Source organism: Ceratotherium simum, chromosome 16 (assembly GCF_057802395.1).
Source record: "Ceratotherium simum simum isolate JZ-2026a chromosome 16, ASM5780239v1, whole genome shotgun sequence".
Taxonomy (NCBI): Eukaryota; Metazoa; Chordata; class Mammalia; order Perissodactyla; family Rhinocerotidae; genus Ceratotherium; species Ceratotherium simum.
Genome location: NC_141915.1, coordinates 55,410,133 through 55,688,818, shown reverse-complemented (window position 1 = coordinate 55,688,818; position 278,686 = coordinate 55,410,133). Strand labels below are relative to the sequence as shown.

The following is a 278,686-nucleotide window of genomic DNA, read 5'->3' as shown; positions in this document are numbered from 1 at the left end:
CACGAAAGACCAGCCAGTCCTGGCGCCGCTGGTCCGGGGAAGGACATGGGAGTGAGGACTCGCCATGACAACACAGCGGATGGGAGCTTCAGCGCAGAGGCAGAGACTAACTGGAAGCACTGGGGGCAGGAGTCTCCATGGGTCAGTGTGGCTGCAGGGTGGAAGCCTGGGTTGCAGGAGCAGGTGCCGCTGCAGGAAGCCTGAGGGGACTTTAAACACAGCAAAGGGAAGAATTTTACAGGGTAGGGACTCAGCTTTCTCAACTCATTCCCCTAAAAATTTAGATCGAGACTAGGGCAATTCTAAAAGGTTAGAATAATCAATGGTTCTTAGCCTTTGGGGATTAGAATCTGGTAATGTGGACACTTTGCCTGGAAAAATGCATACGGGGCCCCCACATACCCATTATGAGCGATTTTGCTTATAATTCCGGGCAGCTCATGGAGGCTGAGAGGTCCAGGGACCCCAGGTTAAGAAGCTTCAGTTAGACTGCTGTGAAGTTGCATCATAAATGGGACTAGCAATTTGATGGAGATGGTGGTGGAATGAATCAGAGGCAGGAAGGGCCTTGGGGCATGTGGACCAACATTCTCATTTTACAGGTGAGATAACTGAGGCCAGAGGGCACGGGGCTGACCGAAGGTCACAGAGCAGCCAAGTGGGCAAAGTAGCACTAGGTCTCCTGATGCCCTCCCTGGTGCCAGCTGCCTCCTGTTCCCATGTTAGACCAGTCTGGACAGCACGACACCCCTGTCCTCCCAGCGCACGCCTGTGTCACCTTCTCTGAGGCAAGCCTGGGTCATACAGGAGGTGGCAGGACTCAGGAGACAGCCAGATTTGGGCAGCAAAACTGGCCCTGCTCCTTCCCAGCTGTGTAGTCTTGGGTAAGTTACCCAGCCTCTCTGAGTCTGTTTCGTCATCTGTAAAATAGGTATTATGATTTATTATACTAGCAGTGTTAACCCTATAGGTCATTAGGAGGGTGAAATGATAACGTATGTAAAGCACTTAGCACACTGCCAGATAATCAGTACACATCAGTTAATAATGATCGTGGTTATGGGTGGCCGGAGACAGGCCCGTGGGGTGCTCATTGCATTTGTGGCTCTGGCCACCCAGTAGGTGAGTCCTGGGCAGTCCCAGGGAGCAGTCCTGCTTTTCCGACTCCCCAGTGAGGGTGAGCCCCCACCCCAGCAGCACACTGGCTCCTGGAAACAGCACTGGGGGGCCATCTTCATCTGACCAGTAGGGGGTGTTGACAATCCAGCCAGTGGCTAAGGAATGGTCAACTAGCCAACGGTGGGCCACCATCCAGTGGTGTTCCTGGGGTGCCCAAGGAGCTGGGCATCTTTTCTGGAGGGGGAGTCGCAGACCCATCGGCCTGGGCCCCCGTTATGCCACTATCTGACCTTCAGAGTTTATCAAAAGCTTTCCTCCTCTCATGAGGTGGGCAGGTGAGGGGTGTTAGCCCCACTCCATGGATGAAGAGATTGAGTATCAGAGAGGTTTTGTGAGGTTCCTCAGGTCCCAGTAAGTTAAGAAAAGTTCAGGGCCAGCCCTGTGGCTTAGCGGTTAAGTGCGCACGCTCTGCTACTGGCGGCCTGGGTTCAGATCCTGGGCGCGCACCGACGTACCGCTTCTCCGGCCATGCTGAGGCTGCATCCCACATACAGCAACTAGAAGGATGTGCAACTATGACATACAACTATCTACTGGGGCTTTGGGGCAAAAAAAAAAAAAAAAAAAAAGGAGGAGGATTGGCAATTGATGTTAGCTCAGAGCTGGTCTTCCTCAGAAAAAAAAAAAAAAAAGAGGATTAGCACAGATTTTAGCTCTCGGCTGATCTTCCTCACAAAACAAAACAAAACAAAAAAAAAAGAGAAAAGTTCAGGCTCCCTCAGCTGGGTCCCTTTGGCCGCCCCCGTCCCAAGAGGTGAGCCCTCAAGTTTTACTGTCAATTACTGAGAGCTTACAGGGTGTCAGGTGCTTAGGTTAAGCACTTTACATACGTTTAACCCTCACAATAAAACCACAACCCGATAAAACAAGGACTATATTATTATTATTATTGCCGTTTTACAGGTGGGAAAACAGAGTCAGAGCAGTGATATGACTTGCCCAAGGTCACAGAGCTATCAGGTGGACGGACATGTCCGTGGTACTGAAACCCGCATGCCTCGCCACAGTGCCATATTGGCCCCCAAGCACTTGTAACCTTTGCTGGGGGTTGTCTTCGATCTTGAATCCCCTTGACCTGGGCATACCTGGTCCCGGGCAGGTGCCAGACTCAGCCTGAGGTGGGGTAGGGCATGCTGGCAGCTTCAGCAGCCCAGGCACATGGTCTGACCCACCTGCCCTGGGAGGCTGGGCAGAGAGAGCAGGTCGGGTCATGGGGTCACTGGGTAGGAGACTGGGGGCCTGTTTGGGAGGGTGAAAGCTTCATGTCTTGAGCCTGCTGAGATGGGGGAGCAAGCCTGCAGAAGCATTTCATCCCAACCAGAGTCTGCCTGTCTCCCTTTCTGTCTTCCTGTCTCTCCGTCTCTCCTTGCCCCATTTCTCCCTGTAATGCTGGGACTCCTGGTCACTCTCTCTCCCTCTCTTTTTGTCGCCTCGTCTTTCTGGGTCTCAGTCTCTCTTGGCATCTTTCACATATAAACATAGATTTGGTAACTGCTCCTGGTTCCTGACACAGAGCTCCTAAAACCCTTGTAATTTCCTGAGTGATGGAGGTGACAGGAGCATCTTTCATAGAGCTCCTAAGTCCCCTGGAATTTCCTGGGTGATAGGAGCAGCTTTTGTTCTAATGAAACAACTCTTGGTTGGCTTCTGGATAGCTTCATATTGGGCTTCTGGATAGCTTCATGTTGGGCTTCTGAATAGCTTCATGTTGGGAGCTGCTCACCGGAAAGACCAAGCCTTGATTAGAAGCTTAGAACTGTCAGCCCCAGCCCCCATCCTCTGGGGAGGGAGAGAGGCTGGATATTGAGTTAATAATCCCTCATGCCTATGTGATGAAGGCTCCATAAAAGACCCTAAACTACAGGGTTCAGAGAGCTTCTGAGCTGGTGAATGCGTCCACGTGCTGAGAGGGTGGAGTTGGAGACAGAAGTTCCTGCACTGGGGACCCTCTTGGACCCCGGGTATCTCTTCATCTGGCTGTTAATGAGCATCCTTTATAACATGCTTCATAACAAATGGGTAAGTGTCGGTAAAGTGCTTTCCTGAGCTCTGTGAGCTGTTCTAGCAAATTATGGAACCTGAAGTGGCAGGTTGTGGGAACCCCCGAATTTGTAGCCAAGTTGGACAGAAGTGCAGGTAGCCTGGGGACCCGGGACTTGAGACCTGCACCTAAATGAGGGCGTCTTGTGGGACCGAGCCCTGAGACCTGTGGAGTCTGACGTGAACTGGGGGTAGTCAGTGTCAGAACTGAGTTAAATTACAGGACACCTGGCTGGTGTCCGGAGAGTTGGAGAATTCGGTTGTTGGTGTGGGGGAAAAACCCCACACATTTGGTGTCAGAAGCGTTGTGAGTAGAGGAAAGGCTTTCTTTTAGTGTCTCTCTCTCAGTCTTTGTCTCCCCACATGTTCAGGCTCCCTGATCCTCTCCCCATCTCCGTCCCAGTCCCTGTCTCAGCTTGAACAGAAACCCTGTAGCCCAGCCTCTCCTTCGAGGCCCCTCCTTTTCCCATCCCACACCGAGCAACCTAGCAGTCCCTGAGGCGCCTCCAGGGAACCTGAGGGTTCCTTGGAACCCAGTGTGAAAACCACTGAGGTGATGCCTGACCTACAGAGGAAGCACAGCTTCTGAAGACCTGGGTTCTAATCCCAGACCTGCCACCACATAGCAGTGCCCTTGGTCCAGTCAGGTCTGTGTTTCTTCTTCTGCAAAGTGGATATCAAGTTGCCCTCCTGATGGGGCTATTGTGCGACTTAACTGGTGGAACACGTGATTCACCGGGGTCCTAGCAGGCGTGCAGCCCACGTCTCCACACCAGGTGCTGCCTCCCATCAAGAGTAGTAGCAACACCTAATGTGGCCCGGGCACTTCAGGTGTGTTACTCACCTAGTCTCCAGCACTGTTGTTAGTCCTGTTTCTCAAATGAGGAAACTGAGGCACAGAGATATCTATAAAACGTGCCCGAGCTCACAATGCTGGGAGGTGGTGGAGCTAAAGCTTAAACCCAGACACGCTGGCTCCTGGCTGTGCCGTGTCTCATGATGGTGATCATTATTGAGCGCCTGCTGTATGTCAGCTCTTTATGTCTGTGATTTCAATGAATCCTCATGACAGTCTCATTTAATAATGACAGGGGACCATTAAACCCATTTGACAGAGGAGAAAACCGAGACTCGAGGACACTAGGTTGTTGCTTGGGTCACACCACCAGTAAGAGCTGACTCTCCATAGCTGCACCCTGAACTGGCTGCCTCTCATCGCCCCATTTCCTCTAAGAAGGTTGAGGGCAGCGAGCCCTCTCTGAGTTTCTATTGCTGAATGACTACCCAGTGGGATTTGGAGCCTAAGGTTGGGAAACTTCTGGCAAGTCCATTCAGAGCTGCCAATGTCTGGTCTTTAGAGAAAGGCTGTCGGGGCACGCCAGTGTGGTGGGCCCTGGAAAGCCCCATGAAGCTGTGAATCATGGGCCCTGTTTCCACCCTCACTCACTCTGGCTTCTGTATTCCATGGGCCCAGGGTGAGGGGGTGTCTGCATGGGCAAGTGTTCTGGGGGCTGCAGGACCCTCTCACACCTGGGAAGTGGCTCCACTGGATCCTGAACAGTAGCCAGTGGGAGCCCTGGTGTGGGGGGAGGGGGCTTTCTCAGGGAGGAGAGGGGGTGGGGGCAGCAGCATTTGCCAGCTGAGTCCAGCCCCTGACCCTTGCCTTCACTGCCCCACAGGGGCTCTCTCTACCCCACCCAATCAACTACCCCCATAGCATTGTCTTGTCAAGTCTCACAACAGCCATCTGAAGTGGGCATGGGCAGGAAGGCATTATTTACTAGCCCCATTTTATAGATGCAGCAACTGAGGTTCAGGGGGCCAAATGACCTGCTAGCAAGTGCATAAGCCAGGAGGTTTAGTCTGGTCCATTCGCACTGCTGCACGCTGCAGCTGCCTTCTCAGAACATGTATCTATCACCTTCCATGTACCAGGCACAGCAAACCCATGAGAATAGCATCATTGCCCCGCCTCACAGGTAAGGAAACCAGGGCTCAGCGAGGTTAAGTCATTTCTCCAAGCCTCTGAGTGCAGAAGGGTCAGGGCTGTGGCATTTGAACCCCAAACTCTGGCTCTTTCAATGGCAGCCCCTCCTCCCTCCACCCCACTCACTGGGCCACCTCCTTGGGCTCTTACCTGGTGCAAGGGTGGCTCAGGGGCTCCCCGGGTCAGAACAGGGGCTCGGCCGGCAGGACTTGAGGAGGTGGGACAGGGGACAGGCGGGACTTGCTGCCTCCTCCTCTTCTTCCATCCCTGTTTACTTCCCTCCTGCTCAGTCTCCAGACAGACCACTGACTGCTCTCTGCCTGCGTGCACATGTGTGCCTCTGTGTGTGTGTGTGTACCCTGACACGGATCTGTGCAAGCGTGAGGTGGGCATGGTGGACCCAGAGCTGTCCTGGAAGGTGGTGTTTACTTGTGAGCTGAGTGTGTTTGTGTGTCTCTGTGGTTTTGCTCATTTATCTTTGCTTCGGCGCCTCCAAGTTTCCCAGGATGGGTGTGTGCACACCTGTGTGTGCACGTGTGCTCATAGAGGGCTCCGTGACTTCGTCTAGAGTCTATTTTTAGACTCTTCCTCCCACCAATTATCTATTTTTAAGGTCCCAGCTCCTTTAGACTGGAAGTTTGAAGCTCCACCCACCTCCCCTCACCCCATCACTCACCCTGGACTGGGCGATCCCACGAAGCTTCCTCCAATGTCTCTCTGGGTGACTGGCTTGTTGGGGGTCAGAGCCCCAGGGGAGAGGGTGGCAGTAGGGGGAGGACCAAGAGCCCAGAAGGCACGGGATGGGGTAGAGGCAAATCTACTTTTTTGGGTAGCCAGGGCACCAAGGGACCTGGGGGGGGGCCCTTCCTCTGGGTCGGAGTGACCAGTTTGGACACTGCCACTTGCTGGGAAGACTAGTTTGGCTTTCCAAGCCTCAGTGTCTCCATCTGTAAGTGGGAATAATTATACCCCACCTTGTAGGCCAGTTGGGAGGATAAGCTTTATGTAAAGCACTTAGCTCAGGCCTTGACATGCGGTAAGTGGAGGACTGGCCCAGGGACCTGGGGGACAGGAATTTGGGGATGGGGGAGGGCTCAGTGGGCATCAGCCAGGCCTGGGCACCCCTGAGCTGGCAGCAGAGAGAGCTGACGTGCCAGGTTGTCCCCAGACTCCCCTTTCCATGGTCACCACACCTTCTGCACAACCTTTGCACTATCACAGAGCAGACGTGGCAGGAGTCATCACGTCCCCGAACCCCAGCCCTCTACACACACACACACACACACACACACACACACACACACACACACGGAAATCATGGGCAAAGAGAGGGAAATGGAATGAGCGTGTTTAGGCCCTTTCCTTGCTGGAAATTGAAACCATTTTTCACTATCATTATTGATACCAATTATGTGTTAGATTTAAATCATTATCAATATTCAACATAACAAAAACATTAGAATTACAACAGCACAAGAGATGGCATTAATGATAACTATATCTACCATGAGCACTTGCCTTATGGTGGTCCGTTGATATCCATAGCACAGAAATTATCTTATTACACTCTTCAGAGACCAGTAAGGTAGGTAGTATCACCCTCATCCACTCCAAATCACCCTCTTAGAAAACTGAGGCTCAGAGAGGTCAAGCGACTTACCTAAGGTCACACAGCAAGGACTGGAACCTGGGTGTGTCTGAGTCCGGAGCCCTGCTCTAAACACTGTTCTTGGCTTCCTCCACACTGTGCAAGAATTGCGGCCTTCACTCCCCTTCCAGCCCTGGCACTGGCCCCACCAGGCCCAGCACACACCCTTCAGGCTAATTCACACTCCAGAGTCACTCACACACATTGGACTGTGGTGTTGACCTGATGCAGGAGGAGGGACCAGGTGACCCTTGGAAAAACCTCACCAGTCAGGAGTCTGTGTTGCTAACAGCTCCAGCCTTGGGTTTTCAAGGACCTAACTTGCTGTGAAGCTTGGAGAGGTAGCCTGGGCCTCAGCAGTGTCCCCACCAGCTCAAGGCCGGCCCCCTTTTCCTCACCTGTCTCACTCCCTCATCAGCCCACTGGGCCATCACCAACCTGGCTTTGTCCCTGCAGAATGGCTGGCAGCCTGGAGAGGTGTGACGGAGGCTGAGGTAGCTGCAGCAGGCGAGGGGCAGGGTCCTTGGAGGTGAGGCTGATGCTGGGACACCCCGTTGATGTGTCCCTGCCCCGCTGGAGCTCGGGGAGCTCGGGGTGCCAGTCCCACTCTCAGCTGACCACGATCTGAGCCAGAGGCCAGGCCACTTCTCCCCCAGCTCACTCAGCCCCACCCCTGTGAATAGTGCCACTAGCCTCATGGAGCCGGGCCTCACCAGGCTTTGATGGTTTAGGGGTTGACACGAATGAGTGGAAGATAAGGTAGGTTAAAGACCAGCCACCTAGCCTTAGAGCCTAGAAATGGTTACACTGGTGGTACAGGTGCCTTTCTAATCTACCCTGTGCCCCCAGCCTCCCAGTGCCGGCCCTCTGGTCTCCAAACCATCCCTGCCTCTCAGATCCCCCTCCAGGCCCTGGGGCCAGGGCAGGGCCCCTTCCCACCCCACCCCAACCACAACAATAATTAACCCAGTGAACCCCAGCAAACAAAGATCTGAATTGCAAAAGGGAAGAATCCTCGCTGCCCCAGGGTGGGGAGCTCCGGAGGTCCCAGATAGGCCCAACCCAACATTGTCTAACGCCCCATCCCCAGCCATTGTTGCCTGAGTGGGTCCTTGGGCACCCAGTCCGTGGGGGCCTGGGAGGAGGGCTCATCTGTCTCAGGTGTGGACCGGAGTCTTCTCTGCTAGCTAATGTTTTTTTTAAAAACTTTTATCTCTTCCTTCCATTCTCTTGAGCCTGTTTTCCTAATCTTTTCATGAATTCATCTATTCATTTCTTCAACAAATGTTTACTGAAAACCTACTATGTGCTACACACTGTGCGGGACCCCAGGGAAGTGGTGTTGTCCAAAGAACGGGAAGGACCTATCTCTGCCAAGCCCCATCACCTTCTCCTTTGGGCAGCTGTTTTGACACACACTGTCTGTCCATCAGCGTCAGTATTGAGCACTGACTGGGTGCGAGGCACTGTGCTGGGTGTGATGGGTGTGTGAGTAGGTGTTGGGAGCAGGCAGGTTAGAGGTCATGGAGGAGGTTCAGGGAAACATGAGGAGGGTGTGTGCAGGGTCGGTGCCCTCAGGAAGCTCACAGTGCAGCTGGCTGTGGGGCAGAGACAGCTATATGGTCATTCATACTACTTCCTCTTCCTGGGCACATAGGAAGGCTACAATTCCAAGTCTGCCTGTGGTTAGGTTGGGGCTATATGCCTGAGTTCTGGCAATGGGATGTGGATGGAAGTGACGTGTACCACTTCCAGACCTGGAGCTAAAGCTACCTTTCTGTGCTGTCTCTTCCACTCCCATGGCAATCGTGGTGGCCTGTGTTGGAGATGCAGGCATCAGAGGACGGAAGGAGCCTGAATCCTCGAGTCACCACTTGGAGGAGGGCCACCTGACCCATGTCAGAGTGTGATGTGAGCAAGAAATAAACCCATATTGTGTTTAGCCACTGAGATGTTTGGAGTTGTTTGTTACAACAGCTAGTGTTACTTATCCTGACTAATACAGGCAGATGGCACAGACACGGAGAGCACATTGAATCTATGGCGAGATCACAGCGTGTGAGAGGGATCATTGCCGGGCAGTGCATGACAACTGATGTCTCAGGCAAGCTGGTGGATGATGAGGTCAGAGGGGGAAACACAGAGCCGGAGCACCTGGGATACAGTGGGGCTCAACAAAATTGGTTGAATGAGTAAAATACACGAGAACATCAGAAAAGCTTTGTAGGGAGCGCTGAAGCCACCAGAGCCCCAGAGGATGGCTGGGGTTTGGATGGGAGTGGGAGTAGAAATAATTGCTCTGTGAGAGAGGTGAGAAATGGAAACACCCGTCTAGGGGTCAGAGGTCAGTGAGCAGTCACTCTGGCCCAAGGAGGAGAGTAGTCAGAGAAGGAGCTAGAATTCAGGGGCCCTCAAAGGCCAAGCTGAGCAATTTAGAGCTGAGGCTGTAGGCCAGTGGTCTCCAAAGTGGGGTGTGCACAACAGTCTATTGGGGTACAGTAAGAAAATATTAAAACTCCCATTGATATTTATCTCACTTCTGTAAATGTCTGTTTTTTAGTGTGTATGAAGATGCTAAGGCTCAGAGAGGTTGAGTAACTCATACAGCCAAGGTCATACAGCCGGGAAGCATGCCAGACTCCAAAGCTGTGCTCTTCACGTGTGCTGAGTCTTGTGCAAACAGGTGAGGGGCAGAGGCGGGTCTAGGGGAATGTGGCTGGAAGGAGGAGGCAGCCCCCAGCCCTGGCTGTCTCTGCCTTAGCAACAGGCCAGTAGCCCATTGTGGGCAGAGGTCAAGGAGCCCGCCCAGGCCTGCTCCCCAGGACCTGTTGTGAGAAGCCAAGCAGAGAGCCTTGATGGGTACAGGCCTGCCTGGCCAACTGCCAGAGCCTTTCATCCCAGGCTTCATTCTCACAGTTCATTCTCACCCGTGTGAGCAGGATCCTGGGAGCAAGGAGGGGACTGACCAGGGGCTGAGAGGTCAGGATGGGCTGGCAGAGAGCGGCGGGGAAGAGCTTGGTGCGTCAGCCGCTCTGCCACCCCCACCCGCTCAGCTGCCAACCCCCAGGGCCAAGGGAACCCAGACACTAGCCCCACCCTGCTTTCCCACAATTCACTGTGCTGGATTTGTGGGTGATGTCTACCTTCTGATTTACACCACTAACCCCCCCAAAAAAAAACCATTACCAATTTTAACAATAAAGCAAACATTTTAATTAAAATATAACATACATACAGAAAAATGTACTTATCATAACAGTGTAGCAGGATGAATTTTTACAACTGAACACACTCAAGGGTAACTAACACCCAAATCAAGAAACAAAACACTTAACAGCCCCAGAAACCCCTTTGTGTTTCCTTCCGGTCACTGTCTCTCATCAGCAGCTGCTGTCCCGAGCCTGTTTCTGAACTTTATAGGGAGAGAATCAAGTGGAGTCTGGGCTCCGCTGTGTCTGCTTTATTTTGCCCACCGTTAGGTCGGACTGTACAGTACTGCACGGCATGCGTATCCACATTTTATCCATCTATTCTACTGTTGGGGGACATCTGAGTTGTCCCCAGTTTTTGCCTATTTTGAGTATTGCTGCTATGAATGTTTTGCACATTTCTTTGCACTTCTGCTGAGTATACACCTACGGCATGCATGTGTTCGGCTTTAATAAAGCCCTTTCCATTTTAAAAGAAAGTCTGCCTTGCTGTTTTGTTTTTGCTTTAATCAACTTTATTGAGGCATAATTAACTATAATAAAACAGACCTATTTTGAGTATGCAGGTTGATGGCTTTTGACAAACATATGCACCCACGTAAATACCACCACAATCAAGATTCAGAACATTTCCATCCTCCCTGAAAGTTTCCTCATACCCCTTTGCAATTAATGTCCCCCACCTTCTCCTCCCCAGGCAACTACTGATTTGATTTCTATCACTATGTATTAGTTCGCCTGTTCTTGAACTTCCTATAAGTGGAATCATACAGCAAGTACTTGTTTGCGTCTGGCTTCTTTCCCCCAGCATGAGGTCTGTGAGATTGCATTGATCAGTTCCTCTACACTGTTCATCTACACTGGTGCCTGGACGAGCTGCTTCTTTTTATTGTGTAAGTTGTATGAATGCATCATAGTTCATGTATCCATTCTCCTGTTGATGGACATTTAGGCTGTCTGCAGTTTGGCTATAATGAATAATCTGCTATGATCATTCAGGTACACAGCTGTATGTGAACACATGTTTTCATTCCTGTTGGGGAAGTACCTGGGAGGTGAATTGCTGGGTCAGAGGCTAAGTGTATATCTAACCTTACAAGAGACTGCCAAACTGTTTTCCAAAGAGGTTGTCAAGTGTGCCACTTCACACTTGCATCAGCAGTGAATGAGAGGTCAGTTGCTCCACATCGCCTTGCCAATGTTTAGCATTGCCCGGCTCTTTAATTTTAGCCATTCTAGCACGCACGAAGGGCTGTCATATTGGGGTTTTAATTTGCATTTCCCGAATGACTAATGATGGTGAGCATCTTTTCCTGTGTGTATTGGCCATTTCTTTTGGTGAGCTGTCTGTTCAAGTCTTCCAGATTTTGTTATTCCCCCGTCTCCCATTCCACAGCCCCTCCCCCTGGCCATCTGCACCCTCCGTACCCTCTTGTTTTAGGGTACTGAAACAGTCTCCAAACTGGTATCCTGCTCTCCAGAGGCTACTCCATTGTGCCAGATGAACCTTCCTAAACCTACACTACACAAGTCACTCCTCTGCTCTAAAGCCTGCCAAGGCTCCCCAAGCCTGGGGGGCAAGCCCCAACTTCTCAGTCTGCCATTGATGGCACCTCCAGCTCCCAGCCTTTCTCTCCTGCCTTCCCTAACAATCTCCCAGACTCTACTCCTGCCTCGTGCCCTGAGGACCCAGAATACCTTGTTCCCCTCCTTCTCCCCCAAGTTTAAGTCTGTTCTAAATTAAGACTGTCTTTCTCCAGGGAGGCTGCCAGCCAGCCCCACCCCACGGGGATTCCTGGCTCCTCCGAGCTCAGCATTTGCCTCTTTATAAAACCACTTAGATGTTTAGAGGGCAGCCAAGGCCTGGAGAGGGGCTTCTTGGTACCAGGAAGTTTCCTAGTTTATATAATAAAACCAGCAGGATTCCACCCTTATATATTTATATTATAATATTGCATATTAATATCAAATATGCTTTTAAAAATTATATGTATCCCCTTCCTGAAAATTCCAGTGTGTCTGAGAGGGAGAGACTCGAAGGTGGGATAGAGAGGGGGAAGGGCACCTCCTCATTCTCTGTCTTAAGAATCTCTAATATAAACAAAAGATAACTGGATTTGGAGGAGACATCCTAGATTTGAGTTCTAGTTCTGTCACTTAATAACTGTGGGTGGGTGTTGGGCAGATCAGTTCATCTCCGTGGGCCTCCGTCAATTAAATGGAGATGATGCCATCCTCCCTGAGTTCTGCAGAATACACAAAACCTAAGAAGTATGTGAAAGTCAACGGCAAACTGTACGGAGCTGGACCTGTGTGCGGGTGTGCGTCAGTGTGTGGTGAGAATTGGTCTATTACATTGTGAAGCCCCTTAGAATACCAACCTGGTAAAGAACTCTTGCCCTCTTATACAGAATTGGAGGGATAAACTCAGAATTCATGAAGGAAAATGCCTAGGAAGACAGAAGGAATCAGTCATCAGTGTTCGCGGCTCTCCCTCACAGCTTTCTCCTCCTCCATCTCCCTCTTTCTCTCTCTCTTCTTCTTCCTTCCCAAAGTTCTGCTGCTGGAAATGCTGCTGCCTTCACCACACCAGACCTCACTTTTTTTTGTTTTTTGGTGAGGAAGATCAGCCCTGAGCTAACATCCATGCCAATCCTCCTCTTTTTGCTGAGGAAGACTGGCCCTGGGCTAACATCTGTGCCCATCTTCCTCCACTTTATTTGGGACGCCGCCACAGCATGGCCTGACAAGTGGTGCATCGGGTGCGCACCCGGGATCCGAAACCCGGCCACCAGCAGCGGAGCCTGCGCGCTTGACCGCTACGCCAGGGGGCCGGCCCCCCGGATCTCACTTTTAAAGGGACTTAAATGTGAGACCAGGGGGAAAGTAAAACAAAAAAGAGAAAGGAGAAAGGACCCTCAGGAGCTGAGAGGGGAGTGTGCAGAGCACAGTGGCTTGTGCTGGGAGGACCAAGGTCAGCCTCCCGCAGCGCTGGGTGGGGGCCTGGGTGGTGGGAAGAGCTGGGACAGGTGTTGCTTCCAAGTCTTGGGGCTGTTTGCCATGGCCTTGGCCTGGGCCCTGGGTTCACACCTGGGCACCCCTGAGTGAGTGGAATTGCAGAGGGATCCCACTCAGAATGGTGACCTTCGGATGTGTTTTCTCTATAGCTATCCCTTCTCACCCCAAAAATCACCAGGCTGGAGAGCCAACTCTCCGTGGGTCACCTACCAAAGCCAGACTTGGAGGAGACCCCCACTCTCCCATCAGCCTGAGTCAGTGAGTCTTGGAACTTTCTGCCCCATGAATTCAAAAATGTTTATGTGCTAAGCACTGCTCTAGGTAGTGAAGACACAGCTTGAGAAAAAGCAGCAAGGGAAGGCCCTGTGGACACCCAGCCTCCAGTCTGCGGGTGTAGACAGACAAGGAACAATTGTCCGCGTCATGTGTGGGTGCGTCTGCTAAGTGCTAAGAAAAACACTCAGGCTATGCGATAAAAATGCTACAACAAACCCGAGCAGGGTGAGCGGACAGGGAGAACTCGAGGGACTTGTCAAGCGGTTGGAGAAGGCCCCTTGTGCGTCTCCACCCGGGTCTCCACACTCCTGCCCCGCCCCATCCCCGGGGCTGGTTCTCTCTCCGGGGTCCCCTCCCCACGCCCGAGCACCTGCCGGCTCCTCCTGCGGCGGTTCTGGTCCCACTCGCGAGGAGGGTGCCCCCGAGCCAGGTCGCCGCGGTGCGCTGCAGGAGGCCCTCGGATGCCCAGCACGCACCGTGACACCGGGAGCGCGTGTCCCCAGCCTGGCGCGTGACTCCGCCCCGGCCCGCCCCCGCTCGCGCTCCGCGCCTCGCTCGGTGCCGCAGACGCTCGGCAAGTCCTCCGAGTCCTCCGCCGGCGCCTGGCCGGCGCGGAGCCCATGGAGCCGGCGCGCGGCGAGCCCCGGGAGAGCGGCGGGGATGAGGCGCTGCTGGGCGAGCTGGAGGCGCTAGTCCAGGACGTGGTGAGGGCGAGCTCGTGGTGGGAGCGCCACGGCGTGGACTGCGCCATCCTTGCACTCAGCCTCCTCGCCTTGCCGGCCGGTGAGGAGCACCGGGACGGGGTGACAGCAGGCAGGGCTGGGGTTGAGGATGTTGCGGGGTGGGGTGATGGAGAGGGCTGGGGGTTGGTGGGGTGGGGGAGACGGCGCATGCCGGGGACTCTAGGTCGGAGGGTCACATTCCAAACCCGAAAAGACTGGTTGGGGTGTTCTGCCCTGTGTCCCCAGAGGATGGGGCACTGGAGGAAGGAGAAACCCTGATGGCATGAAGGGCAGTGGAGGGGAAAGTTGAGAGGAGCCAGGAGTGAGATGGCCTGGGGGAGAGGGAGGATGTTCCATGGGGGACACCAGGGATGGAGTGATTAGGGAGGGTGAGAGTTTCCCCTGGACTTCTCCTGGTCTGGACCCCCACCATGCCCAGCTCTGTCATTGCTCTGGCTGGGGTGCTGAATCAAGACTCTCAGAGCCTCGTTGGAGAGTCAGTGGGGTTCTATTTTGTCCCAAATACCGACGAGAAAGCCAACCCATCCCCCTCACGCCATAGTGGGACCTACCTCACTGCTCCCTGTAGCAGCCCCCAGAGCTGAGCCCACTTTGGCCTGGGCTCCCAGGGGTGGGGGCTGCGGTGTTTGGGCCCAGATCTCCAGCAGCTGGAGAAAGACCCTGACAGCCCTCTACCCACCCCTCCCTCCTCCATGCAGGGTTCCTGTGCCTGCGCTCTGAGAATCTCCTGGTCCTTGCCCTGGGCATCACCATCCTGGGTGTGTGCCACTACACACTCACTGTCAAGGGCAGCCACCTGGCCACTCACGGTGCCCTCACCGAGTCCAAACGCTGGAGCAAGATCTGGGCACTTTTCTTTGTGGAGGTGAGCCTAGGAGGAGGTGGGGTGGCTGCTGATACTGTGTGTGCAACCTCATTGTTCTGTGCCACTGTGCAGGTGTATACAGCTGTGTGTGCCCACGTGGGCAGACAGCTGCAGCTGGTGGTATGTGGGTCCAGGTGTGCAGCATGCGCTACAGTGTGTGTGTCTGTATGAGTGTGCATGTCCCCAAGCCCTTGAGAGGGTGGTTGCACCAAGGGACAGAGAACTGCATGAGGAATGTACAGTATGAGTGTCTGCCTATGGCAGTGGACTTGGCCTGAGCAGTCCTGTTTCCCCTGGGGGTGCTCACTTGCCTCTCTGCAGGGCTGGGCCAAGTGGTGATAAAGCTTTCTCCTCCTACCAGGGCCTGTGGTGGCAGGTCCTGGTATATGACTGTCTTGGCTATAACCTTTGGGTCCTCCTGGTTTTGCCATCAGGGTTTAAAATGTGAGCCACAGACAGAAGGGGGGGAGGAACAGGGGCCTGGTATCTCCAGAACATGCCCCTCCTCTGATGCCTGGTGATGGCTGAGCCATCCTGAGAGATCCCCTGCTCGGCAAGGTCTGCTCTAGGAAGGACCCTCCTCTCTCCTGACCCTTGACCCCCCCATCCACTCCCTCCTCATCCTGCCTCAGCCTTCTCACCTACGGGCAAGGCCAGGAAGGCAAAGGTTTCTGGCCAGGTTGTCCTTCTCTCTGGACTGGTCTCAGGCTTCTCCGGTTCCTCTGCGGAACTTCTGGGTGGGCCCTCACCCAGCCACCCAGGTCGCTTATGAACAAGTACAAAAGCTGGTACCAGAAAGGGTCCTTTTCTGCCGGGGCCTGGTTACTGTAACCAATCACCTCAATTGTGAACTTTTTATAAAGTTATATAATTTTATAAAACTTTATATAACTATACACACACACATGACATTGCATAAAATTATACCACATCAGTTGAGTGGGAGGAAACATTTCTTACCTAGGACTCTCCATTCCCCTCTTTTTTCCCTTTCCCTCCTCTCCCACCTGCACACGTTTCTAAGGAGCAAAGGATGAGAGGAACCAACAGCTTTCTGATCCCCAGGGTCCATTTCAAGACACGTCCTTTCCCAGGGACCCCTGGGCGTTGGTCCCAGCCAAACTCTGAGACTCGAGCCAGACCCTGGAGCTGGGGTCAGATGCCCCCCAAGTTTAATCACAGTCAGGGGAGAAACTGGGCAGTGTTGTGTAGTCAGGGATAGGATTAGCTCTGTTTGGATTTTTCAGAGCTGAACTGAGTGCCAGGAGCCTGGGACAGCTGAGGATGAGCAGGTGTTGTGGATTTGGGACTAGCTGCCCACAGGGCATTTGACGCTACAGGCATGGCCCAGTGGTTCTCAAACTTTGGTGTGCAGCTCAATGACCTGGAGGCCCAGGCTTGCTGGAGGAGAGGCCCCGGCCACCATAGTTAGCAAGTTCCCCAGGGGATTCTGATGCCCACCAAAGTTTGAGAACCTCAGGCCTAGACTGCCTGGGGAGCGCAGTCGCTATCGTGGGTGCCGAGTGATGGCAGGGAGCCAACAATGCCCTCGCTGGGAAGCCTTCCCAGGCTCCCCCACTGGAGAGCTCCACTAGAACCACAGCTCGTGGAGGAGGAGGAGGCCTGGCTCCCACTTCTGTGTTGTGACACCAGTCAGCTGCAGGGCAGTTCACAGTGGTTTGTCACTCCGGCACTAGCTAGTGAGAGGCCTGAGTGTGAGAGGCCTCCCGCTTTTCTGCCCCACAAGGTGCGCATCAGGCCACCCTCTGGGGAGGGTCCAGTTCCCAGTGTGGGGGAGGGGGTGGCTCAGTTTCCTCAGCCCACTGGTGTGGGTGGGGCGGATGGAGTCCTTGGTCTTGTCAGCCAGGCAGGGGACAGTGTCGGGACGCAGCCTTTGGACACACTGGCTGCCTGAGCTTGGGCAAGTTACATAATTCAGCAGCTAGGTGTCAGCTTCTCCTAATAGACAGGAGTAATAATATTACCTCCCTCATGGAGCCGGTGTGAGGATTCAGCAAGACAGCGTCAGTCTTCATTTACGGCTTGGGCCTGACTCCTCGGTGCTCTCTGAGTGTTAGCGTCCTTTTTTTTCTTTGTAAGGAACATGCAGTCAGCAGTTTTTATTGTTTGTTTTTAACGGAACAAAGTTGTGTGTGTGTGTGTGTCGAGGGGGCTGTTTGCTGTGGCCCTGGCCCACCCATCTGTTCTCGGCATCGCACAAAGGACAAGCTCTCGCTGCCCAGGATCTCAGTGCATGGCCCGGGACCCTCCTGGAGCCCTCCCTCTCTGCCTCTGCCACGTCCTGTCGTCTTCCCTCTTTAATCCTCCTCTTGTCGGGTGCGTGTGCTCTTCCCAAACCTTGACCCTCAGGAGACACCGTCACTATAGAATAATCTAGTCCTCTAGTCTGCAACCTCAGGTGTCAGCTGAGTATCACTGGCTTTCCTGGGGCACCCAGCTATTGCTGGGTTTGTCTCAGGGTCTGCTGGCTTGAGCTGGGGGTGGGACAAGGACCTCACCCCCTCTGACCCATTGGATCTGGGGGAGGGGTGGGCAGGATGGAGGGGGCAGCTGACACTCCAGGTTGTTCTTGTTTCTTGGCTAATGTATCCAAAATCATACACACCTCCCCACAGTGGCGTGAACGTCCCTCCAAAGACTCATTTCCAGTCCACAAGAGAACATTCCATTCCTTCTACTAGTGTATCTCTGACCCTCTCCCCAGCCCACCGATAGCCCTGGCCTCCCCCTGCGAGAGCTCCTACCCCTCCCTGTCCTGGGTTATGTCATGGGGACTGCCAGTTTTGTTCTTAGGGACTGCCAGTGAAGGGCCACAGGAAGGTGGGGGCAGGGTGGGGTGGGCAGGGCCACCATGGTTTAATTACTGAAGCTTGGGAAGAATTAACTCCTGAAATCACAGGGCTTTAGGGACTCCTCTGCATGTCACAATCAAGATGCTGCCTGATGGGGCTGACCCGGTGGTGTAATGGTTAAGTTCGAGAGCTCTGCTTCCGTGGCCTGGGGTTCGCAGGTTCGGATCCAGGACGTGGACTGATGCACCGCTTGTCAAGCCATGCTGTGGCGGTGTCCGATATAAAGTGGAGGAGAAGGGGCATGGATGTTAGCCCAGGGGCCAGTCTACCTCAGCAAAAAGAGGAGGATTGGTAATGGATGTTAGCTCAGGGCTAATCTTCCTCACACACGCACATAAAAAAAAAGAAGAAAAAGATGCTCCCCGCGTGGGAGGGGACAGGCGGTGCCAGTTACTAAGGTCTTTATTGTGTCTCAACTTCAAACCCTCCTTCTAAAGTAGGCTTTGTGCTGCGAGGGCGGAGTCATACTTGGTGCACAGGAGCACAGGCTGGCTGTGTCCCAGGGGAGGGGGTGTCACACAGGGGAGTGTGCTCACCTTCCCTCCAGTCCCGTGTGGTGGTGGAAACAGAGCCGAGAACTCCCAGCCTAGTCATGATTCTCCAACGTTCTCTTCCCACGAGTTCAGTGTGGCCGTTATCCTCTGGGCCATCTCTCTGATCTCTCTGTTTGTCTCACCTGAACCCTGAGGGGTGTTAGTCTGATTTTTTTATTTTAAAAATTTATTTTAAAAATATGATTTTTTATTTTAAAAATTTATTTTAAAAATATGATTTTTTATTTTAAAAATTTATTTACTGCAAACTCAGGTCTGCAGTACAAAATATACTTTTGTAAAAAAAATTTTATTTTTGAAATAATTATAGATTCCCAGGATGTTGCAAAAATAGGACAGAGAGGTTAGGTGTACCCTTCACCTAGTTTCTTCCAGTAGTTACATTTACACATGTAAGTGTCCTTCAATAGCGAAACCAGGAAATTGACATTAGTACGGTGTGCGGGTGTGTGTGTGTGTGTAGTTCTCTGCCATTTTATCACATATGTGGGTTTGCAAAATGTGCTTTCAGGCAGCCCCCACCCCACTGCCCTCAGCTCTGTTGTGGCTACCTCGAGGATAAGCCCGAGGACTCTGGGAAGGGGGGTCTCATGGCGATTCCCACTCCTGTGGGTCTGTAAAGCCTGGCTCCTGATTGTGGGGACCCTGGTGGGCTTGCAAATGGCCCCTCAGAGGCCGAGGACCCTGGAGCAGGGCCAGGCAGTCGTCTGTGGATGGCAGCACTGAGTCTGATGAGTGTAGCTTTGAGAGAGGGGCTTGGAGAGAAAAGAGTAGTGTTGCTGTGAGCTGGGCAGTGGCTGCCCAGCTGGGAGAGGAGGCGTGGAGGGAGGCCCAGTTTGACGGGGAGCTTTGGGGGCTGAGACACTGTCGTTTGAGACTCTGAGTGGGCCATGGCTAAGCAGTGCACTCAACATCACTGAGCTTCTGCTCCCCGCCACTCCCTCTGCTGGATGCTGGGCACATGAGAGTGCATAAGAGCCACTTCCAGTTCCCCACGGGCTCAGAGTCAAGTGGGGAAACAGACACACATGAATGACATCAAAAGATCAAAGTCCTGATTATACTAGTTAACACTTCTTCGGTGCTTACTGTGTACTTTACAGGAATTATCTCATTTACTAGTCATGCCTCCCTGCGAGGTTGAAGCTATTATTATCCCCACTTTGTAGATGAAGAAACACTGGTCTGGGAGGTTAAGTCACTTGCCCAAGGCTGCTTAGCTGGTATGTGGTGCAGCCCAGGCCCAGGGCAGGCAGAATGTGACGGGGGCACCAACGAGGTGGTGTGAAGGCTGTAAGAGCACAAAGAGGAGAGCATGGCAGGGACACTGGCAATGTCTACAGATGTTTTTGGCTGTCACGACTGGGGTGTCTGTGTATTACCGACATCCAGTGACGAGAGGCCAGGGATGTGCTAAACATCTTAGAATGCACAGGACAGCCCTCACAACAGAGAATGACCCGGCCCCAAAGGTCCGTAGTCATTCTGAGAATCCGGAGGATTCTCATTCTTGGGCAGAGTGTCCAGAGGAGACGCTGCCAGGACAGCGTTGGCCGGGCCCAGAAGCAGGAAGTTGGCTTTAGATGGAGCAGATGTACAGACAAAAGCATGGATATAGGAAACAGCATAGTGCATGCAGGACCCACAGAAATCCTGGCTCACTAGAATCTAATGGGGATCCTGGAGAAAGGGAGGCAAGGAGGCTCGTGTGCCATCAGAGGAGCTGGGAGGTGACCAAGGACAGGGCCTGAAAGGGGAGAGAATCCCGCCAGAGCTGCTTGATGGGCTCACCCTGACCACATCCAGCCCACGGCACCAGGGGCTCCTCTGGCGTCGGCCCTCACAGCTGTCACTCTCTTATCCAAAGGTGCTAACACATCACCGTATGCAAACGGAGCCTGCCTGGTGGCAGGACTCACACTCAGGGCCTCGTATTCTCACTGTGCAGGGCTGCCAGATGGAGCAAATAAAAATACAGGACGCCCAGTTAAGTTTGAACTTCAGATAAACAGTGAACGCAGGCAATATTTGGGATATACTTCTACAAAAAATGATTGGTTGTTTATCTGAAATTTGAATTTTTCTGGATGTCTTATACTTTATCCGACAAACCTATCGTTGCGGCCCGTGGAGTCCCAGAGGCCCCCAGCACTCTGAAGCCAGTCATGAAGGGGCTGCTCAGCCGCTGGGAGTCAGTGAGAGAGAGTCTGGAGGAAGGAATGGGAGCTGGGCAGACTCTAGCCCAGAGTCGCTCCTACCCTAGGGATGCTGCCCTTGGGATGACCCACAGCCCCTCTTTCTCATCCTGTCCAGGCTTGCTGCCCTCCACTCCTGAGCCCATCTCTGGAGTGGCCCCACCATGCCCCCGCCCCTGAACTGGAAACTTTTTTTTTTTTTTTTTTGGTGAGGAAGATCAGCCCTGAGCTACCATCCATGCTAATCCTCCTCTTTTTGCTGAGGAAGACTGGCTCTGAGCTAACATTTATTGCCAATCCTCCTCCTTTTTTTTTCCCCCCAAAGCCCCAGTAGATAGTTGTATGTCATAGTTGCACATCCTTCTAGTTGCTGTATGTGGGATGCGGCCTCAGCATGGCCGGAGAAGCGGTGCGTCGGTGCGCGCCCAGGATCCAAACCCGGGCTGCCAGTAGTGGAGCACGTGCACTTAACCGCTAAGCCATGGGGCCGGCCCTGAGCTGGAAACTTGACCGTTGCCCTTGATTCTTCGTACTCCTCCCACTCCTCATCCTTCCCCCAGATCCTGCCCCCTGCATCCCTGCCCTTCCAGTCCTAACCATCTCTCAGCTTGCTCATACCAACAGCCTCTGGCCCATTGCCTGCCTCATCTTGCCCTTCCCCTTCAAATCCAGTAGAGTGACCTATTTAAAACCCAACTTTGACTGAGTCATAATTTTATGATGATGGTTTTTAATCCTGCAAAGTGTTGTTTGTTTAAAAAGGAAAATATTAGAGGACATATAAGAGATTGAGAGCTTCCCTTTCCTCCCAGGAGGAGAATGGGGCAGCTGGGGGATAGAGTAGGAAGAAGACTTGTTACTATGTAATTTTTGAATTCTGAATTATGTAAACATATTACTGTTAAAAAACAAAATTCAACTGAGTAAATTTTAAGATCAAATTGGCTTATCAAACGATTCATGAATCAGACAGCATCTCATCTAGCAAGCAGAGAGATACTCCAAGGAGGGTATACAAAATGGAATACAAAATGGAAGTCTTTGATAGAAAGGAGGGTGGGGCAAGGAAGTCATTAGCAAAGGAAAAATGAAAGATCATTGGAAGAAAGCAGGGTTCAGGGTGACAATGGCTTTATTGGCTGAGCTTGGTGTTTTCCATTGGCTGGGCTTGTTGCTGGGCCAGAAGAAAATCTTCCTTCCTCCTGCAGGGGTAGTGAAGTAGAGACACCTTCCTGTTGGAGATGCAGGGTACTGTCTCTTCCTGTTTGGGGTAAGTGACCACGAGTGGTAAGGTGTGAGAGCTCCCTCTACAGGCGTTCTTGACTCCAATTTAAGTTGAGGTTTCCTTTATTAATTTTCACGTTTTCCCCTTTTGATCAAGATCTTTCTCCAAAAGCGTCACTGATCAAGAGTCAAGTTTTCTGAATTCAGTAGCCTTTGTCCCTCAGTGGCAGGAAGGACCTTTTCTGGTTGTCATGTCCCACGTTGGAGGGAAAGTGCATGGATTGGAAACCACTTGAGGCCACATTTGAGTAACAAGGATGGGTAGTAGGGAGAACTCTCAGGTGTTTCTTATCCAAAGTCTATATTTTCTCAAGGTCGTAAGTGTTGGAGATCATCTCAAAGTGCTGAGCTAGCATCAACTTATTAGGCACGTCATTTTTAGGGACTGCTGCATTTACTCATTTAAGCCAGGGGATTAGTCAAGTTTTTAGTGCATGTGGGAAGAGAAACTCCTAGCCTGAAATAAAAAGTCATTCTAAATGCCATGCAAAGATAGGTGCTGCTGGTGAGATCTCATAGGGAGTGGGGGCAAATCTGAGTGATATAATTATGGATAGATCGAAATCTTTGATGACAATTCTAGAAATCTGAAAGGTTACCCCCCTTAGCAATGGCCTGGGAGATATGGATGATGGTGTTATCTTTCCAGGCCAATGCCAGAGTAAAGGAAAGGAAAAGAAGAAGACGATGTTTCATGTTTAAAGTATGAAGTCTTGATCTGTCATCTTGGGTGGAACAGTCTACATCAATGTCAGCTACTTCTCTTCCTTGTCAATTTGACTTGGAGGTCTCCAGCATCTGTACAGGACCAGGTGTCAGGTGGAGCCCTCTTTAGCTGTGAGATGTGTATCCAAGGCTCAATACATTCTAGTTTTGCAGCAGTGTCAGTGGTCAAGAGTACTTGGTAAAGTCTCTTCCAGTGGGGCTCGAGGGCTGTCTTCCTCTGATGACGTTTCCAGAATACCTAGTCACCAAGCTCTGGACTGTGACTAACAGGATCCTTTGAATTGGGATCTGGGAAATCTTCTTTACCCTGTTGATGATAGGTTTGAGCAGAAGACATTAAAGACTTTCAGTAGCTGGTCATACTAGCACGAGACAATAAGGAATCGACATAAGGTTGTATACCAATAGACACTGATCTGCCAGTGACTGTCTCATATGGAGTGAGTTTATGTTTCCTGAAAGGGGTACTGTGAGCAGTTAGCAAGACCAAAGGCAATGCCTTAGGCCAGGGAAGTCCAGTAGTTTCAGCAAGTTCATAAATTTTAAGTTTGAGGATCCCATTAGTTTTCTCAACCTTGCCTGATGATTGAGGATGATAGGGACAGTGATAATTCCAAGAAGTTTGCAAGGCTTTCATTCAGGCTCATATAATTTGCACAGTGAAGTAGGTGCCTCAGTCACTGGAGATTGTGGAAGGTATACCCCAAGTGGGAAAAACATTCTCTAACAGTTTCTTTGCCACTGTGAGGGCATCAGGCTTGTGACAGAGGAAGGCTTCAATCCATCTGGAAAACACACATACAATAACAAGAACATATGATAACCCTTGATAAGTGGCAGTTGAATGAAGCCCAGCTGCAGGTGTTCAGAGGGTCCAGAGGGAGGAGGTTTGAGGTCTCTGGGGACAAAAATAGTTTGTCCAGGATTATGGACCTGGCAGGTCAGACATGGCTGGTAGACTGTTTTTGCAGTTTTGTAGAAGTCTCCCCACTAATGTCGATTCATAATTTGAGTCATCTTAAATGCTCTATGGTGGGAGGAGAAATGCAAAAACCAAAAAATGGGGTTTGCCAGGCAACCAGAAAGAACCAAGTTGTGTCTTGGGTTTCCCATAGGCCCTACTGCTTGTTTATTTACAGCCATTGTTTACGCATCTTAATTTCTCTGATTCGGGAGCAGACCATTGCCGTTTTACAAGGATGTCAGGATGGCAGAATTCTAGCAATGAGGGGCCATTTTTTGCAGAAGCAGGATGGACTTCATCCACATGTGCCAAAATCTTTATAGATTCTGTTGCTGCTGCTTTTACATAAAAATCAGCCAGGGCATTTCCCTGATACCAAGGTTCAGTCCTTTTAGTGTGAGCCTTAATTTTGATGACAGCCATTTTAAGATAATAACTAGAATTATGACTGATAGCATTATACCTGGACATATCAAAAGGTTAGGATTTTTATATAATTTTTACAACACTTATATTAAAAACATTCACCCAGGCAACATAACCTAAGAAGGTTTATTAACACTTGTTTGACAATACTCCCCATGTAATTTAACATACCAAGTAGGCCTAATTAGTTTAATATCTCCGTTTTTATAAGAAGAGAGAAAAAATCCTTTGAAATGTTCCACGGTTCCTCTGAAAAACCTCAAAGTTTGTGGTCAAAAGACTTCATTTTTGTAATTTGATTTTGGGAAGTTTGTCAAATATATATGTGTGTGTGTGTGTTTTAAAACACTTGTCTAAATAGGATCACAGATCATTATGAAACTTGATACTTAATTATCTATTTAACTGTGGGGGATCAGAATTGGCCATCTCAAAATATGTCTCTTTATCTTGATTATTTTCTCTGAAAGAAACTTTGACCACCCTACTCCCCCTGCCCCCCACTAACTGCCTAAAAGAATTTAAGATAGAAGTCCTGTCCCCAGGACAGGCCATCACCATAGATAACTCTGGGTATGGATAGACTATAGACTGGGAGGGTCCTTGCTAAGCCCATTCTTATCAAAGCTCTGAAAACCGAGTAAAAGTAGAAGTTACCCATTGTAAGAAACATTTACATTTATAAGGGAAATCTCCATTTGTAAAGGTATCTCCCTCTTTGTACTGGGAAGAAGGAGGGATGACCTTATCTCTAGAAACTCTTATCAATGCAGAAGGCAAGGACTTAAATCTGCATACTCTTGTTTACTGTGCTTTTCTGGTAATCTCCCATAGCTGACTTCTCCCACCCCCAACATCCTCCTTTGTCTTTACCTGAATATGCTTTTTAAAGATGAGAACCTCTGCCATTTGTTGAGTTGCTCAGTTCTCTTTCTGAGTTTCTCCCATGTATACATGTTATTAAACTTTGTTTTCTTTTGTCCTGCTAACCTGCCTTTTTAATTATTTGGCTAGCCGTAAGAACCTTAAGGGAAATGGTGGGGGGGATTCTCCCTCTTCCCTGTTGTAACCAAAGTGATAATAAAAGATTTCAAAGGCTAATACAGAAATTATTTTGATAAAACACAAAATCTTTGTTTTCTAGGCAGATTGCTTAAAAAAAAACCTTTTATACTCTCTTATCAGGAGCAAATCAGTAGTCCAAGAAAACTCTGTCCTTTTAGCAGATGAAGGAAAATTAAGGTTTAGTTTTACATAAGTACACTATTGATATTAAAGCCTATTTCCAAAACCCTTACAATAACAATCCAATTTTTAAGCAACCTAACTATACAAGGTAAAATTCTCTCTTTCTCTCTTTGCAATTTTCTATTTAATTCATCCTTCATAAGCAAAAGTTCTAGTTTAGACAAAATTACTTCTCATTTCGCTTAACAAAAATGCATCTCCATACCTCATATCTTTTCTTAACCAAAAGCACATCCCACTTTCCTTGCATACAGAGCTGTTTCCCTTATTATTCCTAGTAGCTTTAATTACATATATTAATTAGAATTCTTAACCCTTGGAAACCTTAATTTCTAGTGAAAACTAAGAAGTAAACAATTGTGACCTGTCTTTTATATTAGCATTCTGTGGCTCAGCAAATTTTATAAATAAGTTTTATAATTTTTAGAAACATGCTTTTCTCAAAGTAACTTTCTCAGTGTGGCACAAGACATGTTTACTAATAGACCCGAATATCTCTAGTTCCTCTGTAATAAGGAGCAAAAAGTAGATTATCCTATGTTCAGTAATTAATATTTCTGTGTTTTATCTGATTTGAAAATGAACTATATATTCAATGAATTTCCATCATTTAATTTAATTTAGCAAGGTTTCAAGTTACCAAAAAGATTTGGGAAACTATTTTTAAGTACACATACCATAACATGTAATTATTGCTACAAAGTTCACCTAAAACATTTTAGCCTTCTTACATCTATTTAATTGAATAGTTCTTAACAATTATGTTTAGATTACCCATGATAACTTCATGAGACATTAGACAAAGTCAGTTATCATCCCAAGCTATTTTTCCTGTTGACAAATTTTGTGACAGATGTCGGGGGAAGAGGGAGACTCTCCCTCTGCCCTTTTCCTTAAGGTTCTTATGGCTGGCCAAATAATTAACAAGACAGGTTAGCAGGAGAAAATAATACCAAGTTTAATAACATGTATACATGGGAGAAAGCAGGGACACTGTGTTTCTCAACACAATAGCAGAAATTTTCATCTTAAATATCATGTTCAGCCAATGACAAAGGAGGATTTTGGGGGTGGGGGGAGTCAGTTACAGGAGATTACCACTAAAGCACAGTAAACAAGAGTAAGGTTTATTATGCAGCCCCAAGGCCTCACCTTCCACATTGATAAGTCACTAGAAATGAGCTCATCCCCCTCTCTTCTCAAAACAGAGAGGGAGATACCTTTACAAATGGAGATTTCCCTTATAAATGTAAATGATTGTCTGGCAACTCCTCCAAGGGTCATCCAAAGAATGTGGCCAGAGAGACAGAACTCCCCATAAGATGGGCTTGTTGGTGCCTTTTCTATTGTAACCTCTATCCTAAATTATCTTTTATAGCAGTCATGATAGATCTGTTCTAGGAAGGAGTCACCATGTCAAAATCTTTAGCCAGTTAGTGGGGGAGGTCAAATGTCCCTAGAGAAAACAACCAAGGTAAAGAGATAGATTTCAGGGTGGCCAAATCTTGATCTCCCACACAGACATAACATGAACTAATTTGACCCTTGGTAAACCTAGATAGAATAAAAGTATTAAACTTCATGCTGATAACTCTAAAGACATGCCTATTTTAATTAAACCAAAAACCGTCAATTAGCTTTTATTTATTAAAGATTAATCCTAGATCATGTGAACTTGAAAAGCATTTGGATTACTTTCTATATTTCTGAGTTTTAGAATAGCCAATCCTGGGGCCAGCCCGGTGGCGTAGTGGTTAAGTTTGTGCTCTCTGCTTTGGTGACCTGGGCTTTGTGGGTTTGGATCCTGGGCGTGGACCTACACATTGCTCATCAAGCCATGCTGTGGTGGCATCCCATATACCAAGTAGAGGAAGATTGGCAGAGATGTTAGCTCAGGGACCATCTTCCTCAAGCAAAAAGAGGAAGATTGGCAACAGATATTAGCTCAGGGTCAATCTTCCTCACCAAAAAAAAAAAAAAAGAGAGAGAAAAGACTAGCCAATCCTTACAAGTGCTTGATCTTCAACCCAGTTAAATAGAGTTCTTTTACAAAATAATTTTGGCAATACCATTTGGAAGTAGAAAAATAACACACTTCTACAAGATACATATATATAGACACACATAGAAAGACACAAACAGAAACCTTTTAGTTACTAATATTTGTGGAGAAGACACTACAGATTTTTCATTTGCCCAATTTCTAAATATTTCCTTGCCTTTCTTTTTTCTTCTGGTGAGAAACATTTGCATTTCAAAGAATGACTCTTAGTTCCTAGAGAAGATGGGGTAGAAAATTTACATCACAGAGGCACAGAGAAAAGTATTCAAGTTCTCCCCAAGATAGAGTTTTTGGGGCATATTTGCCTATTATCAGAGGTCTAGGGTAATTTAAATTTTTAAGTGCAGGACAATTCTGTTTCTAATGTCCTGATCTTTTACAATATCTACAAGCATTTTGAGATGAATAGGGAGATTTTGGGATTGGCAAAAAAAGACAGGTGGACTATGAACCACTCTCTAGAGCCATACCTTTGGCCCTGCAAAGATTTGCAGACAAAGTCAGTTGTTTCCTGTTCCCTAAAGAACTGGATTGTAGCCTGAATAATAACGAAGCTGACCTGCCCTTCCGGTTACATTTACTCCAATTTGCTTCTTTCCCTCTGGGTACATACTTTAGGGGAAAAGGCCTAAGAAAAAAATTCCTATCAGGCTCTGAATATCAGCTTCCAATTTGGCCAAATTTTTGATAGTAAAGTTATTAAATCCTTTCAAATATCTTGTCAGGTTTCAGCTGGGACAAACAGTAAATATTTCTGGCAGTATTGAACAACCCCATTAATTTTAATTTCAGTTTTCTCTTGGCTGTTTAAGGGAATAACATAACAGTTTTCAAAAAAAAAGAAAATCCCTTAGTTTCATCAGCTCTGGGAGGGGCTCATATGGGGGCATTTAAGTTGATGTCGAAGAATTTGCATAGGGCCTTCGAGGACAATCTCTTTTCCAGTTTCCCAGTTGATTACAATTGAGACATCGATTTCTGGACCAGTGTTTTGATAATGGACCCTTAGGAGGGCGAAATGGGGAAGGCCTAGGTGTTGTTTTAGATAGCTTTTGTGTCTTTAATTTTTCATTAGCCTTTTGCAATGAGTCTTTTTTTTTTTTTTAGATTTTATTTTATTTTATTTTTTCCCCCCAAAGCCCCAGTAGATAGTTGTGTGTCATAGCTGCACATCCTTCTAGTTGCTGTATGTGGGACGCGGCCTCAGGATGAACAGAGAAGTGGTGCCTCGATGCGCACCCGGGATCCAAACCCGGGCCACCAGCATCGCAGCGCGCGCACTTAACCACCAAGCCACAGGGCCGGCCCAACAATGAGTCTTTCAATGAAGCTGTTTTGGAATCTTGAAGCCATTTGAAAGCTTCTATGTACCAATTAAAATTCGTATCCCATTCTGTTTGTTCAACCTGGGATCCCTTGCTCTCAAGTGCATTTTTTTAAATGAATGATTTTGTCTAATTGGAATATTCCCCATAGTGGCCATTGTAATTCTAGATTGTTTTTAGTAAAATCTTGCCATCTTGTTAGACATCTGTAACTGCTGAGATTATAGTTATTAAACATAAAATAAGCAGGTACGTTGGAAGTTGGCATGCTCAACTCTCTGTATATAAGGGATTGTTACCGCCCAACGTGGGGCCTTCTGCTCCCCGCAAGACATGCCAATAGTCAAGAGGCAAGGTGGTAGGAGAAAAAGGACTTTTTTATTACAGCTTGCTAGCAAGAGGGAAGATGGCCGACTCCTGTCCAAAAGAACCATCTTAAGGGGGCACGAAATCTTACAGCAGTTATATAGGCCATTGGGTTATTGGGGAGGGGCTTAGAAATGTTGACCTTCTGGCGTCACAGACTGGGAGTGCCACACCAGATCTTTTAGTTTTCACTGATGATGGCTATCAGCATAGATGATCTGTTCGGGGGTCATCACATTCCTAAGGAACTCAACAAAGCAGTTATCATCTTATCGCGGCTGGGAGGTACGTGCACAAGCAGGGGTCGTAAAATCTACAGAGCAGGTAGATCTCCTGGAGGGTGCATATCCAGCTGGGTTAGTTTGTCAGAGGTCATTCAAAGTTACAATAGAGTTTTTCTTTTCTACAATATGGCTTCCCCTATGTCAACCCTGTCTTGAGCCGGTATCAGGATCTCATGTCTTTTAGCTGGGCTTTTGGGCTTCCCAGAGCCACACTAATAATCTGGGTGGGGAGTGCGGAAAAGACTGAACGTGCAGGTCCCAAAGAATGGGGACTGTGGACTGATTCCAAATAAATGGGGCACTGCAGCTGCCACCGACAGTTCCCAAAGTGGAATCTGGGAATCTCGGATCAAAACTAAGGGGCTGCGGTTTCTTTTTGGCTTCTGAGATACTCACTTAGCAATAGCTTTTATCTACACAAAACAAGACAAACAAACATGTGCACCTTAATGTACTGGCAGTAACCAAGAGCTGTTTCTGCATCCTGGCCACAAGAAGGTCCTGTGCTCACCACCAACAGTTCCCATGGAACCTTGGATTGGGGAAAGGATTGGACTAGCAACCCCCAAGGACTGGGGACTGAGGACTGATTCCAAACAAAATGGAGAACTGCAGCTAAACCATCAGAAGTTCCCAATGTGGAATCCAGGGACCAGGCTAAGGGCTGTGGTTTTCCACCTGAGGAATTGTGGTCTTGGCTCTGGGCAGAACCATCTGCCAGCCCAATTGACACTCTGGGCAGAATCCTCCACCAGCTTAATTGGGCTCCATAAAGAATTCTCTGCCAGCTCAAGCTGACCTGCCCTGTTAAGGAAAGCCAATTAGATTGGGAGCTCGAATGCAAAAAAGAGCAGAATTCAACCGAGAGGAACTCACCAACAGCCCTCAGAATTGGTGAGAAAGACAGTGAACTGAAAAAGGTTCATGGGTGCCACACCTGTGTTTCTCACTGTCCCCAAATGCTGTTGGAAGTTTGCTTCGGTGACACTGCTGCCACCAATCTGTTAAAAAACAAAATTCAACTGAGTAAATTTGAAGATCTAATTGGCTTTATCAAATGATTTATGAATTGGGCAGGATCTCATCCAGCAAACAGAGAGATGCTCCAAAGAGTTACACAAAATGGAAGGCTTTTAAAGAAAGGAGGGTGGGGCAAAGAGGTCATTAGCAAAGGAAAAATGAAAGATCATTGGAAGAAAGTAAGAGTTCAGGGTGATGACGGCTTCTCGTTGGCTGAGCTGTGGCATTTTCCATTGGCTGGGCTTGTTGCTGAGCAAGAAAATCTTCTTTCCTGCTGCTGGGGCCATAAAGTAGCAATGCCTTCCTGTTGGAGATGCAGGGTAGTCTCTTGCTGTTTGGGGTAATTGACATGGTAGGGCGTGAGAGCTCCCTCTATAGGCCTTCCTGACTCTTATTTTAGTTGAGGTTTCCTTTATTAATTTTCACATTACCTATTCAAAAAATAAATTATTTTTTAAAGACTACAAACTTAGACAACTACCACAGGCTGCTGGCAGAGGTCTGAGGATGCTTAAGTGAACAAACAATTGAATGAAGGAATAAATGAATGAAAGAGAGATTTGGGGCCCCCGATGTTTAGCTGAGAGAAGATGTCAAGAGGAATTATACTGACATCCTCCCCTCACACACTCTGGCCACTTGCAGAGCCTGAGTGCTAAGAGATTGGGGCTTTTAAGTCTTCCTGAGGGGCACAAAGGATGGCGATATCAAGAAGCAGCACCAACCTTGAGGCTTCCGGAACTTTCTCTGGGTCTGGATGTGGGATCCGCTTGGGTGAGACCTTTACAGAATCTTTTACAGCAGGACAGTCCATTTTCCAACTGCCTTCACAGCACGTGGCCCTTCCCCACTGCCCTTTGCTTGATAAGTGCACATGCATGTGAGACACACTGCAATCTCTGCAGTCCTCCCCTTCTAGCCCAAATCCACCCCTTTCTCTCCCTCTCTGGAAAGAACATCTACATGGGAGTGAGAATTCCAGTCTTATAGAAATAGCCTCAAATCTGTTCTTATTCTCATAAAAAGGCAAATTGTACACAGACCCTGGAAGTGTGAGCTGAGTCACAATCACATGTTGCGTACCGCATGGGTAGCTTGTCTCCCCTGCATCCTCACATCTGGCACTTGGCTGACAGCCTGACTGAAAACCCCACCAGGGCCCCAAGGGTTGAGTTCTTACCATGCCCCTGTCTGCTCAGGCTCCAGCTTGTTTCTGGCATCGCTACTCAAAGTGCAGTTAGCTGCTGGTCTTCAAGGTGACGCAGAGCTTGTGCCAGAAGGGAGATCAGCTTTGTCACTAAGCAGACTGCTGCGTTCAGCTGACATATCTTGATGAAAGAAGCAAAGCAGATAGGATCGGCCCTTGGAGCAGAAGTGCATGGAAGGAGTAGTTAAAAACAGTTGCTTCTTCCAGTTCCATGGGACAGAACTGTGAGGGTCAGTACACACACTTGCAGGTCTTGGGCAGAGGCAGGTGAGCCTCTGAGGATGTCCCAACAGACCCCAGCTGTGCCCCCTTGTACCCACTGCCAAAGGTTTCTGCCTCTAAATTGAACCAACCGTGTGGCCCCAATGGTGCATGCTCTTGAGGAGGCAGGTCCTCTGGAGACCAGCAGGCCTGGCAGAGACATCACTTTAGTTGACACATTACCTGTCCGCCCTCTGCAGCCTCCCCCAGGTTCTGTCCCTCTGCGATGCTATGAAAACAGAGCAAAACCCGCTCCTCAGTGGGTTACAGCATCCGAGAGCAAAGCCCCTTGTCCTGTTTTCCCGGACTCCACAGCAATGCTGTCCTTGAATTAGCATTTACCTTCCCACCCTCTGCCTTCAGAGGGGCCATACAGTACTGGTTTGACATATCTTCCTGTGTCTCTTGTAAAACTGCAGTTATGACATCACTAAGTGTGCTCCTCAGTGCCCTTTAGAGAGAGCTTCCAGCTACATTTCAGCTCCCTTTCGTTCCTGGGGGAAAGTCTCTGCAGACAGAGTGTGAAGACAATGTTGTTCCTTATCTTTCTTCTCCTGCTTTTGCCTCTGCTGCCTGGACCCCGAGCCTAGGTTCATGCTCCATTGCAGTAAGTGGCTCATCTCAGGGGTCTTATGGTTTATCTTGGATGGAATCTGGGTTCAAATCCCACTTCTGCCACCTACTTAGCTGAGTGATCTGGGGTGGTTATGTGAACTCTCTCTTTCTCAGTTTCTGCCTCTGTCAGCTGTGAATAATAATGAATAATAACACCACTGACTCCCTAGGCTTAGAAGATTAACAGATCCCATATGTAAGGTGCAGAACACTGAGCCCTCAATGAAGGGTGTCCCATTGTCTTTGCTTGGCTCAGTGATTAGCATTGGGAAACCCTTCACGTTCTCCTGGAAATAGGCAGGCAGCATCTTCAGTAAAATTAGCAAAATCTTCTGGCCTGGATAAAATATTGGAAGAGGCTGACATCTGCATGTTCATTTGCATGTATCTGTATAAGGAACACCTTAGCGCCTCTTTTGCATTCAGAATGACTGTTCTTCTTGGAGTCAGAGAGCTGTTGCTGCTCCTGGCCAGCTTCGGAGAATCCCACGAGGGCGCATACCAGAGAAGACACCCCTAGGGAGAATTAACTCTCAGCCCCCACCGAGGCATCCTCAGCCCCGGTGCCATCGTCGTGGACAGTTGAGGAGATGGCCTCCCTTTGCCCCCAGACCTCTCCCGCTCCCCTCTCCTCGCTGCTGTGGGTTCAGAATGCAAAGTAGTGTTATGAAGGTACAGATGTTTTCAAGATAAACATGCACAAAATAATTGTAGTCAGATGCCAGGAGCTTCACCTGCAAGGTATCCACTCCTCTGACAGCCCTCGCAGGCTTGCAGGCTTGCCTGGGTGGTCAGCGGCAAAGAGGCAATCATGGGGGCTGGTCTCCCACCCCCAAACACTTTGCATAATCACGCCAAGTGGACGCAGTTGTTTTGACTGCCTGCTGCTCTGTGGTCCTGGATACCTGGGAGTTAATGGTCAAGGCTGATTAGCTGGGTGTGTAAAGGCAGGAAGGCCCTGGAAATACAGCGTCCAAGGAGGGTGGGGTGTTCTCGAGGCTCCCAAAGGTCTTGCTTTGCTCAGCTGTGCCTGACATGGCCCTGGTGCCCTTTCTGGCTCCCTTCTCTAGGTATGCACGGCCTTCCCTGCAGAGTATGCCAAGTACGGACACGTCAAGATGCACCATGGCTACACCAACGTGCTGGGCATGGGGGACTCCAGCACGTGGAGGCTGCCTTGCCTCAACTGCTACGTCTACATGTTCCTTGCTCCTCTCTTGATCCCCATCATAACCCCACTGGTGACTATGGGTGAGTACGCCAGGGCTGTGCCCTGCAAAGATCTGGTCCCCTCTTTCCTTCCTTCCCCTCCTGGCTTTGTGGAGGCTGCTTGTGGAGGAAGCCAGGAGCCCTGAGCTAAGACTGGACGGAAAGCTTCTGGGACAGCCAGGCGGGGTAGAGAGAGCCTCGGACCTGCAGCTGTTTGGCTTTGCCACTTACTGGCTGGTGACCTCAGGCAGTAAGTAAAACTTAACCTCTCTGAGCCTCAGATTCTTACCTGCTCCTCAAGGGTAGCGTGAAAGCATAATGAGGTCACAGATGTAAAAACGATTTGTAAATGTCTTGCGCTACATTGCATGTTATAATTTTTAATATCGTGGGAGCAATATACAGTGGAAGCAGCAGGTGTTAGGGGGCAGCCAGACCTCGGTTCAAGCCCCAGGCCACCATTTACTATCAGAGTGGCCTTGGTCAAGTTGCTTAACGCTCTGTTTCCTCCTCCATAAAATGGCTGAGCCTACTTTTCAGGGCTGTGTATGGATGAACTGAACACGCCTAGGTCACCCTACTTACACCACTGAGCCACCAGGGAGCCAGCTCTGTTGGATCTGAGCCTTGTCCCCTCCTCACTCCATTTCTTGCCCCTTCTGGCAGAGCGGCTGAGACACGTGGAGCTCAGGGCGGCTCTGCGGACGCTGGGCCTGATTTTGCTGGGCCTTTATTCTCACTACTGGCTGCTCCTGAATGTGTCTGGCTTCAAGAGCCCCGGTTCAGCCCTGGCCTGCATGCTCATCACCAGATCCCTGCTGGCCCACCCTTACCTCCACGTCAACATCTTCCAGGTGAGGCCTCCCCCACCTTGGGTGCTGGGGGGCTCTAGGGGGCATTCTCCAGGTGCCTGACCACAGGCTGGACTCAAGGTTCTGAGGAGAGAGAAGCCACCTGAGGAAGCATCCCTCACCTCCCACCCACGCCTCTACTCTTCTTTGTGGGTCATTGCAGAGAGTTTTGGTCTCAGGTAAGGAATTTGCTTCTCTTCAATGCTGGCTGCCATTCACACATGGATCAAAGATTTATTAAGAACTTGAGGGGGGCCGGCCCAGTGGCGCAGCAGTTAAGTGCGGACGCTCTGCTTCGGCGGCCCAGGTTCATGGGTTCGGATCTCGGGCATGCACTGACACACTGCTTGTCAGGCCATGCTGTGGCGGTGTCCCATATAAAGTGGAAGAAGATGGGCATGGATGTTTTAGCCCAGGGCCAGTCTTCCTCAGCAAAAAGAGGAGGATTGGCATCAGATGTTGGCTCAGGGCTAATCTTCCTCACACACACACACAAAAAGAAACTGAGTAAGTCCTGTGGGGACACAAGTGATTAGGACCCCAGCTCCTGCCCTCAGGGCTCTTACTGTGATAAGCCCAAGTGAAGTGAAGCAAGGGTCATCACAGGGGCCCCGGCACATGCCATGAGGCGGCACATAGAGGAGCCGGAGATGGCAGGTCTTCAGGGAGGCCAGGGGCTCAGCCCTCAGTTCCAGGGCCATTTCTGTAGGGACGGACACCTCCCTGCTCCCCTGACCAATGAAGACCCTGGGTTAGAGCATCCTGTCTGTCACTATCCCAGCACTTACCACAAATGCCATCAATGACTTAAACCCATAATTGTGTCTTGTCTGCCTATCCTGCTAGAATGGAAGCTCTTGTTTACTTCCGCATCCCTTAGACCTAGGACACTGCCTGGCAGAGGAGGCATTTATACACACCTGTTGAATGAAAAAATACATGAGGATGCGCAAACTTGGTCTTGAACGATGAGCAGGATTTTGATTGGTGAAAAGAGAGCAGGGAAGGGTCTCTTCCAGGATGAAGCAAGGACATAGTGACATGAGAGCGAGCAGCGGGGAGTCACACGCCTTAGAGTACCACGGGATCCGAGGGGTGCCCAGGCAAGCCCCTCATTGTATGGATGGGGAGAGGGGCCCAGAGATGGGTGAGACTGAGTTCAGGGCACAGGCAGGAGAATCCCAGTCTCCTAACACCTCTACCAGGTCCCTCCAGAGTGGGGTGAGGAGGGCAGCAGTACCCACTGGGTCCCCGAGTGCTGGGTGAGGATGCCTGGGGCAGGGTGAGGAGGCACAGGGTCGCCTGGCCCAGCCCCAGGGTGTGACCCATGTATCTGTTACAGCACATTGGGCTGCCCATGTTCTCCCAGGACAAGAAGCCCCGACGGATTCACATGATGAGCCTGGGCGTGCTTAACCTGCCCCGGCTGCCCGTGCTGGACTGGGCGTTTGGCCACTCCATCATCAGCTGCCATGTGGAGCACCACCTCTTCCCCCGACTCTCCGACAACATGTGCCTGAAGGTAGATGAGGTCGGGCTGGAGCAGCTGGGATGCGGGAACTCTCTGAGGGCAGAGGAGGGTGAGCTTCAGGGTTCTCTGACCAACTGGCCTGGTCAGAGGTACCCAGGGAGGGCAGCCCAGTGTACAAGCAGCAGTGGGGGTTTCCGATCAGAGACACTTGGTTTTCTTACTACCAGTGCATCTCTGGACAAGTTAACTGGATGTCTCTGAGCCTCAGCTTCCTCACCTGTAAAATGGGAGTGCGCAGTGTTTATGTTGACAGGCTCTGAGGAGGAAATGAAGAAATGGATGGGAAATGTTGGGTACACAGTAGGTGCTCAGTAAGGGGCGCCCTGACTTTAACCCCTGTGTGCCAAGGAGGACTGTCCTGCAGTCGGGAGCCCTGGGGAAGGCTGGTGGAGAGAAGCCCCCCCTTTCCCTTGCCTGCTGGGAGTGGGGAGGCAGGAATTCTCCAAGCTCCTCAGCGCATCATGGAACAAGGCAGACAGCAGCTGGGGCTGCGAAGAGGAAGGGCCCATGGGGATGGGCCTGCTACAGTCCTGGCTCAGCTCCTCCTCCTGCCCATCTTCTCACAGGTGAAGCCCGTGGTGTCACAGTTCCTCCATGAGAAGAAGCTGCCTTACAACGAGGACTCCTACCTGGCTCGCTTCTGGCTGTTTCTCAGTCGCTACGAGGAGCTCATGGTGCAGGCCCCTCCCATCACTGAGCTGGTGGGGCTGCAATGAGTGGTGGGCTGGCACAGTCACCCTGCGCCCCCTCCCGGGCCCAACCCTGGCTCTCCTGCTTCTGCTGGCCCTCCCTGGGGCTGGGAGAGTGCGGGCCCTTCCCCAGTGGGTGTGGTTCAGTTGCTGGTGGTGGACTGTGGAGGCGCTGGGCAAGCAGTGAGGCAGGGCGCTCGTGCTGGGGGTCCTGGGGGTCACCTGCCCTGCTTGCTTTTCTGGGTTTCAAGGGATATCTGGAGGAAAGGAATAAAGGTGGCTGGGTGTTCTGGTCAGTCTCAACCTTGGCCAACTTCGTCTTAGAACTAAACAGCTGGATTCCTCTCCCCGCTCTGTCTGAGCCTTGGTAGGGCTAAGGGACAAGGGTGATAGGGGTGTGGAGAGGCACTGTGCAGGGGGCAGGCTAGGAGGAGGCACTGAGAGAGAAGGGTCAGCTCCTCGCCGAGGGACTCCCTGGTGCCAGGAGAGCCCCACGCTTGGTTGGCCACTGCTTCTTCCTGTGCCCTTTGAGGATCTGCCCCTAAGGAGCCCTCTCCCCTGGGACCACAGTGAGAGGTTACTTTTGGCAGCCCTCCCTGGTTTTTCAGCCAGAGAAGCCTGTGCAAGACACTGGCTCAGCAGCTCCCAAGAATCACAGCATCGGGGAGATCAGAGTGTGTGTGTTTTGTGGGGAGAGCACTCCAGGGGACTAAGGGGAGAAAGGGTATAGATAGCTTTGAGCATGACCGTGGCTAGCTCTAGAAAGTCTACTTTGTTCCGTGATGTTTAGAAGCAGTAGACCTGGAAGAATCATCAATTGAGAGAGAGAAAAATTACTGGGAGGGTACTGAGACAGGGGTTTATGGGAACAGGGTCTGGAGGACAGATGGTCTTAGGAGAGGAAGGACGGGAAGGAGTGCAGATACAAGAGCTGGAAATCAAGGGCTGGGGTGGGCTGTGAAAGGATGGTCTGTAGCCTGGGAGTCAGGTGGGAATATAAGGGAACTACTGATGCCAGCCAGAGGAAAAGGTCGAGGTGCTGGGGGACACCATTGAGACACCTGAAGTGGGCAGACTTGAGAGAGGTCTGGCAGTTGCCCTGTCTGGGGGCTGGATGAGAGCGTACAAGGAAGGGCCCAGCTGGAGGCTGAGGGAGGGACAGAGGAGGCCAGAGCAGTTAGTTTAAAACAGGGTTTCTCACCTCGGCACTATGACATTTTGGCCAGATAATTCTTTGTTGTCGAGGTCTGTCCTATGCATTGTAGGATTTTTAGCAGCCTCCCTAGCTTCTACCCACTAGGTGCAGGAGCCCAAGTTGTGACAATCAAAAATGTCTGCAGACATTGCCAAATGTCCCCTGGGGGGCAAAATCATCCCTGGTTGAGAACATGCAAGTCATGTTCTGAAAGGAGAATTGCCTTGTTTTTCAGTGAAGTCATTGGACGAGGTGAAGGGCATGCTGACCCTGATGATGGGGAGCCTAAATGCCAGCAAATGATGGGTGGAGGGGTCAGACAGCAAGTGAAGGCATTCTCTAAGCCTGGTCCTGTTGGAGAACCCATCTCCCGTGTGGCCTTAGGTGGCTCTGCTGGGTGGCTGCCATGTGCCTCTCCAGACCCATTCTCCACTCTTCTCCACCCTGCCTTCCTCTACCGAAGACCACAGCTCCTGTCAGGTGCTCTCTCCTACAGCTACAGCTTTCACTAGTTCCAAAACAGCTCCCTCCTTTTGCTCCTTCAGGACCTGGGGTGGTAGTGGCTTCCAGCTGTTGCTAGCCCAGGGGTGCCTCACCATTCCCTTAATCCTGCTCACACCTCTGTACAAAGTTCCTTCATTAAACTCTCTGCAATCAGCCCTTTTGAGTGTGCCATCTGTTTCCTGCTGGGAGGCTGACTGAGAGAGCAGAGTTTTGGATCCAAACAGCCCTCTCAGAATGAGGCAGGCTTGGCAGCCTCCCCAGCCTACTGCTTTGCTATATGTTATTGCTGCTATTTTGAAATGCGTTAACAGCTCAGAAATGGCCTTAAGGTCTGGGAGTGTGATTAATCAAACTGCTAATTCTCCACATGAAAAATGCAGTGTCAGAACAGGACCCATTGCACATTCCTGGCTAATGATTAAAACCATCCTAATACATAACCAAGGACTCATTGTTATTGATCTGGGTCTGAGTGGGTAGTGGGCGGCAGCTGGAGGCCCTGGTACCAGACCTGGTTGTACCACAGACACACGGGAGCAAGTTACTTGATCGCTTTGAGGCTGGATTTTCTGCTACTCTGAGTATGTGGGCTGGGAGTGCATGGGCCTTGAGAGGTGAGGGGAGGTGACAGAAGTGAATGAAGCCCTTCTAGGGCTCTGCAGAGACCTAAGGTCTGATTTACAGAGGCATATGAGAGGTGACAATTTTGATGATGCTGATAGCTTATGTTTATTCAGAACTTGTGGTGGACCTTTTTACCTATACCATCTGATTTTAAATTTTTACAAGTTTGTACTACTTTTTTCCTCACGTTACATATGGTGAAGATAAGCCTCGGAGAGATTAAATTTCTCAATGTCATATTAATAAGAGGCGGAAGAAGGATTTGAATCCGGTGTGTCTGACTCCAGAATCTCTGCTTTTAACCACCAGACATAGTGCCTCTGGGTGAGGAGCCCTATAGGGCTTTCTAGTGTGTCTGATCCTGAATCTCTTTCTCTTCTTCCCATGTGAAAGGATAATAAATGATTTGATCATTAAGACAAACTCTTTATGAACATCTGTCATGCCCCAGGCACTATGCGAATCTCTGGGAATGAGACTGGGCCCCAGCCTCCAGTAGCTTACTGTCTAGTGCAGGAGTTGAGGAACTTTTTCTGTAAAGGGCGAGAGAGTAAATATTTTGGGCTTTGTGGACCCTATGTTTTCTGTCACAACTCAACTGTGCCATCAAAACACGAAAACGGCCAGAGACAATATGTAAAGAAATGAGCATTGGGCCGCCCCGTGGCTTAGCGGTTAAGTGCGCGCTCTCCGCTACTGGCTGCCCTGGTTCGAATCCCGGGCGCGCACCGACGCACCGCTTCTCCAGCCACGTACAGCAACTAGAAGGATGTGCAACTATGACATACAACTATCTACTGGGGCTTTGGGGAAAAAAAAGGAGGAGGATTGGCAATAGATGTTAGCTCAGAGCCAGTCTTCCTCAGCAAAAGGAGGAGGATTAGCACAGATGTTAGCTCAGGGCTGATCTTCCTCACAAAAAAAAAAAAGAAAGAAATGAGCATGACTGTGTTCCAACAAAACTTTTTTGAATTTTATGTAATTTTCACGTCACAAAATATTCTTTACAATTTTTTTAACCATTTAAGAATGTAAAAACCATGAGGTTGCAGGTTGTACAAAAACAGGTGGTGGGCAGGATTTGGCCTGCAAGCCATAGTTTGCCTATTTCTTGTATAGTGGGACGGGCACAAAACACAATGACTTACTAGAAATCGGAACAGAAGTGATGTGGGGCACTAAGTCGCAAGTCAAAAAAGAATTTTCTGACACAAGCCACTCGTTCGTCTGTGCACCTTTAATTTGTGTTCAGCATGGGGACAGGACCCATGGGCAGTAAAGAGCTGCTGCATGGAAGTCTCTATGCGGGGCCATTATATACGATTTTTGGCTATTTTACTATTCTATAAAAATGTCAAAAGAGAAAGTATTAGGTGGTCTGGTTAGCCTCAAAGATTAGGGCACGGGGTGGATGAATATGTGTCCTTGCATTCCAAGGTACGGTATGCCTCAAGGAACACATAGGCAGGAGATTAAAGTCATTGATTATCTCCTGAGGTAAATTCCTTCGCTCCCAGCCAGAGGTGATTGAGTAAGTAGGGGCATGTGAGACTGAGTGGAGTCTCATGGAAATTGTAAAACGAGTCATAAACATGGTTTCGACCACGTCAGGAGGGAGGGGAAGTGATTAAAAGGGGCACAAGGGCCTCCTGGGGTGATGGCCATTTTCTATTTCATGATCTGGGTGGTGGTTACATGGTTACATCGTGTGATAATTCATCAAACAGTACACTTATGATTTGTGCACTTTTCTGTTTGTTGTACTTCAGTAAAAGAGATAAAAAATGATAAGGCAGTGTAGTAAGTAATGGTGGGGTAGAGTGTTGGGGGGACAAGAGGGGACCCTAACCCAGCTTGGGAGAGGATGGGTCAGGGAAGACCCAGGGTCATGGGTCTTCTTCAAGGAAATGTTTGACAAGAGGGGCCTTGGAGGAAAAGGCAGCTGAAGCCGGCATTAGGTTTATTGGGTCAGACATGACCACGGATCCTGTCATTTAAAAGTATCTTTGGTTCATCATGGATTTTTCGCATTAATTTTGATCTTTGAAAACGTTGCATTACAATATTATTTACCTTGATTACTGAGGTTTTTGGTACCCCCTTAAATTTTGTACCGGAGGCCAGTGTCTCCCTCGCCTTACTCTATGCCAGTCCTGTTGGATCAAGGGTGGGAGATCTGGCTCTGTCCTTAGTACCGAGAACAAGACGCTCCTCCTGTTTCCTCACCTATGCAAAGGGGAGGAGGTGAGGCGGGAAAAGATCTCCAAGGTTTAAGATTCTCCCTGGCCCGCCCTGGAGGGCATCTTGCCAGGCTCACACCTGTATAACACCCGGGGTTGGTGAAAAGTGCGACCAAGGTCCGGGCGAGACTGCCTTTTTACCAGACTTCCGGACTCCGTGGCTATTACCCAATGGGCGGGGAGGCTCGCTTGAGCCCAACTCGTGATTGGCTGGGACGAAACCAGCCCAGGCGGGGGTTGTGGGGGTTGCGGGGGGCGCGGGGCGTACACTGAAGGCGTATTGCGTCATCAGCAAGCGACGAGAGCCTCCGAGAGGGAGAGGCTAAGTAAAATAAGCTCCTTTATAATTGGCTAGCTCCCTCAGGCGGGATTGAAACAGCGATGAGGATTCGCTCTTCTCCGACTCTGGACTCCCGTTAATTGAAGGAAGGGTGGACAAATTTATTAAGTCACTTACAGCCCGGAAGTCCTGGGGGGGTTGGGTCTCCAACGGAAGTGGGGTGGATGCCAGGGCGGGCTTCTCTTTTGGGGGCGGGATTCTTTCGGGGCTGGGGGTGGAGCCGCCACGCTGTGCTTTCCCAGAGCGTGGGAGGCGGGATTTTGGGCGGGGCCGCTCTTGTAGGTGGGGTCAAGGCAGGGCGGGGGCGGGGCGAGCGCGGCGCGCGGAGAACAGGGCAGACGCCGGGATCAGATCTGCTGGTTGGTTGCTCGTCCCTGCCATGGCTCCGCGCTGCTGGCGCTGGTGGTACTGGGCGGCGTGGCCTCGGACCCGGCCGCCTCCCATCGGCTGCACCGCGAGTAGGAGCAAGGCACCTCTGGGGCTAGATAGGAACGCGGGGAGGACTGCAAGCGCTAAGTTTAGGGGTCGGAGCCGAGCTGGGGCAGGGCTGGAGAGGGGCGAGAGAGGGGACCAGAGGTGAGACTGGAGACTGGAGACTGGAGACTCCACTCCTGTGGATGAGATGGGGGTGGTGTACGGGGGCAGATGGGGGAGCCTGTGCGGTGAGATGTGAGGCCCCTAGGGTGACACAGGGGTCAAAGGTGAGAAGAGGATACCATGATGTCCACAGGTGTGAGGAGTGAATGGGGTGGTATGGAGGTGTGTGGGGCAAGAGGGAAGTCTGAGGCGAAACAATGTCTATAGGAATGAGACAAGGGTCTATGTGGGCAATATAGGGTTCTGTGGAGAGGGGGGTTGGAAGACGTAAAATGGGATCCTTGTGGGGAGTTTCACAGGGGTGAGACTGGGATGATATGGGGTCCGTTGGAAGGATGTGGTATTCTAGCTGGATGGGCAGGGAACCCCATAAGAAAAATGAAGAAGTACTGTGCAGGGCAGCTTCAGGGATGACAGGTTGTTGAGTAGGCCATCTTCAGAGTGTAGTAAGTTCATGCGTGAGATGTGGGGTTCTGGATGAAGACACAGCTTTCGGGCGTTCAGATGAAGTAAGGAACCCTGCAAATGCCAAAGCTTTGAGGGAAAGAGAAGGAGGGTGCGGTTGAGGGTGAAGCTTGGGAAGCCCCATCCTCTGTTTGACATCAGGTTGGTTTGGGATTGGGGAGAGTGTTGATCTGACCACCCTCCCCCTCCTCCCTCCTCAGGCGTCCGCCAGCAGTTCTCTACACAGGAGCAGACCCCCCAGATCTGTGTGGTGGGCAGTGGCCCAGCTGGCTTCTACACGGCCCAACACCTCTTAAAGGTAAGCCACATCCTCCTGGATGTGGTTCCCTCTCTCCCCATTCCCCTGCTGCTCCAATCCTGAGGGCAAGCCCCACCCCTTTGGGTTTTAAAAGCACTCCTGGATCCCTGATGGGGAAGGGGCTCCCAGCCCATCTAGACTGGACACTTCCCACATGCTTTGTCACCTACATCTGTGACAGGTGTCCCTAAAACCCTCAGCTGTGAGAGAAGTTTGTTCGCCTCGTGGGTGATGGTCAGTGGTAGATGGTTGGCTATGCCTCCTTAGCCAAGCCCTCCAGGGAACTTATGTGGACCTGAGGATGACTTTGTGCTGCCCCTCATCTTCCCTTCTGTCTCCTTTGTCTCCACTCTGTCCCCAAAATCCTGCATCTCGAGGCTACCCCCTCTTCTCAGGGTTTTCTATAACTTTGGGCACCTTGCTGTGCTCTCCTCACCAAAGCTCCAGCCCTCCCCATGCTATGCTGTTCTTTCAGTCTGCTCTCCACTCCGCATCCCCCAATCCAAAGGCCAGGTCTCAAGGCTTACAGTATTGGCCTTGGCGGGCCGGCCCCCAAGGCTGCTGATTGCCATTGAGCTTTCAGCAGAGCTTGGCGGGAGGGAGGAGGGAGGGAGAACTGTGGGTCAGAGGGGGAAAGGGAGACCTGGGCTGACTAAGACATGGGACAGTGGCCTTGCTTTTGAGGGCCTTGGAGTGTCTGTGGAGAGACAGGGAAAGGATGAATATATTACTTATACACACACATATGCAGATACTTAAAAGGTAGGGTGACTAACCACCCCAGTTTGCCCAGGAGATGGAGCTTTCAGTGTTAAAACTGGGAGGGTCTTGGGGAGACCAGGATGAGTTGGTCACCCTGCTGAAAAGTGACCTAAGCCTCCTTGCAAGCAACACAAGTGAAAGAGCTACTTAAATGATGTGACCAGCATGAGCTGAGTTAGGTGGGGTCAGTCAGAAAGTGTTTCCTGGAGAAGATATGTGTGAGCTGTAATGCAGGAGGCCATGGGCTCTGGAGAGGGCCTCCCACTTGCGGGGAGTCATCCATGGGCAAACTGCTACATGGTAGGACAGCCCTGTGCTCTGGGACGGAGACCAGGGATCTCATTGGGGCTGGGGACGTCCTGGAGGGCTTTGTGTAAGGGGCACTGTGTTAGCTGAGCCTGAAATTTGGGGAGCCGGGGAGTGGGACTTTCAGGCAGGATTCTCAGTGCCCCCACTGTGGGCAAAGGCTCTGGCCTACACTCAGCTGGCGGACTTGCATGTGCTTTGCCTGTGGGAGGTACTGGGGGATGGACACAGAGGCCAGGTACAAGCTGGTCCTTGCCCACTAGGAGTTCCAAGCCACTGACTCTGCTCCCACAGTAGGACCATGTGTGGCACGTTTGGGGCAGTGGCACTTAGCTGAGTCAGGCACTGTACAGCATCTCTTAGCATCCTCAAGACAACCCGTGAAGCAGGTGTCTGTCCTGACTCTTACTTCACAGGTGAGGACAATGAGGCTGAGTGAGGTTGCCCAAGGTCCCACCTGGACAGGGAGGGCGCTGGGATCTGAGCTCAGGCAGTCTGACGGCAGAGCCCGCTCTTAAGCACCATGCTAGGCCATTCAGTAATCAGTTACTGGACACCGACATGCTCCAGGCACAGGCTCAGCCCTGGGAACATGGGTGTGAGCAGGACAGACGTGGTCCCCACACTGAAGGACCTGACAGTCTAATGTGGGGGATTGTGGAGTGGAGGGGAAGAGGGATTACACGGTGTTCTAGGGCTCCAATAGTGTAAGCACAGAAACTGGGGGGAAGGATACAGAGAGGGCCACCTAACCCAGCCTGGAGGAAGAGATGTTCAAGTTGCTGTCTGAAGGAGAGAAGGAGCTACCAGGGGGGTGGGTAGAAGGTGAGAGAGTCCCAGGTATGAGAACCACATGGATGAAGCCTGGGAGGAAGGAGAGAATGCAGTGAGGGTGGAAGGGTCAGAGCTGAGGCTTGAGGAGGTAGGTGGGCCCAGATCCTGGCGGCTTGGAAGCCCTTGACCAGGCTCCAGGCTCAGATGCAGGCAGTTTCTCTTGAAGGTGTCTATCCCCCATCCCACCGTCAGAGTCCTCTGGGGTACTTATTAAAATGCATATTTCTGGGCCTAGCTCAGACCTAATCAAACTGTGCCTGGGGCCCAGGAATCAACAATTTTAAACAAACACACCAGGGGAATCTGGTGCACACTGCTATAGGTGGTGGGCTTCACTGAAGGGTTTTAGGCAAGGGACTGACAGCACCCAGCTTTTGATTTGGAGCTCTCTCTCTCTCCCAGTGGAGCAGGGAGGTAGGGCTGGTGGGCCCGGAGAGCAGTGGGAGCTGCTGGGCTGGCAGTGGGAGGAGGAGGGGGATGGGGGTCTGATTGGACAGGGTCGAGGGGAGTCAAGGAGGAACCCCAGGGTCTGGCTTGGGCTCCGAGTGGATGAGGTGGAAGGGAACACAGGAGCAGAAGGGGAGAGGTTGAGGGGAAGGGGGAATTGGCTTTAATCTGCTGGGGTTTGAGGTGTCTGTGGTGAGTTGTCCAGGGGTCTCCGGTTTGGAGCTTGGGGAGATCTGGGCAGGAGAGAGTGAGTGGGAAGTCCGTGGGGATTCGAGGTCATGGTGGGGGGGGTGGTGCGTGGGTGAAACCTGCCGCAGGAACGTATGCCCAGGAGGACGGGAGGGTCCCAGACTGGAAGAGCCTCCGAGAATGCTTTTGTTAGAGGGCAGACAGAAGAAAAAGGGACTGAGAAAGCACAGCTGGTGGGATCAGAGGGAACTGCAGGCTTAGGGAGGAGAGGGTTCCTGAAGATAAGGCTGGCCATGGGAGATAACAAGGGAATTTGTCAGCAGATTTAGCCTTATGGAGATGGCCTTGGAGAGAGCAGTGTGACCCGGAGGGGAGGATCTGCAGCAGGAAAGAATGGAAGATAAAGTTAGATTATGTAGAGTATTCACCTCCGGGCTGAGCAGTTTGAACTTTGTCCCATGGCAGTGGGCAGCCGGGGAAGGTTTGTGAGCAAGGCGGTGACACACAACACCAACAACAGCAGTAATAGTAATGATAGCTTTTTGATTGAACACTCACAGTGGGTCTGGCCTTGGGCTAAGTGCTTCAGGCCTTGCTCATTTAATCTTGAGCCTCTCGCCAGAAGGGATGTGCAATTGTACAGAGAAGTTAAGGAAGGTTCCCTTGGCACAGCCAGGGAGTGGTGGGGCTGGGGTTGGCTTCCATGACTGTGGACACCAAAGCCGGAGTGCTTCCTGGGTACAGCATCAGTAGGGCTTGAGGCGGGTGGTTTGGCACCCTCTGTGGCTTGTGTGGGATGGGAGGAGTCAGGAGCATGGATGACTGGGCAGGGGGCTGGACCTTGGGTACAGACAGGGGAGTGGAGGGGAAGAGGGGATAAGGAGGAGTTGAGCATGAGCCTTTGTTGGGGTGAGGGCGACTGGCGGGCAGGAGCTCCTGTGGCTCAAGTCCCGTTGAGTGGGGAGTATTACAGCGAGAGCTGAGGATGGGGGTGCGAGGCGGGGCAGTGTCATCCATGGGAGTCCCAGCTGCTGGACTCCAAACCTGCTTGTGGCCCAGAGTGTCTCACTGTCCTGACCTCCTGGATGCTTCCCAACACCCTGAGAGGGAGGTGTTGTCTGTCCCAGGTTGCAGAGGAAGAGACTGAGACCGAGGCAGATCCTGGGACTTGCCGGTCATGTGGCTGGTTGGTTGGTCCTGTGGCCACCCACAGGGCAGGCAATGCGGGACCAATGTATGAGTGAGACTATTTTTTCTAAGAGTAAGAGTAGGGCCATTTCCATTTCCCCCTGCCCCGCACATGCCCCAGCTGTGCCCCCAGCTCCCTGTCCTGCGTGTCCCCTTTTCAACAAGATGATCTTCGAGATTAGAGCTAAGGCAGATATGAATTTCAAAGGGTGGTTCTCAGGTCCTCAGACTAGCTGGGCATTTCTAGAAGTGTGGAAGGGTTCTAGGCCACCGCTGTGTCATGGTTGACCCAAGCAGATGAAGAAGCTCCCCTAATAGAACTCTAGTGGAGAGAGCGCTACTGCCTTCCTTCCTTGGCCAGAGTTCTCACCGTCTCTATGGGCTGGCAGTCCTTGAGGTCTGACCGCAGCTGCCTTGCTGCTTGTGCTGCCCCATTCCTCTGGTCTGGCTCTGGGCAGGCGGGGAGTTGGGGGCCTCTCCCACTCGTTGCAGAGGGTCAAGGCCTCCTTGTGTCCTCAGCCCACTAAGATGAGCTCTACCGCTCTGTCTCGGGAAGGGGAGGACCCGCAGGGGCCCAGGCTCTCCCTCTGCCCCACCAGCTGCCACCTTCCCCCCCAGCACCACACCCGGGCCCACGTGGACATCTTCGAGAAGCAGCTTGTGCCGTTTGGCCTGGTGCGCTTTGGGGTGGCGCCCGACCACCCCGAGGTGAAGGTGGGTCTCTCTGGGCACGGACAGGGGTTTGGAGACTTTGGTCAAGGTGAGGAGGGAAGGGAGGCTCCCTGGCTGCATGGAATGACCCCAGGACCTCTGTGTGGATGCCACCTAGGTTCCATGCTGGGGATGTTGTGGGGTGGAGGTGGCACAAGCATGGTCCCTGGAGCTGCCCCACCCTCTAACCCCTCCCACTCCGGGGCCTGGCAGAATGTCATCAACACCTTTACCCAGACGGCCCGCTCTGACCGCTGTGCCTTCCATGGCAATGTGGTGGTAGGCAGGGACGTGACTGTGCCGGAGCTGCGGGAGGCCTACCACGCCGTGGTGCTGGTGAGCGCAGAGGGGTGACCAGGCCAGGGAGGAAGCGGGTTGGGGCAGGGCAGCAGCAGGAGGTTGGTGGCTGAGGGATGGAAGGCAGTAGGAGTGAGCCAACCCACGGGGCGTGGGCCATGGGGGGAGGTGCGGAGGCGGAGCTGGAAGGAGGCCTCTGGGAGCATGGCGGGGCTGCCTGGCCCCGAGCTGGCACTGAGGGCTCCGGGTGTTTCCTCAGAGCTACGGGGCAGAGGACCATCAGGCCCTGGAAATTCCTGGGGAGGAGCTGGCGGGTGTGTTCTCGGCCCGGGCCTTTGTGGGCTGGTACAATGGGCTTCCTGAGAACAAGGAGGTGAGTTTGGGGAGCACTCCCACTGCCTCTTCCTCCCCAGCCCTCAGCCAGGGCTGGGGGCTGCCCTTGGACACCACAGCTGGGGGAAGAGGGAGCCATTGTCTAGGCCTGGGAGGCTCCCAGTGAGATGAGATGTGGGATATTAGGCTGACTGAGGGAGGTCACCTGTGGAAGGCCTCTGGGGAGAGGTGGGGCCGAGTGGGGGAGGAGGGCTCAGGAAGGGTGGACTTTCCAAGTGTGGGGGAGCCTGAGGGCATGCTGGGGACTGGGCATGAGACTGAGATTAGCCTGCCTGGAGCCGAGGTTGGGGGACCCTATCCAGACCTCTCCCCTCCAGCTGTCGCCGGACCTGAGCTGCCATACAGCTGTGATTCTGGGGCAGGGCAACGTGGCTCTGGACGTGGCCCGGATCCTGCTGACCCCGCCTGAGCACCTGGAGGTGAGTGGGGAGGTCAGAAGCTGGAGGGGTGGAGTTGGGGTCACATTGAGGACAGGGCACCCCTGCCTGCAGGGTTCAGGCCTCGTCCCTCCAAGCTGAGCTCGGTGCTTCGGTTTCCCTATGGTGCCAGGTGGAGGGCTTCTGAGAGGCAGCCTGTAAGCTTTATCTCATACCATTTCCCCTTCGCTATCTGCACTCCAGCTACACAGGCCTTTAAGAAAAAACGACTCAGTGTGCACATACCACTCCCCCTGCTTGGAACACCCTCAACTCACCTCCTGCCAGTTTACCCATATTCATCTTTTAGTTCTTGGCTCAGTTGTCCCTAACTCCAGGAAGCCTTCCAGGACCGCCCTGAATAGGTCCATTCCCCTGTAATGCCTTCCTCTCATAGACTTGTCTACTTCTGTTGCAAAGCATGTTGTCACCACTGTGATTTTATACTTATTAATGAATATTTGGTTCAAGTATCTCTTTCTCCACCAGATCACGAGCTCAGTGAGGGCCGGCACCATGTCTCTTTTGCTCACCGCTGAACCCCCTGCCCCTTGCATGGTGCCGGGCACCTGGTAAACACTTGTTGAATGAAAGAGCCAGGCCTGGTTTGCTGCTAGTTGGAGCCATTTGCAGAATTGGCAACAGTGCTCCATCTGGCCACCGGTGGGGGGACGGGGGTGGGCAGTGGTGGAGTTTCAGGCTGCTGGCCTTCTCAGGGCTCAGGGTAGGAACACGACCAAGTGGAGAGTCCCTTTCCCCTGTCAGTGTACGATGACTTTAAAACCCTCCTTTTATGCCAGAAAACGGACATCACGGAGGCCGCCCTGCGGGTACTGAGGCAGAGTCGGGTGAAGACGGTGTGGATAGTGGGCCGACGTGGACCCCTGCAAGTGGCCTTCACCATTAAGGTGCTGGGACCAGAGGGAGAGGGGCCAGGGTCCCAAGTAGATGGTCTGCCCTTGGGAGGTGTAGCAGGACAGAGCCCCTGGGAGTGGCTGCTGCTTGGAGTGGAAGAGGGGGAGCCAGGCAGGGCCCCTGGGGCCCAGTACCTTCCATGGTGGGTGGTGGTGGTGTCTCCCGCCTGGGGTGGGCTCAGGAGTGGACGGTGCTTTGGGCCTGACCTCCTCCCCTCCCCCCACCCTCACCCCCCCAAGGAGCTTCGGGAGATGATTCAGTTACCAGGAACCCGGCCCATTTTGGACCCTGCGGATTTCTTGGGCCTCCAGGACAGAATCAAGGGTGAGGGGCCCTGGCCTGGCCCCCTAACTCGCTAGGGAGGGGATGGTCTAAGTCAGAGAGGGCTTGGGGGAGAGCAGTGCGGGAGAGGGCTGTAACCCAGGGACAGCCCTGAGATGTTCTGTGTTGCCAGCAGAGGTCCCACGGCCGAGGAAGCGGCTGACAGAACTGCTGCTTCGAACGGCCACAGAGAAGCCAGGGGTGGAGGAGGCTGCCCGCCAGGCTTCTGCCTCCCGCACCTGGGGCCTCCGCTTTTTCCGAAGCCCCCAGCAGGTGCTGCCCTCACCCAACGGGCGGCAGGTAGCAGGCATCCGCCTGGCAGTTACTAGACTGGAGGTGAGTCTCCTGTTACCCAAAGACACCCCTGTTCTCAAGTCTCCCCACCCCAGCCTGGTGTTGCCCATACTTTCCCCAACAGGGTGCTGGTGAGACCTCCCGGGCAGTGCCCACTGGAGACACGGAGGACCTCCCTTGTGGGCTGGTGCTGAGCAGCGTTGGGTATAAGAGCCGCCCCATTGACCCCAGTGTGCCCTTTGACCCCAAACTTGGGGTTATCCCCAATATGGAGGGCCGGGTTGTGAATGTGCCAGGTGAGAGGATGCAAGAAGGCTAGGCACCAGACTGTGGTGGGGGACGGGGAGGCTAGTGTCTCCTGGGGCTGTTCACATTCATTCATTTATCCAGTGACATGCACTGAGAAACTGCTCTGAGCCAGGCCGTGTCCCCACCCTCCTCGTGGCCCTAGCTAGGAGGGAAGTTCCTAGTCTAGCTGATGTGCCTGCATATGTCTGGTTATTAAGTCATTCAATTACTGAGGCCTGCTCTGGGCCAGGCCCTGTGCTCAGTGCTGGGACTGGAGATTGAATGGTAGCTCCTGTCCTCAGGGAGCTTCCAGTCTGATTAAATACCCACACACCTGACTACTCATTAATTCATCCAGTTAATGTTTACTCAGGCCCTGGGCAAGACCTAGCTCCTACCCCAGGGAGCTCCTGGTCTACAGGGAAACTGAGGTGTAAGGGGGGCTGGCATGGTAAAAACAGGCCGAGAAGAACCCAGGGCCATGGGCCAGCTGCCACAGTGGGCCCAGCTGACGGGCTGCTGGGAGGACTCGGGCGGGGGGAAGTGTGCGCACACATGTGTAGTGGGGCTCAGGCTTGCCAGGGGGTCCAGCCCCACCTCTTACCTTACTCCTTTGTTACCCCCTGCCAGGCCTCTACTGCAGTGGCTGGGTGAAGCGAGGGCCCACAGGCGTCATTGCCACTACCATGACTGACAGCTTCCTCACCGGCCAGGTGCTGCTGCAGGACCTGAAGGCCGGGCTGCTGCCATCTGGCCCCAGGCCTGGCTATGCGGCCGTCGAGGCCCTGCTCAGCAGCCGAGGTCTGAGCCCCCTGTGAGCCCCTGGGAGGTGGGTGGGTGGCTCCTGGGCCTTTCCACAGTTTGGCAAGGGGTGCTCTGGGCTGGGGTGGAGGAGGGGGTGGAGGCAGTGACTCTTCCCTCTGCTTTAGGCGTGCGGCCTGTCTCTTTCTTGGACTGGGAGAAGCTGGATGCTGAGGAGGTGTCCCGGGGCCAGGGCACTGGGAAGCCCAGGGAGAAGCTGCTGGATCCTCAGGAGATGCTGCAGCTGCTGGGGCGCTGAGCGCCCATCCCAGCCCGGTGGGGAGGGGAGGAGTGCTGGGCAGGGGAGAGGGGCTGGGTCACTGTGAGCAGGACTCTGCACCACAACTGCATGGTCTGCCCGCCCTGGCATCGGGCTTGGCTGCCTCTTCCAGGGGCCTCTGAGCGCTTACTCCTGTCAGAAGTTTGCCCTTGCCACCGTGGGTTTAGCTCTCAGCAAGGAGACAACCTTAGGGATGGGTGGAGGTGCAGGCTGACCTTCACCCCTCCCACCTCTCTCCTGCTGGACTGTGGAGGGTCCCCAGGTCAGGAATATGCTGGAAATAAAACACCTGCAACGGAGCGCCACTCCATGTGTGACTTCTTTTGAGGCCCAGTCACCTTCCCACCACAGCTCCCCTCCAGTAGCCAGGTGGCGCTGCAGAGCCAGCTCCCTGCTCAGAGGCCTCTTGGGGGCTGGAGGGGTTTGGCAGCCAGGCCTGGCACCCACCGTGCCTTTCTCTGCTTGGCCCTGCTGCTGCGGCCTGCCTGCCTTCTGCCTACACTACATGCACCCTGGGACCCCAGCCTGCATGCTCTGCTGGCCCCACCATCTGATCTCCTCCTTGGTTAGCCCCCAGTACAACCAAAACAAGAAAAGAAAAAAGTGGGAGTGAGGGAACTGGGCAGCAGCTTGCCCCAGTCCCTCCCTGTGGCCTGGGGCATCTAGCGTGGGTCCCCCCTCTCTATCCGCTCCCAATGCCTTCCAGCCAGATCGACAAGCCTTTTAATAATAGTACCTCAATCTCCATAGCGCTTTGCAGTTTACAAAGCGTGTTCACCTTCTTTTCTGCCAGTCCCCAAGATACTGGCCTCGCTTTGTAGACTGAGGGATCCTCGAAATTAACTGGCCCCAGGTCACACAGCTAGTGAGGTGCGGGCTCGAACTCAGAGCTCCAGGCAGGCTGTTTTTTTCTCCGAGGCCGCAGTTGGCCCCGAGTGTCGGGTCTGGGGATACAGTCCTGGAGAGGAGAGAAGGGCCCCAGGCATCTGGCCCGCGGGCCGGCAAGGAGGGGCCTGGAGGAGCGCGGGTGCTGGCGGCAGGGTGGGCCGGCTGGGCCGGGCCGGGGCGGGGCGGAGGCGGCGGGCCCCGGTGGGGCGGGCCCGCGCGGTCGGCGCCTTGCGCTCCGCCACAGCCGGCTGGCGAACCCCGGGAGCCGGTGGCGCGGCGCGCAGCCCAGCACGGGACGGAGCCGGGAGCCCAGCGGGTCACGGGAGGAACGCGGGGCGCGGGGGCGGGCCCAGCCCAGCTCGCCAGGCCGCGCCACGGGCACCGGCCCCGCGGCGCCCGGGCTCAGGCGCCCGCCAGGCTAAGAAAGAGCGCGCCAGAGCGCGGAGCCGAGGCGCCGGGACATGCGTTGCGCGGCAGGCGGCCGGCGCGGGCTCTGGGCACGGGCGCAGCGCCCCTTCCCCCCGGTGAGTGGCGGGCGGCGAGCCGGGGGCGCCAACTTCGCCGCCAACTTGGGGCTGGGCTCGGGCGCTGGCGCGGACGAGGACGGCGGAGACAGACGCGGGACACCAGGGAGAGTCTGGCCGGCGCAGGCAGCGCAAGGAGGGGGCGGCTGGGGGACAGGGACCCTCGGGGACGGGCCTGAGGTTTGGCCCCGGGCGGGCGGAGAGGAGGCGAGGAGGTGAGGCCGAGGTCACAGGGGCGCGGCGGACGCGAGGGAAGGACGCGGGCGAGGCGCCCAAGACGTTGTCTCCGGGTCGCCGAGCTCTCCAGCTCCTTCTTTGCCTGGCGCCGCGGCACCGCGGGGGAGGGTACGGTGCGGGGACGCGGGAGTCTGGGCTGCGGGACCCCCCAACTGTTGCTGCTGGAAGCCGCTGGGGGGAGAGCGGGGTCGGGAGCCGGGGCCGCGGCCAGGTTCGGCCAGAGCGAAGCGGGCTGGAAAGGGCACGGAGCAGAGAGGACGAGGGGGGGCTGTCGATGGCTCCAGGAGCCCGGCCCCCTGACTCCCAGAGGTCTGCTGAACACCTACTGCGTGCATCTGCCTTCACAGCCCCGCCCTTTCACCTGCTGTGAGTCCCCCAGGTCCCCTCCCCTGCCAGCACTCCTCCTTCCTCTCCTCGGCAGAACTCTCCCTTTTCTGACCTCAGGGAGTCAGCTGGGCTTCGCGGGGTGGTGGGATCTTCCCAAATGCTGACCCCGCGCCCCGCGGACCCAGGCTCCGAGGACGCGAAAGGAAGACTGGGCGAAGAGGGCCCTGGGAGAGCCGTGAGCCCCGGTGCGCTGGGCCCTGGCGGGTTGCTCTGTTCCCCCGGGGCTTCGACCAGGATCCCCGACGGCGGGGAAGGGAAGCCCCGAGCCTCCTGCTGTGGAAGGCGGTTCGTGCCTAGGCCTAGGCGGGCAGGGCCAGGGACATGCAAAGGCGCAGGCACCTAGCAGCCCAAAAATCCCCAAGGATGCGTCCCACGGCCCGTCCAAAGGTCCTGCTGGGTAAGGAAGTGGGAATTCCCGCCGGGCCCTGACGCTCACCCCACTGGTCCTCCCTAGTTCCTAGGCCTACTCACCCAGCGGGACTTCTGGCTCGGTCCCCCAACCCTCCGATAGTGGCACTGCCCTGGCTTGGTCCCTGACCCGGGCAACGGGGAAATCGAGGAAAAGAACTTTTTTGGGGCTGCTCTGCTGTATCTCGGAGCCCGTCTGGTTTCTGGCTGCGCCAGATGGTTTCAAGCCTGCTCCTAAACTCAGTTCTAGAAATTTGAATAGGAGCGTGAGGGAGACGGGTAGGCCGGAAACTGGGCTCCTGGGTTCACCCCAGGTCCTGAGGCAAGTCTGGACTGGTACCCCGACCACAGCCCCGCCTGTCAGGCGAGCTCGGGTCTCCCCCCCACCACCTGCGGGGCTTGGGGTGGCGGCTCAGCTTGGGGGAGTGGGGATGGGGGCCTAGTAGTCGGAGACGCCCGAAGAGGTAGCTGCCAGGCGGGGGGCGCCGAGTGCGTGGTGCCCAGTTTGGCCGCCAGGAGGCGTGGCGCGGGTCCCAGCGCCCGGAGTCGCCGCAGCTGCCGCCGCCGCCGCATCGCGAGTGTCCTTGAGCCGCGGGTGACGGTGGCTCTCGCCGCTCGCGCCCCCTCCTCCCCCTGGGGGAGCCTGATGCCACGTTCCCTATGAATTATTTATCGCCGGCCTAAAAATACCCCGAACTTCACAGCCCGAGTGTAAGAGATGCCTGCCGAGGGGAGGGGGCGGGGCGCCCCCGGGGGCCCCGGGCGGAATCCGCAGGGAGCGGAGAGGACCTCGGTGCCCGCGCCAGTAGGGGCAAGATGGAGCGGCGGTCTCCCCCGACGCCTTGCTTCGGGTTTTAGTTCGGCAAAGGGGAGGGAGGGAAACCCGACGGCAAAGCAGAGGCCTCTCCCCCGAGGGACAGTGGATCCAGAGGAGATGAGCAGCCCGGGTCCCTCCGCTCCCGGGAAGCCGCGCGGCTGGTGGGTGGAGCCGACTCCTGGGACCAAGGCTCCTGGCCCGGGAGGCGGGGGATCCATCAATGTCTGGGGTGTGAATGTGTGTGCGTGTGTGTGCACGTCCGTGGGCAGGAGCCTGCCTGAGACTGGGGGAGAATGGGAGAAGAAAAGAGTCCTAAGCACGTGGAGGTGATGCTGGGTGTCCCGGAGGACTGACCACTGCCACCCTCCCTGGGGCCTTTTTGGGGTCCTGGTGTTCATCAATCATTAATTTAATAGCCCGCTTTAGTGAGATATTTTCTTTTTTTCATACTAAGACTTTAATATCCAGTGTGTATGTTAGACTTACAGCATACCTCAGTTTGCGCCACATTTCAAATCTCATAGTCACATGTGACTGGTGGCTGCGTGGACAGCGCAGATCTGGAGCTCAGAGCTGGGGGGCAGCAGTGGGCGAGGCTTGGAGCTTCCCAGAAGGCAGGGAACCTACAGAGACTGGAGGTGTGGGCAGAGCTGAGCACAGAAAGGCCCTGCAAAGGGAGGAGCCAGCACGACAGGGCCCTTTGCAGGTGTAACTTGAAATCCTTGAGTGGTGGTAGCTGAGGTGTGGTGTGGCATGGCGTGGCTTAGGTTCCAATCCCAGACTCACACGTCTCCGGGCTGACATTCTAAGTCAGTGTACTAAGAAACCATACACATGGGGAGATTTCAAGGTCACCAAAATGAGTACAGTATTCCCTCCCCTGCCCAAAGTCCTGTCTTCTCAGCCTGAAATTAAACCAGGCCCACCCTGGTCACCCTTTGGCTCTCCTGTGTTCAGAAGTTTTGTTGGGGATGTGATGAAGCTGGAGAGGGTGGCAAAGCTGTGGCCAATGGCCGGCAGGGAGGGAGAGCTACAGCAATGGGCACCACTCACGTTTCAGATGATCCTCACCGGCTTGGTTGTAGATCCCAATCCAGAGTAATGATGTTTATTTAGCAAGGACGCACATCTGGCCCTTGGGTTGGGTTAAAAAGATCCCGTGCACCAGCGATGGCCTGGGGAGGCAGCTCATGTGTAAGATACCTCGGGGTTTCAGGTGACCCCGAGCCCTGCACGAGTCAGTGGTGTCACATCCCTGCTGTGGAAGAGCTGCTAATAACTGAGGCCACGGGGTGGGGGGAAGGGATGTCCAGTGCCCAGGAGCAAGGGCTCTGTGCCAGGCAAGGCTAAGCAGAGCAGGGCCCTTAGGGATGTTAGATTCAGTTTGGGATGGAGAAGGAGGATGTATGTTACAAGAGCTGTCTTCCTTCGTGTGGCTGAGGGGTTGTCACTAATGGGATAAGGATGCTGAGAACAGTGAGTAGCCCTCACACTGCTGTGAGATAGATCCTGTGATTATTGCAGGAAAGAAAATGTGGCTCAGGGAGGCTAAGCAACTTCCCGGAGATCACACAGCTAGTAAATGGCAGAACTGGGACTTGCTCTCAGGTCTGTCTGTCTCAGATGCATGCACTTGGACACTAGACTAGCATTTTCAGTGTACCTTCTTAGGGCAGGACCCAGGTGGACGAGTTTCCAGAGGTCTGGCCTTTCTAGCCAAGCATGCTATTTGACAGCAGAGTGGAAGCGATGAGCTCCAACTGTGGCTCATGTCTTCCCAGCTCCTGCCCCTCTGGGCTGCCCTTGGGATGCTCAGCTAACCTCTCTGTCCTTTCTCTTTGTCTGTCTGTGTCTGTCTGTCTCCTTCTCTCCCTGCCTCTCTTTATGGAGGGAGGTTTTCCTCTCTTCTCTTTCATCCTCTGGATGTGTGTCCCTTTGACTCTGACCTTCACCTCCTGTCTGTCTATCCTTTTTCTCCATGCCTCTGTCTCCCTCCCTGTGCCTATCCTGGTCTCTCCATAGGACCCTCCAGTGGACATGGGTGGGGCCCTGGGACCAGCCCTGCTGCTCACCTCACTCCTCGGTGCCTGGGCCGGGCCGGGCCCAGGGCAGGGTGAGCAGACTGTGACAGTGGCCATGGTGTTTAGCAGCTCGGGGCTGCCGCAGGCCCAGGCCCGTATCCGCCTCACCCCCCAGAGCTTCCTGGACCTGCCCCTGGAGATCCAGCCACTCACCGTGGGGGTCAACAACACCAACCCCAGCAGCCTCCTCACCCAGATCTGCAGGCTCCTGGGTGCTGCCCACGTCCATGGCATCGTCTTTGAGGACAACGTGGGCACCGAGGCTGTGGCCCAGATCCTCGACTTCATCTCCTCCCAGACCCACGTGCCCATCCTCAGCATCAGTGGGGGCTCTGCTGTGGTCCTCACCCCTAAGGTGCCTGTCCAAACTCCTGTCTCCTTGTCCCTTGGGCCTGGAGCCAGGCTGGGGCTAGGGGAGTGGGGCTGAGTCGGGGCCAGGGAGAGACTTAGGTCCTGGGAAGCTGAGATTGGGGGGGACTGGCAGGGAGGGGGGTGCTGAGGGTGTGACATGGGTGAGGGAGGAGAAGGCAGTTGGAATGATGTTCCCATGTTCTAGAAGGTAACTTTCTGGGCTGCTTTCATGTTTGTGTTTTGAGGAGGAGTGGGCAGGTGGCAAGCCCACCTCTGGCTGTGGCGGGCAGCCCTGGCCCACCTTCTCTCTGCTTCTCTGGCCTTCCTTGGTCAGTCTCCAGTCCTAGGGGCAGAGGGCCAGGCTGGGCATGGGATCTGATGTGGTTAACCTGGGGGGGAGAGCATCCCGAGGTGGGTCACTGTTGGAGGCATACGGGAGGTGTGCCCTCGAAGAGTTTGCATCCTGTGGGAAGAAAGTTCTAAACACACATTCTTCTGCAGTCATAGCTGGGATAGTGTTCTGAAGGAAAAATACAGGATGCCACGAGGGAGTCTAACAGGCCCCCCTATTTGGGTAGGGAGTTGGTCAGAGAAGGTTTCTTAAGAAATGATATCGAAGCTGAGACCTGGAGGATGGGGGGAATTGGTAAGGCATGTGGGCGTGGAGTGGGAGAGAGTGTTCCAGGAAGAGGGAGCAGGCGGTGTGGACACCTCACGGTGGGAAGGAGCTCGGAGTTTTGAGGAACAGAGAGAAACTTGGAGAGGGAGGTGGGGTCCTGACCACGTGGGAAGACATTTGGGTTTTACCCTAAGTAAGTGGGAGCCAAAGAAGGTGTTGAGGGGAGACTGATCTGATTTGCCTTTCTTTTATGATTATTTTGTATTATGGAGAATTTTGAGCCTGCACAAAAGTAGAAAAGTATAATGAGCCCATGACCCCCATCCACTCCTGGCTGACCCTGCCCCATTCTTACCCCGCCCACTTCCGCCTCTTCTACATTATTTTGAAGTGAAGCTCAGACATCCTATTATCCATCCATAAGTATTTCAGTACGTATCTTTAGCAGATAGGGCTTAAAAAAATAATAAAACTACCATACATCATCACATCTAAAAAATAATAAAAATTCCTCAATGTTATCAAATATCTGGCCAGTGTTCAAGTTTTCCCCATTGCCTCATAAATGTCTATTTTTAAGTTTGCTTGAATCAGGAGCCAAATTAGGTTCCCACATGGCAATTGGCTGACATGGCTTCCAAGTCCGTCTCTAGGCTCCTCCTCCTTCATCTCTCTCGTTTTCTTGCAGTTTGTTGAAGGAACCGGGTTACTTGTCCTGTAGAGTTTTCCCGGATTTGCTTTTTAAGAAGGTTGGGACCGTGGCAGTGTGGTGAAATCTTGGAGGGGCTGCAGTGGCAGCAGGGAGCCCACAGTTAGGAGGGGACTGCGCTAGCCCCGGCTCGGGCTGGCGGTGCCCTGGGCATTTGTGGTGGCGGAGGCGGTGGAGAGGGGGGAACTTTCTCATCCCCAGGGCTCCGTGCAGGATAGTGCTTTCTCAGTTATCTTTGGGCCCAGCACTAGCTCTCAGCAGGTGGTTCTCCACCCTCACCGTGCTTTAGAAAACTACAGACGCCCAACTTCCAGTCCCTGAGATTCCGATTCATTTGGTCTGGGGCAGCGCCAAACTAGTGGGCTCAAGAATCACCTGAAGAGCTTGTTGAAATGCAGATTCCTGAGCGCCATCCCCAGAGATTCTCATCCAGTAGGTCTGCGATGCGCCCGAGAATCTGCATGTCCAGTAAGCTCCTGGGTGACGCTGATGCTGCTGGTCTGCGGCCTAGCGTTGGTCGGGTGGAGGCCCGACATGGGTAGTTTAAAAAGCTCTCCTAATGGGTGATTCTAATGGGCGGCAGGGGTTAGGAACCACGACGGGGGCGGGAGGGAGGTGTGGCGGCACGGGGGCTCCCGGGACACAAGGGCGTCTGGGGGCTGAGGCGGGAGCAGAAGTTGGGGCGGGGGCGCGGGGCGGGGCGATCCCCGCCCAGGCTCAGGCCCCGCCCCCGGCCCCGCCCCCAGGAGCCGGGCTCCGCCTTCCTGCAGCTGGGCGTGTCCCTGGAGCAGCAGCTGCAGGTGCTGTTCAAGGTGCTGGAGGAGTACCACTGGAGCGCGTTCGCGGTGATCACCAGCCTGCACCCGGGCCACGCGCTTTTCCTCGAGGGCGTGCGCGCCGTCGCCGACGCCAGCTACCTGGGCTGGCGGCTGCTGGACGTGCTCACGCTGGAGCTGGGCCCGGGCGGGCCGCGCGCGCGCACCCAGCGCCTGCTGCGCCAGCTCGACGCCCCGGTGCTGGTGGCCTACTGCTCGCGCGAGGAGGCCGAGGTGCTCTTCGCGGAGGCGGCTCAGGCCGGCCTGGTGGGACCCGGGCACGTGTGGCTGGTGCCCAACCTGGCGCTGGGCAGCACCGACGCGCCCCCCGCCTCCTTCCCCGTGGGCCTCATCAGCGTCGTCACCGAGAGCTGGCGCCTCAGCCTGCGCCAGAAGGTCCGCGACGGCGTGGCCATCCTGGCCCTGGGCGCCCACGGCTACCAGCGCCAGCACCGCGCCCTGCCTGCCCCGGCTGGGGACTGCCGCGGGCACCCCGGGCCTCTCAGCCCTGCCCGGGAGGCCTTCTACAGGTGGGCACCAGCCCAGAGCATGGGAGTGGCGGTGTGGGGGTGGGGACGAGGATGCTTTAGGGGACCTGGGTGGCAGTGAGCTTGGGCTGGGTGGCCACACCTCCCACTAGCTGTGTGCCTGGGGCCGAGTTACCTCACCTCTCTGGGCCTTAGTTTTCGTGCGCGCGCGCGCGCGCGTGTTTGTGTGTGTGGTGAAGATGGGGGGCAAATACAAGGAAACACAGAGCGATAAGTTCATGGTAAACATTTCCCGTTGTGGGTGGTGAGGCAGCAGTGGTGGGAGGGGCGTCTGGTCCTGGGCAGGGCTGCAGGCTGGGCTAAGGGGACACCCTGCCTTCTCCCCCCTTCACAGGCACCTACTGAATGTCACCTGGGAGGGCCGAGACTTCTCTTTCAGCCCTGGTGGGTACCTGGCCCAGCCCACCATGGTTGTGATTGCCCTCAATCGGCACCGCCTCTGGGAGATGGTGAGAAGGGGGTGAGCCCAGGGACCCTCTGTTTCCTCTCATTTTGTCCCCAGCCCCTCTTGTCCCACAGCTGAGCAGACAGTCCCTTCTGTCCCTTATCCAGCTCCTCATCCTTCACGTCTCAGCTGAAACATCTCCACTGAAGGGGGGCCTTCCAGGTCCCCCCAGGGGGAGGTGAGGCACCTCTGCTCTGGGCTCCCTTACCACCCTGGCCTCTCTCCACATCAGAACTTATTAAGCACTTTTATCACATAGTCCTGCCCCTGGAGGAGTAACCCATGGCTGTGCTGGCCAGACGGAAGCGTAAACAAATAGAATTTGGGGAGATTAGTGCTTGAGGAAAGATGTGTGCAATGCGTTATGAGAGTAGAGAGGAGGAGCAGAAATTAGTTTGCCTGAAAAGGAGGCAAGGCGGGGGAAGGCTTCACAGAAATTGGGACATTTGGGCTGGGCTGTGGAGGGCTGAGTAGGAGCCCTCCAGGAAGGGATACTAGCCTAGTATAGACGGAGGAGCAGGACGGTTTGGGGTACTTTTAAGTGATGTGTTTGGGGGTGTGGAGACTGAGGAAGAAGGGTAGGGTGATGGGGGTAAGTTGGAACTGAGTGTGAAGGGCCTTGAGTGCTGAGCTAAGGCCTTCACACTCAGGTCGGGGGAATGAGTGTGGTGAGGCAGGCTCCGTCTGGGCTTTAGGAAGATGCCGTGGGCCAGCAGCAGTGTGCAGGCTAGACTGGAAAGTGCAGGGACAGAGGCCAGGAGGAGGCTGCAGGGAGCCCTCCCTTCTGGCCCATGCCCAGCCCCTTGCCCTGACTCTCCTGTTCTCCACATGCTCTCATCCCAAGTCCTGCTCTGTCCTGCCCCAAGCATCCCTAGGGATTCTTGGCCCTGGCAGGCCCCACCCAGAGGCCCCACCTAGAGGGTGGGGGTAGTAGGGCTGGAGGTCCCAGGCTGAAGCTGGTCACCCTCTGCAGGTGGGGCGCTGGGACCATGGTGTCCTCCACATGAAGTACCCGGTGTGGCCTCGCTACAGTGCCTCCCTGCAGCCCGTGGTGGACAGCCGGCACCTGACAGTGGCCACGCTAGAAGAGCGGCCCTTTGTCATTGTGGAGAGCCCTGACCCTGGCTCGGGCAGCTGTGTACCCAACACTGTGCCCTGCCGCAGGCAGAGCAACCACACCTTAAGGTTTGCGAGAACACACGGGAGGTCCGGTGTGAGCCATGCTGCCATGGGATGGCAGGCGTGGGGTGTGTCTTATGCTTGGGTATGGGGGGTGAGGCTGGGCTGGGAGGAGCTGCTGGCTCTGAGTCCTGGTGGTCTCCTGGTGGCAGCAGTGGTGACGCAGCCCCCTACACCAAGCTTTGCTGTAAGGGCTTCTGCATCGACATTCTCAAGAAGCTGGCCAGGGTGGTCAAGTTCTCCTACGACCTGTACCTGGTGACCAACGGCAAGCATGGCAAGAGAGTGCGCGGCGTCTGGAACGGCATGATCGGGGAGGTAGGCCTGCCCTGAGGTCCGCCCGAGCCCACCCTGCCCGCTGCCTGCTGCCCCAGGCCCCACGCATCCCTCAGCCTCCTCCACGTGTCCCTTAGGTGTTTTCTCCTGTGCTGGGGATCAGTCAGGGTGGGGCCCGGGCCCGGCCTAAGGCTCTCCCAGCTGGCAGGGGAGACTGAGCCTGTCACCACTGATGACCCTGGGGTGGTCAGAATGAAAGTGGAGCTCTGAGGACCCCAGATGGGAAGAACTGACTCAGCCAGTGGGTGCTGGAAGGGGGCCTGGAAGGAGACTGGGGAGAGTGCTGCAGCCTGTGGGAGCCCCTCCTCCAATCAGGTCCTGGCCCCCACGGTCCCCAGGTGTACTACAAGCGGGCAGACATGGCCATCGGCTCCCTCACCATCAACGAAGAGCGCTCCGAGATCGTGGACTTCTCCGTGCCCTTCGTGGAGACGGGCATCAGCGTGATGGTGGCTCGCAGCAACGGCACCGTCTCCCCCTCGGCCTTCCTGGGTGCGGCTCGGGTGGGCAGGGATGGCTCTGGGGTCAGAGGGGCCCATGAGGTGGATGTATGGCGCATGGGTGGAGATGGGGAGTTTGGGGTGGGCCCCTGAGGGCCAGCACAGCCTTGGGTGTCTGGGTGGTTGACCAGAGGCCGGAGCTATAGGTGAGTGGAATGGAGAGGGAAGAGGTGAAGTCGATGTCCCTTCTGAGCCTGGGTGTCGGGTAAGGGTGGGGGATGGAGGAGAGTGAGCTAAGTCGGGGCGCCATCTTGTGGGAAGGAAATCCAGGAAGGCAGGCTGGCTTCAGGACGTGCCTAGCAGGCTCCGACAGCGGAACAAGGGGAGAAGCTCCCTGGGGAATTGGAGGAGTCGGGCCAGCATGGGAAGTGGTGCTGGTCTCTGACCTGAGTAGGAATTCAGCACTTGTCAGGCAGCCCCCTGGTGCCTCTGAGCCGCCTCCCTCTGTTCCCAGAGCCCTACAGCCCCTCTGTTTGGGTGATGATGTTTGTCATGTGCCTCACCGTGGTGGCCGTAACTGTCTTCATGTTCGAGTACTTCAGCCCTGTCAGCTACAACCAGAACCTCACCAGTGGCAAGAGTAAGCTCTCGCCTGGGCCTGGGAGGAGGGAGCAGGGTTGGAACATCCCAGAGGGATGGGCTCAGGGCCACACGGGCCCTTCTGAGAATGCCGAAGGGACAATGTGCAGGGGCCAATCAGATACATGAGGGAGAGAAACAAGGTGAGGTGGCTTGCTCTGGGGTGGGGATGGTCAGGGTTGGGGTCCTCACCCAGGACAGGATAGAGACCGGAGCCATGGGGTTGGGTGGGCTGAGACCTGAGCCCCTCTGTCCTGGGCAAGAGGAGCCCAGTGTCCATCCTCTCATCCCCAGAGTCTGGGGGCCCATCCTTCACCATCGGCAAGTCTGTGTGGCTGCTGTGGGCACTGGTGTTCAACAACTCAGTGCCCATCGAGAATCCCCGGGGCACCACCAGCAAGATCATGGTCCTGGTCTGGGCCTTCTTCGCCGTCATCTTCCTCGCCAGCTACACCGCCAACTTGGCCGCTTTCATGATCCAGGAGCAGTACATTGACACTGTGTCTGGCCTCAGTGACAAGAAGGTTCTGGAGCCATGGCTGGTGGAGGGTGGGGGGCTACCAAGGGCAGGGGCAGGCCTTGGGTGGGACACAGGATGGTCTGAGTCAGAGGAATTTGAACTGGAGGTGGGAGCAGGAAGAAGCTGGGGAGCCTGGTGAGGAGGGTGCTGGGGGCCTAGGGGAGAGATGGCTCGGGTCCACTGACTGAGTGCCCTTGGGTAACTCTCTCCCTGTCCCAGCCTCAGTTTCCCCATTTGTAACACAGGCATGGCCTAGAGCGTCTCTAGGACCATTCTGCTCTCACTATGCAAGTGCAGACTAGGGGCTGGGCTTGGGCTGGGGTCGGGGGGTTGTTGGTGTCTGGAAGTTGGAGGAAGGGTTACAAATGGTGGCTGCCCACTGCCCGCAGTTCCAGAGGCCTCAAGATCAGTACCCCCCATTCCGCTTCGGCACAGTGCCCAATGGCAGCACCGAGCGGAACATCCGCAGCAATTACCGCGACATGCACACTCACATGGTCAAGTTCAACCAGCGCTCAGTGGAGGATGCACTCACCAGCCTCAAGATGGGGTGGGTCCTCAGCCCTGCACCTCCCCTCTGACTGTCTACCCACGTGTCCCCAGTGACCTGCCTCAGCTCTGTTCCTTCCTGAGAGACCCAAGGTGGGGACAGTGAGGCTGGGCTGTCCTGCAGGACTCCTGGGGAGGGGGTGAGGAGGTCTCGGGGCAGAGTAGAGCTTGAAGCAAAAGTGGATGCCCACCATGTGGCCCAGAGAAGCAGCTGTTGTGTTAACCAGGGTTCAACCTTGGCCTGGGGTGGTGATTGTGACCTTTTTAGGGTCTTAGGGGCCTGGAAGGTCTGGGCAGAGAGGGTATATCCTCTGGGGGCTGAGAGTCCCCTGACCTCTCTGAGGAGGAGGGTAGGTAGGGTCCCTAAGCTATGTGGGGGTCTTCTCTGCATCCAGGACCCAAGGGAACCAGAGCCCTCCTATCCAGCCCTCCTAGGCGGTGCCCAGCGGGCTCATGTGGCCCAGACCCCTGTCAGGCCCCAGGTTTGGTGTCCCCACCTCACGTGATCCCTGGCCTGAGGGCTTGGCCTGTCCCCAGGAAGCTGGATGCCTTCATCTATGACGCTGCTGTCCTCAACTACATGGCGGGCAAGGACGAGGGCTGCAAGCTGGTCACCATCGGCTCTGGCAAGGTCTTCGCCACCACTGGCTATGGCATTGCCATGCAGAAGGACTCCCACTGGAAGCGGGCCATCGACCTGGCACTCCTGCAGTTCCTGGGGGACGGTGGGTGCTGCTGCTGCTGGGGGACTGAGGTGGGTCCAGGGTGGGCTGTGGAGCCCAAGGTTGGGACAGCTGCCTGATGGCTGGTCAGCATCTCCACTACCGTTCCCTGTGTCCCCAGGGCCTGTGGGCAGGGAGAGGTCTCTGGGGGTAAGAGGTTGGGGCAGTAGTGTGGGAGGGTATTAGGAATGACTGGACAGAGACCCGGGGAAGGGATGGGCTTGCCGGGAGGGAGGGGGAATTGAATTGGGGAGTTCCTGAAGGGCAGGAAGGCACTCAGGCCATATGGTAGGGGTTGGGGGTGGCAGAACTTTCTTTTTCCCCAAGACTCCTCCCCTCCACCACGTCCATCTTGAGATGACCTGGGGTAGCGCCAAGGGCCCGCCTAGTCCCAGAGCCAGGGCCAGCTTGCCTTGGGACCAGGGGCTCACATGTGTCAGCAGTCCAGCTGAGCCTGCCCCAAAATCCCAGAGAGAGCTTTGAGTCTAGAGTTCCAACCCTGTCAGATAAATGCCTGATCTTCCATCAGTACCAGAGAATAACGAGAGTGGTAACAACGGAGGTGCTTACGGTCTCCTTGGGGCCTAGGCCTTTGTCTCTGTGTGCCCAGCTCCCTGCCTGGCATGTGGGTGATCAATAAGAGTTTGACAAATAATAATAAAATGTACATTAAATCTTCACTTACAAGCTTTTAGTGGGCATGTGGGGGGCGGGCATGTGGAAGGCTGGCATTGCCCACCCCGGCCCCCACTCTGCTTTCCTTTCTCCCTGCTCACTGACACCCCCTACCCTCCAATCCTGCCCCTGCCAGGCGGGACCCTGTGTGGTCCTACAAGGGGGTGGCACCCTGGCCCCAGACCCCTTCTTGCTCCCGGCTTGAGTGAGCGTGGGGAGGGTCCTTCCTGAGGCAGGTGTGCCCCCAGGGGAGACACAGAAGCTGGAGACAGTGTGGCTCTCAGGGATCTGCCAGAACGAGAAGAACGAGGTGATGAGCAGCAAGCTGGACATCGACAACATGGCCGGCGTCTTCTACATGCTGCTCGTGGCCATGGGGCTGGCGCTGCTGGTCTTCGCCTGGGAGCACCTGGTCTACTGGAAGCTGCGCCACTCGGTGCCCAACACGTCCCGCCTGGACTTCCTGCTGGCCTTCAGCAGGGTATGTGCCCACCCTGCCCTAGACAGGCCCCAGCTTGAGGGGCACCAACCCAGATAAGTCAGAGCTGGCCATGGCCCCATTTACAGATGTGAAAACTGAGGTCCCGAGAGGTGGCATGGCCTGCCAGCATCACACAGCAGAGGAGAAGCAGAGCCCTTCTCCAACAGGCAGGGCGCGACTCTGGAGCCAGGCTGACCCGGTTCGAATCCTCACTGCCATTTACAAGCTGTGTGACTTTAGGAAGAGTTAACCCCTTGGAGCCTCAGATAGCTCCTCTGTAAATCCCAGGAGCACAGTGCCTGGCGCACAGTAGGCGGTTGGGGCTTCCTAGGACTTAGAGACTCCTGGGCTGATGATTGGACCGGGCAGGTGGGCGGCTCCGAGAGGAGCTCGCCGCCCACCGCGTGTCTCCTCCCTTCCGCCCAGGGCATCTACAGCTGCTTCAGTGGTGTGCAGACCCTGGCTAGCCCCGCGCGGCCGCCCAGCCCGGACCTCACGGCCGGCTCGGCCCAGGCCAGCGTGCTCAAGATGCTGCAGGCGGCTCGCGACATCGTGGCCACAGCGGGCGTCAGCAGCTCCCTGGACCGCGCCACGCGCACCATTGAGAGCTGGGGCGGCGGCCGCCGCGCGCCGTCCCCACCCGCCTGCCCGGGCACGCGGCCACCCACCCCTGGGCCGCCCCCAGAGCCCAGTTCCACGGGCTGGGGGCCGCCGGGCGGGGGCCGCGCCGCACCAGGGCACAGGGCCCCGCAGACCCCGGGCCGCCCTCCAACGCCCGGGCCGCCCCTGTCCGACGTCTCCCGAGTGTCGGGCCGGCCGGCCTGGGAGGCGCGGTGGCCGGTGCGGGCTGGGCGCGGCTGGCGGCACCTCTCGGCCTCCGAGCGACGCGCGCTCCCGGAGCGCCCCCTGTCGCCAGAGCGCTGCCACTACAGCTCATTCCCTCGAGCCGACCGGTCCGGGCACCCCTTCCTCCGGCTCTTCCCGGAGCCCCCGGAGCCCGAGGACATGCCGCTGCTCGGGCCTGAGCAGCTGGCCCGGCGGGAGGCCCTGCTGCACGCGGCGTGGACCCGGGGCCAACGGCCGCGCCACGCTTCCCTGCCCATCTCGCTGGCCGAAGCCTTCGCCCGGCCCCGCTCGCTGCCCGCCCGGTGTGCCCACCGGGCCTGCGAGCGCTTGTCGCAGGCGCAGTCGATGCGGCTGCCGTCCTACCGGGAGGCCTGCCAGGAGGGCGTGTGGGCAGGGGTCCCCGCCTGGCCGCACAGACAGCACGCCTGCCTCCACGCCCATGCCCACCTGCCGCTTTGCTGGAGGGCTGTCTGCCCTCACCTCCCACCTTGTGCCAGCCCCAGCCCCTGGCTCACTGGGGCCTGGGGGCTTCCAGGGCACAGGGGCAGGACCCTGGGGCTGAGCACAGGCTACAGGGACAGTGGGGAGCTGGAAGAGGTCAGCAGGGTGACCTGTGGGACCCACAGCTTCCTGGGACCTTACACCTGGAGACGGATCTCCAGCTTGGAGTCAGAAGTGTGAGGTGTCAGCTACTCTGGTTCCTGGTCAGCTGGATTCTCCGCCTGGCACTGCCAGGGTTAGGGGGCAGGTGGGCTTGGGCTTTTCTGGCTTCCGCCATGAAATCCTGGCCATGGGACCCCAGTGTCAGATGATATCTTCCATGGTCAGTTCAGTGACCTCAGCAGCCTCAGGTCCTGATGTGGGCTAGGTTCTTACTGTCCCCTTATCTTGCGAAGCCCTTCCCACTGGGCCTGGAGTCCTGGGGAGCAGGGGGGGTCTCCCTGCCCTGCTGTTAGCCAGTTCCTGGTCATGGCTGCTGGGGGCCTGGTGTGGGAGCATGGAGGCTGGCACTCAGGGTTGCGGCAGGGCTGTCCCACTCCTTGCTCCATCCGGCAGGAGTTTCTTCTCAGAGCGCTGAGACATTAAACAAACCTTTTACAACCCACTGGTCCTGGCTGCCTCATTCCGAATCCCTGGAGGGGCACATCACAGCCTGTGCACAATAGGAGCATCATGGGACCATCCCAGGTGGAGTGTCTGCCTAGAGCAGGTGGGCAGGTGGGGAGTATCCGAGAGGCGAGGCTGAGAGAGGGCTCCAGGCAGCAGGAGCCACTTGGTATTCAGTGCCAGCTCCTGTCCACCCTGGTGCCGGATGTGACAAATGCTCAGCACGGGGGCTCTGGTGGTGATGGATGGAGTTCATCCTTCAGTCTCCTTGAAAAGAGAGGCTTGTGCCAGGGACCCCCCTGGGAGCCTGACAGGGTCATGGTGGAAACGGCAGTGGGAGGTCTGTTGTGGGGATCCTGCTGGGCTCTCCTGGGCCCTGGCTGGCTCACCATGTATTCTCTCCATGGTGCATGTGCAGGGCTCAGAACTGCCTGTTGGTTCTAGAAGCCTGGCACAGGTGGCTTCCGGGGTCAGGCACAGCTCAGCCTCACTGATGCCAGGACTCTTCGGGAGGGAGGGAGCCCCAGGTCATAGAATTTGCCTGCCTCTGTCTCAGTCATCACTTTCCCTCTGGGCTCCCAGCCCCACCTCTTTCCTCCGTCATGTCATCGGCCCTGGACCATCTAAAAAGATGGCTCTTGCTTACAGTTCTCAATGTTTCCACATCTGCGATTACATTGCCCCACCATGACCGTGAAGTAGGCGAGCACTCATTCTTCCATTCATTCTGCAGACATGGCGAGTGGTGAGTGTGACTGGTGCCGGCAGACCCTTTCTAACTGTGAGCACGTGGAGCCCGAGGCTTTGCGTCCTCAACGAGCTGGGTGAGGCAGGGCAGAAGTGACCCCCATGTGACGGGGAGGAGGCCAGGGAGGACAGCGCTGGTTGCCAACACCATGCGCAGCCGCTGCCCAGTGCCCTTCCGCACACGGCTGCATGCTGGTTCCCAGGAAACCGGGTCCCTGCTGCGGTCTCCACAGGCGCCTCTGCTGGGATGGGGCCGTGAAAATAAAAGTTTTTTGTTTGGTTTTAGGAGTGAGAGCAGCTGAAATGGTAGAGTGGGGGATATTTCTAATGTCTGTCCATTCTTAGCTGGAGAGCCTGACTGCCCCAAGGATTGGGGTGGGGGTAGGGCGGGCCCTGTCCATTAGAGTCATGTTCTCTGCCCTGTGGATTTTCATGGATCCAGGTCCAGGACTGGGAGGCCCAACCTCAGAGTGAGTATGAGTCTCAGTCAGTGGTAGAGGCCAGCGGCCCGGAAGGGAGCTTGACTTCGGTTGCAGCCACTGGTGGTGAGAGGGTTAACTCTTGGCCACCAGCCCCTGGACCTGAGCCCTCAGCCCCCCTCAGTCTGAGTGCAGCTCTGGGTGGAAGGCTGCAGCAGGTGAGGCTGGGAGGAGTCTCGAGGTCCGGGCTGCTCTCCACTCACTGCCCAAGACCATTAATAATCAAGAACTGGAAAGATAATTAAAAGCCAAATGTGGAGCTGAGCCTGCTGCTGGCTGGCTCCGAGGAGGGGCCAATCCTGCTCCCAGGGCCAGGCTCTTGGCCGTCTCGTTCCTTCTCTAGGAATGTATTCTGGGGAGAAGTGAGCCCTGTGGGAAGTGGGGGCAGGAAGGATGCCTCCTGCAGGTTCAGAGCTGGCTTGGTCTGGCTTCCCTTCCCAGCCTCCTGCTCAGAGCTGTGCCGCCTCTGCCCCTCTGCGGGAGACCAAGGAAGGGTCCTGCACTATCAAGGGGGAGGGCAGAAAGCCTGACAGGGGAGAGGAGGGAGCCGACCATGTTGCAGAGGCCATAGATGTTCAGTCATCATAAACAAGGGCCTGACGGTGCAGCAAAGAGCACGCTGCATCCACCCAGACACACACCCAGGTGGGCGGGACACAGGGCGAGAGAGGCCCTTGGTCACCAGTCTCAGCAGTAGGAAATTCTTCCTTTCACAGCCCCGTTCCCTCCTGCTGCTGCCGTTGTGTGTTTCGTCTGTCTTCACTGAGCGGCTCATGGTCCACACCACCTTTTTCCTGGTAGCCAGGTGTGTGTGGGGAGGGGGCGCTCAGCTTAGAAATGGGTGGGCATGATGTCCTCAGTGGTCAGCACACATGGGCTTCAACCCCCGCTCCAGAACTCTCCAGCCTGGCCTCAGGCTGGCTCTTTGAAAGGGGACGGCTGTCCTTAAGCTTCCTGGGGGGTTGGAGAACCAGAGACCACCCCCTCCCCAAAGCCCTCTAGACCCTGAAGAATTCAGGTCAATTTCCCCTTTCCAAATTGTAGCAGGCAGTTCCTACAAGACGACACCGGACTTATTAGGAGACTATGAAACCGATCAGGTGCCTGGGGACCCAATCTAGGGGTCTTCAGTGAGTCTAGGGGTCCGTGGCTACAAGCACAGTTTGGCTGGCGAGTGACGAGGGCGCTGGGCATCAGCACACAACAGCTTTATTGAGCACTGTCATGCCAGGCACTGAGTTCTTTAGTTCCCACAACTGGTCAGTGATACAGGAACTATTAACCCCAAGTTACAAACGACAGAGGAGAGAGCATGGAGGCTTGCTGCTGCCAGGGGCAGCTCCCACTTCTCGGTCCATACTCTTAATCTCCAGGCTAAGCCAAGGTCCACTCGGAGAGGACCCGGCACTGTGCCTGGCTCACACCAGGCGCTCAGTAGATGTTACTTCTCCATTGACACCATGAGCCCCAGGCCCAGGAGAAAAGGGACTGCAAAGCTCCCTCCTGCAGCCCTGGATCTTGGTTTCAGAAGAGCCAGCTTTGCAGTGGCCATTAGAATGTCCTGGCCCGGTGTCAGCCCTTCTCGGGAATCTGGCCCGTAGACAGGCGTGGTCTCAGCCTTTCACTTGCCCATGGTCATGCAGCCCTAGTGACCCTAGGCAGTGCCAGGCTCTTCCCCTCAGGCCGGTTTCCGTGAGGTGGGGGCAGCCCCTGTCCTCCCCACTTCTCTGACTTTAGTCTTTGCCTGTTGCTGAGGCTGCTCCTGGACCCCATGTGGCGAGAACAACTGTGTGGCTAAGGCCCTGGCGAGGTGCCCACTGCCCACCTTCCACCACTCAGCAGTGCCTCCCAGCCTGTCACCTGCCATCTGCCCCATCCATAAGCCCGCAGCCGCCTCTCTGGCCTCAGGTCAGGGAACAGGCAGGAGCTGCTGGCACGACGGCACGAGGCTCTGGTGCTCCGGCAGGGAATGAGGCGGAGAACGCTGACTCTCACCTTGACCTGGCCTGCCCTCAGGGCTGCTCTGGGGCAGTGTGGGCAGAGGACGTGGAGTGGAGGCTGCTGAGTTTATGTCTTCCTCCACAGTGACACCTGACCTGGGCCAGGCCAGGCTGGCATCTTCTGCCCTCCCCACCACCGACCCTGGGGGTCCATCCATCTATAGAATGGAAACCATTACCCGACTGCCCACCTCACCGAGCTGACGTAAAAGCTCAGCCAAATGTGCTTGATGCACGCAGCGAGCAAGTGCCACCTGGGGAATGCTAGCGGTCGGGGTCCTCTCCCCCTTGCCCAAGCCCCGGCTATCAGCAGTAGAGAGGAAGGCGACGCCATCTGACCTCTAGCAGGATGGACAGCAGGTGAACACCGGGGAGCAAAGGAACCCAGGCAGTGGCAGTGGCGAGGACCCTGGCTTGCCATCAGTGACCTGGTCACCTTGGGCCAATTCCCTCCAGGACTGGGGCTGCTCAGCTCAGAGGAGGGGAACGCAGCCGCCAACTCCACTGCTGTATGGCTCCAGATTGTCACATAAATCAACTTGGGCTTTATGATGCTAATAAATTCACGTCCAATATTTGGTTTGAAGCCTGGGGCGGCAGGATGACTTAATTTGCTTTGTCCTTAAGCAAGAGGGAACGTAATTGGAGAAGGCTAAGTACAGATGTTTTAATTGAGTTTTCAGCAAACAGCCGGACACTCCAGGGAGGGCCTGAGCCACAGGGGACCGGGCCACCGTGGAACCCTCCCTGCTCTGCCTACCCCGGGGCAGGGCCTCCTGGAAAGGAGCCACAATGGCAGATGGGGAAGGGGCATCTATTTTTCACGTGGATGGAAAATAACAGTACGGGGAGACAGGTTGTGAGGACTAAAGACGTGCGACAACAGTGAGCAAGCAGATCACGGCCAATTATGACACGGAATTCTCACAGGCTGGGGCTGCCAGGGGCCAGAGGTGGGGGTGGCGCTGCCTGCGGACTCCCCCATGTTCTTCTCCCCCCTCCCCTGAGACTACGGCCCCTGAAGACCCAGCATCATCGCTCTGTCCGTGGTACGAAGATGGTGAGATGCAGGGGGAGGCTTCGGAGGTTCCCTAAAGAGGGCTGAGCAAGGCACTGAAATCAAGAGGGGGGGCATGGGCCTGAGACCCCACCCCAGAGACGCCCAGGGCTGGGGGCACACCAGGGAGGATCAGGAAGGACCCCCAGGTCCTGAAGCAGAAGGCACGTTGAAAATACAGAGTTCATTAGAGTCACTTGTGTTTCCGAGGCAGGTTGGCCCAGCAGGTGCATGCATGATTGTGAGAGGGAGGGTACCATGGAGGAGCGGTGAGGTGGCTGGGAACCTGGCTTTTCTTCCATGGGAATGGTGGCCGGTGTCCCACCTCACCCCATGGCACCCAGGAGACATGGAGTGTGTGCACAGCGAGCACCCACAGCCCGGCTTGAAAGGGAGCCACCTTTAGTGTTGGAGTGGGAGCAGGCCTGACCTCTTACTGGGTGGGAACCATGGAACCCACTCGCCAGTACATGCCCAGGGCACTCTTGAGCCACCTTGGTGGCGGGTGGGGGTAGCTCCCGTCTAGTGGCCCTTGTATGCCGCCCTCCGCACTGACAGAGGCCTGAGGACCCCAGTGGGGCAGTCAGGAGAGCAGAGGATCCCTTTCAGGGGTCACAAGCACTGGGCTTTAAATCTAGCACATGCGGGCTGCCATGCCCTCACAGAAGGGCGGCTTCCGCCTGCTGCTCCCGAGTTACCACGGGCTCAGGAGCCCAGGACAGGAGCTGGCGCCCACAGCAAGGGCCCGCAGAGCTCTGGTCCAAGGACCCTGGTGCTGAGTAGCACTTCCTATTCTTGTCATTGGGGCTGGCCAGGCCCTCCCGTAGGAGTGGCCTTGGTGACTCCAGGCCTGACAGGGAAGTGGGCTTTGCTTGCCACTGGCAGGCCCAGCAGGGAGGGTCAGGGCTTGGGATTCGCCCCGAGGGAGCAGCTACTAGTGGAGCAGATGAGGATGTGGGAGGGGGCTGGGAAGGAGGGCGAGGGGGACATGGTGATTGGTATAAATAATGGCAGTGCCAGCACTGCAGTCTCCACTGTGTGAGGGAGGAGCCCGCTCCTGCTGGTGGGGGTGGTGGGGTGTGTGTGTAAAGCAGTAACCAGTCCTGGAATCTGGGAGCAGCCATGTGCCTGGGTTGTGCGGCTCAACTGGCTGGGGGCAGCCTTACGAAGGAGGACCTGGGAGGAGGGCCACCCTGGACGAATATGTGGAATCATCCACTGTGCGGAATCCTGGGTGGGGAGAAGATCCCTACCTGGAGATATGGAAAATCCCCTCCAAGAGCCCCAGCTGCGCCTGTCCCATGGAGACCTGGGAGGCAACTAGATCTTGGCTCTGCAGGTGGGGAGGTGGGGGTGGGGCCCCCATCCGTCTTGTCACTAGACACATTCTGCCATCAGACCTTGGACTCGCTGAGAACGATGTTGGCGGTGACAAAGAAGAAGCAGGAGAAAGCCCAGAGCAGCACAAAGCCCACCCAGAAGGTGTGGCGGAAAGGGGACCTGTGCTTGTTGACAGTCCCGTAGCCAAAGGCCAGCTGGGTGTCCTTGCGGCAGTGGTATACCAGGAAGGCGGGAATGACGTACTGGATGCCTGTGCCAGCGTAGGCCCCCGTGATGCCCACCAGGGACTCCAGGTCGTGGGTGCAGAAGGCCACCAGCACAGGCGGCACCAGGGTGATGGTGGGGAACACCACGCGGTCCACCACCCAGGGGTATGTGCCCCCCTCGCGGTGGAACAGTGTCTTCCAGTTGTTGCGGAGGGTCACGGCAATGATGGGGAAGTTGGTGCTGATGGTGAAGACGGGGAAGAGGCCCAGGAAGAAGCGCACGGCAGCCAGGCCCACGATGTCGCAGCGCGCGAAGTTGAGGGTGTACATGTCCATGAGGCTGTCGCCGCGGAAGCAGAAGATGGCGGTGAAGGACAAGAGACCGTAGAAGGCCAGGATCAGCACGTAGTCCAGGAAGACCAGGCGTGTGAGGTGGTGCTTGGAGGAGACGGGTGTGACAAGGGAAGGCAGGGAGTGCTGGCACATGAAGGAGTAGACGCACACCCCGAACAGGTTCCGGACCCCAGAGAAGTCAGCCATCGGTGGATGCCCCTCCCCATGCCCGTACCCGATGCGGACCAGGGCCAGCACGATCATGATGGCGAAAGCTGGAAAACAAGAGGGGAGTCAGCCACTGGAGGAGGAGACAGCCCCACCTGGGACAGTGTCTGGTCTGGCGGCGCCTGCTGAGGGACCGGAGCCCCATGAAAAAGAATCATTAAATTCATGTAACCCTGATGGCCACATTCCAAGGCAGGTCAGCAGTGGCTGCTGCGATTATGGATGTCACATGCATCCTCTCTCTGTCCTGTTCACAACCCCCACAGCACATAGGGGATGTATCTCTTTGCGGGGCGCTGGGCATGATAAGAGGGCTGTGCTGGGGCGATCAGCAGGGTGGCACTGCACCGTCTTCTCGGGGGAGCTCAGACTCCTGGCCAGGCACCGCCCAGCTCCCTTATCAGCCCCCAGGGGCTCTCTTGGGGGCTCTGCCAGCTTCCTGGCAGGGCGCACACCCAGGTCAGGACTCATGTTTGTGTTCCCTTCCTTGGTTTAAAGTATGTGTGTCTGGGGAGCTGGGGGGAGTGGAGGGGTAGGGGGCACAGAGCACCTGGGAAGAGGTGTCCTCCTGGGCCAAGGGCATCTGCTAGAGACACCTGGGGGGAAACAGGAAAGAGTGCTGGCAGCCCTTAGCAGAGGCAGGCGCCCAGGGGCCTACACCAGGCAGGAAGGTACCTGTGGTTACCTGAAGGAAGAAACAGCACCAAAGCCCAGTGCTGGGGAGAGCTGAGTCCTCTGAGCTACTGGCACCAGGCCTGGAGGCAAATGGCACATGGCTCTGTCTCCTCAGCCTGGTGGCAGAGGCAGGGCACAGGGAGCGGCTCTGACCCAGGTTTGTTGCAGAAGTGGAAGGGGACCTGACTATCCATTCAGAGCAGACAGGCTGGCTTCACCTGGCAGCCCTTACAACGGCCCTCCTGCAGGTCTTCCACCTGGAGCCGGGCTCACCAGCCAGTGTCCCAGGATGTAAGCTCCCTGAAGACATGTAGTTCTAGATCCAGCTGACTCTCTCCGTGCCTCTGTGGCTTCTGGCATCCACATCACCCAGAACTGCCACCATTAGCCACTCAACACACACAGTGACCACTGGTGTCCCTGTCTCCAGTTTTGGAGTTCACAAACCCTTGCTGTCTCTGTTCAGACCCGACCTGACAGCCCCTTTAGCCTGTGCCCCGATCCCCCAGGTAAAGCCCACGATGACACCTGCCGTTCCTGGTGAGTAACACTGGTGGTGTGAAGGAGCAGTGGGCTGGAAGGGCCAGCTGCCAGCCGTGCAGCTCCTGCTTGCTCACCCTTCAGAAGCTCAGGGCTCCTCCCCAGGTGGGAGGCCGGGGTCTCCCTACCGTCCCTTTCAGGCCACATCACACTCCCTGGCTCCCTGGAAGGAAGAGGCCTTTCTCCTGGGACTTACAGGAAGCCAGACCAATGTCTTCCCACAGTGACACTTGGTAGTGGGATCGACGGAAACGTCATCTATTACTTTTTTTTTTTTTTAAAGATTTTATTTATTTTCCCCCCAAAGCCCCAGTAGATAGTTGTATGTCATACCTGCACATCCTTCCAGCTGCTGCATGTGGGACGCGGCCCCAGCATGGCCCGAGAAGCGGTGCGCGCCCGGGATCCGAACCCGGGCCACCAGCAGCGGAGCGCGCGCACTTAACCGCTAAGCCACGGGGCCGGCCCTCATCTATTACTTTTAATCAGAGCTGCCTGACACTGTCGGGTGGGGCGGGGGGTGGGGGACAGGAGAGGCGGCGGGGAGCGAGAGAACAGCCTGTAAAAATTGCCAATAAGGAAGATGATTTGTTTCTGGCTCTCTCAGCCTGCTGTTGTCCCTGCCGTTCCTGACTCTGAGGGCCCCACGCTCTTGCCGCTCCAGGGACATCACAAATCTTGCCAGCTCTGGTCAGTCAAGAGGAAAGTGGCGACCCAGCTCCTCCCCTGAGGTCTGAGCCCAGGAGCCGCCTCTGGCTAGACGCTCTAGGGGGTGGGGGAGGTTGTGACAGGACACCCTGTGGGGCCTCCCTGCTCCCTCGGGATGCTCAGGACCCCGGCAGTCTGGCTTATCAGGAGGGGTGTGCAGGGCAGAGATCCGTGTGGAAGAACTGCTTCATAGGAAGTATGCCGGGGCAGGATGCGAGGGAGAGGGCACTCATGGGAAAGGCTGGACGGGGTGGAGGGGGAGTCCCCCATGTGCCAGGAAGTCTGTCCTGGGCCAGAAAGGGTTATGAAGCAGAGCTAGCTACAGCCAGCAGACGGGGGACCCTGGGGCTGCCTGGTGATTAGCTATTCAAGAGGCTGCAGCTGACAGTTCCGCCACCATTGGTAGGGCACTGGGGTCAGGGCAAAGGGGGCAGCGCTGTAAGGCAAGATTCAAATCCTGCCATGCCACTACCATCTCGGGTTGACACCTCGTGACCTGGCGCTACTCCTGGCCCGGGCCAAGGCCAGCACAGACTCGGAAAGAGGCAAGAGGAAAAGTTCTCTAGCTGTCTGTTGCTCGGCCTCAGCTTCGGGTCCCTGGGTCTGGTGAGCACGCAAGAAGGCAGGAAGAAGGCTGTCTGGACGTTGAGTCCCTCTCTGCAGTGTGGATGCTGCTAGTGCTTCTCTGCTCGTCTTCCTCCTCAGCCCTAAATCTCCGAGAGGCTGTACGAAACCCAGGCAGAAACTGGCTTGCTGCCTTCAAGGCCAGCTGTCTGGACAGCCCTGACTGGGGGCTTTGCTTATTGTAAATAAGCTAATTTATGAAGCAGGTTTCCAAAGACATGAGACTGATATTTTAAAGCACGCATGCGCACCCCCACCCCCAAGACTGTATACCTACTAATGGGGTCCTCCAGAGTCACTGTCTTGGGAGCTGCATCTTTACGTCAGCAATGACGTGGGACATTTTCTAGAACTTCTAGGATGGCCTACAATGCCACGGCTATGGGTGATAAAACTTCTCTCACAATCTTCTAGCTATAATGAGTTTTACTTCATAATGCTATTACCTAGACTAGTCATCCATCTTGTTCCTTAATCAAACAGGTCTATTTCCAAAAACAAGTCTATTTCCAAAAGCCAGATCTACCCTCAAGGGCTGGATGTTTGCTCCTGTCCAGGAATTAAGGTGCCAGAGGCTCTTGGGAGGGGATTCCAGGAGTGTTAACAAGTGGCTGCTCCGTGGGGCTGCAAGTCCCCAGTAACCCCAGCTAACCTCACGAAGAGGCAAGGGGAGTGTACGCCTCCAGGGGCCCTTCAGTTCCCCCAGCCACCGAGCACACGGGTGGGTGCTGGGCTATGTTTTCTGGAGTGGAGGGAAGGGAAAATGTTCCGGCTTGGTCTCCAAGTTGGCCAGTTCGAAAGAGACCAGTGATGCCGAAACACTCTGCTGCAATGGAGGGACGGAGAGGGAAGGGAAGAGGAGGGAAGGGAAGAGGAGGGAAGGGAAGAGGAGGGAAGGGAAGAGGAGGGAAGGGAAGAGGAGGGAAGGGAAGGAAGCAGGAGGGCCAGGTGTGGCAGCTCTGACCTTGAGGGGCCCTGGGACTCGGGGCCCGAGGACTAACTCCCACTGCCGCCTGGCTGCTGTGACCACACTTCTTTGCTCTGGGCGCTTCCCCCAACCCCCTCCCCAACTGCTAGAGGAGCAGAGTTCAATAGCCATCTCCTAGATTGATCGCCCCGTCCCCTGGAGATAGCTGCTCCAAAAACTCATTAGGTCTGATAATAAATCAAGATGAAATGAGGACGACAGGCTGTGAGCGACAGACACTGCCAGGAAGCACAAGGGAGAGCAGGACTCTGCACACATTTACACCCAGGGCTCGCCGGCGCCACTACTGACAGCTCGCGCCCACCTGTTCCAGGCTGCGTGGGAGGCGGAGACGGACACAGAGGTGGACAGGACTGTGAGCGCTCCCCGACATCTTGGTGACGGGGGCTTGCAGTCTCCTGAGGGGAGGGCAGGCTTGGCTTCTCTCTGACCCTCACAGGCCATGCTCAGAGAGCCCACGTGATGGATGAGGGTCGAGGTCCACATCCACCTGCATTCTGCATCGGAAGTCACGCTCCAAAGGGTGAGGATGCAGCGAGTCGCCAGGGAGGGTTCTGTGGGGGGTGGAGGAGGTGAGGGCCTGACATGTGTCATGTGAGGAGTGGCTGTGGGGCCTCGGAAGGCGCAGCTGCAATTGCCGAGGCGGGACAGGAAGCTTTTCTTTAAATATCTGAAGTAATAGCTCATGTAAAAACAGCTGTACTTGTTTTGTGTAACTCATGAACTCAACCAGGATCATTCATTCACTGAACAAAGATATACTGAGTGTCCACTGTGTGCCAGCACTACTCTGGCCATCTGGGGACAGCGCACTGAGTAAAGAGACACAGTCCCTGTCCTTCCGGAGCCCACAGTCCGGGGGACCAACAGGTGGAAGTTACAGAAGACAAATTACAACAACAAGAGTAAATGGTTAATAGCCACATTAGCTGTGGGGGGCAGGTGGTAAGATCCTCGTCACAGGAAGGGGCCAAGCCCAAGGGTAGAAGACCACCTGTGGGTCAAGAGAGGAATCAGGCATCAGAACCCGATTTGGAAGAGCCTGTCGGGCTCCCACTCTGCAAGCCTGTGGCTGCCACAATTCCTCAGGGTGCAGGAGAGGAGGAGCTTGAGGCAGGGCCTGGGGAAACCGACAGCCAGAGCATGACTCAGTCTCCAGGCTCCGGGCCCCGTGACTCACCTGAAGAGGTGTGCTACTTGTGCCTCACATAGACTTGTTCTGACAGCTGCTCTGAGTTCTCTCTGCTGGCCTCACCACATCGATTCACCTTGAGTGCAGCTGCTCCCCTCTCCCACACATCTGACTCCTCCAGAGGGAGCGAGAAAGACAGGAGCGGTAGGCAAGCCCTTATCTTGGTACAGATCCTGAGCCATGAGCGCACAGCTGAGAGAAGACATCTCCCTTCCCTTTCTGAGGAGGTCAGGTTAAAAGTGAAGTTTACCCCAGGAACGCCCTGGCCATCTGAGGGCGTGGCCCTTGGGACCTGGATGGCTCACGTCCCTCCAGCTGAGGCACATCCAGTTACCGGTGTCAGGACGGGCCACGGAAAGTCAGTGGGCTCATATCAATATCAGATTTCCGTACAGGATGTCAGCAACCTCAAGTGTGGTGGTCACAGTGACACTTTATATAAAGATGCAGTCTCACAACATTTAACCAGTCATCGATTAGGCTCTTAAAATGGCCAGGAGAGAAACGTCGCTTTCCAGAGACGGCCTCCCGCCCCTCCTTCCTTCTTTTGCCATCAAGAGCCAGATAAGTAGCCCCAGCCAGCAGCCGTCTTGCCTCATGGCTGTCTGTCTTGCCTCATGGTCTTTCTCCTTTGCAGAGAGTAGGACAGGTGAGCCTACACCCTTCTGAACTCCTGCCAAAGGGCAAAGGTGGTCCCAATTGGTAAGGGGATAAGAGTGAAAAAACCCCACAAAAACCCAAATCTGGCAGCACTCAGCCTCTTCTGGTTCCTCCCTTCCTGATCTCCCCGCTCTCCCAGACCCCTCACCCTGGGGCCTCACTGGCCAGATGAAGTCATAAATGGGCCAAGACCTCACGGGAATTGGAGTTGACTTGTTCTTGGGGCCGAGTGGGGGATGAGCAGGGGTCTGAGGCTGGGGCCTGGTGCTCTGATGCTCACTTCTGGAGAGTCCAACCAGCAGCACTTGTTTACCTCTCTTGCGTCTCTGGGTAGACGCAGAAATCAGAGCTGTCAGTAGCCAGCTCCATCCTCCATGAGCTGAAACCCACCACTGGATAAGCACATAAGTGCTGGCCTGTGCTCGGGATGTGGAGAGGGAGGAGCTCCTTCCGGGGCCTCCAAGCATCATGGCAAGTGGCCAGCTGGCACCACCTTGGCCCTCAGCAATGCTCAGAGTAGGGGTGAGGCCTGGGCAGTGCTCTGCCTTCCTTACAGAACTCTGGGGTCTGCCTGGAGCTGGCATGAGCTGGGCCACCTGCCCAGGCACCACTGGAGTTGGGGACCACGGGCCAAAGCTCTCTCAGCAGGCAGAGGGGCAGGCAGAGGTCTCCCAGGAGCCCCCTGCCCCCTCTCCCATTAATCTCTCAACTATGAATGTGTGATGATGGGACTTGGAATACCTCATGATGGTTTTATCATTTTGCTCATTCTCCATGCCTGGCTTTGGAATTATGCAATGGGTTCTTCTGGGCATGCCTGAATGTTTCCCAGGGCTCTCCTAGCAGGGCCTTTGGGCTCTGAGAGAGAAGCGCTGATAAATATTTACAGTTGCGCTGTCCACCACAGCAGCCATGAGCCACACGTGACTACTGAGCACTTGAATGTGGCTGGTCCAAACTGAGATGTGCTCAAGTGTAACACACACTGGATTCAAAGACTCAGTGTGAAGAAGGAATGTGAAATAGCTCATTCATATCATTCATCATTTTTTCATATTGACTACACGTTGAAAAGACATTTTTGACATGTTAGGTTGAATATTATTAAAGTTAATTAAATTTTTAGACGTGGCTACCACAAAATTAAGAATTCCCCAGTTGGCTCACATTATATTTTGACTGGGCAACATGGTTTACTGTGACCGTGTACTCTGCAGGGGGTATGTGGACATGTGTGCACCTGTGAAGTGCCTGACCTTTGGGAATTTGAAGGATCTCTGCCTCCTACCCCAACCTCAGCCCAGATCTTGAACTGTAACCCGATTCGCACTGAGAGACTGAAAACCTAGAGCTGAGGTGTGATAATGCACTGGTCCTTTTTAAAAAGCTAAAGGAGAAATAGGCTCAAAGTCCCCCTGGGCTGTGACTACCAGGGTGGACTGCACTGGCTGGGCCTGGGGGTCCTCTGAAGCGGCCTGGGGCCCTGGGTCACCAAGTCAGCGGAACGTCTTGATAAAGGCTCCAGCTAGAACAGAGCTTCTTTGGAACCCTGGAGGGCTCTGCCCAATGGCCTGTGCCCCCGAGGCCCTGACCCCAGCGCCACTTGTCTCTTCTGCATGTGCTGGAAGGGTAAGGAATCCAGCTGTTGTGGAGGAGGAGGGGGACGCATGTATACTAAGGCCAGACTGCACGCACATCCCTCGTCCTTAATTCTGAGTACCTGACGAGCGCACAAACATGTGGAGTCACAATTCTAAGAGCCAAGAGTAAAGCCGACTGACTCTTCCTAGTGGTGCTGCGCGGCCACATGTCAGGAGCTCCGGGCCCTTCCCACAAGCCAGCCGCTGCATCTGCCTTGCTTTGGCAGGCGTGCCTCCTGGAGAGCTGCCCCTTCAATTCTCTGACCTTTGAACCTGGCCCCAGATGCCCCGAGGCTGTGGTAGGCTCCAGCCTGGGCTGCCCCAAACACCTTTCTGTTCCCCTAGCCCCGTTAAGTGGCTCTGGCTCTGACAAATGCAAGGCGGAGGCCATCCATCAAGGCTGCTGTCGCGAGGACGGCACTCTCTTCTCCAAGCAGAGAATCAACATGCCAGGGCTAATGATAATGAATGGCCATGGTGTGCCCATCCCCAGCTTGGGCACCGGCGCTCCAGACAGGGAGCTGGATCTGGGGGAAGATTTGGCACCAGCTTCCTCCTTTACCACGGCACTGCCCTCGGAGGGCACTGGGGCACAGATGTGTCTTTCCTTAGGCTGGGTCATCAGAGCTCGGCTGGGGATCCCCAAGATTCAGGAGGGCTAGGAGGAGCTGAGGGGTAACACCAGCCTGAGCTGAGAACTACTGAAGACCAGACAGTTTCTCAGCCCTAAAAGCAGAAGGTGACTGGGCAACTGTTCCTTAAAGCATAGGACCAACTGTGAAGGGAGAGCCATTGGGCAGGCCCACAAGACCTGCGGGGCCATCAGGGCCGGGGGTGTGAATGGAAACTCTAACGCCTCAGAAACAGCCAGAGGGAGGGAGGGAGGCTGCTGCTCTTCTTCTAAAAAAGCTCAAGTTCTCCAGGTGCGTTGGGTTCAACTCCTGATTCTCCCACTGAACTATGTAATCTTGGGGTGGTCACTTAATGTCTCGGTGCCTCCGTTTCATCACTTTCAGAAATGCAGAGGATCATGGGGGGCTGGGAGGATGACATAAGGTGCTACAGTAAAGCACCTGGGCAGAGCTGGGACCACAGCACTTGCTCAAAAATGTGGAAGTCACTTTTATCATCGCAGAAACCTTCTTTCCCACTCTGAAAGCCCGGGTCCTGGGCAGGCAGGAAAGCCTGTCCCTCCCCAGTTCTCACCTGATTCTCCTTTCGCTCCAAGGAGGGTACTGGGGTCATACTAGTGACCCCTCCTTCCCCGGCTGGGTCGAGCTGCGCTCACGACCCTTCCCAGGAACATCCCCTGCTCTCCAGGTGCCAGCTAATCTTTAGGGCTCTGGGGGTTGGAAGGTGTGAGGAGGACCCTGGACAGGCTGCTCACACCTGCTCTGTGAACCAGAGCGACCTCCTCTTGCTCCATCTAAGGCCACATAAGGCCAAGCTGTCCTCATCACTCTGTCACCTGGGGGACTCTGGGTGTGTGCTCTTTCTGTACGGGGACTAGAGAGACTGAAAAGGAATTTTGTTTGGGTTCTGTGGGGCTCATGTTGGTCCATCCTTCCTCGGTTGTCACCCTCCCACCTGAACACAGGCTGTGGGTCGTGGTGGGGGTCCCCTTCACGCCCCGAGAAGACAGGACATGCTCGGTCTCTGGCTGGGAGGTTCCCTTTGGGAAACATGAGAAGCTCCCTGCACAGATATGTTTGTCTCCACACGCATCTGGGCCTGGGTCAGGTTTTTCTCAGGCAGGTGGGAGATTCTGTGATTGCTGCCCTTGCCTGAAATAACTCACAAACAAATCACTTGGGTTTTTGCCGAAGGGAGGGAATTTAAAGCCAATCTGACTACCTTCCCATGCTGGACCAGCCTCTGGTTTCTGGAGGATTCTAGCTCTGTCATTGTCATAGTCATTGTCGTCATCATCATGGAAGCAGAAGGGAAGGACGTTTAAATAATCAACTTACACGACCGAGGTTCTACTCCGTGGCTGAATTATTTATCCCAAAGGACTCCGAGCAGAGCCTTCCCCTTTCCAAGTGTGTCAGGAGGAGGGGGTCATTGATAAAGGGCGGGTGTTTGAGTCTCTCAAGCAACCAAGCCTTAAGAAGGCAATCAGGAGTTCTGGCCTTTCATCTTTCAACTTTCCACACACTCAAAGCATGGCAAGTGGCGCCTGGGAGGGTAAGGTCTCAATTTTTCCTTCTTCAGCTGTCAGAGCAAGCTCAGTTTGTAATCGCTGGGAAAGCGGAGCCAAGGGGCCTCTGGCTGCTGGCCGACTAATCTCCTTCCCGGAGACTGGAAACACAAAACTTCGGCACTGTCACCCTTCCTGAAGGCCGTCGGCCCTTTCCTCTTGTTGTGGACTAAAGTGTCTCCCCCCACAACTCATATGTTGAAGTCCTGACCCCCAATGTGACTGTATTTTGGGTCAGGGCCTATAAAAAGGTGATAAAGGTTAAATGAGGTCATAAGGGTGGGCTCTAATCCGATAGGACCGGTGTTCTTATGAGAAGAGGAAGAGACGCCAGAGTTCTCTCTCCCTGCATGCACAGGGAGAGGCCATGTGAGGATGCAGTGAGAAGGTGGCCGTCCAAGAGCCAGGAAGAGAGGACTCACCACAAATCAACCCTGCCAGGACCTTGATGTTGGGCTTCCAGCCTCCAGAACTGTGACAAAATAAATTTCTACTGTTTAAGCGACCCAGTGTGTGGCATTCTGTTATGGTAGCCTGAACTAAGACATCTCTTAAGCAGTGGCTAGATCAGAAGGAACCAGGATGGAGAGAAAGAGAGTGGGGAAGATGACGAGAGGCAGTACTATGACAAGAGCGTCTAGACTCTCCTGGTCTGAACAAAAATTCCAGCTCCCGGGCTGCTGTGGGCCACATTAGCTCTGCAGATGTAAACGGCTGCCTGACTTCGCTGCAAGGCTGAGGTTTACCCAGGCCCGCGTGAAGCCCAAGTCTGTGCAGAGGCACACCTGTAACCACTGTCAGTCAGACCCCTCGCACCACTGACCATAAGCTACCTGGGCCTTATCTTCCCTTGCCTTGCCGGTGTCCAGGCAGCTGGCCCGCCAACCTCCTGGATAGAGCAAGAGTCCTTGCCCAATGGCCGGGTCAGCACACGTCTCAGCCACAAGCAGAGCAGAGCTTCTGACAACAAAGGCTGCTCAAAGGAGACGTGTGGCTGAGAGAGCCAAGGCCTTTGCCCGGGGCCCAGCAGAGCGCTCAGCTCAGGCCTGCTGCTAACGAAAGAGGTGATTTGGCAGCATGGGGCTGGCTCTTCAGCAAACTTTAATTAAGGGTCCACTCTACCCTAAGAGCCTTAAGATAGAAACCCCAGGTTCCTCTCCTTTAAACTGACCTCTGCATTTGCAGAGAGAACTTTTAGAAAACAAAGAATAAAATTAAGACCAAAATGAAACATACAAAAAGGTTTTCCTGGATTCCCTCCACTGACTGTGTAACGAGAGAAAGCTGGACACTTAACGGCCCAGTTGAGCCCTGGACAGTGGCCCATACAGAGGGTGGGCAGGGACCACAGGGCTGCCGACAGCAGGGCAAGGTGGTGCTGATGGGCGAATGCTGGCTGGCTGCTCAGAGGGGCCGATGTGCTCCCTTCATTTTGGGAGGGGGTCCTTCCTGGCCCTCCGAGAAGCACTAGTTGAGTGAGGGAAAAGCAGTGAGTGGCTGTGAAGGAATTCATACACCAAGCTGGCATGTTGAGCCAACAGAATGTAGGGAACAGATGGCCCAGACACAGAAGACCCCTGGCTGCTGGTAGTGACAGATCAGAGCAGTCCCACCAAGAGACACTGGACTGAGATCAGTCACGGATCTGCGGGGGAGTCAGCCAAGTGGCCACAGATAATTCTGGGGACATGTAAAACCAGAAAGCCCTTATGTTCCCAGGTGATGGTCTCCTCCCGGGGACCTTCTGCTTCTCGGGCTACCACCGCTGAGTCCCACCTCTCCCTGCTGGCTCGGTCTGGAAGACAAATCTGGGGCACTTGCCGGGGCTGAGCGGGGAAAGCAGGACTGAGAAACTTTAGGAGGCAGGCTCAAGTTTATCCACGAACGCTTGGAGAGGACGGCGCCTGACCCACTTTGCGGGGAGCACAGAGACCGGAATAATGTGCGCAGTGGCTGCTCTGAATATACAATCAGAGCAAAGGGAGGCCTGTGGGCTCTCGACAACCCAGACTGAGGAGGGCTGCTGCGCTCCAGAGCAGTCTTTATTAGAAAGAATCGGTTTTTTAATAACACCAAATGGGGTGCCCTCAGCTGAGCCAGCTGTTCGTGTTCCCAAGTGGGAGGCGTCTGCCGGGGGAAGTTGGTAATGGGAGTGAAGTAATGATGCTGCCATGGCCCCTTCCAGCCCAAGAGTGCCCTGCCAGGCAGCCCAGGTGCGAACAGTCTACGGTCATCGGTTTAGCGGCTTAGGGCTCGGACTCTGAGGCCACAGCTGCTGGACCTGTGGCACAAAGGACAGCACTTTTGGCTGCATCTCTCCTAAGTGTCCCTGGTCTACCGACCGCTGGCAGAGAGACAGCTAGGAGCTAAAGAGGAAGCCCTGGCCTCTCTGTGAGGTGGGTCTGCTGCTCATTCGTCTCAGGCTCAAGCTTCCTCGAAGGCGGTGGCGGTGGGGGTGGAGGCTGCAGGGCTGTAGGGAAGGCTCCCCACCCGGTGTGCACTGGGGACCAGTGCTGAGATGGGGCAGAGAGGAGGCTGCCAACCACAGACGCTTCAAGACCTCACGGGGGGACATCCAGCGCCACAGCTCCTCCTGGAGGTGGCTTCAGCCATGTCCCTGATCTTTTGGCCAGCCCCAAGGGAGGCGCACTCTGACGCTACTCCCGGGATGCATCAGCTGACAGAGATGATGATGGCGGGGATGCAGGTTGCGGCTGATATCTGAATGCTGACCCAGTGCCAGGCACTGTGCTAACAGCACTTTCTACACGATCCTATTTTATCCTCACGGCTGCTCCATGAGGGCAGTCTAGCCTTTGCCACTGCCAGACAAGGAGCCTGCCTGAGGCAGGCTTGGCCTGTGGGGGCACCTTGGGAGTGCACACCACTTGACCCGCACTGAAGGGAACAATGGGAGGATGTAGGATGGTGTGAGCAGCCAGCAGGGGTAGCACCTGGGCCAGAGCCGAAGCTGTGGGCTCCAGACCCTGCGGCCGGCTGATCTAAAGCAGCTGCCCTGGGGCAAGCGACTGGACGGCACAGGGGCCTGGTCAGGAAGTCTGCTAAGGCCGGAACAACAGTCTCACACGCTGGGATGGCAGCTGGAGGCCGTCCTTGCACATGTGAATTCAGAGGCATTTGCAATCCGGGTCTCCCAAACTGACCAGCCTGGTCTCCTCAGAACTTATTTGGGGAGCAAAAGAAATCAATCAGTGTTGGCACCTGTCATACATGTTCTGACATTTTCCTGGACAAGTGGCTATTTGCAAAGGCCATCCAACCCTTTAAATCTTGTTCTGGCAGCATGAGGGGCTTCTGGGGCTAATGAACTGGAGGAGCGCACAGCGAAAGCCCCCGACGACCCGGCCTGAAGGCTTCTCAGCTCGTCTGAGCTCGGGGCCTGCTCAGGGCCGGGCTCCTGCAGTCCTCCTCGGCCTCATTTCAACAGATGGCAGAACAAATTCCTCATTAAGCACAAGAAAGTTTCCAGCTCAGCACATTTATTTATGATTTTCCAGTCCCTTTGGTGCTCATTCTTCCCTTTTGTCTTTCTAGAACCCAAGCCAGCTTATTGCCACCCCGAGCTCCCCACTCAGCTCTCTTGGACAGTGTGGTCCCTCATCTGGGGAGACGGGAGAGGCAGGGTGTGCAGGAGTGCGGGGAGGGAGGAAGGGCCACGGGGGACACGGCCGTACAACTGCTTTTCCGAAGCAAAATGAAAAGGGAGTGTGCTGCAAAATGACAACTTGGCGCAGACTTGAGAGGACAAACGGGCTTTGGTGCTCACTGTCTTTGGAGGAGTTCTAGAAAAATCATTTGGGGTCAGCTTGGGCCAGAGGAGAGACCCCGTCGGACGGCCTGGAAACAGCCAGGGGGCAGAGCTTGGTCCCTCCCATAGCAGGGCTGCCTCTTTGGTGGTGCGTGGCGGCTCCCGGGAATCCCACGACCTCCGTTCCCTTCCTTCTTCCTGAGACCATGCTGCTACCTGGGGTCAGCATGAGGGAAACGCCTTCCACCAGATCCATGAAGAAAGATGCCCAGGTGGCTCCACTGCTCCTGGCTGGGAATTGATCCCTCGGCTCGGCTACATCTTAGAGTTTACTGTGCAATTTTTCTTTCACTTGTGAGGGCTTTGTGTCACAGAGAGATTTACTTTTCAAGCCCAGAGGTCTGAGTCTTTCACGGAGAAAAATGACTGCCTGTGCTGTCACCAGTGTCACACAGTGGCACTCTGGAGAAAAGGTTCTCGGAGAGGCTACCGCCATTTGATTATCTCCCAGATCAAAGAGAGGAAAGAGGTAAACGGCTTGCAGAGGCTTGCAGAGACAATGATGACAAGACGACAATGTCACCACCAAACACGAGTGTGGATGACCTTCACGGCTGGTCTCTACCTCCTGACTTCTCTGCTGCCAAGCAACTCTCTCAAGGCCACTGCCGCCTCGCTTGGCCGCACCAAAGGGCTGCCTCCGGGTGGGAGACCAGGATGATTCCCACTGCAGTCCCTGGGGCTAACTAGCAGCCACCTTGCTGCTCCATGGGAGGGGGCTCTGGTTGGGAGAAGGAGAGGCAGAACAGGGTCATGAGGGGCTGGGGCAGCCTGCCGCCGTGGGAAAGAGCAATGGATTTTCTAAAGCAACTGAGCCGCCAATTTCACTCTGTGAGCCTCGTTCAGGGGGAGCGGAGGACTCCAGCAGCAGAACGGAAAGGAGGTAAGGGCCGTTCTGGGACATCTTGGAGGCCCCCAGGGCCTGCCAGCAATGGAAGCTGCAAAGTGCCTCCTCTGCAGGTGGGAGCTGAGTCTGCCCGAGTCTGGGGGCGCCTCGTGTGCTGTACCAAGGCAATCGCTCTTCACTGACCGTTAGCCTCCCCTCCTCCCTATCTTCCCCCTTTCAACGAATATATTGCTCACCAGACAGAGAGAGGACTTTGTCACGCTCAATAGGCACCGGAGTGCTACGGAAGCTATTAACTGTCATTATCCGGGCGGCCGTCCCCTCGCGGGCTGACATGGGAATGCATCACGCCAGCTAACGCACGGGCGTCCCCCCACCCTGCTCCTACCCTCCACACGAGGGAAAGGGAACAGGAGCCCCTTCTCACTGTTGATGCAGCAGGCCAAGGATGGCCAATCCCGAGTGGGGCGGGGCCGGACTTTCAGGACTTTGGGACCTGGTTGCAGGGAGAAGAGGAGCTGGGACAACAGAGTTGGCCCAGGGAAGCGAGGAAGAACATTTTCCTCCAAATACCGCTTTACCGGGAAAACTCCTTCTGAAGATCACTAGGTCTTTCAAATACTTCTTAGAAGCAGGAAAAGGTTGGACGGTCAGTGATTCTGATCCTTGCTGATCCCAATGTTTGGAAACAATCCCTCCCGGCACCTAAGGAGGCTCCATCCCAACACCCTATCCTTGGAGCTATGCGATCCTCATATTCTATGACAAGGTCTCATTTTTTCCAAGGTAGTTACGTTAATTTAACCCAGGGCTTTGGAGTTTGTGAATGAAATCTGAGAACAGCACCCTGCAGGTGAGCATAGGATCAGACCAACTGAATGGGGTAGATAAGAAATCCTGCCCCATCCAGGTATGGGACAGGTGGCCTCCCGCTCCCTTGTCTCAGCTGGATGATGAAGGACAGGCTCATCAAGTTGCTAAGCCCCAAAGTGCACACACCAGACAACTCAGTGCTGCTCATTCCCCTGCAAGGAAGGACCAAGAGTGGGAAGAAGTTACAAGCTGGCAAGTTTGGCTCAAGACAAGGCAGAACTTCCCAGCACTGACAAACATCCCCTCAGAGTGGGAGAATTCCCCGGTTGTGAGCTCCTGGGTGAAGGCCGTCCCATCCACATGCTGCAGAGCCTACCCCTGCAGGGCCAGGGGCTGGGCCGGGTGACTGCCCCGGTCCCTTCCAACTGAAGATGCCAGGACTTCCGTGATGTGGTGTCACCTTATGCTGGGATCTTGGAAGCCTGAGTGCAGGGAAGGGGGGACTGGAGGCGCCAAAATTGCCAGAAATCATTTGGATCAGAAACTGTCCTGAGCTCTTCGTGATCCAGTGCTGAGTGCTGGCATAGAATGAGGAGCAGCATGCACCCCGAGTCCCAATGAGGAGTGAATGCAGTGGGAAAGGGAACTGGGGAGCAGCAACAGGGAGGAGGAGTTCTAACCTTGGGTTCCTCTGGGACCTGTGTGCCAAGGGGCAGGTGAGGTCGTGGGGAGCAGCCCTGGAGGGTCCTGGAGGCTGGGCAGACCCACTCTGCCAGGCCCCTCAACCAGAACAGCAACAGTGCTCTTTGCTTTTAGACCAAAACAAGCGGGCAACTGATCCCAGAGCATGTGCTGGCTGACAGGGGTGGCAGGGACCCCACACCCTCCCGTCCTGGGTCCAGGTGGGTCAGCAGCCAGGCCCTTCCAGGTGGGATGGTGTGGTAGAATGAAGGAGTTCCCTCCAAACTCCCTGAGGACAGTGGTGCTCTTGCTTAGCGGGGCATCAGTCAGTTAGAAGGCACTGTGGATGGGGTGCCTTTTCACAGCTTGGTGGCCAGGAACGCAGAGGTGGCTGCCATGGCCTGCTGGGTTTTTAGGTTTTATGCACAGTGTACCTATGAAAAGGCAGAATGACGCTGCTCATGTGCCCTGAAGTGGGCAGAGCCTGACCCAGACCCTCAAGAGCCCAGGCCCAGCCTGTGCGCCGGTAGGGACCCAGTGCAGGTGTGTGAAAAAGGCTGGCTCTGGAATCAGCAGTCCCTGCCCAGCCCCAGCTCCATCCACACTATGTGACCTCAAGTCACTATTGTTTTTGATACTAAATTTCCCCACCAGTAGAAAGGTAGGCAGAGCACCTGCCTCCTTGTACAGCCATCTCAGGAAAGATTAAGGAAGGGACGAGGGGAGAAAGGGCAGAGACACGAGATGTTTCTCAGACTCACCTATCCATCTCATCAGGGAGGTCAGGATCTGCAGGTACTTGGTCTTCTGGACGTCAAAGAAGGTGAAGGGTCCAAGGAGGAGAGTAAAGACAGCCTGGGTGACGAAAATAAGAGTAAGGGGGGATGCAGAGGATGGGCTGCATGAGGCACACCATGTGTATGGGGAGGACACACTGTTCACGCAGCCCCTGGCCATGCTGGTCCTAACCCAGTTATGCATCTGAACCAGCAGAGGCTCCCTGGGGTCAAACGGCATCACCTGCTCAGTTCTCACAGCCTGGGGTGCAAAAGAAATCCAGAGCTGTGCTTCTCTGCCCTTCCTCACACCTACTGTCCTGAGCCTACTTTCTAGGCCAGACCCAGGCCACATCCTAGGGACACTGCCCACTTGCTTCTCTTCTCTTCAGCAAGCACTGACTGAGGATGCAAGGGTGGGCACTGAGCTGGGCACGAGCATGGAATGGGTGAGAGAGGGCAGGAAGATAAGGATCTGAAAGAAAAACCAGGCACACCTTGGGCCCTCACGATTTACTGGGAAGAAAAGACACAGGGAGGAGGGGATGCGGGCACCCTGACAATGCAGCACAAGGGAGAGGTTCTGAAGCGTTCAGAGGGAAGCATTAATCAGGAGGTCATTAATCAGAAATGTTTTTAACCTAAAGAGAAGGGAAGCCCGGAGAACCAAAGCCAGTGGCTTCCAGTGCAAACCTCTCAGAGAAGTATCCAGGACCAAGAGAAGGGGGCACATCCAGGAAAACTGGGAGTGGAGAAGTTTGGGGGTGGGGGAGAGGTCCAGCCAGAGAAGTGGGTGCCTGCTGGCATTGGTCCCCTGGGTTCTCTTCCTCTTTGGAGAACAGGGGAAAGCGAATGTTTACTTAAAAAAAAAAAAAAAAAGGAGAGGGGGCCAGCCTGGTGGTGTAGTGGTTAAGTTCACATGCTCTGCTGTGGGCGGCCCGGGGTTCGCAGGTTCAGATCCTGGGCGTGGACCTATGCACCGCTCATCAAGCCATACTGTGGCGGCATCCCACATACAAAATGAGGAAGATGGGCACGGATGTTAGCTCAGGGACAATCTTCCTCACCTTAAAAAACCCAAAAAAACAAACAAAAAAACTATTAAAAAAAAAAAGAGAACAGATTAGTGGTTACCAGTAGGGAAGGGGGTGGGGGGGAGGGTGAAAGGGATAAAGGGGCACATGTGTATGATGGATAAAAACTAGACAATTGGTGGTGAGCACGATGCAGTCTATACGGAAACTGATATATAATAATGTACACCTGAAGTTTACACAATGTTATAAGCCAATATGACCTCAAAAAAATACTTTAAAAAAAAGGAGTTCAAACCCCATCTTAGAAAACTGATCTCTGGGAAATTTGAACCCTCTTTGGGGGTAAACGTGGCACAGCAGAGACGGGGGCTGGGAGCTGGGGAAGGTTAGGATTTCCATGCCAAATCGGCTGCTCAGGGAGCAGAGGAATTAAAAGCTGCTGGTTGGAGTTACAATGATGGTACGATTTCCAATCTGCCACTCGGCAGCAGCAGAGGCATCAGACCTTATTAACATTTCCACTGTGCCATTTTATCACGTTAATGCTAATGACACTCACCAGAGATGAGCAGACGCTCGTGGAAGCCCGAGTGTGGGGAGCGGGGCCCACTTTGGGGAGTTGGGCCTGGCCCTGTGATCTGGGTGAATACATCACAGCTGCTCAGCCTGGCGGCCAGTCCCTGGCTCCCTGGCTCCCCCATGACAGGCAGGCGGGACCTCCCCCGCCCCCATCCGCAAGGAGAGCAGGATGTGGGAGAAGCTGTGACCTCTTATCCAAGTCCATTATCACTGTGAGAACGAATGACATGAAAGACTAAAGTGCCGCTTAAGGAAAAGGCTCTAATTAGCTGGGGTGAATAAGGCCTCTTGGCAGTCACCAGGCCTGGGAGACTTCTGGAAGGAAGAGCTTTCTGCTGGGGGCCTAGAATCAGCCCTGCTTCCATTCAGGAGAGGGGGGAGGAGAAGCGTTTCCATCAGGCTTAGGGGTGGCTGGGGAGGCACAGGAAAGGGACTCTCCTGGCAAAAGAAACGGGCAGCCCTCGCTGGCCCCCCTCAGGCCCAGGGAGAGGGGCCGGGGACACAGTAAGGTACAGAATCACCAACTCTTTGAGGGAAAGTCTGTATGCAGCACCACCAGCAAGTCATTTAGGAAAATTACCACTTCAGGGAAACTTTCCACTGATGAATTTCTCTTTTGAAGGATGGCAGAGGGAGATGTCATGCGGAAGAATAAACACAAAGCCACTTGCCGCAAATGTTTCCAAACAACCGTGGCCTGCTGAAAACTGGACTCCTGGTGTGCCCGGGGGCCTGGTGTTGAGGCGTTTCACCTCCGACCTGAGATGAGTCTCACGGAAAACACGGTACTCCAACTCTGTGGGTGCTGGAAATTTTCTTGGGGGTGGCTTATGTGGGAGGTCAGATCTCTGAAGCCTAAAGACTGGTTTTTAAAATGTTCCACTATGTGGAAACAGGGAGATAGCAGAACCAGCCCGAAAGGCAGGCAGGGAATTCTGCTACTACAGTCTGCACGGGTCCTTTCCTCCAGGAACCCTTTCTCAGATGCTGAATCCATCTTCATCCTCTTCCTTGGCACATGTTTATTAAGATCCTATTACACATGAGGCCCCGTTCCATAAAATCCTGTAGGATGGGATCCCCACTCGCTGATGGCATCTCTCTTCTCTTTAAAGAGACCAAGCATACGGACACATCTCAAAAAGGTAGAGTGAGAAGTGTATACAAGGTGCCAACTGAGTGATGGGGAATATGAGTCTAGGGGGGCTCAGAATGAGGGTCCACGTCCACTTGGCACTCTCACATCCAGTGCTAGGGACAGCAGGTCTATCCTCAGAGCAGGAATTGGTGGGAAAAGGCTCTTTTGGAAGATCTGGCCAATAGCCGTGACATCCATGTCTGGACGGCAGCTGGGATGTGGTTTCTTTTTCTTTTAATGCTCAGGAGCACAGATCGACCGCACCACCCAGGAAGGTGCAGGGTGGTGCAAACGCTCGCAGACCGCCAAACAGCAGCTCTTGCACGGGGCCGCTCGCTCATGCATCAGAGGGAGCCCAGACCAAGAGACGCAGCACAAGCTGGGGCTAATTAAGGAACAGGTGTCCTCTGCAGATTAGTTAGAGCCAGGCTCGGCACTGCAGGGCCGGCATCCGGAGGGGGAAAGGACAGAGGATACGGAGCGGCGGCACGTGCTGCCAACCCACGGTGTGGCCGAGAGGTCTTTGGAAGAAAGGGGACGCAGGGGAAGAAATGACCCCAGTGTCCCAATGGTCCAGTGGGGACAGAGTTCATCTCTGAAGGCTGAACAGCCAAGCGTGGCACCTTGCTTTCTCTTCTCTTTTTCAAAAAGAGAACTAAAAAGCCAAGAGACAGCCTATCCTCCCGAGTCTTCTCGTCTAGCCCATATGACATTATAAATTAGCTGGCTCCTGAGCAATTTTCCAACCCCCAAATGCCATTGATCAGTTCAAACTCAGTCTCTGTTCAAGGACTCTCCCAGCCCAACTCATTACAGGAGGCAGGGACACCAACTGCTGCAGCCAAATGCATTTCTTAAAAAAAAAGAAAGGAAAGAAAGCACAGTTCTTTGGTTTCTGATGAAATCTTCCAACTGGTCACTGGGAATAAAGTCTGAGGCAGACCTGGGAGGGTGCAAATGGGGCTGCTCGTGTCTGTCTTTCTTCTTGGGTTGCTGAGTTTAGATGTCACCAAAGGCCCCATGGCAATCCTGCCAGTCTTGTGGACACAGGCAGCTCTTGTTCCCAGGGCACTGCCAGCACTGCCTGGCCACGGCTTTAACAGTGTCCCGGTGGCACTCTGAATTGAACACGGAGTCTGAAGCTCAACACAGCTGCCTTTCCCCCCGCGCAGGTTACGTGCATCACCCGCCTCCAGTTGCTCCAGCTCCAGACTTCCAACAGTCTCCGACTCCTTCCTTGCTCTCTGTACTGGTGTCCTGTGACTGCTGTAACTTGGTGCCTCAAAACCACAAAAACATAGTTCTTGCAGTCCTGAAGGGGAAACGGGGCATAGGGCAAGGGCTCCTAACCCTGCCCGGGGCAGGACAGGCGTGGGGACACAGGGGGCTTTACGGAGGCAATGATATCTAAAGTAAGAGGAATAGGTAGGCAAAAGACTGTCCCCTGGGGAATTTGCCCTGATCCCTTTGTCCCTGTCCTCTCCCTCCTGGCCCAGAGCCAGCTGGTGCCAGCGTCATCTCCCTACATTCAGCCCTGACCACACCTGCTCTTGTTCAACTCTCAGGGGCTCATCATTTCAGAGAGGACAAAGTCCAGTGGCCCCATGATCTGGTTCCAGCCACCGTTTTCAACCCCGTCTCTGAAGACACCACTCTCAAAACCTATAGTCCAGCAGCCCCAGGCCGTGAGTCTCCAATGTGCCCAGTGTCTTCCTGCTACTGGGCCTTTGCTCGGCAAGACTGTCACTCTATTTCTGCTGGTCCAAGTCCTGCCATCGGTCAAGTCCCACTCAAAAGTCTGCTCCATCACCCAGTTGTTGTCTTCCGATTCCCCTCCCTGGAATCAGCCGTGTTTTCCCCACGAGCCCTCGGCCGGCTTCTCCAGGCAGCAGCTGCAGGGCCTGCACATCCACGTTCCCAACAGTGCTCAGCACAGCGCCCCCACAGGAGAACTGAGCAGAGTTGTGTGCATGCCTGGAGGCCAGGGCTGGCAGGGAAGAGCCACAATTCTCCAGCCTCTGCCACAAATGAGACCCAAGGACAGGGGAATAAGGAGAGTCCTAATCTAACCCCCAGCCCTCTGTCCAGTGGAGGCAAGACGGCTAGCCCCCCGGTGTTGCCGAGACCCTGAAGTAAGACGCTCTTGCCTGCATGAGCCAGCTGGCATCTGGGAACCAAAGGCTCGGTCACTAACTGCAGCCACCACTTTCCTCTTGCAAGTGGTTCAGAGCAGCCTCAACAGGCTGCCCCAGCTACGGAATGGGAGAAACACATGCTGGGCTACTTAAGAGAAGGATCTTTAAATCAGGAACTCTTGACTCAGACCTGCCGAGGCTGAGCTGTGTTCACTACCTGCCTCCATCTTCTCGAGTTTTAACCCTACGACCCGCCGCACTCAAAAGGAAAGGCTCCAACGCCCCTCAGTCTTGCTTCACACACTAAATGAGCCCAGGATTGGCCACGTATTATGTCCTTGGTTTAAGTGCACAAGATGAGAGAGCGAGAGTGAGTGTGTCAACATCAGAGCACAAAAGTAAAGCAGCTTGATACCTAGCTCCCTGTCCCCAAATTTCTCTGCAAGTTTAGCTGGTCAGAGAAACAAAATGAAAATTTAAATTTGGTGCTCGCCCCAAAATAAACTCCAGCCTAACAAGTTGCAAAGTCCTACCTTCTGCCTGCCTATCCCTGACATCACCCTCCACCCTGTCTTCCCCCTGCCGGTTCCTGGTAACTACTCATCACACCAAAGGAGTCCTACGATAACGTCACCGCCCAGTGCTGCAGATCCCGCCCCCCCCCCAGCCCCCACACTTTACAAAGTGCTCACACACGCATGGTTTTGTGTCACGCTCACGGCCATCTGCGAAGTCACCAGGCAGGTGACGATGCCTCATTTTACTGATGAGGGGGCTGAGGCGCCGGAGAGGTTCAGTGACAGGGTAAGAAAGTGGCAGAGGGGAGTGGAAGTCTCCTGCCCCTGTCCCTCTGCCTGCTGTGACCCGCACACGGCACCCTGTGTTAGGCTGTGCTCCTCTTCGACCTGCTATCCCCACATCAAGCTGAGTCTCACCCTCACGCCTTTACCCTCGTGACTACTCTTGCTGGCAAAGAATTTCCCTCTACCTTCCTTATTCCTCTCGCCTTCAAAGCCCTGCTCAAGTGCCAGTCTCCTCCGCAAGTTCCTCCAAATGTTGTAATCCTCCCTGGGGGCTCCTGACTGAATTACAAACCCACAGTCGGTACCACATTACTTATTCTTGCAGGTTCTGACTTGCTCCTTTTTCATGGATTGATTTTGTGCCCCCAGCAGGGTATAAGCACCATGATGGCAAGGACCGCATCCCTGCTCGTCCCAGCACCTAGGAAGGCTCGGCACACGTAACATGCTCAATAAGCATTTGCAGGATACGTTGAATTTGGTGGAGGAAGCGCCTGGTAGAAAGGTATAATCCTGCAGCAGGGGAGGAGGCAACCCCAGTCTTGCTGACTTGCCCTGTACCCTCCACCAGTCCTCCCTGCCACGGGCAATGTCTGAGCTGGCAGAGCCAACAGCATGCAGGTATGCAAACACCACCAGCTCTGCCTGAAAGCAGTTCACTGGGTCAGGGAAAAAAATTCTCCTCCCAAAACAGTTGTGATATCAATACGCTTTGATTTCGGAAGAGCAAATCAAAACAGCATTGCTCTGAGCATACCCACTGGTTTCAGGGGAGAATGATACTCAGCCCAGATGAAGGAGAAAAGGCACATCTGAGAAGAGCCCAGGGACTTGGCTGCCTGCCATCAGAGCACCTCCCGGGACCTCTACCCGGAAGATGCTCAGACCCCCGTGGGCTGTGACCACTCTGTGAATCCGCTTGGCCCCCGAAGGGGTGATGTCATAGAAGAAACCTAAAGTCAAAAACCTCCTTTGAAGGTCTTCCTTCAAAGGAGCAACTCCTATTCTTTCCACGCCTACCTCTGGGGACATGGATTCACAGTTCCCAGATAGTCACAGATGAGCCACCCACCAGTTCCTCTCTTATAAAAAAAAACTAAAGCCCCCAATCCTGTTTGCTGTCATCTTTTCTCCTGCTGGGAAGAGGTGGAATGGACTGCAGCTTCTAATCAGAACTTAAACTTGGATGAAATTCAACAATACCCATAGTCTATTTCACTCCCCTCAAAAAAGAGTCGGGGAGATAGAGGGTGTGCCATTCTTGGAGGAAAGGGAAGGCAGGAGAGACTGATGTGCTCAAGTGATGGCCACCATATAGGACAAACATTCTAAGAAGCTCTGAGCAACTCCACGGGGCACAGAGCCATACACCAATTACCTTCTGTAACAAGTGAGACAATACCTTAGAAGAGACGCAGGGCAGTCGGCCCAGGTAGGGTCCCTCCCAGCTCTGCCCTCCACCTAGATGTGAGCATACCATCCCGTGGGGACAAAGGCCAAATGGTCAAGGAAGCCAGAAGCGGCCAGCAAAGCACAAAGGCGATGCTTCTGTGGTGTTCCCTCATTCCCGGGGCCAAAAGAAAGCTTGGACCTGAAGGAGGTAACCCTCTGCCGTGCCGGCTATTATGAACATTGATGAGGCAGAGGGCTGGGTAACTTGCTAGATGGCCAGTTCTCAGAGTGCCTGCTTATTTATTTCCCTCTAAAAATAACGTTTTTTTTTTTTGGTTTTGTTTGTAGTAAGATGGAACTTCCAAGAGACAAGAGTTCAGGCCTCAGCTGCTTTCTCTTCACTCTACCTGTGGCTCCTGAAGTTTCAACATACAAGGCCAGCAGACCCCCTTAGAGCCTGCTTGCTCTAGGCGTGGGGGGTACTGGGATTTCTCTGTTAATTTTGCAGGGGTGACGAAGCAGTAAGTCTTGGGTTGCTGAATGGCCATACACTGCCCAGTCTACCCTAAACACACAGGGACCTGCTGGGCCTGACTACGGCATAGACGGGCTTGGCACGCACGGGCACAGAGGAGCTAGTTTAGGTGGAGATGGTAACACACCGATGGCACAGCTGAGCTCTCTAGACAGATTCTGGAGGTTATTTCAAGTGAGAAAGGAAACGAATGCCTATATTACGGGGCCGTCCTTATTAGGCACTGGGGGTTAAGAGTTAATTGGGGTTAATAGCAACTCAGCATGAACCCATCCCTAAATGGGAACTGAACTTCCAACACATCCTTGAAGTGCAGTGAAGAAATATTCAAGGATTCTATTTTTATTTCTCAAGTGGCTGTGAACATCTTGGTTTGGGAGTTTTTATTTTCTCAACTTGAATTATGACGTCTGGGGATTCATCCACAAAAAAGGAGGTGAGTTCTGAGGTAGTGAGGGACAATGGAAGGACTGCAGGCTTCAGGGCCATGTGCACAGGGTGGGGGTGTGTGTCCTGATGTTGCCCCAGCTAACTGTGAGACCCTGGCGCATTAGTGAACTTCTCAAAGCACACTGCGTGTGCACAGAACATATCCGATAAACATTAGCCCCGGCCACCTGACCCCAACAAGTATCAGCACACACCCACGTCATCACACCCCAAACATCCTGTCCTCCAAACACCCCAGGAGGGGGAATACGAAACAACTGAAGCCAGGTGAGGACCTCCAGCCCAAGAGCGTTATGTCAATACTCTTCTTACTGGACTTCCCTTACCTCCACCCAAGTTCAATAAGGGTCTAAATGCTCTTTAGGGGAGTTCAAGTTCTTCCCAACCAAACACGAAGGAACAGTCATCATGCAGAAGATGACTGTGAGAGACAGACAGCAGGTGCTGGGTCTGAAGCTGTGTTGGCAGCGTGTGTGTACCAAACCAATGATCCATCATCGTGGCTTATTTGCCAAAACCCTATGATGAGATGCATGATTCCATCTAGAGGAGGTCGTCTGAGTTCTGCAGGACTGGCGCATTCACATGAAACTGTGAGAATGAGGTTTCAGAAACAACATTCCCCCATAGGGCAGAAGATGAGCAGCAACCTTCCAAAGATCCAGCCCAGTGAGAAGCTGACCCAGAGAATGTGAGGAGCCTTGTTGTGGGAGAGGGGACTTCTGTCAGGATAGGCTGCTGGACTTCAGACACCAACCCAATCATGATGGAGACGCTCCAATCTTTCACCCACCAATCCCTCAAATATCATTTACCTGGTGGTGATGAGCAATGAAGATAGAGGGAGGCTGGAACGCCTCTTAGTGCACTTACCCACTCCACAGCAGTGACTACTGTCTGCCCAACACCTTCCCAGAATGTGCTACTTAGAGCAAGTTACAGCTTATTATCCCTGGGTACCCCCTCCCCAAACCCTCACCTAGAAGGTCCTTGGAGATGCTTGCCGAATGGATTGAAAGACTGAAAGATTTAGGTGATGCCTGAAGATAAAAATGGAGAGTCGATGCCCAGATATTCTAAAGAAGTGTGTGCCTGTTGAGCATACAAGTCAGCTCTATAAATCCAGCTGTCATCTCACGACATCCTTCAGCAGAAAACCGAGTCTGCTCATGTCAAACAATTCAGCCTCATTCTGAATGAGTGCGTAGACGTGTAATACCTGCAGCCATCACCAAAAGGCAAGCGTGCACTTGCTGGGAGATGCTGAGCCCGAGAGAGGAGGGCGCTGAGTCCTGAACAAAGGCAATAACGAGCCAAAAGTTAAAGATCTTGCAGAGAGTTCTTAAGTGGCCACTGAGCTACAGAACAGAGGCACGAAACCAAGCCCACGGAACTCAACAGGCGGTCCGAGGATCAGGGAGCTGGCCAGGATAAAAGACTTGACCCTATGCCCGATTAACTGAGAGGAGGACAAAACTCTGGGGCACCTTCCCGGCAGAGATGTGGACTGGCCAGTGAAGTGATACCTGAACAACTTCTGCCGAAATACTGGCAAAAACGTTATTCATCTCTGATACTGGGGAGCCTGGGGGAATGATTTCAGGAAGAAACCATGGAAGGGGTGGATGCTCCCAACTCCACACACAAGGACAGCTCCAGCTGTCACAAGCTCAGAATGCTGCCTCCCAGAGGATGTGAATTTAGTCGGTTTGTGGCTGGGAAGGTCAGCATGGAAAAGAAGGGATGAGAGCCTCCTAGATAGAGTGGAGGGAGCAACTGCTTCCAGGAGGCCAGTGGTCGAGTGGCAGCCTTGATGCAGGCTGCATGGGATGAGAGCTCCCTAAGCCTCCCGCGCCAGCTGAGATGGAAGGGCTTAAACACAGCCACAGTCCAGGGCCCTGGGGCACCACTCACCAACTCTTGGGGAGCCTGGGTGATGCTGTTCTCAGCCCTGTCAGCCTGGACACAACCAGGGTACTCGGAAGGCAGTTCTCGGGCTCGCTCTGTTACTCCCCAAACACACCGACTAAAAGGCCACGTTTGACTGTTTGACAGTTGAAAACATCCCCAGGTCCCTTCCTCAAAACCTCTGCTTCCCTTTTTTCAAGGCAACTGGAAACAGAACAGACCCAGGAAAGAATCCAAATAACTTCCTTTCCTGATCTCCCTTCTCTAGACAACCCCTGCTCTACTTAGATGAGAGAGAAAATCCTTACTCAGGGGCCTGAGGTTTGTAACCTAACTTTACGGTTTTTGCTCTGGGAGGGAAAAAACTGAGCATGTCTCCTCCCTAACCCCTAGATGGTGAAAAAGAAAGGCTGGGAAACTCATCCCAAACTTCCCAAGCAGTGTGATGTCTTATCTAGGGGCCTGGCTGCTTAACTCAGTTCTAAAGATGGTGGGAGAAGGAGCTGCCTGGGAGGGAGTGAATGAGGGCTCCTGGGTACAAGGTGGCCCGGCGGTGCGCCGCAGGAAACAGTTCACGTGCCGTGACCGCCACAGGAGGGAGCTGTCTTTCCAGAATGCACGTTGTGGCTCCCAGGCAGTGGTCTCCACCATCATGTCACAGTCCCCTCCCACCCCAGCCTTTGGAATCAGGACAAGTCCCAGATACCTGGTCCAGGTATCACCCCCAACATCATCTCCAAGCGCCCAGTTGGGAGATGGTTGGGGGGTCGTGTTCTGAGGGGATGCTGTTGGCAGGGAGGGATAGCTCTGCCCCTGAACAGGCCACTCTTATACCCAGAGCCTTCTCCTGCTTCCTGACACTCCCTAGGAGGCTGATCCATCACTCAGAGAAGGTTCTGCCTTGGGGGCAGGGAAGAAAGAGGCTCAGAGGAGGGCAAGAGAACCAACACCGATGAGCACCCACTGAGTGCCCAGACACAACAGCATCTTCCACCTAAGATCTTTTTTGAACCGAGACACTGTGAATTGGTTATGGTCTGCATTTTAGAAAACTGAGGTTGAGGGGGATTAAATAATTTGTCCAAGATCTCATAACTACTAAGATCAGAACTCAGGTTGTCTGTATCCAAAGCCCATTCCTTCTTTAGGGCACTTAACTGCCTCCCTGTGTATGCCCTAGAGAAAGGTCTCTCCACCACCCCCTCCATGCCCCTTCAAGGCTGGCTCCCTGTGGGGAGGGGAGGAGGGCTAGGCTGGTCCAGCGGCGTCAGCCTGGCATGGCTGTTGTATCTCTCGTCCTCTTATTGGACAAGCCTGTGTTGTCCTTTCTCAGCTGAAAAGCCAGATGGTACCTGGTGGTGGGCAGAGTTCCAAGGATTTGATGCCAGAGCTGCAACCCTTGTGGTTTGTGGAGAAAAGATAAATATCGTGGAAAACCCACACAGTCACTCACTTAATGATTCTAGGCCATCGGGGTTTATAAAGGACAGCCTGGCTCCTCGCAAGTGTGAAAGAGAGAGACAGAGTCCTCACCCACCTTGCCCAGGTGGAAAGATACAGAGGCTGGATCTTGAACTAGGAGGGCTTTAAGAACATTATGACGGGAGCTGGGTGGGACAGAGGGTGCGTGTGTGCATGAGGCTGTGGGAAGTGGGCAGAAACAGGCAGAAGGGCTGGAGGCTCTGCCTGGAGAAACAGACCTGACTCGACCTGGCACCTGCTCTAACACTTCACTGCTCGTATTTCAGGCACCAATGAGGAGGTGGCAGAGAGAGGGATGGGTGGCAAGCCATCCTCCACTTCTTGGCACATGAACAGCTTCTGACTGCTCCCCTCTACCGTCACCCAAAGACAGGGTGCCCCCAAGCCCTTGCTGAGGGGAGCTTCTGTCCTGGCAGCGACAAGCAGAGGATGACCTGCACCTCTGGGAAAGGATGCGCTACCTGGACATAGAGTTTTTCTGGCTGGAGCAGTGGCCGCCAGCTGTGGTGAGCCCTGGGCGTCAGCAGGCCTGAGGGCTGATAATGAGACTCGCACCAGTGCCCGGCTACAGACCTGCAGTGGCAACCCTCCCGAGTGGTCTCGTCCATTCACATTCTCGGAGCAACTCCTGTGTGAGGGCCCCGCCAGCTCTAGACACAAAGGTGGATAAGGCACAGCCCTGCCCTCGAGTTGCTCACAGTGAGGCCAAGTAACTGAATACGTATGAAAGTCCAATTAATGCCACAGTGGGGTAGGGGGAAGAGGAATCGTGGGCACATGTGTCTCAGGGGAATGGGCCCCGAGCTCAGGCTGGAATAAGCGGGTGTGCTCAGACTCTGAAACAAGGGAAAGACATGCGAAGGGCACAGAGCCGTGAAAGTGCCCAGTGTCTTTGGAGGACTGGCCAGCGAGGGCGGGGCAGTGGTGAGAGAGAAGTTTCCAGGAGACTGGAGCAGACCACGCCACGTGACGGAGTTCAGACGTTGCCTTATGGAGAGGAGCTTCTAACGGGTTTTAAGCAGGGAAATGGCAGTCAGATTTACCTAAAGCCAGGGCTGAAAGAATGAAATAGCAGAACAGAAAAGCCTCATGACTTTGGGGCAATCCTCATGCTGTGAGGCGGCCGGGCCTGGACTACAGGGAGGCGGCTGTGACGAGCAGCCTCTCCAAGGACAAGCACACCAGGTGCCCAGGCTCCAAGGTTCTCCTCTGAGCCCCCCGGATGGGATTCCTCTCTGTTCTAACAGGACAAGGTTTCAAAGAGACTTTAATCATGTGGACTATAAATTCCAGGGGGCAGGACGTCCTGGTCCAGCTAGGCTGCAGTGATACATGAACGAAAATGCCGTCCCAGGCCCTGGCAGCGAGCCCCATGGGAGCCAGAGCGAGGAAGGTGCACGTGTCCAGGGCAGGCTCCAAACAAACTCTCTACAGCAAAAAGAAAACAGGCCTTGCAGGGAAGGCAGGGCTTTCCTAACGGGTGGTCGAGTCTGAAAGTTCCAGAAGAGCAGCAACCTCTCCCCTCGCCCTCCTCGGGCAGACAGGAACACTTCTCCAGGCACCGCAGGCTTGGTTTACTGGGTCTCACTTTTTGGCCACTGAAATCTCTCCACAGAACATCAAAACTAGCTCTGTGTCTTGGCCTATTTCTGCTGGATGTCAAGGAAGGGCAGAGGATGGGTACACGGCATTATTTCTCCCAAGGCTGTGCCTGGAGAGACTGGGCCTGGGTGACATTATACCACTGCCTCACATACACGAGAAAGCAGGAGGTATTCGTTTTTCTTGGCCACATGACCCTGGGGCTGGGGAACAGCTGTCAAGGCCAGGATGGGGTCAACTAGTCCTTATGGGTCCTTAGAACCAGAGGACTTGTGGAGAACGGGTGGCTTGGTGAGCGTTCTGTACACCATGGACTGTGCTGTGAGTGACAGGGGCTGGGGAGCCTGTGGGTCATCATCCCGCGCCTCAGCTTCCTTGGAAAAAAGCACCCACACCCCCAACCACCTGATTCTGTCAGGAATTAAGTTGCTCAGATACTTTCGGTGATGGGCAGTGTGTATGCCCCATGGACCTTAGAACCCGCAGGGCCATTTACCTTGGAATGTAATTGCTTTTGGTGCTCCTGCCCCCTGGACGTGAGGAGGCAGAGCCACTAGGTCACCTCAACTGCCTGGTGTTTGTGCACTGCTCACTCAACGAGAGGTACCAGGTGATTGCTGCAGATGCTCTCAGCACCCTCCTTCCTCATTCCCCTCTGCCGGCCTGTCTCTGCACAGGAAGAGATGGCAGTGGGAATGCTCTGCGCTGTAGCTGGAGGGGAGGTAGGGAAGGAAGTCAGGCGCCCAGAAGCCCAGAACACAGAAGCCCTACAGAGAGGAGCCGCACAGGCCAGGCTGGCTCCACCCCTTCCCTGCTGACGTCCAGCCTCGAAATAGGAGCAGGATTCTTTGCTGGCACTGAGTAACCTTGGAGGGGTGGGGTAGGAGGGGAGATGGTATGTCAAGCTGGCTGATTGACAAGCTCTGCTTAATTGTGTGTAAGAAATCACACTAACAACCCCCCTGCTTCCTCCCTAGTCAATGGTCAGAGTGAAGGCCTCGCTGTGGGGCTGGCACCCTATGTAACCATCCATAGGGACCCAGGAGGGACCTGTTGGCCTCGGGTGACAAAGCAGCCACTGGCAAAGGGATGTTGCTGGAGCCCCTTTGCTCCCGAGGACACTCAAGACTCTGAAACCGGTCTGATCAGAGCAGGAGTGACACTGTTCCCTCTCTGCGCCAAAGTGCCTGAGGCATCAACTCCAGTATGTCACTAGTGACGCTGGCCTGGAGACCTGTGGACATCTGGCCACTGTCTTCCCTGGAAGAGGCAAGGCACAGGAGGTCCCTGACGGCTGCCTCCACAGCTGTGGCTTGGGAAGCAGTTCTCTAAGGGAGGCCAGAGCAGGCCTCTCCCTGGGAGACTGGGTGCCAGCAAGACCATTTACCACTGTGACAGGCCTCAGCCAGCAGAATTTCTTGAAGAGGAGAGTATACAGAGCATCCTCAGAACTGGTTGAAAGTGCAGATTCCTGGGCCTTGCGGCCTTAGATTCTGCTACATTAGGCCTAGAGTGAGACCCAGGAATCTATATTTTTAACAAGTGCCTGAAGGCTTTCTCAGGCCAAGTAGTCCTAGAACCAAACTTTGAGACACAGGGGAGGCTCTTGTTCCTGCCCTGGTGGAAGGGAAACAGCTGGGCTAGGCTCCTGGAGGCCAGCTACCTGTCCCTCAGCACTGCGGTGAGGAGGAAGGTGCCAGAACTCCCTGAATGTCACAGACCAGTGGGGCCTTCTAGCCCTGGTCAGCACCCAACACCCGGCCCGGCAGTCTGTTCCCTCTTCTCGTCAAGGTTTTCAGAGACTGTCTCAATCCGTGGCTAAAGGAAGTTCTTCCTATAGCCAAACTAAATACGCCCCCTTGTGCTCTGTGACCCTGACTTTTACGTTCACACTCGCCTCACAGCATCTGCTCAGCAACACCCTCTGCAATACCTCCCTTTGCACTTGAAGGCTTATTAAGATGTACCTTGGTCTACTTTTGGCTAATCCACAAGACATCCCAAGCTCATGCTAATTAATCAGATGTCATCATTAAAATGCACCCTAATTGTTCAGCTTCACCTAATGCCCATCATGCCCGGGGCCCGTGCATCTCTCTGCTGGCTTCTGGAAACCAGGGGTTCTTCAGCTCCGGCTTTCCCTTCAGCGCCAGCCTGTGGTCTGGAGATCATGCCCACCGATACTTTTATTCTCTGCACAGTGTGCAGGGCCAGCGCTGCTGGTTGGGACACCAGTAACACGGAGGAGCAGGGTTATTACTTTAGAATGAGCACTTTATTTAATTAAGCAATTACTGCCAGGGCCCTGGGGTGCTATTCAGAAAGACACCAGATTCTGCTTATAACAGACACCCTGTACCAGCCAGTGAGCATCGTTCAGGGAGCAGCACAGCCTCACAAAACTCAGCAAGGCCATCTCAAGAACCACAGACTCACCTCCGGAATGAAAAGCATTAGAGAGACATGGAGCTGGAAGAGGGAAATGGTCTGGCATGTAGGGTTTTCATTCTAGTTAGCACAATATATTTAAGAACATTCCATATTACTCTAAAACTACTAGAAGGCTGCTGGATTCCTTAGACTGCGTTTTTTTCTGTACTTTTGAGGAAATGAAGCAAAACAAAAAAGGGTGGGGGTGGGGGGAAGTTGGGATCTGAAATCAACAATCGGGACATTTTCTTAAAGAATACAAAGTCATTTTTAGCTTTTTACCCAGAGAGGAGAGGTTTGGAAGCAGAGGGGATGCAGAGCGTAGAGATGGCCTGGGCTGGAGTGTCTTGGGAGTTTGACTGGAGCAGCTTCTTGAGAAGGAGTGAAAACACACACACGGGTAGGGGGCCAGGATAAGCCCAGGAAGCTTGCAAAGTGGGGGGCACCGGGTTTCTATCCTGGATCGCGTTACTCACGAATAAGGATGCCTCAGGCTCCAAGCTCAGGGTGTGCCTGGGATCAGCGTGAAGTGGATAAAAACGGTCCTGAAAAAGCACAGTGCAGAAGGTCCCCAGCAGGGCTGCATACTCCCCACGGAGACCCATTTGGAAGTTTCCCAACCAAAGTGGCCTGTGCCTGAGTGTGGGCCGTGGGTATATACTTAACAGGCTCCACAAAGCTTTCCCAGCCTGGGTATGTGTGTATCCTGGGTGTGTGGGGGTGTCCCTGGTGATTTGTTTAGGTGGGCTGCTCATGACGGCCACGCCAGCCCTGCGACTGCCTATTTCTATGCGAACCGGGCTCTGGATTTCTGCAGTTTTGCACATGAACATGCGGATACCTCCCTTTACACAAGAGATGGGCTTCTAAAAGTTCTATTTATAAATACTTAATTTTGACAGAATAATATCTTAAACACACTAGGGAAACTAAGTACTTAAGAAAAACCTGCAGTGAGTCCTTCTGTAAAGTACCGAATCGTTTTGTAACAAATAATTACCCCCCTGGTTTGTTTTATACATTTGGATTTTCATGTAATGGGGTTTCTTAAGAGTTGAGTATGCTGCGGGGGGAGGTGTGTGTGGCAAGGTTATGGCACGCAATTTTCCCATCTCAACACATGTCCCTGGGTGAACTGGGGAATGGGTGGGGGTTGGTGGTTAAAGAATGAGAAACCAGACAAATCAAACTGACATTTTCCCATGTGCCCAGGACTAATGTTGGCTTGCCTTGGGCAAGTGGCATTTGTAAGGATGTACTCACTACGTTCCAGACAATGGAGATCGGGGTAGAGATCTGGGACATTCTAACAGTGGCAGAGAGACACTCAAACTGCCATTGTGAGAAGGGGGTCTGGTCAGTTCACCTGCTCAGGAGCTAGAACACAAGGTCCCTTCACCTAGTACGAGGGAGTAAAACCTGGGGGAACCCCAACTAATGCCAACGAGCAGCTTCTGAGGCTTGGGGGAGGGGTGGCGGGGACTGTCCAGAAGAAACCACTCCCACCACCTTGTGACCCAGATTCCCATAACCTGGTATCTTTACTGGGAGCATGGAGAAAGAGGCAGGGGGATTAAGCATCATCTTCTAAGCTGGTGTGTCAGGTATCAGCCACGGCAGACACAGGACATGGGGCGTGATGGATGGTGGGCTTAACGCCAGCCGACAGAACCCATGTCCCTGAGAGCCTCATTAAAAATAAAAACAACAATCCTTTCACTGAGCTGGAGGAGGAAGCTTGGGCCAAACACCCAAAGGCACTGGGGGTGGGGCGGGGGGGCAGGCACTGTGGCCCAGGGAGATGCTACCCAGGTCTCCTCAGAAAGGTGACGGCTGGTCTAGAGCAACGCTGGGCAGGCACCGGGGATAGAATGGAGGCTGTGCCCAGACAACAGCAGCAGTTTTGGGGACTAGCTGGGTGGTGGGGGCTCATGGGGTCCCTTGGCAGGAGTTCACGAGACAAGCCACAGTGTCAGAGTGAGTGACAGAGTAATCTGAATTTCATTTAGAAAGGGCTGGGGCTGTGGGGGTGAAAAGCACACCAAAAAACAAGAAGTCATTCCCGGGGTGAGATACATAGACAGCTCCCCAGGAACAAAAAGAGAGCGAGAAAGCAAAACACAGGCCTGTCCCTATATTATTGATTTCCTCAAAAAAGAAAGAGACAAGGTAATCCTTTAAAGTCAGTTGTTTCAATCTGAGCACTGGTCATTATTTGAAGATAGAATTCACTCAACATTAGAGACCGTCTGGGTAGTGGGTAGAGGCACTTTTGGGGCACGGGGCAGACATTCATTCTTCCTTGAGACCCAGGATCACGGATGAAAGCAGAGGTTCAGCATGTGGGGGGACTGTACCCTGGGACAGGAGCCCTCCCAGAGGCTCACGGTGACACGAAGCCAGAGGACCTGGTTGGAGACACCACAGACCATCACCCGGTCCAGCTTCCAGCGTCGGCCGGGCCCGGACCCAGGCCAGGAGAGCTCCTCCCCTCACCGCACCTGCAGTGGCTGCCCCGTGAGACCGGCACCTTCCCACGAGCAAGTGCGGAGGAGAGAGTGAGAGGCAAAACATAACGACCTTTCTGGAGCCTCCAGACCTGAAGGAGGAGGAGCTGACGAGAAGCACAGTGCGGAAGGAAGAGGGGGACAAGAAAGACAGGCTCTCCTGATTGGGCCCCAACAGTCACCGTCCTGTGAAGGAGGTGCTGGGATGTCCCTGACCCCACAAGCAATGCCCTCCCCGCCTCTCGGCGCAGTCCAGCTTGGTGCTCTGACCCCACGGGAGTTGAGTCAGACAGGAGGGCGACGTTGCCCAGAGAAGGGAACATGCCACGGGGCCTGTTTACTGGGCTTAGGGCCCTGCTCTCTGTTTCCAGACGGAGCCAACCCGTTAGACCCTCCACAAAGACAGCTCACCTGTCCTGTCAGGTCCTCGCTAGCCCTCTGGGGGCCGCCCTTCCTCTTTACGTCTGTGCTTCATACCACTCCAGGTTCCTGACGTTGCAAAATCCGGGGGCAGCATTCACACTGTTTCCTACAGGAGCTGTGCTCTGGGGGCACATGGTGGTGCCCCTGGAGGGGTGCAGCAGTGTCCCTGAGAGTCCCCAAGTCCTATGAAATCACTGCTGCTGCTAGAACTTGTTGCTCCACACTAACTCCCCTCCCTGCTGGTCCTGAAGGCCTCTAGCCCACCTCCTGCCCCAGAATTGGTAAGGATAAATATTCAAGTGATGGTAGCGGTGACCCACTTATTTGCAGATGCCACAGCCCCAGGGCACAGTGGCTGATGCTGAAGGAACACTGCGAGAGATCATGGCAGGGGAAGGGAAATGTCCTTGGGAAGACGCGTTCAATTCCACAGCTACTGAGTGACCGGGAGAAGTCGGCTTCACTATCTAGGAGCGAGGGGCGGCAAGAAGGACAGCAAATCAGTCCAGCGGACGGGCAGGGTGTGCACACACGGATCACTGAACAGACACCCGCCTAGGGCAGCGATCCCCCGCCCCCCTCGCCCAACGTCAAGCTCCAAGGGCTGATGGATGGACAGGCGCGACCTGCCGCCTCCTGTCCGGCCTTGCAGCGGGGCTGCCCTGCAAGCTGAGCACGTCTGCGTCACCGTTACCGGGGCCAGAGCACAGGGCTGGAGAGCACGAAGAGCGGGCTCCTGTCTCTACCGCAGCTCTGTGACCCTGGGGCAGTCACAGTCTCCAAGTCTCCGTTTTCTCTGCTGTCAGGTGGGATGAGGCCATGTACCTTACTGTGTGGCTGGGAGGACCAAAGAAGAAACGAGAAAATAACCGGTAACGTGCTACACCACGGCAAAAATACAGCAGGAAGGAGCAGTCAGAGCTCAGCACAGCGCTGCCATGGGGAAGCACTATGCCCTCTTCCACCCCCTCACATAAAGGATGGCTTCCCCTTGAATGGTACTGTTTAAGGAAGAAACCATTTGGTTTCAAAAAGGGGACTGCACGCTGTTTTAAGTGTGGCAAACAGATAGAGGCAAGTATTGCTGTGTAAGACTGAGACAAGATGGAACCAAAAAACACGGCCTCCTGGCAGAGAAAGAGAAACCAGGACTCTCAGTGAAGGCTTGGAAGGACCCTTCTAATGTTCACTTGAGCTCGAATCTCAGATTGACCTACTCCTCTAGGAACGGAGTCCGGTAGACAGAACTCCCCCTGCGGCCCCCAACACATACCCTACTTCTTCAAAGAGAAGAAGAACCACTTCTTCTGGGGAGAGCCCCCTCCATCTGGCAGAGGATGGCAGGTCATCTGCAGGGCACTTGCAGCCTGCATCTCTCTCTTGGGTCACCTGTGCCCTTGAGGTGGATCTCACAGCTCCTGTGTCCAAGGCAGGATGGCAAGCCACCCAGGGTGACCTTGTCCTGTCCCAAGGCAGCCCATGAGGAGCCCCCTGCTCAATACTGCCAGTTTGTGGCTGAGTCTCCAGCCAGGATGAGCTATGCTCTGCCATCTGCGCAGCCGGCTCTGCTCGGCCAGTGCCTGCTGGGCTGCCGGTGACCCAGCAGCATCTATCCACCTGTAAGTGGCGGATGCCGCTCCTGCGAACAGTGAGAAGCTTTCAGCACTCAGGGAGTCCCACTGTCCTCCCAGGGCTTCCCTCTGACACTCCTGAGGAGGCGGCAATGGCAGGGCCGGGTCCTGGGCAAGGGGTGCGAATGACAGGCTGGGAAGCACTGCAGGTATGAGGAAGTGAAACAAGAGCGCTCGGCAGTGCTCTCGACTCCAGGGACAGCAACACACGTCCCGCTTCCCAGACACTCGGGACAGGCCGAGTCCTGGACGGAACTCCTGTACATACAATCCTACCACTTCACCAGTGGTCCCTGGCTCCTTCTCACTGCATAGGAAAGAATGAAATGCTAAATTCTGACTTTGTTTCCTACCAAAGTCGGAGAAGCTCTGCAGAAAGAATCCCAAGATATTCCCCTGCCTGGAGGCAAGGTTACCGGTTTGAAAGAGTTGGGGCATCTAACACTTTCCCATTTGATCCTTCAAAGGAGCAGGAGGGGTGGGTGGTGGGGTTCTGAGAATCCACAGCCTGCTGAAAGCACACCCTAACGTTAACGCTCACGGGCCTGCACAACAGGGCCCAGGTCACTACTGGCTCCAGCTGCGATGCCTTGCTGGGACGCGCTGGAAAGCACATGTGACTCACGGGCCCCCTGCTCTGCGGCTACTCCAAGGAAGGAGAGGGAGAAACTGACTCATATCAGCTGCAGTGGCAATCTGAACAATTTAACAAGGCAATCACAGGATGTGGACGGAGGTCACAGGGTGCAGGAGGGGAGGAGGAATTTTCCATTTGTTAAGGTCAAGGGCTTTGGGAGGCGAGTGGTAGCTGCTGGTAGAGAAGGATGCCTTCTTATACGTAACCACCACAATGCTACACACAGGCTGGCCTCTGGAGATGGTTAATATCCCAAATATTCTCATTCTGTGTGTGCATCTCAGTAGCATTCCCAGGAAGACACAGAAGAGATTATTTCCAGAGGACTTTCTGAAAATTAAACCACAAAATAAAAGCCTGCACCTTCATCCCCTAGAACATACTGTCCAGAATAGCAATGAAGAAGTGGTTATTAGGAGGCCCTTTTAAACATGCAGGCCCGACGGGTGCACGGTCTACTTGAGACACAGAGATGACTGTGCACAGGGTAGGAAGGGTGCTTGAAATCTACTCCTTGCCTTGTCCAACATTTTGGTGAAGTCTGGCTGGCAGAAAAATCAAACAGCTTGTAGAAAGAGGTGCATAGAAGGGAGCATAGAAGGGAGCGTGTAGAAAGGGAGCCTCTAGAAGGGATGAACAATCTTCTGAACATGGGGGGCAAGGGGAAAGGACGACCCTCCTCCCCATGATCTGAAGAGGCCACTTGACAGAATGAAGACAGAGGCTTGTGTGAGCCCCGCAGGTCAGACTTGGGAGGGGAAGATGCCGTTATCACCTGCAGTAGAGAGCTGAGGACCGAGGAAGGAAACCCACATCTCTGCCCACCCATTCCCCCAGCCACTCTGCCCCTTCCAGCTCACTGAGAGGGGGAGGCCTGCAGAGGGCTGGACAGCACCTGGTGTTTAGGGTCAGGAAGCACTATGTTGTGGAAGCCACGGACCTGGAGCCACATGCAAAGTTGTAAAGAGACTTCTGAGACAATGTGAATGTCCATCTGCCTTCAATTTCTCCAAACCAGGAAGAATAGCACATCTGAACCAAAAACCTTCCGAGCAAACTGAATCCCCAGCAGTGGACTGGGGTGGGGGAGGGAGGGTGTCAACAACCAGAGAGAAGAGGCCCTGCTTCTGCTCACTCTTCCCTTAACATTCCTGTAGCTTTTGCAAGCCTGGTGGCAATCAGCTTTATGAGTTATAAGTGTAATATCTGGGAGATGAAGGCAGTAATTAATGCCTGTCTGCCTTCCTGAAGGGTTCCTTCTGTTCAGTCAGAGAGTTATTGAGATTCAGGGAAGGAAGCTTCCATCATGTGGAAGGTTTAGAGAAATAAGTGAAAGAACAATTTAACAAGGCAATAATAATGCTTCTAAATAATTTACCAGGCAAATGGCAGCAGCCAATATTCCCAGTGTTCCATACCCATTTTTCTGGTGGGCAGGGGAATGTGCCAGGCAGATTCCGCATGGACTCTAGCAGCCTTCCTGGGAAAGACCACCTGAGGGGTTCTGCTGCTGTCCTGCTGGACAAGCTCCCGTGTCTGTGTCGAGCCTCTCGGACCCCTTCTCCACCTCCTCCTTCCGCCCGTCTATGCCAGTTAGTGATCCAGGTGGGACTTACACTTACTAACACTTTTGCTAATTTTATCAATCAAAGTTTGTTGAAATGCTAAGAGGCTAACAGGCCTCGGCTCTCCCGGCTGCCTTGCCCAGCTACTCTGCCCACCTCCAAGGCTAGGGAAGTGGGGAAGGGTGCCAGGAAATTAACTTGCTACCAAATTCCCACTGGACCTGTCGGGGAGGATCTGAGACACAATTCTACCAAAAGACAAATTCTTAGCCATAGCCGAAAGTGCAAGATAAGACACACAGATCACCCGACTGACCCAGAAATGCAGACAGGAAAACAGACACCTCCCAAGGCCTGAGCCACAGGACTCCTTCTGTAGGTCTCTAGGGTGACACTGGGAAGGCAAAACTACCATTCAGTGGCCCTTGGGGTTAACAAATTCAGACCCAAATAACACAGCTGGCAGGGCCGGCAGAAACCTTTGCCAAGGTAGAGATAATTAAGTCAAGAGGCCAGCTCCTGAAAGGCTCGGCTCTCTCTCGGCCCTGCCTCCCGCTCCAATCAGCTAAGTGGCCACGTGTCAAACTGTGTGTCACCTAGCACACCTAAATCTGTGTCAGGGCTGAGGACGACCAAGAAGACACAGAGAATATTAATAGATGCTGCAAAAGGGAAAGGGAAGCGTTTCTGAGTTCTGCCTGCAAAGCAGGCAGAGATAAATAACTGCCTCTGGTTCTGTAGCTTATTACCCAAGACCCGTCTGGCATGTTGCTCAGCCCCAACTTTTCCTGTCCAGGGCACAGAGCAATCAAAAATGAGCCTGGAGATTCATCTTCTCCCCCTGCCTGCGGGCAGCAGGGAAGACAGAGAGAGAGCTGGGCTGATCCTTGCCTATCTGGAGAGCCTGTTATAGTCAGGGTCAACCGTAAGATGGCTCAGCCCTGCCTACCCAGTCAAGGAACCCGGCATCCACCCATATCCTCCTGGGCTGGTCAGGAGTAGGTCAGAACATGGAAAGTCTCTGGAAAACTAGCTCTGGCACTCTTAGAGAGCTTTGATAAGAGTGCTCCTCACACCCTGAACTAAGTCTACAAGAGTTCACAGCCCTGTAGCTGGCAATGTCTTGAATGCCAACTCCAGGCTACATGAGAGTGAGGCCTGGTCACCAGGACACTCTGGGGCTAGAGTCTCAGTGACATGAACCAAGGCCTGGGAATTAGCCAGAGTGTGGAGCTGTGCAGACTGGCCTCTCTGGGGATGGAGTTCTATCAGAAAGTAAAGGTGGTTCAAATGCCCCTGACCACCCGGGAGGGCCTGACCAGCCCCAGGCTGAGCGGGCCGGAGGAGCAGAGGCGAGGCCACTCACCAGGTAGATGCGGTAGGCGTCCACTCGGCGCAGGGGCCCCCAGCACAGGTCAGTGTCATTGTACCTGGTGTCGGCCTCCACACCACAGGAGTCGTTGCCAGTGGTGCTGCTGATAAAGAGAACAATGGCTCAGTGTGGGCCTCCCTGCTCTGCTGGAAGCAGACACGATGTAACACTGTTAATTATTAGCTTATTATTAATTAGAACCTCCACTCCCCCCACAGCTGCTGTAGGTCCAACAATCTGACTTTTCATGAACCACATTTCCCTGTCTTCTAGGGCATGAACCACTTGTTCCTGTCGTACCATCTCCCAGCAACTCAGGAGCCCCTGGTGGGAATCCCAGTCATCCCCCTGTGGGGCAGGGAAGGGGACAGTAGTGTGGAGCATATCTCCAAAGGACAGAATGCACAGCTGGCTGTGAGGCGTGTAGACAAGGGCCTCGGCATCTACGTTCTTCAGATGCTGATGGATTTGCTGGGTGTCGTGCTTCTGCCCTGACTGCCCAAGGAGCCCACTGGCTACAGCTAGCATCGGGGGGACACTCACCAGGTCACCTGCATGAGGGAGAAGGGCACGGCGGCAGCATAGATGGCCAGGTCCCCATACAGGTAAATGATGATACAGAAATAGAACAAGTTGACCCCCACTGAAAGGAATGAAGTCATCGGTCAGGGAGGCATAGGGAGACAGTTACATTCTTTTGGACCACTAAATCTCTGCCTCTCCCATAGCTTTCAGTTCTCCAAGCCATCTACTTTCTCCAAAAAGAGTGGGAAAATGACCCCAAAGTCCTGCGTCTTGCTCTGACTGGCTACACCGTGACGGTGGCAGGAGACACATCTGCTTGTGACTGTCACCTGAGAGGGGCTGAGCGAGGCCTGGAGGAGCAGAGAAGCTCTGAATCCAGAAAGGTGCAGGGTGAGTGAGAGGCACAGACCGATGCGGAGGAACCGAGGCACCTTTATGCCCCAGCAGCTCAGGATAGGCTGCCTGGGGAGAAGGAGGAGAGATGCCCCCAGTCAGGAGCCTGAACCTCAGAGCTCGCCTGGGCCACAGCCCCCCTCGCAGCCAAACACAGGGCTCTAAGACAAAAGACTGCTGCTGAGGAACTGAAAACCAAAGAGAAGACAACAGGAAACGGCCCAGCTTCTGACGCTGAAATCAAGAGGGTAAAAAGCCCTGGATTTCTACAGACCAAGTGCCTCTTTCTGAATCTGACCAAGCACCCAGCCCCCAGTGGGGTGGGGGGCAGCCTGGTGTACTGGGGAGAGGGAGCGGCAGGAGCGGGCACTCAGGACAGGCTCACTTTAGGATGCTGATCGTGGAGGGTGCACAAGGTGGAAGCTCCCTGTGCAGAGGCAAACCCTGGTCCCCTCTCCCTCCAGGAGGGGCTGAACTAGGAGTCGGGAAGGCAGGCTCTAGTTCTAATCACATCAGTCTCACTTCATGCCCCTGGCAATTCCCTGGGCGTCTCCAATCCTTTACTGTGAGAAGAATTCCACTTGTGCTAAATTCCATATGTGAGTCCAGCTGCAAGGACCAAGTGTAAAAGCTCTGAACAAAGCATCTGACCCTACAACCTCAGGGTCACGGTCTCGGACAGCCAGCCTCTAATTTCTGTTGAGACTGACTGCTCGTTTTTGATATCACTGGTCTCAAGCTGCTGGCTTCTCTGAGAACAGAAAGAAAAATGAAGTGACAGTTTCCTCTAATCCTGGTGGCTCAGAGGAGGCTCCAGGGTCCCTGGGGGAAAGCTGGGGACATGTTCCTCCAGGGCTATTTGAGGTCAGCTTGCTCCTAGGAGTCTGGGGGAAAAAGACCAGGAAAATATGGTTCTTGCAAGAACCCAGGAGGGCCTCGGAATCCTCACTGTCCAAGCCCAGTGGCCCCTGGGGTCTGCCTGCCACTCACCTCCAGGCTCCAAGTACAGCCCGTGTCCCAGTTTGTTTTTCTGCTCAGAGCCATTGCTCTCTGCAGGGAGGCACTGTCCTCTCCCCATCCCAACCTTTCTTCCACCTGTCCATGGACTGGTGTCAGCTATTTATAAACTGCCATTGGTCCTCCCTGATCAAGGAATTTCATTACTAGACACAAAGTGGGAGGGTGAATGGACTTCCTGAGAGGACTGCAATGACTAGCCCTGGCGTTTCTAATGACAAGAAACGAGTCTGGACCCCAAGGGAGCCTTTTGTGGAGGGTGGCAGCCCTTCCAAAGGTGAAGGTGACAGTCTGTGATAGAGCAGAGTGGTGGTTTTCAACTGGGGGCGATTTTGCCTCCTACCTCTCACTGGGGACATTTGGCAATGTCTGATGACATTTTTGGTTGTCACGACTCAGAGGTGCTACTAGCAACTAGTGGGTAGAAGCCAAGGATGCTACTCAGCATCCTCCAGTATACAGTACAGGCCCCACAACAAAAATGATCTGAGCTTGAGAAACCTTGGAGCAGATGAGAAGAAGGCTTCCCCTAAGTGTGAGGCTGCTCTCACACGAATGTGTTTATTTTCTATCATATTTGGGTAAACCGGGAGTCTAGTCAGTGGGGGGGAAAAAGACAAAACAAAACCACTAGTTCCTAGAATCCTTAAAGAAGTCAGGGCAGAGTGTAAAACATGAAAATTAGAAAGGAGGTTTAAAGGTCTATGTTGTCCCTCCAATGTGCGTTTTATTTCAAAAGCCTGCATTTGGAAGGAGACCGTGCACGGCCGCCAGGAGGAAATGCTTCCGCTCTCTTCTCTCAGTCTAATGCGATGGGGGGAGAGAGAAATGGAACAAAGGAAAAGCACAGAAGCGGGCTGGTCACAACCAATTTGGTTTTGATGAATTCTCAAAACCCTCTGTGAGGCTGGTGGGGGGATGGAACCAGACCCTCAGGCATCCTTTGATGCGGACAGTCAGATCACACCGCCTATGATAAATGGAATGCTTAATGTCCCAAAAAGCAGTCAAGAAGACTCTAGTTTCTACAATCCACCGCCCTGGCTCTAAGTCAGTGCAGCCACAGTCAAGACTGCAAAGAACCGGTGGAGATGGCCCCCTCTGCAAACAAAGGGGCAGAAAATCTTCTAAGATAACTGCGAGGGGAAGGATTTATTGAGATGTGTCTGACTCTCTATGAAGGGGAAACAGACAGGATTGGATATTAAAAAACTAAACTCTTAAATAGCTCATCTTCTAAAAGAGCAGTATTTGCCATGGAGGTATAAGATGCTGTTGCTGAACACCCAACAACCCAGCACCTGAGCTGGGCTGGATCCTTTCAGATTGTAGCGGTCCCTTGCAGAGGGCAAGGTCATAATTAGTTGCTCAGATTCCCAGGCAGCAATGGGCCCCTAGCGCCCTCTGCTGGTCACCTGGAAGGCATACCCAGGCATGTGCACAGTGTAGCTACCACTGTCACAAGGTGATTGCTCTGTGTTGTCCCAGCAGAACAGTCCAGAAGAAAAGAAAGACAAGTCAGAGGCAATCAAGCAAGAGGTACAAAACTACCAGCCAGCCGCCATCGGCTCCCTTCGTCAGAAATCTGCTTAGGATTCTTGACCTCTATGTCTAGTAAGAGCTAAGTAGCCACTTTATTCCCACAATGATGAATGGAGAGGAATCCAAAAAAACAACTTGAAGCACTTCAGGCCTCTCAGCAAGGTGGCTTCTCAAATGCACTGGGAGCAGGCGGACAGTGCTCCTCCACATTGCCTGCCCCATCCTGAGTCGTCAAGGTGGGACTCTCATTCCGAGTGCCCAGGTCTGTAGGAAAGAGCCAGCTCTCCCTTTGTCCTTGCCCCACCTCAAGAAAGAACCGATACCTTTACTGAAGAACATGGAGGCCATCTGTCCCATTTCCACCCGGTCTGTGATTTCAAAAAGGTTCGAAGATCCACGCCTCTCTGTGGAGCCAAAAGGACAAGGAAGAAGAAGTGGTTCTTTCACTTGTAAAAGTTCCTAGAAGGGGGTGTTGAGCTCATTGAATTCTCCCGAATAATGAAATTTTCAAGCATTTCAAACTCTCAAGAAAGCTTTTCCTAATGTTTTCTGCTTGAAACATTTAAAACAGCCTATAGAAAGGGATCCCAGGGGGGCCGGCCCCGTGGTGTAGGGGTTAAGTGTGCGTGCTCTACTGCTGGCGGCCCGGGTTTGGATCCCGGGCACGCACCCACGCACCACTGGTCAGGCCATGCTGTGGTGGTGTCCCACATGAAGTGGGGGAAGATCGGCATGGATATTAGCTCAGGGCCAGTCTTCCTCAGCAAAAAAGAGGAGGATTGGCAGGGATGTTGGCTCAGGGTTGATCTTCCTCACAAAAAAAAAAAAAAAAAAAAGGGATCCCAGGGAAGCTCATTGTGGGGTGAGAGAGAAAGCTGGGACACTCAGCCCTGGCTCAGCTGGAGCAGGGATGGGACTGCCATCCCTGGTGAGGGTGCATGTGTGCTCACGTGTGTGGGTGCATGTGTGGTGGGACGGGAGGAAGGAGAGAAGTCAGAGACCCAACGTTGACTTGAGCCTCCAGCGTGCACCAGGCACCGAGATTAAGTGACTTGCCCAAGCTGCAGATGTTAGTAAGTGGTGGAGCCACAGAGGTGAGGCAGGGTCCCCAGGCTCCAAAGCTGTGCTCTTTACATGCTACCACGGTGCCTTCCTAGATACCAACCACAGGCAGGAAATGCTAGAGGGTCTCTGCAGAGAGACTCCCCTGGGGACCTCTCCATGAGGAATGGGAACCCCGTGGGCCAGAGGGAAGTGCGGGCCAGCCCGAATCCCAAGACTTACGCACAGACAGGATGGGTCGCTTCTCTGCCCGCTCATAGTTGTCCTGGATGAGAACATCACTGTCAGAGGCTGTGGAGGAGTCATCATCTTCCTCCTCCTAGGAGGCGGTAGGGAGGCGGAGAAGGAGGGGGAACAAACAAGGGAAAAAGGAAGAGTACGTAATTACAGAAACTGTCTGGACAGTGGAGAGCCTGTTTCCTTTATTTCTTTCTAGAAGGTCTCTTATTAGGAAGCTCTCAACACTTCTGTACTGTCACTTTAGAAGGCACAGATACACTTGGATGTCAGATCTGAAGCTGCAGCACAGTTCCTGGGTACAGAGGTTCAGAATGAATGAGCAAGCTGAAGGTGGGGGGCAGGAGAGAACCACGATGCAATGTTAAAAGAGCAGAGGCTGCATCTGTTCTGTAAGCTCATGTGGCTGTCAGGCTTCAGCTCCGGGACTAGGGTCTTGGGATAGCACTGTGGACACGAGCCCTCCATGCGTTGGGAGGGAAAGCAGTGGCTGCTGAGGCTGCCTCCTTGGTACATGACTGGACGGGGGCACTGCCTGGAGACAAGGGAAACACACACACCTGGTGATTTTCCATCCTCTTCCAGTGGAGCTGAGCGTTGGCTGCTGCCATGGCCTCCACTACAAAGGTGGTCGTCACAAAGCTGCAGGGGAAGGCCGCGTGTTAATTACCAAAGGCAGTAGGAGGCACAAAGTAAAAGGAAAAGTCATTTTAAGACCTGACCAACAAGCCCGAAGATTCTTTCTGAGAGCTGTTCCCTGGGGAACTTTCAAGATGGGTCTGACCTGATAAGAGGGTGTGTGTGCATACGACGCCTTGTGTGCTTGCCTTGATGTCCCTGTTGACATTCAGAATGTATTTCTGATGAAATAAGCTGAAGGAGAGAGAACGAGCCTGGGGGACAGGTGTCGGGGCAATGTGGTACTGCACTCCAAGAAGGGGCCGGTTGTGGGCAGAGGTGGGGGACAGACACTCTCTGATGCTCTAGGTCGGGAAGAGGAGGCTGATCCACAAAGTGCCCTCCCAAAGCTCCTGGGAAGGGCAGCAGGCAGCTCTCACCTCTCCTTGCTGGGAGAGAGACAAGCTACACACACTGAAGGAAGGGGCACAGGCAGGGATAATTGAAAAGGATGCTTGGCTTACGAATCCGTTCCCTCTTTTTTTTTTTTTTTTTTTTTGGCAGCACTTTTACTTTCCTAATAATCTGGCTAATAGGAAAATAAGCTTGTATTTCTATGGCCTGAATCAAAAGAGAGATTGGGAGGTGGCATCAGACATTTGCTGACAGTCAGACTAGAGTGAAAAATCATCTTTTCTTTTCCTCTTAAAGAAAATGGAGAGACCTAGACGACGGCTGGGATGCACGAATGCTTCTGGAAGCAGAAGGTATGGGGAGGGCTGCCTTTCTGCTAATAAAACCCAAGGAATGAATCTCTCCCTGCTGAAACAACCTGGACGGAACATTCACCTCCTTCTTTCTCAAGGCCTGCACGGCTCTGCCGCAGGACGTGACCCCGAGCCCTCCCCGAGTGCTGTCACCTGCCGCAGGCTGACTGCTCAGCCCAGCAGCCGGGTGGCAGGTGGGACAGGAGTAAAACCCACATACACTCCATCTCGGTGGTGGGGGGGCAGCCAGCTCCGACACTGCCATTCCAGTCGCCTCAGCACCTCCTGGAAAAGTTTCTCATTATCCTGCCTAACTGACCATTTTAAGGGCTTTAGATTTTCCCTTCCTTTTGGAAGTAAAACTAAAATCAATCTTAATTAAGGCGTAAAGAGGCTTCTCATGATTGCACAAAGCCAACTCATTGATCATGTTCAAACATAAATGGGTTGAGCCAGGAGGGGGTGTGGCGGCCCGTACCTGTGGGCCCCCAATAATCGCTTCCCATTCAGATGGCTGCCTGTGCTGAAGGTCCTTTAAAGGGGACAGGAGAGTCATAGAAGGACAAGGACTTCTAGGGCTCTTGGCTGCCAGTGCTTGCAGTATGTAATGAGCCAACAGTACCCAAGGTTGGCCCCAGAACAAAACGTGTGAAGAAACTGAAAAACATGGGTGTTTTCCTATCCCATTCAGCCTCATCTAGGTCTTAATTTGCTTCATCTACTAAACTTTTTTATTCTTCCAATAGGAAATACTCCTTTCTCCTTCCAATCTGCTTAAATGCTGCCCTCCATGACCACTGACCACCTACTTAAACTGTGATCACCCCCACCCTCCTTACTTTGTGTCTTTTTCCATATGACTCATCACCTTCTAACTAACTCTGCAGTCCACTTATTGATGATCTGCACTACTTATTGTCCATCTCCACCAAAGACAGGGAAGTCTGTGTGGGCTGGGATCTAATCACACTGTTGGGGGCACCTCTCGCAGGGGAGGTGCGAAACACCCCTGGCGGTGTTTCCAGGTGTTCCCTCTCATCTCTTTTTTGCAGCCTGTAGTTTCCTACCTGGTTGAGGGGGCTGGAAATGCTTAGTCCTAAATCCATCACTAGTCTGCTAACTGACTTCAGACCTGCATGTGGAATCCTGGAGAAGAGCCTCCAGCAGAAGCACCGGTGGGTGAGTCCCCCACATCTGGCTCAAGGAACGGCGCCCGGGAAGGCTCGGGAAGGCACTGACCTCCTGCCTGCTGCCAGGCACAAAGCGAGGCGAGACCTCAACACTTGATTACATGTGTACCTGTGCGTTTATCACTTACTTTGTGAACTATCTTAAGCAAATTCTAAATTCCAAGCTGATTTCCCATATCACCTTAAATGTCTGTCAGATTCTTCTTCTGTGGCTAGGTGGTATTTTCTCAGAGAACAAAAATTCATGGTAACATTAATAAAGTATACAGCAGGGCAGGTAAACCTGCCAGGAGGAAACACGTGAGCACCACGTGAAACATTCCAAAGCCTAACTGGATGTCTTAATTTTTAACTGATCAGGGTTGTGCAACCGCTCCATCAGCACGAGACACTGGATACCTGTGTATCTCCCTTCCTCTCTCTGGGCCACCTGGTCAGACTCACTCACACAGACATGTTCCTGCCTGCCAAGCACGCTGCCTCACATTAAGGAAGAGAGGTCGGGCTTCCTGGGCAGGCTCCCTCACCTTTGCTCCCAGCCCCCAGCCCCGTATGACAGCCTCTTACCTCATGAAGCCCAGGAACACCAGCAGGACCAGGCTGACAAGCCACCCAGCGGTGGCAAAGGCCTTGGGCATGGTGAGTGCACCAGTGCCCACGATGAGGTTAAACATGTACACCAGTCCAACCTGGAACCAACAGAAGTGACATTCAAGCCCAGAAATGAATTAACCTCTCCCACTAACGGCTCCCAAGGGTGACCCTGGGAGACAGCAAAACTTCGGAGGCCAGGAGGCCAGACTTCAGACAGGGAAGCAGGTAAGCAGGGAGAATTCCACTTAGGTTCCAGGGAGGCATGCTCTGCAATCGGATGTTGGGGACCAAACATTAACACTCAGATAGGGGCCGGCCCCATGGCTCAGTGGTTAAGTGCGTGCGCTCTGCTACTGGCGGCCGGGGTCTGGATCCTGGGCGCGCACCGATGCACCGCTTGTCCAGCCATGCTGAGGTGGCGTACCACATACAGCAACTAGAAGGATGTGCAACTATGACATACAACTACCTATTAGGGCTTGGGGAAGAAAAAGGGGAAAAAAACAAAAAAACACTCAGATGACTAAAGGCCCCTGTTCTATCAACCTTTTCAAAATGTCTCTAATGAGCAGTTTTCTTCTCCACTTCTGCTGTCATCATCCCCATCACCTCATCATTTCATATTATTCAAAGCTGCGTCTTAGATGTTAGCTCTCTGCTCAACCAGACTGTAGGCTTCCTGAGGACACACCATTCTATCTGGGGTACCTGGCACAAGGATGAACCCACAGTGCTAGTCTCAAACAAACATCCACTTTCCCAACACCGCTGAGCAGGTGACCCAACCCTCCTCTCCACCCATCCCTGCCATTGTCCTCTGGGACGTTGACATTCATGCTGATTCCCTCTGCCTGCCTCCTCCCCATACTAACTTCAGGGATTTAAGAAAAAACTGAGATATAATTCACATGCCGTAAAATTCACCCTTTTAAAGTACACAGTTCAGCGGTTTCTAGTATATTCGCAAGATTGTACAACCAGCACCCCCATCTAATTCTATTTCACCACCTCCCCCCAAAAACCCGTACCCAGCAATAGCCACTCCCCATTCCCCCTTGCCCTAGTCCCCGGCAACCAACCTCCGAGCGGAACTGCTGGCTCACTGACTTCAGGTTTTAAACTTAACTCTAATTCACACCAACGCGACTCTGGCTCAGTTAATTACAATCATTCCTTTTTCAAGATCTCGACCATGAAAGTCCATTCTCTGACCTGAAGCCTCTGCCTTCCACAACCCTGTCCATTCCCACTGAACCTCCTCTGTCCCCATCACAACTTCCAGTCCCCCAACCCTCCCTACCCAGAAAGCCACCTCCATTTGGCCTCACTTACACTCTTTGGCATCATTTACAATCGGCTAGTTCCACAAAGCACACACGCCCCGAGCTTCCCCCTCCTCACTCTTCCCTGTTCTAGCATTTCTGACGCCCACCTCGGATACGACCCACCGCTGCTTCCTCCACTCCCTAACACAGAGCTGCCCAAGGTTCCCAGCATTTTTCTTTTTCTTATTATTATAATGCCTGGCCCCACAACAAATGACGGTTCCTTCACCTGTGTCGCCTTCACAGCATCAGATTTTCTTTATTCCTCACCATGGCCTTCCGAGCATTTCCCATGTAACTGCTCCAAACCCCAATCTTCAAGCTCCCAGACTCACGGCCCCCACGTCTCTCAGATGAAGGCTGCATCTCCTGTTTTACGGAGGTGACTGAGGTCATCTGATAGGCAGTTCCCATGCCTCACTCCTTCCTAGCTCAAAAATCAGTGTCTGCGTCCTGCCTGCCCGCTCCTTGTCTTTGGGGAACACATGTCCTTCCTCCTTGTGCTGGCTCAGCCCTTTTTCCTAGAATCCTGTCCTCCTACCAGCTCCTCCCCTCTGCCTACAAATGTCCTGACAGCTTTAAAACATCACCCTTTCTTTCCCTTCACCAAACTCAGTGAAGAAGCGACCTATAGCCTCTTCCTTCATTTCCAATCTCCTGAACTCGGTGCCTTCCATCCCCAGAACTCTTTTGAAACTGCATTCTTAAAAATCACCAATGACCTCCATTTGCCAAATCCAATGACTTTCTTAGTCTTTATTCTTTCTTACACTTCTGACATTAGTGGTCTCTTTTCTCTCTACATAACTTTTCCTCAGCAACTTCATCCAATCCTATGGCTTTAACCCTCATGGCGGGACAAAAGATGACTGTATTTCTGTTCACGTTAGCGTTTCTGCAGACCTCACCCAACTGCCTGTGAGTCACCTCTGCCTGTACATCCCATCAACGGCCTCAGCCTCCTTTCGTCCCCTCCACATCCCGTCCTGTGGCCACCTCTCGCTCCTCTTCTCATTTGCAATTCAAACTAATAATCTCTGGCCTGGCAGTGGATTCCTAATGGTCCTCCTGTACTCTACTAAATTGGTTGACTTACTGTTTGCTTTACCACTTGTTTCTGATCATTTAAAAACAACAACAGGGGCCGGCCTGGTGGTGCAAGCGGCTAAGTGCGCACGCTCTGCTGCAGCAGCCCCGGGTTCGCGGGTTCGGGTCCTGGGCGAACACTGACGCACTGCTTGTCAGGCCATGCTGTGGCAGCGTCCCATATGAAGTGGAGGAGGATGGGCACGGATGTTAGCTCAGGGCCAATCTTCCTCAGCAAAAAAGAGGAGGATTGGCATCGGATGTTAGCTCAGGGCTGATCTTCCTCACACACACACAAAAATAAATAAATAAATAAAAACAACAACAAACACCACGTCTCTGGGAGCACCTACTCATTTTTTTTTTTTAATTTTATTTATTTATTTTTTTCCCCCAAAGCCCCAGTAGATAGTTGTATGTCACAGCTGCACATCCTTCTAGTTGCTGTATGTGGGACGCGGCCTCAGCATGGCCGGAGAAGCGGTGCGTCGGTGTGCGCCCGGGATCCGAACCCGGGCCGCCAGCAGCGGAGCACGCGCACTTAACCGCTAAGCCACGGGGCCGGCCCCTGATTTCTCATTTTTACTTCCCCATTCTTAGAAAGAAGCACTTCTGGGCCGGCTCCGTGGCTTGGCGGTTAAGTGCGCGCACTCTGATGCTGGCGGCCCGGGTTCGGATCCCGGGAGCGCCCCGAGGCACCACTTCTCCGTCCAACGCGAGGCCGAGTCCCACGTACAGCAACTAGAAGGATGTGAACCTATGACATACAACTGTCTACTGGGGCTTTGGGGGTAAAGAACTGAATAAATAAAATCTTTAAAAAAAAAAAAAAAAAAAAAAGAAGCACTTTTTGATATTTTAAAATTTTTCTAAACTATCCATGTCCTGAACTCTTTATCAGAAACACACAAATTGGGGCCCACTCTCTCAGCCTCTGTCGATTTTTTTTTTTTAAAAAAGAGATAGGGAGCGGGGCCGGCCCGGCGGCGCAAGCGGTTGAGCGCGCACGCTCTGCTGCGGCGGCCCAGGATTCGCCGGTTCAGATCCCGGGTGCGCACCGACGCACCGCTTGGCAGGCCATGCTGTGGCAGCGTCCCATATAAAGTGGAGGAAGATGGGCATGGATGTTAGCCCAGGGCCAGTCTTCCTCAGCAAAAAGAGGAAGATTGGCAGATGTTAGCTCAGGGCTGATCTTCCTCACACACACAAAAAAAAGAGATAGGGAGCATCAACTACCATTTTGGGGCCCTTGACAGGGAGGAAGGAGGGGCTGGCAGTGGTTAGGAGGGCCCGGCTCCGGCAGGTGTTGACTGGACAGCTGAATGCTGGACAAATGGGAGGGTGCCCTGTGGAGAGGAAAGAGCCCTGCCCACAGTCCATTTACACTTGGCACGGGCACCAAGCCCTCAATTCCCACCCAGCATTTGGGGCCCATTCAAAAGCTGCTTCCACCACAAAGCCCTGCCCAGTCTCCCAAATTAGTCTCACTCCCCACAATTTTTTTTTTGAGGAAGACTAGGCCTGAGCTAACATCCATTGCCAATCCTCCTTTTTGCTGAGGCAGACTGGCCCTGGGCTAACATCGGTGCCTATCTTCCTCTACCTTATAAGGGACGACGCCACAGCATGGCTTGACAAGTGGTGCGTCGGTCCGGGCCCGGGATCTGAACCTGTGAACCCTGGGCCGCCAAAGCGGAGTGTGCGAACTTAACTGCTATGCCACTGGGCTGGCCCTACTCCCCACTTTTGAACCCCTGTAGCAAGAACACTCCTCATGCCCTAGTCTGAGTTTTCGACGTTGGTGTATTTATCTTTTCCCCTTTACTAAGTCTGACACTCGTGGTGGCTGTGGCTGTGGCCTGTGTCTCACTTCTCTCTGCATTTCTCAGGGTACCTGGCACGGAGCCTCAAGATAGAAATCCTCAACGGAGCTGGCTCAGGTTCTCTCTGACGCAAGTCTGACAGTCTTCACCCCGTTTTAAATATCACAATCTCAATTTGATCCCATAGACAAATCCCAGAAGGATTAGAACAAGTTAGAATCGTCTTCCTATAGCTCTTGATTGGATCATAACACTGCCGTGATGTGATTCCCCTGCTGGGAGTCCTGGCCCAGGGTGGTGTTGCGAGAATAAGTGTGTGACAGCTCGGTGGGGAACAGGGCACACAGCCCATCACCGGCCTTCTGAATTGGAAGTTCCCAGCGTTGGCTTTTCATAAGTGATTGCAAATGTCTGTAACAAACTAATTTTTACTTTCATGGGGGTTAATTTCAATCACTGGCACTCTGAGGGTAGTATATCCAAGTGTGGGAATGGGTCATTTAGCTAGCTCAGTTCTGCTCATTCACTCATTTATTCAACAACTACCGAGAGCCTTCCATGGGCCTGGCCCTGTGCTGGGAGCTGGGGATACGACGGTGAGTAAGACAGACATGGCCCTTGACCTCATGCAGGAGGAGAGAGACAACAAGAGAACAAACAGTGATGACCACCTCACAGAAGCGTTCTGAAAGAACCAGGGCACGGTGACAAAGAACAAAGAGGACGCACTTTAAATGAGGGGGACTCAGGAAGGCCTCATGGTGACATTCAAGCTGGGACCTGAAGGATCAGAAAGAGCCGCCCAGGCACAGGGCCATGGAAGAGACTTCCAGGGAGGAAGGCCTAAGGTGGGAAGGAGGGAGGTATGTTCGAGGAGCTCTGAGGATGGTGTGGCTGAAGCACAGCAAGTCAGGCAGCCAGGGCTAGACGAGGCTGTGTTAGCCTGCACAGGACCCCCGTGGACGTGACAGGGAGTTCGATGTTTCGCAGGGTTTTAAGCAGGGCACTAAGAGACCTGGCCGCAGTCAGTGACCTAACATCTGATCCCTTTGCAGCTTCACTCTCTGCGTATAGCTTTTATAAGCAGCAACACTTACGGAGAGTAGAGTCTTTTTTCCTTAGGGAAAATGGCCCTGGTGATGGTTCTCATGATGGAAGTAAAGAGAAAGGAAAGAGTCCTAAGAAAGTGATGGTTCTTAGCCAGAAGTCTTATGGGGAAATTAAATGGTAAAAGAGGCATTTGTAAATTCAGGGACACCTGAAGGTCTTGGGATGTAAAGGTCAAGGGTCTATCGTAGAGCAGGGTTCCTCAGCCTCGGCACTACTGACACTTGGGGCTGGATCGTTCTCTGTTGTGGGGCCTGTCCTGTGCATGGCAGGATGTTCAGCAGCATCCCTGCCCTCTACCCACTCGATGCCAGTACCTCCCACCTTGCCCCTGTGTCGTGACGATCACAAAAGTCTCTAGATATTGCCCAGTGTCCCCTGGGGAGCAAGACTGCCACTAGCTGAGAACCACTGAAAGACAGTGAAATAAGCACGCTCCCAACAGAAACTTCAAATAAACCTCAGTGCAAACGGCCCCTTAAAAACTTTACAAAGAAGTTAATGAGGGATAAACTGTTGGCAGTTGGGAACAGAAATGGGTAATCCCATTTGTCTTGCATTGTTGCCAGTTTTTAGTTACGAAGCAAGCACTCTGTGCCAGATGGGACTCAGGGAATCCTACAGGATGATGTAGGACTTCTTCTCCTTCCCGGCAAGAGTTAAATCCTCTTGACCTACAGTAGACGTGACCAGTAAGGACCAATGATAAGAAGCAGACTATGGAGGGAGGAAGCAAATCTGAGCTGAGCCACAGGCCAGTCAAAGGCAGTTGTGGGGCAGGAGGAAGAGGAACACAGGCCAGTCAAAGGCAGTTGTGGGGCAGGAGGAAGAGGAAGGAGACATTCTCTTCTGCTTACATGACAGTTCTGTGGGGACAGCCTCCTGGGAAGTGTGGCCGAAAGCTGAGGAACAACGTCCTACTGCAGTCTCAGTAAAGAAGACCTATGCATGCTGTGGCCACTGCAGGCCATACGGAGTCTCCTCCCATCCCCGACTCTTCCTCCGTGGCTGAACTGCAGAAGGCACAGTCCCTGTTGCTTGGGACAGCTGACCCACGCCCTACGCTCTAGGGAGTTCAGCGCAGCGACACGGCGGCCTGACCTCCTGCCTGGCGGCCTCACCCACAGACTTGCACGAGGCAGGGGTCATGGGCATCTTTCAACAGCTTCCCCTGACAGTTGTCAAAGGAAGCAGAAGGCAGCAGAGATGCAGAACCAATGACTAGGATTTCAGACTGTGAAACAAGCGCCTTTCCCTTGAAAGCAACAGTGACGATCCTCGGCAAGACCAGGTGGCAGGAAGTGGCCTCGGCAGCTGACTCTTGTAGGCGGTGATCCACCTCATCCTTGTTTTGGTCACATGGTACCTTCAGTCCTGAGCTACTCCTGGTCCCCGTAAATGGGGAAACAGACATGTCTGTTCTAAGATCACTTATGGGGGGACATACAGGCCTGAATCATGTTCCTGTGTCCAGCACTATCCTTGAGAGAGTCTGTCATCTGAGTCCCCTGAGAAGCTCATCTACCCATTACAAATATTTTATGCAGAATAATGCAAGCTAAAGCAAACATCCCTGACACCTAGGAAGGGGAAAAGAACTCACCACAAGGCAACATAGGGGTAGGGAGAGGCTTTGTGTTGGAAATGACCAGGTTATGGACACATTGATGAATTCAGGGCAGCCAGAGCAGGTTCTGCCCACACTGCGCAGAGCAGGGGGTTTCAAAGCAGCCTCTACAGCAGAGTCAGTTCCACAGCCTCTCTGGGCTCAGGGGATGATGACCCTTACACCCTTCTCCTGGTCTCAGGGGATCAAGGACTATTCTCCCAGGATGGCAGAGCTAAGGAAACCTGAGGAAGAAGGCGTGTTCTCTCCTCAAAACCTGACTACTAACTCCTGGCAATGCCACCTCATCCTCAACACCACCCATCTCTGCCCTACTCCCCTCTTCACCGGAAGGGTATAAGAATACATGCAGTTGTTTACAGCAAATGTCCAGAGTAGGCCCTCAAACAGAGACCTCAAACAAAATCAAACACATAGAAAATGGAGGGGAAAAAAAAAGGCAGAACCAGCTGAAGCTTTTATGCCTCACTGCCCAATTTCCTGTGGGCACATACTGGCCTGTGAAATGATTACTTGAACAACTGGAGACACAAGAAAAGTGCGCATATCAAAGGTTTTTCCTTCCCCAAACTCACTTATAGAAATGACTCATCTTTAGGTTTACAGATGTTGTGAGAAGCAGCAGGAACCGTGGTGACTTTTATGGACAGTGTGGACATTTCATTGCTGATAACAAGAGAAGGCTGTGAGCTGTCACACAATTCCTCAGATGAGAGGGACACAACTGGACTCATTCCAAGGTTCAAGAAAGACTTCTCCTGATAAATTACTGAGGTGAAGGAGGCTCCTCTGGTGCTAAACATGAATGGCATAGACCCAGCAGAAAGACCCTGGTGTGAGGAAGGCTTTTTTCAGCTGTTCTCAGATGCTTCCTTATCCACCAGACCACAGCTCTGGAGTCTGTGAAGCTAGCAGAAACAGAGCAGGGATTCCTCAGGCTAGGAAGGTCAGTGCGAAGCAGGGCAGCTGTTTGAGGTTAGGTAAGTTCTAGAAAGAGGACTCCTACTACTTAAGGCAGTGCTGCTTTTCTCCAGGATACTGGATAGCAATGTGAGTCAATCATTTGATTATTCCAATCCTCCAGCTACTTATCCAGGCAAGAGGATTCCATGACGTAACCATGACCAATCTTATATTACACAAAGAAGATAAACTGAGTGTATGTGTATGTAGGGATTTGTGTATGTGTGTGTGTGTGGGTAACGCAGACCCAAGACAGGGAGAAATCAATCATTCTAATTATTCTAATTACAGACTCCACCAAACCGCAATTGGAGGTCTGCATGATTTCTCTGCCTCTTACGCCACCCAAGACTATAAAAGTTGTGCAACTTAAAATTCAGCTGAAAACCAAAGTGGTTTTCAAACTGCAGAGATGAGCAAAATCCAGAGTCAACAGCTGTCAATCACCACCCATCTGAACTGCTGCACAGTTTGCAAGTGGTAGTAGCCCTGAGATAAATATTATAAAGAGTTAGCAAGTCAGTTTCGTTTTCTTGACCACTCTCTGATCAATATCTAAAAAGTGAACTAACCTGACTCTCATAATATGTTCTGAGCCAGGACAGCAGCAACATGGCTGCTGCTGAATCGAGTTCCTCCACCCTGGCTTTCACCAGGGGCTAAGCAAGCAGCGGCACTCACACGACACTCCATAGGAAGCAGTGTGCTTCTTTAGAAGCCAGGGGCACTGACGTGGGCAAAACAGGTTCTAAAAGTAAAACTCACGTAGGGAGAGTAGAGCTCCCCGGTCTCTGTGATTTCGCCCGCCATTTCCAAAAGTGAGGAAGGGTCGGTGGGCAGCCGAGGTTCCTCTTGTGCGGGGGCGGCGGCGGCTGCTGCAGCTCCCTAAGGCAAAAGAGTAGACTTCAACTTTCTGATGGACCCCCCCACCCCCCAGCCCCGTCCTTGTATCACAGACACTTATGGCCTCAACAGCTGTCACAAGACAGCCCAAAGGGAAGGGTCTCCCTGGATGACTGACACCTGGATGGTTTTTCCTAACCTTTTCCTTGCTGTGCAGGGCATGAATGTGTTCAATGCCGCTCAGACTCGCCCACCAGAAGCACCCCCTTTAAACACTCAGCGGTGGCTACGCCCATTTAATGCGAAGAACTGCGAGCTGACTACCACACAGTGCAGCCCAAGTAACTGCCTCCTCCGCCTGGGGCAAGGGGCTGGGGGCTTTCCTAGATGGCCTCCCAACCCAACTCCTTGCCCCAAAGCCTCTCCTTTTTAACGGGGCCTCCACTCCCCGTCCCCCAATATGCCTTCTGCCCTGCCTTAGGGCTCCCCACCCTCAAGCCTTCCCCTCTTCTCAAAAGTCCCGCTCCGAGCCTACCCCCGACTTGTTCCTCCCTCTTGGAGGAACCCCGAGTCTGGTTCCGCCCCAGCCCATCCCACCTTCCCGCCCAGCCCGACACCTGCAGCGCAGCTCGCTCCGGGCCGCCACGGCCTCTGCCTCCGGCCCCTCGGCTGCCACCAGCACCAGCAGTCCCACACCAGCGCCCACAGCGCGCATGCGCCTGAGCCGGGAGCCCACCTTTTCCGCACGCGCCTTGGGCGGGGCGTCGCGCGCTGATTGGGCGCCTCGCGGAGACGGAACCGGGATTGGGCCCTGGTGGCTGCCGTCTGCGTGGCGGAAGTGGGCGGAGTGCGGTCACACGGGCGTGTGGGAGGGGCGGCTGTCTGGCAGGTAGGGAAGCCGGGCTGGTTGGGACCTTCTGGCGACGCTTTCGTCGGCGGGGAGTGGATGTAAACTTCGTCATTCTAGGACCTCGGTGGCTGGCAGAGGGTTTCGAGGAGAGTAGCCGGTAGCTCCACACAAAGGGGAGGGGATTGAGAATTTAAGCCTGCCTCACCCTAAAGTTGTGTGGGAGATCTGGCTCGGCGGCGGGAAGAGGGCGGGCCGGAGCCCGGTGGGGTAGTCGCAGGGGTTGGAAATAGGTTCAAGGCAGGGCTGAAAGTTGATCCTGGGGCGGAGTCTCAGGACTGGAGCAAGTGGTGGGAGCTTTGGGGATAGGTCTTGGTGCTTGGGTTTGCGGTATCGAAGTTCTGGGAGGTGGGGCGGAAGGCACAGGCAGAAATGGCAGCCCCGGCTTGGCTTCTTAAGATGCGAATGAAGGATTGTTTAATTATCTTTAACCAGCCCGGTTCCCGTTTTTGCAAGGGGTTTAGGGTCCGCGTTCTCTGAAGAGTTTGGAAGGAAAGAAGGACGGAGGCTCTTCCGACAATTTAGCCCCAGGAGGCATTTAGTGAATTGAGAGGCCGGCTCCCCCCTAAGTGGGAGGAAACTCAGGTTCCGGAAGTCTTTGCCCTCCCCACCCGCAGGCTGCTACCATGAGGTTAAATCAGAACATCTTGCTGCTGGGGAAGAAGGTGGTGCTGGTGCCCTACACCTCAGAGCATGTGCCTAGGTAACCGTTACACGTGTCATGGGGTGCAAGCCAGCTGTCCAAGGCGCAGCGAGGAGGGTCAGCCTTCTTTAGCCCAAATCTCAGAGGTTGTCTCCTCTGAGAGGGAGAAACATTGGTGTGAGAAGTAATTACATACAGAAAAAAGTGAAAACTGAAGCAGAGGACTATGGTTTTCCTGGAGGAAGTCACCCATCCCCCTGATTTTCCCTTTCCCCCTCTCAGCTTCCTTTTTGGCCTTTCAGTAAGGAATTATTGTATGTAAACTAAATGTGTGTAAGAAAAAAAGATATTGTCTTTTCATCTAATTGTAAATTGGTGCCATTGAATATGCTCAATTCTTGGAGAGTAAACGTTAGCTTGTTATAAAACTGAGCTGTTCTGATGTCTATTGTTTTGAAAGGCCAGCACTGAGTCACAGGGTGGGACTCTTATGGGGGCAGTTGGCAAATGTCTGGTAGATTGAGATGGTGGTGGTATAGGGGTGTATTCTCTATTTGTAGTTTTTCATTTGGGGGGTTCCTGGTGCTTGGCCTTTGTGGAAATCTGTCCAGCCTTCTTTGTTGAAGTCGGCTTGCCATATACTTCCCCTCAGGAATTTGAGGAATGTTTAGCTTCAGACTGCTTCCCTGCACAGACCCCTGAGACAGGGACGCTGGACAGATAGAACTGATTCCAGCTGTTCTCTTGTAGGACTAGCCTGGCTCTAGGTCTTCTACCTATGGCCCTTTGCCTTAGGAGCAGTTGTAACCCTTTGGCTCTTCTGTGAGCCCTGTGTTAGCTCTGTGGGGTTTTCCTTTCTACTCTCCATTTCTTCATCGCATGAAGTGTCAGAACCATGCTTCTGAATGGATCCTGCATGCCGAAGGCTATCTTTCTGGCCTTGCAGATACCACGAGTGGATGAAATCAGAGGAGCTGCAGCGTCTGACAGCCTCTGAGCCGCTGACCCTGGAGCAGGAATATGCGATGCAGCACAGCTGGCGGGAAGATGCAGACAGTGAGAAGCGGGGGCCCCAGGCCGGGCTGGTAGTGGGAGGGCTGACTCCAGAGGCAGTCTGCAGGTTCCCTCCCTTTCTCCTTCCCAGCTGTAGCCTTTCTGGGGCCACAGAAACTTTGTGAAAGGCACTTCGTGAAAAGCCTGGAAGGTGCCCGAAACCCTTATACTCTGATGCCCACTGAAGCTGGTCTCTGTGGCTGATGCTTCTGTCCTCTTCCCCACTCACTGCACCAGGCTTGGAAGGATTTAGAGGAAGTAAAGCATTTTGGGCGCTGGCTGTAAATTGAGACCCTGCCTCTCATGTCCCTTTCCGCAAGCCCAGTGAGGTTACTGTTCTTCTTTGGGTCCCTCACTCTCTGCAAATACAGCTGCTGTTTGGAGAAAGCCCTCGTTTCCTGCACGAGGCAGACTTAGGGGTTTGTAGTCAGCTGAGAGAAGCTCTGGCCCGCCTTTGCTCCTGCCAGGCTCAGAGATGATGGGAGTTCTCTGGCTTGGGTAGGAAGACTGTCCTCACTGCACTTCTTTGGGGAATATAGGTGATAATCCTGTCGCCTCCCTCCTTAGAGTGTACCTTTATTGTGCTGGATGCAGAGAAGTGGCAGGCCCAGACAGGCGCCACAGAAGAGAGCTGCATGGTGGGAGATGTGAACCTCTTCCTCACGGATCCTGGGGACCCCTCCTTGGGGGAGATTGAGGTCATGATTGCAGGTTCGTTCCACCTGGCCCTGCCTTCCCCACCTTCTGGCCCTCGGATCTGCTCAGAGAGCTCATTGGGAGGCTCCGGCGTTGGTAAGCCCAGCACCTGGCTGGGGCAGACTGCCGCTTGATACCCTGTTAGCCTAGTGGTTCACTTTATTCCCTTCTTATGCTTAGGTGGGAATTTAACCTTTGGTTTTAGATCTTCAAACTTCAGTCTGGCCCATCCTTGGGATGGGCTGGGGACCCTCCAAAAATAAATGATCTTCCCCAGAGCATCTTCCCATGCTGTGGGAGAACCCCCTCCAGTTTCCGTGTCTTCTTGGTCCCCAGCCTTCTCCTAGGAGGCTATGTGACTGTCCTCATGAGGCAGCACAGTGAGGTTAAAGGCTCAGCTTTGGGGTCAGGTTGCTGGGTATCTCCAAGCTGTGAGACTTTGGGTGTTAAATGAGAAGTCATTTAATTTCTCTGTGCCTGTCTCCTCATCTGCAGAATGATGATAATATTTATGAACTAGAGTTGTGAGGATTCAGTGAGATTGTATCTGGCAAGTGCCTGTGCTGGACTCTGGCGCACGGTGTCAGTGATTGTTGTTGTTTCTCCTAGAGCCCAGCTGCAGGGGCAAGGGCTTTGGCACTGAGGCTGTTCTCATGATGCTGTCTTATGGTAAGGAAGTCCGAGCAGACAACGTGGGGGAGAAGTGGCCAGGCCCCAGGTGAAGGCTAGGGCATGTGAGGAGTGAACCTTCTTCGGGCCTAAGGGTGGGGGGCAGGTGACAGATGCCTCTACTGCAAACTGTGACAGGAGGGGCAGGGAGTGCTGGGGCGGGGGCTTCATCCTGCAGCTTGTCCCTCTATCTCATCTCCTCTGGGAGGTGTGACCAGGCTAGGTCTGAACAAGTTTGAGGCTAAAATTGGGCAAGGAAATGAACCGAGCATCCGGATGTTCCAAAAACTTCACTTCGAGCAGGTAAGGCTGTCACTGAGGGAGGGTGAGGCCTGGGTCTGGGTGGTGGGACCCGGTGGTGCCCGAACTTGTGGATGTAACTTAACCAGCCCTATTCTCTCTGACTCACGTAGCTGGCTGTGAGCACCGTCTTCCAGGAGGTGACATTCAGACTGATGATGAGTGAGCCGGAGCAGCAGTGGCTTCTGCAGCAGACCAGCCATGTGGAAGAGAAGCCCTACAGAGATCGGTGGTTGGAGCCCCACTGACAGCCGGCCTTGTGGGCAGCCACCCTGTGTGAACGGGGGTGTCAGGACCACACACTCCAGAACATCAGAACCCTGCAACAGGAGGTGAATGGACAGGGCCTTCAGGGCAGAGTGCTCCTGGCCCTGCTCCAGGCTGGGAATCTCCTTTTGGGGCCTTTCAGACTCTGGGCTGAACTTGCCTTGGCCTCTCTGAGGCTGGCAGCGACTCCAGGGCCAGCCCCTCCTCCTGACCAAACCTGGACTCAGGCTCTCGGAACCTGGAGTGGACAGCATGAATCTATGGGAGGAGGTAGGGTGGAAGTGGGAGCTGGAGAAGAAGGGGAGCCTGCTGAGCGGGTGGGACCTCCCTTCCCCCCGGAAGGCCAGAGGCCGGGAGTAAAGCACACTGTATGGCCAGCTTTCCCTGTGTTCTCACTGGGCCCATGTGGAAGTGAGCTCCCAGGAGGTCAGCCTGCAGTATCTGGTCCGTTGTGGTAGGAACGGGGCAGGGGTAGCTCAGTCCTCTTTTGTCCTGCGGAAGCGGGCTGGGTGTGACCTCGGGAGGTTTGGAAATCCTGGGACAGACAAGTGGCTTGGAAAGTGGGCAAGTGTCCTTGCTCCTTCTCTCTTGTCTTTGGAGCCAGTTTTGAGTGTCGAGTTAGTTTGGGATACAACTCTTTATGACTGGAGAGCACCCTTCTGCTGATGAAACTTCGGGCCTCCTGCTCAGTTGCAGGGGCTGCGGGAGGAAGCAAAGGCCACTCAGCTGTACTGTCCCGAAGGCACCTGTGTCCTCCCCCTCTCCACTCCTCACCCCTCCACCTCTGGGAGCAGCTGCACCTAACAAGGCCACGAGGGGGCGCTGGCGGCACAGGTTCGGGATGGCCAGGCTGCCTGGCAACGGGTGCTTAATAGAGCTAGGCTAGGTCTCCCCACCTCGGAGGAGGACACCTTTTGACTTTTTATTTTCACCCAAAGCCCCAGTAGATTGTTGTATGTCATAGCTGCACATCCTTCTAGTTGCTGTATGTGGGACACGGCCTCAGCATGGCAGGAGAAGCGGTGCGTCGGTGCCTGCCCGGGATCCGAACCCTGGCCACCAGCAGCGGAGCGCGAGCACTCAACCGCTAAGCCACGGGGCCGGCCCACCTTTTGACTTCTAACCATCCCATGTGCACTGTCATAATCTAGGGTGGCCCTCAAGAAAGGCCAGGCACATTTCAAAACACAGTCATGAAAAACTCTTGAGGGCACGTAGGGCATTTTCGAGGGAAGGAAACAGTCCCAGGCAAGTTGAGGCGACTTGCCCAAGGCTTCAGAGCTCACGATGACACTGGAACTATTGCTGAGGCCACTCAGCTCCCAGTCCCCTCGATCCTGGCATCTCACACCAGACTATGTATGTGAAAAACTAGAATCTAAAACGTGCCTGAATTGAAGACACGAACTTCGCTTGCTGGGGCCCCCTTTGTATGATGCCTCTGGCCCCTCAGCCATAGGAGTTCCCTCTGAGTCACCTGTTCCTTCCACCTGTCGTCAGCTTAACCAGAGTCAAAGGTCCTAGGGCTTCCCCACCCAGCAGGTGATATAGGGAGGGGCCCCTCTACAGCCCCGTAGGGCAGCGTTCAGGCCTGATCACCTGTGGCAGCCCTCCATCAGGGTTCAAAGGGCAGAGGCAAGGGTGGGTGGGGGCAGGCCAGGTGCAGCCAAGCAGGGCCCAGGGTGATTGGTGCCAGGATAAGGATCTTGGATGGTTCCTCTTAAGGCTGGTGGAATCCAAACTCCAACAAGGGGCCAAGATGGTCCGATAGTGACCGCTCCTTCTCTCAACGCCGGAGGGTTCCACAGCTCCCCTCCATGGCTCACTCTCTCTCTTTACTTGTTCTCCTCAGTCCCAGAAACCTGGCTTCTGAGTGGTCTCCTGGTTGAGTGGAGAGTAGCCTGGGGCCAACTTCCCTTCCTTCTCTCTGAGCACCTGCCCTGGAACCTCCCAGCCCAGCAGCCTCAGCCCTTGCAGGCCACCCTGGCAGACCTCCAGGATGAGGCCTGAGGTGCCAGGGGTATACGGATCTCTTGTGGAGGAGCAGGGCATTTTGCCCGTGGAAGGTCGCTTCTACTCCACATGGTATGTCCCAGGGCCCAGCTGGCCAGGTTTGTTTTCCCCTAGGCCTGGACAACTGCCCTCCAATCAGGTACATGGCCAGATAAGATAGAGTATCTGGCGCCAGCTCAGGCCACTCCTGGGAATCCTGCACCTGCAGGCAGAAAGATTAAAGCCAAGTCTCTGCATTCCTAATCCAGCTCCATCTGGGATTCACACTTTCAATGCTCCTGGAGTTAGAGGAACCTCTCAGAGCCCTCTGAGCATGTGGGTCTCAGCCCCCACTCCCCACTTTCCCCGAAAAACATCCCTGTAGGGCAGCCCCAGTGTGCCCAGGCATGTTGACCACCAAGTGAAGTACATGGGAGCTGGGTGGGTCTTGCTCCCACAGGACTCACAGCCTGGACACCTGGGCAGTGACAGGCTTGAGGCCTGGTTAAAGCTACCTACCTCCCACCCCCACCATCCTCTCCTTCCAGCTGTACCCTGCCCTCTCAGCCTGAGGCCACCCTGGGAATACCTGTTTGTCATTTCTAGAAGACAGAGCTCTAAAGGAAGACACAGAGGCTGAGGTGGGTTGGAGAAACCAGTTGGATTTCTGATGGAGCTTCCTTACAATGGTGGTGCTTGGCTCAAGGCTGGGCTGGGCAGGGCATGGTCAAACCCTCCCCATGGTGCCAGGGTCTCTAAGGTGGGAGAAGAAACAAAGTTTAAGGCTGAGGCTGCTGCTATGTCCTAGATGCAACAACCCAGAAAATCATGTTAATCAAGGAAACAAAAATCCTTCTAAACTCTGTGATACTGCACTTAAAAAAACAAAAAAAAATCAAATGAACAAAAGTAAGATGCCCAAGCCACAGCTCTCAGGATGATGCACCCCCATCTACTCCGAGATGTCATCGCTATAATCAAGTCCTTGATCAACCCTGGACCCAGTCATCTCGTGTCGTGAGGGAAGATGACCTCTTGCAGGTCCCACGATCCTTGCTTGGTGCAGGTCCCAGTGATGTCCCAGGTGGGGTAGCAAGGGGACACCTGGTAGTCTGAAGCGTTCAGTGAGGGGGAGGGGGACAGAGTCTGCTTTTTGATTGGGGCAGGACGGAAAACCATTCACCTTCCCTGCAATAAGGGAAGAACACAGTTCTCTAGAAAAATCAGATTTGCAAAGATGGGAGATGCTGGTGCTGATTTGTTTGTCGATTTGGGGGTAAGTGGGGAAGAGGGGAAGGGAGTTAGGTCGGGGTGTGGGACTGGCCGGCCCTTCCAGCTTTCCTGGGGGATTGGTGGGAGAGGCGCTCAGAGGTTGCTGAAGAGTTCGTTTTTCTTGCTCCAGTCCATCTGCGGGGCCCGTTTGCTGCTGCGCTTCTGGTGGGCCCTCTCTTTGGCCACGGCCAGGGAGATGTTGAAGTCCAGGATGGGGTCAGAGGAGGAGGAGGAGGTAGATGAGGGTGCCGTGGAGTCCCGTTTCTTGGGGCTGTCTTGGGAATTCAGCTGTAAAGAGGAGGGGGAGGCAGAGAGCGGGAGTTAGTGCCTGGTGAGGCTCCCAGGCCCTGAGCCTCAGCGAGGTGGCTCCCTTGGGGCAGCGCCCGGGGAAGCCAGGTCACAAGAACAGAACGTGGCTCAGCATGTGACCTCCAAGGCTGGCTGGTGTGCCAGGAACAAGTGTGGTCTGGGAATGGGCTTCCTGTAACCCAGGCCCACCCCCCACCCCACCCAGCCGGCCAGCCTACCTCCTCACTGGTATCACTGGAGGTGGATCTTGCCAGGGCTGGCCTGGGGCTCTCAGACGCCATCTCGGCTAGGGCTTCACGACTGTTCTCCTGGCACAGAGGAGAGAGGTGTGGGTTGGCGAGGGATGGGGTGGGGAAGTCCTGAGTAAGGAAGAGGATTCCCAGGGAAGACAGGTGCATTGGTCTGAGAAGTTCCACTCAGGCCCCTGCCATCCACCCAAAGCTCCACGGCCTGAGCCTGCCAGGGTCCCTTGGGGGATTTACAGTTTTACATTCCTCCAGAGATCAGAGGGCAGGCTGGTTACACCACCTAGGTGGGAGGGACCATTGTGGGATTAGCTGAATTGCTCACTCCCCCCAAGTCCTCCCTGTGTAGCCTTCAGGGCTGACTCGCCTTTTGGGCCAGTGACCAAGAAGGGGCTTCTGGAGTGTGGGGACACCGGGGGCCTCTTTGCTTGGCATAAGGAACACATGGGATGCTCCCTGAACCTCTTGTGGCCCACGTGTTTACTTGGACTTGACCCCAGAGATCTTGAAACCTTAACCCCAAAGCAGCCAAGAAGGGCTTTGAAGGAATAAGGTGGATGAGAGTTCTAGACCCATAGGTTGAGTGACAGAAGCTTCAGGTGGTCCGGGGCTGCCCCCCTTGTTGTGTGCCCTAGCAGAGCCCCTGGGGAAGGGGAACCTTTGAGCAGACCCTGCAGAGAACTCCCACTCCGTGGTCCGACTCTGAGTCGGCCCATCCCAGAGTGAAGGCCTTGGCCAGGGATTCAGCTTGGCGTTCAGCTCCTGCCTGGGCTCCTCTGTGGCCTCAGCTGGCACCCAGCCCCACCATCTTTTCCCCAGCCTCCATTGCCTTCTCTTCCCTTCCGCCCAGGGAGGAGGGGGGAGGGGCTTTGTTCTTCCAACACAGACTGGAAGTAGCAGGGGCTGGGCAGCGCGGCCAGACACTGAAGCTCTGTTCTTGGGGGGAAGAATAGCCTCTTCTGTATGGTGGTGAGTTGGAGGCGGGGCTTGTCACCCAGGATGGCGGGCTGCAGAGGGGCCCAACCAGGCCTCTCCCTCCCAAATGCCTTGGCCCTAGGCAGGGGCCGAGGGGTACACTGACAGTTACAGAGCTTGGAGCTCAAGAGGGAGCAGCTTGGAAATCGAAGTTTCAACCTGAGTCAGACAGCTCTCCTTTTCCCAACCATGCCACCTTCCACCCTTCTCCTGCAGCCCCTGGACTGAGACCAGAGAAGCAGAGGGTCTGCCTTTACCTTCCGGATCTCCCCATTGGTAAAGGGCTCGGGCAAGGGACCTAGGTGGAGGAAAAAAGAGCGGAGGTGAGTCCAGAAGCACAGGGGAATGCGGATGGAGAGGTGAGAGTTGTGGGATTTGGACAGATAATTCGATCTTGTTCCCTAGGTTAGTGCTTAAAAGTCTCTTGACTGCAACCCACTCTAAGTACATTTGATGCCCAGTGACACAAAGATTGTGCGTGTGTGTAACACAAGTCTCACAAAACAAACTACCCTTACTACATCCCCCAAAACTCATCCTTACTACATTGCAATGCTCTTTGATATTTTCTATTCAATTTCACTTAACAAAACAGACTGGTCTCTGCCTACTAAATTAATCTCATGAACCACTGATGAGTACTGAGCTGTTTGAAAAAAGCATTGTCCTAGATGGAGTTGAAATTCTAGGCTGGCTGCCTAAGAATCACCAAAGAAGCTTGTTAGAAATACAGATTCCTGGACCTTGGCACCAGAGCTGCTGATTCAGTGGGTCTGGGGCAGGTCTAGGAATCAGCATTCTTTAAATGCTTCCTAGGTGATGATGGTGTCATCAGAATTGGAACCACACCCAGATTATGGTTAGTACCTGCCTCGGCCACTTGCCAATGCGGAGATGAGGGCGCAAGAGGGTTCAGGGCAGTGTCCTGGGTGTGCCCTCCCCCAGCCAATGGAAAACCTGGTGGTGGCAGGAGGGGTCAGAGGAAGAGAACACCAGCCTGGGGTCACCCTCACTGGACTCACATAGCATAGAGGCCCCACATCACTGCAAGGAGGGCTGTTCCACCTCCAGGGACTGGTGAGCCTGGGTGGGTTTCTTCTGAACTCTGAGCTTAACATCAATGAGCATCTTTCCCCTTGCCCTGGACCGGGCTGGGGCAGTCAGGCATACCTGACTCTCACTGTTTCCGCCCTTTTGACACCCACAGCCTTACCACAGTGGTCAGGTTGGGGCACAGGGATGCTCACTCGCCCACTCTCCCCAAGCCGGCCCCTTCCCCATGAGCGCCAGGCTGTCTCACTGGTCAGGAGGCAGCCGCTGGGAGGGAAGAGCCTTCCTCTGTGGGGATAGTTACATCCAGGTGGGAGGAATGGGGAGAGGACACCATCCTGGAGAACCCGAGAGGAACACCTGGGGATGAGACCTGCCCCTAGCCCCTCCCTGTGCAGGTCCTCTGCCCAGAGGCTGCCGTCACTGTAGTTCTCAGGGCTCTTCTTCCCCAGCCAGAGGGAGACAGAAGAGGGAGAGATGTTTGAGGGCTGATTACTTGGGGTGGGGAGAGAAGGATCTGGGGGAGGCAGGGGAAGGTATTTGAGGAGCTGAGTGGAATCCAGATTTCAGCTGAGTCTTCCCCCACACCATGTCCCCAAAAGCAAGGCTGGGGCTTCTCTGGGCCTCAGTTTCCCCCTCACTGAGGAAGGAGATTATCTGAGTTATCTGGTTTCTGTGAACTGGGGAGACAAGGGTAAGGTGATGCCCACCTCCCATGCCCAGAGTCTGCTAGGGATTTCCACTGACCCACCATCTTTCCAAGAACTATGGGACCCAACAGGCCCCTCCAGCTAGGGATCTAAGTCTGTGGCAGGACCTTTGTGTGGACCCCGCCCCCCCCACCCTACCTGACACTCTCAGGGAGGCCCCACCCATTGCAAAGTCCGAAGAGGTTACACCCCTCCTCCATGCCCCCAGGAGCCATATTCCTAGGGAGCAAGTCCAGACCAGACAGCAGAGCACTTAACTTGCCCCTGACCGGTGTAGCAGCCCTGCCCTGTTTGGCTTTGGCTCGGGCAGGGGGAGGTGCCAGGCTTGGCAGGGCCATGGTGGAGGTTGGGGAGGGCAGGAGCCCAGGGACTGAGGGGGTACCCACCACTCTCTAGAACCAGCAAGCCTGGGTTTCCAAGACAACCTAAGAGAAGGGAGGGGAGGCACTGGGCCTCTGTCACTGGACTCTGATCAGACCAAGCAAAGGCTGGAGGCCTCCCCAGAGTTAACCCTCTCCTCGCATCAGCCCTGCCCTGAGGACTCGCTGCGGGTGGAGCGTGGGGCCCAGGCCTTCCTCTGGCGCTGCAGCTTTGCCCGGGGCATCAGCAGCTCTGTCCTATCCCGCCATCCCTCATGCCAGCTCATCCCTGGCATATGCCATCTTCAGGGACCACTGCCAATCCCTGCTTCCTCTCCTGACATAGGCCCCTCTCTCCCAGTACACACCTCTGGGCCTCCCCTGAAGGAGAAGAAGGGAACTTCAAGGAGGAAGCTGTCCACCCTCACCTGGGACACAGTCAAGCCTAGAGCCCTGGCCCACACCTCGGACTTGGGGACCTCCTGCTGCCCCACTCAGCTCACCATTCAGGTGCTCCTGAGATGGGATCACTTTGCATTTCTTGAAGAACTCGTCAGTCTCCTTGTCCACCACCAGCAGCTTGGTCTCATCCCCACCAGCCTTGATGGCAGACACCACATCCCCATGCTGCTTGCCCTCCACGCAGACCCCGTTCACCTGTGGGTGGGGGCAGACGTTACTGGCACAGGTCTCAGGGTGGGGGTTAGGAGGAGGAGGTACAAGGGGTCCTCTTTGTCCTTGACCAGTTGGCAATCTGGGGACACTCAGCCCCCTTGCCTGTAGGGTCCTGAACTAGGCCAAGTGGTCCTCCTACTTGACAGCCAGGGGAGGCAGGACACATAGGAAAAGCCTAAGAAAATATCTGACAAGACTAAACAAACCCAGCTGTGACAGACAGGAGAGAAAGATCTTGGAGGCCCGGGCTGGGACCTGGCTTCTCTACGGACTTGCCATCCGACTTTCCTCTCTGGGCCTTAGTTTGTTCACATGTAAAATGAGAAGTCTTGGGAGAGCTGATCTTCCAGCTCTAAGGTTCTAAGACTGAGATTCTGGGACCTGCCCAAGGCATTTGGATTCACGTTGTTTCCTCTCCTGCTAAGCACAGCACAAGAGTGTATGAGTGCGCCTGACAGCCTCACTCCAGAGAAGGAGTTCACCCTCCGGCCCCTATTCCTGTGCCTGACATGGAGGCCTCAGGCAGTGGGAAACCTGAGGGTGGCCCAGACCTCTACCTGGATGGATGGGTGAATCACGGGCCGCTGAGTGGGTGTGCTCGGTGAAGAAGAGCCCAGGGGGAGGTGGGGACAGGAAAGAAGTCAGTCGGTCCATCCATCCGTCACCCATCTTTCTTTCCTTCTCTCCTGCCCACCCACCCCCATTCTTCCCCCTACCCCCCATCCATCCATCTATCCTGCATCTATGTGCTGCCTGGGCCCCATGGGCTAACCAAGGAGCAGATGGTGTGACGGCTGCCCCAAGAGTTGCTTATCTGTAGGGAGGTAGTCAGGAAGGAAGAGCCTGGGAAGAGGCGAGAGGCATTACCTCCACGATGCGGTCCTGGGCCCGGAGCCCTGAAGCCTCGGCGGGTGAGTCAGGGTCTACTGCCCGGATGAACTGGCCTGGCTTGGACTTGTCGCTGTGCAGGTTGAAGCCATAGCCATTGGCGCCCTTCTTCATGGTGCAGAGCCGAGGCCGAAGCTCGCGCTGTGGGGATAAAGGAGGGTCCATGGCAATTCCACATCATCCTGGGTCCTGCCCTCCTTGCCCTGTGCCTGAGCCCACCTCTCCACCAAGGAAGATTTAGGAATAATGCAAGTTTGCTTAGAGTCTCCACAGCAGTGTGCGAGAATGCTGGCCTGGGACTCAGGAGACCTGCACGGAGACCCGGCACTGCAGGAAACTGCCTTGGTGACCCCGGGCAGAACACTGCCCCTGTCCAAGCCTCACTTTCCTCTTCTGGCAAATGAGGGATGGACCAGATGAGCTCTTGAGTCCCTTCCCTTTGTGACTTCCTAAGGTTGATCATGTTATTTTGATTGCTGCCTCATCCCTCCCCGCTTATGGCTCAGTCTGGCCCTCTGGGGGGTGGTGTCTGGGTATCTGCAACATGTGACTAGGGACCCCCTTTGTACGCCGTTCTCTGCAGCAGGGGAGCCGGGGGCAGGTGTTTACTGAAAGCTGGTCACATGTTTACAGTAAAGCCTTTCCTCACCCACATGGCTCCCATCTCAGCCTCACCAAAAGGGAGCTGGGGGCAGCACAGCCAGGGGTCCTGGACAGGACAAGGACACTGACCGGCAGAACCAAGGCTGGTCCAGCCGAGGGCAAAGGCAGCAACAGAACCCTTGTGGGTCCGCAAGGAGCCTGAAAGGGGAGAGGCCCAGAAAAGCAGGGCTGGGCTGAAGGGAGCCCAGCGAGGCTGCGGCCATGGCCGGAGAGGGTGGCCTATTGAAAGGGCACAGGCAGCTTACTCTTGAGCATTCACTCAGCTGAAAACGGTTTTCACCATCTTTGGTCCAACTTAAGCAGCTTAGTTTAGAAGCTGCAGCCCTAGGACACGTTTACATGATGGAGGGGAGAAGGGTGTCAGTGGGCCCAGTAACCGAAACCTCAGCCAGAAGCCTGAGCCCAAGGACTGAGTCGGGTTTCCTGCCCACTTCCTCCCAGGCCAGGGGCAGGGCCTCAGCGGCCAGCCTGCTAGCTCTGGGTTATCACCCGGGACGCCAGGCAATGAGCAATGGCTGGGATCACGGCCCTGACCCAAGTTCCAGCTTCCCTGCTTACTGGCTCTGTGACCTGGGGTAGTAATTTCCCTCTCAGAGCTCCGGGTTCCTCATTTACAGACCATTCTTAGTGTGCTGCCTGCCTCCCAGGGTCACTGTGAGGCTGAGTGAGATAATTAACATACATGGAAACACTACAAATGTACAATCCCTGTGCACATGTAGACTGTCCCACGGTTGCTAATACTAATGAAGAGTTGCATGAAGCTGAGTGAGATTCTGGGGGGTGGGGGTGGGGTGCCAGGCTGCTCTGAAACCTCAATCCCCAGCTGGGAGTAGGGAAGGCAAGGGATGGGTGGGGAAGGCAAGGAGATCTTACAGGTCTCTGCCTCAACTTGCCAGCCCCAGGAGACAGCTGCCATCTGCGGCGAGACTCAGTCCCCACCCTCTGCTCTCAGGGGGGTGGCGGGGGCGTGACTGTGCCTTCCCTTAAGTGCCTGGGCGGGTCCTTCTATGTTTCAGGATGTTGGTGGGGTTGTGGAGAGGCCGAGACAGGAAGGAGGGTGATGGTTGGGCCTGCGCTCACCCTAATCTGGGCTAAAGGCCCCTGGCCTTTCTCCCCTTCTTCCTTCAGCAGGTTTCTCTCATCCCAAATGACAGTGAAGCGAGCATAAAAAAGTGGCAGGCCCACAGAGGCACCCTCTCCCCGGGGGCTGTGAAGCACCTACTTCTCCCAAGTTCTCCTCACCCCCTCCTGTTCCTCACTACGCAGCCCACTGGCAGCAGGCCCGCCCGCCCGCTGATGCCGATGCTGCCCCTCCCACAGCCCGCAGCCCTCCAGGATCTTGTTCCGGGAGTAAGTGAGGCTCCTCTGCCCGCCAGCTAATCCCTCCACAAAGCTGCCAGCCCATCCCTCCCTCCAGGGGGCCGAGGTGAGCAGGAACAGGTCTGACCAGTTGCCACCACCAGGGCAGGCTCAGCTTTCTGCCCCAGCCCGGCTGAGCTCTGCGGTCACCCTGAGAAAGTGGGGAGGGTGAATCACGGGGAAGGGTGAGGGCAGCTCCGATATCTCTGCTGCTTCCCGCCTCCCCTCACTCCAAAGAGCCTTCGCACAGCAACTTGCCTGGGGCTGGTCACCCCCGTTTTCAAGATGGGGAAACTGAGACTTGCAATGTTAAGCCCACTGCCTGATTTCACACAGCTTTACAGTGGAGAAGCCAGATTTCCAACTGGGTCTCTGACTTGGAACCCTTGTCCTTTCCACCGTCCGTGGGCTGGCCCTTAAGGACCCAAGTCCAGACTGGGACAAGGCCCACTTGGAGCTCCTCGACAGGAGTCACAAACACTGGGGTTGCTCTCCCCGTAGTGGCTGCAGTCTCTGCGGAGAAGTGGCTGGGAGCTGATGAAACCACAGCCTTCCTTCCGGTGCTGAAGGCTACTTGCAGCCAGACCTACGGCCTGAGCTTGGGATAGGCGACGTGGCAGTGAGCAGGCCTGGGCTGGGTTTGTGGCTGGAACTGGGCTGGGGGGCGCCTGGCGGCTCCAGGTCCTCCCCTGGCTGGCAGGGCTGCGCTAGCTGCCCCCGTGATGCTCACCTTTGGGCCAGGAGCTCTGTGCTGTGGGCTTCCCTTACTGATCCTCAGCACATTTCACCCCAGGACCTCTTGCCTGGTCACCTGTCATCAAAGCTAGAAGGCCTGCTTTGGACCTCGCTCTCCTCTGCCAGCACCAAGCCATGAGGATTGGGGGAAATGGGGGCCCCAGCCTGAGGATGCAGGCCCCTGCCACTCCCTCCCCCTGCCCTGGCACCTGCTCCACTGCCCCCTGGGGGTGGCTGGCCAGGGGGACAGAAAGCCCCAGGTAGTTCTCCTAAGTGTTCAGACACCTAGAGCCCCATCTAGCTCCCTCCTTCCCAAGTCCCTGGAGGCTCCCTCCTTTCCCACGGGAAGGGGCAGGAAGGGGCAGGAAGGGGCAAGGGTTTCCCATTCTTCCAGGGAGACCAGCCGTGTTTCTCTCCACTCCTCCCCCAGCTGTCTCCAGGAGGAGTCATTGCCAGCTGCTGAGTCAGCCCATCCCAGCCTGGGTGGAGCCTGGTGCTGGCAGGAGGAGTCCCTGGAGACAACCTCCCTGGGGCCCTGGCCCAGCACTGAGAAGAGAAGATGGTGAGGCCAGGCACCTGGCTGCTGCTTGGCCACCATTGCTCCTGGGCCTGCACTCCCAGAGCTGGGGCAGGGCCAGGGTTCTGCCTCTGGGGAAAAGGGGTAAATGGAAAGTCAGGGCCATCTTGGGCCTCATGTGTGGCCCCCAGGAGCTGCCTCGTGCCATGGTGCCAGCTTCAGAGCTGGGGGTGGAGGGTGGGGGACGACTTCAAGGGGAACGTGGCCCCAGAGTGTTCAGAGCCTCAGGTAGGACTCCCAGTGATGAAGACAGCTTGGAAGTAAAAATCAAGATCTGCTCAGTGAGGAGACTGGCAGAGACCTGGAAGTGAGAGGAAGGAACATTGGGCAATGGTGGCCAATAGGCAGTGCAAATGGGCTGGGGCGGCTGGGGGCTGGATGGGTCTCAGTCTCTAACTTCCAGACAACATCAGACCCGTTTTCCAGAAAAGACTCTGCCCGGAGAGCTGCCTCCAGATTCTCTTCATGGGGCCTTCTCCCACCCTCGGGTTTTCAGGCTGTCACAGGCCTGCCGTGGCTGCCTCCCTCCATCCCTCCTCTCCCCCAAGGAGCCCAGCCCCACCCCAGGTCACCTCCACCCACACAGCCCAGGGAGCGGACAGCGGGCACGGAATTCAATAGGCACCGGCACCACCAGCAGCCACCTGGAAAGCTGGGGAAAGTCGATACTCTAATCCTGGTGACCGTCTCTGGGGAGCAGGTCCAGGGCCACTCCCTGCTCCTCCTCAGGGAGGGCGGCTGGGGGCCAATGCCCCATTGGGCCCAGCCCCTCCCTGGCAGGTGCCATGGTGATGGGCCCTATAGAAAACAGCCAAGCTGCTTCCCAGAGGCCAGCCAGCTCTGGGCCCCAGAAGGGGTGGGCTGGAGGAGCAGGAAGACCACCAAGGCGGCTAGGGGAACAACAGAAGTGACCCCCATGTCCCAAGACTGCCCTTCCTCCAGCCCAGCCCCAGCCAAGGGCTCTTGTTTATGCAAATAAGAATGGTGCCCTGCTGCCCTACCAGGGAGACCAGCCCCAAAACAGGGTGGGGAGAAGGGGATGGCGGGTACGGGAAGGAGCCCTGGCGTTCTGGTGGAGGGGCAGGGGGAAGATTGGGAGTAAGGAACCGTGGCTGCTCCGGGAGGCAGCTCAGCCTGTTCCATGCGACCCTGGAGACACAGGCTTGGGTCAGGTGCCAGCTCTTCAAGGAAGCGAGGATGGTGAGAGCTGGCCCTGCCTGGGGGTGACAGGTGACTGGGCAGCATGGGGGAACTGTCCTTAGGGCAGCCTGGGAAGTGACCAGGAGCTTGGACCACGGGCCAGTGTCCAGAGCTCTAGGCCTCAGGCAGCCTCTCCTCACCCAAGGGGAGGTATGAAGGGCTTGGTTGCCACTGACCCCTGCCCTAAGCCCTGATGCGGCTTCACTTCACCCTGCAGGCCCTCCCCCAGGTCTGTGCGGGCTGAGGAATGTTGGGCCCCTCCATCGGCAAGAAAGGAGCTACTCCGGCCCTTATCTTGTGCTTCTTGTCTCTCAGTGGGAAGGCCCTTCCCTAGAGCCCGGCGGGGTGGGATCCAGGAGGGGCGGGGTGGGATCCAGGAGGGGGACGTACGCTAAAGTGGAGGCTGCTTCTCCAACACCCCCCTGCAGTGCCCTGAGTCAGGCTTTCCCTCTGGCTCTTTTCTCCTGGTGCTGGTCAGAGACCCAGCCGAGGGAAAGTCTGGCTCAGGTCTCCCCAGGGCTGGGCAAGCCTGGGATGGAGCAGGCTGGTACGTGGGCTGCTGCCTGGCTGGACACTGTCCAGGCTGGCCACCCCATGCACTCCCCCATCCTCCCTCCCCCTCCTCCCAGAAGTCACTGGAGTTAACTCCTACGGGCTGTCTCAAGAGGCTCCGTAAGGACCCTCAGGGAGCTCATGAAACAAACAGCAGCCACCGTTTACTGACCGCTTACTGTGTGCCAAGTACGCACTAGGGCTTTGTATGTATTTTCCTGTTAAAACCCAATTATAACCCTGCGAGGAATTATTATTGCCCTTCTCTCCCAGATGGGGCAACTCAGGTTCAAAGAGGTCGTGTAAACTGCTCAAGTACACATGGCTGACGGGAGGAGAAGGCAGACTCTGAACTCAGGTCCACAGTAGCAATGCCCAATAGGAATATAACGCCAGTCAGGTAGGTAATTAGGAATTTCCTAGTAGTCACATTAAGAGTAAAAAGAAACAAGAGAAATTAATGGTAATATCTTATTTAACACAATATATCCAAAATATTATCATTTCAACATGTAATCCATTTAAAAAATTATTAATGGGATATTGTACATCCTTTTATTTGTACTAAGTCTTCAAAATCTGGTGTGCACTGTACATGTGCAGCACACCTCAATGTGGACGAGCACATTTCAAGTACCAAGAGCCACACATGGCCAGTGGCTGCCACAGCGGCCTGCAGAGATCCTAGAGGTCTCACCCTCAACCATTAGGCTCTCAGCCCCAAACACTATGCTATATCCCCATGGCCTTTGTCAGAATCAGGCACCCGTTATAACCTTATAACATGCACAGGGAGAGGATGGAAGCTTTGTCTCTGGAAAGTCCGACCTCTGGCCTGAGACACACAGCAGTGAGCGGCACTTGAACCTGTACCACTTGTCCTGTTCTAGGGCACAGGAACCTAAACATCGCCTAGGGGTCTGGAGGCATGGGGAGTTGTCCCACTCCGAGGGGTAGGGAAGGAAGGCCAAGGCCAGCAGTTAAGGTCAGCCTCCAGGGGGCCCTTTCTGTTACAGGGGAGCCCCAGAGCCAGCAAGAGTAGGTTCTTAGGACCTGTATGGGGTACAGACTTGGTTGCCAGACTCTGGCCCTCTGGCCCAGTGCATCACGTGAGAAGGGATGGGGCCAGGAGCCTGCCCCTCTGGGCTGAGGCCTTCCATCAGGGCTGACACCTTTCCTGATGGTGCTTGAAGGACTACCCGCCCCGCTCCGGGGGAGAGAAGCATCTGGGAGCTCTGGCCCAAAGGTCCCAGCGACCTGGACCCCTGCAGGAAGCTGGTTCAAGCAGCCTGAATTTATGCCACTGTGATGGCTCTCGTGTGGCCCAGAACATGATGGGCAGAGACACCCAGCTGTAGAGTCAGGCCCTCAAGCACAACCCACTTGTGTGGCTGAATGGTTGTGGAGACACTGGAGTCAGAGCGAGCTGGGTTCCAAGACACACGGTGCTATGCAGTCAGGGCTCACCAGTGGAGAACCCTGGGGCCGCCCACCTGAACTGACCAAGCCTCAGTCTCCACATGTGGACAGTGGGGCTAATACCTGCCGCACCCATAGGGTGGACATGTGGATTAAATGAAATAAGCCATGCTTAGTACACAGCACATTGCTGGACACAAATAGCTATCATTTATTGAACAATTACTATCAACTTACAAACTGGAGAAAATACCTAATTTGCAGGGTTGTCATGGGGGAATCAATGCTAAGGATATCGATATCTTTATGGCACAGGGCTGGGCACTAGAAATTTGGGTTTCCTTCCCCTGTCACTCTATCTCAGAGCAGCAACAGCAGAGGAGCACCTATTAGTGGGGTTTAGAATTCCGGCTTCCCTCTGTAAGAGGCCTGCAGCACCCACAAGACCTGGGCTAGGCCCCTTCTTCCCCTAATTCTAAGAGCTCCCTTCCTTTCCATCTAAGAGCACCCGTGGGATGGGAAGTCTGGGGAGGAAGACAAGGGCCCCCATCGAGACACATGGGGTTCCTTGGGAAGGAAGGCCCATCCTGCCTTTCCCAGAGAATTACCTCCAGAATTACTGATTTAACTTTACTGGAACCTGAAGGTAAGAACCAGGGAAAGAAATCCCAAATGTGTGGCTTAAGAGGAGGAACCACACACAAACCATCACACACCCTGTCCATTTCAAGTCCAAACATCCTGCAGCTCAAACCCTGTCCTGCCCGCCTAGACTCCAGCTTGGTCAGTGTGACATGGCCTGCCCTGGGAAAGGGGTTGGTAGGGTGCCAGCTAATTGTGCCCACCCACCCATCTTGCTACCTGGGGTGCCTGCACTGTCTCTGCCTCTGGGATTAGGGTCTGGTCTGGCAGGAATCCACTCCGGGATGGGCACTTACACCCCTCCATCATCTCATAGAAGCTCCCCAACAACCCTGCAGGGTGGATGCTGGTGTCTCCACTTCACACAGATAGAAGCTGAGGCTGGCAGGGAACAACGAACAGTTAGGGTTGCAGAGCCAGCAAGCGGCAGAGATGGGATTCACACATGGATCTGGCTGACCCCAGAGCCCAGATTTTTGGCCTTCTAGTCTTAAAATGGGAGCTGCTGGTAGACAAGAAAAAGGAGTGGGTAGGTTCTATCTGGAATTCTGATCTCTGGGTGTGCTTGAGGCACAAACAGGCCCAGGTGTGCTGCACGAGATGCATGTGGCCAAAGGTCCCCGATGGCTGTTATACATTCATTCATTAACTCAAAAATTATCTATTGGGCTCCTCCCTACTCTGTGCCAGGCACAGCACAGGGGATATAAATACAAATAAGCCTCAGGACTCACCATGCAGTAGAGCAGGACATCATGAACAGATGATTCAGATATTGTGTGTTCAGAGCGATAAAACATGGAAGGACAGGGAGCAGGAGGTGAGGAGAGGAGCTCACTCTGCCTGCGGGGCTGAGGAAAGGCTCCACGGGACGTGAGTGGTCTTGGAGAGGGTGCCCGGTGGAGAAGGGGCCTGAAGGACTCCCAGGCTGGACGATATCCAGGTGTGAAGGCTGGGAGAGCACAGCGTGCTGGAAGGGAATCGGACCCTCGGTGTGGTCGGGTGGACTGGGGAGGGCACAAGAGGGGTGGTGGCGAGAGTAGGCTGCCAAATTGCAAAGGGCTGTGGAACAGCATAAGATTATTCAACAACAGCGACTCTGATTGAGCACTTGCTGAGAGCCAGGCTTGGCCACAGCTGCACTTGCCCAACGAGAGAGGCAGATCCAGGCTAGCTGTCCCACGGGTGGGCATGTCAGTCACTGTGAAATATTTCTGAATTCAAGGACCAGCAACCAGCGTTTGCTGAGCACTCCCTTGGTGCCAGGCACCGAGCTGCCGGCCTCACAAACATCCTCATTTAATCCCCACAGCCCCGCGAGGCAGCTGCTACCGCCTCCACCTTACACAAGAGGAAACAGAGGCTTAAAGAGGTTAAGAAACCTGGCTCGAGGTGGCCCAGCTAGTAGAGTGGAGCTGGCTCAGGCCTGCCCAGCCACCACTGTGGGCCCCTGTGCCGGGCACCAACTCAGGGTTCAGGCCTCCTCCTGTAACTGCGGGGCTGTGAGCAGGGGTGTTGCTCCTCTCTCCCCATGTGTGCAGAGCTGGCAGTGCCCCTCCACATCCTCCCAGACCAGTACTACAGGTACCCTCACCCTCTGCCCTTATCATTCTCCACTGGGCTGTTCTTCCCAATGATATGTCACCGCCACCCATTCTCTGCATGCACTTTTCCACTTAACATCTTTTTCACTTATGAGAACTAATGAAGATACCATAACAGCCTCTACTTTGCATACAAATTCAGGCTAAAACTAACTAGTAAAACTCAAATGCTTTATATAAGAGATGTCTTTTAGGAAAAAAAAAATAACTCTTAGGATGTTTATTAACATTTTTTTGCAGTGATGGAGTGGGTCACCTGCATGACCACCATACCAGATTTAACTGGAATATCCTACTAGAGGGTCTTAACAGTGCTGATAGGCTTTGTATAAGGCCAAAGGAGTCCTTGCACAGAGCTGGGATTCCAGTGCTTGGGCATAAAGGAACTCAATTCAGCATCCACCAGGGGCTCAAGTACTTCTCATACTTGTAAAATTCTAGAGAAAGCAGGTACCACTGTAATCCAATGCTCCCATTTTACAGATGGAAGAACCAAGGCTCAGAGAAGTTCTGTGACTTGCTTGTTGACCATAAACCCAAGAGGCCTGGTGATGGTGTTCCCGGGACTGGCTGGAGGCGGTTCTACTCCCTTCTCCTGGCCTAGCAAAGTACACACGAATGCAGGTGTCACACCACCATCTGGGGGGATCTGATTTTGTGCTCACCCAGGGGTGGAAGCACTGCTGCCTTTTCAAATGGTGTGGCGGGAGCTTGTGCGCTAGGTCAAACCTCCAGTCTGGCCTCTCCCCTAGCACCCCTCCCCACACACCCAGCAGCAAAACCAAAAGGGCAATGGGAGGAGTTGAACATAACTGCGACTTGGGGGGGGCGGGTTACTTGTGCGAGTGCCAAAGTCCAAATGAAAAAAAACAAACAGGGAATGGCAAATTGATGCACTCAGCACAAAGCTCAAACTGGACTTCTGCCTGGGTCGAGAGGTCATAGGTTCCAACTCCCTGGTGTCAAACCCCTGCCAGGGGTGCTCCGACCCCTCCCCCATCCTTGCCAATGCCAGCCTGGCAGTGGCAGGAAGTGGGAGCCGGGCAGCCCTGTCATTGCCGGCACCCATCTCTGGCTGGACAAGGCTCCTGGTGACCTCACTTCACCAAACCAATTGGTCCTCTCAGGCTCCACCTTCTACCTTAAGGTTGAACTGTGCCCTTTCTCTGTCCAGGGAGGCTCCTGCTGGCACTAAGGACACCCCTGCCACATGCTGCCACCAGGTGGAGAGCTGGTGCAAGCCAAACCCGCCTGGGGAGGCCTCCCCCCTCCACTCTCTGGGAACAGGAGGCTCAGCACAGCTCTTGTTTGCCACTGCCCCTCGGGCAGCTGATCCAAACTGGGATCGTTTGTGCAAACACCAAACATGGGCAAAAAGCAACCAGCCTGCGTGCCGTCCAGGGACTGGAGTGAGACAGATGATGCCAGGACAGGACCACCTGCCCATGGTGAGCCCCGCTGGCGGCTGGAGGGTAGAGTACCACGGGACCACTCCCACCTCTCCCTCTCCCCAGCCATTTCTTTTCCTCCAAGGTCCTCCCTCCGCTCCCAGATACAAGGTAGCGCTTACTCCTCACATTCCTGAGAATCATAAATCCTCCTGGGTGGTGGAGCCGCCACCACTCCAAGGCCTCTGCACCTCTTCTCCGCACCCCACCCCCCAACACGCTGCCCTGAGACGGTGGGGCTTCCTCTTCTTTCCTAGAAGTCACCCGACCGACTTCAGGAGGAGGATGAAGTCCAGCCGGCCTGAAGTTAATGATATACACACCAGCAGGCTGGGGGGAAGGGAGAACCCTGCCTGCGATCCCTCCCCTCCCAGCGCCGGGGCTCCGCACAGAAAAGGCGGTTGTTATTCCTCTAGCTCTTTGAAGTCGGAGCCGCGCTCGCTTCACTCCAGCTTCCGTTACCACCCACAGGGGCCGTGGAGGAAGCTGGCACCTCTGGGGCGGTGAGGGCGAGATTGCGTGGTTCCGAGGAACGGGAGCAGACCCCACCAACAGAACCCAGAAAAGGGGACCGGGCTCCCTCACCTCCCTACCAAAGACCAAGGGTCAAGAGGTGCAGGTGGTAAAGGCGCTCAGGGTCCCAGCCCTGTCTGGGAAGGGGAGTGGGGGTCGCGGGACGCAGCCCCAAGCCTGCAACCGCCAGTGCGCCCAGTCGGCGGGCGGAAGCAGTCCCTCCCTCGAGAATCGAGTTTCAGAAAGACAAGGCGGGAGCAGGGTTGGGAGTCCCGGGCGCCTGGGTCTCTCCCCGATCCCCCCTCCAACTTCGTTCCAGCCTCGCCGCTCGGCCCGGGCCCGCACTTACCCGCTCCGGAGGGCTCTTCTCGGCCTCGCGCGGCGCCTCCGCGGCGGCCGGTGGCTCAGCCTGCCCGGGCCCTTCCTGGGCGCGCAGCAGCTCCTCCCGGACCTGGACGCCCAGCTGCTGCAGCCGTTCGTCCGTCTCAGGGTCGACCACCAGCAGGCGCACGGCATTGAGCGCGGCGCGGATACGGCTCACCACCTGCTGGTGGGTCTCCTTCTCCACGTTCTCGCCGTTTACCTCCACCAGCCGGTCTCCGGCCAGGAGCCCCGCCTTCTCGGCCGGCGAGCCGGGCTCCACCAGCCGGATGAACTGGCCCATCTTGCCCTTCTCCCCGTGCAGGTGGAAGCCGTAGCCGTTCGGACCCTTCTCCAGGCAGCAGAGCCGGGGCAGGGGCGGCCCGGCCGCCGCGTCCGCGCTCATCTCGCCGTGGGACGACTCAGCAGCGCGCCGCGGGGTCGGGTCGGGGTCCGGAGATGGGACGGTCCAGCCCTTCTCCCCGCCCTGCGGACCAGGGGGCGGGAGAGAGCGCGGCAGAGAATTCCCGCACCGCCGGACAGGCCGAGCGAGCAGGTGTCCCAAGAGAGGCTGCCACGAGCAGCAAGGAGCCAAGCCAGGAGCGCGCGGACCAATCCCCGCCCCGCGCGGCGTCTGAGCGTTCTAGAACCCGCCCAGGTCCCTTACCCCGGAGGCGGGGCCGCGCTGAGGGTGTGGGCCACCGCGGGCCAATCAGAGACCAAGAACAGGGGGCGCTCGGGCCGGGTGAAGGACGCCGGCCAATGGGAACGCGCAGGGGCGGGGCCGTGCGCTCGGCGCGGTGCCCCGCGGCGGGAGAAGAAAGAGGGCTCAGGAAGTGGAAGTGTTTGTTACCAAGTGGCCGGAGTTGAGGCGGGGGGCGGGGCGAGTTCCCGGTACCGGGCGGAGGGGCCCGCAGGCTATGTTCTGGTTTCCCCCACCTGTGGCGGGGATTGAGGAGAGCCAACCCTCGAGTAAAGGACGCTAACGTTTTAACAGCCTTTAGCCAAAACCTTGTGTGCAGCTCCAATTGAGGGGGGGAGGGGGCGACTGTTGCCGGGGAAACCGCTCCCGCTCCGGGGCTGCGAGGTCCCAGCGGTGTGAGGAGTAAGACGGAGGTCCACTTCGGACCCAGCAGAGTTGTCTGAATAACGATATTTTCCCATTTGCGGAGTCACTTTGCGCTGTCCCAGGACCTGCTTATAGGAGTGCGGGCTCTGATCCTGGTTGGGACAGTGCGAGGGTCTCAGCAGAGAGCCCAGGCTTTGCGCGGCTGCCCACCGAAAAAGGCCACCTAGGTAGGGCAATGGCGTGGGCATTGGCGTCAGCGTTCGGCTAGGGAGGTGGGGTGGAGAGAGGCAGAACAGAGTCAGGTAATCATCTCTGGGTATAGTCTCCAGGGCAAGGAGACCTGGCTTTTTTCAATAGAGAAAGAATGATTAGGACCGTAAGATAAACCTTTCAGTTCCTTCTTGCAGATGAGAGGCTGGTCACAGAGGCTGAGGGGTGGTCTGTAAAGGATGAGGTGACCAGTTGGGGACATTGAAGGATGAGGATCAAGTGATTTTGGCTGTCAATGACAGTTCCCCCAGCATGCAATAACGATCCTTTCAACATGACTCCCGCCCCATGGGCACCTCAAAGAAGCAGGGGACAGTGTGTACTTTCCAAAATACTGCAGTTTAATTCTGGAAAACACAAATGCTGGAGGCCCAGAACAACCTACATGATTGGATCGCCTGTGACCTGCCTTGGGCCCCAGAAGAGCCGGCAAGGTCAGGCTCCTCCCTGCTCTGCTCGGGAGAGCTTCCTTATCTGGCCCAAGTTGGAGCTGCTGACTCTGTTCAGAGAGCAAGATTTCTGCCATGGAAGCAAGTGCAGTAGCCTCAGAAATGTGCAGTGCATGCCTCTTTCTATCCCTCTCCCCTGCCCCTGACTTGGAGAGCTGGAGCAAAGGTGTCTCTCCCCACCCATGGCCCAGAGAGCTGGAGTAAGGTGCTCTAGGTCATGACCTTCATGTACCCTGGCCCTTCTGATTGCTGGGGTAAGGGCTTTGGGAGAGTTGTGACCTTCGCTCACGTAACTCCTTGCCACCCCTTCCCCACCCCAGTCTTACCCACATGACCTTGTTTTGCACACATTGCATTGGTTTACCAGAATTGGATGACCTCTCACTCTCTAACCTGGCTCAGTAGAAAGGGAGATAGAGCAGTTTTGAGTCTGCGTCTGTCTGGGAAAAAATGGGCGTGGGTGTCAGGGAGGAGGCAGCACTTGGGTTTAGGGGCATACACGTAGGGCAAGGTTTACTCAATTCTGCCTCCCACCTGCTCCAGGTGGTTTCTCTTTATCTGGTTTTTTCCCAGTAGAAGCACTACAGCTGCTTGAAGTAGCCTGGGGGCTGCATACCTGCTAAAGGGTTGGGACAGAAGAACCACCTTTCCCTAGCTGGGACCTTAGGTGTGTAGGGGCACAGCCAGAAAGGTAGATAAAACCAGGGATTCATGGAGGAGGGGCTTCCCTGGGATTTGAGGTCTGGGGAACAGGAACCAAATGTTTCCAGGTGCCCCAGTGTGCTTGTGGGCTGGAGGGAAAGGGTACACCTCCTGGAGGGGCGTTAGTAGGGCCAGAGGTAGCCAAACAGACCTAATCTCTGCTACTCCTCTCTCCCCCTCCCAGGGAGCTGAGTCCCTGCCCAATCTCCATATCTCCTATCTTCCCTGAGGTTTTGGTCTAGCTCCCAGCACAAGGGCCCTGTCTTAGTGGGGAAGATTGTTCCCTGGGAAGCTGGAGGACATGAAGCCTCTCTCCAGCTGAAGTGAGAGTGGGAAGGGGGTCACTGAAGTGCATCAGTGTCCCCTGGTGCTGAGCTGAGCAATACTGCCCTCATTGTGGCTAGGAGGTAGGCCCCGACCCCTCAGTCCTAGCACTAGAAGGCAAAAGGGCCACCAGGTCCTTACCTGGGCTTTCTGGTGCCTTTTTTTTGTATTAAATTGTGTATCATTAAAATGAAATATAAATATTTTACCCTCCCTGGAGATGCAGGGAAGTCCAGGAAGTAGGTAGGGCAGGAGTACAGCTCCCTCTTGGGAAGGAAGGCCTGTGCACTGGGTCCCCCAGTTCTCTCCCCACTGGCTTAGCTGCTCAGAGTAAGCCAGGTCTGGGGGAGAAGGCTGCATCCTCGTGGGCCTCTGGAGCCTCCTCTCAGCCCCTTGGGAGTCACAAGAAGGAGCAGCAGCCAGGCCGCTTCTTCTGGGACTCCACATAGTCTCGGATCTGGAAGCTGGGTTCATCGGCCTGCTGCCTGGCTCTGTGTTTCAGCTCCCTGGAAGAAGAAGAAACAACGGGCTGGGTACGGAGTGAGGAGCTGAGCATCCTCCCCACTCCTATGGCCCGGGGCAAATGGACCTCAGACTGCAGAAGGCAGTTGGGCCCAGGGGCTGGCGGGGGAGGGGGGCCAGGCCGTACTGGATTCCCAGATGGTGCCACCCTGCCCCGCACGGTTCCCTTCCCTGCTCAGCTCTCACTTGGCAATGGCCAGAAAGGCTAACTCCACATTCATGCCTGTCTTGGCACTGGTCTCCATGAAGGGAACTCCATACTCCTGCCAGAGAGAGAGTGTCTTCAGGGCTAGCCTGTGGCTGCCCCCACCCCTCACCCTGCCCACAGGCAGTCACTTACCCTGGCCAGTGTCTCTCCATCCTCCGAACGGATCACTCGTTCATTGTTCACATCCGCCTGTCAAGCCCAGGTGGGTCACTCTGGGGAAGGAAGCCTTGACCCCAGCTGGCCCTGCCCCTGGCTGGCCTATTCTTTGCCCCAGGAGCAGGCACTACCCGCCCTCTGCTGGTGGCCTGCAGGACTGCAGGTGGCACGATGGGCATGAGGCCAGGGTTTCTGGGTTGGTCAGGCTGAGTTACCAGCTCCCAGCCCTGGGATCTCACTCCTCCTGGGGGAGGTGGGTAACTCTCCTTGGTACGGGTGTGGTGAGCCAGCCTCAGAGGGGTGGCAGTAGTTGGGGCTAACCCTTTCCAGTCTTAGCTCCTCATCCGTGACCCTCATCACGACCATCTAATAAGGGCTGAGCAGCTGGGCAACCGTGGGTCTCTCAGGTAGTAGCTTGAGCTTTCCCTGCAGGGGACCGTTTCCAAAGCTTTAAGAGGGCAGGTGACATGGGCTGAAGCTGCCAAATAGGTCTGACTCCTGAACTGGAGACTGAAAGAGTCCTTTGCTGGAAGAATGTCCAGCTAACACTCTTGGGTGGCTATGGGGCTGGTAGAGCTAATGCTGTGGCAGTGGGAGAGGAGAGGGGTGGGCTGACCCTGCTGTGGAGCCACTCACCTTGTTGCCTAGCAGCATGATCACCACATCCCTCTGGGCATACTCATGGATCTCAGTGAGCCAGGCCTGTGGGAGAGGGTGGGCTGAGCCAGGCTGAGGCTGAGCACCAGCCATTCTCCCCCTCCCTCTGGCCCTTCCTTCTTCTATTTGATTATCCTACTCACTGACCCCAAACACGATGCCCTGTGCATTGTCTCATCTGCATCTTTGTTCTGGCCTCTCCAGTCCTGAGTGGCCCCAAACCCCATGTGTTGCAAGTCTCAGTTCTATGGAAGATAGAGGTAGCAGAGGCTTTACCTCATAAATCAGTTGGTAGTCACCAACAATTTCCTGGAGTGCCCTGTTGAGGATTGTACGGCCACATACGGGCTCAGTGATCAAAAATACTGTGATTGATTAGTGATGTCTGCCATGAGCATGGAGTTGGAGGTGGCCGTATGAGTGCCATGGATTTCTATCCAATTTGTAAGCTGTTTTATATCTACATGTCTTGTTCCTCCAATTTGTCAACTCTTTGAGGTCAGGGAACATATGGAACCTTTACAGTACTGTGCTCAGAGTCAATGCTTGTATTTGTTGAATTATTATCTCTACTCTCTAATAGTTTGGTTGTGAGGACAGAGCCACTCACTCTGTCTGCCTGAGTCACTTTCTTACAACTTGGGCTGGATGTCTGGATAGACTTTTCTGCTTGGACTCTCCCCTTGGTTTCTGAGGGTAATTGTCCAGGCTCGAGCTAGGGACTTTCTGACTACTTTGGCATGAAACACACTCATGAATCACAGTCAGGGCCAAGTAGGTGGCACAGGCACACAGCAGCCTGCTTGGCCTTCATGCCCACATGCCAATCAAATACCCAAGAGCAGCTTATTACTTCTGAGTCACAGTTCAGGTGTTTTTGAGAAGGCAGTGGTGTTCCATGCTCCACCCCCTTCCCACGAAGCAGGAAGCAGTCCACACGTGCACAGACCCTGCCTTGGCTGCTTATGGGTGGTGGGTAAGGATGACTTACCCGGATGTTGTCGAAGGAAGACTTGTTGGTGATGTCGTACAGCAGGAGCAAGGCTGCAGGGGGAGAGAGAGGTTACACTGGGGACTCAGACTTCACACAGAAGGTGGATGGTACAAGTGGGCTGGGGGAAGGAGGTGGAGGGCACAAGTCACTTACCCTGGGCGTCTCGGTAATAAGCGTGGGTGACGCTGCGGAACCGCTCCTGTCCTGCTGTGTCCCAGATCTAGGAAGGGATGGACAAATGGTCAGAAGGAGGCAGGGTGCAGGGACTGTGCTGGGCAGAGGAAACCCACGTTGTGGTACGAGAGAGGTGTGGGAGGGTGGGACCTTTCCTTCTTTAGGTTCTCATGGGCTTCTGAACATCTGGTGATGTCCTGGACGGTGGTAGTTACTGAGTTCTCAAGCTCATTCAGTGCTGTTGCCTCTTCCCCAGCCCAGGGGCTGAGGGTGTCCAGCCTCCTAGAGCAGATGAGGCCCGGGAAACTGGGGAGGAGATAGAGGGAGGCTAAGCTGTCTGAAGGCACTGGGCTGCCTTGGATAGAAGAGAGGGTGCCTGGGAACTGCTTTTTCTGCAGATGTCAAACAAACAAAAGCCACTTCCTCTCGTGGGCCCCACAGGAAATTACCCCAGGCTGAGGGCAGGGCTGCAGGCCTCCTGTGGTTCGGGTGAGGAGCAAGGGCAGACTCCTCCCTCCTCTCCCTCCCCCGCAGCCTCTGCTCTCACCTGAAGCTTCACCCTCACACCATCCACGGTCACCACCTTGTTCTGAAAGAGAAAAAGGCAGAGGGAGAGGTGGGTGCTGAGGACACGAACGGCTTGACTCCTGCGCTCTGCTGACACTCTACTGAGGAGCAAACATCCTGTCCTGGTCGCTCCCCAGGGCTAGAGGGGGTGTGGTGAGCCCCAGAGATGTCTCCAGGCAGATCACCCCATCAGGGCAGCGGGACCCTGTACCCAGATACCCTCACTGCGGAGTCCTCTCTTCTGGGGACTCTGTTTGCTCTTCTCACAACACACCAGGGCAAGGGGAAGCCTGAGAACCTGCCTGGCTCTCCCAGGGCTCAGCAGGCTGCACAGGGCTGGACACTGAGGGCTCTACCCCTTCCCTGCTTCCATCTGCCTCTTCTGGAGCTCAGTCCCATCCTGCAACTGAGCCCTTAGAGATGGGATGCCCACCAGCATCCCGGGGACCTTGGAGGCTGGGTCTGCAGGGTCGCCTTTCCTCTAGCTGCTCGCTGGTTCTCCTAAGTGAGGCTTCCTTCCCTTCTCTTTGGGAGGGAGTCCCCCGCCCTCTGCACAGCCCCACCTGTCTGCGTTAGACCCTTACTCTCGACCCTTTGTGTGTGAAGTGCTCGGAGTGCTCAGCATCCCTGATGCAGATTTGTAAAGATGGGTTCATCAAGGTGAGAGGGAGGGACCCTGGCAAGCTGCTCTCTCCCCACAGGGCCAGCCCAGCTTAAACATAGTGCAGTGCTTTGTTTCCCCGGAACTCCAGCAAGACTGCTTAACTGTTGAGGTCTTGCCAGAGGGGCCCAGCTCAGAGGGCAATGAGCAAAGGGGCTGAGGGCCAGGAAGCTCAGCTCACACCGTGGGATGTGTCTGCTCCGCTCGGGGGCAGAACTTTGCAACTCAGTCTCTCATTTCTCATATCCTGTAGGGGGGCAAGGAGCCCACCAAGCCCAGACTCCTCTAACCTGGTCCCCTCTGTCGTCCCTAGGGGAGCACCCCCAGTGCCCTCCGAGCAGTGAGCCACAGCAGCCCTGAGGAGCCAGGGCGGGCAAGGAGAGGGCAGTACCCTTGGGTCTGAGTCGTAGCCCCCTGGCTCGCTGCTGGGAGGAGGAGCCTGCAGCCACCTCACCCTGAAGTCTATGCCGACGGTGGCTATGAAGGTCCCGGACAGGAAGGCCCCATCTTTGAATTGTATCAGGAAACAGGTTTTGCCGACGCCCGAGTCTCCCAGAAGCATCACCTAGGAGTTGGGGGCAGAGGCAGTTAATGGGGGGTCGGGGCGAGTGTCTGTGTTTCCAGGGAGAGAGGCCCTGGAAAGAGGCGCAGAGGGCCAGGGGGGATGCTGACTACACCGAGGGGCACCTGCTTCTGGAAAGCCTGCTGCTGCCTTCACCCTGCCTCTCCTCTCCACGCTCCTCAGCTCAGCCCACCTCACACACTCTCCCTCTGACCCTCCTGTCCTCACCCAATTTCCTGGAACCCTGAGTTGAGACCTCAGCACTAACAGGTCCCCATATGTGCTCGGAGGCTCCAGCAAAAAACCACATCTGTGTGGTCAAGACTCTGGCCACATTTGTCCCCTGCCACACCATGCCGGGATTCCTTCCCTCCCTGCATGCATTCCACACGTTTGTGCACACACAGGCGGGGCTATACTGCCCGAAAGCAGACGTGTCAATGCCTCAGACAGGGCTTCACACCAGGGGAGTGTATTAGGAACTGACTGGGGTGGGACTCTGTCATTTGCAAAGGTGTATTCTAAAATTATGTTTTTTTTGGTGACGACATTTATTTGGAAGTTTCTAATGACATTTTATGTTTATAAAAAGGCTGCATGAATTAGAGAAGGTTGAAATTTATACTGAAGTGGGGAGACGTTTAGTCTGAAGCTCCTGTGGCAGAAACCTCCTGTGGGACAAATGGCTGCCAATTGGCATCCTTGGGTCATTGTAGGGGAGGAAGTGTGTGGGGTGGGGTGTGTCCCTCCCTTATTGTCTGGCCAGTCTCTGCTCATCTTCTCTGAGGGATGGGTGGGGGAGGGGAGCCCTCTGTCCAGTCATTCCACAATCTTGAAGAACAGAGGTCTAGACCTAATGGTGGAATTTTCCCAACTGACTGGTTAGATATTTAACGGGTTGAGCAGTGACTAGGTTTGAGTTATTTTTAAGGCTCTGACCTTGACCATGGAGCCCAGAGGCTTTCCTGCTGTGGGCGTGGGGTATGGGATTAGCTAATTTGGGTGGAGAGATAGGGGGCTGAGCAGAAGGTACATGAAGGCTGAGGTCCTGGCTTGTAATTCCTTAACTCTTTTGTGCCATGGTTTCCACAGTGGCTAGAAGGGAGGAGAGAGAATTTCTTTGAGGCCTGTCTAGAGTCTGTTAATGGCTAAGGCCAATAATGTGGGTGTGAACCACCTAAGACTTGGGGAAGAGTGGCCCGGCGGGGGCGGGGTACTGCCTGCCTGTGGCCCCCATCCCCTCTAATCCAGCCCACAGAGCTCCCACCAGGCTCCTCTCAGACTGCCCTGGACTCAGTCTCCTGGGGCAGGCCTAGGGCATGCAGGCTGGTAGAGGCCAGGGGCCAGCTTTCTGCAGATGCTTCTTGGCCCAGGGGCCAGAAGGAGGGCTGGGGCTGGGGAGCCCCCTGGGGACTGCACTGCTCCCTGGCTCCTGGGTCCCCGGCCCCGAGGGGGAAGAGAGGAGGGAGGGCGAGTGCGTGTGTACTTTACAGATCACAGCTGCCTTGAGCAAACGATGCCAGCCATCCACCCAGCCAGGCAATTCCACCAAACACAAACAGCTGCGCAGCCTTGCCACCTCCTAGGCAAACAGCCCAGCTGGCTTGTCGGGCAAGGGGGTCAGGCAGTCCCCACCAGCCTGGAGACTGTCCTTCAGCAGCTCCCCCTCCCCTGAACGCACAGGGGCCCGTTTCCTGCCTTGAGCCCACACAGGACGCTTATCTCAACGGCTCTGGGCTTGTGACTTGCAGAGTGGCTTCCCCTGAAATGATGGGGGTGGAGGCCCCAGGCTCCTAGCGAGAGTGAGCCCCAATGTGGGGGAGGAAACCAAGGCACAGAGAGAGACAGGTCTCCTTCAAGGCCACGCAGCATGAGACAGTTTCCCCAACCCTACTCATGGATCCCCAACCCTACAGAGGAAGGGTGGAAGCTCTGGGCTCCCTCAGCACCTCCTTCAGAGTTCCTGGTACCTGCCTGCTCCAAGGGCACAGAGAGAGGGCAGACAGACCGGTGTCCATTGCCACCCGCACCTGCTTCCGCACAGGGCCACCCTGCAGAGGGAACGAGCCCCAGAGAGCTGACTTAGCTCTCCCAGATGAGGGACTTGTGACTAACTGCTAAGATCTTTCTCAGGTTCTAAAAATTCCCAAGTGGGCCTGCATTCTGGCTAGCAACATCCTCCTGGAAGAAAGTGCGAGGCAGTGACTGCAGGGATGGAAAAGGAAGGGGTAGGACTTGTGGGCAGCTGGGAACCTAAAGAATTTTGGGCCTAAGGCCTTGAAACTGACGCCAAGTCTCAGCTGAGCTTACCTGGGAAGAGGGCATTAACCGCAAGTTTCCCCGCCGCCAGGGGGCGTCCTTTCTGAGTCCCATTTCCTATCACCTGGAGGGCTGTGCGCCTAACCCCCACCGAGAAGCATGGGGTTGCTGGGGGCTCGTATTGGCCGGAGTGTGGCAGAAGAAAATTGGGTTGGGGTTTGCAGGGTGGGAAGTCACTCAGTCCTCCCGACCTTCCTCTCTCCGCCCCCGCAGAGACCCCACCCCCCCCATCCCTAGAGGTTGGGCTGGGCCCGGGGGCTGTGTCTCGACTCTTCCTCCCTACTCTGGGAGACCCGGCTGCCTGGGGGAAGGGTTGAGTCCAACGCAGAAGCAGCGGGAAACGGGCTTGGGCCGGGGACGACCAGGGTCTCAGGGCAAAGGGCGCGGGGAGGGTGGCCCTCGGAGCAGGCACGGGAGTCCCCAGCGCTGGGCGCAGTGCCCACCCACCTTGCCCGTGAGATCGTAGCTCGGACTGCAGGGCGGGGAGCGCTCGGGGGCCTCGCCATCCCGGGTGGCAGCGGCGCCAGGCGTGCCTGTCATGTCCCTGGACGAGAGGTGAGCTGGGGCAGGCGGCGGGCGAGGGACAGCGCAGGAACGGCCCCGCCTTAGGCTCCACCCACTCCTTCCCCTCTCCACCACCCCGACCCGGACCCCTACAGGCTCCTCCCTCCGTCCTGCCGCCCCAATGACACCGGCCCGGAGCGGGCTGTCCCGCAAGGGCGCGCAGGACAGCAGGGTCAACCGAGGGGGAAGCCCGGCCCCCTGAACAACACTGGCCCGGCTTCGTGCTCAGAGGGCATGGGCCAAATCCAGCCCCAGGACCGGTCCCCTAAGGTCACCAGCCGCCAGGGTTAGGTTCCCATGGGGAGCGGTCCCTGGAGACCCCGCCCGCTGCGGAAGTTGTGGCATCGCTGGGACCCGCGCGGGCGCCCGGGTTCTCGATGCCGCTGCGCAGCGCGGCCAGCAGGCGGCGCCCGAGCCCCAGCCAGCGGGCGGTCAACAGGTGGCCCCGGGGTCGGAGTCGGGGTCGGCGGTGGGAGAGGCTGGGGACGCCCCTGGGCAGCCGGCGCTGCGTTTGAGAGGAGGCGTGCGTTCTGACGACAGCGCCCTGGCAGTTTCGCTTTTGCTAATGCACCCAGCCCTAGCTCATCTGAGTATAATCTTGTTTACGGACCAATAGTCACCTGGTAGCACGTTTGCACTGGGGTTTTTCGGTGCCTCTGGTGGGTGCTCAGACTTTGATCCTTTAATGTCCATCACCTCTCACGTCTCTCTCACCTGACATTTTGCTGCACCCAGAATGTCCCACCATGGGAAAGGGTACCCCCCAACATCCTCACACACCTCCCAATCTAGGCGCTGCTGAAGTCAGGGCTGGCCTTATTCAGTGCAGCCCTCTGCCCCTGGCACCAAGTACGCCTTAAATGTTTGGTATCAAATGAATCCATGAAGTCGTGGATCATTTTGAGGAGAGTCTCCAGGACGTCCCAGGAACCCTGCAGCTCCTGGTGACAGGGTGGGAGTGTATCCTGGGTTTCCCATAGCAGAGTTCAGGGGCTCTGTGGCCTGGGCCAACACTTCTGTTACCCCTGTCCCAACAGAATAAGGTAAGTGCATGACAAAGGGACTGTTTGATTTGAGGGGTATGTGTGTGTGTGGGGGGGGGGCACCTGCATGTCTTTGCTTAGGTGTTGGTGATGAGGGGCAAGGGGCAGGTGTGGCTTATGGGCTACTGTAAGCCCCATGGGGACTGTGTGTACATTCGCCTCCAGCCCTGTGATTTTTGGCGTCAGCTGGAGCTATTTTCTGGAGGTGGGCCTGCCATAGCCTCATCTGTACATAGGGTGGGACTCAGACAGGGAGCCCTATGTGGGAGAGACGCTGCACAGCACTCTGCAGGTGCGTGTTGTTGCCCGCTGTTGGCTGCCAGAGAATCTTGTTGCAAATAACACCCTGGTCCATTTGATGCCCTGGGCTCTGGCTCCCGAGGGCTCACCAGGAAGCCTGCAGAGGTGAGGGCGTTCAGTGCAAGAGGGTAATGGCTGAGGAGAAACGAGAGAGGGGAAGTGGCATGGCCCTTGCTCACCTTCCACTGCAAACCATGTCGCGATGGGCTGATTGTGTCCCTCAGAAGAGATGTTGCAGTCCTGACCCCCAGAATCTCAGAACATGACCTTGTTTGGAAATAGGGTCATTGCAGATGTAATTAGTTAAGACGAGGTCACACAGGAGTACTGTGAGACCTCAGTCCAATATGACTGGTGTCCTTATGAGAAGAGGAGAAGATGCACAGGGACAGGATGGCCGTGTGAAGACACATGTGTCTACAAGCTAAGGGATGTGAAGGATTGCCAGGAGCCACCAGAAGCTGGAAGAGGCAAGGAAGGATCCTTCCGGTGTCAGAGGGAGCATGGCCCTGCCGACACCTTGATTTTGGGTTTCTAACCTCCAGCTGAGGTTTGTGTTGTGGGCCTGACCAAGATCCTCTTTGTCCTGCTCTAGGTTTGGAATGGAGAAGGTTGCACATCAGTGTGAATGCTCCAGAAGTCATAGAGAAATAAAACCACTGTCTTGCTGCATTGCTGCGCTAGAGTTTGGATGGGCTGATGGGACTGAGGGAAGAAGTCCATGAACAGGGCAGAGAGGTGCAGCACGCTCTCCTCTGGGCCATACCTGTCCAGCCCCCTGGGTCTGGGGTGTGTGGGCAGCGTCATATGCAGAGTATGTCACACATTGTCTGCTGGGACATGGCAACATCAGGTGGCGCGTTCAAGGGCAGCCTCGGGTGTGTCAGAAGTGGGACAGGGTCAGGGATGTTCAGCGGGGGATGCAGGGGAAGTGGGTTTTGCCCCAGAGCGAGGAAGCACAGCTCACTAAGGGACGGGGGGCTCTTTAGATCTGGTGGCCAGGAGAGGGCCCATCGAGAACACAGCCTCCAGGAAGTCCAGGCCTCCCGACCTCCTCCCAGTGCTGTGGACCCCTGCGGGAGTCTGCATCTCTCCCCAAACACACACACCTCGCACCATGCACATACCTCACACCACATGCACACCTCACACCACGCACACATCACACCATGCACACAGATCACACCATACATACCTCACACCACACAAACACCTCACACCATGCACACACCTCATACCACGCACACACCTCACACCACGCACACATCACACCACGCACACCTCACACCACGCACACATCACACCACGCACACCTCACACCACACACACAGCTCACACCATGCACACATCACACCACGCACACCTCACACCATGCACACAGGTCACACCATACATACCTCACACCACACAAACACCTCACACCACACACACACCTCACACCACACACACACTCACACCACGCACGCATTTCACACCACGCACACCTCACACCACGCACACATCACACCATGCACATCTCACACCACACACACACCTCACACCACACACACAGCTCACACCACACACACATCACACCATGCACACATCACACCACACACATACCTCACACCATGCACACAGCTCACACCATACACTCACCTCACACCACACACACATCATACCACGCACACACCTCACACCACGCACACACCTCGCACCACACACCACACACACACCTCACACTACACACACATTACACCACACCACAAACATACACACAACCCCTTATGCCACATACACACCTCACACCATGCACACCTCAAATCACACCAGAGACACACACACCTCATACCACACAAATGCCTCACATCACACCAAAAGTTTGGGGTTCCCCTGGGTTTGTGTCCCAGCTGAGCAGCAGGGTGTGTGCCCATTTGTGCTCCCAGGTCATGCACTTGACCCAGGTGTCCCCACACTTAGGCCCGGGTCAGGCCCTCAGGCCCTCACTCAGCATAAGCTGTCCATGGGTTTGTCCTGAGGTGAATCAATCCTTCCCAGTGCCGACTGGTGCCAGGCAAACCGCCGAGGCTCTAGAAGGCCCAGTCCGAGGAGAGAGGGAGGGCCCGGCCTGTCCTGTCTCTGGCGGCTTCGGGTTCTCAGTTTGACCACACACTCTCTTCCTTCTCACAGACGAGTTGCCTCACTTTTCTTACCAGGCTAGTGGCAAAATTTGGAGGTCCCACCTGTGCATCTGTGGAGTGTGACTCAGAATTTGCACCCCCCCATGCCCCTACAGAATTTCCAAACCCACACCACTGTGTCCCCTCTGCGTCTCACAGGCAGAAGGGCAGGCGTGGAGTGGGTGAGGAGACATGCGTGTGGCTGTGAGGGCATCGTGTGCTCTGTGTGCTGAGGAGCAGACCAGGCATGGGCCCGCAGAGAGGGATGCCTGGCACCAGACATCCTGGTTCGCTTCATGGCAGCCTGGTCAAGGCCTCAGAGATTGCCAGGGCTGCCTGGCCTCCTGGGACTCAGGCCCGCCCTTCCCGGCACTCTGGAGCCCAGCCGCTCCTTGTCCCCAGAGAGCCCTGGGCACTGGCGTTTCGGGCTGGATTCCAGCCCTGGCACACACTCGGGCCAGGTTCTCATTTCTGCTTCACTCAGAAGCCATGCCCATCCTGGCCCCTTGCCTTCCTCACTGTGACCCACTGGGCAAGCCCAGTTTCTGGGGTTCCCTCCCTCTCTTCCCACCAGCGTGGCACTGCTGCGTCCCAACCCGAGTGTGGCCTCACAGGCCTGTGCTCTGCTTGGTCCCAGAGGCTGGCCTCTCAAACACCCACACTGCCCAAGAAATGATGTTTGCTCTGCCCCGTCTCTGGACACTGGGATTCTGGGGACTCCAACGGAGGACCCTCTACTCGTGCCACAGGCCAAGAGAGGAGCGAAACCCTCCCCAAAGGCCTTCCCAGGATCCCAGAGTCACTGAGAGCAGCCAGCAGGTGTGACAGTGCAGAGAAATTAGAGTGTGTCGCGGAGGGAGAACTTCCTGGCCCACAGAGGGGCCATGGAGAGAGCTTGGAAATACTTCCTTAATCTGAGCCGCCCCTCGGTGCTGTGTCCAGGGAGAGACAGTGCTAAAAACTGAACTTTAACCTTTGACCTGTCAGTGCCCTAGGACCCCATGACAATGCTAAGTTTGGACTGTGCTTAAGATTTTAAGCCAATCTTTGCCTCTCTAGATTCTTCTTGCCTTGAAAGGTGGATCTGAGCAATCTGTATCAAGATACCCCCTTGCTTTCTAGGTTTTAGTTGTGTTCAGCCAATGGGGAGCCCCAGAAGGAGAGGGGGGAGCAGGAGGAGAGCAATGTGGGAGGGGACCAATTTATTGCCCAGGAGGGTTACTATGGGTGGCTTTGTCCCTCCCTGGAGAGTTACAGCTCCTGCCAGCCAGCCCTCTCCACACAGCCCTTTGCCTCGGGTTCTTGCGACCGTTCCTTCCTCTCACCTTTTTCAGGTTAGGGGTGGGATGGAGGCCCTGTCACTACCCAAGGGCACTGCACCATCCCTCCTGGTTTCCCAGCCCCCTGCCTACATCTTGGTAAATACTCTTTTTATTAAACCTCCTTGAGTGATCCAGTGTGAGTGTCCACCCGTTGCCTGCTGGGACTCTAACAGGCACACCAAAGCCCAGAGCCTGAGAGTGCTTACTGTGAATCCGATGCCCACGGTGGCAGAGAAGGAGCCGGGGATGAACTTGCCCTGGTCAAACTGAACCAGCAGAGATGTCTTCCCCACGCCACTGTCGCCCACCAGGATGGTCTGAAAGGGAGCGACAGAGAGATGTTAGGGGCTGCAGTGTGAATTAGGCTTCCGAGATGTCGTGTGGCTACAGGAGTGGGTTCCTTCTAAACAGACATACACATGTGTGCACACACAAACATACCTGCCATACACGCACAAACACACAGAGACACACTCACACCCACAATGCACACAGACACACACACACCCCAAACTCTTGATTTCCTATTGAAGTCACTGAAGAAGGCATGAAAGCATAGAGGAAAGGGCCGGCCCCGTGGCTTAGCGGTTAAGTGTGCGTGCTCCGCCGCTGGCGGCCTGGGTTCAGATCCTGGGCGCACACCGATGCACCACTTGTCAAGCCATGCTGTGGCGGCGTCCCGTATAAAGTGGAGGAAGATGGGCACGGATGTTAGTCCAGGGCCAGTCTTCCTCAGCAAAAAGAGGAGGATTGGCATGGATGTTAGCTCAGGGCTGATCTTCCTCACACACACACAAAAAAAGCATAGAGGAAGTCTTGTTTCAATCCAAGTTAATAAACATCTGAGGTGAACGTGAGTATGTGCCTCTCAGACTTCCAGCCACGGGCGTAAGTGGCTGAGGCCCCACTGCTGTGCTCTGCAATCCATCATTGGTGTGTTTGCACCAAGACTACGCTTCCCACTGGCAATTCCCAGCCAAAGGCAGAGTGTGGCAGAGACATTGAGGCAGGCCTGTTCCTGGGAGACACAGGAGTCCCCTAACAGCTGACTTCTGCTCGAGGACTCCCTCACAGTTTAACAGAAGCTTCCAGACACTGCACAGTGGTCTAGGACCCTTCCACGCAACTGCCCTGTCCTCTCTCCTTCACTTGGGGTCGGACCTGCCTCCTGGCCTGACGGTTCTCCCTGCCTCTCCTGGTTCCTATCCCGTTTCTCTCATAGATGTTTCCCCTAATAAAATTCTTGCTCATTTAATTTCCTTTTGGCATCTGCTTCTTGGGAGACCTGGACTAACACAATGGGTCTCCTGTACGGGAAAGGCTAAAAAAATGGTCTATAGAATTAAAAAAGTATCAAGATGTCTGGCTGTATGCCTTGGGAAGAGTTTGCACTTGGCCCTGGAACAAGGCCTTGGAGAGGACAACATTCAAAGAGAAGTAGAATTTGGGAAAGAGGGGAAAGGCTACTTCTGTACCTGGAGGACGAAGTGGGGAGAATCAGCACGGGAGTTCAAGTGCTGGATGTGAAGGAAAATCGTAAGCAACAGAGAAGAAATATACATGCACCCAGGGGCTGGTACCCAGCAGTCTCTCAATGAATGAATGAATGAATGGATAAATGCCTTAGTTTCAAAGTGAACAATAGCCACTTTCCAAAGGCAAACATTCAGAGGTGGTTGGGAAGGCTTAGGAGATGCCAACTTTAGCTGGACTTGCAAAAACATCAACATATAAAAATACAAAAATGTAAAAGCATAAAGATTGACAGGGCCTCCTTGGGTCAGGCCCATGGCTCCAGTACTGTTTGGATCTGACAGTGGCATCGATTTGGTGGTAGGGCAAACACGAGGTTGTTCATGATGTTGACTTTGGACGTCCCCCAGACTGCGGTCCTTCACCCTCACTTCCCAAAGCAAATTCAATTCAGCTTTTATTTCCTCCTGGATTAAAGGGCTCCATTTGTTTGTTGTGTGCAGTGGCTTTAATAATTTACATCTCAAATCCTTTCTATATCCAAATTCCTCAGGCTTGAAGAAGTGCTTCCCAGAGAGAATATTCCAGAATGTGAGGGGTCAGTGCATCCATGTCCACCTTGTTCATTTACTAAAGGATATAACAGATTCTAATTCTTTTCCCTTTTATCTTTTTCCTTTCCAAGGTGAAGAGTTCCCATCACTTTCTTCTCTCACCGTATGAAAACAGTTCCATCTTCTTGGGACATATTCTGGTTTAGTGGGGACACAGTCCAGGGTGACAGGGTTTAGCGCTACAGATCCAGCTGAATCCTGCCTGGGGGCAGGGGCTGGATAATGTTCTCATATTGGCCTTTTCAGAAACAGCAGCCCTGTGGAGATGGTCACATCAGGAATCAGTTGATGATTCTAACAACATTTTTCTGGGCCACAATGGAAAGCTCAGAGCTGATCAATTTACAAACATTATTGAATTATTTCTCTCTAAATCCAGGACCTCCCTTAGACCTGCCCCTCCTCTGTTTGTGCCCCTCTCCATGAAACATGTGGTTCACTGGGCCAAAGGCCCATGTCCCTCCTATAGACTAGGCTTTGCCCCAAGCTCCCTGCTAGGGTTGCATCCCCAGGTCTGAGGAGTGGCCAAGGTGGCCGTTTGCAGGGGTGTGGACAGAGCGTGGGTGTGAAGGCGGGGATGTCCACATGCATTCTCCTGAGGACCTTCGGGGTGTGGAGTGTGCAGGAGGGGAAGAGCAGGGGAGTGGCTATGGGTGGGGGCTGAGGACTGGTGGGTGGCTGTCACTAGGCTGCCACGTTTTGGTGCAGAATTTCTGAGAATCCTACATTCAAACCTGGCTTCCGGGTCGGTAGGCAGGTATATTTGTCAAGGTAGGAAGATAGGAGACACTTGATTTGATCGTTCTTTTAGCTTATTGAGAACATTAAGATATTGAGACATGTTGTATATGGTCCTCCATTTGTATTCTAGCTCCGGTGCCCCAATGTTGGGGATGGTTTGCCTAAATCTATTATTTTAGATACACAATGGAGTTTCTCTCTCTACTCAACAGCTGCCAGGATTTTCCAGAATTTCTTCAGGCTGGCTCCAAATTTCACTGCTTGGAGAAGCCAAATGTCAACTTAAGATCCATATTTTCCACTGCACCTTCCCCCGTCTGGACATTTACGAAAATGTTAATTAATCGTGGTTGTGACAGAAACCTCTGTGTCAACTTCGCCACCATTCAGACAAGTATCTTTGTTCTCTCTTCTTAAGTCATTTTGTCTGTGTTTGTATTTGTGCCTCATCCACTTCCAACAGGGATTTGAGGTGGTTTACAACAAAACCCACAGATATAAGGGGGCAGTTAAAGAAACTGCCTGAGGAAATCTGCCCAGGGTGAGGCAAGGCTGTTCCTGCAGGTGAACGTTACATTTGGTTCTAGATTTCCTGGCAGTCAAGACAAAATGCGAAACCAGATGGGGTGTGTGGTGCTTACTGCCGATGAAGAATGCCTGAGTCCTTTCAATCAATGAGTATTTTCTCCTGGCCTGCGATGCTGAGAGGAACCTCTTATGTGCATTCTTATATAAGGGGCCCTGAGTGACCAAATGGGCAAACGTAATTTTGCAGAAGATTCAAAGCTTTTCCTATAGCCTTTGTATCGACCCTTGATAAAAGCCGAGGCCTAACATTAAATAATACTTTGGTGGAGTCTTCTCCTTGGGATCTGGACTAATGTTGTCTGAATATGTTGCTTTCCTGTGTCTCTGTGATTCAGTGGAACATTGAGAAAACCTAGATGAATGGGGTGGTTACAATGGCTCCTGAAGTGGCTCTGAACGTACTTCTTAACAAGACAGGAAATTCTGAAGCCGTAAAAAGATCGATAGATCTGACTGCAAGGAAATAAAAATATTCTGGGTGACAGAAGATACCAGAAACAAAATCAAATGGGAAATGATAGAGGGAAAATATTTGCGAGATGTGTGACAGACAAAGCGTTAACATATTTAGTAATATAAAGAGCTCTCAAAAGCAAATCTCAATAGAAAAATGGACAAAGGATATGAATAGGTATATTTTGTGGCTGTGTATATATGGTTGGTTTTATGTGTCAACTCGTCCTGGCCATAGTACCCAGTTATTCAATTCAATAGTAATCTAGATGTTGCTGTGAAAGTATATTATAGATGTGGTTAACATCTATAATCAGTTGACTTGTAAATCTTCAATAATCTGGATGGGGCTCATCCAATTAATTGAAAGATCTTAAGAGCAAAAACTGAGGTTTCCCCGAGGAAGAAGAAATTCTGCCTCAAGCCTGCAGCATCAGCTCCTTCCTGAGAATTTCCAGCTGCTGGTCTGCCCTACAGAGTTTGGACTTGCCAGCCCCATAGTCACGTAAGCCAATTCCTTGAATTAAATCTCTCTTGATATATATATTTCCTACCGGTTCTGTTTCTCTGGAGAATCCTGGAGATACAATATTATATATGATAGTTTAATAATAGTTTCATAATGGTCAACACTGGCTGAGAATTGGGGAAGCAGGCACTCACACATACACCATTGGTGGGAGTATACATTGGGGCATTTTGGAGAGTAATTGACAATGTCTGTCAAAGTTATAAATGCAAATTCTTTTGACTCAGCAATTCTATGGCTATACTTGCAAAAGTCTACCAAGATATGTCTACAAGGATGCTCACTGTAGTATTTGGAGGAGCAAATAATTCAGCAATTGGGACTGGTTAAATAAACTCTAGAATATTCATACGACACACATTGTGAAACTGATAAAAGAATGAGGTAGATCTGTATGTGCTGTTTGGGAAAAACTACGTTGTTAAGTAAAAGAAGAAGGGGCAGAGAGGTGTGCCTGTATGATGACTTATGTGTACTTCACTTAGGTGTGTGTGCCTCTTATGCATAGCTTCTTTCAGGGAGGCCACAGAGGCTGACAGTGTTACCTCTGAGGTTCTGGGGGTGGTGAGGTGGCAAATGGAGAGAAGACTTTTACTTTTTATTTTATCTCCTTCTATGCCTTTTTTTTTTTTTTGACATTGCTTGCATTACTGTTTAAAAAGTGTTAACTGGGAGTATTTCAGAGCGGGCATTATTGGCCATATTTTCTTTTTGGACTTTCCTGTATTAAAAAGCTCTAATAAATGTAATAAACCAGTTGATGAAGTAAATTCATACATGAGTGATCTTTTACTTAACCTGGAATAAATCGCTTTTCTACAGAAGAGAACAAAAGATTGGCAATGGACACACACGTATATTTAACAGTGCTTGTTTCTGTGTGGGGGGATTAGGAGTGATTTAAAATGCATTCTTTGTGTTCATCTGTATTTCATTATTCTTCTGTAATGAACACACATTACTTCTGTAATCAGAAAAACGTCTCTGTATGTTGGGGAGGCATGTTGTGCAAGGATTACTCTGGAGATACCCAGGAGGAATGCCAATGTTTAGCCCAACTGTTGCTGAACACATGCTGATTTTATTTTTCCAAATAAATCCAGTGCCCTAATCGGTGCTTTAAAAACGATCAAGCCCTCTGGGCAGAGGGAGCCTGGATAGCGGCTATTCCACTTTGTTGATTTCAGCAAGTCTTACACACCTTTGGTACCTGAAGAGAGGTGGCAAAGATGACAGACACTCTGTTCTGAAAATCAAAGAGCCCTTTCATCTTCTCATCCTCGCAGAGGGTTAACTCACTCTTTGGAGACCCATGTTTTTCTCAAAAACAAGCTCTGCCTTTGCCTGAATTCCTGGACGAGGCTCAGTTGAGACTCAGTTTCCTATTCCATAGATTGCAGAAAGGGGCATTAGACCCGGGAAATGTTAAAGATTAGTGTTATCAGTTACTTGCTTTGTTAAATCAGTTTCCAATTCATGATAATTCATTCTTTTATTTTTGGAGAACTTGTTTTAAAAACAGCCATGGAGTGAACACCCTGGTGACAACCAGCTCAAAGACGCTCTTATTAACTCTTGATGTCAGGTTCCGTCTTCATTGTCAGCACTAAACAGGATCAAAGGGCAGCTGGCTTCTCTCTCTACCTCTCCAGCAGGAGGCAGGATGGCATGCTTATATGAGCCAGACCCAGGGTTGCGTCATGGCTTTGCCAATTACTAGCCATGTGACCTTGGACAAGTTACTTGCTCTATGAGCCTTGATGTCTTTATCTGAAAAATGGGAATAATATCACCTTTCCTCTAGATTTGTAGTGAGGATTCAATGTGATAATTATATGAAATATGGAGCATAGCACAAATTGGGTAGAAAGGATGAAGTGCAGTTGAGTTCAAGGTGATCTGAAAGGTTCGGGAATGGTTGCTGAGAACAATTATGGCTTATGACTGGTTCTTAGGTGCTAGACAGTTTCCTAGCAGAACTTACAGGGCAAGGGGAAGAATGACAATGCAGAAATGACAATAGTTCATTCATTTATTCATTTTCCATCAGTTATTTATTGGGCAGCTACCATGTGCCAAATGTGGTTTTAGCAATTGAAGATACAGCCCTCATGGACCTTCTAATCCAGAGTGGGAGAGACCCAACAAAACTGGTCCTTTCAATACAGGAGCTCCTTCACTTATGAACAAGTTGGGTTCTGAAGAGATCGTCTGTAGTTTGCAAGTCCAAAGTGACCAAGAGGAGTTTGGGGTTGCAGTCCCTACATGCGTTTCCTCCAAAAAGAAATGTGAGCTGGCTCTCCAAACCTTTAAACACATCCTTCTGGGTGACGTTTGTTTTATAGGACATCTTTTTCCAAAGTAGACGGTGTTGTTTGCATTGAAAATCTGTTGAGCAATGAGTGGCATGAGCTCATCCATTAGTGACTCCACCTGATTTCTGCAATAACCTTGTATTTCTGCAGGAAGAGAAAAAAGACGGGCAAACTATAACCTTAATGTTAAAAGTGATTATCTCAGTGGTGAGATTAGAGGCAATTAATTTTTTAAAATCTTTTCTTTATTTCAGAATTTATTTTCCTAAAATGAACATGTATTGCTTTTGTAATGTAGACCAACTTATTGTTTTGAATCACAAGCCACAGATGGCTCGATTGGTTCAAGGTCCATTCTGATCTGAACAACCTCAGAGTGAGAGATGTGGGTGGGGGGTCTTGAGGTGGGGGGTTGGGCAGGAGGGGCCATTTGTGAAGAGCTGCCAGGGAAAGTCAGAAGGGCAGAGGGGATCTGAGTGAAGAGAAGCCATGGGGCAGCTAAAGTCGTACAGAGCGGAGGGTGAGGCAGCTGCTGTAGGGTGGGTCTAGGTTTGTGGGGTCTTCTTTTAGTTTTCTATTGCCACAAGAATGCTGCAAGGAACTGTCCCAAACTCAGTGGCACACAACAAGTGTGTGAGTCTGCAATTTAATCTGGGTGGTGCTTCTGGTCTTGGGTGGGCTCCCTCATGTGTCGGAGGTCAGTCAGCTGTTGGCTGGGGCAGCTTGGCTCTGCTCCATGTGTCTCTCAACCCATGCCCTGGCTAGCCTGGTCTGGTCTCACGGCAGAAGCAGAGGGGTGTGCATGAGAGCAGGAGGAAATCCAGGAGGCCTCCACAGGCTGAGGTTTGGAACTGGAACACCATCACTTCCGCTGCATTTTCTTGGGCAAAGTTGGTCACAGGTCTGGTCCAGACTCAAGGAGCGGGGGCGGGGCGGGGGTGGGGACTCCATCTCTTCAGTGAGAACAGCTATGGAGTCAGAGGGTAGTTATTCAGGGTGGGACCATCTACCACAGGCCCGAAGCTTATACAGCACTGGGGCCCTTTTTAAGAAAAAGGATCCCCAAATTACAAATACAAAATTTGATAAAGGGCTTTGAAAGGAGCCTGATCAAGCGAGGGGTGCTGATGCTTAAGCTCCATCAGCTTCCTGGCAAATCCGCCTCTTCCTCACTTTCACGAAGAAGTGAGCAGCTAGAAGCCCCACTGAGCAGAGCTGTGAAGGAGGTCACAGCAGAGCTGCTGTCACACTGGTGGCAGAGCCCAGAGTGAAGCCCCTCCAGCTCCGAGGTGCCTGGGTTCTGGGCGACTGCCTGCTCCAGTCCGATGAAGTCTGGCTGACGGCTGCTTCCTGTTGCTCGTCCCCTGAGAGGCTTGGTTCCTTGATTTTCTTCAGTTCCACCTGGTTGAGACTTTGGTTTTGTAATTCTCAAGTGGGCCTTGCAACAAACTTCTCGTGGACCTACTATTCTAGGGTGAGAGAAACCCAATGAAACCAGCCCTTTCAATACAACAGCTCCTCCACCTGTGAACAGATGGGGTTCTGAAAAGATGGTCTGTAGTTTGTAAGTCCAAAGTGACCAAGAGGAGTAGCTTGAGCGAGTCTCTGTTCCTCGTAATCAGGAGAACCCAACGAATGCATCAGTACACACACACACGGTACCCGTGCACATACACACTACATGTGCACACACAACGCACCCTAGCACACACATAGTGTACACATGCGTACACAACACATGTGCACATACACAGCATAGCACACACAGTGCAATACACATGTCTACACACAGCTCCCACACATATGCCCGCATACAAACAGGAACACACCACACATGTGCTCAAACATGCGGGTATACACATGCACACATACACAAGGACACATATTCATGCATGCACACATACACATGGGTGCTTTAGGGCAAGGGGAATCTCAGATGATCCATCCAATCTGTTCTTTCACAGATGGGGATGTGGAAGCCTGGAGAGGTAACTGATTCATGCAGAAGTCAATGGCCAAGCCAGGACTAGGGCCCCAGATGGGTCTTTGAGGACGCAGGGCCCCTAGAATAGCCTGACTCTCCTGTAGTCCCTAGAGGCGCTCGTTTAGAGGAGCAGTCTTGCCACCACTCTGAGACACTAGGATAATTCTCCATTCTTGATTCAAAGGGGAATCCTCTTTGGGTAAGCTGGGCCCAGGAGGGCCTGGGATCAGAGGGTTTGGCCACAGGCAGAACTTTGAGCAGCTTGGATGCTGTTCGTTCCTTACTTCCCATGCCCGAAAAACGAAAGGCCACTCTACAACCCTCAAAACATTTGCCCCCTTGTTTTTCAGGGCTGTCCCATCTTGCTTAACTCCTCGGCCATTTCCCCCGGAAGCCGAATGGTGTCCCTGTTTGTAGAGGCCCGCTGTCTCTCAGCGTAAGCGGACAGTGCCCGGCAGAGGACAGGCTTACTGAGCAGTGGAGGCCAAGGGCTGACGGGGCCCTCACCCCGTATAGTGGACCTTACTCTATGGTCTGGAGATATGTAAAGTGAAAGGCTGTCTCTGGCCACATCCTGGAAAAGCCCCGGCTTATCAGCTGCTGTGTTTTTCCATGTAAATACCCCTCGTGCACACCTACTCATTCCTGACTAGGGTGTGAGGGGCTTTTGTCCCTCCTTGGGACTCATTTGCTTCTCAAGAGGTCACAGGGCTTATGTGACACATTGCAAATGTGGCTCCAGGAGCAAAATATGAGAAAGGCTCTATCTTTTCCTAACCCAGGCTTGCTGGGACCCTGATGGGGGAGGGAGGATGAGGGATGGGCACCAGGTTGTCAGAAAGAAGGGAATGAGACCACAGAGCAGGTGCTTCCTTTCTTCCTGCTTCACCAGACAGTCATTATAAGGTGGGGGCTGTGGAGCGAGGGGTAACAACCATGAGCAATGAGCTGGTTTCTTCGGAAAGGAGCCCACGGTATTCAGGTTTCTGGAAGATTCAGGCTGGTGTCAATATCCACAGGCTCTCAGCTGGTGGGCTGGGGCATGGCAATAAGAGTTTCTGGTATGTTCTCAGGACAGAGGCCCCTCTTGCCCACTGGACCAGTGGCTCCCTGCTCACATGCCTGTACTCTTTGAGCTCCTTTCTTTGTAGTCTGGGTTTTGATGTCCCCTCACCCCCTCATGCCAGTCTCTGGTCTAGAATCTCCCCTCTGGCTTTCTAACTTTGACCCCAGCCCGCTTAATGTGGTTGAACTCCTGACCTTCTGGGCTTTTGAAACTCTGGCTACACCTGCAATTCCATGTTTAGGGCATTGTGTCCAATAGCCTTGGCTTTCTAAGACCTCTCTGATGGAGCTGGGTTCTCCCTGCCCTGCTCTTCCCACCAGGGAGGAGGATTGAGTAAGAGCGGCCTGACCCAGTGGGTCTGTGTCTGTAAGTTTCCACAAGATGCAGAAGCAGTGGCCAAGTTCTCTTTTCGGAGAACCTATCGTGGCCCTAAGCAGGGAGGTGTTTCTCAGAAGCTTATTCATGGTCACTACGACTTCTTGCATTGCTAACTGCCTTGAAATTTCACCCATTCCACCTCCTTCCTCTTTTAGTTTTGTTCGCCAGTGGCAAGTGGCTGAAGGAGGAAGTGTGAGAGCGAGAGTGAGCGAAAGCAGAGGGTTGGGAGATGGAGTCGAGGCTGTAGTTTGCTCCTGCTGACAGCTTGACCCACTGGACCCGTGTGGAGAGAAAATGCACCTGCTGCTGCTCTTACCCCTCCTCTTCTGGCTTTCAGGTGAGTGGAGCCCGGGCCTGCACTCGTGGGAAAAGCTTATCGGGCAGGAGGGAGTGGCTGGCAGAGGGAGGAGGGGACCCAGCCGGCTGTCCTGCTGAGAAGCCAACCCCGTTTCTAAGTAGTTCCCAGTAATGAGCCTGTGTGTTTCATCTGCTCAGTCAGTCGCCCAGTGTTTCAGTGCCTACGGTTGCCAACACAGGACTATCGATGTGGCCTTCATAATGAACCCAGCACAAGGCATCACTCCTGACCACCAATTAACAGGGCTGCTGATTCAGATTGGACAGACTGGTGGGCCTCCTGGGTCAGGGAGAAGCAGAGAGCCCTGGTTGCTGGGAGAGCTGGTGAATACTTGCTCCCGCACTGTGACCTTTGAGAGCACGTCATGAGCAAGGGAAGGCTTCCAGGAAGAAGTGAGGGTGGACAGGGCTTTGAAGGAAGGAAAGCAGGGAGTCTGCCAGACAGGGAGGGGAGGGGATTCTAGGCATTTGGGGTAGAAGGAAATAGAAGGAGTTGCTGAGGGACAGGAAAAGTCAAGAGGAGGTAAGCTTGGCACGGACAAAGAGGAAAGGAGGGGCTGAGATGTGAGAAGAGATAGAGGGTTGAAGTAAACTTCAAGTTGATGGATACTATTTTGATTAAAAATTAAGGGGATTTTCTTGACTTTGAAGTGTTCGAAGGCCTCCGGGCTCAGTCTCTGGGCTTCTTCTCTGTCTAGAGTCACCCCCTTGCTCTTCACTCCTCTCCTGGCTGTAAATACCATCTCTGTACAGATGACTCCCAATTTTGTATCCCTAGCTTGGACATCCCCCTGGACTCCAGAATCTTCTGTCCGAGTGCCCGTTCAACATCTCCACTCAGGCTTTGACATTTCAAATGTGGCCTGACCACATCTTCCCCCTCAAATTCCTTTCTCTCCCATTTATGTGTTTGGCAACTCCAACCTGGGGGGCAGCCATCTCTTCTCTCATATCCCATCATGATCCTTTGAAAATGTAAGCCAGATCCTGTCTCTCCTCTGGTCAAAACCCTCCAATGACCTCCCATTCTACTCAGAGTAAAAATCCAAAGTCCTTACAGAGGCTACAAGGTGCTCACCATCTGGTTCCCTACCACATCATCTCTCTGGTCTCCTCTTCTCTGTTTCTTCTGGGTCAACCCATTCCAGCCACACTGGTCTCTTAGATGTTCTTTGAACATGCTAGGTACACTCCTGCCTCAGGGCCTTGGCACTTGCTGTTCTCTCTGTCCAGAATGCTTTTCCCCAGAAAGCCACAGGCTCCAGTCCCTCACATCCTTCATGTCTTTGCTTCTTATGAGTCTTCCGTTGATGACCCTAATTCCCTTGCATCATTTTTCTCTATTGTTTGTTCCCTCCCTTCCCTCACCTTGATAGAATATAAACTTTAGGAGGGTGGGGATTTTTGTGTTTACAACCATACCAGGTACAGATTAGATGAATACTAAGTGTTAGTTGAATGAATGAAGGTATCTAATGGAGAGGGAATAATATAATTGCTATAACCCCCCACCCCCGACACAGACCAATTTTTTCTCTTTCTGCTTTCATAGAACTGAACAATTGAGACTCTTTAATAGGAGAGGACACACATTGCTCATGAGGATGTAAAATGGTGCAGCCACTTTGGAAAATAATTTGACATTGCTCAAAAAATCAAAAATGTGGTTACCACATGACCCAGCAAGTCCACTTCTAGGTATATACCTAAGAGGATTGAAAACATATGTCCATGTAAAAACTTGTATGCAAATGTTTATGGCAACATTATCTATAATAGTCAAAAAGTGGAAACAACCTAAATCTGCGTTGACTAATGGATAGATAAATAAAATGTGGTATTCCCATGCAATGGAATATTATTCAGCTATAAAAAGAAATGAAATGCTGATACATACTACAACATGGATGAACCTTGAAAACATTATGCTAAGTGGAAGAATCCAGACACAAAAGGCCATACATTGTATGATTCCATTCCTATGAAACGTCCAAAATACCTAAATTCATATAGGCAGAAAGTAGATTACTGGTTGCCAGGGGCTGGAGGGAGGGAGTAAGGGAGCATGATTCTAATGAGTATGGAGTTTTTTTCTGGGATGATGAATGTTCTGTAACTAGATAGTGGTGATGTTTGCACAGCTTTGTGAATGCCCTAAAAACCACTGAGTTGTACACTTTAAAGGGTGAATTGTATGGTATGTGAACTATATCTCAATAGAATCTCAAGAAAATAATTATTTTCTCAAGAAAATAAATATTATCTCAAGAAAATAATCAAGGAGCAGAGCGAAGACTTGGGAGCAGGAGAGTTCTCCTGAGAAAGTTTCTGGGTAGCATTTGGCATGTGTGTGGATCTGAGCCTCTGGAAGGAGTATTCATGGCAACCGGACAGCCCTTTATGATTTGTGACTCTTTCATGAGGTCGAATTTGATCACTCATTCCATCAATCATAGAAATGAAAACGATTCTTCCAGGAAGTGATATGTGCTGTGCGGAAAGTCGAGCCAGGTGCCCTGACACAGTGAGACTCGGGGGGCGGGTGGGAGTGGGGGCGTTCATGGGGCGGACAGAGAGGAGCCCTCTGAGGAGGAGACATCTGAGCTGAGGCCTGGAAGATGAGAAGGAGCAGGCACGTAAGATCAAGGACAGCTTTCCAGGCACAGGGAACAGCAAGTGCAAAGTCTCTGATGTGAGATGAGCTTGGCCATGGCAAGTGTGAGGAACGGAAAGGCCAGTGTGGCTTTGTTGCCTGCTTCAGAACAGCCTGGCAGGGCAGATCGGGAGGACATGACTATCTCTTTGGGTAAGAGTCTTAGGGGAGGAGAGTGACGTGTCCAGGGCCACAAGGCTGGTAAAGGCAGAGCTGGGGGTGGTTTGTGGATGCTCAGCACTGAGTTTCGGTGTAGAAATGGAGAAGGCAGACTTTGGGAGAGATGTTAGGAGACAAATTGGCAAAATAGGGAATATGTATAAAGGAATGCTTTTTTTTCTGAGATCTGGAAATAGGGGAACTTGATGGTAAGCAGATGTGAGAGTAGTGCTGAGGTGTGTGTGCTTGTGTGCCTGTGGTTTGAGCATGACTAAGGCAGAGCGGGAATGTCTGTCGTAAGCGAGCAGGCACAGTTGTGTGCTAATTAGGAACCGAGTTGCCAGTGTGAACCTCTGTGCCACCTCTCACCACAGAACTTCCAATGACAATTAACAAATTTACCTGGCACTGCTTCCTGCTTCTAAAGTGTTCATTGTTTTCGAAGTACAGTCATGTGCCGCATAATGACATTTCGGTCAAAGATGGACCGCATGTATGACGTGGTCCTATAAGATTAGTACCATACAGCCTAGCTGTGTAGTAGGCTATACCATCTAGATTTGTGTAAGTACACTCTGTGATGTTCGCACAATGATGAAATCGCCTAACGACCCATTTCTCAGAACGTATCCCCGTTGTTAAGCGATACATGACTGTACACAAGAAAAAAAAATCAACCTGAAAGTTCCCACTGGGCTTTATAGGATTCACTTTCTGTGAGAAAGGAAGAGATTTTTAATTACTCTTTTTTCAGAGAAAAATTAGCTGCCTTGTCCAACTTAAGCCTCACCATAGGTGGTGGCAGAGAAGGATAAGACCCCAGATGTGCTGACCCAGAGTGGAGACTAGCTGATGGATGTCCTGTGCCGTGCTGGAGGTGGGGTCCAGTCTTGACTGTCACTCCCTGACCGTGAGCCAGTCATCTCCCCCTGGGGCTCAGCTCCCTCCTGATCTAGGATTATTCCTGATCATCTAGGCTGTGAGTAACCATGCCCGATGAGGATGCTGCTCCTTGGGCTCAGGGCTGTCTTCTGAAGGCAGGGTTCAGACAGCAGGATGGGCGCTCCGCTGAGGTTGGTGGGGAGTGGGCGCCTGGACAGAGGGGTCCAAGAAGTGAGTGGAGCAGATGGTTCAAGAGTCAGGCCCAATACCAAATGCTCAGGTGAGACAGGCTAACAGGGCAACTAAGGATGGAATGGCCATCTACTAGTTTCCTAAAGCTGCTATGACAAATTACCACAAATTTGGTGGCTTAAAATAACACAAATTTATAATGTTACAGTCTGGAGGTCAGAAGTCTAAAATGGGTCAACAAGGCTGTGTTCCTTCTCGTGGCTCTAGGAAAAGAATCTGATTCCTTGACTTTTCCAGCTTTCGGGGGCTGCCCATATTCCTTGGTGTGTGGCCCCACATCACTCCAACTTCTGCTTCATCCTCGCCTCTCATTCTCTGACTCTCACCTCCCTGCCTTCCTCTGATAAGGACCTTTGTGGTTATACTGGGCCTACCAGGATAATCTCTCTGTCTCAAGATCCTTAATTTAATCACATCTGCAAAGTCCCTTTTGCCATGTAAGATTGAACATATTCACTGGTTCTGGGGATTAGGATGTAGACATCCTGGGGAGCCATTATTCTGCCTACCACACCGTTAAACAGCCCTGTCTGGGCATTGAGCTAACATCTCTTGCAAATCCTCCTCTTTTTGCTGAGGAAGATTGGCCCTGCGCTAACATCCATGCCCATCTTCCTCTACTTTATATGGGACGGCGCCACAGCATGGCTTGACAAGTGGTGTGTTGGTGCGTGCTCAGGATCCGAATCTGCGAACCCCGGGCCACCGAAGTGGAGCCCGCGCACTTAACCGAAACACCACTGGGCCAGCCCCTGGCATTAGTTTTTTCTCCTATGATTTTGAAAGTAATAAATGCTAATTGTTGATACTTAGGAAAGTGCAAAAAAAATGAAGAATTAGGAAAAATAAAAAACCTTCTGTCTGTAATCCTAATGCCCAAGGCAACTAGTTGTTAACGTTTTGGCTTATTTCCTTTTAACCTTTTTTTCTATGCATATTTTAAAAGTTAGTTGAAATTATATTATATATGATATTAAAAAAAAACATTGTCACTTCATATGAGGATTTCCACATAATTAAAAATATTTCTAAGCATAATTATCAGTGTCTGCATTATATTTCATTGTACACTTATTTCCCTGAATGATAGAAGTTAACCTTTTTTTCTTTATTTTTGCTGTTATAAATAATTATGTAATGAATCTTTTTTTTTTTTTTTGCCGAGGAGGATTTGCCCTGAGCTAACATCTGTCACCAATCTTCCTCTTTTTGTGTGTGAGCAGCTGCCACAGCATGGCTACTGACAGACGGGTGGTGTATGTCTGCGCCTGGGAGCCAAACCTGGGCCGCCAAAGTGGAGCACGCTGAACTTAACCCCTAGGTCACTGGGGCTGGCCCATAATGAATCTTTGTGCACACACTTTTGTTAGCCTCTCTGATTATTTCCCGAGCACCAAATCCTATAAACATAATTACTGGAGCAAAGGGTGTGACTATTTTTGGTACATACAACTGCCGTATTGCTTCTGTAGCGGCTGAACCACTTACATTCGCACGAGCAGCTTCTCCCTGTGCCCACCCCCTCACCCATCTCAGCAATATGTTCGTCATAAACACATGGTTGGTTTGTTATGAGAAAACTGGCGTTGTCTTCAACATTTTTTATTTGCTAGGTTATTTAGATTTAACATTTTGAATTTTATTATCCACCTGAATTTCCTCTTTGTGACTTGACTCTTCTTGTCTCATCAATTTTCCAAATGGGATCATAACGTTTTTCTTGTATATACTCTTTATCAAGGGAAAAGATGTTAATTATTTTCCATATTATTCATTCTAAATATTTCTCCCAGTCTGTTCTTTGCCTTTTCAGTCTTTTCTATTGGTGTGTCCAAGTGTTACATTTGTATGTAGTCAAATTTACTGACTCTTCCTTGTGTGATGTTGTCCATTAATTTTTTTTTTTTATTTTTCCCCCAAAGCCCCAGTAGACAGTTGCATGTCATAGCTGCACATCCTCCTAGTTGCTGTATGTGGGACGCGGCCTCAGCATGGCCGTGCAAGCGGTGTGTCGGTGCATGCCCGGGGTCCGAACCCGGGCCGCCAGCAGTGGAGCATGTGCGCACTTAACCACTAAGCCACGGGGCCGGCCCCAGATGTTGTCCATTAATCTTAAGTTTAGGAAGTTCTCCCTTTCACTCAGAGATTCAATAAAGATTCACTTCTATCTTCTTCTAGTTTAAAAAATGATTTGCTGTTTTATGCTGACCTCCCTAATCTCCCTGAATTTACCTATGGAGCTCGCTGAGAGGCGACAGCGTCCTGACCCTCCCCTCCCCCACTTAGCTTTTTAGTCTTCTGTGGTGCGTGTGAACTTCTTCAATAGACCAGGCCTGTTTTTAGGCTATTGACTGTTCTATTGATATGTTCATCTGTTCTTGCTAGATTTCTAAGCTGGTTTCTTTTTTATGGCCTGATACTGTTTTAATATCTGACAGGGCAAGTCCTTCCTCATTACTTATCTTTAAAATGCTAGAAATTCTCATTTGTTCATCTTTTTTTTAAAGATTTTATTTGTTTATTGTTTCCCCCCAAAGCCCCAGTAGATAGTTGTATGTCACAGCTGCACATCCTTCTAGTTGCTGTATGTGGGACTCGGCCTCAGCATGGCCAGAGAAGCGGTGCGTCGGTGTGCGCCCGGGATCTGAACCCGGGCCGCCAGCAGCGGAGCGCGCACACTTAACCGCTAAGCCATGGGCTGGCCCTCATTTGTTCATCTATTCCGATAATCTCTAGTACAGTCATGTGTCACCTAATGACATTTCAATCAGTGACAGACTGCATAAACGACAGTGGTCCTATAAGGTCTATAGTATGTAGCCTGGGTGTGTAGTAGGCTATACCATCTAGGTTTGTGTAAGTACTGTAGAGGAGGGAGAAATTTTCCTCTATCTTTCTAGGTTCTTCTGGATGGTCTAAGAATTAAATTGACATGAGAAAAAGAAAAAGAAGTTTAATAGCATATATACATGGGAGAAACCCAGGAACACTGAATAACTTGCCAAAATGTCTAAAGCCCTCACCTTAAATATCATCCTCAGCTAAAGACAGAAGAAGGTGTTGGGGGTGGGGAGAGTCAGGGACTTCAAAGGGAAGGAAGGCAATTCACAGGTAGGTGAAAAGGAGCAAACGTTTGGAAAATAAGTGTTTATCCGGCCACACAGAGACAGAAGAAAACGGAGGGGAGCCCAACAAACAGACTTTTCTGTGTTCCTCCCTGTCCACCACCTAGTTCGTGTTATGCTAAGGTCACTTCCTGAGACAGGTTTTTTAATCTGCATTCTTTTAGGCAGTTGAGGGCGAGGTAACAAGAAAAATTTTCTGAGTCTTTTGTTTCTCAAAAATAATCAGCCTAGAATAATCCTCATGTTAAAGAGACACATTTTGGGGTGGCAAATTTTGTTCACCTTCAGTACACTCTGTGATATTCACACAACAAAATCGCCTAACGATGCATTTCTCAGAATGTATCCCTGTCAGTAAGTGATGCATGACTGTGTGTGTGTGTATATATATATAAGAGATTATCTGAATATATACACACACCCACATATACACATATACCAAAGATTCTCTAAAAATACATATATGTTCTAAAAATGTTCTGGGGGTTTTTGAGTTAAATCTATAGATTCATTTGGGAAGAAGGAGACTTTTTACAATATATAGGATTTTCATTAAAGATCATAATACAGCTCTTCTTTTATTTAAACTTCTTATATCTCTCAGTAAAATTTCATTGTGTCTGTGTGCATTTTTTTCCCTACAAGTCCTGATTGTTTCTGTTAAGGTTATTCCTAGGTACTTAATATACTTTTATTACTATTATAAATGAGCACTTTTCCACTTTATTTTCTATTTATTACTGCTTTATAGGAAAGCCATTGATTTTAATATACTTATTTGTATATTTAGCCACTCTATTGAATTCAATTATGAATTAAAATGCTTTTTAATTTAAGATTTAAAAATTTTCTCTAAATGTTATTATTTTTTCCCAACAGTTATATATTTTATATTTTCCCATGTCTCACTACGTTGGTCAGAAATTTCAAAATCACGTTACTATATACATTGAGAACTCATGTTTTGTTCATGATTTCACTTGGATTGCCTATAGTTTTTCACTGTTAAGAATAATTTGGCCGCCGGTTTATGATATTCTTAAAAACTTTCTTAATTGTGGAAAATCATGCATGTACAGAAAAGTGGATAGATCATCAATGTCCAGGTTAATACATTATTATACAGTACACACCAACATCTCACAATAGTTGTGGTATTTGCTGAGGTTTTTGATAGATTATCAGATAAAGAAATTTCTACTCTTATTTTGCTAAGAGTTTTTTAAAAAATCATGACTGGGTGTTGAATTCTATCAAATAGTTTTGTCTGCATCTCTTGAGATGATTATATGATTTTTCTGCTTTCCTCTGTTAATGTGGCATACTCATATTAAACTTATTGATTTTCTAATGTTAAGCAATTTTGCATTCTTGGCATAAGCCTAACTTGGTGATAATGCATCATCCTTTTTACGTATCCCTGGATTCAGCTTGCTGATTCTTTGTTTCAGACTTTTGCATTTATGTTCATGAGTGATATTTGCCTATAATATTTCTTTCTCCCACTGCCATTGTTAGGTTTTGACATTAAGATAATGCTAATCTCATTAAATGGACTTGGGATTGCATCCTCTTTTCCTATGTTATGAATTTTTTTCCTTTATTGTGAAGTTGTACATTATTGTTTGTCGGTCACCATATAAATGCATCCCTTCACCCCTTGTGCCCACCCTCACCCCTCTTGCCCCTTGGTAACCACCAAACAGTTCTCTCTGTCTGTGTGTTAGTTTATCTTCCACTTATGAGTGAAATCATGTGGTGTTTGTCTTTCTCTTTCTGGCATGTGCTATAAAATTTTTTGTGTAAGATAAACATTATTTGTTCCTTAAATGTTTGGTATATCTCTCCATTGCAGCTATATAGGCGTGGAGTTTTCCTTTGGGGAGGTTTTTAATAACAGATTTAATTAATTTTAATAGTTGTAGGATTATTCAGGTTTTCTATTTCTTTTTGTGCTGATTTTAGCATTAGTATTATTTTTGCTAGGAATCTGCTTATTCCATCTAAAATTTCAAAGTTTTGGCATAAACTTGTTTAGTCATCCTTTCATTATACCATTCCCTTATTATCTTGTCGTCTTATTATCTTTTTAGTGTGTGCAGGATAAGTAGTGGTGCCCCTGTTCATTTCTGGTATTGATTATTCAGACCTCCTCTCTTTCTATCATGAATCTGTTCCTCAGGTTATCTGTTTATTTATTTATTTTTAACCACCTCTTGGCTTTGTTGGTCTTCTCTATTATCTTTGTCTTCTAATTCATTAATTTTTATTCTTATCGTCATTATTTCCTTCCTTCTACTTTCTTCTTTTCCTCCTACTCTTCTTTCTGTTCTTTGTCCAACTTTTGAAATAAATGTTTAGCTTATTAAATTTAAGCCCTTTTTTGTTATCTAATATATGCATTTAATTACAAAGTGTCCTTAAGCATAACTCTAGATGCATTCCACAAGATTCTTTTAAATTAAGGTATAATTTACATATAGTGAAATGTATAGATCTTAACTGTACAATTCTGCAAGTTTTGACAAATGCATATAACTTGTAAGTTCTATCAAGAGACAGAACATTTCCATCACCCAGAAAGTTCCTTGGTACCCTTCCCAATCTTTCCTCCACCCATGAACCAGTGTTGTAATTTCTATCATCAAAGATTAATTTGCCTGTTGTAGAACTTCACATAAATGGGACCATAAAATATGTTCTCTTTTGCATCTGTCTTTCACTCAGCATGTTTTTGAGATTCATCCGAGTTGTTTTGTGTATCACCAGTTCATTCCTTATTATTCTATAGTATGCCATTGATGTGAATATGCCACTCTTTGTTTATCCATTCTCCTGTTGATGGTCATTTGAGTTATTTCTAACTTGTGGTTATTATGAATAAAGCTGCTATGAAAATTATTTTTGTGGACATTTGTTTTTACTCTTCTTAGATAAATATCTAGAATTGGAATTGTTAGGTCACAGGGTAGGCACATGTTTCATTTTATAAGAAACTGAAAAATACTTCTGCAGTGTTCCAAAATGGTTGTATCATTTTACACTCCTACTTTATGTGTCATCGGCCGTTTGGATATCTTCTTTTGTGAAGTGTCTGTTCAAGTCTTTTTGCATTTTAAAAGATTGGGCTGCTTTATTTTTATTGTTGAGTTGTAGGAGTTCTTTATATATTCTGGACATGAATCTTTTTATGGATATTTATATATTGTGTATGAAAACTTTAGACTGTATCAGAATCTCTGGCAAAGCCGAAGTTCATAGTGGTGACAGCTGGAGACAATTTTACCACAAACAGACAGACCTACACCACCAGATAGATGTCTGCTAGGAACAGAAGTTGGGTTACACACTCGAATTGCTTTCTGTACATCCATGGGGAACTGAGACAACTACACACTGTGCCTAGGGGAAAGATGAGTTTTTAAGGTTTCTTTTGTTAACTATGAAAGAATTTCTGCATCACAAAGGAAAGACAACATTAAGCTAAATATTCAAAAAAAGAATCCACTTGAAAATTATTCACAGGAAATAAAAACACACCTGAAAATGGTTTACAGAAAAAAAAATTTAAAATGAGGGAACAAGAAGTCCCTTTAAAAACCTGATCTGATTATAGACAACATAAAAAAAAATAAAGACTCATTACATTTTAACATAAATAAACACACTACATATCCAAACTTTTGTGACATGGCCAAAGCTGTATTCAAAGGCAAATTCTTAGGGAAAAGTCTGCAGTTCTCCAAAAAGTAAAACATAGAGTTACCACGTGACCCAGTAATTCTGCTCCTAGGTATATACCTGAGAGAACTGAAAACATCTCTATGCAAAAATGTGGTTATGAATGTTCATAGCAGCATTATTCGCAATAGCCAAAAAGTGGAAATAACCCAAATGTTATCAACTGATGAATGGGTAAACAAAATGTGGTTTATCCATACCATGGACTATTATTCAGCCATAAAAGGAATGAAATACTGATACGTGCCACAACGTGGATGAGCCTTAAAAACGTTAAGCTGAGTGAAAGAAGCCAGACACAAAAGTTTGTACATTGTATGATTCCATTTATATGAAATCTCCAGAAGAGGCAAATCCATAGAGACAGAAAGTAGATTGTCTCTGTGGTTGCCAAAGGCTTCAGGGAAAAGGGAAGAGGAGAGTCACTGCCAATGGTACAGGGTTTCTATCTGAGGTGATGAAAATGTTCTGGAATTAGATAGAGTTGATGCTTGCATAACTTTGTGAATATCCTACAAACCACCAAAGTATACACTTTAAAAGAGTAAAATTTGTTGATATGTGAATTATATCTCAATTTTAAAAGTGGACAAAAGTAAATTCTTAGTCTTAAACGTGCTTTAATTAATTTTAGAAAGGATGAAAATTATCACACTCTTTAACTTAGCAAATTGGAAAAAGATAAGAAGTTGTAATCGCAAGGAGATAAGAGGAATAAAATTGTACATATGAGAAATTAATAATTTAGAAAATAAAAACAGTAACATTTATCAACTAAATCTCAGAACTGGTTTAATTTAGGAGAAAAGGAGGAGGAGGAACAATGAAGGAGGAAATCTTGTGCACATGTAATCAATAAAAATAAACCAGAACATGTAATCAAAATGTGTAATTATAATACATACAAAAAATTTAATTTTAAAAGGATACATTATAATTGTGGAACTTTATGTTAATACATACTCCATAAAATAGATAATGTTCTGGGAAAAACAAAACAAAACAATAGAATTGATTCAAGACCAATCAAAAAATTTGAACAGGTCAATATTCATGGGAAAAAAATTAAATCAGGTCAATATTCATGGGAAAAAAAATTAAGTAATCAAAGAATTTTGACCCCATTAAGCAATATGCCAGATAATTTTTTAAGATTGTAAAGAAACAAAAATTCCTTTGCTATATTTATGTTCTGATCTCAGAGCACAAAAAAGATAGAAATCTGCCAGATTAATTTTGTGAAACTAGCATATCTCTAATATCAAACCTTGACGAAGACAGCACGAAGAAAATGACAGAAAAGAGCCTTACGTCTGAGCATAGATCTGGAGTTGAGCCCCGAGAGCCAGCTTCAGCAGCAGATGGGGTTTGGGTAGCCCATACTGTATTGCTGTTGTTGTGTCTAATTAAGCCAGTGTTTTAAAATTGAGAGGTTTCACAAAAAATCCAGATTTCTGCTACTCCAGAAAAATGAAAAGATCTGAAACCATATGGCCCGCTTCTCGCATGAGGACAATGGCTGCAGTGGAATGGGGCTGTGCCTGGGTCATTTGCTCTGCAGATTGCCGGGGTCCTCCCTGCTTCCCAGTGTCTGTCACTGAGGCCTAGTGTGAGCTGCCACTTTTTATCATGCTTAAAGTGTTGTTTTTCCTACAGTAAAGAGACATTTCCCTGTAATCTGACTCTTTCAAAGGTGAGAAAATGAAAGAAAGAACAAGAACATATATTATAATAAAATGCTACTTCACTCTATAATACTTGCCTTACTGCAAAGCTATTGTATTCAAGATAGTAAGGATTGGCATAAGGATAGACAAATAGATCAATGGAGCAGAGTGGAAAATCCATAAATAACTCACTTATTTGCTTTTTTAAAATTAATTAATTAATTAATTTTTGTGAGGAAGATCAGCCCTGAGCTAACATCCGATGCCAATCCTCCTCTTTTTGCTGAGGAAGGTTGGCCCTGGGCTAACATCCGTGCCTATCTTCCTCTACTTTATATGGGACACTTGCCACAGCATGGCTTGACAAGCGGTGCATCGGCCTGCGCCCAGGATCTGAACCTGCCAACCCCAGGCGGCAGAAGCAGAGCAAGTGTACTTAATCGCTGCGCCACAGGGCTGGCCCCGTTATTTGCTTTTTGACAAAGGAACCAAAGCTATTCAACTGGAAGAAAATGGGAACTGTATGATATGGATTCCATAGCACATGGAGACCGTTTAGAATCACTGTTTGGGTCAATTTCAAAGGCATTCCTGCCAGGGTGGTTTACTAGAAACCACTAGAACCACTAGAAGCCATTAGAAGCATTAGGAACAGTCTTACTACAGCCATGAGATGCGGATGCTTCTGCTGGATCTCCTGAGGTCATGGGTACAAAGTCAGGGCAGCAATCATTCTCCTGGGGAAATGGGTATTTCCTCCCCATCAGACCAGTATAACACAGAGATGGTTGCAAAGGGACGTTGCTGGGAATATAAAGATTTATTGGCTGTAGATTGGGGGAGAGGGGTGAATTATAGGAAGCTGTTATTGCTCAGTGTCAACACTTTTGTTTCTTTGAGATCTGTAGTTGTGCTCATAAGTGATTTTCCTGGTGGTTTTGACCCAGTAGAAGTTTAAAGGACAAAAGGTCTATGTTGTGGAAGGTGTATTCCTTCCTCGACTGCTATTTAACTCGACAGGCCCTGGGATTTAATGGAGCTATTCGCAATGCAGGAGGCTGTGGCCCTGCCCTCAGGGTGGGATGTGACAGGTATATGGATTTGTGTTTTCCAGGCTCAACTGCCATCAGGGGTCCAAAAGCAGTGAGCAGCCGGGAGCGGGGCTCGTTGACTGTGCAGTGTCACTATGTCCACGGGTGGGAGACCTACAAGAAGTGGTGGTGTCGAGGAGCTGATTGGAATCTCTGCACGACCCTTGTTAAAACCACTGGATCAGAGCAGAAGGTGAAGCAGGGCCGTGTGTCCATCATGGACAATCAGAGAGACCGCGTGTTCATCGTGACCATGGATGAGCTCAGACAAGATGATGCGGACACTTACTGGTGTGGGATTGAGAGAACCGGAGTGGACCTGGGGGACAAAGTTAAAGTGACCATTGACCCAGGTAAGGGTGTGTACGTGTGGATGTGTCTCTTCAGGGCCTGCTCTGTCCTGGTCCCTGAGGTCCCTCTCCAGTGACTTAACCGTCACTCAGAGTGAGCTGTCACAGAGAGTGGTTGAGTCCTGGGAGGGGCTGGGCTTCTCTTAGATGCTCTCGTGGCTTCCAGGGCCTCCTCCAGGAAGAGATCAAGCCTTTCTGGGCACAGTTTTTTTCTCTGCACAGCTCAATGCCTGAGTGTATTGCCCGTAGAGATCAAGGTGATGGTCTCGGTTTCAGTCCATGGGCCAAAGGGACCCCATTCCATGGGACCCAGAGACCCCAATTCCTGCCAGTGCTTTCCTGGGACCTCTGGTGCCCAGGTGTCCCTGCTCTTTGTGGAGTTTGGGCCTGGGACTTCATAGCTTCTGTTCCCACTCCTGCTCCATATCCAATCTCAGGGGGAAAGAGGCCCAGCACAGTCGGGGCTCTGTGGTTAATTCCTGAGGTCTGGAAAGGCCTCCACAGTCAAAGGGCTGTTCCTGGTGCCTGACATCCCATCATGAGCCTTTCACACATCTGGACTTAGTGATGTTCTCTTCCTAAGTCCTTCTAGAATGCAAGCACTCGTGGGAGGAGCAGCTCAGAGGTCCCAGGGCCTCAGTTTGCACGAGTTTATCTGTTGGGCGCTGCTTCTGCTGACCCTTGGACAGGCAGCACCAGCTCACAGCGCACTTGTGGCAAGGAGGGGGCACACGTCAACAGAGCCCCCACCACCCCTGGAACCTGTGAGGCCTGTTGCACTGGCAAGGCGCAGCTCGGCCATTGTCTCATGAAATCCTGACAACATTCCTGAGAAGTAACTGTCCCCATCGTGGAAGTTTAATAAGTTGTCCCAAGTAAAGGCTCTTCCTGAACCTCATGATTTTGTTCAGGGCTGGTCCTGACCTTAGAGGTCACAGATCTTGGGTGTGTTAGCCGCCAGGTAAGCCCCATTCTGGTCCTGTCCTTGCTGGATAAATAAGACAGGGGAGGGGGACGGCCCCGTGGCTTGGTGGTTGAGTGTACGCACTCCGCTACTGGCGGCCCGGGTTTGGATCCCGGCCACGCACCAGTGTACCGCTTCTCCGGCCATGCTGAGGCCGTGTCCCACATACAGCAACTAGAAGGATGTACAACTATGACGTACAACTATCTACTGGGGCTTTGGGGAGAAAAAGGGAAAAAAAGGAGGAGGATTGGCGATGGATGTTAGCTCAGGGCTGATCTTCCTCACACACACACAAAAAGACAGGGGATGCATTGGCCGAGGCCCTGTCATAAGCAGCAGGAGTGTTTCAAGTCCAGCTGAACTCCAGCTCCCTTGTCCTGAGCAATCCTGGGCCCCCTCTAGCCCTCCTAGGGCCTGCTTGACATCCTCCCTGGACCTGTGCCCAGCCCCACCTGCCTCTGAGGCTCTGCATCTCCTAGAGGCCAGGGAGATGTGAGCGGTCCAGGCTCTAGGCCCCTCCTCACGGCCCTGCTCCAGGCTCCTCAGGCCAGGGCAGCCCTCAGCCCCTAGGCTCAGAGCCACGTGTGGGGCTGCAGGTGGGTTAGCAGGGAGAGTAGTGTGTAATCTGGTCTGTGTGCCAAGCACCAACTACAGTGTCAACCACCACCTCCACCACCACCACCACGTCCACAGCACCAGTCACCCCAGAAGAGACCCAAGTCTCCCCGACTCTGACCAGCTACCACTCTGACAGCAGGTAAGCCAGCTCCGATGCTGCTGTTCCCTGTACCCACTTGGCCCAAAATTCTCTAATGGGGGAACACTTTGTGGTCCCAGGTCCCAGCCAGAGCTTGTCTCTGGAGCCTCAGGTTCCTCTGAGAGGTTGAGGATGCTGGGGGCTCTTCTCATTTGCTCTCATAGCTGAGTGGGCCAGAAATCTGAAATCAAGGTGTCCGCCAGGTTGGCTCCTTCTTGAGGGCTCAAAGGTAGAATCTGTCCCATGCTTCTCTCCTAGCTTCTGGTGGTTGCCAGCAACCCAAGTGCTCCTTGGCTTGTGGCAGCATCACTCCAATCTCTGCCTCTGTCGTCACATAGTCTTCTCCCTGCGTGTCTGTGTGCCCAAATTTCCCTTTTATAAGGACACCAGTCATTGGATTAGAGCCACTCTAATCCAGTATGACCTCATTTTAACCTGATTACATCTGCAAAGATGTTATTTCCAAATAGGTCACCTTCACAGGTTCTGAGTGAACAGGAATTATGGGGGTGGGGGACACTATTCAACCTAGCACAGGGGGCAAGTGTAGGACCAGAGAGACCTTTTCAGAGCCTGATGCTATAGAATTTCTGTTAGGCTTCCAGCCCCATTGAAACTACCTTGTGGAACTCGCTTCTCCTTTTTTGTTTTTTTAACCATCGTTGAGAGCACCTAGGAGTGGGGGTTTCCAGGCTGGAAACCACAGGCCTGCAGGTCAAAAGGTCCAAAGGTGTGTGGCCCTCCCTGCTACCAGGTGGGTGGGATAAGGCCCAAAGGCAGGAGGTAAGCCAGGGTGCATGGGGTGTCCTCTGTTGTTTCCAGTGGTGTCTCCATAGAGCCCAGCGTCCTCATTCCCCTCATCTTTGCCGTGTTGCTGCTTCTCTTGGTGGCAGCAGCGCTCTTGGCTTGGAGAGTGGTGAAGCGACAGAAGAAAGGTGAGAGGACCAGCGGGGGCTGGGCTGGGGGTGAGCTGGGTGGAGGTGTGCGGGGCCAATGGCCAGCATTGTCACCTGGGAGCCATCTGGCCAAGGGACTATGCACACGGTCTGGAGGGCACTGTCCCAAAGGCCACCGGCAGTTGCCAGTCTGAGGTACTGGAGGGAGGCCTGGAGCTGGTAGGTGAGCTCAGGAGGCTTTGGCATTCGCTGTCTGCCTTGTATCTCCCTCCCTGCTCTTCTCTTCTCTCTGACCCGCCTCCCTCTCTGTTTCCTGGTTTGGCTCTTGGTGGCAGAGGTGGCAATGGCCTTAGGCAGGCAGCCCATCTAGGGTGCCTAGATACTTTAGTGGAATTCATGTGGGAGACACACACACACACACACACAGAGGAGTGAACACGTGCACATGTGTGCACATGCAACATAGCCGCTTTGCACACACATATGCACACATGAGGACCTGTACATACATCACACACACGCGCATGTACACACACATGCGCAGAGTCCTCTGGGTTTGAGCCGAAAGGTGGGTTGTGACTCCTACTTTTGTCCTCCTCTGACCCGGCCCTTTCTCGGGCCCACGTGCTGGCTCTGTGGACATCTGCTCTTTAGGAAAGATCCTCTTTGCTCATGAGCCCGCACTCATCAACCACGAGGTCTGGCCTCAACCAAACCCTTTCCTGTCTGGTTCTACTTCCACATTCTCATGAACCCACTGGGAACCTCCCCTTCTCAGAACCCACTGGGACCTAAGCTCTCATGGGGCCTCTCCAACATTCCCCCTTCCCGCAGCCTGACGAATCTTGTAGTCCAGGAGGAGTGGAGCCTGAGTCCTGTTTATCATGTTTTCTCCCAAATGTATCATCTGTGACCTAAGTGCTAAGTACTCTCTGTGCTCCTCAGTATCCAGACTTTTGAAACTAAAAACCAGGGGGAAAAGCCTCTTGTTTCTTTGTTGTCTCTAAAGCAGGGGGCATGAGGGGTTGGGGTGGGGCTATGGGGCAGAAAGAAACAGGCAGCAGTGAGCACCTGGAAGCTGATCCATGCTGTGCTGACCCAGCGCACGCTCTCCACTCGAAGGGCAGCTTGGAGCAATCCTGTCTCCGCAGACATCTCTCACTGATGGGGCACTTGTGTGCCAGGCACAGCTGGCACTGGGAATGCCAGGAAGGGTTGGGCCCAGCCACCCAGCAGCCCACAGCCTGCCTGAAGACTAACCAGAATTCAGTGGGACAAAGGCGATGAGACAGCATAAATCAAGTGCCTTGGGAGCCGAGGAGGGAGGGATTAGACTGCTGGGTAGCAGGGGAAGGTAGGTTGACTTTGAGTTGACCCCTGAAAGACAAATCAGGTAGAGAAATAGTGGAGTTACAGCTAGAGCTTCCAGCAGAAGTTATAGGCTGAGCCTGGATTGTGCAGCAGGAAACTTAATCCCAGGGCAGCTGATGGCTGGCAGGGCCACCTGATCAGTTCATCACACAGTTCTGTGATGTGGGGAAGGGATGGGCTGAGGTCTCCCTATTTCTCAGGTGGAGAAATGGAAGCTTGGAGAGGTGAAGTGACCAGTGTCACAGAGTGTGTCCTCTGAGGAGTCAGAATTAGATCCAGGTCTCCTCTCTCTGAGCCTGGAGCCTAAATCACCTCTTTTCTTCCGTATTTCTCTTCCCCAGAACTGGAGGCCCTGCAAATCTCGGCATGGGCTTTCTAATTCTGATTGTTTTTATCTTTTAGCTCCTGGGATATCCCCAGAGCAGGTAAGAGAGTTCCTGAGGTCAGACCAGAGATACCAGACAGCTCCTTCCCCTCCTTCCTCATTTTCCCTCTCCCAGGAGCACCGAGGTCCAAATGTATCAGACAAACCATGTGCCAAAGGGTCCACATACTCACGGCCCAGCTGCAGGGGGGATGGGGTGGGGTGCGCTGGAAAAAGCCAGAAAGGAGGAGGGCTGGGAGGGGGCAGGAGTGGGAGACTGAGAGGAAGCTGGGAGAGGGGTGCCCAGGGAAGCAGAGAGGTTCCTGTCGCTCCTCGGAACAGGAACCTGTGCTTCCTCTCCTCCGTGCTCCAGCCCCTGGAGAGCGACCTCTGCTATGCAAACCTGACCCTGCAGCAGACTGGAACCTCTCCCCGCCCCTCCCGGAAGAAGGCCTCCAGAAAGCCCCATTCCTCTGCCCAGGCGGACCAGGTGGAAGTGGAATACGTCACCATGGTGTGTACTTGGTGGTGCTGCTGGGGGGCTTGGAGCCAGATCTGCCATTGCACCCCCTTTGAGAATGGGATTTATCCTGCCCATGTGGGCACAGAGGAGGACAGTGGGCGCTGGGAAAAGCTGCAGCCACTTAAAGACTTGCCTGCGGGGCTCCTGCAGGCTTTTGGCCTCTGGGAGTGTCTCCATACCAGGTCTCAGCACTGGGGACTCAGAGACCGATCAAACATGGTGTTTGTGCTGGGCCCTGGAGACCCAGATAGGCCCAGTGACCTGGGCTTCCATGGGAAACGTGCTGCCCTGGCCCGGAGCTGGGGGAGAGTGTCTTCTGCTGTGGCTGTAGCTCAGGGTGCCTGGCAGAGTGGAGGGAGGGGGAGCTAGAGGGCCTGGGACTGGACTTCAGAAGCCTTGAAGTGTCTGTCCCCCCAGCCTCATCCAAGGCCTCCTCTGTTGGTGGGCACAGCCTCTTGCCAGCCTCTCTGACCTGAGGGCACTTGATTACAGGCTCCCTTTCCAATGGAGGACATTTCCTATGCGGCTCTATCCTTGGACACCTGGGGACAGGAACCAACCTACAGCAACATGAGCCACCTCATCACCCACACCCCCAGCAGGAGCCATGAGGAGCCCACGGAATACAGTGCCATCAGGAAGCCTTAGCCTGTGCTCCAGGACCCCCACTCCAACTCCACGTGGCCTGTGGGCACGTTCCTACCTCGTCTGCTTTCTGCCCACAGTCCCCTCACGGGTCCAACCGATGACTGAGGCCTCTGGCTGATCCAGCCAGCATTACCTCTTGCTCTGACCTGGGCTCAGGGGGCTTCTGGGAGATAGACAGGGATCTCTCCTCATCACTTCCTCTCCCACAGAGCTTGGGAGGGACTAGTGCTATGCTCCAGGGCTGCCGAGGGAGTAATAATGATGATGATGATAATAATAGTAATTGACCTTTATTTATCACTTACCATGTATGATGGACCATGGCCCCCCAAAATATCTGCATCCTAATCCCCAGGACCTGTGAACCTTATCTGATATGGCAAAACAGGCCGTGCAGATGTAATGAAGGTGAGGATTGGAGAAGGGGAGATTATTCTGGATTATCCAGATGGGCCCTAAATATAATCACAAAAGTCCTTACAAGAGCCACATAAGAAGTTCCCAAGAGAAGGAGGCAATGGGATGATGGAAGCTAGGTTGGAGTGGCCAGAGCTGAGGAACACCGCCACCTCTAGAAGTTGGAAAAGGCAAGGAACGGATCCCCTCCTGGAGCCTCCAGAAGGAATCAGCCTGCCGACCCCTTGACTTTAGCCCAGTGAAACTGATTTCGTACTTCTGGCCTCCAGAATTGTAGGAGAATAAATTTGTATTGTTTTAATTAAGCCACTAAATTTGTGGTCATTTGTCACAGCAGCAACAGGAAACACGTATGCTGTGTGGCAGGTGCTCTTCCCTAAATGCTTCACTTACAGTAACTCATTTAATCCTCACGACAACCCTGTGAGGGCACCTTTGTTATTGCCCCGGTTTACAGATGAGGAATCGAGGTGCAGAGAGGTTGAGTGACTTGCCAAGTTTTATTACTAGCAAGTGGGTGAGTTGGAATTTGAACTTGGGCATTTTGGCTCCAGAGTCTGGAGTCTGGGCCATCACCCTGCACTACGTGTGTAAGGAGGATAGTGTGTGTGTCTGTGTGCGCGCGCACGTGTCCGTATGTGTACACACACAGCTACTCACACAGGGATAGTTAGCGAGTATTTACACACGCCGGACTCGCTGCCTTTATTCTAAAATCCTGGCAGCCTTCCCTCCAGAATGTGTTCTGAATCCCGTCCCGGCTCATCCAGGCAACCATCGGTCCCCTGCCTGGAGTCTTTCTTTCGTTCTCTGCCCCTGAGTCTGTTCTCCTCCCAGCAGCCAGAGTGACCTTCTAAAGCACAGACCTGACCACTCCCTGCGTATCACCTTCTGGTGGCTTCTTCCGCAGCCCACAAAGCCCCGGGAACCATGTGTCCCTGCCTGCCCTTTGACCCATCTCCCCCACTCTCTCACTTGCTCTGCTCCGTCCAAGCCAGCCTTTCTTACGTCCTTCTAACAAGAGAAGACTTGCTCCCTTCTCAGAGCATTGGCACTTGCTGTTCCTTGTTTCCAGAAAGCTGTTCCCGCAGATAGGTGAATAGTTAGCTTCTTTTCATCATCACATCTCAGCTCAACTGTCCCCTCTCAGAGTGGCCTTCCCTGACCCCGCTAGTAGCAGTAGCCTCTGCTACGCTTCTGATTCCTCTCTGTCACGTTGCCCTGTTTTACTTCCTTTGTAGTATCTACTACTTTCTGAAGTTACTGACTTACTGGCTGTGAGTTTATTGTTTCCCCCCTCCACCAGGCTGCCTGAGGTGTGGGCGTTGTCTCCTTCACTGCTGTACCACCTGTGCCTAGTTTAATGTCTGGTACTGGTAGGTTCTTGAACGTTTATGTGTTGACTGAATGAATAAGTAACGTGATGGTTCAGACTTGGAAACCCAGAGCAAGCTTTCAGGAGCAGGGACGCCTGTGTCCATCATTCTAGGAAGGGAGTCCTGGGCCACTTGGGCAACCTAAGGAATTTCAAGATCGACTTTTCAGAAGCATGAAGTGGAGAGACTTCTTTCTCCCCTCCTGAAACCAGGGGAGAGGTGAGGAGCCATGGTTCTTCCCAAATGGAGGACAAAGGTCTATTACTTCACTTGGGTCTCTTTTGGTGGGGGTTGGGATGAAGTGCCAGGGAAAGGAGTCACAGCTTGGGACAAAGTGACAAGCTATGCCTGGGGCCACAGGCAAGTGCCCCAGCAGGTATGGGGCCATAGAATTGTTTAGTGGGCCATTATCAGTGTGTTCTGGGGCAGCCCGACTTCTCACAGCTGTGGACACCCCAAGTGGTCTGGAGGAGGTGGCCTTGGTGGATGGCCATCCCAGCGTGTGCTGCTCGTCGCTCCTGCTCCCACTCCCTGAAAGATGATCCCCTAGAATCTTAAGGGCTTCACCATCCTGGAGAAATTTGCAGATCCCAAGCATGTTTGCACATTCTTGGGCTGGTCACTTAAACTTGTTGCGTCAGAGTGATACTATTTTTGACTCAGGCTGTTTCAAGATTTACAGAGCAAGGAGGGCCTACAGAGAGATCTTGGAATGGAAAAGCTCAAAGCAGAGCAAAATTAGAGTGAGTTGAAGTATAAGAATAAAAGTCATAACAGAAAGTCTTGAGCCGGTGCGTCACTGTGCCATTGTAACTATTGTGCATAAAGTGGCTTTGTTGCTGAGTTTTTAAGCAGCCAGCACCAAATAGAATCTATACACACATGCTTATGTTGGATAGTAAGGAATTCATCATTTCTGGTAATTTATCACAGATGCTAGTGAAGAATACTGCCATGAAACTTTCAATGTAAATCTAGAAACACAGGGAAGACTAGAATTTAGCTCAGTTTGGTTTGGCTGGAGGAGTCTGGTTGCTTTATCTAGACGGTGGTTATGGGCTGGAGATGGAAGGTTCCAGCAGCCTGGCTGAGAGGAGAAAGGGTAAATCAGCTTAGAAAGACAGATCCGCTCTGATCACTTGTAATTGCCTTATTCAAGCTTTAAAAAGTGTCTACCAGATATATCACCAGATATCATTTTTATCCAAAATTCCAGCCATCTGGATTGGTGGCTGTCTGAAAAGGGATCTTTTCATGTCCTCAGAGATAAAGTTGTCTAGCCCATGACATTTGTGAAACTTGTCTAGTCCATTCCATAGCTGGACAGAGCAGATTTCTAACTGGTTTTCCTCATGGGAAGCGTTCAGGTTCTTTAGGGCTTGGGTCATGGCTGCAGGAATCTGCTTTGAATCCAGCCCAATTTGTTCAAGCCTGAACTAAAGTTTAGAGCGTGCTGGAGAAGTAGTCAGGGGTTGGGGAAGGGAGGCAAACATATGCAAGAGGTTTGAAAGGAAATTGTTTCATAGTCTTTATAGACTGGCATGTCGGTGTTGTCTCAGCCGTGTCCGGCTGCTGCATAAAGACGCTGCTAAGGTGGATTTTGGTGCTGGACTAGCACCTTTACTGCAAGGGGGAGAAAGTTCAGATAGGGTTCCTCTGGTCTGAGTGAGGGTGGCATTTACTATTTTGCTGTATGGTTTCCAGGAAAGCACATTCTGTGAAGACAGACGCCAAGATATTTGACCATCCAGCTCTAATTGAGTTTATTTATAGCCTGTCTAAAGTGGCTGGGGTTTCCCTACTTTGGTTTTTGAATTATTAATATTTAACTATTCCACTTGACAAAAATTGTAGGGTTTGGGCAGTCTCCCTTTGAGAACTAGAGGCATATTACTGGCTTTCAGAAGACAGAGCCTTTTTGAGAGTCAGTTGAGGGAGAAAAATATACTGGGCTAGTAATCTTCAAAATACACGATTAAGATAAATGTTGGGGCCGGCCCTGTGGCTTGGTGGTTAAGTGCGCGTGCTGCGATGCTGGCAGCCCGGGTTCGGATCCCGGGTGCACATCGAGGCACCACTTCTCCGTTCATCCTGAGGCCGAGTCCCACATACAGCAACTAGAAGGATGTGCAGCTACGACACACAACTATCCGCTGGGGCTTTGGGGGGAAAAAATAAAATAAATAAAATCTTTAAAAAAAAAAAAAAAAAAAGATAAATGTTGGATTGAAGTGAGGCTGAAAGGCTACCTTAGCTTGACACCTTGAAGATGGAGTTCATAGCCGCTTAGCCTTGGAAGGGCCAGACTACTAAAATCAGTTGATTTCATGTATCCATAATTTTTTAGATTGGGAAGGACTTACATAGTGGTCAGCTTTTTATTTTACCAAGTAGGTGCGTTCTTATCCAATGTAATTGGAATTGATAATCAGTCAGTTCATTGAAAAAGTTGGTTAACTCAGGAAACCATATAAGAGATATATTCTTTCTCTAAATGCTTTGTTTTGACTCAAAATATCTAAATGTGGAGTAATTTGCTAGTATTTTGATATAGACTTAAACCTTTTCTTTGCTTATGTCTGCTGGAAGAAGGGGCTCATTGCCTTTTCTGCACAAACCACGCCCACGTTGTACTGTGCTGGAGCTCCAGTTCCAGTTTCTCTAACATGGAGCAAGACATTCTAGACGCTTATGAAGCAATCTGATTGCAAAACCTTTTTTCATTTTTATGTTTTTACTCTGAATATTTTACAGTTCTCTCACTCATTCCTAATTTGAAAGCATTTTTTAAAAATGACATGCTTTTATTGAGTCTTTCCAAAGCATTCCACTTAGTTTTTGTAGAAATAACAGCTCTCTTTTTGTTTACACTCTTGTTTCACTGGTCAATATCTTTTCTGTTTACATTCTTGATTGATTAGTTTCTGGATGAATTAATTAAATTACATAATCATGATTAAAATGTATGACCGGCCAAAACAAGTTTGGGCCCCGACACAGCTGACTTGTTTAAACATGCACCTCAACAGGTGAGAGCAGAAGTGAGCGAGCCTTCAGGGGAAGATTCTACCAGTTGCCACAGCAGTCAAGTCAGTGTGTTTCACCAAGAGACTGAAGGGTGTTGATTGATCTAGTAAGTTGGTTAAGAAAGGGATCAATTGAGAAAGTTTCTGCTAAACTATGTGTTATGACCATAATTTCATAAAAGAAAGGATTTGAGCACCCCAAGTCAGAATAGTGGGCAGTGCTTCCCAAGAAAGGCCAGTTGTAACTTTATGCCAACACGGATTTGTGTTGTGTGTGCGTCATCTCCTACAAATTGATTGATACTTTGCTAGTACTCACATATGGACTAAGGATTGGCAGCCATTGATCTTGTTCACACTATTCTCTAGACATGGATTCTCTCCACTACGTCCCAGCTGGTATGGTCTAGCATCCCCCTAAAGGCCTCTAGTAATCATATTTGTTTGGATGCTGGCTACTGTTGTCACTCATGAGGGCCACATGGCCCTATATCAGTTGGGAAAAGGGCTCCTTCAATCACTCAGATTTCCCTGCCCAGCACAAGCCCTTCCCCAAAGTAGTCTGCTGTGATCGCAAACTCACATGGCTCTGTCCTGAGGGTGAGTGGTTCTTGCATCAAGGAAGGGTGAATGACTCATTGGTTTGGCTGAAGGAAACCCAGATATCCCCCAATCCTGTTGTTTATTACCTTATTGTCTCATTTTAAGTTATAAAATATTTGATGTATACTATATGCCTACACAACATATATATATGTTGTAAAGGATAATGAAACAAACACCCACATACTCACCACCCTACTGAGGAAATGAAACACTACCAATACCACTGAAGCAACATAGCTCATTATTTGCCTTTTTTTTTCTTCCAAGGAGGAATATGCTCGCATAAGGTGGCTCTAGGGATCCATCACAGCCCTTGGCCCACTCTCCTTGCCTTCGCATTAATTAGTAAAGTCATCAGATGAGCTGATCTGCATCATGTGGCATTCTGTACTAAATTGACAAGTCTATGCAGCTCTTTCTATTTTAATATTATTTTTCTTCCTCAATAAAACCACAAGCCAGTGCCCAAATGTGACTTTGTGTTATTTAAGGATCTGGCGATTGGTTTGTCACTCAGAAAGCAGCCACATCGAGTTTCCTTCTGGCATTCAAAGATGGTAAGTGTTTCTGTGACAAGGAAGCAATAGGTCACATCCCCTGGTCTCAGACACACTGCCCACTGCCCGCCCTCTGGTTATTGGAAAGAGTTGCAAAGTTCAGACGATGTACTCATTTCAAAATTTCATACAGCCTTTGCAAGGTTAATATTAAGCCACAAAAGCAGAAGGACTAAATACTAGAGCCCCGTGTCCTCCCACTGAACCCCCTGCTGTCTGGCGGATGGCCAGTAAAATAGAACCAGAGGAGAGGTCAAGTGTTTTGTCTTAAAATATGATGAGACACGAGAGCAAATGTGAGAGAAAGCGGAGGTAAAGTGAAGGAGATCTGCCCCTGAGCGGTCTTGGTGTCAGTAAATCTTGGCTTGCTTTCCTTGGATTGTGATCCTGCAGCTGGGTTTTGATGGAGGCGAATCCCGGGGGGTGGTGTTGCTTGGCTCCTCTGCTCCTGAGACTCAATTAATGGTGACTTGCTTCATCAGGCCTACTTTCCAATGGCTTCTGAGCAGCTCTGGAGGCAGAGTCTTGAGTCTGCATTGTGAGTGAATGGCCCCTGCTGGCATTGACTCTGCTTTGGGGTTTGTCTTGGGCCAGGCTGAGATTGTCGCCAGGCTGCACTAGAATTTCGGGAGGTCAGCGACAGAGGGCCTTGAGGCAGCTTCTGGTTCAAGCCTCTCTTTCCCTGAGGAGTTAGTGGAGTTAATGGAGGGACGTGCCGGCATGATAGTGGGGAAGAGTTCAGGGTCTTCGGTCAGATGCCCTCGGTTGGGGTTCTGTCTCTTACTTACTTGCTGAGTGGCCTTGGACCATCATGGGATGTCTCTCAGGGTTCATTTACTCCTCTGCAAGATGGAGTTTAACCAAAGTGCCACAGACCCTCTGGCCTGTGATTTCAAAGTAACCAAAGTAACCTTCTGGTTCCCAATGTGTAATAACTTGGGCACCCACTGATATCTCTCCAGCAGATCCCAGCTATCTCGGGTCCCCTGGGAGCTACCACCCACATGCTCAGTATAAGGCTCCTTCAAGGCTTTCTTAAGGCAAAATATTAGCATTTAGTAAATATGGATGGAGGGTACATGGGCATTTCTTTTTTGTTATGCTATTCTCTGTACCTTTCATTAAACTTCAAAATTAATGATGAATTTTCATGTACCCGTACAATGGAACACTATATAGTCATTAAAAAGAATGAGGGTGAAATGTGGTAAATGTGGATGACAAAATGCCTGATATACATGTGTGTGTGTGTGTATGCATATGTGTATATATATATATATTTTTTTTGAGTGTAGTTCCATTTTTATTTAAGATATGTGTTTTGAAGCAATCATCGTAGGTAACTTTTTTCTTTGTTTTGATGTCCCTGTCCCAAGTTTTGTAATTAAACATGTGTTAATAATAACAGCTCCCATTATTAATTAATAGCCACCGATAAAAGCTTGCTGTTCATCTAGCACAGTGCTCTAATCATCAACACAAGCCTCGTTTACTTCTTCCCAGCCCTACGTAGGCCTGCCCGAGGCTGGAGCCTTGCCTGCCCCCCTTTGGCCATTCTGATCCGCCTTCCATGCATGCTTCCTGCAGCCCACGACCCTTGCAGATTGCTCTCCTGCTGGGCACAGCCATTCCTCTCCAGGGAACACCACTGCTGACACGGTGCCAGCCCTGGGGGAGGAGCACTGCTCACCTTTTTGCCATTCTTCCCAGAGCATAAGATAGCCCTTCTCTGGCTCATCTGGAACCACGTGTGGGGTGAGGCCAAAAGAAGGGAGGTACGCCCCAGAGAATAGCTCAGAACTACTGCATAGACCTGGGCTCAGACCCTCCAGTGGTTCTCATTTGACAGCAGGAATGGTTACATAATTTGTGGGGCCCAGCACAAAATAATATGGTGCTTCTTGTACAAAAATTAAGACTCTCAAGATGTTGACTGTAGAGTATTGGCCCTTCTAAATATGGGGCCCTGTGCGACTGCCCAGGTTGCACACCGAGGTTGACTTGTTCGGCAGGCTTCTGCCTCACTGTGACCCTGGAGCTGCCTTCATGTGGCCATGGGCTGCTCACACCTTACTCCCCACTGGAAAAATCCAGTTGTCTTCACACCAACTGACCCTGGTCCCAAAATGAGGAGGAAGAGCATCCCCTCATCCCTGCCTGAGCCTCACCTCCTGCATCCCCATCCTCTGCCCCCACATTGACCTCCTCCCCAGATGAATGGAAGTTGGGTTATCTATTTCCACCACAGGAAAGTCTACTCCCACCCAGAGGGTGAGGTCTGGCTCCACGGCCCCAGTAAGCCAATTGCTTTATAGGGTGACATCAGTTAATTTCCTAAGTCTGGTTATTAATTACCTAAGTTTGGTTATTCAGTCTTAAATGACACCATGTGTAAGACACAACTAGCCCAGTTTAGGTGGGAGAGTGACAAGTTCAGGTCATTTCTTTTTCAGTCACTTTTCATTAAAGATTTAAAAATATTAGGACCCAGCCCCCCAAGGATTACCATGGGGCCATCTGTTGTTTTGCATGACTAGCCTACAGCTAACCCCACCCCATTTACCTTGGTCAATAGGGCTTAAGTGGGAAGGACTCCACCTTCAGGGGTGGGCATGTGACCCATTTCAGTCCAATGAGCATTAAATCTAGGACTTTAGTTGACACTGGACCTGTGAGGATGTGACCCTGGAGCTGCTGGCAATCACGTGACCTCACAAGGAGAAGCCTACCTGTGAAGAAAGCTGAGCCAGAGTGAAGAATGTTGAGAGACAGAGGGTGAGGCTGATACCATTGTTTGAGTCCCCAGATCCAACTGAGCAGCATCCCCGGGCTTCTCAGTTACATGAGCCAATGAACTCTCTTTTTTCTTAAGATGGCTTGAGCTGGGTTTTGTTCAAAATGGTCCTGACCACAGGAGTTCCCCTTTATGGGCAGTAATAATGCCTGTGCTGCTTACGCTAGGCGCTGCAGAAATCAAATGAGACAACTTACACACAAGTCCTCTGCAAACTGTAAAGTGCTGTTTTGAATGGAGTGACCAGGGAAGTGTAGTTGAAAATGGCAGAACCAGGACAAAAGCCCAGGTTTTTTGATACCCCAGACCCAGTTCTCTTTTTTTTTGCTAATGATCTGCCTCCTGCTCTAAGAATATCAGTGAGCAGGGCAGGTGGCGGACAGAGCAGGTAGCAGACAGAGCAGGGGGTGGACAGGCCAGGGGGTGGACAGAGCAGGAGGTGAACAAGATAGGGAGTGGACAGGACAGGAGTGGACAGGGCAGGTGGTGGAACAGAGAGGTGGTGGTCAGCGAGCTCTCTGTGAGGCCTTCTCATGTGTCTGTGTGGCTGGACTATGATGTCTGGAGGAGATGGGGCTCTTCAGGGGAGTGAGGGTCTTGGAGGGCATGACTGCCAAGCTCACCTGGCCCTTCACCTCTGTCTTCCCCAAGCCTCTCTTCATGTGCCAACCTGTCATCCCAAGAGGTCAGGGCTCTGTGTTTCTGAGTTTGACTGGGTGTTTTTTGGCTCAGCTCTTTGGAGATGTTCAGGGACGGGAGTTCCAGCTTTGTTCTCTGTATCTGACTCTGCCAAGCTTGGGCCATAGATCTTTGGGCACTTCTCAGAGGTGCGCTGGGGAACCCCTTCCTTTCTTGGACATGGATTTGAAGAGATTCCTGTCTTGGGAGCCCAGAGCCACTCTGACCTTCAGAGGTGGGGCTCCCTCCTGGACCTGTGGATTTTGCAGTCCTTCTGATCAGTCACTGAGTCAGGACCCAGAACTTGCAACAGCCTGAGAGAACTGCAGCATTTGACCTGGTCCTCAAGGACCCACTTGCCACCATGTGATACGAGAGGCCCATGACCTTTAAGAAGTCTTCATGGGCACCGAAGTCCACGTGTCATGTTGGGCTGAAGTCAGATGTGGCCTGAGTCATTTCTCTGTGCCAGCCCACTGACCCACCCAGCTCCTTGGGGGTGGGGAATAGGCCTTGTTCCTGGGTGCTCAGGAATACCCAGGGCCCAGCAGAAGTTTGCTAAATCAATTCTCAGGATTCTAAACCAGAAATGTCCAATTTCAAGGGGGGCATGTGGAATGGAGCTGTGGTGGGATATAAGGAAACGGCCCCAATTACCTTTTTTCTCTTTCCTGGTTCTCTCCTCTTAAGCTAAACCCCTAAGGTCCTGACATAGGCACTGAGCGGGATGGAGGCAGAGACGTGAGATAACAACTGCGAGTATGCCTGATGGAGCCTCCTGAAGAGGAAGCTTCCCCCGCGCCCCCCTTTCCTCCCTCCCCGTAACCAGGTCAAGTCCAGGGCATTCTCAAGCTCAAAGACATGTGGTTCCTAAGGGGATACAGGAACCGGAGATCTGGAGAGAATAGAATACCTTCCTGACCTAGGTCACAGTTAAATACAGTGGAGGGAGGCAGAGGTCAGGGTGGAGAGGACCCAGGGGTAGAAGGGGCCACAGGAGTTGTAGACTGAGGCTGTCCTCATAGTGTAGCCAACTACCAAACCAAATCAGTCTGATATTATTAAACATCTGAGCCTTCCAAGTCTCTTTTTTTCTGGGTTTCATGCTTAGCAAACCACCCCTTGATTATAATGTGGCCTGGCATCTAGGGCAATGCATCAGCCTTGTGAATTTGATTAACACAAGCCTGCCTGGAGGGATGGATTCACTCCAGACTGAGTGAGCAAAACTGGGTCTCTGATCCCACAGAGCTGGGGGCCACGCACTGGACGGCTGTCAATACCCTAAAGTAGTGACAATCTGTGACCTCCTTGGTGAAGCCCTTTGCCCTCTCCTGAGTCTATCCCTTTGCATCTCCAGCTTGCTGGGGTTTGAATCTGGGCTCCACCACTTATTAGCTGGGTGATCTTAGGCAAGTTTCTTAATGTCTCTGTGCCTCAGTTTACTCATCTGTAAAATGACATTAAAATAGGGTTGTTGTAAAATAGGTTGTTTACATTGAATGATGTAAAGTGTTTAGAACAGTGCCTGGCAGATAAGTGCTATATAAGTGTCTGCTGTTATTCCCACGATACCTACCTGCTGTGACCTTGAGCAAGTAACTTTATTTTTTTTATACCTGGCCTAGGGTTCTCTATTTATAATGTGGAATTAATAATAACATCTACTGGAAAAGGAATTTGGTAAGGAGAAAGTGTCATGGCATATATTAAAGTTTTTTGTAAATTGTAAAATGCTCCACAAATGAACCATGTGTTTATTTTTATCATTTATTGTTAACAATTATTAGCCTCACTGGGTCCCTCTGGATTATAGGGCAGAGATGATTTTAATACTTCTCAGTTCATAATCTAATGAAACTGAGAAGCGGACCCCGAGAAGGGGGAAGATCTGGGTAAAGACAGTTTTGGGACTGCCCCTCACAAGAGAAGGAGGTTCCTGAGGGGCTGGAGGAGGCTCCGCCTCCTCTGGGCTGAGTCTGTACCAGCAGCTTCATTCCCTTCCAAATTAAACAGCTTCTCAAGGTGAGGTTGGGAGGGGCTGGAAGAAGCAGGGTGCTACCAGCTCCTGACTGTCCCCTGGGGGTGTTGCTCTGCTGCACGGCAGATCTGCTTTTTAATAAGCAGACTTACTGGGAGTGGTGTGGAGGCAAAATTCAAACGGCAGAGGGAGAAGGAGGAGGAGGGCAAAGGTTTGCTTTGCTTGGAAAAGGCCCATAACAACAAAAGATGAAGAGGGACAGAGAGCAAGAACACATCATCCCTGGCCCTGCCTGTACCTTGTGAGAGGAGGGGCGTGCGTGCGTGTGTGTGTGTGTGTGTGTGTGTGTGTGTGTGTTGGTGGCAGCCAGGGGCAGAGGACTAGAAAGCAAGAGGAAATATGAGCTGAAACACAACATGGTTCAAGACATCTAAAAGCATACCTGTGGCATTTGTAGAAGCACAAATTACTAAGTAACATCCTCCTGTTGGTGGGGAAAAACTGTCTGGTGATAAGCAGAAATGCAAATCAGAAGGGAGGGAGCAGACACTGACATCAAGTCAGGGAAATAGGAGTAATTTGCTAGGGGAATTCTTGAGCTCTGCTTGTTTCAACAGTCATGTTATTTTACCACTTGGGATCTTGCTACCTTCAGGAGCAGGGTGAGGTCTGGGGAGGCTTTGATGGGTGTGGTCACTTAGGGGTTAAGATTTCCAGATCTGTTGTTCACTGCTGGCTTGGAGCTCAGAGAGAGCTCATTTGGCCTCAGAAAACCTCCTCTGCTTGGCAGATGGGAAGATGGTCCAGCACTGCTCCCAGCTGGGGAAGTGCATTGCCTGAGTACTCTGCAAGTTAGCAAAGGAGCTGTGATCTCTGTTCTCACTTGCAGTCTCCAGGGACTGCTTCTCGTGCCTGAGAAAGGGAGGATGGAAGCAAGGAGCGTGCTGGGATAAGTTTAGAGCCACTTCAAATTTCCTGTTCAACAATTTTCCAACCTGGTGCCCAACTCTGGCTGTTTACTTCCTGCGAAGCTGGGTTTCCTGCCCTGAAAATGAAGGAAGCCAAAGCCCTTCCCCAGAACAGCTCCAGGAGGAAACATGAGCCCACCAACACCAGTGAGCCTCAGATATTCCTCACAAAAGGCCCCAGGGACTCCAAATTAGCGGAAAGAGTTCTCAGAGAGGGAAGCCTGAACAGTTTGGAAAATGACTTTGAGACCCTGGGCTGAGTCATCCTCATTTCCTGCTGAGGTTATCCAAGAGAACCCGCTAGCACCACTCCCCAAGCCAGCTGCCTGCTCTGGGATCTGGGCAGGACCGATAAATTAGCCAAAGGAGTCCCAGTTGATGGAGATCGTCAGTGTGGTAGCATACACTTCGCTTATTTATCTGACAGCCTCCAGAGCAAGCGAGAGAGGGAAACAGCAAATGGAAACATTCCACAGGGAGCAGCTAACTTTTCTTGGCTTTGTCTTTTGTTCCTGAGCTGAGGATGGAAATCTGGCGAGAATTGGAGCTAGTGCTCTCACTTTGGTTTTACATATTCTTTCTTAAAAAAAAACAACAAAACACCACTTTATTGAGTTATGATGGACTTACTTTGAAAGTAAAATCTCTTCACTTACAGGGTATGAATTTTCCTGTGGAATCGGATTCTTTGACCATAAATTTGTATTCCATTAACATTGTTTAAATGGGAAAAAAAATGCCCAGAGGGATAAAGAATGGTAGAGGGAGACAGAATAGTGGGTATATGGCCTTTTGCTGGTTGATTTGTCTTTCATTGGTAACATTTTCTGGCAGGGAAGGAAAATACTGCTGAACCCAGATCCTTCTCTAGGATCAGTGAGTGACGACCTCATGGCAGGTGGAGGCTGGCTAGTGTGAGGAACTGTTCCATTCAGAAGCCAAAAGTGAGAGAGGATCTGGCCTCAAATTGAGGTCAGGAATGACCATTTCTTCCCGGATTATCTCACTGTATCTTCCTGTACCTTTCCTAGGGCACTTCTGAGACACTACACAGTATTACAGCAATTTGCAATTTGTGTGCGTGTCTTATAGGCCACGAGCTTATGGAAGGTGGGAACCATTGTGTGTGAGTGTGTGTGTGTGTGTGTGTGTGTGTCTGTGTCTGTGTTCTCTATAAGGCCCAGCATAGTTTCTTACCCTTTGGAAATGCTCAGTACATGTTTGCTGAATGACTAGATGACACAGGCAGACTATTGAGGGATATGGAAATCACAAGATGAGCAGTAGAAGAGGGGAGTGAAAGAGAAGTGGAAGAGAGGAGGGTGAGTGGTAGAGATGACCTCCTTGCCTTTCCCACTCACCTAGAAGAGGTGTTAGGGCAGAGTTAGAGGGAAGAGGAATCCCTTGTAGGATGGAGACCTTTTGTCCATATCTCCCTGATAAAATTCTATTTTTTTCCAACAAGGACCAAGCCCTGGATGGATGGATGGATGGGTGACAGTCCATGTCTTCCTGCCCCCTGGTCACTGGTCTTTCTGAGATGCTATGGAGGAGACTGACTTTGGCTTAGTAGTTGTTCGCCGGTTGTGGAACTAGATTGGCATGTAGGTGTTCATCAGAGCCCTGGCGATGATGAATCAGGATGTAAGCTCTTGAACTGAAGTCTTTGTCCTAATTCACTAGCATCTGGCGCAAAATCTGCCCCTCTCTGTGCTTCATTTTCCCGGGGCTCACAGTCAGGTCCTGGCACAGCAAGAACCCAATCCTGTTCCTGAACCCTAACTCACATCATTGCCCTTGATGGCTCTTGAGACTGTACTGGTAGCAAGAGAGGGCTGGGAGTTCTCTGAGGGAAAGAGCAGCAAGGTTTCTCACATGTTTTAAATTATTTAGTTGCATCAAATATTTGTATTTGTGAGAATAACAGCAACTCTATTTAAAAACTCCCAGCATGTGATGGATGAACTCAATGTTTCCAAGCAGTTCCCAGCTCCCAGCCCATGCTCCAGGAATATTCTAAGAGTTACTCAGGCTCATCTGGCTCAGCCTCCAACTCTTGGGACCAGCTAAAATGCAAGTGCCATCCAAGGCTGATGATATTTGGCATATGTTTTTCTTATAAGTGAATTTTAATGAGAGGTTTCATTGCATCCCATACCTCACCTCCCAGAGAAAAGAGAAATCAGGGTTGGGATAGTCACATGGAAGTCATGATTTTTGTATAGGTGGGTTGCATGAGCTTAATCCCATGGGATTGTGCCTGTGTAATGTGTGTGTGTGTGTGTGAGTGTGTGTGTGTGTGTGTATGTTTCTGTGTTTACAGCTGCTGCTCTTCTCATAAAGCTTCATCATTTTAGGTGAGACCAAATGTGACACCTATTGAAGTTGCTCTGGAGGCCAAGATGTGTGCCCTAGTAACACCCACCATTTAATGAATGCTTCCTATATGCCAGAGACTATATATATATTTTACATTATATTATTTGACATCCTCACTCAAAAAACAACAAGCCAGGTATTATTATTCCTATTTTATAGACAATAAAAGTAAGATTTATACATGTTGTTCAAAGTCACAGCAAGTTCTGTCTGATTCCAAGCTAGGGGTTTCTTTCCATCATACAGCAATGTCTCTTCTCTGGCAAGTTCCTGGGACTATCCTACATAAAATCTGATGGCTCTGTCAAAACATTAAATGAAACTTCCCCCTCTATAATGGAAATTTCTGGTGAGGAGAAGGGGGAGGGTGTGTGGAAGGGGGCATTTGGGGTGGTTTCTGGGAAGCTGGCAAGGTTCTATTTGTTCATCTTGGTAGTGGTTGCGCAGGGGTCCTTACTTAGTGATAATCCATCAAGGTGTACACATAAGATTCAGGATTTTTTTGTGTTTGTTATACTTCAATAAAAAGTTTTCTTAAAAAATCCTTTTTCCTAGCAACTAATGTTGGAGAGGAGCCCTGCTTCCCGTGGACAGTATGTTCTCATGAATCAACAGGAATTCCTTGGACTCTATTATATAGCAGACTTAAAAATAATACAAATATGTTGATACCCTGCCTCTTTACAAAAAGATTTTTCAGTGGATCACAATAAAGAGTCATGCACCAGGGCCGGCCCTGTGGCTTGGCAGTTGGGTGAACGCGCTCCGCTGCTGGGGGCCCTGGTTCGGATCCCGGGTGCGAACCAATGCACCACTTCTCCGGCCATGCTGGGGCCGCGTCCCACATACAGCAACTAGAAGGATGTGGAGCTATGACGTACAACTATCTACTGGAGCTTTGGGGGGAAAAAATAAATAAAATTAAAAAAAAATGTCATGCACCATAATAAAATATTAGGAAGAGGTGTTCAGCGCTGTATGAAAAGGAAAAATTTCTACATATATATGCCACTCTGTTGGGTACTGCGGAAGATTTAAGCCAGTTTCTGCTCTCAAGATGCTCACGACCAAGCTGAAGAGACCAAGCATTTACTAGCAGTAAGTAGACACTTGCCTTCAAATATATCTGAAGTTGTAGGAATGGGCTCTTTCCCAAATTAGTGATCAGTAAACCCAAGGGAAGTGAAAGTTCTCATGGGCTACATCCTACATTTCATGTGTGAGTAATTGAGGTGGGAAAGACCACACTTGATCAATTATTTGAAAACTGACCTCCAAATCTTAAAGCTTTCAAAATGAATATTTATGTCTTTATAAGGTGGTTTAAACTTGGAGAGTCCTATATATCTAGTCACTAGGATGCTTTTGTAATTGATTTGTAATTATGTTCCTTTTACTTGAATGCACTTTCTATTGGGGCTAAATTCACAACCTCAAAGAACACAGATCTCATTCTAGTCTACTTCAAACTGTAATGGTTTTAAAATTTCCTGACTGGGGCAGTTGCTGTAATTTTTTTTCCTTCTCTAATACCCTAGGGGTTCAGGGACCTGGAGGGAGAAGTCACATGGACTATTCAAATCTACAGACTCACTTCCTTTAAGAGTGGATTTTCCTTCATTTGTGACAGAAATAGCCAGTGTGGCACAAAGCCATGCATCTGAAATGTTTATGTGCATATTTATTTCCTACGGATCTTCTTAAAATACAGATTCAGATTCAGTAGGTCTGGGGTGGGGTCTGAGATTTCACATTTCTAACAAGCTCCCAGGTAATGCCAATGTTGCTGGTCTACGGACCACACGTGTATAGAGAAAAGAATATTAGACTTGGAGTTGTAATTCCTGGCTTTTAATACTAGCTCTGCCATTTACTACCTTGTTTTCTTGGACAAGCCAATTTGCCTCTCTGGACTTTAGTTTTCTCAAATATAAACTGTGTAATAGGGTAAGAGCGTGGATCAGATTATTTCAAAACTTGCATTCATGGAATTTTCAGAGTGATATATGGATTTAAAAAATCTCCAAGTATATGACCATGTACAGCCTTTCAAGGAACTAACAGATAAAGCAGTATTAACAAAGTTGGAAATTTAAGGGCTGAATGAGGAGGGCAGAGAAAGGGCTGAGGAGTAATAATAACTCCTTATGGCAAATATAAGGCTCTGATTTTTTCAAAGTGATGAATTTTGGATTAAGAAGTGTTGTCTAGAGAGAGGCTGCCACTTTTTGCCAACAATCACTTCAAGAGGAGACCTACATTATTGAGAATTACATTGCATAAGAAACTCGAATGAGGGAAGCAATGGATGAGTTAGAGCTTTGAAGTAAGGAAACGCTGTCAGGAGGCTATGAGTGAGTCATGGCTGGAGGGCAGCTTTCTGGAGTCATGAAGGAGTCTGGTTTGAAAACAACAGTTTATTTCTGCTGCAGATCATTTCTATGTTTAGTTTCAGCCAAGTTGGCCAAGAATTCAGGTCTTTGACCACAACTACCAGACCTGATGGAGCCGGAGCTTTTGAGGCAAGGGTGGGAGGACCAACACAGCCTCCCACAAGGGTTACAGAGGGCAAGGGTGCTCGGGGTACACAGGAGTTCAAATGGATGAGAGGCAGGAGGGAGTGAGTGAGAAAGGGAATAGGGGATTTAAATGAATGAACGAAGCTCCTGACAATCTGAGCCTCTGGCGGCGGTCCCTCCTCCAGCGTTCATGCATCTCTCTTTTGAGCAGTAAATAGGATCAAACATAAAGGGTTCCCCAGACTCACAGATACGGGCCAGTTTCTCCTTAAGTCCCAGAGCCAAGGCAGGAGAACGGAGAGAACTGCTGACGCCGCCCTCTCCCAGGGTTGAGGTGGGGCGGGGGACTAGAGGAAATTCTTACCTTATGCAGGACGTGCTCATTGAAGTCAGGGCCAGCTCCTCCCTGGTAGGAGTCGAGTCTCTGCGGGTCCATGCCCGGTTACTAGCCCGCTGCTTCCCGTTCTCCCCGCCCTCTGCGTCAGCACTCCCAGAAGCTCGGTCCGGCTCCGCTGGGTGCTGCAGACTCGGGTCTGTGCCCCGCGGGCCGGGCCGCACCCGGGTTCAGCACTGGACAGCTCCCGCAGCGCCTGCGGCGCGGTGCTGGGAACGCAGGTCCGCGACCGCGGCGTTCAGCATCAACAGCGATGCCGTCTCTGTGCGCCCAGGACCAGAGTTCTGAGATACCGTCCGCTCCAAGTCTCCCGTCTCGTGACTCCAGGATGCGGAGAGGGACGCAAGATTTCCGTCTAGCGGGTGGTCCGGGCGTACCTCGTTCAGCTACAGGACTCCGGAGGCTTAGCCGCCCCGCTGCGTTCTCATGGCATTGCAGTCCCGGGAGCTGATTCTCAGTGAACGAGCATCCCCGTCACGCCGCGCAGCTCAGCTCTCCTCCTGCATTTGCAGAGGCGAAGCCCTGCGGCGCTGGCGCCGCTTCTCTTTTCGTCCCTGGACAATTCCCTCCAGTATACATGAGGTTGGTACATGATGGGCCTTAGGGGTCCCTGACTTATTTGAAATATTTTGCAAAATTCTGCTTAACTGCATTTTCCTAGGGAGAGAGTCCATAGTTATAATTACACTCTCCAGGAGGCATATGACCCCCCAAAGTTAAGGACAGTTGGCTCAGGAGAGGTAGAATGGTGGTTTGGTTAAGAGCACAGGCTCCAGAGCTCAAATCTTGGCTCTGAAAATTATTATTAGTTGTGTAACCTTGGACAAGTTATTTAACCTTCCCAAGTGTCCACAAAATGGAGATAATACTACTATCTACTTCATGGTGTTGTTCTGAGGGTTTAATGAGTTAATTCATACAAGGAGCTTAGGATGGTGCCTGACATATTAAGAACTCAAAGAATGTTAGCTATTATGCTCTGGGCCAGGGGATGGGGAGCTCTGGCTACCTCCTCCAAACACCTGGGAAGTCCTGCTGCTGGAACCGCGAATTTGCAGAGTTATATCACCACCTGGAATAGGAGAGCATGAGGCTGACCAGCATGGGAACCGGGGGCTGAGACTGTGGCCTTGGGGGTTATCCCTGTATGATGACTGTGGTATTCAGTGGGCTGCTACAACACTAGGCACGGGTTCTATCCCACCAGCCATTGGGGTCAATGTCAATATGGAGGGAAAGGGCCAGGTCTAGGATTAAAAGGTTGCATTTTACTCTTGGGTTTCAACTCCTGTTTGGCTGGGTGGTCCTAGTCAAATCACCTATGTTCTCTGAGATTACTTATGTTTTTCATCTGTAAAACAGGTAGAGCAATGTGTGCCTACCTCATTGGGTTTTTGTGAAGAGGAAATGAGACAATGAATGTGCAAATCTTTTTATTCTTTTAAACCATAAATCCAATTTCATTTATAAGGTTTTATTGTTACTGGAGTCTCTAACTGTAGATACTCAATGCGTAATGATTAAATGAACAAAGCCAGGGAACCAGTGTGTTTGTGTGTGAGATTCTCACTAAGCCTACAGTTGGGGTTCTTAACCTGGGGTGAATAGGTGGACTTTAGTGGAATTGTGAAATGTTGAAAACATTATCAAATGTCTTGCTTATGTGCATCTTTCTGGGGGAGAAGTCCCATAGATTTCATTACATTCTCAAAGTTGTCTATTCAGAAGAAAGCTAAGGACCAATAGTCTAGGAGAAGCTCTCATCATAACTTTCCTGAGCTTCTTTACCATCCATGACTGTTGTAGATAAAAAGGTTCCAGAAGCCAATGGCTGCTTTGCCCTGAGCCTTACTTTCCTGGGAGGGTCAGGGCCTTCTCAGCGTCTGGTTCTGAGCTCTGAAGATTCAGAGACATGATTTCATCTGTTTGCTCAAGGCTATGAAGAACACACAATAGGGAATCTGAACTGATCTGAAGTTGATGGTGAATGACTTCCCTGAGAAATGATATTTAAGCTGGGATCTGAAAGATGAGTGGGCATCAGTCGGGTGAAGGGAGTGATGGTGTGACTCCAGGAAGAGGGATCAGTATGTGCAAAAAATTTATGGTGGCAAGGAGCAGAAAAAAGAATAGTCTAGTTGGACCAGAGAGGGAGAGGAGAGGAATGATGGGAGAAAAGTCTAGAGAGGTAGGTAAGGACCAGATAGTGCGGACCATGTTAAGGGTTTGGACTTTATTTTAAGAGCAATGTGAAGCCATTGAAAGACTTTAAGTAGGGGAGTACATGGCCAGATTTGAGTTTTAAAGATACTACTCTGACTGCTGTGTGGATTAAGATCCAAGAATAAATGTGTTCATCTTTTTCTTATTGATTTATAAAATCTTTTGATATATTAAGGACATTAATCTTTTATGTCATAAATATTTCATTATTTTCTGTAGATTGTTTTTCAGTGATTAACTTTGTTTATGCTTTTATTATATCATATTAAAGTTTTTAACCTTTAAGTTTGGACTGAGCATAAGTTGGCATTAACCAGGCAGAGGATATCAGAAGGCATATTGTTGAACAAACAATAAAAGTAAAGGAAAAGAGGGCCGGCTCCATGGTTTAGCGGTTAAGTGCGCGCGCTCTGATGCTGGCGGCCTGGGTTCGGATCCCGGGCGCGCCCCAAGGCACCACTTCTCCGTCCAACCCGAGGCCGAGTCCCACGTACAGCAACTAGAAGGATGTGAACCTATGACATACAACTATCTACTGGGGCTTTGGGGGGAAAAAAATGAATAAATAAAATCTTAAAAAAAAAAAAAAAGTAAAGGAAAAGAGATATTCTTTAGGGAATGTGTCCATTAAAAATGTGGTAGGATGTATGTCTATTTTCTTCATTCTAGGGCTATTTATGTTCAAATAACTAATACTATTTATTTAGAATTACATATTTTGTATGATTTCTACTCTTTTAAATTTGCTAAGGTGTGTTTTGTGATCTATCTTGGTGAATGTTCCAGGTGAGCTTGAGAAGAATGTGTATTTTTTTTTTTGGTGGTGGTGGGGGGAGATTGTCCCTGAGCTAATATCTGTCGCCAATCTTCTTCTTTTTTTTTTTTTTCCTCCTCAAAGCCCCCAGTACCTAGCTGTATATCCTAGTTTCAGGTCCTTCTAGTTCTTCTATGTGGGACACCACCTCAGCATGGCTTGATGAGTGGTGAGTAGGTCCATGCCTGGGATCTGAACCGGTGGACCCAGGGGCGGCCAAAGTGGAACATAACCGCTGCGCCACTGGGCCAGCCCTGAATGTGTATTTTTTTTGTTGGATGGAATAGTCTATAAATATCAATCAGATCAAGTTGATTGATAGTGCTCTTCAAGTCAACTATATCCTTATTGATTTTCTGCATGTTAGATGTATGTTACTGATGGAGGGTTTTGAAGTCTCCAACTACAATTGCCCATTCGTCTTTTTCTCCTTTCAGTTCTATCAGTTTCTGCCTCAGAGTGTATTTTGACACTCTGTTTTTAGGTGCATATGCATTTCTTGCAGAACTGACTCCTTTATCATTATGTAGTGGCCCCCTTTATTACTGATACTTTTCCTTGCTCTGAAGTCTTCTTTGTTTGAAATTAATATAGCTACTCCGGCTATATTGATCAATGTTAGCATGGTATAACTTTCTCCCTCCTTTACTTTAGCCTGTTGGAATCTTTATATTTAAAGTGGATTTCTTATAGACAACATATCTTGTTTTTTTTTTTTTGTTATCCATTCTGACAATCTCTGTCTTTCAATTAGTGTATTAAGCCATTCACATTTAAAGTGATTATCGATATATTTGGATTAATATCAACCATGTTTGTAACCATTTTCTGTTCATTGCCAGATGCTTCTTGCTTCTGCATTCTCTGGTTTTAAATGAGCAATTTATATGATTCCATTTTATCTCCTTTCTTAGCATTAAAAAATTCTTCTTAAAAATTTTTAAGTGATTGTTTTAGAGTTGACAGTGGATATTTTAACTAAACTAATCCACCTTCAAGTGACACTATTCTTGCTTCATGTGTAGTGTAGGTACCTTAAAAACAGTATTCCTAATTCCTCCCTCCCACCCCTTGTGACATTGTTGTCATTGATTTCACTTATCCATATGCAATAATCATTAAATACATTGTTACTGTTGTTGCTTTAAACAGCTATCTTTTAGATAAATCAAGAATAAGAAAAACAAGAGCCAGTCCTGACAGCCTGGTGGTCAAAGTTCAGCACTCACTGCTTTGGCAGCCCAGGTTCGCTTCCTGGTTGTGGAACCATACCACCTGTCTGTCAGTTGCCATGTTGTGGCAGCAGCTTGCATAGAAGAACTAGAACACCTCAACTAGGATATAGAACCATGTACTGGGGTTTTGGAGAGGAAAACAAAAAGAGGAAGATTGGCAACAGATGTTAGCTCAGGGCGATTCTTTCTCCGCCAAAAAAAAAAAGAATAAGAAAAATGACATTTTATTTTACCATCATTTATACCTTCTCTGATGCCTTCCTTCGCTTTATGTAGATCCACGCTTCAGATACATATCACTGTCCTTTGCCTAAAAAATATCTTTTAGAGCCGGCCCTGTGGCCGAGTGGTTAAAGTTCCATGTGCTCCACTTCCATGGCCCGGGTTTGCGGGTTCAGACCCCGGGTGTGGACCTACTCCATTCATCGGCCATGCTGTGGAGGCATCCCACATACAAAATAGAGGAGGATTGGCACAGATGTTAGCTCAGGGCTGACATTCCTCAAGCCAAAAAAAAAAAAAAAAAAAAGAGGAAGATTGGCAATGGATGTTAGCTCAGGGTGAATCTTCCTCACCAAAAAAAAAAAAAAAATCTTTTAACACTTCTTGCAAGGAGTCAGCTGACGATGAATTCCCTCAGTTGTTTGTCTGGGAAAGTCTTTATTTCTTCTTTAGTTTTGAAGGATAATTTTGTTGGAGACAGAATTTTAGGTTGGTGAGTTTTTTCCTTGACTACTTTAGATATTTTGTGCTGCTCTCTCTCTTGCTTGCAAATTTTCAGATGAGAAGTTTGTGGTAATTTTTATCCCATATGGGAAAGCTAATTTTTCCTTCTTTGGCTTCTTTCAAGATTTTGTTTTTCTTTTTCTGCAGGTTGAATATGATAAGACTAGATGTAGTTTGTTTTTGTTTTTGATATTTATACTACTTGGTCTTTTATATTTGTGGTTTGGTGTCTGTCATTAATTTTGGAAAAATCGCAGCCATTATTACTTCAAATTACTTGTGCTCCTTTCTCTCCTTATTTTCCCTCTGGCATTCCAATCACATGCTTATCACATCTTTTTGAATCGTCCTACAGTTCTTGGGTTTCCTGTTCTGTTTTCCTTTTCATTTTGTTTGGGGATTTCCTATTGACCCATCTTCATGCTCACTAATTCTTTTCTTGGCCAGCTCTAATCTACTGATGAGCCCATTAAGTTCATTCTTCACTTCTGTTACAGTGTTTTTGATTTCTTTCTGCTTAAGTTACCCATCTGTTCTTTCATCTTGCCTATTTTTCTCATGATAGCCCTGAACATATTAATCATAATTATTGTAAATTCACGTCTGATAATTCCAATATCTGGGTCATGTCTGAGTCTGGTTCTGATGTTTGCTTTGTCTCATCAGACTGTGTTTTTTTCTTGCCTTTTGGAGTGCCTTGTGACTTTTTGTTGAAAGCTGGACATGTTGTATCAGTAGGACTGAGGTAAATAGACCTCTGGTGTGAGAATTTATGCTAATATGGCTAGGAGCTGGGATTTGTTCAACATTTGCTGTAGCTGTGGGTGCCAGAGACTTCACATTCCTCTAGTGTCCTTGTTTTTTTCTCCTCCCTTGACATTGGGCTTCCCTAAATACTTCTACCTCGGAGAGAGTCTGTGTCTTGCAGCTCTTTCAACTGTCATCCACCATTATAATACTGGGGGACCATTATTGTCCTGTTGGTTTGGGGGAGGGGGACATGCCATAATCTCCCAACTAAATCTCTCTCTTTTTTTTTTTGGTGAGGAAGATTAGCCCTGAGCTAACATCCATTGCCAGTCTTCCTCTTTTTCTGCTTGAGGAAGATTATCCCTGAGCTAACAGCTGTGTCAGTCTTCCTCTATTTTGTATGTGGGTTGCCACCTCAGCACAGCTGACGAGTGGTGTAGGTCCTCGCCCGGGATCTGAACTCACAAACCCAGACCACCGAAGTGGAGCGTGCCGAACTTAACCACTACACCACAGGGCCGGTCCCTCCAAATAAATCTCTTTTAATGGGTCTTTTAGTGAGTCTGTGTCTCTGGTTTGTGACTTCACAAATGTTTCTTCTTTTACAGCTTTTTACCCCTCTTAAGTGAGATTGAAAGTCTAGAGCAGGCTGGAGTGAGAGGAATGCCCTCCCCCCATGGCTCTGGGACAGGACTCTGGTAATGTCTTTTCTCTGCAGAAGAGGCTTTTGCTATGGAGAAGGCTCTGGGCATGTTTCACAGGGATCACTCTTCCCCTCCCCCTGTCAGAGCCATGAGGATCTTTCTTGATCTTCCTTGTGAGAACCTGGTGGGGTTCCTGGAGGTAAAATTCACGAATCTTTGGGGGCCCTCTCAAGCCTGTGTTTCTCACTCTCACATTAGTCCACATTGAGCCTCCAGCAATTCCTCAAAATTATCATTTATGTTTTCCTGCCAGTTCACGTCTCCAGTGGCTTCTGCTCCTGGTAAGCAGATGTCAGCTGTGATTTTCTGGATTCATCTGTCTCTCCAGATTTCAGGGTAGCAGTTTGCCCTGCAAACTCAGTTCTCTGATGGGTTCAAGAAAAGCAGTTGATTTTGTTTGTCCAGATTTTTCTTGTTATAAGGATGGGCATGATGACTTCTAGCTCTTTACCTGTCAGAGTTAAAACCAGAAGTCCTTCATTCAGAATTAGAGTATTATATCCACTGGGAAAAATACCAAAAAACGTTCAATCTCCAATCTCTTTTTCTGGGCTTCCTGCCTTCTGCACCTTTTTGTAACATTTTAAATTAACATGATAATTTTCAAAGACATGTTATTCTCATAGTTATTACTTTTTGGATTGGTGTCTTTCTGATATTTGGGGCCACTCAAGTGTCATTGGTAAGTACATTTGCAGACCTGTCTCAGGATGGTGATTCATTTTCTGGAGCTTCTGGTGTAAAGTGTTTAGAAGTGACATTTTCTTACACTGTCTCCATTGAGCTGAGAAGGTAATTTGTTTGTACATGGACTCTCTTATGCCATGTTTCTTCCAAGAGGCAGAGGGGCAGCTACATTACAGGTCCAGCTTTGTTGCCAACTGCTTATTCCCCTATCCTGGTGTCTGCCTCTTGCCCCAGCTCCTTCTGCAGGGAAATGATGTTAGATTCTACTAGGGCATGTGGCTCTCAAGGTTTCTTCTTCCAGCCCTTGATTTCAGGGTCAGTGAATATCGAATTTTCTATGCTCAGTTCTCCTTCTTCTTTGTCTGTACATTCCATTTCTGCACAACTCCAGTGATCAGCAGTGTTGGGTTATGTGGGTTCAGTTGCCAGCTTGTCTTTTGCATTTGTGGTTTACAATCCACATTTTTATATTAATTGTAGTGTCAACAAATAAGAGGCATAAACTGCAAGAGAAGCAAAAAGTTTATTTGGGATATCAAGAATTGCAATTTGGGGAGCACAGATTCAGGTAGAAATACAAACAGTGTCTCACTAGGAAGTAAAAGTCAGAGGCTTTTAAAGGCAAAGAACGGAGGTTGTAGTCCAAAGAATTTTCATTGGAGTTGGAGGTAGAGAGCTAGTCTTGGCTAACCATTGGTTGACTATTGAGTCTACCTTCAGAAAGCCCACAATCCTCAGTCTTTGTGATCACGATGTCCATTCTCCCACTGCCTTCCCAAAGACTTGCTTGTAAAGCAGTTGCTGTTTTGGCCCAGTCCAGGGTTCAAGACAGCAAAGCACTTTCTCTGGAAAGGCAGCTCCGACTCCACTTTAACATGGCTCCAGTCAGTTCTGACAGCAGGTTATGTCCTCTCTGTCAGCATCTCCCCTACATATGGGATTCTTAAGAGCACTCATTCACGTTTTAATATGGAAGCTTTCAGTCCTTTGTCTGGGAATGCCGCACACTTTGGGTGGGTTCCATTACCGTATCTGTCGTGATGTGAACTAACTAGGTTAAAGACCTTTTATTTTTTTCATTTCATTTTGAAAATGTGAATCAAAGTAATAAATGCCTATAGTTAAAAAAAAAGGTATGGAAGGGCTTATACATCCCTCTTCTCTCCACCTCCAATCCCTCTCCTCTAAGGCAACTCCTTTCTGGTTTTAATTCCCATGATGCCAATTTTTTTGTTTATGAACTATGAACATTTTCTGTTGACCTGTGCCCCGACATTTCCTCTGCTTGTTTTTCTCAATATAGTTATGCCACTATTTTCTGTTGTTTCACTAGTCAACTCTACAATTTCATGTAACAGACTTAAACCATTTCTTGCTTCATTAACCATAGATTGTATGTTTTTAGTCCTCGGGATGCAAACTGAAGAATTAGCACACTCATCCTTCCTTTCACTTCTCTTCCCCTTTCATTTCCCAACCTCTATCAGATATGTTTTTTAAAAATAAACTTTTTATTTTAGAATTACTCTATGTTTACAGAAGAGTTGCACGAATGATATAGAGAGTTCTTGTACGCCCACACCCAATTTCCCCTATCATTAACATTTGTACATTTGTCACAGCTTGTGAACCAGGATTGGTATATTATTATTAACTAAAATCCATACTTTATTTGTATTTCCTTAATTCTTACCTAATGTCCTTATTCTGTTCCAGGACCCAATCCAGGATATCACATTTCATTTAATTGTTATGTTTCCTTAGGCTTCTTAAGACTATAAAAATTTCTCAGACAGACTTGTTTTTGATGATCTTGACAGTTTTGGGGAGTGTTGGTCAGCTATTTTGTAAAATGGCCTTTAGTTTGCATTTGTCTGATGTTTTTCTCTTGGTTAGATGGGGGTTATGTGTTTTTTGAGAGGAAGACGAAGGAGGTAAAGTGTCAGTATAAACACATCGTATCAAGAGGATGTGTTATCAGCCACTGTTGGTGTGAACCTGGATCACCTGACTCAGGTAGTGCTTGTCAGATTTGTCCACTGGCATTTATCTCCTCTTTGACATCCTTTTATTTTATTTATTTGTTTATTTTTGAGCACTTCTTTCTGTCTGAAACTGGGATTCCAGGGTCCTAGTTCTAGGGTTATCTTATGTATTCCTGCCTCAGCCTTAGAATCACTCATTTCTCCAAGGAGCCCTGGTTCCTTTTATTGGAGAATGGTGTTAGTAACCAAGATCTGGGTGCTTGACATGTTCGTTGCTATTGAGGTATTGTTAGGCATACTTTTAAAGTTTCTCAACTGATAGAGATAACATTTTAAAGGTAATCATAGTTATAGAAGACATAACTATAATCTTCTGTAATTTTTTATGGATTTATTCTAAAATTTGGACCCCTTCCCAAACCTCCAGTATTTAAACTGCTATAATTAGGCAAACACAGTCTACTTGTAGAACCAAATAGCACATTATGATTATGTTTCCAATTTCATTTTTAAAGGCTTATATCATCAAGCTAAAAAAAATTATTCTTTTTTTTAATGAAAGCCCCGTTGCTAAACTCATTGTTTTAATCTGTAAGCTGCCGTTTGATATATCGGTTGTTTTCTCTGAAGTTTCTGATTGCCTTTCTTTTTGCTTGTTGGGAGAGGAATACGTGCCTTCTTCATTATATCTCACATATCTTCCATCTTTTTACTTTTCTTTTTCCTTGTGTCCATTTCCCTCCTTTCTTGAATTTCAGTGACTTCCTGTTCTGATATGGACTGGTTTCTTTGTATTTAAATAATGACTTTCTTATCTTCCCCACCGAGTTTCTAACTGATTTAAAAATTGAATTCTGGGCCTTCTTCATATGCTCAAGGCTCGTTTCCAGGTTCCCTTCTACGCTATCTCATAAACCTCTCTGCTATAGGACTTTATTTGCTGCTCTAACCTGAGGTGGTTGCTTTCTGGGCCCGCTGCCTGGCTGAACCCTTGGACATTTTCCTTTACTTCTGTTCCTATGTGGATTCAGTATTTCCTGTGGTTCATACCTTTCTCTTTTGGGTTAGTCCCTCGTGAACTTGATTTACTCCTCACGAATAAGTGTTAGAGGAAGTTGCTTGAGAATGTATCCCAGTAACTTCTCAAGACAGAGGCCCTGGGAAGTGAACTTTCTGAGTCTTCACATATCTGAAAATGTGTTTGTTTTACTCTTACTCAGTTTTAGCTAGATTTGGAATTCCAGGTTGAAGACCATTTCCCCCAAGTTTGAAGACACTACTGCATGGTCTTCTAGTACAGTAACAGGGGTTAGTATTGCTAATTGGAAGTGTTGCTAGTGGAAAGTCTGTTGCCAGACTAATTCCTCAGCTTTGGGAATGACCTGTTTTAATATTTGTTCTTCTTTGACAGCTTTTAGGATCTTGCCTGGATCCATGGTTTTCTGAAATTTCACATTACTTTATCTAGTTGTGTACCTTGTTACATCTATTGTGCTGGTACTCAGTAGACCCTTGCAGTTTGAAGATGCGAGTCTCCTTTCCTCTCTGGGAAATTCTCTTGATTTAAGTTTTTTTCTCCCTTTAATTATTACTATTATTTTCTGAGTTTCCCAAGTAGTGAGATGTTGCACTTCCTGGATTATTCCTTTTGCTATCTTTTTAAAAATCTCATATTTTATGTCTCTTTGTCTTTTTGTTCTATGAACTAGGCTATTCCCTCAACCTCATCTTCGAATTCTTACAATGCATTTAAAAGTTTTAGCAACCTTCCTTTCAATTTCCAAGAATTATCTTTTTGTTCTCAATTAAAAAATTTTAATTGTGGTAAAATACACATAACTTAAAATTTACCATATTAATTTTTAAGTGTATAGTTTGGTAATGTTAAGTATATTCGCATCGCCGTGCAACCAACCTCCAGATCTCCAATCTCTTTTCATCTTCCAAAACTAGAACTCTATACCCATTAAACAACAGCTCCCCATTCCCCCTCCACCACCCCCTGGCAACCACCGTTCTGCTTTCTGTCTCTATGAATTTGAGTCCTCTATGTACCTCTTATAAGTGGAATCATATAGTATTTGTCTTTTTGTGACTGGCTTATTTCACTTAGCATAATGTCTTTAAGATTCATTCATGTTGTAGCATGTGTCAGAATTTCCTTCCTTTTAAAGGCTGAATAATATTCCGTTGAGTGTGTATACCACATTTTATTTGTCCGTTGATGGACACTTGGGTTGCTTCCACCTTTTGGCTACTGTGAATAACGCTGCTATGAACGTGGTAAATATACAAATATCTCTTCGAGACCCTGCTTGCAATTCTTTTGGGTCTACACCCAGAAGTGAAATTGCTGAATCATATGGTAATTCTATTTTTAATTTTTTGAGGAACAACTATGTTCAATTTCACTTTATACCTTTGTTTTATGGATGTAGTATCTTCTCAAGTCTCTCTGAGTGTTTTAAAATTTCTCTCCTGTTCCTTAAATTACCTCTGCTTTGTTTAGGGTCAGTTTTGCTATTTGTTTTGGTTTTCTCTTTCATGCTGCAGATCTTTTTTTTTTAATGCCTAGGAATTCTTGGTTAACTTTACGTTTAAGAATGAGGCATTAGAAAGGCTGGCTGAGATCTCTGTATGTGGGCAGGATTTGTAGCAGGTTAAACTTCTGGGTGAGCAGTTAGGGAGTTTGCTGGTAATCTGAGAAGACCCTAAAGCTAGAGGGATCTGGACCTTATTCGGGGAGTACCGACACCCACGTAACTGCCTTAGGTGCCCCTGAACTCGACCTAACTTTTAAAAATCAACATTTATTGAGCATTTCCTATGTGCCAGATACTATGCTAACTGTTTTATACGTTATCTCATTTACTCTAACCAATAATTCTGTGAAATAGTTAGTCTTGTATCCATTTTACAGAAGCAGAAACTGAGGCCTAGAGAGTTTAAAAAAACGTACATAGCTACTTGGAATTTGAACCCAGGAATACGTGACTTCAGATTTTGCATTCTTAACTAATATACTATTTTCATTCTGAAATTTTGAGCTGAACCTCAGGTGAGGATTAACTGGCTGTTTCCTTTTGGTTCACTAAGGAAATAATCTATAAACTGTAGTCACAAATGTAAAAAAGGAGAACTGCTGAGTTCAATGAATTTTAGAAAATATCCAGAATAAACTCTATGAGGACTTAATGCTGCAAAAAGTGTGAAATGGGGAGATGGGATGGGCTTTCTAGCATTAAAGATCCAGCAACATCTCTCCTCTAGTGAAGGGCTTGGCAACGTTCCCATGGCTAAGCTCTGGGCTCTTGGCATGAGTGAGAAGTGCACTGTGGGGAAGGAGCATCCTGTACCTGCAGCACCTGTCCTCCACCCCCCATGCCCCCCAAAACTTGGATGGGGATGGAGATTATGAGTCATATTGACCTAGGAGGAACAATGGTGCTGTCTCCTTCCCTGGGACTTTGGAGAAGATCGTTCATTCATTCATTTATTCTTAGCCGGGCACTGTGCTGGGTGCTGGGGATAAATAGAGAAAAGAGCCACAGTTCCTGCCTCTGAAGAGCTGACAGTCTACTAGCTGTGACTAACAGATTTAGAATGCCGTACCATGCGATTAGGGCCATGATGGGGTGTAAGGGAGACAGTCTAGCACAGTGGTTAAATAGCTCTAGAGCCAGCAGACGCAGGTCTGAATCCTAGCTCTGCCATTTTTTATCGGTGCGACTTGGTCTATTATTTCACTTGGCTAACCTTCACTTTCCTCTTTCATAGGGTAGTTGTGAGGATTAAATGAAATAAGGCATGGGAAGTGCTCATCCCAGTGGCTGGTACGTACTGAGTGCGCAAAATGGGGTGCTGTTATTGAAATAATACGGACTATACACTGCAAGTCTGGAGAAGAGGGTGACCACCTCTCTCTGCCTGGAGGTGAGGAGGAAGGTAAGAGTCAGGGAGAGTTTCACCCAGGAGGGGGCCTCCAAGCACCAACTCTTCCTTCATGAGAAGGCCCCCAAAAATGTATCTTCCCCTGTCCCGGCACCCCACGGAGTCACATTCTTGACAACTGACAGTCTCTGACAAGGGAGATTCTCTGTAAGGCGACCTGGGTGACTCTCCTTGATACCAGACTTCGGCTGCCTTGTCTTCTCCTGGCTTCTTTATTGGGTGCTTTCTGGGAGATCCAAGGACAAATAATGAATGAATGAGCCTTTATTATGACCACCATGTGCCATACTCTTTTGCATGTATTATCTAATTTAGCCTTACCCCATAATCCTCTGGAGAAGGCTACCCTTCTTCCTATTTTATACATGGTGGGAGCAAGGTTCAGGGATGTTAAGTTAATCACCGAGATCACGCAGATGGCAGATAATTTGGCTCCTCAGCAGTGTTGCCCCAAGTTGATATGCTTTCCTCATCCTTCAGCTGCCTCATTGGCATAGTAGCATCAGCCAAGAATCATGGTTCAGGCAGGGACTGCGGAGATTCATGCAGTGCTTTTAGCTCCATAGCTGGAAAAACTGCCTCGCATACGGGACCTTTTTGGCTGTAAGTTCCAACATTTTCTGCCACTCAGTCAGGGTTGGGGAGAGGAGAGGCTGAGGGTTCTGCCTCTCTAGAGGTATGGAAGTGCCCAGTGGTATCGCCACATCTGCTCAACACCTCCATTCCTGGTACATACGTGGGAATGCCACAAAACACAGAGCAGCGCTTCGGTGCCTTTCTTCCTCGGAACCGGGGGCAGTAAGACAACCCCCTGGGCTAGGACTCCACGAACTGGTGGTGCTTCTAATGGTCATGAAACTGGAGCTCTCTCCTGTCTCACACACAGGCCAGCAGCTGCAGACCGGGGGACAGGCTGAGCATCCAGGCTGGCTCCTCTGCTGAGCTCTAAGTTTTTTGCAACTCGCTGTCTGTGCCTTGTGGACATTTGTCCCCAGAGGGTCTCAGAAGCTGGCAGCTGTGCTATTGGAGAACTGTTCAGCTCAACTGTTCCAGGGAGATGGGCTTCTTTGGCCCAATATTCAGGGAAGCCTAGATAAAATGAGAGTTGGCAAAGTTTGCTTGGATTTCTCTCAGCCCCCCTTTCTGCTCTACCTGTTCTCTCGTGTAGCTTAGTCCTCTTTCCACAGAAGAAATACACTTCTAGGGCCGGCCCCGTGGCTTAGCGGTTAAGTGCTCATGCTCTGATACTGGCGGCCCGGGTTCGGATCCCAGGTACGCACCAACGCACCGCTTCTCTGGCCTTGCTGAGGCCGTGTCCCACATACAGCAACTAGAAGGATGTGCAACTATGACATACAACTATCTACTGGGGCTTTGGGGGAAAAGAAAGGAGGCGGATTGGCAATAAATGTTAGCTCAGAGCCGGTTGTCCTCAGCAAAACAAAAAAAAAAAAAAAAAGAGGAGGATTAGCACGGATGTTAGCTCAGGGCTGATCTTCCTCACCAAAAAAAAAAAAAAAAGAAAAGAAAAAAAAAAGAAATACACTTCTAGGAAGGGAAGATATCTGTCATTTACATCTTAATATGACTTTAAGTGTACATATCACCTTTTTTGGAAGGGATTTGTTCTTTAGGCTTCATCCTTGACTGTGAGTATTAAAAATGATTTTTTTCCCACAGTCAGCAGCAGGTGTTTGTGTGTGTGTGTGTGTGTGTGTGTGTGTGTGAGCGTCTCTGTGTGGGAGGCATCATATTTTTGAGGGTCTTTCTCTGCTGAAATCACACTCCACTTGGCCATGATCCTACCCCGGCAGGCCCTCTTACACAGCTTGCCACCTGCTTGCAGGGATCAGAGGATTTAATTTCAGATATTTTCCAGAAGAGGCAGAAGATACTTTGGGCTCCTTCATGCTAGCCTTTGTGATTTTCTCCTCAAAACACAACTGAGCATCAAAACTGGGAAGAGGGAAATTCAATCCTTCCTTCCAAGAGCTGATGACGCAAGGATATCAAACCATTTATTCATCTATCCACTTAATTTTTCTTTAAATTAGACCTCAGGGTGTACAGAATTGGGATAATCAAAATAATTAAATTCTGACACACTCGTCATTTGTCCATGAATAGTTTTCCCTCCCTCCCTGCCTCCCCTCCCCCTTTCTTTCTGTCTTATGTAATAAGAAACTTTAAACCCAAAGCAAAAGCTGGGTTTTTGACAATAACCTACATTTAACTGTATTCCTGCCTGCCCCCCCAATTCTTTTGTCTCTTTCACCTGAGTTTATGATCATCCTGATTCCTGTGTCCGTCACTCTCTTCTTTCCTTTTTTAGATACTTTTGTTGCATCTATATGCGTTTCTAAAAATACATTTTTTATTTTAGGTTTTTTTTTTTTTTTTTTTTTTACCTAAGCTTATATTGCTAACAGTCTTCTACATTTTGCATGTTGTGGTAGTTGGTTGTTTTGACTGCTGTGTATGTTCGGTTGAATGAATAGACCACGTTTTTTTCATTAGAAGGACATTTGGGCTGCTCCTGGCTTTTACCTGTTGTGAACAGCACTGCTGTTCTTGTACTTTTTTGTACGCCCAGGTGCCAGCATTTCTTCTTATTTCTCCATCTGAGAGGCATTTATTCAAACCCACTGCGTGTGCTGACCTGGTCGTGCTGGAGAGTGTGGCATTCATCATGTCAGACCTTGGTAGGGGGATGGGGCTGCAGGGCACTCTGCTGGAAAGTGGTGTCACATATTGAAACCAACCTGGGATTTTGGTTCAGGCAGACTTGATTCAAGGTCCCCTGGGCCACTTACTAGCGATGTGACTTGGACCATTTCTTGACCTCCATAAGTCTCAGTTTCCTCATTTTTAAAATAGGAAAGTTGTGAGGAATAAATGGGATAAGAGACATCTAGCACATCGTAGGTGCTCAATATGTGCTCATTCTTTCTTCATTTATAGCCATCCCCAGATGGTATCGTTACTATACAATACCATATATATCATATATAGGATAATACTATAATAGTATACTTAGTAACAGAGAAATAAAATATGAATTCTCAATTTTAGCAGAATTGATGCTGTATTTGGGGCTTAAGAATAACACACGAGAAACAATGAGACATCAAAGCATAGCTGGAGACGCAGAGCTGCACGACAATAAGTGTGTCCCCTGAGTCAGCACACTCCACTTATGAGCTTATGACCTCAGGAGCCTCTCTTGACTTTTGGAGTCTCTGTTTCCCTGTGGAGGTTAGCAATCATGCTGAGCTCTGAGGCTGTTGTGCAGATTAATGAGACAATCCATAAATCCTTGTCCTGATGCCTGGCTCACAGTAGGTGCTCAATCAGTGGGAGCTGAGTTATTAACCTGGGACATAGTGTGAGCTCCTTGCATTGGCTGAGTGTCCACTGGGCGGGGACACCATAGAGGAGATTCAATTACTGGATTTGGAGGGAGGGGGGTCTACCAATATTTCCCAATACAGACTTCAGATGGGTTCCTTCAGAATTGGGGAGGATGGGTATCCCGTCAAAAATACAGATCTCCCCAGACTTTCTGAATCAGGATCTCTTGGGGCAAGGCTTGGGAATTTGCATTATTATACAGTTCTATGGGTGACTCTTACATGAAGACGAGTTTAGGAACTACTGGACTAACTGCTTCTAATGTCCCTTTCAACTCTGTGCCCTGAGAAACTGTTCAGGAAGGGCTTGAGTTCCCCAAGAGAGCTTAGAACTTCAGTTGAGCAGAAGGAGGATACCGGGTGGAATTAAGAAGGGAATCTAGACTTCTTAGGAGAGGGGGAGGACAATGTGCCCCTCTAGGGAGCACTATTCATGTAGAATACAAAGAGAGTGACCCCCACCCCACTCCCACCTCCCAGAGCACAGCATCGTGCTCTATAGGATGAGTCCCCCTGAAACTGTGCAACATATTCCAATGTTTCTACACAAGAATAGCATCTATATTTATTATTTTTCTCTAGAGCCAGACTACCTGGGTTTGAATCTGGATCCATCCCTTACTAGCAGTGTGACTCTGGGCATGTCACTAGTGGTGTGACTCGACCTCATGTGTAAGACAGAGATGATAATAATGTATATCTCATAGGGTTGTTGTAAGGATAAAGTGAATGAACATATAAGGCTTAATAAAAAGGCTTAGAATAGTGTCTTACTCTTAGAAAGTGATATGTAGGTGTTAACTATTACTTTCATTTTTGTCGTCATCATCATCATCATCATCATCATCATCATCATCATCATCATCATCACTATTCTCCACAAATTCCACTTACCATAGGACTCTGAATGATCCTCTGAAATACAGACAGTCTTACTTAGGAAAAGAATAGAAGGATAGCTATTGTTTCCCTCTCCCTACTATTTTGAGAAAGAAAAGATAGTGTTTCTCAGTAGAATACAAATGTGGAAAAGATTGCCGGTTAACCCCCAACTACCTGCTCTCTCCTTTTTTTATAGTAACAGAAGTTTTAGCTGAGCACATGGCTGGGAAGTTAAAAACCACATTTCCCAGCCTCCCTTGCAGCTAGGTGTGACGTAACTAAGTTCTGTCCAAGGGGATGTGTGAGCAGAAGCCACGCCTACAACTTCTGGGTCACGCCCTTAAGAAGAAAGGAGCAAGCCCTTCCCTTCCCTTCATCCCTTCCTTTTACTGGAGTGTGGAGGTGGTGGTGGAAGCTGGAGCAGCCATCTTAGACCTAGAGGTGGAAGCCAGGCTCTGAGGGTTGTAGAGCTAGGGCCAGAAGGCCCGTGAGGCCCATGGAACTGCCATATCAGCTTTGGACAGCTTACTTTTGGATGTTAGAGGAAAGAGAAGGGCATTTCTATCTTGTGTGTGCCATAGTTGTATTGGCTTTTAATACAGTAGCTAAACTGCGATTCTAAATAATGTAGTTATGTGCATACACAGTAAATATTCTGCCAGGTGGTCAAAAGAGCAAGAGTAGGGGAGGATGGGAGGAAAACACCTGTCTGAATGATGTAAAGACAGGGATCTGGGGAAGGAGGGGACAGGGCCAGGCCTAGGGTGAGGCAAGAGAGGTGCCTAGGGACAGTCACTCTCAGGGTCATGCCAGCCTTAAATTTTGTGTCCTGGATGCCTCTCTTGTAGTCTTGACTGTGGGAAGGAAAGGAGATGGGTCGTAGAGGGATAGGAACTGAAGGTGAAGAGAGATGGTGGTAACTTAGAAAGAGAGGAGACAGGGGATCAGGTGGGTGGAGAGGAATTACAGGAGAAGAAAGGAAGAGAGAAAGGGAAGAAAAGAGAACAGAGTAACCTTCAAGCTAATGGTTCAACATGGGAAGTTTTTAATTCAGAGGGAATATTCCTTTACACCTGACATCTTAGAAGTGGGAACAGACAGAAGGTCTTATTTCATCTACTTGCTCTAAAAATCAAGAATAGGGAGGGAGAAAAACTGCACTCAACAGGGAGGATGTGAAAAAGGACAGGGATGTGTGACAGTCAGGTGAGTGTCAGCAGCCTGACACCTCACAGATCAGCAGGCGGTGGCTGTGGTTGAACTAAAGGGACCCTATTTCCAAGATGAGCTCTGAGGATGAGACTTTGGTCCCATGCTCTTCCCATTCCAGGAGGCCAAGGCAGGTGCCAGAGCTATTTTGTCCTGTCCTATCAGCTACGGCATCACGGTCTGCCAGGCGATCAATGGCTGTGACACACACTAAATAAAGTCAGCCTGGAATAGTCTCCCAGAGTCTAGCACTGCCTCTATCTGTTGTATATCCACTCATTACGCCACCTCATTGCAGCCCTGCAGTTTTCCTAGAGCATGAGGCAGGGGGAAGGAAAGATCCAGACTTCAGGGAGGGGTCGTGGGGAGAAAGGGCCGCCAACTGGACGTTGCAGTTGTTTGGAGTTGCTGTTTGGTCCAACACTAACAGTCGTGCCTGAAAACATAATTCAAATAGAGCTTTACTTCCTTCGGGTTGCAGGGAGAGTCTTGGTGGGAAAGTAGGTAGATGGGTGGTAGTCGTAGGAGGAGAGACCATCTTTCTTTGGAGAAGGCCTTAAGTCTGAGAGGAGATGGCCTCTGTTGCTCCATCATCTCCCTCTGGATAATTTACACCTTTATATTCCATCCACCGGTGGGGAGATAGTAGAAAGAAGGGGTGAGAATGTGAGCTTTGAGTCAGATCTGTGTGATTTACAACAAAAGATATTAGCTATTATTATTAGAAGTAGTTTCTTATATTGCACAGCATGAGCATTTGATGTGATGGTTGATTGCATAAAGGGGGTTTAGTGTCAAAAAGTTTCTGCTTAATAAATCCATGTGGTTAGGGTGGAGGAGACTGTCCCCTCACCTCTGTCACTTCATCTCCCGCTGCTTTTCCACCCTTCCTATCTAAGTTCCTCAAGAACTATGCTCATGGTCTGCATTTCCTCACCTTCAACTGGCTTCCACTCCAACGCCTCCACTGAAATGGCATTTGGTTGGGTCATCGATGACCCTCATGCTGCCATTTTCTTTCTTTACACTCACTGGGTGATCTCAGCCACCTTCATGCCTTCAACTCCCACTGTTCTTAGGATCAGCTGCTGCTCTTGGCCCCAGATATCCCCCGGCCGCGTGGCTATAATGGAGGAGACGTGGCACCATTTTAAATGACCCTGCCCACCTGGCCACAATTGAATGGTCCAGGAATGGGCACCTGATGAAAGCCAGGCCAATCTCAGCTCTTCCCAGGACTGCGTTTTCCTTTTAACCGAGACTCAGGAAGGGAGTAAGACTTTCTCTGGGGGTGAAAGCCATAAGATGGTAAACCTGGGAGATGTCAGTGGCCATATTTCCCTCCTCTTGGAGGAAGCTGTCTCTAGGGAAAGATAATAGCCCATAAAGGAGAAGGCAGAGAGAGCCCAGGGCATGTTCAATTGCCCGGTTCCAGCTGTCCCCAAGATTCAGCAGTATCCTTGCCCTCTCCATGGATTGCCTTCTTTGAATTATGTGCCGTACCCTACGATTCTTCCAATATATGCCCCCTTTTGCCTAAGCATGTTCTAAGTAGGTTTCTGACACCTGCAACTGAAACATCCTGACTGAGGTAGGTTCTAAGGAGACAGAGGCCCCAACTAGGGGTTAGGAGGATTGGATTTACATCCGACTCTGACGCTCTTTTCTGTGAGACCTTGAGCAAGCCCCAGACTGTGAGCCTCAGTTTCCTCATCCATACAATGGGAGCAACAAAATCTACCTGCCTGGCCCACATAGTCCTAAGTGGATTAACCAATCATATATTCAAGCATCATCCCCATGAAACACCTTAGAAATGTAAAGTTTAAAAAGTGCGTGATTTATTTGAAACCTTTTGGAAGCCATGTCTATTTTTAGCATGAATCTCCATTTGGGGGAATGAGCTTCTCAGCAGCACCGGTGCAGCAGGCTGTGGACCCAGGGCAGGAGCTGTGTGTACTGACGGCAGCCCCCCCAGGCAGAGTGCTCACGGTCTGTGGGGTCAGGTATAGCAGAATCTGCAGTGAAGGTTTAGAAGCAAGGGAGACGGTGGGAGACCCAGAGTCCTAAGGCGCATTTATGGAAGCACTTCCTGACCCCGCTTTGGGATCTTTTCTGGCTCTCCATGGGGCAGAAGCCAATCCAAGAGGCCATGAACAAGACCCATAAGAAGTAGTGGAAAGAAGGAACATCTGAGTCCAGGATGGGTTAGGAAGGAGCCGAGGATCATCTACTACTCTTAGCAAGCACATCCAATGTTTCATTCTGGACTTGGGGTCGAGAGACCAGAATTCCAGTCTTACTTTGCTTCTAACTTACTGGGCAAGACATGTCATTTCTTCTGGGTCTCAGTTTCTCCATTCCTCAAATTTGAAATGGATGGGATGAAACAGATATTTACAATTACACCTTACATTTGTAACACTGTTATAGTTCCCGCTCATTGTCGCTGTTACTCCTCATAACATCAAAGGAGATGCATGTTATTGGTCCCAGTTTATAGGTGGCCAGAAAAGGTAAGAGATAGTACTGGCACTGAGGTCTCTTTCCACTCTAAGATCCTTCCAAGAGTAGAGCTGTCATTCTCCTACCACCGTGTAATAGAGTGTTCTTGAACACCTACTGTGCGCAGGGAGCTGGGCTACAAAGGGGCTTCCACATGACATAGAGTCATTTGTCTGCATGTCCTACCTCCCCCACTAGACTGTTAACACCTTGAGACCAATACCCACGCCAGCTTCTTTGTTACCTCCCTCAAAGCCCCAGGCCAGTGCCTGATCCTCCAGATAAACGATGGTTAACTCCAGATGCAATGCTATGTGCTGAGAATCCACCCTGGACCAGAACTTGGCTTGGGCTATAGAGAAGGCTTCTCAGGCATTTTTGTTTATCATGAACGTGCTGGCTTTTGTGTTCCCTCTTATCTCCAGAGATGCTTTCAGCCTCAGGAGATGCAATCATCAATCAACACTTACTCACCAGACACTGCCCGAGCCAGATCCACAGGACGCACTGTATCAACCTCTTAATTTAGTTTATGTTTCAGGTAGAAGCCGGGCAAGAATGGTTCCCCCCATCTATCACTTCCTGCTTCTGCTTCTTTTTGGAAAAACAACTCTCAATTCAAAAAAGTAAGTGTATTTAGGGATCATTTTCTTGGAATCTTGAGGCGGAAGGATGCTAAGAAATCAGCTGGTCCAAGGAAAGGGGTCATGATGAAAAAAGGGGACAATTTGTATAATAGGATCTCAATTTCAGAAAAAGGATCTACGTCCAGAATAAATAGGAAGTATTGTTACCAGAACGTTAGTAGTAGGTGATGGGATTGCGGTGATTTTAATTTTCTCAGGCTTTTGGGTCTTGTGAAATTTCTATAGTGAATATATGTTACATTTAGATCAGGAAACAAACAAACAAAAAAAACTAAAGAAATTCTTTCTTAAGTGGGTTGGAGCACATAGGTGTGCATTTTATTATTTTTCTTTATCATTTACTTATAGGCTGTATATACTTTTTGTATAAAATTTTTAATACTCTATTTTATTCAGTTGCAGAACCTCTTCTTTAAATAAAATTTAATCTGGAAGCTGCCCTAGTTGAAGCAGGAGATTTCCTGGAGGCTGGCTCCCTCAGCTCTCTCCTCCAACACCTAGAGACGACCCCTGAGGGGCCGAGACCTCAGGGGAGAGCAGCGGGGTCTGGCGACCTCACTGAGTCTCGTTTCCTCCTTCTGCAGGCGCAGGGGTGGCAGAGCTGGGACTAGAATCTAAGCCTTCTGACTTCCTGCCCTGCTGTCCCTCAATGCACTGCCTCTCTTCATTCAGGTTTCCTTCCTGTTTTTTACCTCCCTTAAACCCACCAATGCTCTAAGCCTAAGGGATAAAACTAGTGATACTTTCCTCTTAATGTGATTTTCCATATCCACTCATTTTTCAGGATTTGTCCTTAAAGATTGACATTTTATTTTGGCAGATGGCAGGAAAGGAGGTGAGGAGGAGGTGACAGAGGGGTGTGGAGAGAGGGTTGGGGGCTGCCTGCAGGCTCGGCCTAGTTGCTTGGTTGCCTGGCAGCCCCATGGGTGGGTTCTTGGGTCAAGCGTGGTTTACAGGGATTTCCTGGCTGCTATTGGGTCAGATGGGAGCTGACCGCTCCAGGAAGCCAAAAACTGCAAACAGGAGATTCCACTGGCGCCCCATGTCCCTAAGGGGTCCAGAACCCTGACAGGTTCAGCTGGGAACTCCTGGCCTGGCTGACCAGTAAGAGGGAAATTGTTTCTGATTCTCAGGGGGCAGAGTCCTGCGGAGAGAGTTATTCTGGGACAGCTCACACCAGGAAAGGTGAAAACATGGCACACGTGCCATCTCCCTCCCTTCACTGATCATTAACCAGTGACAGCATGCTACCAGGTAAAAGCCCAGGCTCAGCCTTCAACCCTTCTCAGCTGTTCCAGGCACACTTCCAGGGGACTGGGGGGGACACAAGTCGAGTTCCTATTCTGGAGTATGCAATCACCCACCAGATGTAAGTGTCAGCCTCCCGAGATCCTCAGCCTCAGGCGAGGCTGCTGATCCTCCTCCTCCTCCTCCCACGCCCCTCCTCCACGGGAAGTCCACGGGTGCTCCGTTCCCTCCACGCTCGGTGGGACTTGGAGGGCAAGTGACTCCGTGCTTGTCTCCTTCGAATGCACCATCCACAGGGCGAAGCTTCTCTGGGCTGGGTCACTGACTCCTGCTTCCCCTGCCGCCGGTAGTCCTGGTGTTTCAGTTCTCAAAAATGCAACTGAATCAAGAAAAATGATGGCCGTGACTTCAGCTCCTGACTTTCAGGATTCTGGCCTAAGCTGGGACACAACCAGGCCCAGAAAAGGGGCTTTGGCTCCCTGGGTCCACAGCTCTGGATTTGTAGGACATTAGGGAGTCTGTCCTGGGACTCTTTTACCCGGTTTCCCCAACAGACAGCAGGCTAGGGCTGGCAGGCCAGCCTTTGCTGGGCCCCTCTGTGGTCTAGGGCTTCTGAGAGGGGACCATGGTTTCCAATATCCCAGTGACTCACGGACTCTGCACCTAGACTCCAGGTCCCTCGTGGCTGGCCCTCTGGAGGCTGACACTCGGCCATGGGAAGGAGATGGTGACAGAGACTCTGAGATTTAGGGGGTAAGTCCTGCCTTACAGTGAGTTTTCAGTGAGATTGGAGATCTAAACTTAGAGAGGTTTAGACAGAACTTTCAGATGGTGTGGCCCTCCCAGAAGGACCCAGGAATGTGGGATGGTGACATACGTAGCGTAAGAAGTAGACTCACCAGGACACATTCACATGGACTTGGGTGGGAAGAGAGAGAGGCCAAGAGGAGTTGGGAGACTGGGAGATGGTGGAAGGGTCCAGAAACGGAGGCTTCTGCAGGTCAAAGGGTCAGTAGGAGTGAGACAGGGAGAGAACTGACAGCTGAGGAGACCCAGGAAGATGGCCAAGCCCTGCCACAGGGGGCTTGGACCTCCCACTTCTCCCTTTTACCAGCTGTGAGGTCCTGGGCAAGTCATAAAGCTCTTTGTGCCTCAGTTTCCATATCTGAAAAATGAGGATAATAATAGTACCTACTTTATTTGACTGGCCTGGGAATTTAATGAGGTAATACGAGAAAACATTTCAAGTAGTCTCTAGCACAAAGTAAAGACAGCAATTGTGAGCAATTCTTATGTCTCCAGCCACGGCTGGTGGACTCTGGACCTGAGCCCAAGTGGCAAATGTCGTGCTGCCCTGTTGTGCTGTTCTTTAATATTGTGCCTGGGTGGTGCTGGGTGACTGCTTCCTGCAGAGCCTCGAGAGAACAGGGAAGACTGGACTCAGCAGGCTGACTTAGCAATTTACGCGTACGTTTGTGTGTATTTTTTTTCTTTTGGTATTTGTTTGTTCATTCATTCAACAAAATTGTACAGAGCATCTATTATGGGCACTGGGTGTTAGAGATGCAATGGTGAGCCAAGAAGCCCATTCCTGCCTTCTGGAGGCACACGGCCCGGCAGGGGGAGCCAGACATTAAATAAATGTGCACAAATAAATGTCCAGTTACAGCAGAGATAGGTGACATCTACCAGGGGCATTGGTGGATGTGGGCTCCTGCAGCTTCTCACTCCCTTCATCGCCCCCACCTGGTCCAGGCCACCCTCACCTCACACCTGGAAGGCTACAATTGCCTCTTCATGGTCTCCCAGCTTCCACCATTTCCTCTGCCAGTTGTTTTTCCACACAGCGCCAGTGTGATCCTTTTTAAAGTTCGATAATGTTATTCTCTGATGGTTCCCCACGTCATTCAGAGTAGAATCCAAACTCTCCGTGAAGGCCGATGGGTCCTTAAGCGATGACTCTCCATTTCCTCTCTGATCTTATCTCCTTCTACTCTTGCCCTCCTTCCTCTCCTCCAGCCACGCCCACCTCTTTGCTCCTGCCTCAGGGCCTTTGCACTTGCTGTGGCCTCTGCCTAGAACCATTTACCCTCAGCTATTAGCATGGCTCCCTCACTTCTTTTAGGTCTCTGCTACAATATTGCCTTATCATAGAGACCTTCCTTGATATATAACAGCATTTGCATCCCCTTGACACCCTCTAACTTTTTCCTTCACCCCTTTTCTTCAGGGCACTTATGACCACCTGGCATATTTCATTGTTTAATTTAGGGTTATTGTCTCCTCTATTCCACCCAGAGGAGAATGTAAGCTTCTTGAGGATGGGAACTTAATTTGTTTTGTTTGTTGCTGTATCCCAGCAGCTAGCACAGTGCCTGGCATGTTGTGGGTGTTCAATGAATATTTGTTGAGTGAATGAATGACTCTTTATTTGAGATCTGAAGGGAGGGTATGAGTTAACCAAGCAAAGGGAGGAAAGGAGCATTCTAGGCCCAGGACACAGCACACGAAAAGTCCCTGCAGCCAAGGGCACGTGTTCTGGGTGAAGAACTGAAACCCTCGCTTGGGGAGTGATGGGGAGGTTGGTGTGCACCGAGGCCTGGGAAGTCAGCAGGGGCCAACTGAGGTCTGGTGGGGGAGTTTGGTCTTTATCCCATGAGCTTTAGGAGGCTGTTGAATGTTTCCTACAGAGGAGTGACAAGATTGGATTTGTTTTTTTCAAAGAGACCGTTCTGGCTGGAGGGTGGTGAATAACTAAGACTGGATCTGGGCAGACCGGCTAGGAAGCTTTTGAGAGATGGTGGTAGCTTGGGCTAGGCTGGTGGAGATGGAGATAGGGAGATGGACACGCCCGAGAGCCTTTAGGAGGCAGCACTGAATGGACTCCGGGCAGGACAGGATGTAGGGTGTGGAGACAGACGGGTCGGGGATGACAACTAGGAAATGGTGAAAGAGGGTGAGACTCCTTTTTGGGGATCTGTACTCAGGAGTTTAGCTTTTGACTTGTTGAGCTGGATGCATCTTTGAGACGGTCCATGTGGAGAGATCAAGGACATGACTGGTATAGAGGTCTAGGCTGGAAGAAAGTTTGGACTGGAGTTTGTGAGGTATCTAGGAATCTGCTCACAACTGAGGCCCTGGGGGGCCCCTGGGGGGTGTTATGTTTAAGTTTTTAATCCATTTTGAGTTAATTTTTGTGAGTCATGTAAGATAGGGGTCCAATTTCATTTTTCTGCGTGTGGTTTTCTAGTTTCCCCAGCACCATTTGTTGAAGAAACTGTCCTTTCCCCATTGAGTGCTCTTGGCTCCCCTGTCAAATATTGGTTGACCATATATGCAGGGTTCAATTCTGGGCTCTCTATTCTGTTCCATTGGTCTATGTGTCTATTTTTATGCCAGTACCATAATGTTTTAAGTACTGTACCTTTGTAGTATAGTTTGAAATGAGCAAGTGTTGTTCCCTATAAATTTTGTTGTTCCTATTTCTGCGAAAAATGCCATTGGAATTTTGGTAGTGATTACAATGAATCTATAGATGGCATTGGGTAGTATGGATATTTTAACAATATTTCTTCTGATCCGTGACCAGGGGTTATCTGTCCACTTGTTTATGTCTTCTTTAATTTCTTTCATCAAAGTCTTGTAGTTTTCATAATACAGATCTTTCACTTACTTGGTTAAATTCTTTTCTAAGTATTTTATTTTTTTTGATGCTATTGTGAATGGGATTGTTTTCTTTATTTCTTTTTCAGATATTTTATTGTTAGTGTATAGAAACACAATTGTTTTCTGTATGTTGATTTTATATCCTGCAACTTTACTGAGTTCATTGATTAGTTCCAACAGTATTTTGGTTGAGTCTTTAGGATTTTCTCTATTTTTTAATTTTTTTTTGTAAGGAAGATCAGCCCTGAGCTAACATCCATGCTAATCCTCCTCTTTTTGCTGAGGAAGACCTGCTCTGAGCTAACATCTATTGCCAATCCTCCTCATTTCTGCCCCCCCCAAAGCCCCAGTAGATAGCTGTATGTCATAGTTGCACATCCTTCTAGTTGCTGTATGTGGGACGCGGCCTCAGCATGGCCAGACAAGCGGTGCGTCAGTGCACGCCCGGGATCCGAACCTGGGCCACCAGCAGCGGAGTGCGCGCACTTAACCGCTAAGCCACGGGGCCGGCCCATAGGATTTTCTCTATATAAGATCATATCATCTGCAAATATTGACAATTTTAATTCTTCCTTTCTGATTTGGATGCCTTTTATTTCTTTATCTTGCCTGATTGCTTTAGCTAGGACTTCCAGTGCTATGTTGAATAAGAGAGGTGAGAGTGGGCACCCTTGTCTTGTTCCTGATCTTAGCGGGAAAGCTTTCAGACTTTCACTGTTGAGTATGAAGTTAGCTGTGGGCTTGTCATACGTGGCTTTGTTATGTTGAGGTATGTTCCTTTTATACCCAGTTTGTTGAGAGTTTTTATCGTGAAAGGATGTTGTATTTTGTCAAATGCTTTTTCTGCACGCATTGAGATAATCATATGATTTTGATCTTTCATTCTATTCATGTGGTGTATCACAGTTATTGATTTGCATATGTTGAACCATCCTTGCATCCCATGGATAAATCTCACTTGATTGTGGTATGTGAGTCTTTTAATGTGCTGTTGAATTTGATTTGCTAACTTTTTTTTTTTTTTTTTGCTCAGGAAGATTTGCCCTGAGCTAACATCTGTCGCCAATCTTCCCCTATTTTGTACGTGGGTCACTGCTGCAGCATGGCCATTGATGAGTGGTGTAGGTCTGCAACCAGGAACTCAACCCAAGCTGCTGAAGTGTAGCACACTGGACTTAACCACTAGGCCACCAAGCTGGCCCTGATTTGCTAACATTTCATGGAGAATTTTTGCATCTATATTCAGGGATATTGGTCTATAGTTTTCTTTTCTTGTAGTGTCCTTATCTGACTTTGGTATTAGGATGATGCTGGCCTCATAAAATGAGTTTGGGAGTGTTCCCTCCTCTTCAATATTTTGGGAGAGTTTGGGAAGGATTGGTGTTAATTCTTATTTTTCATTTCATTCATTGAATTCTTCAGCTCCTGAATTTCTGTTGGGTTCTTTTCTTGTGATTTCTATCATCTTATTAACTTTCTCATTTTGTTTGTGTATTATTTTCCTGATTTCATTCAATTGTCTTGCTGTGCTTTCTTGTTTGAATCCTCCAAACAGCTAGTTTGAATTCTTTATCAGGTAGATTGCAGAATTCTGTCTTTGAGTTTGATTCCTGGAGGATTATTGTTTTTCTTTTTGGTGATGTCCTGTGTCCTCAATTCTTCATGTTCCTTGGAGTTTGGCATTGCTGTTTTCACATTTGAAGTAGCAGTCTCCTCCTCCAAACTTGATTAGTTGCCTTCAGATGGGAGATATTTTTCATTGGTTCTGCTTATACCTGGGACTTGCTCCAACCTTGTATAGAGGCACCTGCTTCATGCTTCTTGCTCCCTCTTGTGGCAGAATCATTAAGCTTGCATTCTTCTCTCCATCTTATCACTCACCAGGCTGGCTGTTGAAAACGTCTCTTTTGTCTTCCAAAAGATGGCACTACAGCTCAAGTTTGTGGTTTCTCTTTTGCCCACAGAGCTGGCCAGTTCTCTGAGAGCACCTGCTTCACGTCTGTAGGAGCTTGCTCTTGCTGCCACACTAGGGAGTACACACAGGGAGCCAGCTGCAGGGTCGGGGGAGGTGTGGGTTTGGCACCGGGGGCATTTGGGGTGCTTGTGGTTCAGGAGGGGGATCTTTGGGTGAGGTTTTCCCAATGGCTCATGGGCGGGCTTCCTGCTGGAGTCCTGAACATGTCCCTTCAATGCCCTCTGATATTTTTATCTGCTTCTTTCCTGATCTCTTTCCTCCCCCAAGTCACGGAAGTCCTGCCTCAATACTCTGAGTGCTACAGGAGAGAAATAGGTTCCTATGGCAGTGTCCCACACAGCTGGGGAAGCCAGGCACTCACTCACCTTCTCCCTTTCTCCCTTGGAATAGGCCGGGTGTGCTGCCCTGGGGGAGGGGCAGCAGTGGTAAAGTTCCTCTTACCCTCTCCAATGCATCCAAACTCACATATATATATATATATATATATTTCTCTAATGGAGTGCTGGAATCTCTCCTTGGGAAGCCTGGACTTCTACAAAGGCTGTCTTGTACATGGGTGTCTGCCCAAGTCAGCACTCACCACGTTTTCCCCAACTGTGGCCAGAAGGGCTGGGGTCAGTTCACTGGCTCCACCAAGCTCTGTCTGCCTATTCCCCCATGCACAGGTGGGTGAGACTCCCTCCAGGTCCCTTGGTATATGGTGCTGGATCCCACAACTCCTATAGAGGCCCTTTTGTTTGTGGATGAATGCCGATTTTTAGTTGTTAAATGGAGGGATAAAAAGGAGGGATGTCTTATACACCTAGGATGCTCTAGCCCATTTCTTTCTTTTTTTTTTTTTTTTTTGCTGAGGAAGATTCACCCTGAGCTAATATCTGTTGCCAATCTTCCTCTTTATTTGCCTGAGGAAGATTAGCCCTGAGCTAACATCTGTGCCAGTCTTCCTCTACTTTGTATGTGGGTTGCTGCCACAGCATGGCTGATGAGTGGTGTATGTCCACACCTGGGATCTGAATCCGCGAATCCGGGCCACTGAAGTGGAGTGAGCTGAACTTAACCATTAGGCCATGGGGCCAGCCCCTCTAGCCCATTTCTTTTCAGCACTGAATAATCTTCCTTTGCGTGATGTACTGCAGTTTGTTCATCCATTCACCTATTGAAGGACATCTTGGTTGCCTCCAAGTTTTCACAATTATGAATGAAGCTGCTATAAACATTTGTGTTCCAGGCTCTCTTTTAACATTCCAAGGAGACCCTACAACCAGAACCCGCGGCCTGTGGCACACTGATTTCCTCTTTGTGGCACAGTGCCATTGGGGTTTCCAGACTACGGGAACAGGAGATTTCCACACTACTGTTTTCTAGCACTTGCTTGCCAAACACTTGCTGTTTTCCTTCTCAGTTTCTTCCTTAAATAAAAAGGCAGCAGAATAAACAACGATTGGGGTTGTGAATGGAAACCACAATGATGAGAGAGAGACATGGAAGCAGAAGTAATAGAATGCAATGCTTGCTTTCTGTGGGGTAGGCCCGGATAGAGTCAAGAATGGCAGGGCCGTGTAGAGAGGAGACGCAAACTCAGTGGGCAGAGCCGTGAACCTGTTTGTGGCCACTTTCCTTCTCCGTCTTTCAGGTGCCTGGAGCAGGTGCGTTGATGGAGAAATGAGTAAAGGTGGTGAGTATCTGGTGGAACAACTGAAATGGCAAAGACTTTCTGTTTATTTCATTTATTTATTTATGTTTATTCATTTATTTCATATTTCTGTTAATTCATGTGTCCTTGGTAGAGGAACAGATAAAATCATCTGCATTATTCCAGAGATTGTTAATTCCAGCCATCCTCACCCACATATAGCATTAAAAAAAGTTTTTTTTTTGAAATAATTTTAGATGATATAGCATTTTGGAGTTTGCAAAGAACTTTCCATCCATCAGCTCATCTAACTCTCACAGATTGCCTCTGTGGAGATAAAGCAAGGTAGGTACTTTTTGACCCCATTCTATAGATGGGAAAACTGAGGCTCAGAGGTCATATGACCTGCTCAAGGTCATACAGCAAGTGAATGGCACAGCCAAGACTAGAATTCAGGGAGTTTGACTCCCAATCCAGTCCCCTTCCCAGCTACCTGAGGTCAGGGGCAATTGAGGGAAGCGAAGGGACCAGTGGAGGTGAGTGGGGTGTAAAGGACAGGACCTGGGGGAGCACTCACAGAGAAGGGTGCTCAGGTGGTGCAGGTCGTGGACAAGGATGGGCAAGAGTCACTTGCCTTCAGGCTGGGCTTGGTGGGTGGTTTCAGTTCAGTGGAGGTCCCCGTGCTTCAGGGCAGAACTTGGCTTTGACAATTGAGAACTCAATTTTGTTTTTCATTTCAGCAAATATTTGCTCACCTAAGTCAGAGATACTGTGCTGGAGAAAAGGGAGTAAGATCTACTCTCACAACCAGAGGAGTTTGTTGTTGGCACTGACGGGAGTATTCACCACATCCACGTCCCCCAAGAGACTGGTTTATAAGCTAGGTTTCTAATTTATTGATTTGCAGTGGGAAATATTCCCGGCATGATAATTGAGTATTTTCGCTTACCAGATGGAAAGGTCTGTTTAGGAGACCAAATGTTCAGCGTGAATATTGCTTGATGAAAACAGAATTATACACCAGGAATGGGTACTGTCAAAGGTCACCTGTGCCAAGGTGATTCAGTCTGCTGTGTTTTTTTATTGTGCATTATGCTTGTCTCAGTAATAGACTGTCACTTTCTGCTGGAAAGACCTAACAATTGTTACTGCCAATGATTTTTTCTGGATTCTTTCCTGATTGTTAGACACCCCTGTCCTGCCGTCTCCAGCCTCGTGGCTCAGAGACAGTACCCAGGGGTGAGACACATGTGAGTTCTAGAATCTGGTGGCCAGCATTTGGGTCTGACCCTGTCACTCCTTATAACTCACGCAGACACATACCCTCCATTTCTGCTTCTGTAACTGGGGCTGAGGCTATTCCCAGGGAAAGTCCCTGGAGTGCTCTTGGCCACAGACACTCAGTAAGATGAGAATGAGGATCACCCCAGTGTGGACTGTGGTGGCAACCAGTCAGGAATGTGCGTTAATAGGGGAAGAATTGATAAAATACGGGATCTGGAAATGATGGAAAATTCCACATCAGTCAGGAGGAATGACCTGCAGCTTCCTGGAAGGATCTCAGAACTTTGATGTTCAGCTGAAAAAGCAGCTGAATGAGATGCTGATCAATTCAAAATTTATGTAAAATAAATATTCAAAAGAGGATGTTTCTGTGGATGAAAGGGTTGGGAGTGGAGTTAGAGGAGGAGAAGATAAAAAACAAAGTAAAAATAAGGTAAAAGCCAAAGAGGACTCACGTGTGGTGCTAACAGTCACAAGCTGAGGTTTGTGATTGATTCGGTTCTCCACATCTGAGGTCCAGTAGAGGAAAATAAAATGAAGTGGGGACAAGTCATGGGGCAGAGGTGGGGGTGGAGTGATTTAACGTGGGTAAAGCCCCGGGACAGGCCTCGCGCAGGTGCTCAGTCAGCGTCGCAGCCGTGCTTCTCTCTCTTTCCTAACAGACGTACACCTCAGCCTCACTGCCTCTCAGGGATGCACTGGGAGTCGACAGGACTTCACAAACAGAAAGTGAACAAATCACGGGGGATAATAAGTTGTGGGCCGCATGGCTTGGGTATCGGTCCTTTCTGTCATTAGTTTTATGAAGCAGAAGTTCATAGAACAGGACTTGACGGCCATGAGATGAGTCCTTCCACCTTACAGATGAGGACACGGGGGCCTGAGTTTTTGATTTCGGCCATTCTAGTGGCTGTGAAGCGGTATCTCATTCTGGAGTTTTTTACGGGAGAGGTACATTTAAAATTTTTATTTAAACCTATGTTAATATCTTCTCTGTTAATGCCTTATTTATGTTAATACCTTATCTGTGAAATTACTGTATAAAATTGTTAAAGTTAGTGATGACACTAAAGATGTACTAGTTAGGAAGAAAGATAGGATTAGGGTGGGTCTGGATGTATGTGTGACCAAATCTTTTTTCTGAAGATTACGGTCTTTTGAACAGAGGTGATCTCTTAAGTACCTATGTGTCTGTTTCCTGTTCTTTTGTTAAAATTGTGATAAGATATGCATAACCTAAAATTTACCATTTTAACCATTTTAGATGTACAGTTCAGTGGCATTAAGTATATTCACATTTTTGTGCAACCATCAACACCATTCTAACTGTGGTGTTAAATTGCATTTCTCTTATGACTAATGATGCTGAACACCTTTTCATATGCTATTCATATATCTTCCTTAGTGAAGTGTCTGTTCAAATCTTTGGCCTACTTTAAAACATTGAGTTGCGTGCGTTTTTAATCAGTGATTTATAAGAGTTCTTTATAGATTCTAGATGTCCGTGGCGAGACACGTGTATTGCATATATTCACCCTAGTCTCTGGTCTGCTTCTTCATTTTCTAAATGACGTCTCTTGATGAACAGAAAATCTTCATTGTGATAAAATCCAATCTGTAATTTACAGTGGTGCTTTTTGTGTCCTAAGAAAATAATTGCCTACTTCAAGGTTGCAAAGATATTCTCTTATGCTTTTTTTCTAAAAGCTTTATGTGCCTGGCTCTTATGTTTAGATCTGTGATCATTTTAAAATTAATTGATGAATTAATTATAATTAATTTGTGTGTATGGAGTGAGTAGAGGTCGAAGTTCAATTTTTTCCACATGGATATTCAGTTGTCCAGCATGATTTTTCCTTTTCCATTGAATTGCCTTGGTGTCTTGACTGAGAATCAATTGACCATGTGTATGTGAGTCTAGTTCTGAAGTCTCTATACAGTTCCATTGATCTGTTAGTCTAACCTTGCCCATAGATTTAGGGAGACAACGGACTGTTTAACTTGTAACCTCCTAACCAATGACCACGGAAAGCCCCAAGCTGCTTTAGTGTCTGCATCTCACCGTTTGTTTACACCCTTCAATTTTCTGGGACGCCCCTCCCCCACCCTGCATACATGAGCTCACACTGAAACTACTGTGGAATCTAGGAACTGAAACTGAAGGCCAGATTTAGAAGGAATTGTGCAATGTGGGGCAATTGCTAAGAGTGACCGCTGTGAGGTTCTCTGTGATTCCTGCATTAGAAGCTTGTGTTTTGTCCTTCTCTTGCTGACAAGTGGACCATGCATGTGAATCTGAGTGTGAATGTGTGCAAGTTCTTTGTATTTGACTGTGAGCATTTGTACGTGTTATTCTAGGGAGTTCACCAACTAGAAAACTGGGATCTGCAGGAAGAACCTGGAGATACCCAGAACAATTTTTACCCTTGGAGTTGCATCTCTGATGTTTTCTGGGATTTCCAAGAAGGAGGCAAGTGCACAGGGGCCTTGTTGACAGCAGCTTGAAATTCAGAGTAGTTACTCCAAGAATGGTCGGGGATGGGAACGTCTGTTATTTTATCTTCGTGGGCTTCATTCAGCTAACGGAGGTTGATAATCAACTGGTTAAAACATGGGGTTTGGGAACAGAGGAATGTGAGCTTGAACTCGGACTCTGCCACTTGCTGGCTTTTTGCTCTTAGATAAATCACTTAATCTCTCTAAGACTCAATCTCCTCCTCTGCAGAATGGGGATAGTAATTGTTCCTTCTTCGTAGGGTTATGTCAGAGTGAAATGAGGTAATAGATATAGTGGAAATCTTTCAATAAATATGGGTTATTATTATAACTATTAATAAACATTTACTAAGTACATTTGTCTTAAAGCATCCAGTGGTCACAGGAGCATCCTGTCCCTTTGTTCTGTGACATACCTTAGGGATCAAGGCGTGACATCAGGCAGATGTTGGCTCAAACGCTCCCTCTTTCACTGTGGATCATTGTGAACTTGCACATGTCATACAACTTCCCTGAGCCTCAATTTCTCCAGCAGTGTAATGGGGATATAGCACCTCGCATCGAGAGTTGCTGCCAGGTCTCTCATATAGTAGGCTCTTTACAAGTGTTGGTTCTCTTTCTGTTCATAGGGCATCTTCTCCCCGTTTTAATTTATGGGTGTGTGCGTGTGAGAGAGAGAGTGTCGGTGCCAGAGTGTGGCATTTCTGGGCCACAATGAGGGCTGAGAAGATACGTGGACATTTGTTTTTCAGACGACTTGTCAGTGAGAGGCCCTGGCCCAGAGAGTGGCCGGAGAGAGGGTGGCTGGCAGTGCGCTGCCATGAAAGGCGGGGCTGGAAAGGTGTGTGAAACACTGGAGCTGGGGAGCTGCCCTGGAGTCCTGCTCCTTTGTCATTAAGGCCAAAGGAGCTGAAGAAGAAGAGAAGAGAGACTGGGTCTTCATTAAAGATGATCACAATCATCACAACCCACTGTCACCGTGGAGAACCTGAAGGAAGACGATGCTGACATTTATGGTGCACCATAGAAAAATACTTGAGGGATCTGGGGGACAGAGTGGAAATCGTAGTGGCTCCAGGTAAGAGGCCTCCCCAGGTGTGTGTGACTGTGGGTGTGTTTAGGTGTTTGCACGTGTGTCTGTGTTTGTGTGTGTTGTATCCATATGTGTTTTCTGTGTATATATTGTGTGTGTGTGTTTTGTGTATATCTCTTGTATATGTGTGTATTCTGTCTATATGTGTTTTGTGCCTGTGTGTTTTGTACACGTGTATGTTGGGTCTGTGTGTGTTTTGAGTCAATGTAGTGGTTGTGTGTGTGCCTGCTGGGTAAGTGTGTTGTGTTTGCATTCTGTGTGCATGAGTGTATTGGGTTTGTTTGTGTGTCTGCTGTGTGTGCATGTGTTGTGTGTCATGTGTGTATACATCCAATGTGCATGTGTGCGTTGAGCCTCACTGCTGTCCCAGGGCCTGGGGTGAGCCTTGGTGCAGGGGGCAAGATGGGCTGCAGAGAGGGGATAGGAGACTGGGGACCTGGTCTTGGGTGGGCTGAGGGCTGGGCTTGCAGCAGCTCAGACGATGATGGCATTTCCTCTTCTCAGCAGACACGTGCAGAGGACATTTTGTGCCCTGGGATGTCATGTTCCTAGGATCACTAGGAAGAATGTGGAGATGTTTCTCCCTTCAGGGAAGGCCCTGGGCCTTGTCATGTGTTTCCAGTGGACCCTGTTCCCTGTAGAACCAAAAACCAAATCCTAGACTCCATCAAATCTCCCCTGATTTTCTCTCTTTCTTGAATAATTTGGGAGGAGCTGATCTCCTGCAAGCATGCATGGAAAGGAGAGCTACCAGCATTGCCTGTATTACCCATTTTCTTGACAAATTTGGGTTCCTGTAGTGTGTGGTGACCACGTGTCTTATGGTGACCATCTTGAGTGTCATCCACTTCCAGTTGCGTGGGAAGGTGGGAGAGGAGCTGCAAGGAGAGGGAGTGTGTTGTGAAGGTTAATCCTGGCAGGTCTGAGCTCAAACTCCAGCTCTTCATGAGCTGTGAGACTCGAGGAGAACCACTCCTCTGAACCTGTTTCTGTGTCTGTTAAGTAGGGTTGCTCATGACACCCAACTCACAGAGTGGAGAGGATTAAATGAGAATGACCGTCAAAAGCACTTTGAGCAGTGCCTGACAACAGTAAGGACCTAAGAGCAACTTTTCATAAATGTCCATCTTAATTCCAGGTGTCCCCGTGCTGCATACAGTGCAATCTCTGATGGCTCTTGACTTCCTTTGCTTGTCAGTGACCCTGCACCCCTTGAGGCTTCAGTGGGGTGCTCTAAGCCAGCTATCTCCTCTTCTGTGTAGAACCGGAGGGAGAAGTATGGGGTGATTTGTGGAGGTCAGGAGAGAAGATACTTATTTATCTGGTGTGTTTACTTAGAAACAACAGCAGTGCCAATCCTGACCTCACCTGACCCCCATGGCTTGTCACAGAGTAAACTGTCCAAAACTGACCTTCACACTTGGGAAGGAGAGATGGAATCGGTGTCTCTGACAGCTCTGATGCTTTCCCTGGGAAAGCTTGTGGGCATAAACCTTTGCCTTGGGTTCTCTTGGTATTTGGCCAGCTCAGCTTTGCAAGCAGCTCCGGGACTCATTCTGAAAGCAGAGTATGGGGACGTGCAAACCACATCTCAGCGTTACAGGGTTCCTCTTCTGCTGGGTTCCTCTAGGGACAAGTCAAGTCCTGGGGGTGGAGGCAGAGGCAGTGCCCATGCTCCAGTTTGTCCAGTGATGGATTGATGGACGAAAGGCAGAAGAGGGACAGCTGGCAGCACCATCCAGTACAAGCCTTCTCAAGGTGGGGTGGCGCGGGATTTGCATCACTGCGGCTGGAACAACCTGGGTACCAGGGGTGGGGGTGACGGGCTTGTCTGGACCCAAACCAAATGGCCTCTGTGTCCCTGACCGGAGGATGTCCCAAGTGTGGCACAGGGCTGTGGGGCTTGAGGAGCTGAAGCCCAGTGGTGAGAAGGAAGAAGACGGGAGAGAACGTCATTCTGATATTCATCTTCCCTCTGGTACCCAGACCTCTGGGAATACAGATCTCCAGTGACATCCTCCTGTAGACGCGAAGGCCAGCTCTCCCATCTGCCTGGCTTGGCCTCCCCTGCATTTGACATTGTCGACTGCTCCCTTTGGGAACCTCTTCCACATATCACGTGCCTGATTCTCCCCTTTTTCTGAACTTAATTTTTTTATTTTCTTCATTGCCTCTTCTTCCTCCGCCAACTCCTTAAGTACCAAGGTCCTCAACATCCCTGTCTTCTTCCTGGTCTGCAGCAGAGATTCTCTCAGGCATCCTGGTGGTTCTGACACATGCTTCAGTTGGAGAACATTCTCTTCCAATACTGTCTCATCCATTCTTCTGGTCTCATCGAGCCCCTCTGTCAGACTCTCCAGTCAGCACATCTACCTTCCACCTTTCTTGGACATCAACCTGGAGGTCTTCTCACCACTGTTCCCGAAGCCCCTGCAACTCCCCATGCCGCAGACCAAACTTCTCATTTCCCTCCCGGCATGCTCCTCCCGGGTTCCCTGACTCGGTTCATTGTGCTCCCAGCCTTACTTTTAGCAAAGCTAGAAATCCTAGATTCATTTTTGGCTCCTTATCCTTCACTTGCGGTGGGTCAAAAATCTTGTCAATTCTACCTTTATTAAATAGGTCTAAAATTTTTCTCTTTTTGTTGATTCTCGTAGCCACCTTTGTGATTCAGATTTTTATTACCAGAATCTCTTCTTTCCAGTCCACTCCACATACCCCTGTAGGAGAGGTCTCTTTCTAAACCTGATCAAGTCACTCCTTCGCTCAAAAATCTTTAGGGGCTACTTGTTACTTTCAGGGTAAAGTTCTAGGCCTTCCATGATCCGTTCCTCTGCTTGTCTCTGTAGCTTTATCACTCCTACTCCCATGCCACCCTGTGCTCCAGCCACAATGGACTGATCCAGCTCTCTCCTACTCTTCCCCATTTCTTCTAAGTGGTTGCTCTGGCTCTTCTGGCTGTAAAAATTTTCCATCTCCTAAGACCTAGTTCCAGCATCATCTCCTCTGTGAAGCCTCCCCTGACCTGTCCATTTGTAGTGGTCATTCCCATCCTCTGCACTTTCATCAATCTCAGCACATTGTGTTAAGGTTGGTTGCCTACTGGATTGCAAGTCTCACTGGGGTTCGGGACTGCCCTATTCATCTTTGTATTTCCCCACCCTCAGTACTGGGCCTGCCCCAGAGTAGATACTCCATAAATGTCGGTCGAATTGTTGTTGCTGAGTGAGGCACAATGTAAGGATACGTACTTCCATAGGCATTTCTTTGTTGCCTCTGCTACAGAAATCAAAGCTCGGTCTCTTGGTAAGTCATTGACAAGCAAGTGGGATATAACAATACACATTAAAATTGGTCTGCTTTTGACTAACTTCACTCCTTTGACCTTAAAGTGAGTTGTCCAATGAATTACAACATCAAAAGAAAACATTCTTGGCCCAAAACAAAGAACTGAGAGGAGACCTTGATTGGAGAATTTACTGTAAATGACCCCAAAATAGATTTCAGATGGAAAAGCAGCTTTAAAACAAATTTGCAGGAAAGATCAAAAGCTCAAAAGCTTGAAAGTGATGATTTTTGAGAAGCCATTCTATCCTGGAGCCTGTCTGTGCTGACCAAAGGATTCACGGCGTTATTGGGAGGAGAAAATTAGATAGCAGATGCAGCAGTGCTCTGAGAGACAAAGGTGCAATTCTAATGGACGACATTATCCGATGAGTGGTGTAGTGTTTCTCCTGGGGCCTGGTGTAGCCCCAGCTGCTCTGTGGCCTTCCACTGGCAGAGAGAGAAGGTAGAAAAGCATCTTTGAAATAGATATTTCCCTGGTTTGAAGGTCTACTTTTAGCATCGTTCTCCCCTGGTAGACCTCCCCCATGGCTGTATGTGGGCCAGTCACTAAAATGGGTGTGGCTTAGGGGTGGACACTGAGGAAGAAGTGGGGGACCAGAGGAGCCACTCATCACCTGTCCCCATGTCCCTCCCACAGGCCCTTGCTCATCAGCCTCTCCTTCCTGCTCCTGCTCCTGGGTCTGCTCTGTGTTGTGATCGATGTGAACCAGCTTCAGAAAGGCAGCTGAGGGGAGATGAGGCAAAGACCTCCATTTTCTTCTGCATCAGCTTCTCGTGCTAGTTTTTTGGAGGAACGAAACTTTTGACCCTCAACACCGAGCCCTTCCACGATGAGCTTGAGAGGATAATAAGAGGCAATGACTCGTCTATACCTATGGCCTGTGATGAGTGTTCAAGACCAAACCACAACTGGATTGTGCTAGAGGCAGTGGTACCATGGCCACTCCCCAAATGGACAATGATGTGGCAGGACTCTGGTGTAAAACTCTAGACCAAACAAACCATTGATTTACTTGACCAAACCAATGCAGACCCTAAACTGGAGAAGACTTCTACCTACCTTCCCAGGTTTCAAGATCTGGGATCATTTCCTAAGCTGGAGGCTGTCTGGGGCAGTGGTCTCACTTAGCCACCTGCCTTTACTATTGTTTGTGTGTTTGTCAGTTAGTCTTCCTTCTTTGTATCTGCCACACCTCTGAGCCTTGCACAAGGGATGTTTATCAATGTTTGTAGAAAGCACTGTCTCACTTATGAGTCCCTAGAACCTACTGAGTAGCCGGAGCATGGCAGGCACTGAATGAATGAATGAGTGAATGACTCCTCGTTCAATGGAGGGATAAATGACTCATGCTGCTGCCCTTTCATGAAGGCTGAAGACACAAGAGGGAGTTGATCAGGGATGGTAATTGACACTGGATCTCACATTTCTTTTAGGAGTTGAGGGTCTAGATACTCACGTGAGTACTGGATTCGAGCCACAGGGACAGTCTTACAGAAGAATTAGGTGCCATGCATTCTCAGTGAAGATTGAGGCCTTTACCAAAATCTATGCGACCTGCCTCTCCCCTGGCCTTTACCAGCCTATGGAGACTGATGGCAGTGAGACCCCAATCACACTTCCTTCTTGGCATTGGCCTCCCGTCTCCATTAAAGTCTCCCTCAGCCCTCCTGGCAGTGCCCAGGGGGTGTCTCAGGGATGGTTAGCATAAAGGCTGGGCCACGTTCTGCTCCCACTCACTGTCTTTGAAGCCACCTGAGTGAAACACCACTGCCGTGGCTGCTGGCATGTCCCCAGACATCAATGACTGTGCCAAAGGTGCCGTCTGCAAGTGAGCCCAGATCTGCAGGCCCACAAGTGGCCGTGCTGTGTCCTCCCTCCCTTCTTTGAATCATTCTTTGTCGCTAGGCCCTGAGGCAGTGTTGCTTGTCCCTCCATACATCACAGAGGACTGGTGAGGACAGCTCTATCAGCTGCTGCCTGTAGCCACCATCTCCTCAGGCTGGTCCCAAGTCCAGTGCAAGGAGAAGGGCTTTGAGAGACCCCTGGCAGCCTCTCTAGTGTCCCCCTTCCCTGCGTCTTCTGTTCTCAGGTTCCTCTCTCCAATGTACATGGACTTCTGAAGTCCACCTGGAGTCTCCCTGCTTCCCGGTTCATCAGACATGACTGAGCACGTCTGAATCCCAGCTCTGATCAGTCTAAGCTGGGACACCTGATAGGTTTGTATGAAGTGGTGGTCTGGTGACTAATGTCAAGATGACTAGCAGGGCAACTAATGTCTCAAACTAGTTCTGTGGGCATGCTTGGAGGTCATTATATCTTCTCACATGGTTTTAGAAGGTAATTATCAGCTGAATGCCGAACCCTGCCTCTGGTTGCCAGATAGACGGACATTCATTCATTCATCCATCCATTCATTCATTCGTCTATTCATGCAGCACACATTTACTGAGCACCTACTATGAGCCAGTCACTATAGTAAATGCTGGGAATGTTAAGATGAATTCTGGAGGGGTTTCTAGTCTTGTTGGAGAGGGAAATATAACCTCACTCTCTGGCTTCTGGTTGGGTTCAGCTATTGGGCAGTAGGAGGTAGAAGGGCAGGAAGAAAGAAAGGTGCCTCCCTGCTGGTTGGGAGCGTCTGCATCCCTCCACCAAGGGCCTCAGCCCCTGCCCTCAGCCCCTGCTGGTGGTCTTCTCCTTCAGCCCTCCTGGGTGGTCTCTCTCTCAGCCTCTGCCGGGTGGTCTCCCTTAAGGCTCATGTTGGGTTCTGGTTATTGCTCCCTCACCTCCCTCCCTGCTGCTGGTTTTTTCTTTATCCCTTGTTGATTTTCCTTAACTCCTCCTTTACCATTGTAAATATTCCCTTTATTAAGTTATCCTCAATTATGCCATCTGATTGTGCCGTCTGCCTGCTATGGGGAACCTGGCTGATTGACCATTTATCATTCATCTTTGTATCCATGGGGCCTGGTACCTGGCAGACGTTCATTCAATGACTGTCAAATTAATAATAATATAATGTGATAAGGGCTGTGTCAGCAATTTTCTATAAGACTTGCTCTGTCTTTGGAAGTCGGAAGTGGAAAGTCCAACTTCCAGTTCTGACTCCAGAAAAATCTGCATGGTCAGTGCATTTGAGGACACAGTGAGAAATAAAAATGTGGCTTGTCTTTTTTTGGAAGTTGTGGGCTCTTTTTAGAAATCGGGTGCCCTGTGATGCTAGTTATTGTGAGAGTCAAAGCCCCAGTGCTTCCGTTGTTATTAGTAGTTTTCCTTTCGCCAGTCTCTCCTCTTCCTGAACGACTGTATTTCCCCAATTTTGATGTGATGAGAAAACAAAGAGACTGAAGTGTGTAAAAGAGAGACATAGGGAGGTGTAAGAGAAGTGGAGGCTCATCTCAGTCCAGCTGACATAGAAGCTCCTTAAATTTTGGCAGATGACGCAGAGAGCAATGAGATGCGACAACGCTCCTTCTTGCAGCTCTGCTCCTCCTCAGCATCCTAGCTCGGTGGTAGGAGGCTGGTTGTAGCATGAGGAGCAGGCCTGGTGGGCTGAGAAGGGGAGGTGGATGGGGATGGGGGTGCACTGGAGAGAGAATGAGGGAATCAGAGAGATGACTAGCATTTCAGGCTCCAACTCCAGAGGGGTAGGTGGTCTCTGCCAATGGCATCAGAGGCCCAAGCAAAGCCACTAAGTCAGGCCTGGTCATCCAGAGGGCACAGAGACAACCCAGGGTGTGGGTGGGGAGTGTCTTGAGGGCAAGGTGGAATCTTGCTCAGTAGGGTGCTCCAAACACGAAGTAAGGTGGCACATATCGGGGCCTCCACACACAGCAGCTGACTGCACAAATGGATCCCAGTTGCTCTGAACATTGGAGAAGCCCAGTGGGGAAGGGAAGGCAGTGCCTGCAGCTTAACATGAAAAGGACAGAAGTGGAGGAAATAGGTGCCCAAGTGCTGGTGGTAGGGAAGACCACAGGAGGGCATTGATGGGGCTGCCTGATGGGGTCTTTGAGAGAGCCAGGGCCCTGATGGCCATGCTTCCCAACCCTGGGCTCCCAGAGAGGATGAAGGAGAAAGTTCTCTGTTACAGAAAAAAAAAGTATCATCTATATTCTGCTTATCTGTTGCTACATAGCAAGCAATACTAATGCTTAGTGGCTTACGTCAACAAACATTTCAGTAAACCTCACAGTTTTCTGGGTCAGGAATTTGGGCAGAGCTGGGCTGGGTGAGTCTTCTTTTGTACATGTTCTTAGTGGAGGCTATTCAATGGTATTCAGCAAGTGGATGAGCTGGCCTGGAGGGTCCAAGGTGGCTCAATTCACTTGTCTGGTGCTCGGTAGGGGTGGCTGGAAGGTTGGGCTCAGCCAGGACTGTTGAGCAGAGCACCCATGTGTGACAACTCCACCATGGTGGTCTCAGGTTACTTGGATTTCTGCCATGGTGGCCGACTTCCTCCAATGAGAGAATTCCAAGAGGCCTGGGAGATGCTGCAAGGATTCTTATGACCCATCCTTAAAAGTTCCAGAATATCACTTTTGATGCATTCTATTGGTCAGTCACGTCACCTTGAATCCAGGCCAGCCCAGATTCAAGTGGGAGGGGAAATAGACCTGACCTCACAATGGGAGTGGTAGCAAAGAATTTATAGTCGTATTTTATTTTCCACAATCTATTTACTTTGCTGCAGAGCATCACGGCCTGGGGACACGATGTGGGTTTGACTTTCTAGGATACACAAGGGAGAGGCTTTTCTGTCCTGGGACCTGCAACTCTGTTGGCAGTATAGTGAGTCCATCTGTGATTCACAGGATTTGAGCAGGATGGAGGCAGAACAGAAAAGCTGTGGGCAACAAGCAAAGCAAGTGTCTTAGTCAGCTCAGGCTGCATTAACAAAATACCATAGACTGGTATAGATAGACATTTATTTCTCAGAGATCTGGAGGCTAGGATTTCGAAGATCAAGGTGCCGGCTGATTCAGTTCTTGGTGAAGGCTTTCTTCTTGGCTTGCAAATGATGGCCTTCTTGCTGTGTCCTCAGTTGGGAGAGGGAGAGAGAGAGTTCTGGTCTTTCTTCCTCTTATTATAAGGACACTAATCCCATCATAGGGGCCCCATCCTCATGACCACATCTAAACCTAATCACTTCCCCAAGGTCCTGCCTCCAAATATCACCTTGGAGGTTAGGAATTCAACATATGAATTTTGGGGGGACACAAACATTCAGTCCATAACACCAGGATTGCTACCCTACATGATGCCTGCTCATCCAATTAAGGGACATTAAGAGTCTTTAAGTTTTTATGACTTTCCCTACCACCCTTTCCATACATGTAAAAAGCAGGGTCATGAGCTGTGTCTTCCAGGATGCTTCTTTCTGCTGGCTCGAAGATGGAAAGATGGGGTCCTGGGGCCCTTGCTGATTGTGCGGGGCTGGCATAGGAGAGGTACAGGTCAGTGGCGAGTACTGATGCGAAGGGCTTTTTGGTGTATGTGCTCCCAGACATCTCAGGATCAGATCTGGAGTCAACAGCAGTGAGTGTCCATCAGACACACACCTGAAAGATGCATGCTTGTGGTGGTCATGGAGAAACTCGCTGCAAGCAACGCGGCTCTTACTCGTATGGGACTGTAGGAACGCTTTTGGACGCCATGTTCTCAGAGTCTCTCTTTTCTCAAGTGAGAACACCAGACTGAGGAAACGCAGAGCTACTCTTGTTTCCTCCTTCTTAGAAGTATCTGGAGATCTGGACTGTGCCACTAAGTATGGGTATATAAAGTAGAAAGAAGGTAAAAGTGTTATGTGAGTAAACAGTAGGACCCATTCCAACACTGGAGCTGATGGTGGAGGTGCTGGGCCCACAATGATGACACTGATGTCTGGAGGTTTAATGTTTCAGGGAGAGAAATACTCCAATTTCACATACATGGAGGATAACTAGGACCCACAGTAAAACCAAATCTGTATGGTATAAATGGCATGTTCTTATGGGGTTATCAAAAATACAGCAGGCTGAGAGGTTCATAGGTTATGAAGTGGTTGAGCACTTTGGGAATAAGTTCTGATAACGGGTCTTTACATTTCTGTTTTACACTTTCTTGAGCCAGTGAACATCCCAGAGGAAAGGTTCCTAATGAGATTGTGTCATTATGATAATGAATCTGAGAAAAAATGTGCAATTCTGGTGCAGAGGAGATGCTTAGGGGACTTGCAACGCAGTCCTCAAAACCACACGGCAAACACAAAGGAAGAATGGCCAGGCGTCTGTCAGAGACCTGCAGGAGCTGGTCCTCAGCCATTCTCATGAGCTTCACGGGGATGGAAGGAGTTGGTCGCAGGTGTGGAAGGCTGTTGTTTCCCCAGATCAGACCCCCCTGAAGTATGCTGTAGCTTCCCAAATGCTTCTGACTTGTTTCCCTGAAGAATTAAGAACGTATTACCTCCCAAGACATTAACCCAGGCATTAATGTCCCTGTCCCCCTCCCCAGGACCTGGGATTGTTTATTCTCTAGAGTCCTTCCTTCCAGAGTTATGGAGTCAGCTTGGGCATAAACCTTGGGGTTCCCTAACCCTTGGAAGGATTACCCTTAGTTGCTGTGGCAGCTGACAGTGTGCTCCAAGTTGATGGACCATGCCTCTGACCCCAAGAATGAGATTAGGGTGTAGCAGGTGTTTTCCCTTTACTGGGCCCTGTGATGTGTGTGACCCTGAGGGACACAGAGTGGCTTGGCGTTGGCATGATGAGTGGGATGTGTGGTGTTAAGTTCTGATGAAAAGACGTGGTGGGGCGGCCCTGGGCCCTCATCGCACACCTAAGGGTCTGAGGCAGGAGAGAAGGATCTTGTGTTCATCAAGATGCCTCTGGCAAATGCTTTTTCACAGTGACCATGGAGAACCTGAGCGAGGAGGGTGCGGATGTGTGCTGGTGTGCAATTAGAGATGTTTGCACACACCTGGGGCCAAAGGAAGGTTGCTGTTTCCTCAGGAAAAAGTGTCCTGTGACCCCCACCTCTTTCTTTTTTTTTTTTTTTTGCGAGGAAGATCAGCCCTGAGCTAACATCCGATGCCAATCCTCCTCTCTTTGCTGAGGAAGATTGGCCCTGGGCTAACATCTGTGCCCATCTTCCTCCACTTTATATAGGACGCTGCCACAGCATGGCTTGACAAGCGGTGCGTCGGTGCGCACCTGGGATCCGAACTGGTGAACCCCCGGCCGCCCAAGCGGAGCACATGCACTTAACCGCTGCACCACCCAGCCGGCCCCTCCTACCTCTTTCTTGAAGAGCACAGACCTTTCTTGAAGAGCACGGACCTATGTCTGAGGGCTGGTGAGCATGTGTGTGCACGTGTGTGTGTGTAAGAGAGAGTAAAGTATAAGAGAAAGCAGACACATCAAACACTGTGAGTGCACAAGTGTGTGCTTGCACACATGTTCTGCAGGCCCCACCTCTGTTCTAGAACCAACAGTCACATTTCTCCAGTCTCTTCCTATCTTATAGACTCTGGGCTGCTTCTGTGAGGAACCGACCTTCCTCCTGATTTGGGTGGAGCTGTCCTCTTTTACTCTGTGCGTGTAGTTCCATCTCACGCTGTGAGCCTATCACTGGGAGTGGGTGCCTTTCGGAGCCCCATGGGCCTGGGGGTGAAGCCTATCTCTGATACTTGCAGACCTCGTGACCCTGGGGAAGACACTTAACCTCCCTTAATCCCAGCTTCCTGAGTTGAGGAGGAGGGATAATAATCGCACATATTCTACACGGTTGTGGGGAGAGTTAAATGAGCAATTACAGTTTGAGCAATTACAGTTTAAGCGATTAGAACAGTGCCTGAAACACAGTAAGCTTCCAAGCTGTCAGCTGTTATTAGAATAGGTACTGAGATTCAGCAGTCAGCTAACTTGCCAGGAACATTCCCGAATAAGCCATCTTTCGACACCTATGGTCATCCATTGTCACCGCCACTGGAGCAATGCAGGACAGGGCCAGGAGCCCGGGTGTTCAAAGAGCTCCATTCATCCTGATCTGGAAAGTTTCTGGCTTTGCCCTTGGGGGAAAAAATTCTTAATCTCTCAAGCCTTCTCTCCATGTTCTCACCTGTAAAGTGGGTATAGTAATCCTTGCCTACCTCATCAGACTATATGAGAACTAATGAGACAACGTCTGAGAAAGTCCTTTAATTTTAAGCTGTAAAGCGTGTTTCCAGCATTACAAATGTCACTATTATTGGACTCCATATACATTGGATGCACAATGAATATTGGTTAAATGAGAAGTCAGGGACCTGGGCCGTTTGTATATAAGAGACTCGCACCAAATTTAGGTTGGGGGTTCTTATCCTAGGATATGTAGAGGAACCTGGGGGGGGTTCCTGAAATATTATGTAAAATCCAGCATTTTCTGGGGTGTGGATCCATAGCTTTCATTACAATCTCGAGGGGAACTGAGACCATCTGCTTAGCCCCTCCGCCCAATAAAAGTTAAGAACACTAGCTTGGGGGACTCTCCCTCCCCTTGAATCCCCCCAGTGTTCTCTCACCAGCCCTGTCCGGAGTGGATATGAGGGCTAAGGAGACGCCTCAGCTGCTTCAGGCTCGACTCATAGGCCACTGTCCCCGGACCTCCAGACCCATAATGGTGGCATTGCTCACCTTCAGCTTTCCAGATCTTTTCTGTAGAGCCCTCTCTCCCATTCCAGGCTATGCTTAGCACTGTCAATGTTGTATCCCTTAGTAGCTTAAAATAGAAGGAAGAGAAGGAAATGAAAAATGAAAAAAATGAAAGCCGTGAGGAAGTTGTTCACAGGGATGAAGGCAAATGAGTCAGCTGGCCAGAGTGGTCGTGGAGGAAGACGCAGGAGAGCAGGGCGGGGGACCCGGGGCTCACCGCCACAGGAGCTGCTTACCGCTCACTGTGTGCCTGTTGTCCCTCTGCACAGGTCCTTGTGGTGCACTGCCATGTCCCGACACCAGCACCCCTTTCTTAGGCTGGTCTGTGCTGGGATTGAGTGTTTAAAAAAAAACACACCACGAGTGGGTTAATGTGAACAAATGGTTTCAGCCATAACCACAAGAATCTTCTTGTTTCACATCCCTGATGGGTACTTCACTTGCAAAATGCAAAGTCCATTAGACTTATGAAGAAAATGCAGGCCTTATCTGCCTGTTCTAAAGTCTGCCAAACGCAGAGTTACTCTCCTTTCCAGACCAGAACATGCTTGATGGAGATAAAGGGCACCAAGAGACAGAGAGTGGGAGAGGATCCCCTACTAAATGTCAAGTGCTCAAACACCATCTAGGTCATGACTTCCAACGTTTTTGTTTTTCACTGACTCACAGTAAGAAATTTGGTTTTCATTGCAATCCTGCCCACACTAGACGACACAGAAATAAAAGTTTCAGTATTTACCATTAATACCTGAGGTGTACTCTGATCTGTCCCAACATATCCTATTTATAAGAAAAAAATCTGGGGGCCGGCCCAGTGGCGGCCTGGTTAAGTGCTCAGGCTCCGCTTCGGTGGCCCGGGGTTCACGGGTTCAGATTGCGGGCGTGCACCGCCGCACTGCTTGTCAGGCCGTGCTGTGGCGGCATCCCATATAAAATAGAGGAAGGTGGGCAGAGATGTTAGCCCAGGGCCAATCTTCCTCAGCAAAAAAAAAAGAGGAGGATTGGCAACAGATGTTAGCTCAGGGCTAATCTTCCTCACAAAAAAACAAAAAAGAAAAGAAAAGATCTGCTCAAGACCCACTACATTAGTTTCAAGACCCACTAATGGGTCGAAACCCTCAGTTTGGACAACACCGGCCTCATCGTTTCGCCCTCTGCCCAAAGGTACGAATCTTCAATGACAATCAGTGTCCAGGGCCCCAGGGCTGGCCTTGCTCACCCAGTGGTTGAGGGAAAGGGCAGGAATGGCAGAGGGCTTTTGCCTTCATCCTGTTGGGAGCCTCTGGATGAAGTATCATACACTGATTCCAGCATGGGAAAAGAGTGTCTGACTTCCTTCCTTTTTTTGTTTTTATTAATCAGTTTTTTTCTGGAGCAGAGATTCACATGAAATTCAAACACAACTTCCACCCATGCTGAATCCAGTTACAACTTCAGTTTCATTTTGCAAGCGGCACCTTTCTCCCTTAGCTAATCATGGAGAAAGGCACATCTGAAAAGAGCAGGCAAGAAGCATCTCCTAAGCAAGGGGCTTTAAGTGAGCGCTGTGCACGCTCTTCCTTCTCCCTCACCAGACTTGTGTGTCTCTTACAAGAAACTTGAGGCGACTTTGCCCTTCTCTACTTGAGAGCAGTGGCCGCATTCTGAGTCTCCTCTGTGGGGAGGAAACAACTGCACTTGGCGTAGCAGGCAGCTCAGACCTGGCTTGGGATTTTCCAAGCGTTCCTGTCACTCAGCCTCTTAATTTGACTGAAATGTCACCGAAATTTGCTCACTCCTCTGTTGATGGCATGCGACGATTTTGTTTTCCTGGGCTTGTTTCCTGAGGACAAGGCAGCGGCAGGTCTCAGCGCCAGGCTGGTGGGCTGACAGTATGATCCTAGAGTGAGATCAACTTCCCTCCACCTCGTGTAGACACGTGTGTGAGTTTACTCGGGCTGCCGTAACAAAGCACCACAGGCCGGGCGGCTTATAAACAACAAATGTTTACTTCTCACAGTTCTGGAGGCTGGAATTCCGAGATCCAGGTGCGGGCAGGGACGGTTTCGTCTGAGGCCTCTCTCCTCGGCTTGTAGACAGCCGTCTTATCCCTGTGTCTCCACGTGGTCGTCCCTCTGTGTGTGTCTGTCCTAATCTCCGCTTATAAGGACACCAGTCATATTGGACTAGGGCCCACTCTAATGACCTCATTTTAGCTTAATCACCTCTTTAAAGGCTCTATCTCCAAATGCAGTCACGTTCTGAGGTACTGGGGGTCAGGACTTCAACATGTGAATGGGGGGGGGGCACAATTCAGCCCATAACGACATCTCCATGCATGTGCACATTCTGTTTGACCCTAAATAACAGCTTCTCTTTCTGTAATTCCTTTCCCCATTTCCTATCTTCTCTGGGGAGACTCTGGGCGTAGTTGGGGTAACCACATATTCCTTTTTTTATGCTTCTCAATGGATGTGTTGTGATAGTTAATAGTCTCCCCTTTCACCTTCAGTAACCTGACTTTTAGGCACCAGATTGCAGTGGGAATCCGGAGACCTGGATCCGCTCCTGGCCCCACGACCATCCAACCATGTGACCATGGGCACAGGCATTCACATCTCTAGTTTGGTCCCCACATCTGTAAAATGGCAGAGTCAGCATAAATGATCCTGTAGACCCCTTTTTGCCTCTAAAAAAGCCCCTTGTGATTCATGTTCAAATTAGTAAATGGTTTCTTTGTGTTATAGCAAGAAAGAAATAATTTTGATATTTATTGAATGGATTTCTTTGAATATAGAATTCCTTTGACTAAAGATGAAGTTTTATGTAAAAAATACAGCAGCATATAAACCAATTTTAAATTATTAGAAAAACACATTTTACGTATAAAAGCTAATTTTTGTGATCCTCTAAAATGAATACTTTTCCAAGAAATCCTGGGAAAGCAGGTATGGAATAAATTCACACACTGGAAGTCTGCCTGAGGGGCATTTTTTCTTGTGGGAGGGCCTTATCATGCTGAGCTAAGTTTGCAAGTCAAAAGAGAGCTGAGAGGTTTTTTCCATGAATTCATTATTTGAGGCTCAAAATTGCTCAATGATCTCTATTTTCAATTTCCTTTAATTTTAATGTGTTGCTTGGTTAATGCAAAATATTCTATCTCATTGGCAGAGCATTCTTTTATCTCTCCAAAGCCCTTTCCAGGCTGTTCTCTCCCCTCCCTCCCTTTCTTCCTTCAGTTTACTCTCATTAAGCCCTACTGAGCCACAGATATTGGGCCAGGTCCTGGGGATTCAAGAGGGGGCAAGGCACAGCTCTGCCCAGTGCAGTGTGGGCTGCAGACAATTCTATCCGCAATTACAAGACACCCAAGTTCATGCTGGAAATGTATGGGGGACTGTGGAAATATGGAGAGTGAGATGACCCAGCCTTGAAAGGTGCCCCCAGGGAGGCTTTCTGAGCCCTGATGGGTGAGGGTGTAACTTCTGGCTTTCCACTGATTATATCTTCATAACTCCTCCCCACATGGCCTAGGCTGATACCACCCCAGTGGGGAGTGAGTAGGGTTCCTCATTACTGCGTGTGCGTGTGTGGGGAGGAAGTCCAGGCTCCCCATGTGGTCTCCACCGACACCTCCGAGTGGGGATGGCTCCCTACGCAGCCTGCTCTGATACCACTCTGGCAGAGGGGTTGAGGTTTCTCGTTACAGCCTGGTTGGTGGAAGTCTAGGAGCCCTGCTCTGCCTTTGGGGGCATGGGTGGGTTGGGCTGCCATTTTCTCTGTGGTTTGGCTGGGGTAGGGAAGTTATTGTCCAAGTTTCTGTTTTGCTAGGCTGCCCCTTTCCTGGTTCTTTGGCAACAGAGAGAGATGGCTTGTGTTGGGGCTTTTTTTTCTGTGCCTGTTGATGGTTCCTGGTTGTTGGCTCCTCCAGTCTAGGACAGCTCCAAGTCTGGGCTATAGGAAGCAAAAAGAAAATCTGAAGAACTCACCGACTCCTATGTTGTTCCTTGGGATCCAAGATCCCAGCCAGTCTACACTCTCTCCACCTTCCAGAGTCTTCTTATATTTGTTTTACCGGTAATATCCAGGGTTGAGTTGTACTTGGTGGGCAGGAGAGGAAAAAGACTGTCCACTTCATCTTCTGGAAGTGGAAATGCAAGTTTTTCAGGGCCAAGCATTTTGTTTCTGATGACATTCCACTAGAGATCCTCAGTCTCATGGTTCTTCTGGAAGTGGGTGGAAATGAGGTGTACCACTTCCATCCTGGCCATAAGACACCTATGCAATTCCCCACACACTCCATGATAAAAATAGAGACAAGTGTGGAGGCGTTGACATCACACGCTGGAAGGGGTCTAGATCCTTCAGTTGCCACTTGGAGATCTGCCTGACTTTCCTTAGTCTATGATGTGAGTGAGAAATAAACCTTTATCATATTAAGCCACTGAGATTTTAGGGTTGATTGTTATAGCAGCTAGCGTTATTTATCCAGACCAGTGCATCATTTAAGATCTCTTTTCCTCACTTTCTTCCCTAACCAGGCTGGACCTCAAAGTTTATCACTTGAACTAGGTGTTAGGCAATATTTTTAATGTTATCCCCTTGTCCTTCTGCTATACATATTTCAAATCTTTCGTTTTCCATCACTCCAGCCACCCATTTGTCCCTGTTTCATTCTGGGGCAGCTGAGTGCTGCTGGATACAATTAAATAATGGTGCCAGTTAATGCCACTCCATTATTCTCCAAATTCGCTGGGCCCTCAGCAACGCTTAGCAATCCTGAGACGTGCCCGTGATCAGTTCCCTCTCCCAGTCTCTATAGCTGCTTTTCCAAAATTTTACCATAATCCTCAATTCCCCATTTCAACACCTTCTTGCTCCTTGTAGTGGAATAATCTCCTTCACAGAGGTGTAAATGTCCTCAGCTTGCTGTCCTCTCACTTCTAAGCTTTTCTGGATGTTTCTGGATTTTCCATATTCCCATCCTCCTCTTCTTTCCTCTGGTTCCAGAGAGAGATTACCTTTCTCTCTCTATAAGTGTATGAATTTTCTAGGGCCGCCATAACCGAGTACCACAAACTGAGTGGCTTAAACAACAGAAATGTATTGTCTCATAGTTCTGGGGTACAGAAGGCCAAGATCAAGGTGTCAGCAGGGTTGGTTCTTTCTGAGGGTTTCTGGTGGTTTGTTGGCATCTTTCGCATTCCTGATCTCTGCCTTCGTCTTCACATGGTGTTCTCCCTATGGGTATCTCTGAGTCCAAATTTGCTCTGAACTCTATCTTTCCCAACACTTGCTCCTCTGTCTGTATCTCTAGCTTAATGAATTGCACTCACCTCTATCCAAGACGGAAGATCATTATCAATTGCATTCAAAAGATGCCCAGTGATGCTCCTCCCCACATGGCCTAGGCTGATACCACCCCAGTGGGGAGTGAGTAGGGCTCCTCATTACAGTGTTCTTTCCAAGATGAAACTCTTCTTTTCCTACAGTTTTTTTCTGTGTGGTAAAATATACATTTAAATTTACCATCTTTACCATTTTAAGTATACAGTTCAGTGGTATTAAATATATTCACATTGTTGTGCAACCATCACCACCATCCATCCCCATAACTCTTTTCTTCTTGTAAAACTGAAACCCTGTCCCCATTAAATAGTACCTCTCCATTCTCCTCTCTCCCCAGCCCCTGGCAACCACCATTCTGCTTTCTGTCTCCATGAATTTAACTGCTCTAAGTACCTCATATAAGTGGAATCATAAAGTACTTGTCTTTTTGTGACTGGCTCATTTCACTTAGCATAATGTCCTCAAGGTTCATCCACGTTATATTATATTGCAGGATTTCCTTCCTTTTTAAGGCTGAATAATATTCCATCATATGTATATACTACAGTTTGCTTATCCATTCATTCATTGATGGACATTTGGGTCCACATTTTAGCTATTGTGAATATCACTGCTATGAACATGGTATACAAATATCTCTTCAAGACTCTGCTTTCAATTCTTTTCCAGAAGTGGAATTGCTGAATCATATGGTAATTCTATTTTTAATTTTTTGAGGCATTCCATACTGTTTTCCACAGGGGCTGCACCATTTTACATTCCTACCAACAGGGCACCAGGGTTCCATTTCTCCACATCCTTATCAACACTTGTTGTTTTCTGTTTTTTGGATAGTAGCCATCCTAATGGGTATGAGGTGGTATCTCATTGTGGTTTTGATTTGCATTTCCCTAATTAGTAATGATTAGCATGTTAAGCATCTTTTAATGTTCTTTTTGGCCATTTGAATATCTTTGGAAAAAAGTCTATTCAAATCCTTTGCCCATTTTTGAATCAGGTTGTTTTTTTTTGTTGTTGAGTTTTAGGAGTTCTCTATATATTCTGGATATTAATCCCTTATCGGATGTATGATTTGCAAATATTTTGTTTCTTATGTCTCTTTTGATGCTGCAACTTTGCTGGAGCCCTTGGCACTTGCAGAGTCTGCCTGTTGAACAATCTTAGCTGAATGTGGGCGTGGGTTTGGGGGTTGATGGGGAGTGGTCAGGGCTATGCTAAAAATGCCACTGCCCATAGCACCCCGCCCTCCACTGATCCTCAGAATATCCCCAGAGTGGGGCAGAGCTGACAGTGCAAGTTGGTAACTCAGGGGTGGGGTATGACATTGGGACAAGCAGCCATGGGTCATGTGCTCTGTGACACACCATAGACCTGGATTTGAGACGGATGAAGACAGAAGTACCTGTTCAAGCCTGAGAGAGAGGAAGAGGGGAGTGGTGGGAAGGTAGAAGGAGACAGTGAGGGAGAAAGAAGGTGAGGCAGCCACCACTGGTTCTTCTGTCTTTGTAAGTATTATGATATTTTTGCAGTCAAAAGGGAGGGTTGCCCCTGTCACTCTCGCTTGCTATCCCACTGAGCTGAGAATTTTCCTGAGCCCCAGGGAGGGGCTGAAGAAGCAACAATTACTTTGGATTTTCGCGAACTAAAGCTCTAAGATCTACGTTACGTTGACTAGCTGGGAGCCTTCCAGGAACAAGTGATGCGATTCAGCCAGAGGTGAGGGTGACCTCAGAGAGAAGGGAGAGGCTGACTGGGTGAGTTGGTCATTTCTTCAACCAACTGTGTGTTTTGCATCGTTGAGGTAACCCAAGGTGAGAGAAAGTGCATCAGATCAGGGTTCTGGGTTCTAGCCTGGCTTTGCATCTGACCAAACAGGCTGGTCTTGTTCAAGTCACTTAACTTTGGTTTCTTCAACTCTAACTTGAGGGGATTGGACTAGGACAGTAGGCTATGACGAGTTACTATCACTAGGTTATAAAATCAACTTAGGGGGTTGCAACCAGCATTTGAAAAAATGAAATAGAATAGAAACATCCCAGTGCATAGTTTGTAGTAAGGGTGAGTATTATTTTATGAGACTTTTGTTTCAGACATAAATATGGGTGGTAATTCTGGGCTGACGTGTAAAACGTATTTCTTATTGTGGTTTCAGTCAAAAAAACTTTTAAAAACACTGGATTAGATGAAGTTCCTTTCCAGCAACCATATTTAATATTTCTAGGTTAGTTATCAACTACCTCAAGTCCATAAAATTTTTTTTTATCATTTTCTCTCCTCACCTGCAGACACACACATATTTTTAAAAAATTTTCCAGGGATCTGCTTTTATTCATTTGTTTTGAGAACTAGTTTTTGAAAAATCAAGAAGCGATGTGATAGCAAGAATAGAAATGGAAGGAGGAACACAAAAAGAGAGGCAGGAACTTGGCTTTGGAGCTCCAGGGAACAAGAGGGCCTAGAGTTTTATTCCTTTTGTAGATAAACGGTCAAGGAATGATCCATCAAGGCCACAAGACGTATCTTTCCAGGGCCTTCCTGCTCCTCTGCCTCCCAGGTAAGTGGGCCTTTGGACTTGGGCATCTCCCCTCTGTCGAGCTGACAGGAGGGAGGAGAACCTATGGAGAGCTCCCTATAGGAGGTATGGAAGGCTAGGAAAATCTTCCTGGAAGATTTCAAGCACTGTTCTATTTACTTTAGTTTCCCATGTATCCTCCCTTGTGGATGGAGAAGGGAAAAATTATGCTTGGGGTAATTGCCCACCAAATCTACCGTTTTGTGGTTTGAGGCATAAACCGCTATTGGAAAAGGGGCTTCTACACGTAGAATTGTGTGTTGTCCTTGTTGGGGTGAGAAAGGGGTTCATGTAAGGCTAGTTAGCACGTACACTTCAGCCTATGCCCAGCTGCCTCTTATTCCCTTTCCACCATGTCTCTGCTCCCACCTAACTCCCCTGGCTGGAAGAGAAGCATCTCCAACCCTCTGCAGGACCTGGTGAAAGCTAGATTACCCACCGTTGGGTCCTCTCTCAGAATCCAGATATTCCAGCCTCAGTCTTGTAACTTGAGAGGAACTCCCTTTCTCTCCCTTCCTCTCTGTTCCAATTCCAAATCCCACTCATCCTAATGCCATGTTAATTTGGGGATTAATGAAGCCTGATCATGATGGGGATGGTCATAGACGAGTCCTTCAGAGGGCTGCTTGGAGGATTAAACCCATCAACACCTGTAAAGAGCATAGAACAGCGCCTGGTCCTTCCTAAGCCCTCAATCAGTATTAGCTATCATAATGATGATGGTGCTGGATCCTTGCTCAATTTTCTTTCACCCTCCACTTAATGGAGCGGGGTCAAGTTGGGCTCACAAAGCAGTGAAAAATCACCCAAGGGAGGTGATTCCTGCTGATATCACCTCCAGAGATTTAGGAAGGTCAAAATGTCTTGAAGAGAGAGGTGAGTGTGGAGAAAGGGTTTGAGGGAGACAAGTATATGTGTGTTATATGGGTGGCGGTTAATTTTCCAGGGGGAGCACTTTTCTGGTCTCCTAGAAAAGCAGCAGAAAAATCATTTTGCTCACAGAACTGAGGGGAACACAGCTGCCCGTGTAGGCATGTGTTTGTACAACTAGGTGTTTCCTGTAGAGGGGTGAGCGTGTGAGGACATGGGGGGTCACTCAGGGATGGGTGTCTGTTCATTCAAGGTTGCTGCAAGGAGCAGTGATGGGGGGCTGGAGCCCCAGGACGCACTGGCTAAAGGTGAATGGGTTTGTGTTTTTCAGGCTATTTCTCTCTGAGCATCCCCAGTATCTTAAACGGCACAGTAGGAGGGACGATGGTGATGAAGTGCCAGTACAGCGTGGGAGAGGAGGGGCACAGGAAGTTCTGGTGTCGAGGGCCCCACTGGAAAGACTGTGTCCTAGCCATTGAAACGACACAGGTGGCGGGGCAGGAGGTGAGGCGCGGCCGAGTGACGCTCCGAGACAGCCCCAGAGAGCACTTTTTCGTCGTGACCATGCAGCACCTGGAGGAGGGAGACGCAGACACTTACTGGTGTGGAGTGGACAGGGCCCGAGGTGTCCCCCAGGCCCTGCTGGCAGTGACTATTTTTCCAGGTAATACCTCCCCACCCGCTTTGCCTGGCATCGGCTGAGGTTGGGGGTACCCGGTCTCTCGTGCTGAGAGGTGGAGGGAGGGTCCAGCCCTGGCCCCAGGACTGGTTGCCCAGGGTGGGAAGGAATGCACTTGTGTGTGTGTGCACATGTGTGAGTAAGAGCATGCATCCGTGCCCATGTAAACATGACAGGTGGGATGAGTTGCGTGAAAACTTGGGCCCTGGAGTCAGAAAGCTGTGTGTGAGTCTCAGCTCTGCCACTCACTGGCTGTATGGGTTGGATGAATTACTTAACTGGCCTGTGCCTCACTTTCCCCATTAGTAAAATGGGATTAATAATAGTATTGCCTCTGGAGGGAGTGCAAGTATTAAATGAGTTGACAGCTGGAAAGCACTGATCACGGCACTGGTAGTTCGTTAGGACTTACGAGACGGTAGCCATCGGTATAGACATCCTGGCCAAATCAGAGCTGAGACACACAAACCTCCAGGGTCTGGAGGGGACGCTGCTTTGCATCTAGGCTCCAGGTCATCCCCTTGATGCTCTCCCTTGGTCATTGCAAACCTTCATGGACCGGGTCTGGAGAAGTGGACTGGTGGGGGAGTAGAAAGACTCAGCCTCTGGCCTCATGAAGCTCACAGCCCACCCCGAGTGGGCTTGGAGGAGACGGCAGATGTGGACTCTGGAGTAGGGGGTGAGGAGAGAAAGGGACAGAAAGCAGAGGCACTTGGGAACACTGGTGGGGTGGGGAGAGCCCATTATAGACCTGAGGCCACTCTCATCTGTGCAGATGGTGACAGGGGCAATGGAAGAGGAGCGGGGGTAGGTAGGGAGGAAATGGTGTTGGGGGGGTGGGGCCTACTCTAGGTACCGGGCACACAAGAGAGGCCCTCTGAGGAGGTGGTATTTAAGCTTTGTCACCTCCCCCAGCCCCACGGCTTCCCTTGGGTCCCCCAGGCCTGTCCTCCTGGTCCTTCTTAGCCCAACATGAACACATCTGTATGTAATTAGTCCCCTCACTTGAGCCCCCACTCAACATGTGCAAATCCCCACCAGTGTTTTTCCGTGTTTCTCTTTTGCACCCTGTGCCTGATCTGTGTGTGGGGGTGAGGGAAAGAGGGAGGGTCTGGGTCTTGCCCTTTGGGGTGCTCACTGGGCTTCCAGATCCCTATGGTGGCTGGAACATGACAGAGCCTCACCCAAAGGCCTTTTGGGAGGCTTTCTTGAGGGCTGGCTGAGGCCCCTGAGTGATCCCTCCTTCCCACAGGCTGCTCCCGAGGAGACATCACTCCATGCCTGGGGTGTCCTGGTGTGAGACAGGGCTGAGGGCCTCCAAAGGGAGTCATACTGGGCTCCTCTTGGCTGGCCTTGGCACCTCCCCAACCCCCCAAGGACCGTTCTCCTCTCTCTGCCCTGTCCCTTTCTTCCCAGTGTCCCTTGAGGAAGGTGAGATGTGCAGTTTCGTGATGACTGCAGACTCTGAGCCATTGGGAGGTTGGGACAGAGAGTGACTTGTGACCTGGTCTGCAGGCTCAGCGACAGTAGCGATGAGGACCACAGAGACATCAGCTGGCACGGGAACCCTGGCTCTGACCAGCCACATGTCCGGCCCAGGCCTTCCTGCCTGGTAAGAAAAGCTGAATCCCCACAGGGAGTTCCCACTGTCCTGGCTTTGACAGGCCCCTGATGGGGATGCTGAGGCTGGGGCACCTCTGGGCCTGGTGTGACACCTTAGTACCAGCTGCAGGTCCCAACTAGAGCACAGGGCCCTGTACAGTTTCTGCCGCTGTTCTCTGTTCTGTCTCCTCGCCCGTCTCTAGTTGTGACCCAATGCTTGGGTCCCCATTGCAGCTCCGCACTTCACTACAGGGTGAGCACACTGGGCAAGTTACTTAGCTTCTCTGTGCCTCAGTTTCCTCATCTATAAAATGAGGTGATTGTAGTTACTATGGCTGTTTTATGCCAAAATTTAGTGGCATGATGTAATCATTTATGATATTCATGGATTCTACGGGTCAGGAATTTGGAAGCGTGCAGCTGGGAAATTTGTCTCTCTTCCAGGATGTCTGGATCCTCAGCTAGAAGACTCAAATAATGGGGGCTGGAATTACCTAGAAGCTCTTTCGCTTACATGTGGATGTTCACTCACCTGGCATCAGCAGAGACTGTCGGCTGGAATTCCACATGTGGCCTCTGCATGTGGTCTGGGCTTCCTTACAGTACGGCAGCTGGGCTCATAAGCAAGTGTCCCGAGAGAGAGCCTGGTGGGCGCTGCATCCTTCATATGACCTACCCTCAGAAGTCCCACAGCACCACTCCCACCGTACAGTCAAAGTAGTCACAAGCCCACTCAGGTCCAAGGGGATGGGAAATAGACTCCACCTCTTGACAGGGGAGTGGCAATCTTCCGGAAGAGCACACGGGACTGGAAATATTGCTGTGGTCATTTTTGGAAAATACAACCTGCCACAAACATAATAACAGCATGGCCTCACAGGGTCATTGTGAGGAATACATTGTGTCATACGCACAGGGTCATTGTGAGGACTACATGAGATGAACTGGGAAAGCGCGAAGCCCAGGGCACATAGTGAGCTTCCAGCCTCATCAGCCGCTAGGCTTTCTCTCTCCTGCTTTCCCTTCTCTCTCTCTGTCCTTCTCAGGCCTGCCTCTGGGGAACAACTTAACAGAACCAGTGTGGGGGGCTGCTGATGGCTCATGACTTGTGTCCTGAGTTGGGGACCCAGAGGTGGGGTACAGAGGGGCCTCCTGTGTGACTGTGCAGCAGCCTTCTTCTTCCTGACTCTGTTTCACCCACCTGGCCCTTCCTGCTCTTTGCCAACTTCCTGTTCCTGTCCCTGTTGAAGGTCGTCCTTTTCCTGAGCTTCTACCATGGTGCGACCTGGTTGGCCTGGCTTCAGCGTCACCCTGAGGGCTATGGTCAGCCTGGCCCAGGGAACCTGCAGCTCCTGCCCCGGCGACTCTCTGTCTGGTGACACAGCTCCTGGCCTCTCTGCCTAAACTCAGCTCTGACCCCTCCGTGGGATGTGAAACTGGAAGTGAGTTGGACCTACCACAGACTTTTGCGCCTGGGAGCTGAGTCACCTTTGCCGGATTCTTTACTGGGGTGGCCTGGCAGACATCAGGACATGGTGTAAGGACACAGGCTCTGGACTCAGAAGGATGTGTGTTTGAACCCCAGTGATGCCACTTACTTACCATGGGACCCAGGAGAGGTTGTTTGGTGGCTCTCATCATCTGTTTCTTGGATCTGTATGTAATTGAGATAATACATGGAGGGCACTGGCCACGTAGGAGGGCCTCCCATATGGAGCTGCCATTACAATTGCTGGTTCAGGTCCAGGGCAGCAGAGAGGAGGGATGGGCAGATAAAGGACCTGAGAGGAGTGAGCCAGCCCTCCTGGGACTCCTGCTTGACTCAGGGGGAAGGTGGTGTTAGCTCCCAGAAGGTCACACCCACATCTGTCTGAGCGCACAGTGCCCAACATGTATCCAGTAACGAGCAAAGTGGATGAAGAATGGAGGCCTTACCTCAAAGGGCAGCTGAGAGCTCTGCCCCATATGCAGTAGATGCTGGAGGAGGGTTTCCTTGTGACAAGTTACAACCAGAGCTGGGCTCAGATCCTTGCTTGAGGGGGAGTGGCCCAGCATGAAGGGGGCCTGACCCAGCTCCAGAATGAACCTTCCCCTCTCCCTCTCGCTCTTTCTCCCTCTCTGTCCTCTATACTCAGTGCCATCTGCCTGGAGAGAAGTTCCTTTCTCTCTCCTGGTTCAGCCCTTATGCCCTGGGTACAAAGGACGCACTTCATCTGCTGCTCTTCTTAACTCCCCACCTCCCATCCCCTGGACTTGTGTGACCTTCAGAAGAGTCATGCAGTCCTTCTATATCTTCATCCAAGTTGTTGGTAAAAATATTGAACGGGTGAGACTCAAGGTGGAGTCTTTGGGCATCCAATTGCAAACCACCTATTAGGTGACGTGGTCTCTTTCCTCCAGGACAAGGAATGTGGCAGGCACCCTTGACTCTGCCCCTCTAGACAGGTGTGACAGTAGGCTATTAATTGGTTGGTACATCACTTCTAGTTGAGGAAAGATGTCCTCGCACCTTTTGATGAGTTAATTAGCAAGACAATACATCTGTTCACTCCTAGAACCCTAAGTAAGTGGCTTTCTTTTCCATGCTGAGAATGAGTTGAAGTCACAGGTGAATCCAGGATTACCCCATCTGGGCATGAGGTGGAGATGAGTAGGGGATGTTCACACACCGTCTTTGAGGAATGTGTGGCTGAGGGGCTTACAAAGGGAGCCCAGTCAGAGCTGAAGTGAAATGAATGTGAGCTCCACCTGCTGATTTGCTTCCAATAAATAGAATATGGCAAAGTAACAGGATGCCTCTTCTGCCATTAGGTTACAAGAACATTCTGGCTTCAGTCTTACTGGCTTTCATTTGTTTGCTGTGATTGCCATGTTACTAGCTTCCCATGGAGAGGCCCATGTGGCAAGGAACTGAGGGAGGCTTCTGACCGACAGCTAGAGCAGCCCTGAGTTCAATGGTCTGTGAGCAACTGAATCCTGCCAACAACCACGTGAATGAGCCTAGAAACGGATCCACTCTCAGTTGAGCATTCAAATGAGGTTGTAGCCCCAGCCAACACTGACTGCAGCCTCGCAAGAAACCCTTAGGCAGAGGCATCTGCTGAACTGCACTGAGATTACTGTGAGATGATATATGTTCATTGTTTTCAGCTAAGT

The 278,686-nt window shown here is 51.2% G+C and overlaps 9 protein-coding genes across 26 annotated transcripts; 6 read left to right on the top strand and 3 right to left on the bottom strand.

The window, feature by feature from the left end:
• Positions 1–13,977: 13,977 nt before the first annotated feature.
• FADS6 (fatty acid desaturase 6) lies at positions 13,978–38,574 on the top strand. The gene is made up of 6 exons (XM_004432730.3): positions 13,978–14,140; positions 14,799–14,965; positions 33,446–33,626; positions 34,251–34,438; positions 35,778–35,957; positions 36,533–38,574. Exons 1-6 carry the CDS (start codon positions 13,978–13,980, stop codon positions 36,680–36,682), a joined length of 1,029 nt encoding a protein of 342 aa, XP_004432787.2. The 3' UTR covers positions 36,683–38,574.
• Positions 38,575–41,864: 3,290 nt separating this feature from the next.
• On the top strand, positions 41,865–51,659 carry FDXR (ferredoxin reductase). The gene is made up of 12 exons (XM_004432727.3): positions 41,865–42,016; positions 42,821–42,918; positions 47,263–47,358; positions 47,569–47,691; positions 47,912–48,025; positions 48,363–48,464; positions 49,262–49,369; positions 49,616–49,700; positions 49,834–50,033; positions 50,116–50,287; positions 50,910–51,080; positions 51,209–51,659. Exons 1-12 carry the CDS (start codon positions 41,938–41,940, stop codon positions 51,337–51,339), a joined length of 1,479 nt encoding a protein of 492 aa, XP_004432784.1. The 5' UTR covers positions 41,865–41,937; the 3' UTR covers positions 51,340–51,659.
• A 965-nt stretch (positions 51,660–52,624) lies between these two features.
• On the top strand, positions 52,625–67,895 carry GRIN2C (glutamate ionotropic receptor NMDA type subunit 2C). Of its 4 annotated transcripts, none has more exons than XM_087441544.1 (13): positions 52,625–52,772; positions 56,644–57,057; positions 59,128–59,726; positions 60,079–60,193; positions 61,163–61,374; positions 61,521–61,686; positions 62,043–62,196; positions 62,659–62,784; positions 63,078–63,307; positions 63,693–63,853; positions 64,390–64,577; positions 65,534–65,730; positions 66,157–67,895. In XM_087441544.1, exons 1-13 carry the CDS (start codon positions 52,710–52,712, stop codon positions 67,255–67,257), a joined length of 3,726 nt encoding a protein of 1,241 aa, XP_087297670.1. In that variant the 5' UTR covers positions 52,625–52,709; the 3' UTR covers positions 67,258–67,895. The 4 variants fall into 4 exon arrangements, with proteins under 4 accessions (XP_087297670.1, XP_087297668.1, XP_087297669.1 ...); XM_087441542.1 differs by having other exon boundaries at positions 65,498–65,730; positions 66,157–67,892; XM_087441543.1 differs by having other exon boundaries at positions 61,524–61,686; positions 65,498–65,730; positions 66,157–67,890.
• A 2,025-nt stretch (positions 67,896–69,920) lies between these two features.
• On the bottom strand, positions 69,921–131,287 carry SLC38A12 (solute carrier family 38 member 12). 3 transcript variants are annotated; one of them, XM_004432723.3, is made up of 10 exons: positions 131,210–131,287; positions 130,515–130,634; positions 121,792–121,913; positions 119,210–119,291; positions 118,635–118,731; positions 117,674–117,754; positions 114,417–114,516; positions 113,868–113,976; positions 90,233–90,326; positions 69,922–74,121 (listed from the first exon to the last, which is right to left on the bottom strand). In XM_004432723.3, the coding sequence occupies exons 2-10, from the start codon at positions 130,557–130,559 to the stop codon at positions 73,361–73,363; spliced, it is 1,491 nt and encodes a 496-aa protein (XP_004432780.1). In that variant the 5' UTR covers positions 130,560–130,634; positions 131,210–131,287; the 3' UTR covers positions 69,922–73,360. The 3 variants fall into 3 exon arrangements, with proteins under 3 accessions (XP_087297666.1, XP_004432780.1, XP_014644715.1); XM_014789229.2 differs by having other exon boundaries at positions 113,868–113,973; XM_087441540.1 differs by lacking the exons at positions 130,515–130,634; positions 131,210–131,287 and adding an exon at positions 130,322–130,506 and having other exon boundaries at positions 69,921–74,121.
• A 174-nt stretch (positions 131,288–131,461) lies between these two features.
• NAT9 (N-acetyltransferase 9) lies at positions 131,462–136,765 on the top strand. Of its 4 annotated transcripts, none has more exons than XM_087441537.1 (7): positions 131,490–131,599; positions 132,117–132,202; positions 133,089–133,198; positions 133,763–133,906; positions 134,501–134,560; positions 134,769–134,863; positions 134,974–136,764. In XM_087441537.1, exons 2-7 carry the CDS (start codon positions 132,126–132,128, stop codon positions 135,106–135,108), a joined length of 621 nt encoding a protein of 206 aa, XP_087297663.1. In that variant the 5' UTR covers positions 131,490–131,599; positions 132,117–132,125; the 3' UTR covers positions 135,109–136,764. The 4 variants fall into 4 exon arrangements, with proteins under 4 accessions (XP_087297665.1, XP_087297663.1, XP_087297662.1 ...); XM_087441536.1 differs by having other exon boundaries at positions 131,956–132,202; positions 134,974–136,763; XM_087441539.1 differs by lacking the exons at positions 131,490–131,599; positions 132,117–132,202 and adding an exon at positions 131,462–131,481 and having other exon boundaries at positions 134,974–136,765.
• A 996-nt stretch (positions 136,766–137,761) lies between these two features.
• On the bottom strand, positions 137,762–155,311 carry NHERF1 (NHERF family PDZ scaffold protein 1). Its single transcript, XM_004432721.3, has 6 exons — positions 154,667–155,311; positions 143,582–143,743; positions 142,543–142,696; positions 140,178–140,218; positions 138,919–139,008; positions 137,762–138,679 (listed from the first exon to the last, which is right to left on the bottom strand). Exons 1-6 carry the CDS (start codon positions 155,081–155,083, stop codon positions 138,485–138,487), a joined length of 1,059 nt encoding a protein of 352 aa, XP_004432778.1. The 5' UTR covers positions 155,084–155,311; the 3' UTR covers positions 137,762–138,484.
• A 1,025-nt stretch (positions 155,312–156,336) lies between these two features.
• On the bottom strand, positions 156,337–217,380 carry RAB37 (RAB37, member RAS oncogene family). Of its 4 annotated transcripts, none has more exons than XM_014789224.2 (9): positions 217,309–217,380; positions 169,906–170,016; positions 160,750–160,791; positions 160,182–160,248; positions 160,026–160,078; positions 159,014–159,079; positions 158,354–158,410; positions 158,200–158,276; positions 156,337–157,997 (listed from the first exon to the last, which is right to left on the bottom strand). In XM_014789224.2, exons 1-9 carry the CDS (start codon positions 217,378–217,380, stop codon positions 157,892–157,894), a joined length of 651 nt encoding a protein of 216 aa, XP_014644710.1. In that variant the 3' UTR covers positions 156,337–157,891. The 4 variants fall into 4 exon arrangements, with proteins under 4 accessions (XP_014644710.1, XP_087297661.1, XP_014644709.1 ...); XM_087441535.1 differs by lacking the exons at positions 169,906–170,016; positions 217,309–217,380 and adding exons at positions 161,822–161,995; positions 164,759–164,897; XM_014789223.2 differs by lacking the exons at positions 169,906–170,016; positions 217,309–217,380 and adding exons at positions 161,885–161,995; positions 164,759–164,897.
• Positions 179,973–200,365, top strand: CD300LF (CD300 molecule like family member f). Of its 7 annotated transcripts, none has more exons than XM_087441528.1 (8): positions 179,973–180,177; positions 193,791–194,120; positions 195,727–195,841; positions 196,509–196,571; positions 196,664–196,776; positions 198,511–198,533; positions 198,846–198,986; positions 199,488–200,365. In XM_087441528.1, the coding sequence occupies exons 1-8, from the start codon at positions 180,135–180,137 to the stop codon at positions 199,641–199,643; spliced, it is 984 nt and encodes a 327-aa protein (XP_087297654.1). In that variant the 5' UTR covers positions 179,973–180,134; the 3' UTR covers positions 199,644–200,365. The 7 variants fall into 7 exon arrangements, with proteins under 7 accessions (XP_087297654.1, XP_087297655.1, XP_087297657.1 ...); XM_087441529.1 differs by having other exon boundaries at positions 179,974–180,177; positions 196,518–196,571; XM_087441531.1 differs by having other exon boundaries at positions 179,975–180,177; positions 195,778–195,841; positions 196,518–196,571.
• Positions 217,381–272,300: 54,920 nt separating the features above from the next.
• LOC147915068 (CMRF35-like molecule 5) lies at positions 272,301–276,909 on the top strand. Its single transcript, XM_087441892.1, has 4 exons — positions 272,301–272,361; positions 273,581–273,913; positions 275,444–275,536; positions 276,731–276,909. Exons 1-4 carry the CDS (start codon positions 272,301–272,303, stop codon positions 276,907–276,909), a joined length of 666 nt encoding a protein of 221 aa, XP_087298018.1.
• Positions 276,910–278,686: the final 1,777 nt, after the last annotated feature.

What these genes read in the sequence shown, in the direction of transcription:
- FADS6 (XM_004432730.3), top strand. Translation starts at nt 13,978, where the DNA reads ATGGAGCCGGCGCGCGGCGAGCCCCGGGAGAGCGGCGGGGATGAGGCG. An exon ending in CCTCCTCGCCTTGCCGGCCG is followed by an intron (nt 14,141 to 14,798) that starts GTGAGGAGCACC and finishes TCCTCCATGCAG; the next exon opens with GGTTCCTGTGCCTGCGCTCT. An exon ending in GGGCACTTTTCTTTGTGGAG is followed by an intron (nt 14,966 to 33,445) that starts GTGAGCCTAGGA and finishes TCCCTTCTCTAG; the next exon opens with GTATGCACGGCCTTCCCTGC.
- FDXR (XM_004432727.3), top strand. Translation starts at nt 41,938, where the DNA reads ATGGCTCCGCGCTGCTGGCGCTGGTGGTACTGGGCGGCGTGGCCTCGG. An exon ending in CGGCCCAACACCTCTTAAAG is followed by an intron (nt 42,919 to 47,262) that starts GTAAGCCACATC and finishes CTTCCCCCCCAG; the next exon opens with CACCACACCCGGGCCCACGT. An exon ending in CCGACCACCCCGAGGTGAAG is followed by an intron (nt 47,359 to 47,568) that starts GTGGGTCTCTCT and finishes GGGGCCTGGCAG; the next exon opens with AATGTCATCAACACCTTTAC.
- GRIN2C (XM_087441542.1), top strand. Translation starts at nt 52,710, where the DNA reads ATGCGTTGCGCGGCAGGCGGCCGGCGCGGGCTCTGGGCACGGGCGCAG. An exon ending in CTCCCCCTCGGCCTTCCTGG is followed by an intron (nt 62,197 to 62,658) that starts GTGCGGCTCGGG and finishes CTCTGTTCCCAG; the next exon opens with AGCCCTACAGCCCCTCTGTT. An exon ending in CTCACCAGCCTCAAGATGGG is followed by an intron (nt 63,854 to 64,389) that starts GTGGGTCCTCAG and finishes GCCTGTCCCCAG; the next exon opens with GAAGCTGGATGCCTTCATCT.
- SLC38A12 (XM_004432723.3), bottom strand. Translation starts at nt 130,559, where the DNA reads ATGGCGGGCGAAATCACAGAGACCGGGGAGCTCTACTCTCCCTAC. An exon ending in GGGAGCTCTACTCTCCCTAC is followed by an intron (nt 121,914 to 130,514) that starts GTGAGTTTTACT and finishes TGTTGGTTCCAG; the next exon opens with GTTGGACTGGTGTACATGTT. An exon ending in CTCCCTGATGAGATGGATAG is followed by an intron (nt 74,122 to 90,232) that starts GTGAGTCTGAGA and finishes CTTGTTTTCCAG; the next exon opens with CTTTCGCCATCATGATCGTG.
- NAT9 (XM_087441537.1), top strand. Translation starts at nt 132,126, where the DNA reads ATGAGGTTAAATCAGAACATCTTGCTGCTGGGGAAGAAGGTGGTGCTG. An exon ending in ACCTCAGAGCATGTGCCTAG is followed by an intron (nt 132,203 to 133,088) that starts GTAACCGTTACA and finishes CTGGCCTTGCAG; the next exon opens with ATACCACGAGTGGATGAAAT. An exon ending in CTGGCGGGAAGATGCAGACA is followed by an intron (nt 133,199 to 133,762) that starts GTGAGAAGCGGG and finishes CTCCCTCCTTAG; the next exon opens with AGTGTACCTTTATTGTGCTG.
- NHERF1 (XM_004432721.3), bottom strand. Translation starts at nt 155,083, where the DNA reads ATGAGCGCGGACGCGGCGGCCGGGCCGCCCCTGCCCCGGCTCTGCTGC. An exon ending in ATCTCAGGAGCACCTGAATG is followed by an intron (nt 140,219 to 142,542) that starts GTGAGCTGAGTG and finishes TCCTCCACCTAG; the next exon opens with GTCCCTTGCCCGAGCCCTTT. An exon ending in CCAGTGATACCAGTGAGGAG is followed by an intron (nt 138,680 to 138,918) that starts GTAGGCTGGCCG and finishes TCCTCTTTACAG; the next exon opens with CTGAATTCCCAAGACAGCCC.
- RAB37 (XM_087441535.1), bottom strand. Translation starts at nt 164,851, where the DNA reads ATGACAGGCACGCCTGGCGCCGCTGCCACCCGGGATGGCGAGGCCCCC. An exon ending in GCTACGACTCAGACCCAAGG is followed by an intron (nt 160,792 to 161,821) that starts GTACTGCCCTCT and finishes TTTCTCTTTCAG; the next exon opens with AACAAGGTGGTGACCGTGGA. An exon ending in GTGTGAGGGTGAAGCTTCAG is followed by an intron (nt 160,249 to 160,749) that starts GTGAGAGCAGAG and finishes ATCCCTTCCTAG; the next exon opens with ATCTGGGACACAGCAGGACA.
- CD300LF (XM_087441528.1), top strand. Translation starts at nt 180,135, where the DNA reads ATGCACCTGCTGCTGCTCTTACCCCTCCTCTTCTGGCTTTCAG. An exon ending in TAAAGTGACCATTGACCCAG is followed by an intron (nt 194,121 to 195,726) that starts GTAAGGGTGTGT and finishes CTGTGTGCCAAG; the next exon opens with CACCAACTACAGTGTCAACC. An exon ending in AGCTACCACTCTGACAGCAG is followed by an intron (nt 195,842 to 196,508) that starts GTAAGCCAGCTC and finishes ACCATCGTTGAG; the next exon opens with AGCACCTAGGAGTGGGGGTT.
- LOC147915068 (XM_087441892.1), top strand. Translation starts at nt 272,301, where the DNA reads ATGATCCATCAAGGCCACAAGACGTATCTTTCCAGGGCCTTCCTGCTC. An exon ending in CCTGCTCCTCTGCCTCCCAG is followed by an intron (nt 272,362 to 273,580) that starts GTAAGTGGGCCT and finishes TGTGTTTTTCAG; the next exon opens with GCTATTTCTCTCTGAGCATC. An exon ending in GGCAGTGACTATTTTTCCAG is followed by an intron (nt 273,914 to 275,443) that starts GTAATACCTCCC and finishes CCTGGTCTGCAG; the next exon opens with GCTCAGCGACAGTAGCGATG.